The sequence below is a fragment of the Equus asinus genome, chromosome 22 (assembly GCF_041296235.1).
Source record: "Equus asinus isolate D_3611 breed Donkey chromosome 22, EquAss-T2T_v2, whole genome shotgun sequence".
Classification (NCBI taxonomy): Eukaryota; Metazoa; Chordata; class Mammalia; order Perissodactyla; family Equidae; genus Equus; species Equus asinus.
This window is the reverse complement of record NC_091811.1, coordinates 15,622,967-15,911,324: the sequence shown is the minus strand read 5'-3', so window position 1 is coordinate 15,911,324 and position 288,358 is coordinate 15,622,967. Positions and strand designations below refer to the sequence as shown.

Genomic DNA, 288,358 nt, shown 5'->3' with positions numbered 1-288,358 from the left:
ATATTTGCTGCCCTGGCAGCCCTTGAGCACCTTGGATAGATTATTTATTTATTTAACTTTCAATCCAGCTCTTCTAGTTCTCAGGGACAGGTTTGGTCTAAAACAGCCTGGAACAAGCTTTCTTTGCTGAAAGTGGAAAAGTTATACCATTTCCTGATGCCTAAAAATTTTTTTGTTGTTCAATTTACTTAAACTCAAAAAAGTTTATTTATTTTTCCCACCCCCCCACCTCCCACTTCTTGGAACCACCAGTCTGTTCTCTGAATCTATGAGCTTGTTTTTGCTTTTTTGATTCCACGTATAAGAGAGATCATACAGCATTTGTCTTTCTCTGTCTGACTTAGCATAACTTAGCATATTCACTTAGCATAGTGCCCTCAAGGTCCATCCATGTTCTTGCAAATGACAAGGTCTCATTCTTTTTTATGGCTGAATAATATTCCACTGTATACATATACCACAATTTCTTTATCCATTCATCCACCGATGGACACTTAGGTTGTTTCCATGTCTTGGCTGTTGTAAATAATGCTGCAGTGAACATGAGGGTGCAGACATCTTTTTGAATTAGAGTTTTTGTTTTCTTTGGATAGATACCCAGAAGTGGAATTGCTGGATCATATGGTAGTTCTATATTTAATGTTTTGAGGAACCTCCATGCTGTTTTCCAGAGCGGTTGCACCAATTTGTATTCCCATCAACAGTGTACAAGCATTCCCTTTTCTCCACATCCTCACTAACAATTGTTATTTCTTGTCTTTTTTTTGGTGAGGAAGATTGTCCCTGAGCTAACATCTGTACTAATCTTCATCTATTTTGTATGTGAGAAGTCACCACAGCATGGCTTGATGAGTGGTGTATAGGGCTGCACGCGGGATCTGAGCTCACCAACCCTGGGCTGCCTCAGTGGAGCACATGAACTTAACCACTATGCCACCAGGCTGGCCCCTTCTTGTCTTTTTTATAATAGCCATTCTGAAGAGTGTAAAGTGATATCTTCTTGGCTCCTTTGTCATAAATCAATTGACCATATAAGCATGTATTTATTCCTGAACTCTCTATTCTTTTTTGTTGATCTATGTGTCATTTTTATGCCAATAACATACTGTTTCAATAACTATAGCTTTGTAATATGCTTTGAAATCAGGGAGCTTGGTGCCTCCAGCTATGTTCTTTCTCAAGATCGCTTTGGGTATCTGGGGTCTTTTGTGGTTGCAAACAAATTTTAGGATTGTTCGTTCTATTTCTATGAGAAATACTATTGGAATTCTGATAGGGATTGCATTGAATCTGTATATTGCTTTGGATAGTATGGACATTTTAATAACATCAATTCTTCCAATCCATGAGCATGAAATGTCTTTCCATTTATTTATGTCTTCTTCAATTCTTTGATTAATATCTTGTAGTTTTCATTATACATGTCTTTTACCTCCTTGGTTAAATTTATTCCTAGGTATTTTATTCTTCTTGATGCAATTGTAAATGGGATTGTTTTCTTAATTTATCTTTCTGATACTTTGTTATTAATGTAAAGAAACGCAATAGATTTTTTTGTATTGATTTTGTATCCTGCAGCTTTACTAAATTTGTTTATTAGTTGTAATGGCGGTTTTTTTTTAGGAAGATTAGCCCTGAGCTAACTGCTGCCAATCCTCCTCTTTTTGCTGAGGAAGACTGGCCCTGAGCTAACATCCGTGCCCATCTTCCTCTACTTTATATGTGGGATGCCTATCACATCATGGCTTGCCAAGTGGTACCATGTCCACACTTGGGATCTGAATCGGTGAACTCTGGGCCACCAAAGTGGAACATGCGCACTAAACTGCTGCACCACCAGGCCAGCCCCTCTAATGGCTTTTTGATGGCATCTTTAGGGTTTTCTATATAAAATATCATGTCATCTGCAAATAGTGACAATTTTACTTCTTCCTTTCTGGTTTAGATGCCTTTTCTTTCTTAATACAGGGCCTGGCATATAGTCTCTAATACATTGTAGCTATACTATTAAATTGCTAACTCTAGAAGGCAGAACTAGGACCAACAACTAGTAGTAAATAGGGGCGATCTCTGGCTCAATATGAGAAGGATGTTTCCAAAGATTGAAGTTCTCCAACAATGGAAAGGGCTAGCATTTGAAGTAATAATTGTGTATTGATTGAGACATGCATTCCATCTGCAATGTGTTTTCAGCTCTGAAATTATATGATTCCATGACAGCATCAGTGTTCCAGATCTGCTCTCTTTTTCAGATTCCCAGGTCATTTTGCCTTTGCTCTCTCACTTGGCAATTCCTTTGCCATGCTGTGTGTTCTTTTTTTGCTTGTTTGTGTATCCATCCAATCAACCACACTGCAGGAAGCCACACGCCACGTGTTGAGAATAAAGTGAGGAGCGACACCAGACAACCCTGATCCCACCCTGTCCCCGCTCTCCTTAGCCCGCAGTCCACTAGGGAAGAGGGACGTTAGTCAGCCAACCTCACTATTGAGTGTGTGACTGCAGTCTGAGATAAGCACCCCAAATATAAGAGAGCACAGAGAACCTGACCCAGACCCCACAGCTCAGGGTTTCCCTGAGTAAGTGACATGTGAAGTCGACTCATGTGTGGCTAGGGATGGCTGAAGCAAAACAGGGAAACGGGGGAGTCTTGTCTGAGGTGTCGCTCCCCCTCTCCCAGAGCCTACATCTCCCCCAGTTCAGGCTCAGGTTACTCCCACACTGCATCCGTTGCCCATGTGCGGCATCTCTCCTGAAGCCATCTTCCCTGTCTGCCCCCACTAATCAGAACTTACCTGTCCCGTGTCCCATTTCCTTATGCGTGGCTCAGAGCTGAGGAAATTAAGCATAAGATGGCGCTTCTTTTGGATTAAGTCTTTGTGTTTTATCAGAGACTTTTAGGGGATTAAAGAAGCAGGATGAGTAACGAGGGCATCCCAGCCGTTCTCTGAGGCTACAGAAGGGATGTTTTTGGGCCGAGAGACTTTCACCTGCTCTCCAGTCACCCCATGTAGTGGGTGTACACTTGACCCACGCTGAAGTTCCACCCCATCCTTCCTCACCTCAATGCCTCTCCCTCTTCCCACACCCACAGACTCACCACAGCCAGACCTGGGTCCCTCCTACGCACACATTCACACTTGTGACGTTATTTCTGCTAGGTTCCAAAGGAAAGGACAGACAAAGGAATCTCTCCCCTTAACCAAAGGCAGGGGACCTCATTGGAGAAGGGACACTTCCTCTGTTCAGCCACTCCTCTGGGGTAACGTTGCTATCAGCCACTGGCAGCTTCCCCGCCAAGGAAGAGAGACAGCATAAGGGGCACCAGGGAGCACCTGCTCTCTCACCTTCTGTCAGGCTCAGTCAGCTTGAATTATCTGCCCCAAACCCCACTCTTGGGCACTGGAATGCATAGAATTGTTTTACTTTTGGAGAAAATTGACCATGAAATGAGAAATCAACCAGAAGTTTTCTACTGAAATAGGTATAAAAGGCCTCTGTCTACTCTAAGACACAGGATGATATTAGCTGTTTATTTTTTTTCTCTCCCTCCTCAAAAAAAAGAAATCCAGACAGCACCATTTGGTGTCGGTATCGTTGTCACTATTATTCTTATAAAGGGTCATGTCGGTAATAATTATCTGTGTTCATGCATGTTATCGTTGTCACTATTATTCTTATAAAGGGTCATGTCGGTAATAATTATCTGTGTTCATGCATGTTCTGCCTAGAGTCATAGAAGAATAATTTTGCATCACTGACCACAAATCGACAGATGGGTGTGTGAGCGAGGAGCAAGGCTTGTAGTCTCGGAGCAGCAGAAGTCAACCAGGGTATTGAAGCCAAAGAAAATAGATTCCCAGGTGGATAATCTACCTCTGTTGAGGATTTCAATCGGTTAGCAACATAGGAGCTGAGAGGGGTAGTGGCAATGCGGTGGACTAATGGTTTGGAGTGCTTACTGTAAAGCGATGGAAGGGACTGCAACTATATGCAAGGATGAGGGACTGCAGATCTGGAAGAAAGCCCCAGAAACGGTCAAATGAGCACAACATGGGCTCTGCAAACAAGACACCAAAATTACTCAGTTCAGAGAAGAGCAGATCGAGACGTCTTCAAGGACATGAGTGAGCCTATAATCACTGACTTACCACTTCTGTTCTGGAATCCACTCTTTGGAGATTCCATCAACAAACCTGTAAGTGAGACATTTCTCACTGGAATTGGTGGTTAGACTTGGCCTGGACCGGCAAGGCAACTCACTGTGAGGCGGTTAAGGTCTCAGTGGTTAGTCACCTCCTTGCTTCGAGGTGGGGATATGGAGAAGCTGCTTTCATAGTAGTTGTTCTAAACTCTCCTGAAACAGAATGGGCTAGTCCGGCACATGCGCGGAAGAGTGGAAAAGGCCCTCAGCCAGCAAAGAGCTGCCCACGGCCCTTTCTACCTGCCCGACAGCCCCCCCACTGAGGCTTCTCTGTGGATATTTATACATATATCAAAACTTCAAGTTGTATACCTTCAATCTATACAATTTTTATATGCCAAAGATATCTCAATAAAGTAGTTTTAAAAAAAACTGTGGATAGACCTTTTAAAGCTCTGAGTAGATGGCATATCAGACAAGTATGTTTTGATGAGTAGGGGCCAGAGAAGGTTCCAAGTCAAGCAGAACTGAGGATGGCAGGCCCAGAGGGAGGGCACCCTGAGCAGGCAGGGGAAATGTGGGCCCTGGGTGTCCAGCGTAGTCCAAAAAGCAGAAGGACATATTCCCACAGAGAAGGGAGTGGAGCCAGAGCCCAGTGCTTTCGTGGCTTTGCTGTGGATCCTCTGAGCCAGTGGGAGCAGAGGTCTTGCTGAGCTGCTGCCAGCTCATAGTTCCAGGGCTAAAGCTTTCAATTGAGGCCATCAAAGCCACCTCTATTTGTCATTCTTAAGCACCTCTTGCCCTCTTGTGGGCATTTCTTTACAAGAAAATCTAAAGTTAACTAACCCTTTTCCAGTTTGCAAGCAGACCATTTTGCTTTCTATCCCTTTGTCACTGCATTTCTACCCAATAAACATGTTTTACGTGACTGCTAGATGTCAGAACTCATGGTTATATGGCTGCATAGTTCACTGCTGGGCTGGAGGGAGTCTCAGTCCTGGGCGGGAAGGCCGTGATGGAAATACGTATTGGGAGCTATGAAAGCACAAAGGATGAAAAATCGACTTTGGCCTTGAAAACTAGGAGAGCATCACAGAGGAGATATTTGGGATGAGTTTTGAAGGATACGTAAGAGTTTGCCAGGCAATAAAGGAAAGAGAGGGAACAATGGGTTTTACGTAGAGGAAATAGCATATGCAAAATACAGATGCTCTAAAGAGCACTGTTTGTCTAGAAACTAGTGAGCAGTTCTGTGGGGCTGTGTCAAAGGCTGATGTAAAAAATTAGCACAGCTTAGTATTTGTTGCACACTTACTAAGCGCCTGGCATGCTCTAAGTGCTTTAAGTGTATTAAACTTATTCTGATAGCAGTCATGTGAGTTTTATTGTCTCCATTTTACTGACGAGAAAATTGAGGTACAGAGATGTTCACACGTGTGGAGGGAGGGTATAAGGGTGGCAGATGTGGCAAACAGAAGGCTGGAAATCTTGGGCCCAGATGCGAAGGGCTTTATATGCAATGCTAAGGAGTTGGCATCCTGCTCCTTAGGCCAACGTTTCTCAAGCTCTGTCCTGGGGAGCCCAGGGGTCCTCTGGTGGTGCCTCAGGAGCACTTACTAGTGTCCAGGGGCTGGCAGATCATGCTGTTTCCAGCTGTCACTTGTTGTATTTAATGGATTGTTGCATATTTCATGTGGAAAAATTGTGCTGCTGTTCAAAGGAAGGTCAAAAAAGTACTCCTTTTGGCCATGAGGAACTGTTAGACAGTTTTAGACAAGAGAATTAAATGATTGTACCTTTTCGTCTGGTTCGATGTGGAGCAGGGTTAGAAGGGGGACACTGAGGGCAATGAATTGACTTTATTGTCAAGAAAGAAAATACCAGAGGCCGGCCTGGTGGCTCAGCAGTTAAGTTCACACATTCCGCTTCTCGGCGGCCCAGGGTTCGCCAGTTTGGATCCCAGGTGTGGACATGGCACCGCTTGGCAAGCCATGCTGTGGTAGGCGTCCCACATAGAAAGTAGAGGAAGATGGGCACGGATGTTAGCTCAGTGAAAAGAGGACGATTGGTAGCAGTTAGCTCAGGGCTAATCTTCAAAAAAAAGAAAGAAAGAAAGAAAGAAAGACAATACCATGGTGTTTAGAATGCAGGAAGCCCCTCTCAGATGTTTGCCAATGGCTCTTATTGCCTTAAACTTCCAAGATAGGCTTCTTAGAGTTTATGATCAAGGTTTCACAACTCTGATAAATCTAAAACGTGCACATTTAAGAGGAGCAGCTATTTATCTCTGTTTGAATTGGAAATTGACAGTTTGTGTACCAAGTAAGATATTTACAAAAGCAAGGACTTGTCCTTCTCTAACTATAGTGATATCTCTCTTATTCAGAATTACTTATTCTACAACTTCAACAGCCGAGAACCAGGATAACTTCAAAGTAGTCAAAATAGACATCATACTGTCGGTCCATGCACCAAAACTTAGAGATCTTACTCAGATCCGTGACATACATAGATCCATTTGTTCTTACTGACATACAATTCTCATAAGCAATAATGCCTCTGTATGCATTATCTCGCTTTAATTTTGGAGTGCTTCCTTACTTTCTGGAAATACAAGATGCTCCAGGCTCATTTTATATGTTTCCTGACTCAGTCTGAGAATCAGCTATTTCTCTGAGAAGCCTGCTCCCTTTTGTTGGAGAATGGTATTAGAAATCAAGATCTGGGTGCTAGATGTTCTCACCATTACTAGAGTGGCATTACTTTTGGGTCCTTTCGGCTGGCAGACCAAGGAGATGTGTGTATATGTTATCCCATGTATGTACACATGTCTACAGATATTTCCGTGTGAAACCCTGTGTGAACATGAGTTTATACTAATGTCCCCCCCCAATCCATTACCACATGGTTTATTCTAGCCTCCTACCCTTGCCTATGTGTAATCTCTCGCTGCAATAATGAGAACCTGGCTCTCACTACCCACCGTCCATTTACTTAATTGTTTGTTTCTAGCATACTCGTATAGCAGAACCAGACTGTTTACTCTTACTCCCATAGGAAACAACTTCATCAGCTGGAGTGCAATGTTTTGCCTTCAGTCTTACAGACTTCATTCATTTCCAAAGTTATTTAGTTTGGTACTTGACCTACCCCCTTCAGTAAGGCTGTCACACTTATATTGTTTTGTCACCTTTGGCATTCCATCCTGGCATTCTCCACACTCTTAAATGATTTTTTCAAATCTACCTGCGTTAAAGTTCATTCTTTATGCTGTAAAGTTCTATAAATTTTGACAAATACATAGTGTCACTATCCACAATTCCAGTATCATACAGAATAACTTCATCACCCTAAAAACAGCTCCAAAATCCTGTGCTTCATCTGTTCAGCCTTCTCTCCTTTCTCCAAACCCCTGGCAGCCACTGAATTTGTTTTTTTTTTTTAAAGATTTTATTTTTTTCCTTTTTCTCCCCAAAGCCCCCCGGTACATAGTTGTATATTCTTCGTTGTGGGTCCTTCTAGCTGTGGCATGTGGGACGCCACCTCAGCATGGCTTGATGAGCAGTGCCATGTCCGCGCCCAGGATTCGAACCAACGAAACACTGGGCCGCCTGCAGCGGAGCTCGCGAACCTAACCACTCGGCCACGGGGCCAGCCCCTGAATTTGTTTTTTAATCATCACTATGGTTTTGCCTTTTCAGACTGTCATCTTTTATTTATCCATATGCGTTTAAGGTTCATCTATGTCTTTTTGCCACTTTTTGTCCCATTTACTTTTTTTATCACTGATTAATATGCCATTGCATGCAAGGATTATTGCGACTTGTTTAATCCACTCACCATTTAAAGGACACCTTGGAGCTTTCAGATTTGGATGATTATAAAAAAGCTGCTATGAATATTTGTGTGCAAGTTTTTGTGTGGGCGTAAATTTCAAATCAGTTGAGTAAATATCTAGTAGCATAAATGTTTAGCTTTGTAAGAAACTGCCAAACTGTCTTGCAAAGTGTTTGTCTCATTTGCATTCAAGGTAGTAATGAAAGAGAGTTCTTGCTCACACCTTCACCACCAATTGGTATTGTCAGAGTCTGGGAGTTTAGGGATTCAAGTAGGTGTGTAGTGGTTTGTTATTATTGTTTTAGTTGGCATTCTAATGATAAATAATGTTGAATCTTTCCATATGCTTATTTGTTATTTGTATGTTTTCCTTGATAAGGTGTCTGTTCAAATTTTTTGCCTATTTTTAATTGAGTAGATTGTTTTCTTATTGTTGAGTTTTAAGTGTTCTTTATATATTTTGAATACAAGTCCTTTATCAATTACGTGTTTTGCAAATATATCCTCCTCGTCCATGGTTTGTCCTTTTTCTTTTTTTTTGGTGAGGATGATTCACCCAGAGCTAACATCCATGCCAATCTTCCTCTATTTTTCAGTATGTGGGCTGCCAGCACAGCATGGCTACTAACAGAGCAATGTAGGTTTGCACCCAGGAACCGAACCTGGGCTGCTGAAGTGGAGCACACTGAACTTAACCACTAGGCCACCGGGGCTGGCCCCGTGGTTTGTCTTTTGATTCTCTCAACAGTGTTGTTTACAGAACAGAAATTTTTAATTTTAGTAAAGTTTAACTTACCAAATTTGTCATAGATAATGCTTTTGTTGTTGTATTGTTTTATATATTTTATGCTTTTTTTTTTTGAGGAAGATTAGCCCTGAGATAACTGCTTCCAATCCTCCTCTTTTTGCTGAGGAAGACTGGCCCTGAGCTAACATCTGTGCCCATCTTCCTCTACTTTATATGTGGGATGCCTGCCACAGCATGCTTTACCAAACGGTGCCATGTCCACACCCAGGATCTGAACCGCTGAACCCCGGGCTGCCGAAGTGGAACGTGCGAACTTAACCGCTGCGCCACCAGGCCACCCCCTGTTTTATATATTTTAAAGGATTTTCTACATAAACAAAATGTCTTCTGTAAGTAGAAATAGTTTTATTTCTCTTTGGCTGAACTTCATGCTCTTTATTTATTTATTTTTTCTTGCTTTATTGCACTGGCTAGGACTTCTGGTACAATGTTGAATAGAAGTGGTGAGAGCTGCTGCTAATCCCATCCAGTGAATTTTTTATTTCATATATATTTATTAAATATATATTTCCATTCCATTATTTTATATAGCTTCAGTTTCTCTGCTGAGATTTCCCATTTGTTCATTCATTATTGGCATATTTACTTTTATATATTGGGACATAGTTATAATAGCAGCTTTAAAATTTCTACCTGCCAAATACAACATCTATATTATTCTGAGATTGCTTTTTCTTTGGAATATGGGTCACATTTTCTGTGAATGTCTACTTATTTTGGCTTTTTTCCCGGACATTGTTAATCATCTGTGATAGAGACTCTGGAATCCTCTGGATAGTGTTTGTTATTTTGTCTTAGAGAACAGTCGACTCAGGTGAACTCACACTCCATGCTCTATGTCTTCTGTGTGAGTGGCAGCCAAAATAACTGACCAATTATTTCAACTTCCCCGGGCTCCTTGGAGTCTGCTACATGCATTTATAGCTCAGGGAACAGCAAGAGTTTATATACAGATTTTGGGGCTCTCTTTCTATTCTTTTCACCCTTGGGTTTCCCCTTCAATTTCCAGATGCTTTGGATGTCCCAAACTCTATCTTCTGGTACTTCAAGCCAGTTGGACTATAGGTTTTCAATGGCATTTTAGCTGCCCTGCATAAGTGCTAACTGACACCTACCCTGAGACAAAAAGTTTTAGAAAATAAGAAAATCCACAGGCACCAAAAGAATGGACAAATGGGACTACATCAAACTTAAAAGGTGTTTGCGCATCAAATAGCACAACCAAAGGGTGAAAAGGCAACGTATGAGATGGGAGAAAATATTTGCAAACCATATATATGATAAGATACTAACATCTAGAAAATGTAAGAAACTCCTACAACTCACTAGCAAGACAAAAACAATAAATAGCCTGATTTAAAAATGGGCAAAGGACTTGAATAGGCATTTTTCCAAAGAAGGCATACAAATGGTAAATCGGTGTATGAAAAGATGCTCAACATCATTAATCATCAGGGAAATGCAAATCAAAACCACAGTGAGATATCCCCTAACACCCATTAGGACAGCCGCTATTAAAAAACCAGAAAACCAGAAAGCAACAAGTGTTACTGAGGATGCAGAGAAATTGTAACCCTTGTGCACTGTTGGAGGGAATGGAAAATTGCGCACCTGCTGTGGGAAATAGTATGGAGGTTTCTCAAAAAATTGCAATAGAAGCCCCACGTGATCCAGCCACCCCAATTCCGGGTGTGTGTCCAAAAGTATGGAAAGCAGGGTCTTGAAGACGTGTCTGCACTCCTATGTTCACCGCAGCATTTTTCACAATAGGGAAGAGGTGGAAACAACTTAAACATCCACCAACAGAGGGATGTCTAAAGAAACTGTGGTGTATACACACGGTATAATATTAGTCAGCCTCGACAAAGGGAATCCTGTCATATGCTACAACATGGATCAACTTTGGGACATTGTGCTTAGTGAAATAAGCCAATCACGGAAGGACAGACACTGCATGACCCCACTTACATGAGGTGTCTAAAGTAGTCAAACCCGCAGAAGCAGAAAGTAGAAAAGTGGTTGCCAGGCACTGGGAGGAGGGAGAAATGGGGAGTCCCTACTCAAGGGGTACAAGCTTTCAGTCACCCAAGATGAAAAAGTTCTAGAGATCTGCTGTGCGAGCGTGTGCATATAATGTCAATGATAGCTCAACAAAAATAAATAAACTGTACAGCATGGTAACTATAGTTAATAACACTGTCTTGCATATTTGAAAGTTACTAAGAGAGTAGATCTTTTTTCTTTTTTTTTTTTTTTAGAGATTGGCACCTCAGCTGACATCTGTTGCCAATCTTCTTTCATTTTTTTTCCTTCTTCTGCCCAAAGTTCCCCCAGTACACAGTTGTATATTCTAGTTGCAGGTCCTTCTGGTTCTGCTATGTGGGAGGCCACCTCAGCATGGCCTGATGAGTGGTGCTAGATCCATGCCCAGGATCCACACTGGTGAAACCCTGGCCCGCCGAAGCAGAGCACATGAACTTAACCACTTGGCCACGGGGCCGGTGCCAAGAGAGTAGATCTTAAAAGTTCTCATTACAATTTAAAAAACTTTTGCAACTATTAGGGTGACACATGTTAATTATACTTATTGTCATGATTGTTTTGCAAATATTGAGAGATCATGTTGTACACCTGAAACTAATATCATGTTATATGTCAGTTATACCTCAATAAAAAAGCAATGTGCATACAGTTAACACTACTGTACTGTGTGCTTAAAGATGATTAAGATGGTAAGTTTTATGTTATGTGCTTATTGCCACAATAAAAAAATAAGAGAGAAAAAATCACCTAGTTCATCTTCCTTCTCCCAGTGTAGACGTCCCTGCAGTTCCTGCCTGATTTTGGTCATCCTTCAGTTCTATGAAGTAATTGTTTTTAAGCATTTTGTCCAAGTTCATAAGTATTGTCTGTGAAAGGGTTTGTCTGATAGAAATTCTTCTGCCATTGTGGAAAACATAACCTTCATTGGAGAATTTTAAGCAGATAAATGTTTTACTACTTTTTTTTTTTTTTTTTTTGCTGAGGAAGATTTGCCCTGAACTAACAACTGTTGCCAATCTTCCTCTTTTTGCTTGAGGAAGATATGTCCTAAGCTAACATCTGTGCCAATCTTCCTCTATTTCGTATGTGGGTCGCTGCCACAGCATGGCCGACAATGAGTGGTGTAGGTCTGCTCCTAGGAACTGAACCCGGGCTGCTGAAGTGGTGTGCACCGAACTTAACCACTAGGCCATGGGGCCAGCCCTCTGGTTTACATTTTTAGAAGCTTGCTATTAGTGCTCTGTGGAAATTGGATTGTATTCACTATATTCCTACCATATGTTAAATACCTTTGAATGTTTTGAGAATCATTTGACCATTTCAAACATACTCTACAAATACGGCAGAGTCCCTCAGCAGCTATCGATGACAGCAAAACACCGTGTCTGACCTCACAAATGCCACTGGCTCTATTTTATGCTGTTGAACCTTCCTATATAAAGTTGGGAGGAAACAGAGAACAGCCAGAACTTGAGATTGTATCTATTCTGCTTCTTGGTCTGTTTACTTGATACTTTGATACTATCAGAATTTGTCCTCTCTGCCATGTAACTGTTGTCTCGCTTTGCTCAATAACCCAGTCCTCTGAATGAAGGAATGATTTATACTGTTTCATGCATTTGAATCTAGGTATATTGATTAGAAAAAATTATGATACCTTTTCATTTGGGGGATGCTAATGTAAATAATACTATGTTTATAATTTCAAATTCCAATTGTTCATTGCTGACAAAAAGGAAAGAGATTGACTTTTGTACATTAACTTTACATCCTGCAACCTTGCTATTACTGCTTATTTTTTTCAGGGATTTTTTTTTTGATGTATTCTTTCCAATTTTCTACATATGTAATCTGTCATCTGCAAAAGAAGAGAGTTTTATTTCTTCCTTCCCAATCTATATACGTTTTATTTCCTTTTCTTGTTTTATTGCTTTAGCTAGCACTTTTATTACAATGTTGAAAATGAGTGATGAGAGGATGCGTTCTTGCCTTGTTCCTGATCTTAGCAGGAAAGCTTTTAGTTTCTGAATATTAAATATGATGTTAGCTGTAGGTTTTTTGTATATGTCCTTTATCAAGTTGAGGAAGTTCTTCTCCATTCCTAGTTTATTGAGAGTTTTTATCAGGAATGGGTATTGGATTTTGTCAAATGCTTTTTCTGCATCTATTGGTCTGATCATGTGATTTTTCTTCTTTAGCCTATTGATTTGATGGATTATGTTAATTGGTTTTCAAATGTTAAACCGGTCTCACATACATGGGATAAATCCCACTTGGTCATGATGTATAATTCTTTTTGTACATTGTTGGATTCAATTTGCTAATATTTTGTTGAGGATTTTTGTGTCTGTGTTCATGAGATATATTGGTCTGTAGTCTTCTTTTCTTATAATGTCTTTGTCTGGTTTTTGTATTGGGGTAATGCTAGCCTCATAGAATGAGTTAGGAAGTATTCCCTCTGCTTTTATCTTCTGAAAAAGATTGTGGAGAATTGGTATAATTTCTTCCTTAAGTGTTTGGAAGAATTCACCGGTGATCCCACCTGAGCCTGGTGACTTGTTTTGGAGGGTTATTAATTATTGACTCCATTTATTTGACAGATATAGGCTTATTCAGATTGTCTTTATCTTCTTGTGTGAGTTTTGGCAGATTCTGTCTTTCAAGAAACTGGCCCATTGCATTTACGACATCACATTTGTAGGCACAGAGTTGTTCATGATATTCCTTTATTATCTTCCTAACATTCATAGGGTCTGTGTTGATGTCCTCTCCTTCACTTCTCATATTAGTAATCTGAGTCTTCTCTCTTTTTTTCTGAGTTAGTCTGGCCAAAAAGATCAATTTTATTGATCATTTCAGAGAACCAGGTGTTCGTTTTGTTGGTTTTCTCTATTGATTTCCTGTTTTTAATTTCATTGATTTCTGCTCTAATTTTGCTTATTTTTTTCTTCTCTTTACTTTGGATTGCTCTTCTTTTTGTAGTTTCCTAAGGTAGAAGCTTGTATTATTGATTTTCTATCTTTTTTTAATGTCTGCATTCACTACTATAAATTTCCCTCTAAGCACTGTTTTTATTGCATCCAGCAAATTTTGACAAGTTGTATTTTCATTTAGTTAAAAGATTTTTCTTAATTTCTCTTGAGATTTCTTCTTTGACCCTTGTGTTGTTTAAAAGTGTGTAATTTGATCTCCAAGTATTGTGGATTTTCCGCCTACCTTTCTGTTATTGATTTCTAGTTTAATTCCATTGTGGCCTGAGAGCAGACATTGTATGATTTCTATTCTTTTAAACTTGTTAAGATATGTTTTATGGCCCAGAATGTGGTCTGTCCTAGTCAATGTTCCATGTGAGCTTGAGAAGAATGTGTGATCTGCTCCTGTCGGATGAAGTAGTCAATGGATGCGCATCATATCCAGTTGATTGTTGGTGCTGTTGGATTCAATTTTGTCCTTACTGATTCCTGTCTGCTAAATCAGTCCATTTCTGATAGAGGCGTGTGAAGTCTCCAACTGTGGTAGTGGACTCATCTATTTCTCCTCGCAGCTCTTCCAGTCTTTACCTCACACATTTGGGCCCTCTTTTGTTAGGTGCATACATGTTAAAGATTGCTGTGTCTCCTTCTTGGAGGATTGGCCTTTTTATTATTATGTAATGCCCCTCTGTATCCCCCATAAATTATCGTGCTCTGAAGTCTGCCCTGTCTGAAATTAATACAGATACTCCTTTATTTTAGTTAGTGTTAGCACTAACACCATCGCTTTACTTTTAATCTATATGTGTCTTTATCTTTAAAGTTGTTTTCTTGTACATAATGTACAGTTGGGTCTTCTTTTTTTATCCGCTCTGACAATCTCTGTCTTTAACTTGTGTATTTAGACCATTGACATTTAAAGTGTTTAGAGATATAGTTGGATTAATATCTGCCACGTATATTACTGTTTTCTATCCATTGTCCTTGTTCTTTGTTCCTATTTTTGTCTTCTGCTTTCTTTTCTGATGTGTGTGTGTTTATCACGGTAAAAGAAGCATAACATAAAATTTACCATTGTAACCATTTCTAAGTGTACAGTACAGTAGTGTTAACTATATGCACACGCTCGCACAGCAGATCTCTAGAACTTTTTCATCTTGGGTGACTGAAAGCTTGTACCCCTTGAGTAGGGACTCCCCATTTCTCCCTCCTCCCAGTGCCTGGCAACCACTCTTCTACTTTCTGCTTCTGTGGGTTTGACTACTTTAGACACCTCATGTAAGTGGGGTCATGCAGTGTCTGTCCTTCCGTGATTGGCTTATTTCACTAAGCACAATGTCCCAAAGTTGATCCATGTTGTAGCATATGACAGGATTCCCTTTGTCGAGGCTGACTAATATTATACCGTGTGTATACACCACAGTTTCTTTAGACATCCCTCTGTTGGTGGATGTTTAAGTTGTTTCCACCTCTTCCCTACTGTGAAAAATGCTGCGGTGAACATGGGAGTACAAACACGTCTTCCAGACCCTGCTCTCCATTCTTTTGGACACACACCCGGAATTGGGATGGCTGGATCACGTGGTGCTTCTACTGTAATTTTTTTTTTTTTTTGGAGGAAGATTAGCCCTGAGCTAACATCTGCTGCCAATCCTCCTCTTTTTGCTGAGGAAGACTGGCCCTGAGCTAACATCCGTGCCCATCTTCCTCTGCTTTATATGTGGGACGCCTACCACAGCGTGGCCATGCCAAGCGGTGCTATGTCTGCACCCGGGATCCTAACTGGCGGACCCTGGGCTGCTGAAGCGGAACTGCGCACTTAACCGCTGCACCACCGGGCCGGCCCTAATTTTTTGAGGAACCTCCACACTGTTTTCCACAGCAGTTGCACCATTTTCCACTCCCTCCAACAGTGCACAAGGGTTACAATTTCTCTGCATCATCAGCAACACTTGTTACTTTCTGCTGTTTTTTTTTTTTTTAATAGTAGCTCTCCTAATGGGTGTTAGGAGACATCTCACTGTGGTTTTGATTTGCATTTCCCTGATGATTAGTGATATCGAGCATCTTTTCATACACTGATTTACCATTTGTATGCCTTCTTTGGAAAAATGCCTATTCAAGTCCTTTGCCCATTTTTAAATCAGGGTTTTTTTTGCTACTGAGTTGTAGAATTTCCTTATAATTTTTGGATATTCATATCGTATATATGGTTTGCAAGTATTTTCTCTCATCCCACAGATTGCCTTTTAATTCTATTGATTATTTCTTTCCTGCATAAAAGTTTGATGTAGTCCCATTTTTGCTTTTCTTGCCTATGCTTTTGGTGTCATAGCTACTGCTTTTTATGGTTTTAATTGAGCATTTTATATGATTCCATTTTCTATCTTTTCTCAGTACATTAGTAACACTTCTTTTTTTTTTTTACTTGTTTAGTAGTTGCCATAGAGTTTGCAACATACATTTACGCTAATCCAAGTCCACTTGCAGGTAACGCTATGCTACTCCCTGTGTAATGGAAGTACCTTATAATGACAAAGTAATCCTGATTCCTCCCTCTCCTCCCTTGTATCATTGCTGTCGTTCATTTCACTTATATACAATCATAGGTACAAGCATATACACATAAGCGTACATAATTGAATACGTTGTTGCTATTATTTTGAACAAACTGTTATCTTTTAAATGAGTTAAAAATAAGAAAAATGAAAGTTTTTATTTTACCTTCATTAGTCCTTCTCTAATGCTCTTCCTGTCTTTATGTGGGTCCAAATTTCTGATCTATGTAATTTTTCTTCTCTCTGAAGAATTCTTTTAAACTTCTTCCAAAGCAGATATACTGGCAGTTAATTCCCTTTATGTATGGCTGAGAAAGTTTTTATTTATCCTCTTCTTTTGAAGGATAATTTTGCAAGATGCAGAATTCGAAGTTGGTGGGGTTTTTTCCCAACACTTGAAAGATTTTACTCCACTCTCTTCTTGCTTGCATGGCTTCTGAGGAGAAGTCGGATACATTTCTTATGCTTGCTCCTTTATAGATAAGATGGGTTTTTTTCTGCTGGCTTCTTTCAAGATTTTTGATTTCCTATAGTTTGAATATGATATGTGTAGGTGTAGTTTTTGACATTTACCCTGCTTGATATTCTCTGAGGTTCCTGGATCTGTGATTTGGTGTCTGATATCAATTTGGGGAAATTCTCAGTCATTACTTCAAGTATTTCTTCTGTTTCTTTCTTTCTTCTCCTTCTGGTATTCCCATTACACATACATTACATCTTTTGTAGTTGTCTCACAGGTCTGGGATATGCTCTTCCATTTTTTTCAATCTTTTTTCTCTTTGCTTTTCTGTTTTGGAAATTTCTATTGAGATATCCTCAAGCCCAGAGGTTTTTTTTTTTTTTTTTTTTAAGGAAGATCAGCCCTGAGCTAACATCTGCTGCCAGTCATCCTCTTTTTGCTGAGGAAGACTGGCCCTGAGCTAACATCTGTGCCCATCTTCCTCTACTTCATATGTGGGATGCCTACCACAGCATGGCTTGCCAAGCAATGCCATATCTGCACCCGGGATCCGAACCAGTGAACCCTGGGCTGCTGAGAAGCAGAACGTGCAAACTTAACTGCTGCGCCACCAGGCCGGCCCCAAGCCCAGAGATTCTTTCTTCAGTTGTGTGCAATCTGCTAATGAGGCCGTCAAAGGCATTTTTCACTTCTGTTACTGGGTTTTTGATCTCTAGCATTTCTTTTTGATTCTTGGAATTTCCATCTCTCTGCTTACATTGCTGATCTACTTTATCCATTAGAGCCCTTAGAATATTAATCATAGCTGTTTTAGATTTTTAGTCTGATAATTGTAATATCCCTGCCACATTGGAGTCTGCTCCTGATGCTTGCTCCATCTCTTCAAACTGTGTTGTTGCCTTTTAGTCTGCCTTGTAATTTTCTTCTTGCTAGGTGGCCGTGACATCCTGGGTAAAAGGAGCTGCAGGAAATGTAGTGCTGAGGTGTGGAGGGGGGGAACCTTCTCTGGTCCTAGGATTAGGTCTCAGTCTTTAGTGAGCCTCTGTCCCTGGACTGTGGACGTCACAGGTGCCTCTCAGTGCCCCACTCCCTGCCTTAGGTGGGAGAGCATGTCTAGAGTGGGGCTGGGTTGGCTGTTTCCCTTCCCCACACGAAAGGCTAGAGCAGGCTACAGTTAGATTTCCCTTTTTCCCTTGGTTGGGCTCCGATAAGACCCTAGTAGGTTAGACTCCAGTAAAATAGTTTCTCTTGAGGGCAGGCTTTGTTAAGAAGAAGAGAATGCTCTGGCACATTTCAAAGTGGTTTCTTCCCCCTCCCTCAGAAGCATCAGGAGATTTTTCTCCAACATTCACTGGGAGAATCTGGTCAAGATTCTGGTGATAAAACTGACAAAGTGTGGGGGCCCCCCACCCCCAGAGTTTTGACTCTCAGTCCTGTCCATCTTGCACCTCTAGCAATTTGTCAGTTACAGTTCAGGTGTTCCTATCCCCGTACTAGTTCCCATGGAGATTTCTGCTGGCCAGTATCTGCTCCAATAAGTTGTGATTTTCTATATTCACCTGTCTCTCCAATTTTGGATGCAGTAGTTTGCCTTCTGACTTCACTTCTCTGATGCATCTAATCAGATTTGTTGATTTGTCAGTTTGTTCATCTTTTCGCTAGTTATTAAGATGGAGTGATGACTTCCAAGCTCTTTACGTGCCAGACCAGAAACCAGAAGTCTATGACAGCCTTTGCATTCTTGATATGCCCAAATTCCGTTTCACGTCCTCCTTCGGCCTTCACTGCAGTCCTTAATCAAGGCACCACTGCTTCTGCCATAGTGTTGGGTAGCGGCGGAAATGTGTGTCACATGCCTACAGTCTGTGGAGCTCACCAAATCGCCAGTCTACCCGCCTGGAGGAAATCCTCTTAGATCACTGCCGGTTCTCAATGGAGAGAGATTTTGCCCTGCAGGGAACAGTTGGAAATGTCTGCAGACATTTTTAGTTGTCAGAACTGGGGAGCTGCTACAGGCATCCAGTAGGTAAAGGATGCTACTAACCATCCTACAGCGTGCAAGGCAGCCGCCCCCACGACAAAGAACTGTCCAGCCCCAGGGTCACAGCCAAGGTTCAGAAACCCTGTCCTAGGTTAACTTTGAGATTTTCTTCCCCTATCCCACCCACGCACCATCTTCAATACAACCAGTGTTGAATCAACTTGACGACTTGAATATTCCTTTACAGCCTTGAAATTCAACTTTTCTCTTGATTATTTTTTGGTCTTTTCACTATTATTAGGATGCCAGTCAAGATTCAGCCAACATTTTATTATGTGTGGCCCACCAAGCAGCATGCTCGTGACTTTGTCCGTTATCTTGTTTCACTCATTCTCATGAAACTTTAATTGAGCTTTTACTATGTGCCAGGTGCAAGACTTTGATATAATGGAAGGATGGCTATCCCTACTTCCACCGATGAGCAAGCTGAAGCTCAGAGAGGTTAAGTGATGCATCCCAAATCACACAGCTCAGAATTGGCTTGTCGGTCAGACACACGTGCTGAGAGAAGCCGCCACAGCCTTTCTCTGGGCTGAGACTTGTGGGTGCCCAGATGTTCTGGCTAACTGAGGCTAGCATCGGCATCTACCAAAGTTGGGGAAGTCAAGGCAGGGTTGAGGAGGTAACAACATGGTGGCAAAGAGAGGACCAGAACCCAATGTTCTGAGTCCCCACCCAGGGGCTCTGCAGGCCTCCCAGCGAGTGTGAATGGGTTTTGATGGGGATAATAGTCTATCCAAATACACTCACTGCGAGCCTTTCTGATCGGCAATTCAGCTTTCAAATGCTCCCGACATTAGACCAAAGGATGGGTGTTTTGTCTTCTTTCTCCCCCTGCTTTTTTCTCTTTTAGGGAAAGTAATTTGCTCCTTTCTGATTTAGAATGGGATCTGGCAAGTAAGTGCTTGTTCTCCGTCCTTCCCTCGTCCCCCCACTCCCCCCCCACCCTTCAGTTAGAAAAAGCTGTGTTGGGGGGGAGAGGGAATAGGAACACAGGATCCATGCTAAGCAAAACTATTTGCATAAGCCGTCCACTCAGTTCTTAGAGCTGGGCTGATCTAACCTATGACAAATTCCTCCGTCTCGGCTACCTGCCAGCTGCGTTTTCATCGGGGCTGGCAGGACAACTGAAGTCTACATTCTGTACTAATTAACGACCTTCAGGAGAAGACCACCAATTGCAATGCCAGCACACTTCGCTTGTTAAAGGGGACAGGGGGCCTTGTTGGACAAGGCCCAGGCTTTTTTCTTTAGGGTGGTGGGCGGGTAAGCAGGTCAGGAGGAGTGAGGGGTGGATGGGGGGTGGAGTTGGGGGCCGCGGGTGCAGTAAACATACCAGGAAGACAAACTCTAAGTTGTAGTAACAGTTGGGAAGATGTCTGCACATGCCAGAACATTGGGGTGAACCCTGACCCCTGCAAGGTAACGCTGTAGCAAGTAGGAAAGGGGTCTGCAAGTGAGGGGCTCTCTTTTGGGAACAGGACTTCTGCTGGCCCTGAGAACATGGGCAGAGCCTGTCTGAAAACACCAGGGCTACCTTATACACTGGCGCCCACGGGGGGAGCAGCAGGTGCGCCTGCTGGCCACGCCCACAGTGCAGGCAGTCATCAGCCTATTCAAGGAGCATCACCTTCTGGTGCGAGCTCACCGACACGTGGCTATAAGCCGTGCAGGGAGCAAAACCCCTGCTCCCCAGGATTCCACCCATATCATTTTTCTTTCCTATTGCATGGTGGGCGGCACGAGGAGAGGACATTCTTCAAGAACATTTGGGGTGAGGTGAAGACTCATCCATCATCCCACTGGCTAACCCCCCTCTCATTTGTGTGAGGCGGCACCTTGGTTGTACTGCTTTGGGCCACTTCGTGTGAGCTCTTGTAGCCTCTTTTCTTCTTCCCCTGGACAGAGAAGGCCTCCAGCTATCACACATGAGGCCTGAAGGGATCGTAAGAGATCCTTCCCTAACCCTCCTGGCTCTAAGAATTACTCTTTAGAAGCCAACCCCAGGTGGGTGATGACACAAAGTTTTTAAAAAATTAAAGGGGACTCCTCAGGGTCCTGTCTTACCCACTCATATGTTGGGGAATCTCCTTGTCGGGGGATGGAGGCCAACTGCTCCTGGCTGATGGTCCTTTTCCCAGGACCTCCATCCCGCCTGCCCAGCAGCGCCACTCCCTGAGGGAAAACTGAACCCTCTGTCTTCCAGCTTGCCTCCCAGCACCCCAAGCTCCAAAGTCTCCCATGTGGACCAGTTCCCTTCTAACAGGCACATCCATTTGAAGTGTGGGAGGTAAGAGAGGAGCCAATTGTCCTTTTCCTCAAGAGGAGCCTGGAGGGGAAAGATGGGGTGCCCCTCTGCTCACCCCTAGCCCCCACAGGCCCCCAGCCACCCCCATATCACCAGCCCCATGCTTCATTAAGGGAGCACAATGTGTCCCCGTGGTCGCCTGCCAGCCGGGATGTCCTGTGTGACAGCAGATGCAAAGAGAATGAACAGGCGGCTGAAAGAGCTGGGGACAAAAAGAGCACATTGTCCAGAGTTCTGAAAGGGCTGCCTGAGAGGGGACATATGCATCTGAAAAAAATACCCCAGTGGGGCTCCCCGCTGCTGGCCTCAGCCCGCACTCACCAAACCTTCAACCGATACTGCACAATGGCGTCCCCAAGCCAGGCAGGGCCAGGCCGGCTCCAGGCTGCCAGCAGGCTGGGGGGACAGAGGGCGAGTGGCGGGGAAGGGTCTCAGAAGCACAGGTTCCCTCCAGGGAAATTCTCCGCCCTTGTCCCCTGTCTGTCATCAGTCATAGAAGACTAGAGCTGGGAGTGTCTATACACATCACCTGGCCCTCACTTTACGGGCGAAAAAGACGGAGGTTCTGGATGGGTGACGAGCTGCAGCTCGACAGCAGAGGCCAGGCCACCCGAGTGCCAGTGTTTCCCACACCCTGCTCTGCTACACCTCCGGGGCCACATCCTGGGGTTGAGGAAGGACTTTCAACAGGGGTTAGACATTCTCACAGAACCCCCGGCTGCTCTGCCACGGTGTGGAGCCAGAACTCAACGTGGGAAGTGCCTGTGCCATTCCCCTAAGAATCCCAGGGCTCGGCTGGGTTCATGAGACTGGCACCCCAAGAAATGGGAGAAGTAAAAGCTAGCTTCTGGACCAGCTGCTGTCTAGTGAGAGATGAACCACCAACTTCATGGCTTTGCAAAAAGAAAAGTGCCCGGGTTTACAAGTCAAATGTAAGAGTCCAGGTCCTCTGTTCTGTCTTGTGAACTTGGGCAATCCCTGAAAACCCCCAGGAGCCTCAGCATCAACGTTGGAAAATCGGGGATCATGCTAATGCCAATGTCAATATCCTTAATAACACCGACTCTGGTACCAACACTGACGTTAGCAATATCCGCCATGCCTCTCCCAGAGGGCTGCTTGGAGATCAAATGCAATGCCAGGAGTGAAAGCTGTTTGTAGCTGATTAAGTACTGTACAAATCAGAGTATTATTTTTAACACTAGAAAGCTTGGGGAAAGCTGTCATGGCCTGGGACCATATTCCTTTGTAGGATTATTTCTAACCAGCAATTGCTTCTTGACTTAGACTTTTTGGAGGTAGGGAGAAGGATTTGATGGAAGTCAAAGTTCTTTTTAAAATCAATTGTAAATTTGCTAATATCTCCTTTTAACCATAATGGGCAAAGGGACTTTCTAGAAAGCAAACTCTCTCAGTCACGGAAGGCGTCCGTGGGATCACTCACCCTGTGGCCTGTCTCCAGTGACTTTTCTGACGTGAGAAAGTTCCCCCTCCACCTGGGGCCACTTCCTCTTTCCTCCTCAGCCCCTCCCAACGTGTACTTAAGTGGACCCCACAGACTGAGACTGCAAGCCCCGGGGAAATGAGCTCACCGGCTGTATGCGAGCAGATGTGGGGAAGTCTGTGTGGTCTCTCACAACAGCTGTTCAGAATTCTTTTCCCCTGAAAGTTTCCATTCTGTATATGGGGAGGTGGGCAGGGGGAGGACAAGCCGGCAGGCGAGGGAGGAACGCCGGCTCTCCATCCCGTTTGGAGCTGTTTGGTTTCTTTGAGGTCTCAATGTTTCAGAGACACTGTGCATGCTGGAAGATGTCACAAATGTGTTTGTTTTGTTCCAGATGTGTGACACCAGGATCTCCAACTCGGATTACACATACCGTGTTGCCATGCCAACACACACGTGCACACACACGTGTGCATACACGCTAAGATCCCAAACTGTGCTCAGCTCTGGGGAAAGAACAGGGAGCCTAAGAGAAATAACTTTTTCTCTCAAAGGAATTTCCCCTTGTGATGTCAAGTAACATATTCCTGAACCACTCAGAGGCCTGGTAACTGTCACACTGCCCAGAACCCAGAGGAAGGAGCGCTCCCTCTGGACTGGGCTGGTCAGAAGAGGCTACAGCGAAGGTAGACTTGAGCTGGCTGGGAAGCATGAGGTAACCCGGGCAGGAAGGCGAGGGCTGAGAGCGCTGATGGGAGTGGAGGGTGCGCAGGAGTGTAGACGTGGGACGAGCCGCTCTCTCTTCCCCACACGCATCCCACATCTGTCCAGAAGTCGACTCAAATATCCTGGAGCTGGGAAGGCCAATGAGAGCCAGCTGGTCTATCCCCATCTCCAAATGAGATCATGACCAAATCATCCTTCCTCATTTGTTTTATTTTGTTTTTCTTTTTTTTTTTTTTTGAGGAAGATCAGCCGTGAGTTAACATCTGCTGCCAATCCTCCTCTTTTTGCTGAGGAAGATTGGCCCTTAGCTAACGTCCGTGCCCATCTTCCTCTACTTTCTATGTGGGACGCCTATCACAGCATGGCTTGCCAAGTGGTGCCATGTCCGTACCCGGGATCTGAACCAGCGAACCCTGGGCCACTGAAGCGGAACGTGCAAACTTAACTGCTGCGCCACTGGGCCGGCCCAATCGTTTCTCATTTGTAAAGCTTACCTAAGAAAGATTCCAGAATCTCTGGTAAGTTGTTCTGGAACTTTCTGACCATAATTGTCAACAAAGTTTTCCTCATATTTGCTTTCAATCCCTCTGGCAGCCTGGTGTTGACACCCTGAAAGCAAGTCTTAAGCTCGTGGACCCCTGGCCCTAAGAGGTGCTCCAGGCTGAACAGGCCTCACTCCACAGACATGCTGAACGCCTGCGGCATGCCAGGCTACCCTCTCAGTCCAGGCGTTCAGAGGGAAATGAGGATTTTCTTGCCTTCAAGTTGCTCAGAGTGTAGTAAGCAATCAAAGCATAATGCCAGAAAGTCTATTATAAAATACAGGAAAAAGAGTTCCCTAGACAGTTAACGACTCTGCTGGAGGTTGGGAGACGACAAGGAAGACTTCACGGAGGAGGTACCGGTTGTGCTGGGCTTCAAAAGACGAAGGGGGTTTGCCAGGGAGACAAGGGAGGAGCTGCCTTCCAGGCACAGGGATCACCAGGGTGAATGCATGAGGGATGGACAAGCTTCCTGTCCCATTTCCTCCAAGATCTGACTCTCATAAAGCCCACTTAGCATACGCTAAGAGAATAATAAATGAGTGAATGACCGTATTAATAGCGTAGCACTCCACAGAATTACCTAGGGGATTTGAAAACCTCACAGGTACCAGTGCCCATAGGGTCTTTTATTAACTGATTGGCGCCCAAGACAGCGTGACTGAGGCTGATGATGCACGCGAAAGGTCCCAGCAGAGCGCCCAGCTTGCTCAGGGCACCGATCCTTCCCACATTCACAGACCGCCCTGAGAGAAGACTCCAAAGTGGGGTCGTGAAGGCTTTAGCTGCCTCTACGAAAGCTGGAGTAACACCCGAGAAGGGGGCTGGGGCTGATGGAGTGAAAGGGAGTCGTGTCGTCTACTGAGTGGCCCTTGGTCTGTTCTCAGGTGTTTCTGTTACATCATCTAAGTCCATTTTCCCGTCCTCGTTGGGCTGGAAGAGCAATATAATACGACCACAGAACCTGCAACGGCAGTGGTAACGATGGGAAGTTACCGTGAACCAGGCTCTGTTCTGAGCACTTCATATTTATTAATGCACTTAATCCTCACGATGCTATGAGGTAAGTGCAATTACCAGCCGCCTTTCATAGACAAGGAAACTGGAGAGGCAAGTCAAGCAACTTGCCCAGGGTCCCATAGCTAAGGCTTCTCAGAGTTGAGCCCAGGAGGAGCGGTCCCAAAGCCTGGGATCTTGATCACGACCCTCAGGGTCTTCTCCTGGTGATACAGGGCAAACCAGAACCCTTTCCCTACCCCTTGGGTGCCTGAGTTTGGAATAATAAGAAGCCCTGTTGTCATTATCATAACCGCCTTTCCAAGGTCCTTTCCTCCCCTCCTGTCTTCACTTTTTCCTAATCCCAGGATAGTTTGGGGATGCGGCTGGCAGAGGGAAAAGGGACGTCTGAGCTGGGATGGGTAGGATCCTATGTTGTTTGATGATTCGAAGGGGTTCTGGGCATCTCCATCTTCGATCTAATCTTTTTCTTTTAGTGGGAGGATTGCAAGCTCCCCTTTGACCTTTCGCTTCACATCTCCAAAACTCTAGAAGAAAAGTATCTCATCAGGGAGGTGGGAAACTGAGGCACCAGGACACAGCTCCATCCACCACCCACAGGACCCTGAGAACATCAAGCAAGACAGGAAAGGGACTCCAACTACATTGTCAGCCCAACCGCACAGCTCATGTCACTCTTCCAGGACCAAACTAGAAAGGATGGCAGCCAGGTGGTACACAGGCCTCTGCTCCCCTCCCCACACCGGGACAGACTGCACACTCCCTCAGGCCACTCTGTCCCTGCGTGTGGATGCTGCCTCAGGAGACTCCTCAGTCCACTGCTTCAGGGAGTCACCATCTCCCGCTCTGATTTGACCCAGGACTTAAAACCCCTTTGACATCCCTGGCCCCGCTGTTAGCTGTGTGAAGGGCCCAGAGGGCCTTGAGTTCCCTCCTAGATCTAGAACCAGTGTACAGTCTCCAAGAGGAGCTGGACAGCTTCTCACTGCACGGCTGTTGGGCTGACTCATATTTCTTCCCTCTTTTATGGGACCCGGGCAGAAGGAGCAAAAATCTGAGCAGTGGCCTTACATTGAGTTAAATAAACAAACATTTATTATGTGCCAGCTCCTATTAAAAATAAGATCTAACTATCTCCAATTCTGCAGCTTAGGATTGTGTGGGGTGTATTTAGACTACAAGGTGAATGGCACCCCAGAAGGTTGAGCAGTGTGCAACCTGTACAACTGTCCCCTAAGGCCCTCATTACCCCTCCTTCAGGTAGCTCATAGTCTAGTTGGCGAAATGATATCTAAACAACCATAATTCAGTTTTATCTGCACTATCACAGAGGCACAGCCATAGAGTACAGGGAAGGAGGAAGCCAGTACCTCTCTACTTAAGAGCTGGGGAAGTCGTCACAGTACAAGTGCCCTTAAAGCTAAGCATTGAATGCTGAATAGGAGTTCCCCAAGCACAGCGGGAAAGAAAGGGCTTTCTGGACAGAGGGGCCAGAATGTGGAAAGGCGTGAGCACACGGTGAATGGTTCATCGTGTGTGTGGAGAGGCGGGGGGTGTGGGGCTGGTGGGAGCTGGCTCTCTGTTCTCAGATCTCACGGCTGATGCCTGGGTGCCCCTCCAGAGGATGCTCCTGTCCGGGACGCTTGCTCGGGGCTGTCTGGGAAGGAGAGGTCCTCAGAGTCAAGCATGTCCAACACAGAGAGGAGATGGAGAGACCTGCTGTTTTAAGGTGAGATCCCCAGGCCTCCGTCCCACAGTACAACAGTGTGTAGGAGCGAGGGCAACAGTTCCCAGCCTGTTTGCACGGGCCAGGGAGGGAGGCTTTCTGGGAGTGAGGTGAGAGCAAGGCTGTTCCCAGAGGCTCCAGTCTCTGTTTGTGCAGACACCATGGAATCTTTTCAAGCCAGGACCGTGTGGCATCCGCTCTTTCCCTCCAGGAAAATTCATGGTGCGGTGAGGAACCGGCCAGCTTGCTCTGCCAGAGAAGGGGGCAGGCATTCTGGAGCTCCCTGCCCCTCGTGGTGGTCCATCCACTCGCGAGACTGTAGAGGCTCAAATGCCTTCCAGCTCCGTCTCAGCTGACAGTCGGGACAGCCCCCAGGCGAGAGGGTTTTCAGGGACGAGCTCATCCTCAAGAAAAATGCTCCAACAACGAATCAGTCTCCGCCGGGCCCGGGCCACAGAGGGAAGCATCCAGCTTCTCTGGCGAGGGTGCTCCTTCCTCCTGCAGCCGTGGGGAAAGGTGCAGAAAGTACCAGTAACCTCAAGCCACAGGGCAGTGGCCAGCTGACCATCTAGGCCAGCACAGTGGCGCCAAAACTAGATTGGGGTACATGTCACCGTTCCAAAAGTTTCAATTACTGTCCTTGCCTGGGAGTAGGGTCTCAAGTCCTCACGTGGCTTATTTGGATCCATCGCCACCTCTCCCCGTCTTCCTGCAGTTCGTCTGCCGCACCGTTGGCCTGTTCTCACTCCCCAGCCCGCCCACCACCTGCCCGCCCAGTACTGCTAAGCCAGGACCCCTCTCCACGTGACTGTGCTGTGCTGTCTGTGCCTTATTTCAGTCTAAAATAAAATTTAATTTATGAAATAAAATTATGGATGGTTGTGTATCTTCCATTGGATTTCAAACTTCTCAAGGGCAGGACCTAATCTCCCCCAGCGTCTTGTGTGAGTGCCTCCCACAAGTCCCAGTGTTGGAAGGAAGAAGGAAGAGAGGGAGGGAGGGAGGGAAGGAAGAGAGCTGGACAGAAGGAAGGAAGGAAGGAGGAATTCCTATATATTTTTTGAAGACTACTCTATTTAATGAGGTGATTTCTTAGTCTCGAAGGCAGACCTTACAAATGCTACCCTCTTATGTGGATATAAGAAGTTCTATCTGAAAGAGAAACCCTATAAGCCAGATGCTTTCACAAAGATATCCATGTGTGATGTGGCATTACGTATTTGAATCCATGAAGAATGTTAGATACTTTTAATCAAATGTGTCCTTATTTTTTTTCAACAGATTTCTCAAGCACCCATGCTGTGTCAGGCACTACACCGAAAAGGGACTCAGACGTGGCAGCAGATGTGGGCTCTGTCCTCAGGAAACTCTGAATCTACAGGAAAAGAGAAGACATGAGCCAGATCATCAAATACAAGGGCAAAACCCTCGCCTGCGGGGAGAGCTGGAGAGGAGGAGTCACCCCCATTTGCGGAGCCACCGGAGGTCTGGGAGGGATGGTAAACCTGTTTGTTTCTTGCCCAAGAATGCTGGCCGTGGACACTAGAGAGGGCCATCTCAGACCCGGTCCCCAGGATAGTGTCTGTAAATTGGCTTAGGGACGAAAACAAAGGACGGACGACAGCATCAATCAGGAGCTCACAGGGCAGGAGGTGTCGGCTCAAGTATTTAAGGGTTCTCTGCAAGGGACAGGGAAGCAGGAATGTGGGGTGTGGGAGACCGCAAAACCAAGAAATCAGTTCAGCATCTCGTCAGCACTTCTCTCTCTTCTTAGCGTGTTACAACTCCTCCTGAATTGATGTCCCCAACTGCTGTCTCTCCCTGGCCTTTTCTATCCTCTGCAGCATCAGGAGGCTAAATTCCCCAGATAATGCTTAGCTCACGTTACTCCTCTTCTTACAGACTTTCAATAGTTCCATTGAAAACAAAGTCAAAGTTCAATGGGCATCCTAAGTCATTTCAGTTGCACTGGTTTCAACAAGCCCTTCAAGGGATTCTGAGGCCAGCGAAGCTTTGTGAATTATTCCCATACGGCTTGTCTCTTCCCCCGAGATCCCTCCCTGACACATCCTTCTCTAACCCGCCCGCGTAGCCCCTCAGCTCAGAGGCTAGCACACAGCAGGTGTTCCAAAACTCGCGGAAAGGTGACATGTATCTTCTGAGCAAAAGCTGCTTGTCAAGAGGAGTGCCGGGTGCGGTGGGGAACGGAACAGAATTAGATGTGTCGCCGTGCATTTGTTTAGTCTATTGGAGACAAAATTAACACATGCAGCGAGTGAGAATAACGAAGTGCTAGTCGGCAGGGTACAGCTCCTAAAAGCAACACGAGCACAGCGAAGGGGCAGAGGCCTGGTGGTTTAATTGCAGGTCCTTGTCCGGCTGGAGTGTTCCCTCACAGTGCCTGTTTATTCTCTATCCGTCCAGGAGTAAGCGGCCAGCGAACCGGGGGGAAAAGGAGGAGGACCACGGGAACAATCCCATTACTACTTATAGTAACAATAGCTGACGTTTCTGCGCTGCCACTATGTTGTCACGCACTATTCTCAGCATTTTATATATTTACTCATCGAACCCTCAGAACAACCCAAAGATAGGTATCAAGGAGAGGTTGAAGTTGGGGAAATGGATTTGGAAGTCGTTGCAATGTGCCAGGTAACCCAATGGATGATGCTATTAACCGACTTTACAGAGGTGGAAACTGAGGCACAGAGAAGTTAAGCAAGATTCTACTGATTTGAAGCGCCAGGTTTGAACCCATCTGTGCACTAAGGGGGCTGAGAAGGGAGAGTGCGGAATGGGATTTTAGACCAAACAGGGAAACTCTTGGTGTCTCCAGCAATATCCTCGACCCTAGAACATTCTCTTCATTTCTTCCTTTTCTTCATCACATAAGCTATGGAACAACTAAGTCCTGTAGCTTTTTTTCCAGCTAGATTTTAAAAACAGACGCACAGAGAGTTACAGTTCAGTGTGATCCCACGGGGCCCCTGCTTTGGGGACTCGCAGTAACTAAGTTTTATGCCATCTCCGACTTACTGTGTGACCTTGGGGCCAGCCACTTGCCCTCTCTGTGTCTCAGTCCCCCGCGGTGGGATCATAATATCTACCGCCAAGCAGTGCTCGGAGCATGAATGAATTATTATCCTGGACGCCCTCTGAGCTTCTGGGACAAAGGTGCTATGTTAATACACAGTATCGCTCTTCTTCTTCTTCTCATTAGTATTATTCAAACCCAGATGGCATTATTATTGTTGTTGATTGACAGCCCCGCATAGCCCCATTCACGGGTGTCAGAGAGCCAGGCGGCAGTTAACACAAGCAAAAACCATGTTTCAAACAAAGCCCAAGGAACACTCCAATAGTGTGTGCCATGGGCTGCTATTAAAGCCGGGGCAGCTGCGGTGGCAACACGGAGGGACAGGGCAAGGCAACGCCCGGAGCACAAAGAGGGGAGAGCGGGTCTTGACACTGATCATATAATCGTGCTGGGCTTTTATAGACACTGGGAGGCCTCAAACAGAATAACTGCTTGAACTTGATCCACGGTTTACAGGCAGCGGCTGTAAAGGTCTTTGTTGCTGTTGCTGCCATGTTAATGACCCAGCTTGGGGCGCCGCCGGCCGCTCCTTCCAAAGAAAACAGATCCGAGTGAGTCACTCAATGTCCAGCAATGAGTTTTCCATTATAGAAAAATAAGTATAAATCTTTCCCAGTTGGGCAGCCATACTGCGACGTCGGAGGCTGGCAAAGGGGTCAAGGTAGCTAGACGCTTTGACCCCCTGAACCAGCAGGCAGAGAAAGAGGTGCCTTCTCTTCGTTAATCGCAAAATAAACAGATAAAAATAAGCCGTGGTGTTCCGGCTCTGTGGACAGTGTTTGCAGAAAACGAGAGAGGATGAGAGGCAGCTGGGGAGGAGAATGGAGGCCCTTGATGTGGGTCTCTATTACCTCTTCCACTCTGCCCAGGCTGATAAAACTCCGTGAGTAATTGACCCTCCACAAGCAGGCGCATTAATCTTCGGCTGCAGGGCAGCCTTGAAACATCAGAGAAGGCCAGTTAAAGTGGTATCTTGGGCAGATACAATTTAGTGCCTTGGAGGTTTTAAAAAATAATTGTCCATAAATATTCTGATTGTCTTAAGAGAACCTGGGAGCCTTTGGTGGCGGTAGGAAGCTGACAAGTGGAGTCAGCACGCCCACGCTGGGGGATTTGGACAAATGGATGAATAACGTGAGCTCCTAGGACACGGAAAAAAGGATGAATTGGGGTCGTTGGGGTGAGGAGGGGTGAGCATGTGGAATAAAGCAGAGTGGACGTGGAGGAAGAAAGTGGGGACGCTGGAACAAGCGAGAAGCCTGGGGAAGCTCATCCCTGTGGTGGGGTGACAGTCTGGGGGTGCAGTGAAGGGAGCGACCGAGACAGGGTTAGGATCAAGGGAACGGAGTTGGTCATGGGGAAGCCCTGGAGGGGGAGGCAAAGGATTCCCGAGTGGTGCTGGGTGTAGTATCTGGGAACCACTCCCCCCACCCCCAATCTCCCTTCACAGCAGCAGAAAGAACCCAGTGTGCTGCTGGGATGTGGCACCTTCTCTCCCTGGAAATAGGAGTCACCACTCTCAGCAAAAATAAATGTTTCTGGGGCCGGCTCCGTGGCCGAGTGGTTAAGTTCGCGCGTGCCGCGGCTGCCCAGGGTTCGGATCCTGGGCGGGGACATGGCACCGCTTGTCAGGCCACGTTGAGGCGGCGTCCCACATCCCACAAGTAGAAGGACCTGCAACTAAGATATACAACTATGTACAGGGGGGGTTTGGGGAGATAAAAGCAGAAAAAAAAAAAAAAAGATTGGCAAAGTTGTTAGCCCAGGTGCCAATCTTTAAAAAATAAATAAATGTTTCTTTTACCCACTTTGTTTTCGTCTCTGTCTTTTCTCACACCCGCCTTTCTCACACCCGTCTTCCTCACCAAACCTCTTTCCTTCACCGGATCACTCCGCACTGACTCTTCTCTGCCACCACCTGAGCATTCATCCATCCCTTTATTCACTCAGTCGACATGGTGGAGCTCCTGCTGTCTACCTTCCAGAAAACCTGTAGGGCACTCTGGATGCTAATGTGGGGTGGTCTCTGTCCTAAAGTAGTTCTCCTCCTACCTTCGGGGACAACTGGCGCTGACACAAGTACCGATACGGAAGTAAGCACAGTGTGCCGTCGGTCAGCTTCCCGGGGCCTGGGGGCGGGGAGGGGGCTGGTAAGAGATTGTGATGCGTGTAGGCGGGAGGTGGTAACAGAGGGAAGGATTCTCGAGAAGACAGTGGTTGAGCTGAAATATGAAAACCAAATGGGAGTCAGATGGAGAAGAAAAGGATCTGTCAGAAAGAGGAAATACCATGTTCAAAGGCGCGTAAGTTGGACTGATGACGGAGGAAGGACAGTGGGAGCCAGGGCAAAAGCCAGACAGGTGAGGAAGCCAGGCAAGCTCTGGGAAGGACACGCTGCCTAAGAGGCTGGAGAGGAGGAGGTGAGCGATGGGGCTGAGCGGCAGATGGGCCAGATCACAGAAGACTTGATACGCACCGTGGGGCGTTCAGACTTGCTCCTGAAGGCACAGAGATTCACCAAAGAGCTCGAAGAGCAGGGTGGGTCGGGGACTAGATTAGACTAGAGAGAGGTCACTCAGGTTGTGAGAGGAATGATTGGTGGGCTAGGATGTGGGCTGTGGGGTGGAGGGGTCAGCTGGTTAGGAGGCTGTTGTCGTCTCCAGGGCGAGAGACAACCTGGCCTGAGCTAAGCTAGAAGGGGGCAAAGAAGACAAACCGTCTAAAGAGGTGGAATCATCGGAAGAGGAAGGCACGGGAAGAGCAAGGCGAGGGAGCCTCCCAGAATTCTAGCAAGTCCAATGAACTCCCCCGTCTAACGCATCTCTTCCACAGCTCTTTTCCTTGAAGTGTACTTCAGACTCCTCTCCTTCAAGCTCCCTCTCCTTGCGTCTCTGCCTTGGTTCAAGTACCAGTCTCCCCACCACATCTTCCTCTCACATACGTGCATCACCATGGTTCCTAACAACGTTTCCTCTCTAGTCTCCTAAAAGTCCTTCTCCAGATCTCATTTTCACCCTCTGATTCTCTCCTTTTTCCAATTCCATGCCTTTCCCAGCCCGACACCACCGTGGGAGCTGGGGCCTCTTTCCCGTTGCAGGAATGACCTGCCCTGCAGCCTCTTGCCTCAGGCCTGCTTGGGAGAGAAAGTGAAGGATTCTTCTGGGATGCAGGACCTTCGGCTGGGGAGCAGAGAAACCCAGAGAGCCGAGATCAACGGCAGATTTAAGGCAGGCACAAAATCAAATTGGTTTTATTTCTTCCCTGAAATAGTCCAGTGAGAATAGATTTAATGTGGTCCCTGGAGATTTCCACATTCTACAGTCCTAAATTTGGGATTTTTTTTAGCATGGTAGAGAAACTAATTCTGAGAACCTAATCCTAAGCGGGCAGGGAAAGCTGCTCGAGAATTCCCCCTACTCCTTCCCGGCCACTGCATCCTCCTCGGGGAGCGGGAGCACAGATTCCTGCTTCCAGATACTTCAAGAAGGACAAATGCAGACTGCAGGGGAGATGAGGAGCCGGCTGCACATTAACGAGCCCAGAGGAGGCTATTGATCATCTGCTGGACGCTCTGCCTGGTGACTTGACGCACAGTCCAGCTCCTCTGATCCTCACAGCAACCTTATGCGGTCATTATAATGATAATTCCACTTAGAGATGAAGAAACTGGGCCTTATGGGGATTAAGCCCAGGTCCACACGAATCCTCAGCCGACAGCCTTTCCCGCTCCGCTGTGCAGCCCTTCCGCTGTCAGGCTGATGCCGACTAAAACAAAAGTAAAACAAGAATAGCCCATGTTAGCCGAACATACATTTAATCCCACATTTGTTTCATTCTCCTAAAATGTTAGAATGGATCTCACTCTTTCCATTTTGCCCTCAAACGGAGAATTTAAAATGGTTCACACAGAATTTTGGTACTTTTCTCCAGATGAAATATTTGGTATCCTGAAAAGGTGTTTGTCTGTTTGTTTTCAGAGACAGCATCAAATAAAACCTTTCGCTAACCCTCTCTCTCAGCCCTTTCCCAAGAGAGCTCCTCTGGTGAACTGATCTTTGGAGCCATATGTTAAAATTATTTCCCAGGGGCAGAAGTTCTGGAAGAAAATTGCCTACCCAGTGCATGGATGGGGATCAGAAGCAAGCTGCTGGGCATTAGCTGGAGATGCAAATAAGCGGGGAGTCAAAAGTCAGGGTGCAGATGAGAGACAAGGAGGGCGCTGCTGTAACAAAAACCCTGAAAGCGTGGCAGTGGCTTTGGGACAGGAGAGGACGGAAGCGGAAAGGACTTTCAGGAAAGTATTACTAAAAATCTAAAGCGTTTCAAAGAGGCTGTTAGCAGAAGCCTGATGCTCCTCAAGAAGGCTGTCTGTCACGGATTAAAGAAAAGCGAGGAAAATGTGACTGGAAACTAGAGAGAACAGGATCCATTATGCAGCGGCCAAAAGCTTAGCAAAATTCTTACCTGCAATAACATGGAAAACAGAAAATGTCCTTCACGCATTGGGTGCTCTAGCGAGGGAGATTTCCAAGCAGAGTAGAAGGTCACTCTGGCTTCCGCTTGCTGCTCATATTAAAATTTGAGGGGAGAAGATGAGCTCAAGAAAAGAAAATGTTAAATATAAGGAGGCAGAATCTGCAGAGTTTGAAAATCTCCTGTCTGTCCAGATGAAAAGTAATGTTAAATCCAGAATGACTTCTGGACAAAAGTAAGATTCAGGAAACTGTCAGGAAAACAAGGTGTGAAGATGAAACTGAGAGTCTGATTATAGTATCCTTTGTTAAGAGCTTGGAAAGATTTAATGTCTTAGAAAACTGTTCAGTCAAAAATGAAAACAAATGAAAAAACAGGGTTTTTAAGAATCCTTGGCAGCTTTAGCAGAAGCCCAAGATAGAGAATGGTTTGTCATGATGAGATTTGTGGGTCTGGCTTTTTTTTCTAGCAGCATGAACCACAATAAGATTGATAGGAGGCTCCCAAAGGTTTTAGGAGAATTGTACAGGCAGAAACACCACCAGTTTGGACCACTAGAGAAAGTGAAAAAAAAAAAAAAGTCTTTGGATCCCCAAACTTTCATAAGCTGAAAATAGTCTAAGAAAACTACTTAGTTGCATATATGGGCTACCAGTTATGAAAAAGGAAGAATGGCACAGAGGGTAGAACCAAGAGCCGCAGTGAGTAATTCCCAGGGCTGGATCTTTAATCAAGAAACTGACCCCGTGTGCCCTGGCAGATTTCAGCAGTGCTTCAGATCGGGGACTCCTGTGTGCCTCCTGCTTTTCCCCTTTCTGAATGGATGTGTCTAGAGCAGTTATCCTCTGCCTGTCCCACCATCGCATGTTGAGTGCGGGGGAGGAGGAACAGACAACTTGTCTTTTTAATTCCCAGGTTTTCAGATGGAGAGTAACCGTCCTGGAGGAATGGCGTCTCTCTCTATCGCATATCCAGTACACTTTCCTTGACACCTTGCACGTGCTGTTCCCTCTGCTTAGATTGTCTTCCCTCACTTTCCTACCTGGTTGATTTCTCTTCATTCTCTAAGATTCAGTTCAAAAATCACCTCCAGGGGCTGGCCCTGTGGCCGAGTGGTTAAGTTCGTGCGCTCCACTTCGGCGGCCCAGGGTTTCACCGGTTCGGATCCTGGGTGCGGACATGGCACCACACTCATCCAGCCATGCTGAGGCGACATCCCACATGCCACAACTGGAAGGATCCACAACTAAAATGCACAACTATGGACTGGGGAGCTTTGGGAGACGAAGGAAAAAAAAATCACCTCCTCCATGAAACGTCCCCAGTTTCATTAGCTGAAGTTGGTGGTTATTTTCTTTCTGTAAGATTTATCATAGCTCTTACCACCCTGAACTGAAATGGTGCACATATCTTCCATCTCCCCCACTGGCCCATGAGTTACAAAATGGTAGGACCTTTTTTTGGCTTTTGTTTGTTTGTTTTGCTGACTCACTTGGGAGTAGAAAGACATCTCACAGGTTACATTTCAAGTTTTCAGAAATCTGTGACGACTCCTGGAATTAAGGAGCGACGTTCTGAAGTTAAATGAGATGATACCCTCATATTCACTTTCTGTTCTCTTATCCACATTTTCCATTTGTAGCTTTTGCCCAGTAAACCCCTGCGTGGGACAGCGTGAGTCTCCTGTGGCGATGACCAGGTGAGAGTGGGCTTGTGGGGGAGGCGGTCACACAGACAGGGAGTTTGGCGGGGGGGGTACAGGGAGGCAGGCAGTGTAGACGGGTGCCAGAGGAGGCTGTGGTTTTAGGCGATTTATTTGTTTGTTTGTTTAATTACTTGTTAGGGTGCATTTAGTTTCTCCATCCAGAAGTCTCTCAGATTTGAGATGAGCTCTAGATGTTTTTAGAACAAAAATAGCATTCCGTTGGATTTCTGTTTTTGCCATCGCTGTGTGACGGGGCTGCAGGAAAAGAAAGTACAAGTACTCCCACCAGGCTGAAACCCTTTTTGCTTCTTCCAGGTCACGGAGCCTTCATTCCGTTCCTGAGGAAGAACCAGTATCCTGAGGGATTCCAGAGAAGTTGGACAATTCAGTAAATAATTTTACGCAAAAAACATGCCGTTTGTTACTATTTTCCTTGATAAATTATCTTCTCCTTGTCAAAAAGGCACCAAAAAATGTAACCCTTCTCCTGAGATAGAATCATACTGAATAGAAAGATACAGTTGGGTTTTCTAGATGTTAAAGCATTTAAATATACTAGAGCTTGAAGTAATTAAGTTTTTTCCATCATATTTTAAACTTTTCTAAAAAAGAAAAAAATAGAGCTCATGCTAACATCTATTCTCCTCTTTTTAAAAGAGTACCGTGAAATTGAGGAAGGAAATTAGACCATTTGTCCCTAATCACCTTCCTTAATGGTTGTAAAAGCTACACTTTTACAAAAGGCGTATTGGCCTCTCTTAATGGGCTTCATGCAGAGTAAGTTTAATGGCCATGATATAAGACAAATTGCATGGAAAAACTGTGTCCACCACTCTACCCTTATTTCTCAATACACGGGATAAACAAAATACATTACAGTTGCTCAGAGCAGACACTTAGGTAAACAATAATTGATCATGTAGGTAACGATATGGCAGTAAACCACATGCATTGTGTGCTTACTCCATCCTGCACACCATGGTTCTTCACTCACTCAGTCTGTATGTATGGAGTGCATGGCATAGAGAAGAAGGAAATAACTTAGCTTGTGGGATCTGGGGCCAACTTCCAAGTTGAAAACATTTTTTTTTTAACTTTTTATTAAGATTATGATAGTTTACAACCTTGTGAAATTTCAATTGTACATTATTGTTAGTCGTGTTGTAGGTGCACCACTTCACCCTTTGTGCCCACCCCCACCCCCGTTTCCCCTGGTAGCCACTGATCAGTTTTCTTTGTCTATGTTTAACTTCCACCTATGAGTGAAGTCATACAGAGTTTGTCCTTCTCTATCTGGCTTATTTCACTTAACATAATACCCTCAAGGTCCATCCATGTTGTTGTGAATGGGACGATTTTATCCCTTTTTATGGCTGTGTAGTGTTCCATTGTATATATATATACCGTATCTTCTTTATCCACTCATTAGCTGATGGGCACTTAGGTTGCTTCCACGTCTTGGCTATTGTGAATAATGCTGCGATGAACGTAGGGGTGCGTGGGATTTTTGGAATTGCTGGTTTCAAGTTCTTTGGATAGATACCCAGTAGTGGCATGGCTGGGTCATATGGGATTTCTATTTTTAATTTTTTGAGAAATCTCCATACTGTTTTTTCCATAGTGGCTGCACCAGTTTGCATTCCCACCAACAACAGTGTACGAGGGTTCCTTTTTCTCCACAACCTCTCCAACATTTGTCACTTTTTGTTTTGGTCATTTTTGCCATTCTAACAGGTGTAAGGTGATATCTTAGTGTAGTTTTGATTTGCATTTCCCTGATGATCAGTGATAATGAGCATCTTTTCATGTGTCTCTTGGCCATCCGTATATCTTCTTTGGAGAAATGTCTGTTCATGTCCCCTGCCCATTTTTTGATCAGGTCATTTGATTTTTTGTTGTTGAGCTGTGTGAGTTCTTTATATATTATGGAGATTAACCCTTTGTCAGATATATAACTTGTAATTATTTTTTCCCAACTAGTGGGTGATGTTTTTGTTTCAATCCTGTTTTCCCTTGCCTTGAAGAAGCTCTTTAGTCTGATGAAGTCCCATTTGTCTAGTCTTTCTATTGTTTCCCTCGTCTGAAGAGTTATGGCATCTGAAAAGATCCTTTCAATACTGATGTCAAAGAGTATACTGCCTATATTCTCTTCTAGAAGATTTATTGTTTCAGGGCTAATCTTTAGGTCTTTGATTCATTTTGAGTTTATTTTTGTGAATGGTGAAAAAGAATGGTCAATTTCCATTCTTTTACATGTGGCTGTCCAGTTTTCCCAGCACCATTTGTTGAAGAGACTCTCTTTTCTCCATTGCAAGTTGAAAACATTTTTTATCAAAGTCTTGAAGAGTACAGGTGTGGCAGGAGGGCATCCTGACAGAAGGAATAGCATATGTGAAGACACAGGACCATGAGAGCACGTTCCATGTGCAGGGAGCAGCAGGTAAGCTCATGTGAGTGCAGTACAGGGTGACTGGCAGTGGAGCAGGAACGGATCTGAATTGTGAAAGACCTGAAATGCCATCCTAAGGGGTTTATATTTTAATTTGGGGGAAAACATTATGTGAAATGGATCTCCAGTTAAGTTGGCTCCACTTAATCTTATGCTTCTAAATATTCCCTGTGCTCTAAGTGCAAAGCAATGAAAGACAAAGTATAAAAAGAAAAAATAAACCTTATAAGATCTAGCCAAACTCAAAAATGAGAAAAAATAAAAGTGAGGGGGGATGAAGCTATGGGTTTACAGGGCTCTGGACCCAAATCAAGCAGTAGTGGAAAGGAGCCTGGCTCCTCTGGGGTAACAGAGTGTAAGTGTCTGTGCAAAAGATGATAGAAGCAGGTGAACTGTGTGAAGACAGAATCTGACTCTCTCAGAAGCTGTGGCACTAAGAAGGTGGGAGACCGAAGACTCAGTCTCCTAACCAGGTACCAATTCAGGTTCTGTGACTGACTCTGTAATATTCTCATCACTGTGGGGCTGGAGCCCAGAAAACCATCATAAATCTGGCTGTGGACTGAGGGTGCAAGGTGCTGGGGGGAAGCATCCACAAAACTTCTCAAGTGGGTGCGAGAGAGAGCAAAATAACAACAACAACAAAAAACCCTCCCATCCCAAATAAGCCTGCAAACATTCCAGAATATATGTAGAGATTGAATGCTGAGAAAGTCAACAAAAATCAGTCATTCGCTCCAGCTGACAATAATTTCACGAAGTAGTCTGACAAAAACTTAAACAGTAAGTTTAAGATGACAAAAGGGATGAAAAAAGAATTAGATCCAGTAAAAATGAACAAAAGTTATGAAACAAAACAGGGAGAAATTGAACTAGAGAGGTAGTGCATCAATTACCTTTGGCTGCATCACAAACCATCCAAAACTTAATGGCTTAAAAAATAACCCTGTATTACTTCTTATGATTCTGTGTTGACTGGACAGTTTTTCTGGTCTGTGCTGGCTTGGCTGGAGGTGGGTGGTCCAGCATGACCTCACTCGCACATCTGGGACCTCAGCTGGGATCATTGGGACAGCTATGGTTGCTCTTTTTTGTGGTCTCTCATCCTCCAGGAGGCCAGTGCGTGCTGTTCACATGGTGGTAGAAGGTTTCCTGCAGCCAAAAAAGGGCAAGCCTCAATTCAGAAGCTCTTCTCAAACTCTTCTCTTCTCTTGACAGTGAGAGCATCAAAGTCACGTTGCAAGGAGGCATGCATGCAAGAATGGGACAAATTTGTGGCCATTTTTCAAACTACCACCTGCAGATATGGAAAAGGATCTATTGAATATCTTGGAACTGAAAAATATATTATTGAAATAAGAAACTCAATGGATAGGATACACTCTTGACTGGGCACAGTTTAAGAAATCACTAGTGACCTGGAAGACAGTACTGACAAACTCACCCAGATCTAGTACAAAGAAACATAAAGTTTTAACAAACAAAATAGAATGAAGTCAGCAACATGGTGCAGTGAGCTGTACCCTTTGTCTCTCCCCTTTCTAACTACAACTAAATGGATATTCATTGATCAGTGGAGGATACCCACACAGCACATCAGGACACCTGAGAGACCCATGCAGCTATCCATCTGAAGGTGGATAGACTACCCCCAGGGAGGCGGTGGAGATAGGTAACCACTCCCCAGCCCACCAGCAGCCCTGTACATGCATGCGACTGTTCTCCCAGCTGGAGCACCCATAGCACTGCTGTGGCTGAGAGTGGGAGAGTGCCTTGGTGCAACTGCAGGAACAGGTGACAGCAGCCCTGAGCCCTAGCATCTTTGCTTTCCTGTTTGGTGGGAGAGCCCACAGTGCCGCTTCCTGGGCCCCAGGGAGTGGCCCAGGCTCAGACTCAATAGGGAGGCCCTGGCCACCACGTACAATGGCTGGTACAACCTAGGAGGAGACAGCGGTGATCTGCAGACCTGGGAAAGTGAATTCCTGGCTGCTGTGAACTCCCATAGTACTGCTGCAACCCTGAAGCAGGGAGTGTGTCTCGGTGGGACTGTGGGAGCAGGCAGCAGCAGCCCTGAACCCTGGCACGATTGCTTTCCCTTTCAGTGGGAGAGCCCACAGGGCCGCTGCAGTACCAAGGTGTAGCCCAGGCTCAGACAGGCGCAGTTGACAGAGATTGCAGTGGGCTCACAATACACAGCTCCTGTGGCACCTGCCCCAGAGCTGGCAGGTGGAATCTGTGAACAGACACTATCACTATGCGAAAGCACAAATCTACCCCATCCAATAGTATAAAGTGGCATATTAATACTCCAGACCAGAAGGAAAAAGACAAACACCCAGAAATCAATCCTGAAGGCACAGAATTTTACAATCTAAATGACAGAGAATTCAAAATAGCTACCATAAAAAAAAACTCAACAGGGGCCAGCCAGGTGGCGCAGCAGTTAAGTTCACACATTCTGCTTTGTGGTGGCCTGTGGTTCACCAATTCAGATCCCAGGTGCAGACATGGCACTGTTTGGCAAGCCATACTGTGGTAGCCGTCCCACATATAAAGTAGAGGAAGGTGGGCACGGATGTTAGCTCAGGGACAGTCTTCCTCAGCAAAAAGGGGAGGATTGGTAGCAGTTAGCTCAGGGCTAATCTTCCTAAAAAAAAAAAAAAAAAAACCCAGTAAGTTACAAGAGAACTTAGAAAGCTAGTTCAATGAAATCAAGAATAAAATTAATGAACAGAGAGAATTCTTCACAAAAGAAGTTGAAACTATAAAGAAAAACCAATCAGAAATTTTGGAGATGAAAAACACGATGAATGAGAGAAAGAAAAATCTGGATTCCCTGAATAACAGAGCTGATATTATACAGGACAGAATTAGCAATTTAGAGGATAGAAAGATAGAAATGCTTCAGATGGAGGAGAGAGAACTAAGACTAAAAAGAAATGAAGAAATTCTCCAATATCTGACTCAATTGGGAAACACAACATAAGGATCATAGGCATTCAAGAGGGAGAAGATAGGGAGAAAAGAGCAGAGAGCTTTGTCAAAGAAATAATAGCTGAGAACTTCCAAAACCTGGGGAAGGAGCTGGAAATACAAGTAAAAGAAACTAATAGAACTCCTAATAACATCAGTGTAAAAAGACCTTCTTCAAGGCATATATTGGTAAAACTGGCAAAGGTCAATGACAAAGAAAAATATTAAGGGCAGCAAGGCAGAAGAAGATAACCCACAAAGGAACCCCTATCAGGCTTTCAGCAGATTTCTCAGCAGAAACATTACAGGCTAGGAGAGAGTGGAATGATATATTCAAAATTCTGAAAGACAAAACCTTCAGGAAGAATATTCTATCTGGTGAAAATATCCTTCAGATGTGATGGAGAAATAAAACTTTCCCAGATAAACAAAAGTTGAGGGAGTTCATTGCCACAAGACAACACCCCCTCACACACAAGAAATGATCAAGAAGGCCCTCATACCTTAAAAAAAAAAAAAAAGAAAGAAAGTGTTTACAAAGCCTTGAGCAAGGAGATAAATAGGCAGACAAAATCAGAAAATTGCAGCTCTCTATCAGAACAGATTAGCAAACAATTATAACATTAAAGATAAAGGGAAGGAAAAAAAATTATAATCACTTCATTTTAACCACAAACTCACAACACAAAATGGAATAAGTTGTGACATCAACAACTTAAATGGGAAAGTGGAAACAGATGGAATCTGCTTAGACTAAGGAAATGAGGCTGTCAGAAAGTAAACAAGATCTACAAGATCTTATACAAAACTCACAGTAACTACTAAAAAAAAAAAATCAGAACAGAAACACAAATGATAAATAAAGAGAATACTGAGAAAACCATCATAGAGAGCCACCAAAATGAATTAGCAGTCCAACATACATGGGACAAGAAACAAAGGAAATACAGAACAACCAAAAAACAAGTGATAAAGTGGCAGCATTAAGCCCTCATATATCAATAATCACTCTAAATGTAAATGAATTGAATTCTCCGATCAAAAGACAAAGAGTGTCAGGATGGATTAAAAAACAAGACCCAACAATATGCTGCCTCCAGGAAACACATCTTAGCTCTAAAGACAAACATAGGGTTAGAGTGAAGGGATGGAAAATGATACTGCAAGCTAATGACAAACAAAAGAAAGCAGGTGTTGCCATACTTATATCAGACAAAGTAGACTTCAAGATAAAACAGGCAATGAGAGACAGAGGGACAGTATATAATGATAAAAGGGACACTCCACCAAGAGGGCATAACACTTATAAATATATATGCACCTAACACAGGAGCCCCAAAGTACATAAAGCAACCATTAATTGACCTAAAAGGAGATATTAACAGCATTACAATAATAGTAGGGGACCTTGGCACCCCACTTACATCAATGGATAGGTCATCCAGACAGAAAGTCAACAAGGAAATAGTGGAACTAAATAAAAACCTAGACCAGAGGGACTTAATAGATATATACAGAACACTCCATCCAAAAACAGCAGAAAACATGTTCTTCTCAAGTGCACATGGAACATTATCAAGGATAGACTATATGTTGGGAAACAAGGCAAGCCTCAATAAATTTAAGAAGATTCAAATCATATCAAGCATATTTTCTGACCACAATGCTATGAAACTAGAAATCAACTACAAGAAAAAAGCTGGGAAAGTGACAAACGTGGAGACTAAACAACATGCTACTGAATGACAAATGGATCATTGAACAAACTAAAGGGGAAATCAAAAAAACCTGGAGACAAATGAAAATGAAAATACACTATACCAACTCATACGGGATGCAGCAAAAGCAGTCCTAAGTGGGAACTTCATAGCAATACATGCCCATCTCAACAAACAAGAAAAATCTCAAATAAACAATCTTAAACCACACCTAACAGAACTAGAAAAAGAAGAACAAACAAAGCCCAAAGTCAGCAGAAGGAGGGAAATAATAAAAATTAGAGCAGGAATAAGTGAAATTGAAACCAAAAAAATAGTAGAAAGGATCAATGAAACTAAGAGCTGGTTCTTTGAGAAGACAAACAAAATTGACAACTCTTAGCCAGATTCACTAAGAAAAAAAGAAAGAAGGTGAGAACAAATAAAATTAGAAATGAAAGAGGAGAAATTACACCAGATACCACAAAAATACAGAGGATTATAAGAGACCAGTATGAAAAACTATATGCCAACAAATTGGACAATCTAGAAGAAATGGATTTCTTAGACTCATACAACCTCCCTAGACTGAATCAAGAAGAAACAGAGAATCTGAATAGACCAATCACAAGTAACGAGATTGAAACTGTAATCAAAAAGCTCCCCCAAAATGAAAGTCCAGGACCAGATGGCTTCTCAGGAGAATTCTACCAAACACTCAAAAAAGATTTAGTACCTATCCTTCTCAAACTATTCCAAAAAATTGAAGAAGACAGAACACTTCCTAACACATTTTACAAGACCAGCATCACCCTGATCCCAAAGCCAAACAAAAACAACACAAAGAAGGAAAATTATAGGTCAATATCACTGAGGTACATAGATGCAAACATCCTCAACAAAATATTGGCAAACCTAATACAGCAATATATGGAAAGGATCATACACCATGATCAAGTGGGATTTATACCAGGGATGTAGGTCCAACCTCTGCAAATCAATCAATGTGCTACACCACGTTAACAAAATGAGGAATAACAACCACATGATCACCTTAGTAGACACAGAGAAAGCATTTCACAAGATCCAACATCCATTTATGATAAAAACTGTCAATAAAATGGGTACAGAAGGAAAGTACCTCAATATAATAAAGGCCATATGTGATAAACCCACAGCCAACCTCATACTCAATGGGGAAAAATTGAAACCCACCCCTCTGAGAACAGGAATAAGACAAAGGTGCCCACTCTCACCACTCTTTTTTTTTTTTCTTAGAGATTGGCACCTGAGCTAGCAATGGTTTCCAATCTTCTTTTTTTTCCTGGTTTTTCTCCCCAAATCCCCCCAGTACATAGTTGTGGGTCCTTTTAGTTGTGGCATGTGAGATGCCACCTCAGTGTGGCCTGATGAGCGGTGCCATGTCTGCACCCAGGATCCGAACCAGCGAAACCCTGGGCCACTGAAGTGGAGCTTGCAAACTTAACCCCTGGGCCACGGGGCCGGCCCCCTTGCCACTCTTATTCATCATAGTACTGGAGGTTTGGCCAGAGCAGTTAGGCAAGAAAAAGAAATAAAAGATATCCAAATTGACGAGGAAGAAGCAAAACTCTCACTGCTTGCAGGTGACATGATTTTATATAAAGAAAACCCTAAAGAATCCATGAGAAAACTATTAGAAATAATCAACAACTACAGCAAAGTTGCAGAGTACAAAATCAACTTAGAAAAATCAGTTGCATTTCTGTACTCTAATAACAAACTAAAAGAAAGAGAACTCAAGAATACAATCCCACTCACAATCACAACAAAAAGGATAAAATATCTAGGAATTTAAATTTAACTAAGTTAAATTTAACTAAGTTAAATTTAAATTTAACTAAGGAGATGAAAGACCTATACAATGAAAACTGTGAGACATTATTGAAAGAAACCAATGATGACATAAAGAAATGGTAAGATATTCCACGGGCATGGATTGGAAGAATAAACGCAGTTAAAATGTCCATACTACCTAAAAGCAATCTACAGATGCAATGCAATCCCAATCAGAATCCCAGTGATATTCTTCATGGAAATAGAACAAAGAATCCTAAAATTCATGGGGCAAGAAAAGACCTCCAATAGCTAAAGCAATTCTGAGAAAAAAGAACAAAGCTGGAGGCATCACAATTCCTGACTTCAAAATGTACTACAAAGCTATGGTAATCAAAACAGCATGGTACTGGTACAAAAACAGACACACAGATCAATGGAACAGAATTGAAAGCCCAGAAATAAAACCATACATTTACGGACAGCTAATCTATGACAAAGGAGCTAAGAACATACAATGGAGAAAGGAAAGTCTCTTCAGTAAATGGTGTTGAGAAAACTGGACAGCCACATGCAAAAGAATGAAAGAGGATTTGATCCTTTTTTGTGTGTATCTTTTTCCATACACAAAAATTAACTCAGAATGGATTAAAGACTTGAAGGTAAGATGTGAAACCATAAAACTCCTAGAAGAAAATATATGCTGATCTCAGAAGGATCTTTTTGAATACCATGTCTACTAGGGCAAGGGAAACAAACAAAAAAATAGACAAATAGGACTTCACCAGACTAAAGAGCTTCTGCAAGGCAAAGGAAACCATAAACAAAACTAAAAGACAACCCACCAACTGGGAGAAAATATTTGCAAATCATATATCCGACAAGGGGTTAATCTGCAAAATATATAAAGAACTTACACAACTCAACAACAGAAAAACAAACAACCTGATCGTAAAATGAGCAGAGGATACGAACAGACATTTTTCCAAAGAAGATACGCAGATGGCCAACAAGCACATGAAAAGATGTTCAACATCACTAATCACCAGGGAAATGCAAATCAAACTTACAATGAGATGTTACCTTACACCTTTCAGAATGGCTATAACTACCAAGACAAAAAACAGTGAATGTTGGAAAAGATGTGGAGAAAATGGAACTTTCATACACTGCTGGTGGGAATGCAAACTGGTGCAGCCACAATGGAAAACAGTATGGAGATTTCTCAAAAAATTAAAAACAGAAATACCAAACAACCCAGCTATCCCACTCCCGAGTATTTATCCAAAGAACTTGAAGTCAGCAATTCAAAGAGACTTATGCACCCGTATGTTCATTGCAGCAGTATTCACAATAGCCAAGATATGGAAGCAACCCAAGTACCCTCAACTGATGACTGCATAAAGAAGATGTGGCATATATATACAATGGAATACTACTCAGCCACAAAAAAGACAAAATCATCCCGTTTGTGACAACATGGATGGACCTTGAGGGCACGATAGAGTTAAGTGAAATAAGCCAGACAAAGACAAACATCACATGATTTCACTCATATGTGGAAGATTAAACAAATATATGGACAAAGAGAACAGATTAGTGGTTACCAGAGGGGAAGAGGTTCGGGGGTGGGCATAAGGGATAAAGGGGCACATATGTATGGTGTGTGACAAATAATAATGGACAACTGAAATTTCACGTTATGAACTGTTATGACCTCAATAAAATAAAATAAATTAACTCAAAAAAAAAGCAGAATAGTTAGGATTAACTGAGAGTTTCCAAGACACTTCTAATTTGAATACCAGAATAAGGAAAAGAGACAGGAAGGAATGATGGAGAAGCCATTTTTTGGAAAGATAATAGCTTAGAATTTTCCAGAATTTAAAAAAACGCGAGAACTCACATCAAAAGTGCACTTTGAGTACCTGGCAGGATGAAGATGCATCCACATCACAGTGAAATGGCATAACATCATCAATAAAAGGAAAATCTTTAAAGCTACCAGAGACGAAAACGTAGATGACTTACAAAAGATTAACAATTAGACTGAAGTTTCACCTTAAACTTTCATCAGTAGCAGTAGAAATCGAGAAGATAACAGAGTCATATCGTCACAGTGCTAAGGGAAATTCGTATGCATTCAGCTAACTCCCATTCAAGAATGAGGTGTAAAATAAAAACATTTCAGCCACAAAAAGGCTAAAAATCTTATCAGCAATTAATCCTCACGGCAAGAATTTATGTTACTTTGTGGCAAGAAAAAAAAAAACAAAGGAAAAAAATAATGGAGCATACAGAAATCTAAAAAATATGTTATTAAACGTAATTAACTATTGAGTACAGAAAGAACACTTTTTGTGTTTATAAAAAAGTGAAAGTAGAATTTAAGAAAATAACAAAACAGAGGAGGGAGGTGTTTTATAGACAAAGTTTATGTGTGACCAGGAAGAGAAGAAAAATACTGAAAAAGTTTAAATTTGTCAATTTTTTTAAAAAGTGTATGACTGTTGAATATTTAAGGATAAGTATAATCATTTAAAGGGTGGATAGGCATGCTATAGATTCTGATTCAGGCAGACACAAAAGTAGTGATAAAAGCTTTATCAATCCAAAAGCACAAGGGAAACAGAAATAAGAAGCAAAGGAAAAACATCTAAAGAAAAAAGACTGAAGAAGATAATAATAACTCACAATATTTGCAGATGGGTTAAAGCAAACAACTGAAAGCAGAGATTATCAAAATGAATGACAGAGAGCAAGAGACACAGAGATCCAACCATATGTGATTGACAAGAAAGGTACATCAATCCCAAGGGTTGAAAATAAAGGGGGAGCGGGGAGATAGATCATTCAAATTCTAAAAGAAGGTTGCGCAGAAATATTAATATTAGACAAAATGGAATTTGTAGCAAAAAGAATAGAGAAAGAGAGACATTGTATCATAATAAAATGAATCGCTGTCTACGATGATGCAGCAATCATGACCTCACAGACACCAAACAACACAGATGCGGATTCTATAAAGGGGGGAAACTGATCACTTTATACAGAGTAGATTTTTAACATTCTTTTAACAGAAAATGACGAATCAGACAAAAAGTAAGACTCTGAAAGACTATAGAATATTTGAAGAGGGGCTGGCCCCGTGGCCAAGTGGTTAAGTTCTCCCGCAGGCGGCCCAGTGTTTCATTGATTCGAATCCTGGGCACGGACATGGCACTGCTCATGAAACCATGCTGAGGCGGCGTCCCACATGCCACAACTAGAAGGACCCACAATGAAGAATATACAACTATGTATTGGGGGACTTTCGGGAGAAAAAGGAAAAAATAAAATCTTTAAAAAAAAAGAATATTTGAAGAAAATATCTATAAATTTATCCAATAGCTTTATATAGGACCTTGCACACAATAAATGAGTGTAATTTATTTTCATGTTAACACGGAACGTTTGCAAACTTGACATATCCCAAAGAAGATTTTAACAATTTTCAAAGAATTTATGTCTTACATATTTTCTGATCGCTATGCAATTAAATTAGACACCTATAAGCCAAGGGGAGAGGGGGCTTTTTTTTAACTAAAAAAAAGAGAAAGAGCATGTTTGCAAACTTAAAAATGCCCTCCTAAATAATTTTGGGGGTCAATGGAAAGTCCAAAATATTTTAACATAAGTGAAAATGAAAGCTTCATATAAAAATGTGTGATTCAGCTAAAGTAGAATCAAAGGTTACAATTAGAACTTAAAATTTTTATAAAAAGAAAGATTAAAAGTAAATGAGTGTGGGGGCTGGCCCCGTGGCCGAGTGGTTAAGTTCGCGCACTCCGCAGCAGGCGGCCCAGTGTTTCGTTAGTTCGAATCCTGGGCGCGGACATGGCACTGCTCATCAGACCATGCTGAGGCAGCGTCCCACATGCCACAACTAGAAGAACCCACAACGAAGAATACACAACTATGTACCGGGGGGCTTTGGGGAGAAAAAGGAAAAAATAAAATCTTTAAAAAAAAAAAAAAAAGTAAATGAGTGTGCAGTCAATTCAAGAAGCATGGGGGGGAACCCAAGAAAGAGCCTAAAAAGAGCAGAAGCAAGGAAATAATAAAAGTAAAGCGGGAACCAATGAGTTAGAAAACAAGACAAAAGATCAATAGAAATGAAAATTTGATTTTTTGAATAAAAGAAAAATGTCTAGCAAGGGTAACGAAGAAAAATGTTATAAACAAATACAAATTAAGAACGAAAAAGAGAACAGAACCACATCACATGAGAATAAAGATTAAATAAATCATAAGAGAAAATAGATAAATTTATGCAAATAACTTTGAAAATTCAAAGGAAAAGATTGCAGTTTCTTTTACAGTGGAATAACGGGGGAATAAATCCTGGGGTGAAATCAACAATCTCAGCCACACGTTCTAGCCCTAGTTTAAGTTCTTTAAAAATCACGTCAGCTATAAATTCTATTGAATGCTTTTGCTTCATCTCCTGAGAAAAGCTTATCTCTTCTGCCTTTACCGTTAAGGTGTAGAACAAGATAATAGGAACCTGGACCCTTCGGACTCCTGTGCATTATCCGTATCCTGATCTGACTATCTCTGGATATCTTGAGTGTGAAAAATAAATTCTATTGAGTTTAATCCACCAATATTTGGTTTTTCTGTATTACTTGCAACCAAGTCTAACCTGAACTGATACAAAAAGGAACACTTTAACCTAATAAATAAAATTTATAAAAATATATTACAAAATGACAGGGTAACACAGGTGGGGGGGTCCCTGGACTTGTGCCATGCTCAGGCCTGAAAGATGAAACTTAATAAGCACTCTATCAGAGTTAGGAGGCAACAGAACTGCTCACTATAACTGCCTCTTTTCAGTACTGTACTGGAAGTCTTAGCTATTACAATGGGATGAAGAAAATAAATAATAGACACAAGAATTTAAAAGCAACAGGAAAACTGTCCTTATTTGCAGATGATATGATGGCGTGTCTGAGATTTTGTAGATAAACTTTTGGAATTAATGAGAGTGATCCCTAAGCTGGATTTAAGACTGACAAATCAGTAGCCTGCCTAATCACCAGTAATAGACAATTAGAAAGGTAATTTTTTTAAATGCCATATTCATAAAAATGTATAGAATGCCTGTGGAGAAAGTGATGAAATATCATTGAAGGAAATAAAAGACATGTTATATTAATTAGGATGTTTTCACATGCAAGTAACGGATACCCAATCAGAAATGTGTTAAATATAAAAATATTTATTATTCTGCATAACAAGAGGTCCAGCATAGGCGGGCCCAGGGTTGGTCAATGGCATAAGTCAAAGATGCCAGCAAACACTCAGGCTCTTCCCATCTCTTTGCCGCACCACCTATAGCCTGGCTTTCATCCTCAGCCTGGTCCTCTCATGGGTGCAGGTTAGATGTTTCGGCTGCAGTCCATGTGCAAAGTCCCCTTCACACAGCCCTGTTCTGAAGGAAGTAAAAGAAATGTCTCTTCACACATCCATTATTATGCAACTTTTCTCGCAAAACTTTACCTCATGTCCCACTGCCTGGGATTGAGTTATGAGGCCCTGCCAACCAGCAGGGGATGCTGGGAAAGGATCTCCTATTTCCTATTTCCAGTCTCTATCATGGGAGGTTTGCTCTGCCACCAAGAAAGGGGGTCGGGTGGGGCAGGTTGCCAGAGAGCAGGCAATCAGCAGGCCCTACCACACCCGATAGACAGAAAGACTCAGCATCATTAGGTTGCCAGCTCTCACCCTACTTAAATCTGTGAATTCAGTGCAATTACAGTCAAAATGGAAATGAGTTTTTTCAAGTTCCTTAAAAAAAGCTCATACTAAAATTAATATGGCAAAACAAAGGGCCAAGAAGAGCTAAGACAATTTTGGAGGAAAAGGAAATTGGGGGCACTTGTCCTACCAGAGATCAACATCTTATAAAGTCATAATCAAGACAGAATTGATTTGACAGAGAAAACCTAGGCCAGTAGAAGATAGAGAGTCAGACTCAGGCCCATACACATTTGGAAATTTGACATATGACAGAGGTGGCCTTATTCCAACCCTTATGCCAGCGTTTCTCAAACAACAACAATGAAATCTATGGCTCCTTTGATTAAAAATAAAAATCTCAGGGGCTGGCCCCGTGGCCGAGTGGTTAAGTTCGCGCGTTCCGCTGCCGGCAGCCCAGTGTTTCGTTGGTTCGAATCCTGGGCGTGGACATGGCACTGCTCGTCAGACCACGCTGAGGCAGCGTCCCACATGCCACAACTAGAAGAACCCACAACGAAGAATACACAACTATGTACCGGGGGGCTTTGGGGAGAAAAAGGAAAAAATAAAATCTTTTAAAAAAATAAAAAAATAAAAATAAATAAAAATCTCATTCACTTCTTTGCACCCTCAAAATAGTGCGCTCTCCTGAAAGGAGAGAGAATTGTAGATCTGCCTACATCTCTCTGCCAAGCAGGGAATGTGTTTATGAGCCAATTGGTTTAATTTTTCTTTTCAAATAATGTTGTATCACTTCTGATGCTTCTAACCATTCTTCTCCTCCTCCCAAGCTTCTGAAATGTGCGCCACTCTCTTCTCCAAGTCCCCTCCCAACTGGGTGAAGAGTTACTGTGGGAGGCAACGGGAAGCTAAAGAATTCTAAACCGGGGACCGGCATGATCGGGTCGGCATGATCAGATTGGCACTATAGAGAGATCGTTGGGCAGCAAGAGGATGGGACGTAAAAGAAAAATAACATAATCCTGCCCTAAAGGGTTTTACGAACCTAGCTACACAGATACCAAGTAGACTCAGTGCCAAGGACGGAGGACCTTCGTGTGGCAGCCCACAGCGGGGCACACTGGGGCTCTCACACGCGAAGTGTGACATCGTGTGGTGGAAAGTGCCAGGGAACTAGTGCTGGGGGATGGGCTTTGTCTCTTTGGCACTTTAGGCCTCGATTTTCTCACCTTTAAAACTAGGATAATGACAATACTTACTTCACAAAGCTGTTACAAGAATTAAATTATAAGGTCTATGTGAAAAATGCTTTGTTGACTGTAAAATGCCATCTAGATGTGAGCCAACACGGAGTACAAAGATGTATATTGTATCTCTGAGCTACGATGCTTGTTGAAGCAGTAAATTAATGACACTGACTTCTTTGCCCCTTATCTGCCGTAAATTCTCTGTCGGAGCAAGGTCAAAGGGGGGCAGTTTTATAACTTAGAAAGAAACACCAAATCTTCCAGGTGGAAGGAATCTTTGAGGTTATTATTTCAGTCTCCCACTCAGTGGAGGAATCCTCTCTACAAATTCCTGCCCCCGGTGGCCGTCCTGTCTCCGCTTGAACACTTCCCATAATGGGGGTGTTACTCCCTCACAGAGCATCTCAGTTCATTGGCGGAAGCAGGAATCATTACAAATGGAGCTGAAATCAGACTCCCTCCAACCTCTTTCCACTTGTCTTAGTTCAACCTTCTGGAACAACATAAAATTGATTCCCTCCCTTCCCCCTTGACAGCTCTTCAAGGGTTTGAAGACAGCTCTCAGGGCTCCCAGTCTGCCCTTCCCTGGGATAAACATTCTCAGTTTTTTAACTGCCCCTCTCGTGACATGATTTCTTAGATCCTTCACGAACCTGGCTGACCTCCCCGAACTGCTTGCTACTTTGTCCCCTTTAAAATATGGGGCCACCTTCCTGCCACCACCTCTAAATGGAAACAACCTAAATGTCCAGAGTGAGTCAATTTAAACAAATGAAGGTGTATCCATAAGAAAATGGATTGTGTAACTATTAAAACTGTGTTTAAAGAATATATAAAGAGTTGGGAAAATAATTCAGGATGTAATGTTAATTCCAAAAAAAGGGAAAATATAAACTCTACATAAGCCACATTTTTAATACTTCTCTCCATACGCCTCCGTCTCACACACAAAAAGACTTGAAGGACACATATCAAAATGACAATAGTAGTTACCCGTAAATGGTGAGAGTTGGATCATTTTTGTTTTCTTCTTTTTGTCTTTGTACATTTGTACGTTTTCTACAATGAATACATTTTGCTTTCGAAATTAAAAGAAATTGCAAAGGCCGGCAAAGCTTAATATGAAGGAGAAACACAGTGCCGAGAACAAAGGCCAGCACCCCGAGGCAGGCAGGGCAGTGGGCTCTCGGTGCCCTTGGTGTGGCTGTTTGGCTTCCTTCTCTGCAGCCTAATAAACATTAGTGTTTTTTTCAGCAGTGTCAGGATTTTGGGCTCATATTGAACTTGTTGTTAACTAAAATCCTCAAGACTTTTTCACATTAACTGTCGTCAGTACTTTGAACAACTGAGTTGTTGGTTTTTTTAAAATCAAAATGAAAAACTTTCATTTTCCCCCATTAAATTCCATTGTGTTTGTTTTGGCTCCTTGTTCAGGCAAACCATATCCTGTTTCTGTCATGCAGCGTATTACTTATACTTCTTCATTTTGTGTCAGCCCAAATTTATACATTTGCATATCTTTCAAGTCACTGAAGGATTTTTAACAGAACCTGTCCCTCAACGAGGACCAAGGCATCTTGTTCTATATACCTCTGTTCGGTGACTTGGCTCAATCATTCATTGCTTTCTGGACACCATGGTTTGCCCAGTTGTGCCTTCACCCACGAGGAAGATGATGTAGATAATCTGGGCCTTATCTATTCATTTTACCAAGAGAAACTTTGTCAAAAGCCCTGCTGAAAGAGTCACCACCTCTGGGACAATCCAGTGAGTTTGGTAACCTTTCAAAAAAAGAAGAAAAAGAAATGATGTTAGTACGACGTGGTTTGTTCTACAGGGACGTGCGCTGGCTTCTTGAGATTACCACTTCCTTTTTGAAGCGATCACAATCTAACTCTTTAATAACCCAGGTTAGAGTTTGCTGGGGATCAAAGTTAAACTCAACAGTGCAAACTTTCCAGAACCTGCACATTCCCTCTTTCGACAGCTAGGACAGTTGCCCATCACTAATCCTTTGGCATCACTCCTGAGATTCCCGAAAGATTACTGACAATGGTTCTGTGATTAAATCTACAAGCTCTTTCCGTCCCCAGGGATGTAATTTGTTGGGGCCTGGAGACTGGAGCCTATTTAGAGTGGCTAGGTATTTATTTTCTAAGGAGCTTCACACCTAGGGCTGCAATTTCCTCTTAACCGTGTTTATACTACTCTTTCCAGTTTGAAGATCCTTCTTGGAGATAGAGGAGATGGAAGCTAAGTATGAGTTGAGAAATTCTGCTTTGTATCTGTCATCTGCTAGCATTACACCATCTGCCCCAAGCAGTGGACTAGGCCTTCCCTATTCTTCCTGCTCACAACATACTTGCATAAAGCTCTTTTTGCTGTTCCTGAGCATTTTTTGCAAGTCGGAGCTCATTCTGAGCCCCAGCTTGCTAACACCGTGGCTGCAAGCCTGTGACACTCTGCTTTTCTTCTCTGGTTCTGTGCCCCTCCTTCCGACTTTTGTAAAGGCTCTTTGAAAACCTGAGAGCGCTCGAGGGCTTCCTCTGCTGGCTCTGGGTCTTCTCTTTGCTTCCTAGTCAAGATCACTGGAGATTGTATTGTTAGAATTTAGTTTTGGAAAGATTGTTTCTTTAATACATCCCCTGTCCTCTTATCCTTTTTAAAAAAACAATAGAACAACAAAATAAAACAAGAATAACAACCACCACCAAAAAAGCTTCTTCATCCTTGCTCCCTATCACAGATGCAAATGAGGTCTGATAAACAACTGGTATTGTGCATTTAGGCTCATCATGGTCAATGTTCCTAGAAAAATATGACAAATGATAAAAAGTATTGCTTAATTTCCTTCAAACAAGAATGTGGAGGAGCTGTTCTTTCCAGTTTATCGTGCAATGAGAACAAGGGGAGAGGGCACAAGTTAGAGAAAGAAGAGAAATTAACATTGAGTACCAACTGCATATTTCCTTTAATCTTCATATCAATCCTTGCAAGCACTGTCCCAATTTTAGAGACAGAAAAAGCGAAGCTCAGGTTAAGTAACTTGCGATTACTCTGTTCCTGACCCAGTAGGTGGGGCCAAGCATGGAAGTGAATCAGTGTGAGTCTGGGCTCCTGCTTTCTGCGGCCTCACAGGTTGTAGGTAAATAATTCACAGGACCATTCAGGTCAGAGGTGTGTTTTTTGGACCACATGGCATTTAAAAAATTTGAATATATTGCCAATGTTTACAATGTAGGAGATTTTACATCAAATTCCAGATTTCCAGCTTCTTTTGACAATCTCTGGGCCTGCATTTCCCCCATGACAGTCATCGGCCACGCTAAATAGTGGCGATCCCTTTAGAGAGATCATGGCCCCTCCAGGTTGCCATAATCCCCACTTCTCCCCTCATTTATATTCTCTACTTGGTCCTGGTGGGTATCTGAGTTCCCAATGCCCTGGGCCACACTGCCACTCCATTGTGTTTCCTGGTTTCAGAGAGAAAGCCTTCTGTCATATGGAAAAGAAGGGAGCAAAGGTTGTGAAAATCACAGATATGTCTCTTACACTCAATTCAGCCTTATTATCACCCTGGAAAGTGGCTCCCGGAAACTGAAGACATTCCAAAAAGAATGTGCTCGTGTTACTCAGCTTGTCCCAGGCCCCTCCATTCCCACTAATGAACTCACTTTCTATACCGTGTTTCTTCAACCACAGAGCTGAGAAATAAAAATGGCAAGCAATGGGATATATTGGAGAATATGAGGAAGCCATTTGGTATAAACCTAATTCGGCCTGACCTTGTCTTTCCAAAAGGGCCTGACCGTGGCTGTTGAGCATGCATTGTATATCTGCTTTAGATATTCCCTATGGCAAGAACAAAGGCCTTTGAGATAAAGGTGCCACTTCCCTCCCCCTCCCAACCGTTGGCATCTCCTTAAGGATTAAGCATCTTTCCTTAGGCTAGAAACTGATTGCTGCGCTTACCTGTGACCGCCCAGCTCGAGACAACAGACTTGCCTCCTGCTATGCCCACCAAGATAGCAGACCCACTACCTGCTGTGTCCATCAAGTGCTGTGCCAACAGGGCAATCTTGTGACTATTGTGGGAGGGACATTTCAATCATATGTGAAACACCCTGTTTCGGGGTATATAACCACTCTGTGCACCCCACTTCTTCGGTGCCCTTTCTTCCTTTGGGAAGAAAGGCCTCGGGCCATGGTCCTCAGATTTCAGCTCAGAATAAACTCACCCAAATTTTCATTTATAGATTGGTTATGGATTATTTTCGTCGACAGAGCCTAACAAGAATATCATGTAAGACCTTAAAACTTCTAAGAATGGGCAAAAGGGTTTGTTCCTATGACTGCCTAAACAGGGGTCTCAGGCATAATCATAGACCATCCTCTCCTGTACTCTCTGAAGCCTGCCATCACGGCTAGACACAACTAACAGAACACTAAAAATATATAAGGCCAGATTGACCAGACGGTGGAAAGAACCCAGGCTGGGAATTGGGAAAGTTGTTTCTTAGTCTTGCTTCTGTTGCTATAATGATGCCTGTGCATAAGATATCATAGTAACGTAGACCTAAGGAGGTAAGTCCAAATCTAGGGCAGGTAGTAAGAATGAAGAATACAGGGGGAATCTGAAAACCATTCTGAAGGGAGAAATCCATTCATTCATTCGTTCAGTCTGTCGATATATATTGATTATGTGTCCACTATGATGCGGGGTCGGTGAGCCGAGGGTCAAAAGAAAGATTTCTTAGACTCTTAAGATCTGGCAGTAGTGCTCTTTTATTTAGAGAATAGAATAGCATGGGGACAGGACCCATAGGCAGTCAGAGCTTCTGCTGCCACCGCTTCTGCTGCCCCCGCTGGCATGGGGACAGGGCCCATGGGCAGGCAGAGCAGCTGCTGCTGCCCCCGCTGGCATGGGGACAGGACCCATGGGCAGGCAGAGCTGGTGCGTGGGAACAGGACCCACGGGCAGTCAGAGCTCCTGCTGCTCCTGCATGGAGACAGGACCCATGGTCAGAGCTCCTGCTGCTGCCCTGAGTTGAGGGTTAGGGCTAATTTTATAAGGCATGGGTACGTGACTTATTTTTACTGGAAAAAGAAAAGATGATGTAAAAAGTCATTAAATGATTTCAGTGCAGATGGGGTCTGGTTATTGTGCAGTCATATAACTTTAGATACGAATCTGGTCATCTAGATTGGCATGTAGGTGAGGATGCCCTGGGCTTCTCTCCCTGGGGCAGCCCCAATTCATACCATAAAAAATCCACCGGGTCATATAGTTTGGCATGTAGGCCAGGTCACCTTGGGTTTCTCTAGCTGGGGCAGCCTTAATCCACATCACACTATATGTCAGACACCCTAAAATGAGGGTTCAAAAGTGATCAGGACAGACAAGATGCCTGTCATCATGGAGCTTACGTTTTAGTAAGGAGAGATAGACCATAAAACAACAACAACAACAACAAAAAACCAAGTAAATACATATAATGTCAGTTGGTGATAGGCTGCAGAAAAATTTAAGCAGGGTAAGGGAGTCAGGGAGCCTTGAGACTGGCAAGGGGAGAATTTAAGCAGAGTAGCAGTTGGCGCCTCCTCCCCGGGAAGGTGATATTTGAATACAGAACAGAGGGACGGAAGCCACGTAGATACTGAGAGAAGAGCATTCAGGCAGAGGGAAGGGCCCATGCAGACGCTGCGGTGGAGCCATGCCCCACACATTTGAGAAGTGGAGGCCGAGTGGCTGGAGTGAAGCAGACAAGGAAGAGAGTGGCTAGAAATGGGGTGGGACAGGCAGCAGGGCCCCAGGCCACACAGGGATTTGCAGGCCGTTGTAAACACTTTGATTTTTGCTCTGATTGTCATGGAAGGCAAGGAAGTGATGTGCTCAGACTTCCATTTTAAAAGGATCACTCTGAGAGCTGACCAGTTAGGAGGCTGTTACACCGTGGCTGGACAAAGGAGGTAGACTCGGATGTGGTGAGATGTGGTTATGAGTGTACATATTTTGAAGGTAAAGAGAACAGTATTTGCAGAAGGATCAAAATAGTGTATGTGAGGAGAGAGAGAGAGAAAAAGGTAGGACTCTAAGATTCTAAGTCTGAGCGATCAGAAGGATGTCATTAACTAAGATGGGGAAGACTGTGGGAAAAGCAGGTTTTGGTATCAAGACCAGGAGTTCAGTTTAGATAGATTCAGATGCCTGATAACATTGGACTAGAGATTGTGAATAGGCAATTGCGCATGTGCATGTGTCTTTATAAATGAGGGCATCATAAGCATCATAAGCGTGTTGGTTATATGTAAACCATAGACTGGACAAGATCACTAAGGAAGAGAGAGTAATTAGAAAAAAGGAGAGGTCCCAGGATGGGGCCCTGGACATTCTAACATTAAGAACTGGGGACATAAGATGGAGTCAGCAAAGGAAACTGAAAAGGAGTGTCCAGGGAGGAAAAAGAAAAATCTAAAGAGGATGGATTCCCAGAAGCCGAGTGAAGAAAGAATATTAATGGAGAGTGAGATGATCAACCCTGTCAAAGCTGCTGAGGGGTCCAGTATGAGGAGGACTTAGAAAGGATCAGAGGATGTAGTGGTCAAGAGATCATGGGTGATCTTGATAAGAACGGTTTTGGTAGTTGTGGTATGTGTGGGAGGGCGTGGGAAGGTAGGGTGCTAAGAAATCCTAATCAGCATGAGTTCTACAGAGAATATGGAAGAAGAAAGATTGGAGACTGCAAGTATATACAACTGTTTAAGGAGTTCTGCTGTGTAGAGGAGAGAAATGGAATGGTAGCTGGAGGAGGAAGCAGGGTTAGAAGACGTTTCCTGTGCGTGTGTTGTTTTTAAGGTGGGAGCATATCTGAATGCTCACAGGACAGATCCAGTAGAGAGAGGAGAAGTGATGCTTCAGGAGAGAGGAGAGAACCCCTGAGGCGATGGATGAGTGAATTTGAGGATGGGATCTGGTGCACATGTGGAGAGGGTGCTCTTTTCGAGGAGCAGGGCCAGCTCATCCATGGGAATGGTATAAAGGTGAGATACAGATGTTGGTACTTGGAGTGACAGAAGCTTATAGCTATAATCGTCTCATCAATAAGCTGAAAATGGGGGGTACAAGGAGAGGAGAACTTAGAGTCAGGTCCAAAGGCCCATGGAGAGGTTGGTAAGGCGTAGATGTGTTTAGTTCCAGTAACTGACTCTGAGAGGACACCAAGTGGAGGCACCGTTTAAACCATGAGACAGAGTAGACCTGAGAGTCACAGTTAGAAACGAAGACTGTGGGAGCTGCCGTCAGAGCTGATGACTGAAAACATGAGATGGAATGAACTCACTGAGAAAGAGAGGGAGCCAAGAGAGGAGCCCAGGCCAAGGAGTGAGCCTTGCAGGACACCCACACTTAGTGAGCCATGTGTGCATGCCTGAGCGTGTGTTGGGGTGAAGACAGCAAAGACAGAAAAAGAGCATTGCTTTATTTGTCAGTTCCTACCTACTTTCTTGCCCAGAGAAGTGAAGACAACTGAGCATGGAAGAGAGGATAGAATGAAGAGTATTTCCTAAAGGAAGGAGCCATCAGCTGGGCTGCCAGCCTCAGGGAGGCCCCAGGGCTGGCGAAGCTTAGAAAAGTCACGAGATTGAGAAGGTCATTGGCTTTCAAGGGAACAGCTACAATAGAGGAAGTTGGGCAGATGCCCAGTCGCAGAGGTTTTAAGATGTAATTAAAGAAAGAAGTGGAGACAGCAGGTGGGTGTAAGTTTATACATGTTGAAATAGTGTTCCTATGAAATGAGCAAACATATGAAGAACCATATAGTGCCTCTAAGGACCAAACAAAACATTTTAAGGGAGTTCTGGAATGACATCAGGAAAGGGACCCATGGAGAGGGCGAGATCACAGAGAGGAAGGGGTGAGAGACCCAGGAGGTGATGGTGTGCCCACACGGTTCTCTGAGCATTTCCCTCTAGACCTTCCTTGCAGCATAACTGGAAGCTCCACGGGGCAGGTGGAAGGATGTTTCAAGAGCTTTCATTTGTCCCATAGTCTCCTGGCACGATTGTAAACAACAAGGAAATGGAAAAGTAAGATGTTTTGTGCCCTAAAATCCCCCAAATCTGTCCGGGTGGGAGCTTTCATGGATCGAAGCAGACAGTGTGAAGCAGAGCATAGAGATGATCCTCATTCTCTGTCTTATTTACTTTCCCCACATGCCTCTGAGTCTGGATATGAAAGTGTGTCTCTGAGAGGTGTTCTGTTCAACAGGAGAAGTCCAAGAGCTTCCTCCTGGGGAAGGTGCCTTCAGGGCTGGACCCTGCAACGGCTGGGGAACGATAAAGCACTGTGACTGCGTCCTGAAATCCTCCCAGTACCGTCTTACACAGGCCTTTATGGACACTTGGAGCCAAAACTTTCGGCCACCGTGGAATAAAACAGCATCACGCCTCCTTTCATATTGCAGACTCCTCTTGTGCTCTTAGAGAGGTCTCCAGAAACCTTCAGAGCTAAAGTGACAGCGAAAATGTTCACTCTGGAAAGAACTTCTATTTTTCTTATATTTTAAAGATACATGTGTTATTTATTAATACATTACTAAGGTAATTAATACATTAAAGTTCAGAAAATAAAGTTTTAAAACCCCCTCTCCTCTTAAGGCAAATGTCATAAAGCAGATATTGTGAGTACTTGAAACATATCAGTCACTCTGGGCCACTGCTTGGCACGTATTATCAGATTGAATCTTCAGAACGAGTTGATGAGGTAAGTATTTACTGTCCCTACTTTATAGATGCAGAAAGGGTGGCTCAGAGACAATCATGGGCCCAAGAACAAGAGCTGGTAAATGGCAGAGCCAGGGCCCCATTCCCAATCTGCTCCATTGAAAGTGTTTCTACGCTGTTGGAATCCCCCATGGTATTTAATGAGCATTTTTTCACGTGGCTGCCTCGCCTTCACAGGCGTGGTGATGAGGGGTTTCTCAGTAGGAGGAAGAACTTTGGGACACTCTCCAATCCATCCGTTTGCCTCCTGGACCAATAATGCCTCGCTACTAAGAGAGCTTGGACCACCTCTGCATTCCTCAGCCGCACTGAGAACTTCTTCGGGCAGAAGGAAGCCGAGGCAGAAATGGAGGCTCAGCCTCCTGTTGCTGGGAGGCAGGATGTGCAAACAGCTCCAAGGTTCACAAAGCAGGCCAGGGTCACACTTCCTGCTCAAGGTTCGAGGGGGCCCTTCCTAGAAGCGTGACCTTGGACAAGTGACTAGAGTCCCTGGGCCCCCGTGTTCTCAGGCAGAAGGAGGGGGTGATCTTGTTCTCCTCCCTGAGAGGTTCATCAGCGGAGTGGGGAGGAAAGGGGTCTGGCCCAGGCATGGGAGACCAAGTGGGAAGGGAGGAGAAGTTGTGGGGCAGCTATGGTCCAGGCAATGGGCTGGCCTAGAATTTGCAACCAGATGAAGGCGGGTGGGAGTGGGGCTTGGGGTCAGGGTTCAGGCATGTGAGGGATAAGGTTGGCTTCACAGGCATAGGATTTCCCAGGGAAAGCACTTCCTTGACTCCAAGTGACAAGGTTAGATATAGTGCTCTTTGGGAGAAAGAGGAGACGCGACTTAGGTGGTGTAATTTCTGGATGATTGTTACTCAAAAGGGAGCTGGGGGGCAGGAGTTTATGTTCCCACGCCTGATGGTACACCCAGCAATGCATGTGGCTGGGCTGTCTCTTCACACACTTTTACTTTTGCTGTCCTGTAAGGAGTTCCAGTGTTATCATTACGTTTAACAGTTATAAACACTCCCGTTTATTACGAGCTTGCTAAGCACCGGCTTTACTTATATTTGCCTGGGAAATTCGTGCTTATCGCCCTCAACCAGGGCAATGAAAGAGCTGTACAAACACTACTTTATAAGCCTGGGAGTGACTTGTTAGTTTGCAGCCTGCGTTATTAACAGGACACGATTCCACCTCTCAGTTCCTGACTTTTTCCTGGTGATCGAAGACACCTCTAAGTCAGAGGTGTGACCGCCAGAGAACTGAGTGAGCCTCTTCTCCTGTGTGTGTTGGGAGGTTTCAGTGCAGAGGAAGAGTGCGTGTTTGTGAGTACTGCACGGGGGCCCGCCCCACAGGAACAAAGCTGTTCACTCACTCCTACGTGCCCCCTGGGCATCGGCCCTCAGCCCGTGGCCCTACTAATTACTGTTACAGCACTGCTCACACTACATAGTCCTACCTGCTTACTGGACGGTCTCTCCCCCAAGACTGTGCACTTGTTGTGAGCAAGGTCTATGTATCTTTTCTATATCTCCACATCTTCATCACCTATGTGCCCCTCCGGTGTCTGGTACACGCTCAGCACATGTTGAACGAATGAATCACTTCTCATCTCAGCTCTGTTTCTCACAGGCTTGTGAGCTTGTGAGCAGCTCATTTTTGGAAAGACTTTATTTTTCCTCTGTTACAATTCATCATAACGCTTTTGTCACAACAAGAGTACTTTTATGACAGTGCTGTGGATCTGGAAGTGTACTATTAAGATTACTCATTACAACGTATAATTTACTATGAACAAGTATTTCACAAATGTTGAGGCGAACAGGCAACCCTCCCTTGCTGTGTGCTAACATAATTATACAACCCATGGTTGCTTGGATGTATACCTCGTATGACATAGGACACACAAAAGCAGTTTCTCCATTATTAAGAAGTTAACTATACTATTTATTACGTAAAATACAACACTGACTTCCAACCCAAAGCCTTAGGCTGTGTTGGCCAATAGAGGAAAGCTTAGATTCAGCTAGGGGAGGCAGACTTGATCCTGAACAATGAGTAATTTTGTGCATGTGGCAACTTTCCTCACACCCCTTATCTGTGCTAGCATAGGTAGGAAAGTGAGCTAGTTTGGGCTACATTACAATTCTATACTGAAACCCTTTCTTGTCTTAAAATGAAACGTGTTCTAGTAGTAAGCTACCTGAGCCCACCTTTCTATGACTCCAAAGTGAAAAAGATACTTCCATATATTCCATAATTACCTAAATGTTCTGATTAGGAAAAAGTGATAATGGCTTGGAATTCATTCACCAGCTCACCAGGGTTTATTGAGCACCCCCTGGTCAGGGCTCAACAGAGGGAGGGGAAGAGGCGGAGGGAAGTATCCAAGACAAGGAAATCAATAACAATACAACTCAACAACACAACCACACCCAAATGCCACAAGGATTGTCATGAGGAAATGTCAGATGATCTGCATTGAACGCATCCGAAGTTTAGAGAAAGTAGAGCTTGTGACTGGCAGTGGCCAGGAAACGCTTCCCTACAGAGTTGGCGACTGACCTGGCCCTTGAAGGAGGGCTGGAATCTGACCCACAGAGAGGCAGCGGGGATGATGCTCCACCTTGAGGAAGTGACCTTAGCCAAAGGACAGTGAGGAGCACACACACGGAGGACTGAGGAGCTCCATCTGAATGGAGAGCAGGCTTGTACCCGGGAAGAGCAGGAAATAAAGGTGGAAGGAAGTGTCGGGGCCAGATATGCTGGGCCCCAAGTGCCACACGAAGGTATCTGGATTCTAAACCAAAATGTATCTTCAAAATAAAAAATGAGTAGAACAAATTTTATTGAGAGGAAACTGAAAGCCAAGATAAATGAAATAAAATAAATGAAATGAAATAAATGAAAGCCAAGATAAAAAGTTAGTGAGAAAATGTTAGATTACTTGAGACATAGAACAGAGACCATCAGACCTTGAAGGGGCCTCAACTTCATCTGGTCTAAATGCCTCATTTCACAGAGGAGGAAATTGAAGCTGAAATAAAATCAAAACCTGCCCACGCTCAGCCAGCGAACGGCAAAGTCAGAGCTCAAGACTAGAGCGGTGTTCTTTTCACCCTTTAATAAATTCAGATCCACAGACTTAGACAAATCACATCCCAGGTTGCTCAAAGAACTCCCAGAACCATTGTTGATAATCTTTGAAAAAGCATGAAGAATAGGAAAACTGTTAACAGACAAGAGAAGAACAAAGTTGTCCCAATTCTCAAAAAGGGGGAAAGGCGCATATTATAAAAACTATAAGCCAGTCAGCTTGACAATTATCCCTGGCAGAATTCTAGAACAGAATTTTAAAAAGCTATTTACTCCACAAACATTATTATAATAATAGAAACGAAGGGGGAAATAACCCACAATTTCACCACTTTAACCCATCAGCTGAACAGATTATTAAGCAGACTCTTTGTAAGTCTTTAGAAAGCAGAGATCACTCAGCGCCAACCCGAAATCTCAGAAAACAAAACGTGTCTCATTTATTCCTTTCTTGATAGGGATATTGGATGGGTAGAAAGAAGAGCCCTCTAAACCGTACTTGCTTTCAGCATGGCGATTGACAAGATCTATCATAATCACCTTGTGGATGAGACACGAATTGGCTGACAGCCAGTGGGTTCAACCACAGCCGGGTAAGAGTGCCCCCTACCGGCTGCTGCTGAGTGCATATGCCGTTGGAAGGGAAGCCATGGCACTGAGCCGTGGAGACCTCTCCCTATGCTTCCTCACAGTATTTTTGTCTGTCTTATTAGAGGAGATGCTTATCAGATTTCCATGTGACATGGACAAGGAGGGATAGCTCATATGGATGATAGGATAACATTAATAATAATAACAGCAACAAGCACTTATTAAGCACTTGCTATGTGACATGAATTGTCTGAAATATGCTTTTTCCACAAAACTATCACATTTAAATTGTACTGCTCTATAGTAATATTATCTCCATGTTAGAGATGAGGAAACTAAGGTTTTAAGAGATCCAGTCATTTGCCTAAGATGGCACAGCTTGTGAGGAGAGGAACAAAGGTTTGAATCCAGGTATGGCCGGCACTGTAGTCTGAACTGAATGATTCTCTGTAATTTTGACAGACCACAGCTGTGGGAGTTTAAAGCCAGACTGTATCACAGCGCTTAACACTTGCATTTTAATTCTAAAAATCAGCTGCATAAACAAGGATCGAGCCGATCTGATGTACCACGTGCACATGCAGGACCACAGGCTCCTAAGAGGCAGCAGTAGAGAGAGCTCATCAAATTTTGGCTCCATGCACAGAATCATTGTGTTTAAATCAGGGAAGCTAACAGTCCTGGGGCTATGTGATCAGAACACATTTTAAGATAAATCAGAGAAAAGTAACCAAGACAGATCCAGAAATCATGCTATATGAAAAATGATTGAAGAAGCTGACGCTATTCTGGGTTGAGAAGGCCTAAACCATCACATATTTAAGGAGCTGTCTCATATGAAAAATGCAGTTTGTTCTGCATTCCTCTAAAAGGAATAATGGGGATCTACAAGTGGAAGTTGTAAAGAGCCACACTTTGGCTCAGTCTAAGGAAGAACTTTCTAACTTTTGGAACTGTCTAGAAATATAATGGGCTGCTTCTCTGCATGGTCAGTTTGCCATTACTACACGACTTTAAACGGCCTGGGCAACCCCTGGTTAATGTGGAAAAGATTACTGTGTGAGCTGAGAGGGAGACAGAATCGTGGAAGCTCCTTCCCAAATCCAAAATTCTAAGACCCAACTTAGATGTTGGCTTATCAGAACCTGGTTATCGGTTGTAGTTCAAATAGTGAATTATTCATCAAGTGATTCATCAAATAATCCTCAAACCGGTCCAAATATGTTGAAACAATATGATTTGTGGGAAAGCAGGAGAGTCCCTACTTTAACTGCTAATTTAATTTGAAGCTACCTGAATTCATATGACCATTATCTAACTGACAAGGACCCATCCAGATCAGAACAAGAATCTAAAACTGATCACCTCTAATGACAGTGTGCACTTAAGCCTCCTGACCTCTTATCTCTGTGTTTTGACCCCACTCAGCTGTGATTTAGAATCCTTTATCAGTACCTTTCCTCCTAAGTGCATTTGACTCTGCTTTCATTCGTCTTCACCCTTTGGTTGATTTAGGGTAAAGCAGTACGATTAGATTACTGCTGCTCCGGAAAGCTATTCTGAATTGTGCTTGACAAAAGCCGATCTTGCTCTTCCAGAAACAAAGGAATTCTCTGGCTTCTTAGAAAGTTTGTGCTCACATTTTTTTTTTTTTAATATCAGAGCCACTCCTGCCTGTGCGCCAGCACCATCTAGTGATGAAATGAGCACATTTTCCAGGCAGGGAGAAAAAACCCAGTATCAACCTATGAGGGACTACCACGACTTTCTGCACCCCAGAAAATCTGGATTGGAAGAAACCTCCAGGAGTCAAATACTGAATATCCCCATATCATCCAGGCAGGCCTTCCTCAGGATCCTACCCAGAGATACAGATATGGATTTTGGGTCTAGTCCCCAGAGTAAGCATTAATTCAAGAGACCAGGGCTAAAAGAAATCCTCCGAGGACAAATGAAAATGAGCAAATTGAATGGGAGATATTACAGTGATTTTTCCTATTTCTTTTTAGTTTCACTTTTTTTTTTAGAACTCATGGCACGTTAAGACATGCAAAGGCACGTGACTGGAGACCTGCGGAAATGCTTGGAAATAGCCTCAGGGAGCAGGAATGGATCCGAAATGGAAGGGTCTGAAATGGTGAGGCAGGAAAATGCACAAGTACCCTGCAATAGAGGGTAAGAACTTAATTTTTTTCAGCGCAATGGTTTTCGAGAAGTGGTTGCCAGGCAGATCTTGTTCAACTCTATGCCAATAATAAGACTTGTGTTAAAACCATCCCATATTTAATCCACTGGTCTTTGAAGAGAAGGAGATTATATGCATTCCTGTTGCAGTTTCAGAATTATTCAGGACTAAGGATAATGCTAAGAATATTCTATCAAATAAATAAATTACAAGCACGAAACAAGCATCGTCCCAAATGCTAAATATAGATGGAGGGGTTTGGGTTGGATGGTTGCTATGATCCCTTTTCTGCTCCGAAAGTTTCTTATTCTGTGATCTGAAGCCATCCACAAGATCAACAAGGAGTGCCTTTGTGTCAGCAAAACCTGGTCCAAAGGGCCCAGGGGCAGGCAAGGTAAGAGCTTCCTGGTCTCTTGAGTTGCACAGGTGAGTCAAAGCAAGGTGATCTAGACCAGAGAGCTGATCGTTCATCATCCTCAGCTGCTTCCTGTCCCTTGCATTCTTTGGATGGTTTGTATATTTCTCATATCTTTGCCAAGTCTTACGTGTGGCCCTCTTTTCAGTTTCCTCCAGTAAATGAAAAGTTCCTCAAAGGCAGGGAGTTTATTTTTTGCTTTCTGTATCTGTGGACATCTTGGAGCTGAGGTATCTGAGCCCAACGTCCAATTTGTCTCGTTATGACACCAAACCATGGACTGTGAGATGTGCCAGCGACCTTGGAGATTACCTCGTCCAATTATCTCGTCTTTTAGATGGGAAACTGAGGCCCGAAAAGGGATGTGATCTGTGCAATATCACCCAGTTAGTTAGGACTGGAACTTGGATCAGCCCGAGTCTCCTGGCTGTTCTAGATATTAACATGGCATCTCGAGCTTCCCTCTTGTAATGACGGGGAACATGTGCCTTCCCACCCCCAGCTGGACACAGCTAGCCACAAGCAAGAAACTGCTTCAAATCTTGTGAATGTGAATATTGTCTTCTGTTCCCTTATATATATATGTGTTTGTTTTAACACAAAAACATTAGAATTTTTTTTTTAATAAGGAAAATTGGTACTGAAGTTAATGGGGAAAAGTCATTTATTTTCCTTGGCATAATGCTATAAGCCTTGGAGTCAAAAAACGCTGCAACTTTGGGTAGAGTGCTTGGGGTTTAGGAATGGTGAACACCTGTCTGAGCATGGTTTTGGGCCCTCTGAAGTTGTGGGAAGGGGGAAGAGGTCAGAAGGAGGGTAAACAAGGGAGGTGAAAGCCAAGATCCTATCTTTTCAAAAAAATCAGTTGTTTTAACAGCTTCCCTGAGATATAATTCACATACCATATGATTCCTCCATTTAAAGTGTCTAATTCAATGGTTTTTGGTATGAAGGTGCTATGCCTTGAGAGAACAGGATGAAGAGCGGGAGAAGAGCTGGTGATCATTGTGTTACAAGCACACCTCCTCCACACCGTGCCTTTTTGGAGTAGAAGGAAAGGCAATATCTAGTTTATGCTCTGTCCTGCCTCCTTGTGATCTGTAGGGTATTATTAACCCACAGAAGCACGCCTCCATTGCTCCCCAGCTCTCCCTCCCAAACTAAACCAAAGCTCTATCTGCAGATGTTTACTTGACTTGCTGGGCAGAAGCAATGGACCCCGGTGATGAACTTGCAGAAGAGAGCAGTTCTTGAGTTGGTGAGGGGAGGGAGCAAAGGACTAGGGAAAGGGTCATAGGTGATAAAGCAGCGAGAAGGCTGCTTTTAAAGGCAAGAATATAAATTTATCTTAGGCGAGGACTTGAATTCCAAATGCAGTTGGGTAATCAGGACTAGTATCAGAAGTAGATGGGTCAAAACCACATTGAGAGACGACATAGAGAAGTAATTAAGAGCCTGGGCTCTGAAGCCAGGCACCTCGGTTTGGATCCTTGACCTTGGGCAAGTTAATTAATATCTCTGTGCCCTAGTTCCCTTCTATGTATAAGAGGGTAATAAGAACACATACTTTATGGGTTGGGTTTATTGTAATAATTATATTTGTTAATATACATAAAAAGCTTATAACAGTGTCAGGCACACATTTAGTGCCATGTCGGTTATTTGCTAATTGTTATACCAGGTCCTGTTCACTCTGCACATCTCCTCCACTCCCTCCTCTCCACACAACACATGCACCCCCCCCCCCCACACACACACCCCCTTAGGAACTTTGCACCAGCTGCTCCTTTGCATGGAATACTCTTTGCCCAGATATCCATTAAGCTTGCTCCCTTAGCTCCTCCAGATTTTCCCTCAAATGTTACCTTCTCAATGAGAACCATCCTGACTACTCTCCATATCCCTTACCCTGATCTATGGTTTTCTATACTTCTTATCACCTTATAACATACTATACAATGTACTTACTTATTACATTACATTATCTGCCCCACTCCAGCCCCAACACAGGGCCTGCTCCCCACCCCTAGCACATAAATTTCACAGCAGCAGGGATTTTTCTCTATTTTCTTCACTAATGTCTCTTAAGAGGCTAGAGACAGTGCTTGGAACATGGAGGGTGCTTGCTAAATATTTGTTGAATGAAGAATTGAAGAGTCATTCATTTTAGATAATCTGTTGTAATTTCCTGACCTTCCTGGATATGCTCATTAGGAAGAGCCGAAAGCCCCGCATGTCTGCAACGACGCGAGTGCAGACAGTGCACCCTCTGGCCAGCCTTTTCACCACCCAAGGCTTTTACTTGCCTCCCTCTCACCTAATTTTATAAATTATTTCTCATGGAAGTGTTTCCTACTGTCTGCTTTTAACCTCATAGCTTCTCACACTCTTTTCTAAGTCATTTCTGTTGTCCCTTTCCGGATCATTCCTATTAGGTCCTTTTTTACAATGTGATGACCAAAACCCTAATGTGGCATTCCTGGAAGGAAAGCCCCAGCCAGGAATGTCACAGCTCCAGAGCCTTTTCAGAATGCTCCATCCTCTAATTAGGATGGCCACACATCTCAGCTGCTGCTTTTGACTGCTGCTGTGAGCTGAATGTTGATGCCTATCATTGTGCCTAGATAATTTCCCTGAGCAGCTAAAACTAATAATCAGTGGTATTTTCAATAGAGCCTTTCCATTTAGTGTGGGTGAGTTATTTAGCACTTCATTTTTTCTTGGTTGAATTTAATTCCTTGTCATGTTTCCTAATTAGGAAGATTTACGGGGATTCATTTTTGATGTTCTGAAAAATTCCTTCCCAGGAACGCTTATCTCAGCTTCAGCAAATATTTCATCTGCTTATTTCACCTCTTAATTCCTGCTGGGGTTGTTAACGTGTCAGACTTCAACAGCAGGGCTGATTCTGGGGCGGCCTCATTGTTGGCTCCTTTTCAGCCTGAGGCTGGGTCTTTATATTCAAGGCCCATGGGCACAGATGCAGCTTTTCCTCCCTAACTCCCGCACCCTCTCGCGGGCCCTCATCTCTCCCTTTGCACTTCTTCCCATCTCCTGCTTCTCCTTTCTCTGGGATCCAGCCTCTCTTCCATTTGCATTCCTAGTGCTCGCCCATTTCTGACTAAATGTGGCTTTAAAAATAAAAACAATTATGCAAATAACATTAAAGTAATAGATACTACTCTATTCTGCATCTCACCGCATACTTGGTTCTCTTTTCTCTTTCTCTTGTCTTATGGGAGATTGATTTTTTTTCCCCACACATTTACCTTGTCGCTCTCGTTGTTCATCTGTTTTCTCCATCTGATTATTTTCATGTTTTCCAGGGATAGGTCTCCTCTGCTCCTCTCTTCTCTTCTCTCCTTTCCCTTGGGCATTTCCTCCCTCCCTTCCTGGCTTTCAAAATGCTAATAAACTCAACCAGGTGGGAGGGGGCTGCAATCACTCAGGGTCTCTGGGTTGGGTTGAGAATGGCTTAAAGACATCTCCACTCAGAACACACATAAGAAAAAAGGAAAGATAAAGTGAAATCTCTTCCATTTGTCTGGTCTTCCTGAGAAAACTAGAGAGGGCGGTTGGTCACTATGTGTAGTGTCTGCTGCTGGGCACTTAGCCCGGAGCTATGATGCAGAGCGAGCATTCCAAGTGCCAGACTGTAACAAGGAAAATTTCAGGCATTACACGCGGAGAGTAAGCTACTGAAAGACTGAAAGACTATGAGAGGTTGAGCCCAGTGATGGAGCCCACCCTTGAAAAAGACATGGGAAAGTGCAGTGACGTTGTTTTTCTATGAGGATATTTTAGAAAGTCCCAGATTCATTACATTTCCACAGCAAAACAAAAGTGAATTATTGTTAGTTACAAACCCACATATCTAAGGGGCCCAGGTAGGTGATTTAAGTAAGGATAAGAGATATTGGCCTGATATCTGAGGCAAACCTGAGAGCCCATTCTCAGGCTAAAGGGGTCAGTGTGACTTTGGCTGGTTGTTGGCATACGATAATACAGTGTCTAAGGGAAGCCCAGGAGCCACATTGCCCCGTTTTAAGGTGGTGGCCACATATCAAAAAATTTTAAATACTTCGTGTGTGCTGAAGCTCACTGGCCATCAGTTTGCAACCCCAGGACTAAATAATCATTAAGATCCCTTCCCATATTTGCTGTCTAACTCAGTGGTCATAAATCTGGAGTAATAAGAAAAAAATTATTACTAAAATTGCACAGCTATTTTCAGTTTATGAAATACGTTCCTTTCATATTATGCTGGAACATAGCAGTATATTTTAAGACTTATTCACCTGATATACATCCAAATTACTGTGTTCTCTCCATCCCACTCTGACCACCAGCCCAGGCAACCCCAAGGCTTCAAGGAAATGAAGCATAGCTCCAACCCACAAAAGGCTGAAGACCCGGCTCTAATCTTTCCAGTTAAACTTGCTTTGCAAAAATTCACTCCACCTTCAAGGAAGTGCTAATTCCTAAATTACTTAAACTGCTACTGTTCACTTTACAAAACATGTTAAAGACAACCACAGAAAACACCAGTAACAATGGGCCAATTTCATTAATTATAAATAAATTTGATTCCTAAATAAAAGATTAACAAATTGAACACAGCAATGTTTTCAAAGAATAACAAATACATGACTAAGCAGAGTTTATTTCAAGAATGTAAAGATGGGTTGAATATTAGGAAATCTACTAGTATAGTTCATTATATTAAATGAGTCAGAGTAAAAAATGAATAGAAAATAGAGCTTAAGAGACAATTGATAAAATTTAACATCCTTTCCCAATTAAAAGCTTATAGTAAACTAGGAATAGAAAGAAATTTCTTTAAAGATGACGATGTATTTAAAGAATATTTAGCACCAATTAGGGGCAAATGCTTGTCATACTGCATTAAAGACATGCCCATTATCTTGCCCCGTATTCTTCAAAAATTTTCTGGGTTTTGGCCAATGCAATAGGAAGAGTGAACCCTGCATTATTTGTAGGGGAAATGACTGTCAACATAAAAATTCAGAGAGATCAGCCGATGAGCTATTAAAACTAATACATTTTCGCAGCATGGTAGGATACAAGATAAATACACAAAAATCTACAGTTTTTCTAACTTACAGCAATGAAAATGTCTCATTCACAATAATGATAAAAACTACAAAATATCTACAAACTTCACAAGAATTATGCAAATATATGTAAAAAATGTTTTTAATGTATATAAAGATATAAAAGACCTAAATACATGAAAAGATGTGTTCCTAGATGGGAAGACTCATGATTTTGAAAAGTTTGAGAAGAAGACAATTAGGAGAGGAATTGCTTTATGAGAGAACAAATATATTATAAAGTTATAACAGTTATAACAGTGTGGCACAGCATAGGAACGATTAAGCAGATAGTTTAATAGAATAAATGAAAATGTTCAGAAATATATATATAAATATGCAAACTTAATTTGTGATTAACAGTGGCACTTCAAAATTGTGGGGAAAGAATGGATTATTATTGGGGCAACTGGTTAACTATTTGGCAAAAAGTAAAGTGAAAAAAAGGTAAAGGGACGAGCCACTTCTCAATCCACTTACTTGAATGAATTAGAGATTGGAAGTTTACACACTCTTCTTGAGTGTAGTTTGGCAATACGTATCAAAATTTGAAATTTCCATAATCTCTTAATTCCATTTCTAGGAACTAACTTCGAGGAGGTAAATGGACAAATGTACAGATACATCTGTATATGATTGCTTACTGCTGCATTTTTTGGAATAGTAAAAAATTGAAAACTACTTAAATATCTATCACAATGGGTTATTTCAAATGTATATGTGTGTAACATGCATACAAACTATGGGATGCCATGAGTCTACTTTAAAATGATGAAATGGGTTTCTGTGTATTGAAATGAAGGATAGCCACATCACATTAAGTGAAAACATCAGGTTCTAAATCTGTAGGTATTCTTTGATCAAAAAAGATTTTTTTTAATGTGTGGAGACATAGAAAAGACCAGAAGGATATTTACAAACTGTTTCTTTTTCATTTCCTGTGGATAGATTCTACTTCTTTGCCTAGAAGATTCTTTCCCACCTGTAGCTCTTTACCCAGGTAACTTCCATAGGAGCACATCCTCAAGGTCTAAGCTTAAGCTTCTTGGTGGGGGCCCCTAGATAAGCATGCTCTCAAAGAACCCTGTACTTGCCATACTACCATATTGCACCTTTTTATTTATCTAAATCAGTTACTTTTTGCTTTTCCTCTAGACTCTAAGCTCCATGAGGACTGCATATGGGTCAGTCCTATTCACTACAGAGCCTAGCACACTGTCTGGCAAATAACCGTCACTTACTGAGTTCTTACTGTATGCCAAATACTGTGCAAGGTGCCTTAAAAGATCTCACTACACTCTTAGACAGATGCTATCGTCATCTCCATTCTGAGGAAGAGGACACTGAGTCAGATGGTGAAATTTGTCCCAAATGCCATCGGCCACGCTAGGATTAATTCCCAGGCCTGACTCTTGACCACTACACTCACTATATGGTGATCCATAAATGTTGGAGGAAATACAACCAGCTGCGGCTTGAAGATCTCTCGGTAGGGATGCTGCATTTGGGGTTCAGCACAGGAAGAGCGCTTCGACCAGAAGCCCTTTGAACTCCACCACAACCCAGAGGCTTGCAAACCCCGCCCCTTACGCCCCGCCCGCCGAGCCCGGAAGAGAGCGGCGGGGCGGGGCGGGCTTCCGGGGCGGGGCGGGGCGTGGCCGGCGCTGGTTGGCCGGCTTCGGGCGGAAGCGGGGAGGTGGTCCGACGCCGCTGGCTGTGACAGGGACGGGGAGGAGGAAGCCCTGCCTGGAGGCTGCCTCTCCATCACTTCGCTCCCCGGGACCCTCGGAAAAACCCAACACCCGGGCCCCACGGTCAACCCCTTCTCCCAGGCTCTCTCCGCTCGATTTCGCCACCGTTATGTGGGAAGCGAATCCGGTGAGTCGCCGGGCGGGATGGGGCGGACCCCCTGGGCGGGGTGGACGGGCGAGGGCGGGGGTCCCGGGAGCTGCGGCCGCTCCCCGCGTCGGGCTGCGCGGCTCCCCGGCCCCTGCCTTGAGCTCTGGAGATGGCTCGGCGTCTCGGGCCGCATTGCTTTCCTACTGCAGTTACTTAGTTTTCTTTGCTGTGGTTTCCCCGCCTCGCCCCGTCACCGTGTGTTAGGCTTTGTGTTTGCTCTCTGATTGGAGTTTCCGGGCTCCAAGCCTGTCCCTCGTCCTTTGCCGTAGGTGTGCCTGCCTGTCCGCCCGTCTCAAGCCGGGGCCTTGGGCCTGGGTCCTGAGTGGGTCCGGGAGGAACCGCCGGTGCTCCTTTGCCGGCTCGGTGGGCAGCCGTGGAAGACCTGGGGGCCCGAGCGTGTGTCCTCAGCCCTAGACCGTGAAGTTCTTAGGTGTTTGTTTCCGTGGACAGAGCTGATGACCCGGAACGTTTCGACTCTGTCAGCCTCCCTCCTCCTTGTTTGACTCCGGTATTTGCTTTGTGTCTGCATGTGTTTTTGTTTACTTTGCTTTTATACATTTATTTATTTAATGTGCAGCCCTCAAAGAGTGGACTGTTTTGCCAAGAGTATTCCATTAATCCTGTTAGAGTTGAAATCGCCTAGTAACATGGCAGATGTACGCACTTCACGCCTGTGAGTTGACTAGGAAAGTGGCACAACCACCCTTCAGCAAATTGTTAGACTAAATATGCGAAACGACCCCATATGCTGAGAGAACCGCCTAAATTTACTTTAATACCCCTATTTCCATACTTGCAGTAACTTCTTTGCTGTAATCAATACTTCCTTTCTTTTCCATTCCTGGAATATATTTTCAGAGAAGTTAGAGAGTTTATTAGTAAGTTCCCTTGTCTTTTTAAGTTTTTATCTGGTAGAAACTAGTCTGTTGGTCTCGATTTTTCGGTTCATATTGTGGTTCCATCCCAGTCCATCATGTAACAGTGGTCATCACCTAAGATTGGGGCGGGGTGGGGGGGGAGGGTTCATACATGTAATCCTGTAAGACCACATCAGGGGAAAGTAGTTTCCGGTATTTGATTTTGGCGAAAATAATTTAGAATTATAACAGTGTGCTCTCTGCTGATATATTCAGTTTCATTATCTGTCATCAACAATCTTCATTTTTTATCATTATATATATGTGTGTGTTTGTATACATTCAATTTTTATTAGCAGTCCTTCTCTTCTTGTTTCTCCATAACAAACCCTTTAATCACCCGAGTACATGTCTTGCTCAAAGTCACATGTTTTAAATCCATTATATTGTAAGCTCCATGCGGGCAGGGATTTTTGTCTGTTTTGTTCACTACAGTATCCTCAGACTAGAGCACAGAACCCAGGATATGGTAGGCACTCAGTAAATATTTGTTGAACAACAAAGTGATTAGGTCCATATTAGAGAGAGTCCTGCTCCCACTGTTTGTTCTTCATCTCATCACGTATACTACGTCAGCATTTGCTATTGGATCATTTCTGTGTGAGGATTATAAAGGTATTAAGGAATGTCTCTTATTTAGTTTGTCTCATCTCATTTCTTTGTAAGAAATGCTCCATTCTCTCTGAAATCACCCTAACAATTTTGCTTGATTTCAGTGGAGCAGGCTGCCTTTTGTTAATAGTGGTGAACCTTGCACATATAATCCCACATTCTTCTCTTGACCCTTATCGTGCCACCCTAATACGTCTTAAAGCTTTATATTTTCTTACTTACTGATATTGTTTTTCTTCCTTTGAGTGAATGCTGTCAATAAGGACAGTTTAGTTTTTAAGAATACAATCCTCATTCTGCATGCAGGTTAGTAATTTGTTAGTTTCTTTTAATAGAAGAAGCATCTGGATAGTCTGTCCATCTGTGTTCATGGAATGAAAATTAATTTTGATGTTATCCTAAGCCAAACACAACTGGGAAGACTAAAAAAACCCCACAATGCATCCTAAAAATAAATGTAGGTGACTTTTGTGTTATCCATCAGTTTAAATCACAGTGTGCCATTTCTTTTCCATTGAATGAGACAAGAAAGTCTACTTCTTGGAGAAAGGCCATTGTGAACTGCTTTAATTAAAGACTTCTGCTTAGTTTCTTCCTGTATCTTTTCAGTAGTATCCATGATTGATACGCCACATATGATCTGCAAAGATACCTTCTGTGTGATATTGTATCCCACTCCCAAGTGTTTGGAGGAAATATGACGCTGACCCTGGCCATGGTACGACTCAGAAGTAGCTGCTCCTTCCAGGTGAAAAGACTCCGTGGCATAGTTTGAGTGTAGAAAATCACCCCCGAGCTTGCAACATTTCCTCATGGGGGGCGTGGTGAGAAAGCCAAAACAAAATAACCAAGAAGCTATAAACAAACTTGATCTCAGTACACAACTTTATTTATTTTTTAAGACAGTCGTGAGGTCAGTGATGATTCTCCTCGAGCCTTTCCCTGCCCAGGCACATAGAGGTAAGTGTGAGGCCCCTGCCCAGGCAGCTCAGAGTGACAGAGCGGCGGGTGCATGCAGCTCTGAGAGGACCTCTTGGGAGTTCTCCACCCACCTGTGGGAGGTAGCCCCTGACTGATGTCCCCAGTTTAGGAAAGTGACAAAATCTGTAGAAAACCGTTGGAGAGGATGCCATCGCTGCTTTGACTGTATACCCTGACTCTGTCCTGCCCTTCTTTGTCTCTTTGTCATTGTCTCATCCCTCATTGCTGGGGTTGGAATGAGTAGATCAGTATTACATGTGAGGAAGTTCCAGCTTCTCTCTTTCACACTGATGAGGGAAACTGAAAAGTGACAAACATCTTTTCAAGATTACAAGACACCTGTTACAGTAATAAGACCTTACTTTCAATGATACACTCCTCCATAATTCTCTTCCACTTATTAACTCATACTATTAGAATAATCTGATGAGTTACCTAAGGGAGGGGAGAACGATTTTCTCAAGGTCACACAGGTGAGTAAGAACAGAACTGTACTGGGCCCATGTCCTCTTCTGCTCCGTTCTCTTGTTTGGTGATAGCAGTGATAACGTTTGTGTATTGGCCCAGGCCTTTCCCTGCCGAGCGACCTCTTTCTCTGTGATTTTATATTCACAGCTGCTTCCAGACTCCCTTGGGACTATCATTCCATCTCTCCTTTTTCCATCAAGCTTCTTTTTTTTTTAAAAAAAGATTTTATTTTTCCTTTTTCTCCCAAAGCGCCCCGGTACATAGTTGTGTACTTTCAGTTGTGGGTCCTTCTAGCTGTGGCATGTGGGACGCCCCCTCAGCGTGACCTGATGAGTGGTGCCATGACCACACCCAGGATCCGAACCAGCGAAACCCTGGGCCGCTGAAGCAGAGCGCTGAACTTAACCACTCGGCCACGGGGCCGGCCCCTCAAGCTTCTTGAAAGAGTAGTCTTGTACTTTTTGTCATTCTTCCTCATACCTCAGCTCCTCCAGCCCCGCTTCTGCCCCTAACACCTTACTTGGAGGTCACCAAGAACTCGAATCACCACCTACAGTGGCAGTCTTTACGCGCTCACCCTCTTCTGGCTTTCTGCAACATTGATGCCATTAGAGGTGTTTCTCAAAACTCTCTTTTTTGGTTTTCCTGGGACTATACTCCTTTGGATTTCTTCTCCTTTCTGTGGTTTATCCTTGAATCGTAATCTTGACTTAGCTGCACTGCCTTCATCTACCCCTGAAGTGTTTCAGCTTAACCTTTTTTTTTCTCTCAGCACATCGTTTATTGAAGCTCCAAGGCTTCAGATGTCACTGCAGTGAATATTCCTGCCACATGTGCATCTTTAGTCCTGACCCCTTTCCTGAGCTGGGGCATGGACGGCTCAACTGGTTGTCCCTCTGATAGTTCATAGTATGTCTGAAGCAGACTCAGCAGTCATTGATTCATTACTTCCCTCAGTCAGTCAACAAATATTTAGTAAGTATCTGCTACATATAAAACACCCTTCTAGACACTAGAGAGGGAGATTACAAACATGGATCAAATCAGAGCTTGCCCCTCAGGGACCTTGCAATATAGCTTGAGGGGAAGAAGTGATACCAGAGGGTATCTGGGGGACTAGGAAGGTTTATTGAAGTAAGTTACATTTGAGCTAGGTGTTCAAGTTACAGAAGCAATCTGTAGAAGGGCAAAGGAAGCAAAATGAAAAAGCCCATGAAAGCGAAAGAGAATGGCAGGTACAATTTGGATGAAGGAGTGAAGTGGAGAAAGTGCACATCTGATGAATAGTGTCAGTATGGGCATCTTCAGAGAATGAGGATGGAGGGATTGTGGGTGGTGGGAACTAACATCTGTGTACTATCCCTTCTGCATCAGGCAGTGTATTTTATAGACATACCCTCAGGCTGGGGGGAGGGTGGGGGCAGCTTGTGTTCCTGGAAGTGAAAGTTTCATAGAGAACATGGTGTCTATGACAGTGTGTTCCTAGGATCAGCATACAGTCAGGGTTCATGATCTGGTATCTTCATCTTCTTTGCATTCTTTGTAATTGTTCTAATAGTGGATTGAGCTAAGCTTAGAGACCAGTGTGACGTGCCAGTGTTTGATGGCAGGGGGCAGTGCTAAGGAAGTGTATGCACACGTAGGTTATCTAATACCCCTGTGAGGTAGGAATTAATAAATTATTATCCTCATTTTTTCAGTGACAATACTAACACTCAAAGTTTGGTGGACTTTCTGAATACGGTCAGAGACATGTTTTAAATCTACAACTTTCTGCCTCCAGAATGCATACTCTTTCCAGTCTAACTTAGGATATAGGATTTAAAGAGAGTAGAAGACAACCTGTGAGGAAAGTCACAGAGTCAGAGATAAGGAAGGGTTCCTGAGCTGCAGAAAAGCAGGACCATTTTGTGACACCAACTCGCATGTGTTTAGAATTTTTCTAGTGATGTGGCACGTGAGCACGAGTAGAGAATGATGTGGCCCTTGCAGGATTGGCATGGCGGATGCAGCACAAGTCAAGGAAATGAGTCTAATAGTTTTCAATATCAGAGAAGAAAAGAGTTTGGGACACAGGCTGGAAGCACGAGTTGGTGATAGTTTGGAGGAATCAGGTCGGGCGATATGCCGAGTGGGACCCATCTGGCCTAAAATGCTCAAGCAGAGTGTTGAAGTCTCTGGCTTACGCATCTCACCCTCAAAGAGGTGGACCCACTTTTGAAATAATGTCTGATGGCACTCATTTATTTGTTGAGCACCTGGTATAAGCCAGTTGGTTCTAAGACCCAGGGTTTATGGTGGTGAACAGAATGGACTAGGCCCCAGCCCTCATGGGTTTACAGTCTGGTGCAGGCAGTTAGACATTAAACCAATAATTACACGAATAACATTTAACTCCAATTGTAGTTCAGGGTCGGGAAAAAAAGAATACAGTGGAGCAGCTAGTAGTGGACTGGGAGATCAGGTAAGGCCACCTTGTGAAAGTCTCTTTTACAGAGATCTGAAGGACTGAGCAAGAGTTAGCTAGGTAAAGGTTGGGTGGGAGGCAAGGAGGGCTATTCAGACAGCAGAAATAGTGTGAGCAAAGATCCTGAGGCAGGAAGAAGCTTGGTATTTGAGGAACAGAGAGAAGCTGTATGTGGCTGGAACAAACTGAACCAGGAGACAAGGCCGATAGGTAGGTAGGAACTAGGCTGCGCATGTCTTTGTGGCACATGTTTAGGATTTTGAACTTTATCCTTAGAGGAGTGGGAAGCCATTGAAGGCTTTTTATATAGGAAGTCACATGAACATACTTGTGTTTTAAAAAAGATCATTCTGGCTGCTATGTGGAAAGTGAGTTATGTATTAGAGAGTGTGGTAGCCAGAATAATGGCCTCCCAAAGATATCCACATCCTGAGCCCCAGAAACTATAAATATGTTAGGTTACATAGCAAAGAGGAATTAAGATTGCTAATCAGCTGGCCCCATGATAGGGAGATTATCTTGCATTATACAGGTGGACCCAGTATAATCACAAGCGTCCTTAAAAGTGGAAGATGGAGACAGAAGTGAGTCAGAGGGAGAGGTGACTATGGAAGAATATAGTCGAAGAGATACAGTGTTGCTGGCTTTGGAGATGTCATAGAGGGCCACAAGGCAAGGAATGTGGGTGCCTCTAGAAGCTAGAAAAACCAAGGAAATACATTCTCTCCTACAGTCTCCAGGAAGGAATCAAGCCCATGTTGATTTTAGGCCACTGAGTCCCATATCAGACTTCAACAGAATGGTAAGATAATAAATTTGTGTTGTTTTAAGTCACTGAGTCTGTAGTAATTTGTTCCAGCAGCTATAGGAAATTAATACAGAGGGATATCAGAAAAGCTGTTGGAAGACAACTTAGGAAGCTATAGTGTCAATGCAGTCCAGGGTAGAGATGAAGGTGGATTAAGTGGGTGGTAGTGGGGAGAGAGAAGTGGATCAGTTCAGGCTGCCCTTTGAATCATGAGTGCTAGGTTTCTGGCACAGGCAGCTGGGAAGAAGGAGATGTTTTCACTGCAATGTTGAGATTGGAAAAGGGGAAGAGATGGCGGAAGTGAAGAGTTTGGTTTGAGGCCTTATAGGTTTAATGTGCCTATAAGGCATCAAGCAATAAAGTCAAAGAAGCAAGTCTGGAGCTCAGAGGAGAAGGCTGGGCTACAAATTGCAGTTTCTGCCTCAGCCTGTGAAGATGGCCTTTACAATCATGGGAGTTAGTGAGATCCCTAGGACAGTGTTTCTCAAACTTTCAGCACCCATGCAGATCACCAATTTTAAAGAATAAAGCAGTATTTTAAAAATTAATGATGTTTTTTATTGAAAAGGATGATATTTTTGCAGCCTCTTACAAAGTAGGTATCTAACTTGATAGCTAGCTTGAGATGTAGGTTAGACCCAAACACTTCGGGTTTTTTACCCTATATTTCTACTAAATTAGGAAATCCCGTGCTATAATTGTAGATTGTCAACATTTGCAACTGGTGTTTGCTGGCTCTGTCAGATGTTTTGGAATACCAATATCGAATAGACAGCGAAATTGTGGGGAGAGTTCTCCCTGAAGACTGTTCCTAGTGCCATGTTATCAGTTGCCAAATTGACACGCTTATAGTATTAAATAACTCTAGGGGTGAATGTTTCGACCAGCCTGAATGTTTGGAAGATAGGAGCAGTGGAGTCTTAGTCATTCTTTGATTACTGCAGTCTCTGGAAAGTATCTGTTCCTGTTTTATTGTAAAATTTGGGTGTGTTCTTTATGTATCCACGGTGATAGAATCAGTCTCATGCTCTGATGAGTAAAGAAAACCATCAGATTCAGGGAAGGAATCACACCTTGGCAATTGAGCCCATTTGCAGCATAATTTGGTGACTTTGAAAAATCTGGTCTCTTATTCTCAGCAGTAAAAATTGGAGCATTTTGGCCTTGAAGTAGTAGGTTCAGATTATTTAAGATGCTGAATGTATTTCAGCCGTCCACTTAAGCAGGCCTCTGGAAATCAAGAATGACCATTAGCATTATCAACATCATCAAGAAATGTTTTTATCGCATCCTTCCGTTCAGAAACTCTTGTCAGCACTTTTTCATTTGACAGCCAGTAAACTTGAGTGGGAAGAGTAATCTTGCAAACACTGCCATTTCTTTCCACAACATCTGAGAGCACACACTCTTAATAGTCAAGATTTGCTGACATTCTGTTTTCATTATTTCCTTCAATTCTGTTCCGGTCAGGAGGCATATTGTTGACTTCTGAGTGTTCCGTATGTTTAAAATATCTCTTAGTATTACAGCAACACCTTTTCTTGCTATTTGTATAGGTTGTCCTCTGTCAGTTTTGAATGTTTGCACCTTTTTGCAGCCTGTCACAGCTCACAAAAGTATCATTGTCTCAGTGAAAACTGCCTCCCCTTGCACTGTGAGTTTTCCCTGGTAAGCAGAACAGAAGCTGCGGGGTGCTTCTGCCTCGTCACATGCCATGTGTACTGTGGGGACTGATTAGGGGTCCTCCACGAGTTGTTCCGTTTTAAAACAAAATGTATGCTGAAACACTCATGTGATGATAATTGCTCTTCCATATCGCGTGCCATTGACATTATGTGACTTCCAACAGAGTCGTTTATTAAAGAAATTTTGTCGATAGCTTGTTTTTCTCACAAAAGTTAAATTGGGCATTAAATTTGGATTGACGGGTTTCTCAGCAATATCAGGACTTAGACCTGTTTTAGCTGAAGGTGCCTCTTTTGTCTTGGCCCCTTCTGTGTCCTTATCAACAAAGCAAATTGATTTGGGTCTTTGGCTGAATGATGTGGAAGTTTACTTGGTTTTACACGACCACATTGGCTGGGTACCAGTGGCTGTGAACTGATCAGCACAGCCCGAACATAATGAGATATTGTAGTGAGTTGGTAACTTTAAAGAAAATAAAGGGATTTTTGTGAAAGTCATCATTAGTCTTATATTTCAACTTTAAAATGTATGTGGACAAATTTCTTTCATTACTCTTTCCTCGGAAAATGACTGCTAAAGAACTACTTCGTAGTTCTAGAGGACCATGTTTTGAAGATGCTGAGAAAGACAAGAAAAGGCTCAGGACTGAGCCTGAGGAGCCCTAAAAGTTACAGGCCCACTAGAGGTCAAAGTGCAAAGGAGATTGAGAGCTCGGGGCCAAGATGATCTGGAGAGTGTGATTTCATGGAAACAGAGAAAAGAGGAGTAACTAAGGACAGAGGGACTATGGAGTGTTACGGACAGGCCAAGTAAGATGAGGGCTGCACAAGAGCCTAGGATTTAGCACTGTTGCGAAGCTCATTAATCCTAGCAAGTGCCTTTTTTTCTTTTTTTGGTGATGGTGGTGAGAGATATTAGGCCAAAAGCTAAATTAGAGTGGGTTTTAGAATGCAAGGAAAGTGAAGGAGAAAACAGAGTTGTGTGTAGACAAAGAGTTATAGTTAATAAGCCACCAAAGGAGATAAAATGGAATCTTAAAAGTACTGAATCCAAAAGTAGAAAAAGGCAAAAAAGGGAACAAAGAACAGATAGGACAAATAAAAAGCAAATAGTAAGATGATACACTTAAACCTAACCATGTCAATAATCATACCAAAATAAATGCTCTAAATACCCCAATTGGAAGACAGATTGTCAGATTAAAAAGCAAGACCCATCCATAAGTTCCTCCAAGAAACACACTTTGAATGTAAAGACACAAATAGAATAAAACTAAATGGAAAGAGATATACAGTGCTAACACTAGTCAAGAGAAAGCTTGAATGATATATTAATATTAAATAAAGTCAATTTCAGAGATAATTATATTATCAGGGGTAAGGAAAATCATTTGGTAATGATACAGGGGTCAATTAATCAGTGACAATCCTAAACATTTATGTACCTAATAATAGAGCTTCAAAATATATGAAGCAAAACTAATAGAACTCCAAGGATAAAAAGACAAATCCTGCTATAGTTGGAGATTTTAATGCTCCTCTCTCAGTAATTGATAGAGTAAGTAGATAGAAATGAGCAAAGATGTAGAAGACCTGAACAACACCCTTAACCAACTTGACCTAATTGACATTTATAGACTATTACACCCAACAACAGCTAAATACACCTTTTTTTCTAACTACTCAGGAAATATTTAACAAGGTGGGCCATAAAAGAAATCTCACTAAATTGAAAATTCAAGTCATATAAAGTGTGCTCTTTGATCAAAATGCAATTCAATTAGAAATCACTAAAAGCTCTATAAAATCCTCAAGCATTTGGTAAATAAATAACACACTTTAACCCATTGGTCAAAGAAATAAAAAGGGAAAATAGAAAGTAGGAAAACAACATATCAAATTCATGGTATACTGCTGAAACAGTAGTTAAAGGGAAGTTTATAGTTATATTAATGCCTGTATTAGAGGAGAAGAAATGTCACACATCTGACAACTGCTTCCTCCTTAAGAAAGGAGAAATAGAAGAGCAAATTAAACTCAAGCAGGAGCAAGGAAATAAACTTTAGAGTGGAAGTCACTGAAACAGAAAATAACAGAGACAAATCAGTGAAACCAAAAGCTCTTTTTTTGGGAACATCAGCACAGTTGATAAACCTCTTGCCAGACAGATCAGGAGAAAGAGAACGGTTACAAATTACCAGTATTGAGAATGAGAAAGGTAACGTTATTACATATTCTACAAACATTAAAGGATAATAAAGGAATGTTATGAATGACATAATCTCAATCAATATGACAACTTAGATGAAATGAGCATATTTCTCTTAAGACACCAACTACCAAAGCTCCCTCAAGAAGAAATAAGTGACATGAATAGTCCAGTATCTATTAAAGAATTTGAATTTGTAGAATAAGCCTACACACAAAGAAAACTCCAGACCCAGATGGTTTCACTGGTGAATTCTAACAGTTAAGGAAGAAATAGTGCCAATTCTGCACAAACTTTCAGAAAGTTGAAGAGAAGGTAATACTTCACGACTGATTTTGTGAATCTGACATTACCCTGATACCAAAACCAGTCAAAGGCATTACAAGAAAACTACAGACCAATATCCCTAATGAACGTAGATGCGAAAATTCTAAACAAAATTTTAGCAAATCAAATCTCACAATATATAAGAAGGTTAATGCATCATTACCAAATGATGTTAATCTCAAAAATTCCAAGTTGGTGTAATATTTGAGCAGCAATCAATGTAATTCACCACATAAACTAAAATGAAAAAAACATGATCATTTCAACCCATGCAGAAAAAGCATTTGACAAGATGCAGTATGTTCCTGATAAAAACTCTCAGCAACCTAGGAATGAAGCAGACTTGCTTAGCCTGATAAGGGATGTGGGGAAAAGAGTTCACTCAGCAGGCCTGGGTTGCTCAAACCCTGCCCATTCTCAAGAAAAGCCTATTTCCATGACTATCCTTTTCCTAGCTCCAGGGAACTGAGCTCTTGGAATGGTTTGTTTAGTAAGTGATTTGCATGCCTGAGATCTTAAGCCATGCTATACCAGTTTGTCCAGATAGTTTATATTAGCAGTGTGATTTATGTTGAACACCTGCATTTCCTATGGAGGTCTGGAACTTCAGCCACTGAGGTCAATCACACAGGCACTATGAGATTCCATGACTAACTCCTAATAAAAACTCTGGACACCTAGGTTCAGGTGAGCATCCCTTGTTGGCAAGACCTTGTATTGTCACACATGGTTGCTGGGAGAATTAAGTGTGTCCTTTGTGGCTCCACTGGGAGGGGACACATGGAAGCTTGTACATGGTCTCCTCTGGACTTCACCCCATGTGCTTTTTCCCTTTGTTTATTTCACTCTATACTTTTGCTGTAATAAACTGTAACCATGAGTAGAGCAACTTCTGAGTCCTGTGATTTTTTTTCCCATCAGCCTGGGGGTGGTCTTGGGGACCCCTGACACAAAGGGCATCTACAGAATACCTGTATCTTATGTCAAACTTAATAGTGAAAGACTGAATACTTTGTCCCTAAGATCAGGAACAAGGAGATCATGCCCCTTCTTTATTGAGCATTGTACTGGAGATTATAACCAGTGCAGTAAGGCAAGAAAAAGAAATAACAAAAATAGAATATATAGATATTCTATATATATAGAAATAACAAACAGAAAAAATATAGAATATTCTGGAGGAAAGAAGTAAAGCTATGTGTGTGTATGTGTATATACACCATATATATACACATATTATACACACACACACATATACACACACATATAATGCCTATGTAGAAAATCTGATGGAATGTTCAAAAATGTAGAACTAATACGTGAGTTTAGTAAGGTTGCTGGATACAGGTCCATATACAAAAATCAGTGTATCTCTTTATATTAGCAACATTCAATCAGAAATTGAAGTTTAAAATGGAATTCCATTTACAACGGTATCAAAAATATGAAACAGGCATGAATCTTGCATAAATGATGTGCAAGATCAGTACACTGAAAACTATAAAACATTACTGGAAAATATTTAAAGAAGACCTAAATAAGTTGAGGTATACTTCATTCATGAGCTGGAATACTCAGTATTGTTAAGATGCCAGTTCTCTCCAGATAGAGTGCTATGCAATTCCAGTCAATTGGAAGGACTTTGAATAGCCAGAGCGATTTTATAAAAGAAGAGCAAATTTGGAGCACTAACAGTACCTGATTTAAAGATTTAGTATGAAACCACAGTAATCAAAACAGTGTAGTATTGGCATCAAGATGGAGAAAATGATTATTAGAACAGAGAATCCAGAAATAGATCCATACACATACAGACAATTCATTTTTTATAAAAGTAAGATTCAGTGAAGAAAGGACAGTTGTTTCAACAAATGGTGCTGGAATAATTGAATATCCATAGGCAAAAAAAGAAAAAGTGAACTTCAGTCCATACATTGCACTCTGTATAAAAATAAACTAAAAATACATCATAGACTTAAACTGTAAATTCTGTAAGTTTCTAGAAGAAAGTGGTGAAAACTGTAAAGTTCTAGAAGAAAACAGAAAAATTTTTATAACGTTGATTAGGCAAAGATTTCTTAGATATGACTCCAGAACCATGATCCATAAAAGAAAAAATTGGTAAATTGGACTTCATCAAAATTAAAAATGTCTGCCCTTCAAAACACAGGAGAATGAAAAGATAAGCCAGTGACTGGAGAAAATTTTTGTAAATTCTTGTAAATATCTGATAAAGGACTTGTACCCAGATGTATTAAAAACTCTCAAAACTCTATAAAAAGAAAACAAACAACCCAATTAAAATGGGCTAAAGATTTGAATAGACACTGCACCAGACAAGACAAGTAGATAGAGTGTAAGTATATGAAATGGTGCTCAACATGATTCTTCAACAGGGAAATGCAAATTAAAACCACAATGACATACCACGCTACATCTGTCTGTTAGATTGGCTAAAATGAAAAAGACTGACCATACAAAGTCTTGGTAAGTCTATGAAGCAACTAGAACTCTGATACACTACAGATGGGAATGTAAAATGATACATCCACTTTTTTAAAGTTTAGCAATTTCTTAGAAATTTAAACACACTCCTATCATATGATCCGGCCGTTGAACTGCGCGTTTACCCAGGAGAAAAAGAAAGCATATGTTTATACAAAGACTTGTACATCAAAGTTATAGCAACTTTATTTGTGATAGTAAAAACTGGAAACAACCCAGGTCTCCATCAGCAGGTAAATGGACAAATTGTGATATATTCATACAATGGGATACTACTCAGCAGTTGAAAGGAATTAACTCTTGACACACACAATAGCATGGATGGAACTCAAAATAGTCATGCTGATTGAAAGAAGCTAGACAGAAAAGGGTACATACTATATGACTCCATTATATAAATCTTTAGAAAAGGCAAACTAATTTATGACGACAGCAGGTTAGTGGGTGCCTAGAAGCAGGAGAGGGGGCATAAAGAAACTTTGGGGGTGATAGATATCTTTATCGCCTTGATTACAGTGATGGCTTAATGAGGGTATATGGTGTGAAAACATCAAATTGTATACTTCAAGTATGTGCAGTTTATTGTTTGTCAATTATACCTCAATAAAGCTGTTTAAAAAGATATCTATTGTTTTTTAATACAAAGTCTAGAAAGTAAAACTGCAAAATCTTTCATGGTGATTGGTGAAAGATACTGTGTCATGGTCAAAGATACTATGGCGTCACGTGCCTCGAGGCACATTTCTGGCAGACCAGGAGTAGATGAAAGAACTTAGGAAATTTGGCCCTTGTGCTTTCCTAGAGACTTTACCTATCCTGATTTTTGATAGAGATAGGAAAGCCTTTCAAGTAGTTCATCCATAATTTCTTGGGAATTTTCTTTTTGTCCACTATCTCTGCTTAGGCATCTAACCTTTTCCAGAATTTCCTTGTTGTTTCCTTCAGAATCTTTACTGTTGAAGCATCTTTTCAGAATAACTGTCATTTTTTTATTTGGCTGTACGAGTCCAATTCTTTGTTTCTTGTTTAAAGCTTTTAAAAGGAATAGCTTTATTTGATGTAATTCACATACCATACAATTAACAGACTTAAAGTGTGCAATTCAATATTTTTTAGTAGATTCCTAGGTTTGTGTAACCATTACCACAATTGAATGTTAGAACTTTTTTTTTTTTTTAAAGATTTTATTTTTCCCTTTTTCTCCCCAAAGCCCCCTGGTACATAGTTGTATATTCTTCGTTATGGGTCCTTCTAGTTGTGGCACGTGGGACGCTGCCTCAGTGTGGTTTGATGAGCAGTGCCATGTCCGCACCCAGGATTCGAACCAACGAAACACTGGGCCGCCTGCGGCAGAGTGCACGAACTTAACCACTCGGCCATGGGGCCAGCCCCGAATGTTAGAACATTTTTATCACTCCCAAGAGAAACCCCTACAACAGTCATTCACCTTTCTTCTTCTCCTTGCCAGCCCTAAGCAATCACTACTGTACTTTCTCTTTCTATAGATTTGCCTATTCTGTACATTTCAATGGAATCATACAATATGTGGTATTTTGCATCTCATATCTTTCATTTAGCAAAGTATTTTCAGAGTTCATGCATGTAGCCTTTGCTAGGGCTTCATTTCTTTTTAAGGCTGGATGATATTCCATTGTATTAAAGTTCCATATATTATTTATCCATTCATCAGTTGGTGGACATTTGGGTTGTTCCACTTTTTTGACTATTATGAATAATTCTTCTATGAATATTTGCATACAAGTTTTAGTGTAAGTGTATATTTTTGCTTTTCTTGGGTATCTATCTTGGAGTGGAATTACTGGGTTATATGTTAACTCTATGTTTAACTTTTTGTGCAAATCTTTCCAAAGTAGCTGCACCATTTTATGTTCCCACTAGTAGATATCTTACAATGTATGAAGGTGCCAATTTTTCCACATCCTCAGCAACACTCGTTATTGTCTGTCTTTTTGATTATGGACATCCTAAAATAAGTGTGAAGTGTTATTGTGGTTTTCATTTGCATTCCCTGATCACTAATGATATTGAGCATTTTCTCATGTGCTTATTGGCCATTTGTATATCTTTCAGGAAATTTCTATTCAAATCCTTTGCTCATTTTTATATTGGATTTGCCTATTTTTTATTGAGTTGTAAGAGTTCTTTATGTATTCCGGATACAAGTTCCTTATCATTTATGTGATTTGCAATTATTCTCTCCCTTTTTGTGAATTGTCTTTTCATTTTCTTGGAGGTGTCACTTACTGCACAAGGTTTTTTTATTTTGATATAGTCCAATTTATCTGTTTTTCTTTTGTTGCTTATGCTTTTGGTGTCATGTCTAAGAAACCACTGTGTAACTCAAGGTCACAAAGATCTATTCCTATATTTTCTTCTAAGAGTTTTATAGCTTTGGCTCTTACGTTTAGGACTTTGATCCATTTTAGTTGATTTTGATGTGTGATGTGAGGTAGGGGTCCATCTTCAGCTTTTTTCCATGAGGCTATCTGGTTGTCCCAAACTGACTGTTGAAAAGACTTGTCTTGGCACCTTTTTTGAAAATCGGTTGACCGTAAATGTAAGAGTTTATCTCTGGACTCTCAGATCTGTTTCATTGATCTTTACCTGTCCTCATGCCCGTCCTACCCTTGCTCTTTACTGTAGCTTTGTATTAAGTTTTGAAATCAGGAAATGTAAATCTTCCAAGTTTGTTCTTCCTTTTCAAGATTACTTGGCTATTCTGGGGCCTTTGCATTTCCATACAAATTTTAGGATCAACTTGTCAATTTCTGCAAGAAGGCTAGCATGGATTTTGTTAGGGATCACATTGAATCTGTACATCACTTTGGGAGCTATTGCCATCTGAACAATATTAAGTCTGATCCATGAACATGGGATGTCTTCTTTATTTAGATTTTCTTTATTTCAACAGTGTTATAAAGTTTTCGCTGTATACATCTTACACATCTTTCATCAAACTTGCGCTTAAGTAGTCTATTCTTTTTGGCATTGTTGTAAATGGAATTCTTTTCTTAATTTCATTTTTGGAATGTTCCTTGTTAATATATAGAGCTATAATTGAGTTTTGTATATTGATCTTTTATCTTGAAAACTTGCTGAACTTGTTTATTAGTTCTAGTAGTTCTTTAGTGGATTCCTTAGAACTTTCTACACAAAATCATGTCATCTGCAAATAGAGAGTCTTACTTCTTCCTTTCCAATTTGGATGCATTTTTATTTCTTTTGCTTGGCTAATTGCCTTGGCTAGAAGCTCCAGTACAATGTTAAATAGAAGTAATGGGAGCAGACATCCTCATTTTGTTCCCATAAAGTGATCAGTCTTTCAGCAGTAAGTATGATGTTAGCTATGGGGTTTTTGTAGATGTTCTTTATCAGGTTGAGAAAGTTCCCTTCTATTCTAGTTTTTTGACCATTGATATTGTGAAGGAGTTTTGGGTTTTGTCAAATTCTTTTTCTGTGTGTTAAAATGATCATATGTTCTTTGTTTTTTATTCTATTAATATAGCATATTACATTAATTGATTTTTTTTCTTTTTTCTTTTTTTTTTGGTCTGCTAAGCCAACCTTTTATTCCTAGGAAAAATCCCATTTGGTCATGGTGTACACCCCTTCTTATGTGTTGCAGGATTCAGTTTGCCAGTATTATGTTGAAGACTTTTTTTTCCCTGTATTCATAGGGACACTGGTCTCTAGTTTCCTTGTGATGTCTTTTTCTGGTTTTTGTATGAGGGTACTTTTAGCCTTGTGGAATGAGTTTGAGGAGTAGTCCTTCCTCTTTTATTTTTTGGAACACTTTGTGAAGCCTTGGTATTTGTTTTTCATTGAATATTTGCTAGATTCCACCAGTGAAGCTGTCTGGCACTAGACTTTGTGGAAAGTTTTTAAACCACTGATTTGACCTCTTAATGTATTATAGGCCTGTTCAGATTTTCTCTTTTTTCTTGAGTCAGTTTAATAATTTGTGTTTATCTAAGAATTTTCTCATTTCACCTGAGGTATCTTGGATACAGTTGTTTATAGTGTTCCTTTATAATCCTTTTTATTTCTGTAAGATGAGTATTGATGTCCCTTCTTTCATTCCTTAGTTTAGTAGTTTGAGTCTTCTCTCTTTTTTCCTTGTCAGTTTGAAGGTTTGTCAATTTTCTTTTTCTTTTCACATAAATGAACCTTTGGTTTTGTTGACTTTCTTGTTGTTTTCCTATTCTAACTTCATTTTTTTTTTCTTCTCTAACCTTTATTATTATTATCTTTTTTTGCTTGCTTTGGGTTTAGTTTCCTCTTTCTAGTTTCTTAAGATGGAATGTTAGTTTTCAATTTGAGATTTTTCTTCTTTTTTAATATGGGCATTTACAACTATAAATTTCCCTCTGAGCACTGCTTTAGCTGCATTTCCTAAGCTTTGGTATGTTGTATTTTAATTTTCATTCATCTCAAGATAGTTTTTAATTTCCCTGATGATTTATTTTTTGACCCATTGGTTATTTGGTATTGTGTTGTTTAATTTCACAGCTTTGTGAATTTCCCAATTTTCCTTCTGTTAATTGATTTGTAATTTAATTCCATTTTGGTTAGAAGACATAGTCTGTATGATTCTATTCCTCGTAAATTTGTTGAGACTTGTTTTATGGCATAACATATGGTAATGTCCTCTGGTTAACTGTAATCCCAGGAGGGTTCTTGACTCTCGCTGGTTCTCTGTATTGAATCTCTGCCTGTTCTGCCATTCTGCTTGTTTCAGAGCTTCAAGCCTCTTCTTTATTGTTTTTCACCAAGATTTTCTTTTCTTTTTTTTTTTTTTGATGGTCCTGTTAGGCATGAGATGCTCTACTCTCTGTTCCAAATAAAGTCAGTCTCTTCAGGTTGAGATGCGCAGGTCTTTGTCCTTGTGGTGTGCCTTTCTCCAATAGAACATCTATCTGCACCACTGCACCGGGAGCTGGGGTTGGGGCCCGCTTTTCCTGGAGTGACACTGCACTCTGCGTGGGTACTGGCTGGGAGGGGTGGTGGCAGCTCCTGGTCTTTCGTTTTGTTTAAAGAACAACTTTATTGAGATATAAATCACATACCATACAATTTGCCCTTTTAAAGTGTACAATTCAGTGTTTTTAGTATATTCACAGGGTTGTGCAACTATCACCACATCTAATTTTAGAACATTTTTGTTTCCCCTAAAAGAAACCTCACATGCAGTCAATCCCCGTACCCTACTCCCCACTCTCACTCCTAGACAACCACTAATCTGCTTTCTGTCTCTATGGATTGGCCTAGTCTGGATATTTCATATACATGGAAGTGTACAATGTGTTACCTTCTGTGTCTGGATTGTTTCTCTTAGCATAGATTTTCGAGGTTCATTCATGTTATATGTGAATCAGCATTTCATTTCTTTTTATTGCTGAGTAATCCACTGTATGGATAGACCACGTTTTGTTTATCCATTCATCAGTAGATGGATGTTTGGGTCGTTTCCACTTTTTGCTATTATGAGTAATGATGCTATGAACATTCATGTACAAGTTTTTATGTGCACAAATGTTTTCATTTCTCTTGGGTGTATACCTAAGAGTAGTATTGCTGGGTTTTGTGGTAACTCCGTTTAAATTTTTGAGGAGCTGCCAAACTATTTTCCACAGTGGCTGCACCTTTTTTTCTTTTTTGGTGAGGAAGATTGGCCCTGAGCTAACATCTGTTGCCAATCTTCCTCTTTTTGCGTGAGGAATTGTTGCTGAGCTAACATCTGCACAGTGGCTGCACCATCTTACATTCCCGCCAGCATGGTACGAAGGTTTCAATTTCTCCGTATCCTCACCAACACTAGTTATGGTCTGTCTTTTTGATTCTAGCCATTCTGGTGGGTGTGAAATGGTGTCTCATTGTGGTTTTGATTTGCATTTCCCTAATGTCTAGTGATGTTAAGCATCTTTTCAAGTACTTACTGGCTATTTATGTATCTTCCAAAGAAATGTCTATTGATATCCTTTGCCTATTTTTAAATTGGGTTGTTCATCTTTTTGTTATTGAGTTATAGAGTTCTTTATATTTTTTTGAATGTAAGTCTCTTATTAGATATATGATTTGCAAATATTTTCTCCCATTCTGCAGGTTGTCTTTTCACTTGCTTGATGGTATCATTTGCAACATAAAAGCTTTTAACTTGGATATAGTCCATTGTATCTATTTTTTCTTTTGTTACTTGTGCTTTTTTTAATTGAAGTCATAATAGTTTCTAACATTGTGACATTTCAGGTGTACATTATTATGTATCCATCACCTTATATATGTGCCCCTTTACCCTTTTTGGCCAACCCCCCTCCCCTCTGGTAACCACTGATCCTGGTCTTCTTCGCTTACTCCTCTTGGCATGAAATCTCTACCCGCTGAGCAAACTGGGGCTGTAGCAGTCGGGTAGTATTCTTAGCCTGCTGGGCCAGGAGCTGAGCTTCCGCCAAATGAGAGTGGACCGGCTAAAGGAAAGGAGACCAGCCTGCTGCATGTGCCTGCCCAGGATAGACCCCTGCACCTCTGGGGTGAATGGATGAGAAACACAAGCAGCCTGTGCCCTCCAGGGTGAAACTAGCCCCAGACTGGGAGCTGGAGGCAAAGGGAGCTCCTGTCTTGTCTGCACACACCTCCGGTGGACCTTCTGTAACACAGAGCTGGTGGGGTGCGGGTAATGGAGCAGATGGCGGTGCAAGTGCCACGGACATTTGCCTGTTCTGACTGAGATTTAGTAGATTTTCTTGAATAAATGTTTCTTCATTTGCTGTATGCCCTTAGGACAATTTCCAGAGACTTTAAATTTGTTTATTTGTTCAAATAATGTTCATCTGTTCAAATGTGGTTTTGCTGGGGAGAGGATCCTCTGAACTCTTACCTTGTCATTCTAAAATTTCCACCCCATCTTTAAGCTTTTAATATCAGATTTTGGATCTTCTTTCTGTAAAAGACAAGGAAGTTTTCATTACCAAATATGATTTCCTCAAGATATTATGTTTATATTAACAACAGAAATTACACTTTGTTTATTGTAGTGAACTTACCAGAAAGCTTTCATCCAGTCTGCAAGGTGGCATTACTTTTCTCCGATGAACCAGGATTTTGACTTTAAACTCATTTTCCACGTGGCCTTTCAATCTGATGATCCAGACTGTTCCCAGGCTCCATAAATACTCCCTTTGGAATAGATAGCGTTAGGGACAGGTCCCACCAGCATACCCATCGCACTTGAAAATTTACAAAATGCATTTCCATTTCATCCTAGCTTTTTTCCTTCAGAGCCTGACGTGCAGGAAGTATCAGTATCTGCCAATTAAAAACTGGAAAATCAAGACAGAGTACGGCATTGTGGCTGAACTACTTGACTCAGCTAACATTTATTAATTGCCCACTACGTGGCAGGCAGCTTGCACACGTTCCTTTTGTTGCCTGTAAGTGTGTTTTAACCTAGATCCATTATTGCTCTGGTTACAGTATTTTAAAGTTGTTAATTAAACTGGACTCACTCTTTGAGCCTAATTACACAGAATGGCCATTCCTTTGGAGAGGAACGTTATTGTAGAAAACTGTAAGATGTAATCTTATGGACTGAGTCTTTGGGAAGAAAGCCACAGCATCTGTGAAGCAAAGCAGTCCTATTGGGCACTGGCCCCAGGAGAGAAGGGACAACGGTCCGTAAGTGAAATGACACGGAGGGGGTCGGCAGCGTCGGGAAGAGAGGCACTCAGGAGGCCTTGGGTGTCTCTTCAGTCTTCTTTGTCCTGCTAGTTCCAGGATGCTAGACAAAATCATTGTATTTTCGCTGCTTCAGTTTTTTGCCAACTTTAATTGTTTAATAATGACTTCTGCACCTCGGCTTGTGGAGGAAAATAATAGTAGAAATCGACATGGAATTTTACACACTCGGAAATGCTTTAGGAATGTTCAATGCAGTGGTCCCTGTCCATAGTGCTGCCCTGTCTAAAGTAAGGATGAGATCCGTCTGTCCGAGGTCCCACCCAAAGCTGGTTATGGCAAGAAGTTCTCAAAGAACTTTGGCAAAACACCTTCGCTGGTAACCTGGCTTGAAGTGTGATCTTCGGGCCAGTGTGACGGAGCAATGCGCACAGGTTGGCTGCGTGCTGTATAAAGACTGCCTTTCTATTTCCCGTTCCCTTTGCTAATAGAGAAAAGACAACTCATAAGCCAAATATTTATCTTAACTATTAGCTTCAAACTCATTCTTCCAAATTGTTCTGGTTATTTTCAGAAGACACACGAAATTTAGGCCACTCTTGCTTTCTTTCTCTCTCACAGTAAAATGGCCAAATGCTGCGAACAGCAATAGAAGGGAGAACGGGCGTTGTGAGTGGTTACCCTGTGCAGTTGATCTTAAGTATTAAATCATTGCCTTTATTATTTGGTTAAAATATATAAGGTAAATAATGGGTCCTAAACCTGAAGCTTTTGATCCTAGGGTGTTCTATTTTTCGTTTCTTAGCAGCCAATCAACTTTAAGACATGAAGGAAAAATCTGGAAAGTAATCATAAAGCATTCCTTGGAGAGAGTTTCCAAACATGAGTAGAAAATAACCAGTGCCCTCATTAAGCTCAGGTACTGTACTTGGTACTTTACTGCGTTATCTCACTCATTTCCAACAACGACCCAGTGAGAAGGGAGCCTTTAACCTCCACTCTGTGAAGAGGAAACTGTGGCCTAGACAAGGTAACGGAAACTTATCCCAGGTCACACACCTTCTGGAAACAGGATGGACCTTTGAAATATGGATATTTTCTGGGGCTGGCCCGGTGGTGTAGTGGTTAAGTTCACGCTCTCCACTTTGGCAGCCCAGGGTTCGTGGGTTCAGATCCCAGGTGTGGACCTACACACCCCTTATCAAACCATGCTGAGGCAGCATCCCACATACAAAGTAGAGGAAGATTGGCACAGATGTTAGCTGAGCGACTGTCTTCTTCAAGCAAAGAGAGGAGGATTGGCAATGGACGTTAGCTCAGGGCCAATCTTCCTGACCAAAAAATAAATAAATAAATTTCCCAATTACCCAAGTAGGACATATTTCTTGTGGAAAAAAAAATCAAAAGATTTAGGAAATCAAATTTTTGACAGCTCACCAATAACCATATATGTTTGTGTGTGTCTGATTAAACACACACACACAGAAAAGTCTGAATGATACATAGTAAGTTGGTAGCATTGGTCAACCCTGGAGAAGGAAGGTGGCAAGGTGCCAGGAATAGATGTGATGGTCAAAAGAGTCTTTAGGTGTATCTTGAATGTTCTGATTTTTTGCAAGGAGAATGTTTTTGTATATTAGTTATGCAAATTTAAATTAATAATTTAAAAACTCTTAAAGAATGGAGACAGAAAGCCACATTCCAGATAAAGTTTACTCTTCTTTGACTAACCTCTTTGCCCCTTTTCTGGTTGGCCTTCTCTTCCTCGTAACCTCCACCCAAGTATGTTAACACTTTTCAAAGATCATGTGTACAGGACTTACTTGATGCAGTGTGATTATAAAGTCGTGGGTAATGTAGCCTAAGGCAGTCTACCATGGTGGTTCAGTGCACAGACTCTGGGTCAGACTGCTGGGTTTGAGTCCTGGCTTCCCCATTGTATGACCTCTCTGTGCCCCAGTTTCCTCATTTATAAATTTGGGATAATAATTTCACCTGTCTTACGGGATTGTTCCAAGGCCTAAACAAGTTACTATCTGTACAGTCCTTAGAACAGCGCGTGGCACATACTCAGAGCCATATAATGGTTAGTTACTATTGTTATTATTATCCTAACACTCAGAAAAAACTATGATAAATTGTTGTACATGCCTGCAGACGTTTTTCTGTGTGTGTGCATACAGACATACACACACACATGTACATACACATACGTTTATATGGGTGAGCATAGATGTTCTTTTTAGTAAAATTGGATCACACTGGGGGCTGGCCCGGTGTCGTGGTGGTTAGGTTCGTGCACTCCACTTCAGCTGCCTGGGGTTTGCAGGTTCAGATCCCAGGCAGGGACCTAGCACTGCTCGTCAAGCCACGCTGTGGTGGTGTCCCATATAAAATAGAGGAAGATTGGCACAGATGTTAGCTCAGAGATGATCTTCCTCACAAAAACAAATTGGATCATACTATTTCTGCTTATTGTGACCTTCTTTTGTACTCAACACTATATATTATAAACATCCTTCCGGGCCATTAAATGAAATAATGAACGTTTAGAACAAAACTCAGAAGTATTTGGTCTTAACTAGTTGTGATAGCATAGATCCTTTTGACCAAATACATGAAGATAAGATCAGACAGAAGTGTCACCATGCTGGCAATCTGGAGTGCTTACAGATGTTGATACAGCTTGCTTAACTGGCTGAGTGGGCGTTGATACACCCTACCTGAGTGTATTATTGCTTGTCTTATTTGTTGAGCAATGGTAGTCAGCCTTTGTGAACGTTTATCTTCAGAGCTAGTATGCATGATAGAATGCTATTTTTAAAGTGTCACTGTGGAAAAGACTCTTGGAATACAGTTCTTCATAAGAAGAACAATGATGTGTAAAAAGCACATTGGTTATTAAGAAAAGTATTTCTTCCTTCACCTCTTTCTGGCTTTTCAGGAAATGTTTCACAAAACAGAAGAATTGTTATCCGGAAGGACAGACAGCGAGATGGATGAGATGGACACCTCAGACACGCAGTGGGGCTGGTTTTACTTGGCGGAGTGTGGGAAGTGGCACATGTTTCAGGTATCTCCTGTCCTCGAATGTAGCACAAGAGTTGAGATCCACTTAGCGTCATCTTGCTGATGTCTAAAATGAGTGTGAATGCAGAACCTAAAAGAAATGAAACCTGAAGGAAATCAGCCTAACTAAAAGAAAAATTAGAAATTCTTCTAGTTCTTTTCCTTTTCTTTTCCCCAGGTTTTCACAATAATTTATTTAGAAGAAACTGTGTGTTTACTGTGTGTACAGAGGGCGAATATGACTGAGAGTTGCATGGTGTCAGTACATCTGAGCAACTCCAAGTTTGATTTGGTGGACAAAGAGAAAGGGAAGAGAACAAGCCCATATTAAACGCCTTCTGTACGCCAGGTATTATGTTAGGTGTTGTACATGTATCTTATCCTTTATGCTCACAAGAACTCCGAAGCAGATCTGAACACTCTGTCTTACAGCCAAAGAAAGTGAAACTCAGCAAAGTGAACATAATTTATCCAGAGTCACACACAGCTAGTCAGTGCTTAAGCTAAGATTTCAACCCATACTCAGAAGCTTGTGGTCTTCTTTACTCACAAGACTACTTAAAGAAGATTTCATTTGAGCCACTTGAGAAGTATAATGATTGTAACAATTTGTGAAAATTGTAATAATTTGGAAAAAGGGACTGTAACCAGTTGTTGAAGTTCCTTTGCTAGAAATCCTCGCACCATTTTCAGTGTGCTGGCTTAGCCGGGCTTCTCCCCCATGTGTTGGGAACTAGAACAGGAGATTAGTGAGTTTCCCTCCTCCCGCCATTCTCTGTCTCTGTGACCACAGTACCACCTCTGTGGCCAAGCCATTAATGTGAACAGCTGGTAAATGAAACTTTCTGGTTTGTCTTAAAGCCGGATACCAACATTCAGTGTTCAGTTAGCAGTGAAGATATCGAAAAAAGCTTCAAAACAAACCCTTGTGGCTCCATTTCTTTTACTACTTCCAAATTCAGCTACAAGATAGACTTTGCAGGTATGTTTTTTTCCCTAATAGTTGTGTGTTTTTAGTATATTGATATGGTAAAATCTATAGCTCTGAAGATCAGGATTAGTTAATATATTTGTAAACAGTGAAGTAAATCATTTTGTAATACACAAAAATACCTCTGTCAAAACTCAAGGTTCAAAACCTTCTTGAGCAACATCACCTTTGATAAAGGAGTATTTATATACTTATAGATACTAATGTATATGGAGATTATCATATATTTTGATTTTATGTAATGCTTCTCTTCTAAGGAACATAAAACACTTTTTAGTTGTTGTTTTATTCATCATCCCATCAGTCTTTTGAAATAGGTAGGAACTTTTTTATTTTAAGGATCAATCTGAGAGGTTAAGGGACAGAGTCGTAGGTAGCTGGTGATAGTTTTAAGACCAAACCTCAGCTGAATAACCCATCTCTTGGTGTCCTTGCCAGAAATCTTTCTTCAGTGGACATTGCCTTCTGCCATTTTCTGATTTCATTGGTCTCCACAGATGAGCCACTTTGGATCTCATCTCTGATGTATGGGCATGTTTCTAGGTATCCCAGGGAAAACCTGTTGGATTCAGCCCCTGCAGTTTCAAGCTGCTAGCTTTAGCTGTTTGCTGCTAGAGGCAAACACGACCTGGATGGGAGCCTTCTTAACGGAGGTACATTTTGGTTGCTCCGCAGTTCAGTGCTCTGGCTGTTCTTTCCCAGTGTCTGTGACTAGTGTCTTTATGACAGAGTTAGTGTGTATTTTGCTGGGGTGGGGCGGTGAAACCATAGGAAAGTCCCTTGGGTGAGCCAAGGCCCAGAAATAGTGAAAGGGGTTATCTGGTAAGAAGTGATGCAACCAAGTCTGTGGGTTGTTGCCCACCAAAGTGTTTTTACTTTTATCAAGAGTTAAACCATTAGATTCTTACTCCTGACTAACCATAACTTTTTTTAGGGCTTTAGGCAAATAGGCCGCCTTTAAGGGGCCCTGGCATTTGTCTTCCTGCTGCAGTCTAGGCAGAAGGTGCCTGGTGGGCACGTTAGTCTTGTGTACAACTGCCAGTTTGAAGCAATACTGAGACATAATGACACCAAACACATTAGGCTTCATGGAGAGGATGAAGTTTGTCAAAGCATTTGGGAGATAATTCAGCAAGCCACCTGTTTCTGAAAGGATATTTTCTAGTAAACTGTCGTTTTTTGAAGCTCTCAGACAATGCAGTTTATTAAAAAAAAATCTTTATCAAAGAACAGGAGTAACATATAATACTTCAAGTTCCCCAACCCTCTGTATAATGATACTGTTTCAAAGGTATAGGTATTCACACTTTATATGTACTATTTGCAAAATAGCCCCAACCATTCTGCCACAGCCAGCTAAGTTCTCTATAAAGATAATGAAAAGTAAACTCAAAATGAGGTGCTGTAAGAAGCAGACACCACAGGCGTCGCTCCACGTGCTGAGAAGATCGTGCTTCCCCCTGTGCGGCTGTGATGCCGATGTGTGCAGAGCCGAGCGCTGACGCGCTTAGCACAGCATTTGCCTGCGTGGGTTTGGAATGAAATGATGCCAATTAGACAAGATAAACTGACTGGAATCTCGCGTTAAGACTTAGGACTTGACTTTGTGGGAATGAAGAAACGGACCTGATAACTATTGCCATAGCTAAGGCATACATGAAAGAAGAAAATAATACTTTGTTAGTTAATTAGTCTTTTATCACTAGAATCTCATACTGTCATGTGCTGCATTAGGATGTTTCGGTCAATGACACACCACATATATGGTGGTGGTCCCATAAAATTACTCCCATACGGCCTAGGTGTGATGTAGGCCACACCCTCTAGGCTTGTGTAAGTGCATTCTGTGATGTGTGCACAGCCACACGTTTCTCAGAACATATCCCTCTTGTTAAGCAATGCATGACTATATAAGTATGTATTGAGTCTAGCTAGGTTTTCTATTTTTTGGTTTAGCTATACCATTTAAAGAGAAGGTAAAAAATGTACAGATTTTTGAAATTCTGTGAATTGTGCAAGTTTTATAATGGTAATGTATCTTTTTTATCATTTCCAAAATTTTTGGAGAAATCAAAGTACATTTTCCGCTTAATAAACTAACCAGAGGATTCAGTACTATAGTTTCTTTCTCTTCCTAGTACTCTTAATTTTCCTAAGTTTAGAACTTTTCTGTTTGAGTGTCAGGTTAACCTAAGTATGATACAGAAAGGAATAGACCCTGCACACGGAGCAGTGTGTGGGATTAGCATCCTTATGTCTGAGCTTAGCTCAGGCAGTGAAGCTGTGCTCCTTGATGGACACTTTTATGAGATGATAACTAGATATGTGGTAAAGCATCCTTAGCATACTGTGCTCGTCAGCTCCTCCCAGAGCTCCGTGATTCCTGGTCATCGTGTAGTGTGGCTACAGATCTTCGTGACAGTTTAGTACAATGTGTTTCTATGACTTATCTGATATCTTTGTCTTTGTATACAGAAATGAAGCAAATGAATCTCACCACTGGAAAACAGCGCTTAATAAAAAGAGCCCCCTTTTCTATCAGTGCTTTCAGGTACTGGAAGAGAATAGGGGTGGAAAGGGTGGGCTTTTCCTCTCCCTCTTTCTTAATACTTGACAGAGGAACAAATAGACTGAAATGTTTTGATAGATTATTTAATGATCTTAATATTGATCTTTTCATTACTGAATTTCATATTAGTCAATGAAATAGCAATATGAGTATTTTCTACTTATGTTTCCTCTCCTGTTATCCTTTTCATTTTCCCTTATATATTTATATTTTTCAATTCTTTAGAAAGTTTGCATGGTAGTTACAAAATGCCTTACTTATAGTATCTGCTATAAATTGTTAAAATAACCTACTGAAGTAAGTTTGAATTAATTTGGAAATACTCTCACAGAACCATCCAGTTATTTGGGCCATAAATTCTAGGTAGTTGCCCACTTGGTCTCCACCTCCACTGACCCCCATGGGGCAACTCCTAGAAGTAATTGCAAATCTGTGGTAACTCAGAGAGACCCAAGGAAGATGGGAGTACAATGGGACGACAGCACATCCACTTGTTCCCTGGACCTGGGTTGCAGGTTTTCCTTTTTGCTGTCTCTGGGTGTATACAGCCTGAAAAGAGAGGTATAAGTGCCAGGAGAGAATAAATATTTGTTTTTCATGTGAATGTAATTGAAAGGAAAAATCTTAGAGCATGTCTCCTGTTTTCTGGAATGATTCCTCAGGCAAGTGTTGAAATTCCTGCTGTTCAAAGAATTTAAATTGAAATAGAAAAAAAATGCTGATATATAAATTGTAGGGGATATCATTTGCTCCTTCCAAGGAGATACTTGGAAAGGATAAGAGTAAGGAAAGAAATGTTTTAAGTTTCTATCAGTGTGTTTCTTAACACTTTTGGCTTATATTTGAGCATCATGATTTAAAAGTTATTCAAGTACTTGTACAATGAATGCTCTAGTACTTCTGAAGAATATAGAGAGGGTAGTTTCCTTACCAGCTACATCATATCCTCATTCTTAAGTCCAAGGAATATAATCAAGGCATTACTTATCTTCAAGGAGTATGTAATCTGAGAGGAAAATGAGACATAATAAGGGAAAATGTTATTGTCACTGTATGTTATTATATCTGGGATATTGAAGTGGGGAGAAGAAGCACGTGATGGGGTCAAGCACTTTGTTCTGTCATAGACTGTACAAACCATAGGACCAAGACAAGAGAGGGAGAGAACTGACCAGAATGGAGGCAGTGAGCAGGACAGTAAAAGAGGTGGAACCGTTAGGTAGGATACAGGAGTGTGATGAGGGAGAGTAGAAGCGGGTATCGAAGTGTTTATTTCTTTATTGCAGGGATATATTGAGCATTTATCAATAGGAGGTGAATAGTACATGTTTCCTATTGGCAAAGAGTTTACAGTTAATTAAGGCTATGGGCTACATAAAATTTTTTTTAAATTTCCATAGCTAAAAGGTACTTTAGGCAAAGTGAAAAAAAAAAAAAAAACCTAGGAAAACTATTGTTACTTATTATCACAGTCAAAGGGTTCATAGCTGTAGTATATGAAGTACTTCTAGGAATTGCTAAGTAGACCAACAACCCATTGGAAAAATGAGCAAAGAATTTGAACAGTTTATACAACCTAACTCGTAGTAAGAGAAATACAAATTATACCAGACTATTTTTTACTATCAGATTAACAAAAATTCAAAAGTTTGATAATATACCTTTTTTGGAGAAGTTTTTGGAAAATAGGTATTCTCTACATTTTTGATGGGAATGTCAATGAGTATAACTGTCAAGGAGGGAATTTGGGCAGTATCTGTCAAAATCATGAATAAATATATTTTTTGACCCAAAAATTCCATTTCCAAGATGTTATCCTACAGATAGACTAGTGGATATGTAAAATGAGAAATGGGAAAACTTCTTCTTTGCAGCATTCTGTTAACAGTAGCAAAAAGTTGAAGACAAGTGAAATATTATCAACAGGGACTTGTTACATAGATTATGGCGTATCCATACAATGGAATTCTATGCATCTGTAAAATAAAATGCACTTATTCATTCAGAGGTGCTTGTTGAGTGGCTTCATGTGCCAGGCTCTGTGTAGGGACTGGGAATGAGGATGCTTTCTATCTACAGAGATGGAAAGATCTCTAAAAGCATATTAAGTGAAAAAGAAAAAAGCTGCAAAAAACAGGTTTATGTTACTATTTGTGTGGGGAGAAAAATTGATTTGGGTTAACCCAAAGGAGTTCTGGAAGAATCCCCAAAGACTGAAAACAATGATGACTTGGAGTTGGGCAAGAGGTGAGAATAAGACAGACCAATGACTGGAGTGGGAGGGAAACTATTCACTTTACTTCTTTATGCTTATTAATTTTTAAATCATATGATTAGATGATCTTTTCAAAAATTAAAATGAGTTTAAAAATTTAAGCTGAGGATGGGCTTGAAATTTGTGAATTTCTTCCAGGAATCTCCTGTCAGCAGAGAGGATTAGTGTGTCCATTTCAGCCTTTTGCCATTAAGCCCCCCGACTGACTGTCTTCTTTGCTCACATCCACTGGCTTGAACATGGTAGATGGTCTCTAGAAGTTTCGCTGACTGACTGCACTAAGTGAATAATGTGGGCTGTGGGAGGCAGTGGGCCACAAACAGAAAGCTTTAGTTTTGAGTTAGGTCTTGAAGGACTTTGAACACATGGCTCAGGAGTTTCGATTTTATTTAATAGACAGTATAAATCTGTTCAAGAGATGGTTTTTTTTGAATCAAGAGTTTGATTTTCTTCTTGTAAATTCCTTTTCTTTGTCTAAAATCTTCCTTGCATTTTAAAGAAATTCTGGCAATTTTAGAAAAACGACAGAATTAAACAATTGTTTTTGAAATTTTGATGTTATGTAGGATTGGACGTTTTCCATGAAGCTTCTCGACTCAGCACCTAAACAGTAGACACAGTAGACATTCAATAAGAGTTTTAAACTAAAGAAACCAAGGGCCACACTTCATTTCATTTGTCACAATACCTCAAACATGAAAATTTAGCTTTGGAGAAAAGGCTGGATTGTTGACAATGATTATAATCCGCTTCTAATATTTTGTTCTGTCTTTTGCTATTTAGTTATATCTGTGAAAACGAGGCTATCCCCATGCCGCCACACTGGGAGAATGTGAATACTGAAGTACCCTATCAGGTAAGAGCAGAACTGACTGTAACGTGAAAGAGATTGGAAAGGACCCCAATAAAACTGTGCAAACTTCTTTTTCCAGCTTATTCCTTTGCACAATCAAACACATGAATATAATGAAGTTGCTAGTCTCTTTGGGAAAACAATGGATCGCAACAGAATTAAAAGAATTCAGAGAATTCAAAACCTAGACTTGTGGGAGTTCTTTTGCAGGTGAGACAGTTTCTGATCTGAACCCTGTCCTTGGCCTCTAAGACTTCTATAGTTTTAGAGATAGTGAAGCACAAATGTGTAATTGTATTAGTTTTCAGTGGTGCCACGGGAACTGTGTAGACTCACTGTGTTTTCCTCTTGCCTATTTGGACCTGATCTCAGCCGTCATCGTCAGCATTCTCAGGGAGTCAAAGAGAGCTGCTGGGTATGAAAATGCCAGGCATTGCTTAGAAGGTTGTAGAGCGATGCTACAGGTCAGTCTCTTCAGCACCCCTAGAAGCTCGCTCTCCTGTCAAGGCTTAGGACTTGTGCATCTTGGCTGACATCAGCATTGTAAAGGAATCTGGGAAGCTGCTTAGTTTTGTTGATATGACTTTCTTGGCTCAGACTTTTTTGTTGAATTAGAAGTCTCTCAAACAGTATTGAGGTTTTTTTTTTTAACAATTACACTATCTTGCGTGTATTCATTTACTTGTTTAGTTTTGAAGGACATTGTAAAAACTGCCTTCACATTTCCTACTTGGCCCAAAGTTTATGTTGTAGATTTAAAATCTCAATTAGTTACTCAATTTAGGTTAGAAATGACTCATTGGCTTGTTCAGTGTGCACTTAACCTAAAAATCAAGCCCATTACAGAAAACTTAAAGATATTGTCCAAATTAATCTGTTATGCTGTATTTTATTATAATGTTATTTAAATTAAGTGGTTTTCAGAAATATTTGTATTAAATTTGTGTATGAGATTTGATTTTTAATATTTTTTAATATGAGCAAACTTAATATTTATTCAGAAAAATTTCAAATAATAGAGTTTAATATAATTATCCCCTGCGTATCGTCCATCCTGATTTAACATTTATCAGGATTTATCGCACGTAATCTGTCACCTTTTTTGCTATTGTTGTTGTCGCTGCAGGATTTTAAAGCAAATCCCCGACCTTAACTCATTTCATTCTCATATGCTTGAAAACAAGGCTGACTCTTGTTTGGAAATGGTCCGTGGAATTCTTTCCTGCTTCTGCTCAGGCAGTTGTATGGACTGAGTAAATTCCAGGTTTTGTTCTCATAGTAGTTTATATTATAAAATAAGGGGTTTTCAGCTTGTATTCTTTATAGTCTTGAGTTTTTGGACCAAGCCAACTGTATTTCTGACCAGCTGCGTCTCCCTGAGTTTGGAAGCTTTATTCAGCCCTCTGTGGGGGACTCTTAGGTCGAAGAGGATGGAAGCCTCTCTCCCCTTTGGTTTTATTCTCTCAGCAAATAAAGTAAGTTTTTCTAAAATGGTCAGATGAAAACTTAATACCTTATTCATAATCAGGCCTCTGAAGTGGAGTTCATATTTGTCTCCCTCGTAATTTGAGTCCTCAGTTAAATCCTACTGGTAAAAATGTACCAGTGAATTCCCAAAATGTTTTATACCAAGAATTTCACAGGAAACAGTTTTATTCTGTCGATGCCCTTTATGATTTTATGGAGTGTCGACCTACAGGAATGTCTGATGGTACATGAACCTGCCACCTGCTGTGACAGTAGAAAATACTGAGTCTTGTCGTAAGAGCAGCCTGTCATTTTGACGTCTCCCTGAAGAACTAGAATAACCTAGTCAATCTCATTGTCATGTGACCTGTGACTCACTCTACAGGCCACGAGGCCCACGTGAGTCTGTCAGGCATCAGTTTGCATGCTGTCCAGGCCTTTCTTACTTCCTCCCTCCTTCCAGCTAATGTTTGAGCACCTGCTTTGTGACAGGCACTATTGTAGGCACTTGGGATAAAACAGTGTAATGATATTTGTTTTGACTCACTGTTTGAATCTTCCGAGGTCTTTTTGACTCCTGGTTCAGTCACACAATAAGTTACCGCTTCTAGTTTTCAATCTTTTGCAAGTGTGATAAGCCGTCTTCTACATTTTCATCCAAATCCCTGATAAAAATGTTGAAGGGCTCAAGAAGAAAGCATGCCTGCCATTCACGTTGCTCTTTGCATGAAGACTTTTAAATAGGTATTAGTTTTTCTCTCTATACTATCATCTGGCACACACTTCTCGATCTTGTCTCCATTGTAAGAGATGGAGAGTTTGAAAGACCTTGGAAGATTGAAACAGTGAGTCAAAACAAATATGATTATCTTTTCTTAAAAAAGACTTTTTTTGTTAGTTAGAAAAGCAGCAAATGTGCGTTGTAGAAAAAAGTACGTAAAGGTCTAAAAAGGGAAGTTGGCATAATTTGTTCTTGGTGAAAACATGCTGGCTTTTTCTGAAGTGTGTATCTGCTTAACGCTGTTTAACGCTAAAGAAAGCATGCATTCTTGTAATGTCGTGCTTAATGGTCTGAAAATACTCTCACCGATAGATTAAAGCATATACATTTAAATTTTGGTACATATTGCCAAATGACTCTTGAGAAAGGCCACATACATTTCCGTTTCTCTCATCATTTAAGTGCAGATATCCAGTTTCCCCACACAGTTACTACACTGCATGTTGTTTATAAATTCTGTACTTTTCAAATTACTGAATCGAGATAAACTTAATTGAAATAAAGCTACTGCGTTAGGTTTATAAATCAGTTGTACAAATAAAACAAGCCAAGAGAAGTCTGGTTGAGAGGGTCCTAGGAGTTTTCGTTGATGACACACCTGTGTCAGTCGCCAGTGTGAGCCCTGCTGCAGAGTGAGGTCAGCGGTGTGCTGCTGCGGTCACTGCTGATGGCACCTGGACTCTGTCTCTGTTTCTTACCAACATTTATAAAGTAGGGGGCATCCAGGGATTCTTGTCAACTAAAGGCTGTCCAGAATGGAGAAAGGCCTGGAAACTATGCTGCGTGAGGAATAGTTGAGGGAATGATGTCTATTTACCTAGAGAGGAAAGCCCAGGTCAGTGTTCATAGCTATTTTTGGATATTTGCAGAGTTGTTTTGCAGAAGAGTATTTGAATTGTGTGTTCAGAAGAGAACAGCTAAGACCAATCAGTAAAAGTAACAGGAAGGCAGATTTGGGTTCAGTGTTGGGGTGGATATACTTTCTAACAATTACAGGTGATCCCTAATAGACTGCAGTGTCTTGCAAAGCGGTGAGCACTTGACGCTGGAACGAATTAAAGCAGGCCTTAAATAGCTAGCTATTCGAGATGGAAGGGGGCAGGGGATGCTTTTAATTTTTAAAACATGTTTCTAATGAAATATCTAAAAAATGAAAATGCAGCAAATAGTTTATAGATATCCATATACCTACCAATCAGATTTAACATTTTAATATTTGTCAGGTGTTCTTCATCTTTGTATCTGGGTTTTTTTTTTTAAGATAGAGATACAGGTGAAGTGTTTACCCCATCCTTATTCTGTTCTCCTTCTTTCCTCTTGAGGTTGGTGTGATGCCTTCCTGTCCATATTTTTATATTTTTTACTACCTTTGTATATATACCTATAGAATATACAGTATTATTTTAAGTTATGTGTCTCTTTTTGCAACATTCTTTTTACATTCAACATTATTTTTCAAGAGTATCTGTTAATATATAGAAATCTAGTTCATTACTTTTAACTTTCACATATAAATATATAATTATTCATTTTTTATGAACGAATTTTAGGCTATTTGTTTTTTTTTTACTGTTACAATCAGTCCTACATTGAACATCTTTTTATGTGTTAGAAGACATTGTTCACTGGGAAGGGAGTTGACCTAGATGGCTTAATGTCTCTTCGGCCCTAAGATTCAAAATTCAGTTCAATTCAACCAGCATTTTCTGGTCTCTGGAGATAAAAAGATTAAGACATGGTCCTGCTCAAGGAATTTAAAGACTGTAAACTTTATATTATTTAATTGTTTGCAGTGTCGTTTTTAGGTATCTATAAAACTTGGCTGGTTTAGACAATCAATCACCTTTCCCATGATGGGGCATCGTCTGAGATAGCTGTAGTTTTTGGTATAATTTTCAACCTTAAGTTTCAGTTTTAACTAGTAGTTTTTGATAAGATGATTTATGTGTCCAAGAGCATTCAAGATTATTTCTTTTGCAGAGCTACTGTGTCCACTTATGATGTTAAAGAAATGTTTTCTCTCTCACCCTTTCTATTGAACTTTGCTCCTTGAAAAATTAATAGAAGCCACTAATATTTCTGTGTGTATTTTGTGCCTATGTGTATTGTGTTTTTAGGAAAAAGGCTCAACTCAAGAAAAAAAGAGGTGTGCCTCAGATTAATGAGCAAATGCTATTTCATGGTACCAGCAGTGAATTTGTGGAAGCAATTTGCATTCATAACTTTGATTGGAGAATAAATGGTATACATGGTGCTCTCTTTGGAAAAGGTAATTATCAGAATTTCAGGTCCGATTTCAGTCTTAGAAGAGAATCCCCTCTTTTTGGAGATATTGATTATGTTGTAATTCAGGGTTTGATAGTCATTAAGTTCAAAGTTACTGTACTTTTAGGTTCCTGGCACACTCAGAATTTCTGAGCCACACAAAAGCCACTTCCTGCATGTACAGAGTACAAGTCAGACTTTTACATTCCAACTGGATTAAATAGCTGCCCGAGTCTGTCATTTAGATGGGGTAGCATGTCCATATTAGCTGATTTTTGCATTACATTTAGTTTCCATGTATAAGTCCTTTTCGTGGATAAAACTAAACTGTTTTATGTCACATATAGAGAGAACTATAAAATAAATTAATTACATTGTGCACAGGTCCAGGTACTAGTATTTTTCGTTTCTTTTGTTTTTTTCAAAAATGATAGGTAAGAATATTAATGAGCGATAAGGATTAATGGGGGAAATCCTCACCCTTTTTGTAATGTTGTGAACGTCCCAGTTCTCCAATTTATGCCCACTCCTCAAGCAAATTAAGGAGAGAGATGAGGGGAAAAGGTAAGGGATGGACATCTATTTTTCTGGTCCTTACTTTGTACCTTACCTTCACCAAGAGAACTGACTACCAATTAGGATCAGGGTGTGCTTCATTTTTAAAAAGTAAATTAATTTTTAAAATAACTACTGAAAAGGGCATCCCATTACTGTAAGAGGATCAGAAAAATATTACATAGATCTCATCAGTATTGGGTAATACTGTATGAGATTTTGCAATTCATTTCCAAAATTTTTTAGAGTAAGTATGCCCATAATGCTGTCAATCTCCTGGGCCTACCATTTGAGAAGAGTCAGGTGCTTTACTGAGTTTTCATATTTAGACAATGAACCAGTCAAATTGTTCTTTTCGAAGGCTCAGGTATGAAGAGCATTTGATTCTCTTCAGAAATCTTTTCCTGGATGTAGGGTTCTGTTATTTCCAGAAATATTATTGAATGGTTCCCTGTATCATGAAATGTGGTTTCTTGAGGTTTGAAATAATCTCTGTAGACCCATAGTTTTCACTGTGCTCTCCAGGGCTTCAGTGAATGCTGGACAAGGGTAGCGGGGTGAGAAAAGTGGTGGAAGGAGGTAGAAAGGGGAGGGAGTCCCAAGCAGTTACAGCTTGGGTCCTGACACACTTTTAATCACAGAAACAATTTGAATCTGTCTTAAATAGTGGATTTCTTTGTAAGATTTCTTTTGAAAACAGGGTTCTGGGAGCTACATTTTGGTGGGGGTGGGGCTGGTGGTGGTGGTGGGTACTAGTCTATACTAGCAAATCTATCCCTGTGACAGCCCGCATCACAGCTGTCCATTACAGGTGGATTCTGTTCTTTTCTGAAAGATCTGCAGATGAGGAAATTCCACATCTATTTTTGTTATACAATTCCATGTGTCTGTTCCCCTAACAATTAGAGTGTTTTTGCTTGGGTTTCATGTATTCAGAATAATCTTGGCTTTTCTTGGTCCTTTTGTTTAAGGAACCTATTTTGCTAGAGATGCTGCTTACTCCAGTCGCTTCTGCAAAGATGACATAAGGCATGGAAACACATTCCAGATCCATGGTGTGAGCTTGCAGCAGCGGCATCTATATAGAACATATAAATCTATGTTTCTTGCTCGAGTGCTAATTGGAGATTACATAAACGGAGACTCCAAATACATGAGACCTCCTTCCAAAGATGGGAGCTATGTGAATTTGTATGACAGCTGTGTGGACGACACCTGGAACCCAAATATCTTTGTGGTGTTTGATGCCAACCAGATCTATCCTGAGTACTTAATAGACTTTCATTGATTTCACTTCCAAATATCCGTGATCAAGGAAGTTTTCTTCTTTTTTGCAGGAAGATTTGCTCTCTCGTCATCTAGCCACTTAATGTTAATTGTCTGATACTTTTGAAACAGATATGAAAAAAAGTGGCCTCCATATAAAAAGACATACTAACTTTAAGGTTGGTTTTCTGTTGTTTTGTTTCTGTCTATTGCTCTTAGTCTTGTTTGTTAAAGACTGACACCATTGTCATTTTAACAGATAGGGGTGACAGATGCCACTCAAAATTGAATCAGCTGCGTCTCAACATGGTCATTCAGAGTCTAAAGTTTACGTGTGTATTATCAGGATAAATGTTTTCAGTTCAAATAGACATTCATATAAATGTTCAAAAAATAAAATATAGACATAAATCTGTCCCTTCAGAGGCACTGATCCTTTATACATTGAATTCTGATGTTATTGTCCACCAATCGGTATACTGCTTTGTTGGTCTTCTGAAGAGGGATTTACAACCTCGAAGCAGACTGAGTACCTTGAGAGAAATCAGAAACAAGACAGTTATTTGCAGTGCTGCCAGACAGCCAGAAGGAGACAGTCAGGGTAGATGCCCTGTTCTGATTGCCTTAGGGCAGTAGGCTGCAGTCTCAGACCTGCTCCCGGCATTCTCTTCTGCCTCTGACAGCTGATTGACAAAGGCCGCAGACTGCAATTAGCCTACAGTGCATCCACCAGAGCTCTTGAATTCTTGTACCAAGACTTGCTGCACGAGGTGTTTATTGCATCTTCGAAATGAAACTTTTATTTATTATTCAAAACATTAGTTTTCCCTTTGTTTTGGGGTCCCTATAATAATTACTTCTAAGATATTTTTATGGGCTCCCACACACAGCTCTTCAACAATGATTTATAAAATTCACATTTCTAAGTCATATCTTCCCATTTTGAATCATTGCAGAAAGCAAGAAATGCTAGGAACAAATCTGGTTTATTCCTTTACATAGCAACTGACAGTCAGCTAACTCTCTTGAAAAGTTAGATACAATTCATAACTATGGTTAGTGTAAGTTAATTTGCCTGCCCCACCTGTTTTGCGGTTCTGTTCTAAGGGGGAGTAAGTAATGTTGGAGCAGCTTCCTGCCCCTACAGCTCTTCTAGCAGAGGCTGGACAACACCTTGGCGGAGATTTTACAAGAGTTCCGGTATCAGATGGGGAAAGTGGCCATATGATTGTTGAGAGTTTTTCCAACTTCAATTTTCCTTGATTCTGCCTGAGAAAAAGAACACTTATATCAAGGCTTTCCCAGAAAACCTTTTTCTATCTCAGTCTAATATTGAATTCTCTTTCCGTTATCCTCACCCAGTTCTGGCTGAGAGGTAGTGAACATAATTTAACTTCTCAAGAAAAATCCAGTAAATGTGCGTGCCTGTGTTGTTCGGTTCAGTCATTTGAATTGGGAAGGCATCTAGAAATAGCAAAAGTAAGGAGTATAGAGCAAGATGAGATATGGTAATTCTTCAACTGTCATATATCCCCACATTTTTGTCCTAGCTCAGAATACACCTAGTGCAGTCCAAAGTAAGTGGTAAACAGGAAATTTCTTGTACAACACTTTGAAACCAAGTGACAACAAAGATTTCCTGACTCAGATGTGCAGACTAACAGCTGGTTTAGATGAAGTGCTGTGAATGTTTAGAAAGAAAACGTTTTAGAAACATGCAGAGATCATCATGGAAATAATTGGAGGAAAACTCACTAGGCTGCCTTATGAGAGAGGCACACCATTGTTCTTGATGCGTTCACAAAAAACATGTTAGAGACACTAGGAATTCAGATTTTGAAAATCTTTTGTTCTATTTAATAATTATTTACATACCGAAAAATAGTTCCCACTTCAACATGGCTATCTTTTTTTCCAGTTTAAAATGATTGCCTCTCCCATCTCTTGAGTGGAATAACTGTTGTAGCCTCTGGGGCTTATTTTTCTTTTAGACATGTGCAGATCTTATCTCAAGGTGACTAGCAGCCCAGACGTGAGACTTGCTGGGCAGTCTGTGGGAATGCTGAACCTAACCAGCTGGCTCATGCGTAGTGAGCAGAGTGCACTGCAGTAGACATTGTGAGAAAGAGCGGTACTATTATTCTTGTCTGAGAATATGCTGCCAACTCCCCTTTTATAAGAAAGAGCTGATTTTGATGAATTTTTTAAATGTGGTAGAGTTGATATTAAAATTCTATGTCTTTGTTTTGATCAGTAGATTAAACTGAGAATCATATATATAATCAGTATATAATAAGACTAGACACAACCATTTGCCATCTTTTCCTCTTGTCGTCACATAGTATGGTTGGGGAAAGTGAAGAGAACCCATTCTAGATTAATGAATAAGTGATTTTAAAAATTCTGCAGTGAATAAATTCCAGCTGATAGTGACTTTCTTTTTTACTTTGGTGATGTCAGCCTCATGATTAGAAAAAAAAAATGTTTATAAATAACAGTTGCATAAATCTTGCCGTTGTGAACAGAAAGATTTTGTATTAGTGCAACTTTCATGTTTAGACTGTTACAGTGATGCTGATAAAGAATTTGGAGCCATTTTTGGTATATGAATATATTCTTTTTTACCTGTGGTGACTCAGGCTTTCCCTGGCGGGTCTTCGTTCTCTGTGTGTGCCGTGCATTTGTTTCTGTGATTTCTGTGTCTCGTCTCCACCTTGTATTATTTAAACCTAAGTTTTCGGCTCAAACATAATGGAATATCAAGGAATTTGTTCCTGTAACTCTTGTGTAACCCACATGCAGATGGGGGACGTCTCTCGTTCTCAGTTTGAATCACTCTGAGCACAGCTAATCAAATAACCTGTGGGAAAATCATTTACTCTGTGCTCTTGAAAATCCCAAAGGAGAGGAAGGCCTGGCGCCCACAGCGTTGCTCACTCTCCATGTGCTCCCTGGCTCGGAGGAGCAGTTCTGGAGGGTGTGTCTGCACTCCCCCAGGAGCGTGCTTCCTGCCATCCGTCCAACCTTCAGTCACTCCTGGTAGGTCTGCAGTAATTCCTTTTGAAGCAAGTTAGACATTTCATTTAATCTTTCAGCTTCTGTTGGCAAAAGAGGAGGGTATCAAAAAGTATCTTAATTTTAGAGCTGAGAGAAGTCAGGAACAGAATGATCAAGGCTTACCTGTGGAAACAAATCAAGTATTCCATTTAGGAAAATCATGTCCCAGGCTGTCTAAATGTTGGACTATTATCAAGGCTTATTGTGATGAAAATTCAACTGAACTTTGTCTGATGATGTAGAAATGTAACATCTTTACAAATTTTGTTCCTTGGCCCTTCAGGTGTTTGAGATCACCTCCCAGGTTGCCAGGAATAACTCCAGAAACAGTCATATAGCCGTCCTCGTTGTGTGTTAGTCCCAGGTGGTCCACACTCCTTTGGGAAGGATGTTTTGTTTATTTTTAAGTAAACATTTATTTGGCCTAAAACAAAGAGATAGTCCATTTCTAGATGAAATTACACATTCTATACTTGTAAAGAGAAGAAATAAAAATTAATGAAAAATTGGGCCGGCCCAGTGGCACAGCGGTTAAGTGCGCACGTTCCACTTCAGTGGCCCAGGGTTCGCCAGTTTGGATCCCGGGTGCAGACATGGCACCGCTTGACAAACCATGCTGTGGTAGGCTCCCATGTATAAAGGAGAGGAAGATGGGCATGGATGTTAGCTCAGGGCCAGTCTTCCTCAGCAAAAAGAGGAGGATTGGCAGCGGGTGTTAGCTCAGGACTGATCTTCCTCAAGAAAAAAAAAATTAATGAAAAAATAGCAGGGAAAAGAAAAAAGCCTTGTCAAAAATTGGTTTTGATTAGAAACGTTAGCAAGGTGACTTCACGTTTTTTTACCCCTCCGCACTGTATGCAGGAAGAGGTTTGGTGGAACGCAGTGTGCTGTCCCCCTTCCTGTGAATAATTTTACAGTGCTGCTTGGAGCAACACCGATGGAAGGAATGAATGTTTCAGAGAAATGTGAAGTACACGGTTATTTGGGGGCTGCCTGCTTGGTGTGAGTAACACATGTAGGAGAGACGAGCCCTGAAGGCCTGGGGAAGACACTCAGCGTTCATTCAGTGACCGTCACTTTTCACAGAGGTCGTTAACTTGTGTTTCCATGGACTCCAGGCTGGGAGGTGGTTTGGAGATCGTGTCATCTCTCTCTTCCCCCCGCCCCTTCCTCTACTGACCTGTACTTGATCCATCACAGGTAGAAAGATGTCTTGGTGATTCCTGAGGCCCAGACGGTAACTCCTTGCCGTAACTGATCTGAGTCTCCTGCTGTAAGATCGTGTAATCCATTTTCTCAGCTCTAATTACTTGGCTTCTATTGTTGAGCGCTGTGGACTAAGAACTTGGCTTTTGTTTGAACTTAGTCACCGTGAGGCTGTGTATCTAAGAATTTAGTATTGGTCTTACCCATTTTTAAGTGGCTTCTCCTGAGATTGGAACATAGGGTTATGCCAGACATTTGTGTTTCTGCAGCTTTTAAGCTTTGCTGTACCCTCTACCAAGAGGCCATACAGTAAGCTGGTTCTGACTGTAGCTTATGCTGATCCAGCTTAGGAGAGTCACAATCCAGAATTTAATTCACATCATTTCTGCAATATTAATTGTAAGTCCAGATTGTACTTCTTGTATTTTCCCCTTCCATTTTAAGAAACACCTTTTCCTGAAGGGCTCCTCATGCTTTAATGTCTCCTAGGTAACATGTGAAAGCTGCAGGTATTATCAGAGACATGTGATTAACATTTTAGAGAATCAGCGTTCTAGCCCAGTTCCTCCTCTTTATTCCTTTAAGAAGATCAGGCACCATCTTGGGAGCCACTGATCTGAGTTTTATTTCTAGCTTTGACTCAGTGTGACCTTGAATAACACACTGGAGGGGAAGCTTCGCTCTTCAGAGAGTGAAGTCTGTGAAGGACTGCTCAGACTCGCGTTAAAAGGAAAAGACCTGATAGAGTGTGGCTGCACTTCTCTAGGCAACCTCCGACCTGCCTGAGGGTGATTTTTGAGTTTGGGGCTAAGAAAATACAGTAGCAGGGATCGTGATGCCTTAAGAAGCGAGAGTTTGGAGTAGGAAGGGAGAGGAACTGACCTGCTTCTCCCTCCGTCTCTGCTGCCATTCGGTTCCCGTTCCGCTGCACGTCCACAGCTCTGAGTTCCTGCGCTGTGCCAGGCAGCGAGCGAGTCACCCATGGCCTCTGCCCTCGTGGAACTGAAAGCCTAGCAGAGAGGACATGCACTGAACCGTAACGAGAGTGATGAGCTGAACAAAAGCGAAGTTCAGGCCACCGTGAGAGCCTGTGACAAAGAGATGTAACCTCTCCTAGGGGATCAGAGAGGACCTGCTGAAGAAGCGACATTGGAATGTGGAAACCTGAAAGGCAAGCAGGTGTAATGAGGTGAAAGATTGAGTGTACATCTCCCTGGCCACCCCCAACCGTGGCACGTCAGGCTTTGGGGAGATGAGAAAAAACGAGATGTTGGGTGGAGGCAGATTGGAGCACTTTTTTAATCATTAAAATTAAAATGACAGAATCAAAGCCACTTAGAGAACCAGGATGTGTTGTCCCCAACCCCTACACCCGGCCCTGGGGGTCAGCCTTAAGGGAACCAGGACCAGCGCTGAGGGGTATGAGGAGAGAGGAGCAGGGATTAGTGTACAATGTACTAAGAGAATCGAGGTGCTTGTTAGGTAGAGGGGTTCGTGCTCGTCCCTGCGCCTTTGCTCCTGCCTTGCTGCCCCCAGCCCCGGACACAGACTCACGTGCCTCCCTGCAGCATCAAAGTCCTGTTTCTCGGAAGCGAGCACTTGGGAGTCAGATGACCAGGGTGCGTCCTGGTTCCTCCACTCACTCACTGACCTTGAGGAGGTCACTGGACCTCTGTGCTTCAGCTTCCCCATCTGTAAATAGAGATAATAATAACACACCTTGTGTGATGAAATAACGCCCATGAAGTGCTTGGGAGGATGCCCGCGTCAGGGAGTGTTCGTGGGTGTTGATACATGGACCCCTCCTCTTTCAGGGTGTTCCGTAACTCACACAGCCCTCGCAGATCTGGAATTCTTGCAGGACTCACATTGTGCTTGGAATTAGGGATACACTTTTTTTTTCTTGGCATTTTCTTGGTCAATGCCCCTCAGCCAAAGACCACCAGAAGCAGCCCTGTGGTTAAACAAGTGGGTTATAGCGAGGGAGAACTCAGACCATGGGGAACTGTGGAGTGTCCCCGTAAGAGGCGTTAGAAAGAGCTTGTTACAGGATTTGGGCTTTGGTTGGGTGATACAGGGGAGCATGTAAGGAAGTAGGGTTTGCTCTCAGACGGATGCTGTCAGAAAGCAGGGCGAGTCTATGATTGGGAATCTCAGTAAATCTCATCCGTAGGAAGGGAAGACTTGCCAGAGCATAGGCTATAATTCATAAAGAAGCAGCAGTCACTCATTTGGCTGAGAGATGGGGTGTTGAGTATTCTGTGGGTGGCACAGTGACCTTATTTTTGTCTGTGCTTAGACAAAATTATGAAGTGGCCATGCCTTGTCTCATATTATCATAGTCTCCAAGTCATCTTGTCTGAGGTTAGTGTTCTGTGAGAGAGTTCATGTTCAGGAGGAGAACAATGTGACTTAGCATGATGCCAGGGCAATTTCTTTCTTTCTTTCTTTCTTTTGGCGAGGAAGTTTGGCCCCGAGCTAACAACTGTTGCCAATCTTCCTCTTTTTGCTTGAGGAAGATTCTTCCTGAGCTAACATCTGTGCCAGTCTTCCTCCGTTTTGTATGTGGGACCCCACCACAGCATGGCTTGATGAGTGGTCTGTAGGTCTGCTCCTGGGATCCGAACCTGCGAACCCTGCGCCTGCAAAGCAGAGTGCGTGAACTTAACCACTATGCCACTGGGCTGACCCCAGGGCAATTTCTAAATGTCAGGGGCTGCTCTTTTTTCCTTCTCTACCTGTTAAATAACTGTTTATTTATAACTAGTGTTCTTCCTCCAGGGAAGTTGTGAATTAATATTTTCATTCATTCAGCAAAACGCAAACCGAGTATCTGTTTCCAGTACATTTAGGACTCAGTGGTAAAACCCTGCCTTCACGGAGCTCAGAGTCTAGCCGAAGAAATTTAAAGATAGTCGGCTTCAGCCCACCATGTTGCTGATTTGAATGCCTTCTTCAGCTTTCCCGTGAAGAAGTGCTCCAGGCTACATCTGGACACTCCCAATATGGTAAACACCTGCTCCCAAGAGGCAGTCTTAGAAATTCAGCCTAAATGTTAGAACCCTTGCCTTGATCTGTGGTCTTCTCCCATCTCCCCCACCACATGGACCTACGTCTGCCTGTCAAAGGCGCACAGAACCGGTGTTCAGGGTGTCCCCGGCACCTCCTCAAAGTTGGCACGTGGACTGTGTAAGTGAACTCTGGATTCTCACAGCTCAGTGCTGTACTGACTCCTTTCATATTTTTTCTCAAAAGCATATTTTCATTCAACAAGTAGTTTAGTGTTGATTCTGTTTTCTGAGTGGCTTTGCTGTTTAGGTCTGTTTTGAGTAGAGGACAGAAACCACCTTGGGGGGCCAGGGGGCGGGGAGGGTCCTAACTGGATCGGTGCAGGCGCATGGATGTCGGGGTGAAGGCAGCAGACGCTAGGTGGCAGCGTCTTCCTTCAGAGCCGGCACACCAGGATGGGCGGGAGTTCCTCTTGCTGCATCTTAGAGAACAGGGGAGAAGGACCCTCCAGAATTATCTAGTCTCCTCCTCTGCCACGAGGTAGGACAGCCCCTGCTCACATCCACCTGGCCATGCTTTTATAATTACTAGGAAAAGTCGGCCCTTCCCAATAGAAACCTCTTCTAGTGTTTTAGAATCTTGTCTGTCTGAATGTTCTTCCTGAACAACCTTTTCACATACTATCATTTAATCTTATCTTCTTTCCTTTTCTCATATTTTAATCCAGCAAATGATTATCGATACTTTTTGAGTGCATAAACACAAAGACAGTTACTCTTCAAACCTTACTTCTTTGGACATAAGATAAAATAAGATAAAAATCTCTCATGCTTTAAGTTCTTTCTTCCCTTCTCCAGCTTTTTATCTACCTGTGGTGCTGTCTCCTGGGTATGCTCTAGATTATTCTCAAGTTTTGTCATCCTCCTTGGCTCAGATAAGATACTCAGTTTCTTACATTGTGAAATTAACATCTCTGAATGCAAAGTGCTTATTCTATGCTCTTTATAAGACGTGTGTCAGGACAGATAGCCCATAAACCTAGCTTAAAATTGGAATCTATGACATATCAACACACGTTTCTGAAATACTTCTCTCAAAGTCTGAGAAGTTGAACTTGGTGCACTACAAATTTTTTTAAAGGTGTAATTTCATACTGTTCCTGTGAGACTGGGGTGGGGTCAGATAATAACCTGCCAGTGTGGAGGACAGCAAGAATGGGCTCTGAGATCGTGTTTGAATGTCAGAGCTGGCATAGACCCCAGGCGTGGTGATTTCCAGTCCAGTGATCTCCCTTTTAACGTAACTTTGTTGCAATGTGGCTATATTTGCTTGATCTTAGCACTGATAACTTCATTTTAAAAATATGTGTATTATAAGATCAACATTTTAATAATATGTGTGTCATGGGTTTAGCATTTTGTATTTGAAAAGCAACGTGCTTTAACGAAAAACACAGGGCTTTGAACCGGACCATCCTAAAATACAGACCCAGCCTTGCCACTTTCTAGCCACGTCCCTTTGGAGAAGCAGCCCAGCTTCTCTGAACTGCTGAGTCCTTGTTTCTTAACACTGTTGTGAGAATCACCTGAGGCCATGTGTGTATGAAAAGCATTTAGCTGAGTGTCTGACATATGCTTGTTGCTCAACACTTGGATACAGATACTATCATTAGTTACCTTGTTCCAAGAGGAGGATATCTGTAAGGCCATGGTGAAAGGCCCAGATGGTTAGGAAGAAGTCATACTGGAGTGCTTTAATGTCAGATTTCAACATGATTCTTCACCTCTCAAGAAGCATAAGCGGGGCCAGCCCGGTGGTACAGCAGTTCCCACGCTCTGCTTTGGCGGCCCAGGGTTCGCCGGTTCAGATCCTGGGTGTGGACCTACACACCACTTGTCAAGCCATGCTGTGTCAGGTGTCCCATATGTAAAGTAGAGGCAGATGGGCACGGATGTTAGCTCAGGGCTAATCTTCCTCAAAAAACAAAATAAAACAAAGCGTAAGAAACATGGGATGCAGGAGGAAAAAACTAAGGCTCAGAAAAACCAAGCAACATAAACAAGAGTAGATCTGTGATTGAGATTCTTTACCACCCATCCCTGGCTTCCAGACACATCTGTATCTCCTTCTCTCCAGACAGCCCTCGTGGGTTGGGGACACAGCAGGGTCGTGGATAAAGTGAGCATGATTTTGGATATTCCTTCCAGTCTGTGGACTTTGTGTTGAGAATCCTTGTACGTTTTCGTTGTCACCGATGGCAACAGCAGCACCTATGCTGTGGCTATATCTAGATTGTCACAGACTACAGTTAAGTAACCTGCCATCCTTGACTGTCAGGTCCTCGGGGCCAGATCATCGTTTACTCTTCTTTTTCCTTCTGGCAGCACCTAGCTCAGTGTCTTGAATACCACATTTCTATTTGTTGGTTTTACGATTAACCTCAATCCAGTCTTGGCTCTTTCACCAACTTGGCAAGTCGCTTCCTCCTCCTGGGCCTCAGTTCCACATCTGTAAAATGAGTGGGTAGTCTGAAGGCCCCTTCTAGCTCTCATTTTCTGTGATACACAGATTTTACTCTCTCAAAGTTGCCAAAAATGAAAATCAGATCAGTTCTGCAAAGCAGTTTATGTTTAGTTTTTCAGCTTAGAATCAGACTTGGACCATAAAATGGAGGGTAGACAGAAAACTAAATAATAAGCAAAATATACTAAAGTAAAGGATAAAGCAGCAGAGATTGAGGGTATTTTCCGTGTAGCTAGAGGTGTTTTCGAGAAAGTTGACCCTCTTGACAGATGATCTTTGAGAGTCTAGTCCATTCTAATCAGAGGAATGACACCACTGGGGGCGTGAGATCCAGCGTGTCACTTCTCAGGTATTCTCCCTGCTGCCACACAAGTTAGATGACATCCACAGGTGGGAAACAGCCTCATAGGTGACCTAGATTTTGAGAGATTCCCCAAATGTATGAGGCAATGCAGCGTTACGTTGTAATTGACACAACTCTTGAGTGGGAAATCACTACCTACAGCGGAGAGGATGCGATGGGCCTGCAGGAGGCGGCTAGATGGGCTTCGTGCCTTCATCTCCCATGTGAGAAGCAGATGGCGGAGGGGAGAGGGGATACCCTTGTCTAAACTGTAATGCGTGTACAGAGGTACAGCTCTCAAAAGTAAAGGCTCTTCATTAGTAGTAACAATTTACTTATTAGAAACCTCACCACTGTTTGGAATCTTTGTTGTTGAAATCTGCTAATCTAGGGAAAGGAACTCATGACTGAAAAATAGGTTTTGAACTGTTCACTGTGTAGCCAGCTCCACAGCATTGTTCATTCATCTGCCAGTGGTGCAGTCACACTTCGGAACCCAGGGAAGACAAAATCTACTCCTAGTTTGGAAAAAGCTTCAAAAGTATATGGCAATACTGGGTGGTGGGTATGGCAATAGTATTTGGCAAATTTGAATAAAGTATTTTGCATGGAAATAGTAAAATCAAATTAACCCACTCATTATCCTTGAAGTCACTCTCATTTCCTAAAGAAAAAAAAAAGGAAACCCTTAGTTGTGGTAATATGTGGTTTTGGTTATTAAAACTACCGAATGAATTTTAAAAATCAGAAATTTTTACTTGTTGCTTTAGTCATTAAGCATTTATTGACCATCCACTATCTGCCAGATCATAGCCATTCACGTACCAGGCTCTGAGCTAGGACTGACTTCAAGGGTGAAGAACGAATGGTCCTTGCTTCTAAAGAGCTCTTGGCCTAGTGAGGAGACAAATATGTAAATAAATAAATGACAATTTCATGTCATAGGTTCTGGTCAGAGAGGAATTCATGTGTCATGGGAAATACAGAGGCATCAGATGTTCCTGAGGAACAGAGTAGGCTTAACCTAAGGGTAGGCAATGTTATACCTAAATCTTGAAGGAAAATACTGGGTGACAAAAATGGGAAAGGACAGTCCCATCCAGGCAGAGAGATGAGCATGGGCAAATGTGTGGAGCTGGGGGTCTGTGTGTCTGAGAACAGCAAGCAAGGACGGCAGCAGTGCATGGCTGTGTGGGGAAAGCAGAGAGTGGGAGTGGAATGGGATTTGAGGAGATAAGCCTGAGAAGATAGATTGGGGCCAGGTTGGGAAGGGATTTGTATTCTAAGCTCAGGAGTTTGGATTTTGTTTGGGGAACTGACCGAAGTTTTTAAAGAAGTTGAGGCACAGTGTGTGAGACTGGGGAGGTAGAGGCGTTGGTGGAGATGAAGAATACAGTACACGGAGCATTGTTGGGGAGGGCAGTGGGCGTTAGTGTTCTCTCTGCCTGGCACTGTGCCTGTTTCCTGGGAACAGCAGACCTACCGGTTCTTGCCGACCCAAACTTGAACACGTGAGCCTAACAAGAGCTGCCTTTTTTTTTTTTTTTAACATGACCCCGTCTCCTTAGCTGTAATGATTGTTCTAAGGGTGGATAACAGAGACAAGCTAGTTCAATCATATTATCTTATTCTTCTGCCCTGTTGAGAGTGGCCAGTGTGGGCATGTGACCCAGTCTGAGGCCTTCGCTGAGCATTCTACATTTGAATTGGCACGAAGGGAAGGACCTTTCCTTTCTGATGGTGAATCTGTGAAGATGCAAATCTAGAGATGCTGGCGGTTCTCTCTCTTCTACGTGGAAAAAGCTGGTCTTCAGTAGAGAAAAACAGAAACTAACATATGGAGAGAAGCAGAAATGAGAGACAGTTCTGGTGGCTTTTCACTCCTGGTTCCAGACATCCCTGAAGCTCGTATAATCCCTGCCTGTCCTACGGTTAGGTTAACGTGAACTGATAAATTACCCTTTTGTCTAAGCTAGTTACTATTTGGTTTCTGACACTTGCAACCAAGAGACCTGACTAATGAAGACAGGAAGATAATTAACTCTGATCTTGATGCATTACAGTTTAAAAGTCTCTTCTCTAGATGGTAATGGAGCTCAAGAGAAAGGTCAGGACCAGAGAGATTGGAAAGTCCCGTGTGATAAGTGGTTTTTAAAGCTGTGGAAGTGGCTGAGCCCACCTAAGTAAGCGTGGAAAGTGACCAGAGGCTGAGGATGGAGTCTTGAGGAATGCCAGCATCCAAGCCTGTGCAGAGGAGGAGGAATCAGCTGTTTCACACTCGGGTCATTTTGAATTTTACCCAGCTTTTCCAGTCTCATGGTCCTCAGTGGCGAAAAGGCAATCTCTTAAAGTCCGTGAGGATGTCTCTAGCTTTCTTTTTCTTTTCTTTTCTTTCTTTAACTGCTCTAGGCCACATCTTCTGAAATCTGCCTCCTGTAGCTTTCAGGCATCAGAGTGATTGTAATTCTTCTTCCCCAAAATACTCTTTCCTGTATTTGACACCTGTGATCTCATAACCTCAGGTATTCTCCAGGGTTAAATCTCTCACTTCTTTCAGCTGTTACTCATCTGAGAATTACCAGACTTTATTGAATTCTTCTAAATGTTTGTCCATGTTGCTTGTGAAGGGTATCTGGAACAGACACCGTATTTCAGATACGACATGCCTCGCACAGAGTCCAGGGGAACAAAGACCTCCCTCATTGAGCACATTGCTGGTTACACTGTTGAGAAATTATTACATTTGTGAACCACCAAAAAATCTGAGGTCCTTCTTTTTATCTAGAAATTGCTGGGAAACCAGATAAATAGAATCTGTAATTGTGTGATTACATTTGAGCCTAAATAAAGGCCTTTACATGTGTCCCTATTAAATTATTTTTTAATATAAAAGAATGATCATTGTAACATTATTTATAAGATCAAAAAATTGGAAACAACATACCTGGTCGAAAACAGGGGAATGTTAAATATATTGTAGTATATACATAAGATACGGTATCATGTGTCCATGAAAATGATCTTTCTAAAGAATACTTAGTGACATAGGAAAGTGCTTATGACACATGTTAAAAAAAATGCAGGGTTTAAACCATGTGAAATAAGTTGTTATAAGTCCTTCCCCTGGGAAAGGGACTTGGACTCGGGGGAGGGAGGGAGTGTCCCTGTTCAATTTAATCTTATTGGTATTAATCCACCGTTCCAACTTCAAGAAATATTTTTGATCCTAATTCTATTGCCCAACAATTTTTGTCATCCAAAAATTGATCCGCCAGATAGGAGATAAAAGTCTTTGTCCTCTCGGGCAAGTATGGGGGCTGCAGTAAATACCCAGGAAAGCACTGGATTTGGGGATCGTAGTAACCCAGACCGACCTGGATGTATTATCCAATCACTATATTCATCTCTCTCTAACAACACATTAGTAGGAAATGCATTCAGAGTGAAAGGCTTCTATTTTTTTTTTTAAGATTGGCACCTGAGCTAACAACTGTTGCCAATCCTCTTTTCTTCCTTCTTCTTCTCCCCAAAGCCCCCCAGTACATAGTTGTATATTTTAGTTGTGGGTCCTTCTAGTTGTGAAATGTGGGACACCGCCTCAGCATGGCCTGATGAGCAGTGCCATGTCCGCACCCAGAATCCGAACTGGTGAAGCCCTGGGCCGCCGAAGGGGAGTGCGCAAATTTAGCCACTCAGCCACGGGGCCAGCCCCCTGAAAGGCTTCTTAAAAGCTCGTGTCATCCATCTTTCCACCTCTAGCTAGAATTGGTGTTATACTGTTTAGGAAGAACGTTATAGCCCAGGATTCCCATTGGTTGCCTAGAAATCAAAAGCCCAGAATTTGGTTTGCGCCTCAGTGTATGATTTTGAGCAAGACACTTAACCAGGACTCTTGCCCCCGGTCTGGAATCGGCTTTATTTGAAGGTCCTTGTGTTAGTCTAGTCTCAGGAAACAAGATGCGATTCAAACAAGGGCTGTCGGATGCAGCGGCAGCAGAAGGAAAGTAGATTCGAACAAAGGCCTTTTCATCTTCGAGAACCTCAGATGGAAGTTGAGGGGCACTGACAGCACAAGATGGAAAGTAAAGAGAAAGTCAAAAATAGGGAAAGATAGAAATTCTGACAGAGAAATCAAGAGGCATGTACATGGATGTTTCTTGTTTTGATTATAGCAGAAGAGTATATTTGCATACCGTGTAAATGCTGTGTGTGCTTAACGGAAGTCCAGTTTCCTTTCATAGAGTTCTTGAAGGACAGAAGAGATCCATCTGTCTGAACACCATTGGACAGAGAAGTGATTAATGAGCTACCTTCTGAATACCTCTTCACATCTGATGTCTATAAAATCCTCGAACGACCGGCGGAGAAGAATAACAAAACACAAGGAAGCTTAGTGGTCAATGCAGAGGAGGTAAAAGAACTTTCCTTCCACCGTCTGAGTTCCTGGCTGAGACCCCTGTAATGAAAGACGGATCATCAAGAAGAAAACAAACAGAAGTTTATTAACATGTGTACCTTACATATACGTGAGAGATACCTGGGGGAAAATGAGTAACTCCCTGAGATGGCTTAGAATTCAGGATTAAATACCATCTTACTTGGGGGGCAGGTGGGAAGGGAGATATAGGCCTCTTAGGGGAGACTAAATGATTTTCAGGAAAGATGAAGGGGCCCTGAGGAGAATAGATGGGAGGTATGACAGTTTGTGACCAAGTCTGTCTGGGTGTGGAGTCGGCTTCTAGTCTCCTCTCATGTGACAAGAGTCCATCTTCCCTGGCGGATGAAAATCCTGGGTTGGGTTCCTTTGGGAGGATCTGTCTTTAGGCAGATGAGGGGAGTTCAGAGAAGGCCTCTCCCCGCATTTGCTGTTTGTCAAGTGCCTCCAGCTCAGAAGAACCAACATACCAAAGCAGCATATTCTGGGGTGGCATGTCCTGAACTATGTAGAGGCATTCTGGAGTGACATATTCTGCTACGCTTCCTTAATATTTGCAAATAAAGTATTTCTTGGAAGTTACTACCTCAGCAATGGCCATTATTACCCCAACAGTATTCAGTACTTTGCAGTTTAAAATTATTACCATTTGAATTATATTCTTTGAAGATTTAAGAGGCAATAAGTGGATGTGCCTTTTTTTTTTTTAACAACTGACAGTACAACATCAAATTAGTCAGGATTAAACTACAATATAATCTTGATTTCTTTCTTTACCCCTCATTTTGCCACGTGGTTCTCCCTCAGAAGGTGACTGACCATCTGGATGGAGAGCAGACTTCCCTTGTCCTCTAAAACTGCGGTTTGAGAATGAACTTCTGTGGTTTTAATAGTGATGAAGTGTTCCTCAGGATGCACCGTAGTCTGTTTATTGTCCTGGGGAGAAAAACACTGACTGCCTGCAGCTGCTTACTCCAACATCTCATCCACAGCCAAAGGCAACCAGCACTGTCCTCCATGTCACTAAAAAGAAAAGCATTTGTCAGGACAATGAAGTACAGTGTGTGCCTCCCGTTTTCCCAGTCAATCCATGATAGGTAATCATATCTAGAGCTCACACGGAACTTAATAAAGTCTTCAACCCCCTAAAGGGTTATTATGCAAAAGATGCTGGCCAGCTGCTCCCCATCTTCTCTGAGAACAGACTAGAGAGATCAGATTAAAACTACAGCACAAGATGTTTCAGTTAGACTTCAAGAAGAATTGCCTGTTATGGTTTGAAGACACAGAATTGGTGACCCAGGTCAGCTATTGAAATTGTTTGCCTTGAGGACCTTCAGCAACAGGAAAGACAGGCAGATGGGCTAGGCAACCCGCCAGAGTAGGTGTCATACAGGGGTCCCCTTCACTGACTTGCCTCTAGGCAGACATATGCTTGCCCTTAGAACTGCTATGGTGAGACTTATTACAAGGTGGGTTCATCCCTTATCTCCCCGACTAGACTCTAACGATGTTTAGGCCAATGAGGATGTTGGGCATGGCAGCTTGTATATAGTGGATGCTCAACAAAGATTTTGGAGTGAATGAATTCAATTGATGAAATTTGTCTTTTGAATTGCTCCATTCCTCACCTTTTTTCACACTCTCCCTCCTTTGAGCACCCTCCCATCTCAAGTGATCTCCAAAATCTCTTCCAGCTCAGAAATTTTAGTAGTCTGGGTTTACTCATGTTGTTACTACATCATTTCACCTTTCTTCAGAAACGCAGATCTTATAAGCCATGTTTGAATGTGAATTCCTTAATAGCAGAACAATAGCTTCCAATTGTATATGTTAGTTCACAATTCTATGGATTAGGCATTATCATCCCAATTTTGCAAATAAGCAAACTAAAGCTTAGAGAGATGGTGACATATCTGAGGTCAAATAGCTCACAAGGATGTAAACTCACATCTGTCTGCCTCCCCAGCCCAGCACTTACGCACAGGCCATGCGAGTTCTCTCACCTGGGAAGACACAAAATCATTTGTATATATTGCAAAGAAGAGAGCCCAAAGACGTTCGTCTCCAATGATGGGATAGCAAATCCTGTTCACCGGGATGAGGGAGACACAAACTGAACCATACGAGGAACTAAATCGCCACCTACATTCAAGACCGGCCCTGGCTGCCCGAGCCTGCCGGGCCCTACCCAGCTGTTGCTTAGTGCCTGCAAAGAGCAGGCAGGTCCCCAGGTTGTCTACAAGGATGGGGGGGACTCCAGGTGGCAAAAGCTAGGGAGGTGCTTAGGGCCCTGATATTTGAATCTTTCTATGATTGCCTTGTAACCATGGGACTCGAGCATTTCATCCACCTGCAGAATTAATTTCTTGCCTCCCTTTCTGGCATCTGAACCACTGGAAGTAGGATCTCTCTGCCAATAGTGCAGTGTGACAATTTATTTTCACTCCTGCGGTTGCTTTTTGTTCTCATCTTGGATCATTCATCCACTGTGGGGGGATTTTGATCAGACTTAGATCACAGAGGATCAAGGCTGTGATGTGTTTAGCTGCTGTATCAGAACCAGCAAATTCTGAAACCTGTAGTGCACCCTCCCACGGGCCTTGTGCTTTGAGTTCTTCCAGTGAATCTCTTGCTTTTTGACCAAATACGTTGATCTGCCCAGACTGCTTTTAAAGAAAGTCATAAATTCACTCCCTGAAATTATAGTGTAATTCGCTGGGAAAGTGTGGTACGTAATTTTCTTGGATCAAATGAATCACCCTAAAGCAATTGTCCATCAAAGTTTGTTTATTATATAGCCCGAGATGATTGTCCAATTATCATTTAGAGCGGGGACTGGCCTGTTCTGGAGTGGAGGCTGGAAAAGGAGTACAGGTTGATTTTCAGCGGCACTTTAGTTTCCAACTGCCGTCCTCCGTGCTTCAGGGATGATGGTTAGGGCAGGAGGAGCCTGAGCTTGGAGCCTCCATTTTGAAAGGATAATAAACTCTGGGAATACACCCCCTAGACTTAAATTCTCTGAGTGTAGTGCCATTGAGTTGATTCTGACTCCTAGCGACCCTGCGGACAGCAGGGCGGCACCCTGCCAGGTCTTTCTGCGCCATCCTCTCACCTTCCAGTGTGCTATCAGACAGTGCTCCGCTGCTACTCACAGGGTTTATTATGGCCAGTTGTTTCCAGGTCCTTCTTCCCAGTCTGTCTTAGTCCGGAAGCTCCGCTGAAACCTGTCCACCATGGGTAACCCTGCTGGTACCGGTGGCAGAGCTTTCAGCAGCACAGCAGCCGCCACAGTACAACAACCAACAGACTGGTGGTGGGGTTCCCTGACCAGGAAAGCAGCGAGGCTGCGGCGGTGAGAGCACAGAACCCTAACCACTAGGCCACCAGGGCTGGCTAGCATGGTGTAGTGATGAGGAATATAGACTCCGAAGCCAGACAGCCTGGGTTCAAGTGCAGCCACAAGCACCAGGGGGCTGTGTGACCCGTCTGTGCTTCAGTTTCCTCATCATGCCTGGTCATCTTTTTGGCCACTCTTCCTCTTGCAGGCAGACCTCCAGAATTAGGTTGTTCTGGTTGTTAAACAGTGCCTGTCTCCCAGGACTGTTGTGTTGGTCACATGAGTTAATATGTGCAAAGTGCTTAGGACACAGCCTGGAATGTAGTGAGTACCTGGTGTCTAACACAGTGCCTGGCGCCTAGTAGATAATGTGTTTGTGAATGAATAGCAGCATCCCTCCTCACCTGTAATAATCATCTCTGCAGAATATGATTACCATTAGATCAAAAAGACAGATTGTGAATAGGTGGAATGACCGACCAAGGAGGCAGGGAAATGCCTTTCTTTCTTTTCTTTTTTTTTTTAAGATTTTATTTTTTTCCTTTTTCTCCCAAAGCCCCCTGGTACATGGTTGTATATTTTAGTTGTGGTCCTTCTAGTTGTGGCATGTGGGACGCCGCCCCAGCATGGCCCAGACGAGCGGCGCCATGTCTGTGCTCAGGCCCGGAACCGGCGAAACCCTGGGCCGCTGAAGCGGAGCACGCCAACTTAACCACTCGGCCACGGGGCCGGCCCCGGAAATGCCTTTCTTTGGGGTTCTTCTAGCAACATTGACTCTCCTCGGTCAGGGATTCCTGTCTATAGTCCTGCATGTTTACAAGGAGCTAAAGGCCTGGGGAAGAGACGGCACTGTGTGTTCTTCAAGCAGGAGAAACAGCTGTCCTCACCTTAGATTCGCTAGTCCGTGCCGTGTAGAAGCCGCTGAGTTCCACCAGAGGGCGCACCGAGGTTGACGTACCTGAGCCAGCGAACGCTCAAGACGCTCCCAGGGGGCTTGCTGGGGCCATCCGCTTCCAGGGAGGCTTTGGCTGGACTCCTCATGTATGGTTCTTGGTCTCTGTTATATTTTTACCTCCTGATGGCTTACACTGCCTGTTCCCCCTCTCCCCATCCTTCTTTGTCCTCTTTCTTGTGACCCCAAGCCTCTGATTAAGAATTCTTAATTCACAATATTTAGATATCGTGGAGAACGTGATTCTGTGATCCGTCGGAGGGGAGTTGTCCGGTGGTCTTCTAAGCATTCTAGCTGTGGCAGATCCACTTAGCTTCAGTGTCTTTAATACGTGAGTTGGTTGCATGTATGCATGCACGTATACACACATATGCATGTAATTTATGTCATTAGACATACATACCCCCATAAAAATAGGATGTTTGTACTCATATTGCCCTATGCGCTGGAATGCCTGGCCTCTCCTGTGGCCCGAGGTTTCTGACTTTCTGTGTTCCTTCTACCTTTCCATGATTGTAATCTCCATGACACTCCCGTTACGCCGAATGTTAGGTGTGGTTCAATGCCCGGAAGGAAAAAAAAAGAAAAGGAAAAATTTGTCCTATCTTTTATTTTGCAAGCATGCGAATGCTTTGTATTTTTCAGAAAAGATCGACTTTACCAGCAGATGAACTTGTAATTCCTACCAAGTACATTAGTTGACCATATCTTAGACATACCTCTGTTTTGCCATTATCTGGGTAGCATATCATCCCTCATCTCCACATGAGTCCTCCCTGTGTTCCCTGTCCTCCAGGCTCTGTGATCTTCAGGAGGGAGACGGTGCTTCTCAACTTTATATCCCCACCTTCCCTAACAGCACCCAAAATATGATGATTTGTTAATCGAAGTGGGATGTTCATTTACTCGATTGATTGTGTGTGCATGTGTGTGAGAGAGAGAGAGAGACACTCAGTGTGTGTGTGCGTTATTGCAAGGAGCAGAAACTCACTTCTGCTACCTCAAGAAAAAAGGGGGTTTATTGTAGGATTGCCTGACAACTGAGACTGAAAACGTTTCAGGCTTTCTGCAGTTTTAAGACACCTGCTCTCTTTCTCTCTGCTCCAAAGTTTCTCTCATGACGAACTTTCTCATCTCTGCGTATGTGCCGTCCTTCCGTTCAGTCCTCACTGACCCATCCCCTCCACGTTCTCCAGCCTGAATTCTGCCTGGCTTGGCCCCTTCCTGCTACTGCATTGGTGAGCATGCTTTTGCAGACTGCCTCATGGATTGATGCCCAGTCTCTGAGTGGGCTACCTCAGGTCACATGCATAGTCTGATCTAATCAGTGGCCACTCCTGCCAAAAAGACTACTTGGCCATGCTACTTTGAAGGATGGAAGGTGGCTATGGGCAATACAGTTAACAGGACCAATAAATGAAGCAGGAACGTTTCAGTTCACGGCAGAGTAGCCCTGGAAAAGGGCGCAGGTACCCTGTAGCAAGCAAGCACAGAAGGATTACCTGCTGGGCGATTTTATGCACCAGGTTTGTTTCAGGCCCTTCACACATAATCATTTACTTGACCTTTATGATGTAGTATTAGGGTTGCCATATTTAGCAAACAAAAATACACAATGGATGCCCAGGCAATATTTGGGACATCCTTATACTAAGAAAGTATTTGTTGTTTACCTGTAATTCAAATTTAACTGGACATATTGTATTTTATCTGGCAACCCTATTTATCCCCATTTTACAGATGAGGACAGTGAGGCACAGAGACAATTTGTCCAGGGACACACAGGAAGTAGCAAACCAATTTGGCTTCAGTTCCTGTGCTCTTAACCAGCGTGCTTAACTGCCTCTTTTAAACCTATATTAATGGCAAGCACATGCAAACACACACCCCTCCCCAATAAAAGAGAGTCCTTTGTTCTTGTCATCATTCAAAAAAAATCAACACCAAAGCATCCTTAGATGGTATATCAGTCAGGGTCGAGACATGAGACAGAAAGCACAGTGGACATCTGAACAGGGAAAATTTAAGGTACAGACTTGTCAACTACACCAAGGGTTGTTAACTACTGAGAGGGGTAAAAGAGGACAGACACTAAGGGGCAGAGAGATAGTAACTGCAGAAAGTGGCTACTACACCTGATCGAAGGGAGAAGTGAGCAAGGAGGAACTTGGAAACTCAGAGAAAAGGGCCCTGAGAGGCTGGGTTCAGACCTCTGAGCAGAGCGTCCGGCTGTCACAGGAACGTGCTGTCTGCAGGACAGAGACAAGGAAGCCAGCTGAAGGATGCCCACCGGTGAATGGCCAAGGGCAGCCTGCCACTGCTATGAAATGCTGCTGGAGCACCTGCATGCTGGTCTGCTGGTCACTGCACGGACAAATAGAACACTGGAAGGAGAAGAAAAAGGCCCTTCTTTCCCTTCCAGCCTTGCATTGTCCCTCCCACTCTCCTATTGTCAAAACCTAACATGGAGCCAACTGGCAAAGAGAAATATAGCCTGCAGAGTCCAGCTCCAGTATTACAAAGCAGGATGCAGAAGGTGGGTTTGGAGCCAAAAGACATTAAATTAATAACCAGCACAGATGGAAAGTACATTTTCATCCCAAGGATGGAAAGAATCCCAAACCATCATCACGCTAAAGGAAGATAGATGGACTAAGAGAGATATTTGGACCTCAAAAACTGAAGGTTTGCATGGAAACATCTCTTGGAGCACAGCTACAAAATGCAGTCTGCTGCCAAAGTACCGGGTAAGCAAGACAAGGGGTTTGAAAGCCCATGCTGGGAAAATATGCAGAGTGCTGAGAGGTTTCAACTGAGCGAATGCCCAGTACAGAGTCACAACAACTGAGAAATCTATCTATAAGAGATTGAATTTAAAAATCAGTCGTTAAAGGATAGATCAGTCTTCAGAGAGCTTCCTTAGTTATTACTTTCAAAAGCATGGTGGTAAACTTTTTCTATGCAAAGTGGCATTTATCCCCTGAACTCTTGACATTTCTGGAGAGTCTAAGACTGGTGTTTGCAGAGGCAGGGCCTAGACTTGATGAACTATGAAGACCCCATTCACTGCCAGAAGGGAGTGAGTCTGAGGATGATGAATGGAGCCAGTTCTCTCTATGTGAAGGACAGTAAGTCAGGAGGCAGGTCTGTTACCTTTCGTTGTGAGATAGTAACCATTCTATACCGTCAGCAGTTACTTCTTTTCCTATAGAACCCTGACTTTCCTGCCTCTGTAGCAACTTCTCTAATTGCAAAGTGTCCTCTCTGATTTGCTCTCTAGGCAATCATGTCTGTCCTGCAAAGTGCTGACTCTCAGCCTTGCTGGACGAATTGAACACATCACTCTTTGAAATGCCGATGTTGCCAAGGTCAGTCCGAGGGGCATTCTTACTGGAAGCATGCTTCGCCCTCCTGCCTCCCCCAGCAGTGGTGTCTCTTAGTATTTATGGAATATCTGTTCCCAGCTGCACCGGGTCCACGTTGACTGAGTCAAGGCATAAGCCATTCTGTTGGCATGAAAATGCCTCCTACCTACAGCTCATGCTTTGCATTCATCCTCTTCTTTAAATTTGAGATGAGGGCTGCATCCTAGTCCTTTTTCAAATATCTAATTGTGCCTCAGAGATTTTTATACGTTTAATACTTCCTTAAGAAGAAATATAGTATAGTGCTTAAAAGCATAGGCCAGATTTCCTGGGTTCAAACCTCTAACCTTTACAGATATATGAATTTGGGTGAGATTTTTAATTCCTCTATGCCTAGTTTTCTCATCTATAACGTGTGCATAATAATAGTAGTATCTATTTCAGAGGGCTATTATGAGAATTAATGAACACATAAGAGATGTGGAGTATGATCAACTATTTTGGGAACTGCCCTCCTGCCCTAAGAATTAGAAGACATTGGAAAATAGGCTCTACAGGACTGAAGAAGAGAAACAAACTGAGCCCTATGATTGCCCAGCTTACTGACTGGAGACAGTGGATAGGCTGCAGTGCAGGGCAAGGGAATCCAAAGGAAGTCCTGCAATCTCATTAAGTTGATCAGAGCTCAGAGACTGGGGAGGCCAAGTCACCTGGAATTGCAGGGCAGAGAAGTTCCAGACAGCTGCAGGGGGGTCCCCTCAATTGTTTGGCTAATGATCTGCATTTGTGTGAAGCAAACCCCACAAGGCCGAAGAAATAATCACCAGAAAGAAGTAGGCCAAACAATTCCCAGCCCTCATAAGGCTGGGGATGGTTCCCGTTCTACTAACCAGAATGGAGAAAAATTGTAATACAGGGGACATTGGGCAGAGTTCTTTGAAGGGTTATCCTTTATAGTAGAGCTTTGCTCTGGACACACTTTATCAGGCTTAGAAGCAAGCCTCTAAAGGAAGAAACATATTTGCTAACAACTTAATCATATTCCAGGACAAAAATCCCACATTCTTTAAAGAAATACAGCAAAATCCAGCACTCAATATCATAAAATTCACAATGTTTGTCATAAAATAAGAGATTACCAGGCATCCAAAGAGGCAGGAAAATATAACTCATAGTCAGGAGAAAAATAAATCAATTAGAAATAGATTTTTAAAAATGAGAGAAATAATGGAATTAGCAGATAAGAACCTTGAACAACTATTCTAAATATACTAAAAGATGTAAAGAAAAACATAAACATAATGAAGAGGAAAATAGAATATATAATAAAGTCCCAAATAGAACTTCTGGAGATGAAAAATATAGTATCTGAAATGAAAAATACACTGAATGAGATTAATTGCAGAAGAAAAAATTAGTGAAATTGAAGGCATGATAAGAGAAACTATCTACATTGAGACACAGAGAGGAAAAGAATTTTTAAAAATAAGAATAGAGCCTCAGTTAACTGTGGGACAAATACCAAACAGTCTAAATGTGTGTAACTAGCTTCCAAAAGAGGGAGAGAAAAACTGCTTGAAGAAATAACAGTCAAAAGTTTCCCGTGATAAATCCACAGATCCAAGCATCTCAACAAACCCCAATCAGTGTCAACATAAGGAAAACTGCATCAAGACACACCATATCAAATTTCTGAAAACAAGCAATAGAATGAAAAAATCTTAAAGCAGCCAGAAAAAGAAAAAAAAAAAGGACACATTATTTCAGCAGAACAAAGAAAGAATGACAGCAGACCTCTCGTGGTAAATTACTCAAGCCAGAAGACAACACATCTTTAAAATGCCAAAAGTGTAAAACAGTCGCTCTTGATTTATCTGGCCAAGGAAAACATCTTTCAAAAATGAAGGCAAAGTCAAATCTTTTTTCATGTGATTAACAGCCAAGAGAACTCATCACCAGCGACCTATGTTAAATGAAATCTTAAATGAAGTTTTTCAGGCAAAAGCAAAGTGATAGCAAATGGAAATTTGGATCTACAAAAAGAAGTGAAGAATGCTGAAGGTAGCAAATATGTAGGTAAATATAAAAGATATCTTTATCATGTATATTTTTTTTTTTTTGGAGGAAGATTAGCCCTGAGCTAACTACTGCCAATCCTCCCCTTTTTGCTGAGGAAGACTGGCCCTGAGCTAACATCCATGCCCATCTTCCTCTACTTTATGCATGGGACGCCTACCACAGCATGGCTTTTGCCAAGCAGTGCCATGTCCTCACCCGGGATCTGAACTGGCAAACCCCAGGCCGCCGAGAATCGGAACATGCAAACTTAACTGCTGCGCCACCAGGCCGGCCCTCTTTATCATATTTTTAAATCTCTAAAGACAAGTGTCTATTTAAAGCAAAAATAAAAACACTATCGTAGGATTAATAAAACATGTAGTAGTAAAATGCATGACAGCAAAGGGAAGAAGAGGGAAGTGGAAATATAATGTATGAAGATAGAGGAGTATACGATACGAAGGTAGGTTGTGATAAGTTTCAGATGGATGTTGTAAATCCTGAAGCAACTCCTTAAAAAAGAGAGAAATAATTAATAATCCAATGATGGAAATAAAATGGAATTATAAAAATTATTTAATTAACTCAGAAGAAGACTAGAAAAGAGGAAAAAGGGAACAAAGAACAGACGAGACAAACAGAAACTGGTAGCAAGATGGCAAATATAAACCCATGTAAACTAAACAAAATGTAACATCTAAGTAATCCATTTAAGAGCCAGAGATTGTCAGTTTGGATAAAAAAGCAAAACCCAACTATACGCTGTATTCAAGAAACTCACTTTGTAAATGAAGACACAGACAGGTTAAAAATATAAGGCTGGAAAAAGATATACCATACAAACACTAGTTAAAAGACAGCTGGAATGGCTATATTAATAATAAAATAGATTTCAGAATGAGGGATATTATCAAAGATTAAAAGAGACATTTCACGGTGATAAAGGGGTGAATTCATCAAGAAGACAGAACAATCCTAAATGTATATGCATATAATAATAGAGACGCAAAATACACGCAGCAATGTCTGATAGAACTGAAAGGAGAAATAGGTAAATACACAATTATAGTTGGAAATTTCAATGCTCCTTTCTCAATAAGTGATGAAAAAAGTAGAAAATAACGAGTGAGGCTATAAACTCAAAGAACAAAGAAAGTCAACCAGTATGACTTAATTGATATTTATAGATCATTGCACTCAGCAAGAGCACAGTACATATTTTCTTGAAGTCCATTTGGAACATTCACCAAGATGGACCATATACTCATCCACAAAATTAGTGTCAATAAATTTAAAATATTTCAAATTATGTAGAGTATGTTCTTTGGCCACAACAAAAATAATAACATAAATATATCAGAAAAATCCCCAAATAGTTGCAAATTAATACACTTCTAAATAACCTATGGTCAAAAAAGGAATTAAAAAGAAAATTAGAAAATATTTTGAGCTGAATGAAAATGAAAACATGCATATTAAAATTTGTGAGATGCAGCTAAAACAGTGCTGAGGAAGATTTAATTGCATTGGATGATCATATTAGAAAATTTAAATTGTCTTAATCTTATCTTCTACCTTACAAAACTATGAAAAGAAGAGCATGTTAAACCTGAAGTAAGTAGAAAGATGGAAATAATAAATATAAAAGGATAAGCAAATGATACAGAAAAGCAGTAGAGAAAATCAATGAAACCAAGACCACATTCATTTAAAGAAATCAATAAAGTTGATAAACCTCTAGCCAGCCTGATCAGTAAAAGGAGAGAAGACATAAATTAGCAATATCAGCAATGAAAAAGGGGACATCAGTACAGATTCTACAGACATTAAAAGAATAATCAGGGAATATTATGAACATGTTTATGCCAATACATTAAACAACTTAAGTGAAATGAAAAATTCCTTGAAAAAATACAAACTGACAAAGCCCATTCAAGAAGAAATAGGTAAACTGAAAAATTGTTTACCTATTTAAAATTTTTAATCTGTAGTTTAAAAGCTCCCCACAAACTTCAGGCCCAAATGGTTTCATTGGTGAATTCTATCAAATATTTGTGGAAGAAGTAACAGCTATCCTACAAAAATGCTTTTATAAAGCAGAAGAGAAGGAATGCTTCCTACTCATTTTATAGATTCAGCATTATTCCGATACCAAAACCAGCCAAAGTTATCACTAGAAACCTACAGACCAATGCTCCTCGTGAACATAAGTGCAAAAATCCTTGACTAAATATTAGCAAATTAAATCTAGCAACATGTAAAAAGAACAAACAGCACGGCAAAGTGGAGTTTATCCCAAGAATAAGATAGTAATTTAATCTTTGAAAACCAAGCAATGTAATTCATCACAGTAATAGAAAAAAAGAAAAACCATGCGGTTAACTCAATAGATACAGAAAAAGGATTTGAGAAAATTCAAAACTCATTCATGATAAAAACTCTCAGCAAACTGAGAATAGAATGGAACTTCCTAATGGGCTAATACATGGAACCTATGAGAAACCAACAGCTAACATCATATTTATTAGTGAACCACTATATGCTTCCTCCTTAAGATGGAAAGATGACAAGGATGTCTGCTCTCTTCTCTTTTACTCAACATTATACCAGAGCTTTTTGGCAATGCAATAAGATAAGAAAAGGAAGTAAAAGAAGGGTAAGGAGGAAGTAAATTGGAAAGGAAGAAATAAAATGATCTTTATTTACAGTTGACATGATCTTGTGTGTACAGAAAAGTGGCTAGAACTAATTAGAGTTTAGCAAGATTGCACAGTACAAGGACAATACACAACGTATCAATGGTATTTCTATATAATAGCAATGAATAATTGGAAACTGGTATCAAGATAATACTATTTACAATAGTGTCAAACAACATGAAATACTTAGGAATAAGTTTATCAAGGTATGTACAAGACTTTTACACTAAAAAAGATATGTTTATACTGCGCTGGCCTGGTGGTGTAGTGGTGAAGTTTGTGTGCTCCACTTCAGCGGCCCAGAGTCCGCGCGCTAGATCCCAAGTGCGGACCTACACACCACTCATCTAGCCATGCTGTGGGATGTCCCACATACAAAATACAGGAAGATTGGCACAGACGTTAGCTCAGGGACAATCTTCCTCAAGAAAAACGAGGAAGATTGGAAACAGATGTTAGCTCAGGACCAATCTTCCTCACCAAAAAAAATAATAATAATGTATGTTTATGGATCAAAAGACTCAATATTGTTAAGATGTCACTTGTCCTCAAATTGTTCTATAGATTTAATACAATATCAAGCTGATTCTTAAATTTATATGGAAACTCTGAGGTCTTAGAACAGTCAAGACAATTTTGAAAAAGAAGGAATTTTGCATGGGCTTGCATTATCTGACTTCAAGACAAATTAAAAGCTACTGTAATCAAGACAGTATGATATTGGAAAAAGGATAGATGAGAAAATCCAGAGATAGACCCACACATATATGACTGATTTTTGTCGAAGTTCCCAATTTGGTTGGAAAAATGGTAGTCTTTTTAACAAACAGCATTGGAACAATTGGATACCCATATGGAAAAAATGAACTTTGAATGCTTGTGTCACACCATATGTTAAAAAATAACCCACAAAGTTATACATCTAAACGTAGAGTTAAAATTTTAAAAAGTTTAGAAGAAGCCATAGGAGAAACATTTTGTGACCTTGGGTAGGTATAGGCAGGGCACAAAAAGCACAACCCAAAAGTACTGATGAATTAAATTTCATCGAAATTTAAAGTTTTGCTCTTACAAAGACAGTGTCAAGAAAGTCACAGACTAGGTAAAATACATGCAAAACATGTGGCTAATGAAAGCTTTGTGTCCAAAAAAGAACTCAAAATTAAATGATAAGAAGACAAATGACTCCATCTTTTGAAAAATACGAAAGATTTAGATAGACGCTTCATCGAAGAAAATAAATGAATGACAAATAAGCACATGAAAAGAGGCTCAACATTATTTAGTCATTAGGGAGATGCAAATTAAAACCAGAGTGAAATATCGTTAAACATTCAGTGGAATGCCAAAATTAGAGACTGGCAATAAGAAGTGTTGAGAAGGATGTGGAGCTGCTGGAACTTTCCTACACTGCTGGTGGGAATGCAAAAATGATGCAGCCACTTTGGAAAACAGTTTGGCAGCTTCTTATAAAGTTACAATATGACCTGGAAATCCCATTCTTACATATTTATCCAACAGAAATTAAAACATGTCTACAGAAAGATTTACTTGTTACATGAATTTTCTCAGTAGCTTTATTCATAATAGCCCCAGACTGGAAACATCCCAAGTGCCCATCAATTGGTTAATGGATAAACCAGTTGTGACATACTCATTCTTTGGAAGACTACTGCTACACGCAACAACGTGGATGAATTCAGAAACATCATAAGTAAAACGTTGATGAATTCAGAAACGTTATAAGTAAAACAGACACAAAAGACTACACAGTGTATGATTTCATTTATATGAGATTCTGGAAAAGGCAAAATGGTCATGATCAAAAGCAGAGCAGTAGTGCCTAGAGTCATGGATGTGAGAAGGGCTTGATGGTAAAAGGGGCATGAGGGACTTTGGAGGTCATGGAAATGTTCTCTCTTGCTTGTGGTGGTGGGCACAGCAGGTATGCGTTAGTCCAAACTCATCAAACTGCACTCTGAAAGTGGAGAATAGATACATAATGGAATATTATTCAGTAATAAAAAGATACAAACTACTAATACATGTAACAACATGGATAAATGTCACAACAGTCATGCTGAGTGAAAGAAGCCAGACACACAAGAATACATGTTGTATTATTCTATTTATTTGAAGCTCTAGAATAGGCAAAAAATAATCCACGGTGGAAAAAATCTGAGATATGGTTGCATGTGAAGCACAGGTCGGGGAGTATCGACTGGGAAGAGGCCCCAGGTAGCTTTTGGGGAGGTAGTAATGGTCTGTAATTTGATTGAAGTGTGGGTTACACAGGTGTACACAATTGTCAAAATTTTAACGGTACACTCAAGATCTATGGATTTCATTGTGTGTAAATTATAGCTCTATAAAATTTCCTTAAAAATTACAAAATGCTTTCATATGCACTATTTCATTTGCTCTTCACAACAACCTGAGAGAGGAATACAGCAAAAAGTGTCCCCATTTCACATTTCAGAGATCCAATGTTCAAATAGAAAGTTTTATGACTTGCCTGAGATCACACAGCTGGCATAAGAATTCAGTCTTTTCACTCCTGTTCCATTTCTCTTTCTATTAGAAAAGAAAGAAGAACGGAAGGAAGTGCTGTTTAGTGGTTTTAACTGAACTATGGAACACAATACAAGTTGGGTCTTTTATAAACAAGCAGATGGAATTTGATGCTCCGTAGCCAAGCCAAACCTGTATGTTTCCTGAAACAGTGGAACTCAAATAAAAAGAGGAACATAAAAATATGCTCTGCAGTGATCTTTCACGTGGGCACGGTACAGGGTTTAAATTGCAGTCCTTGTCCCCCCATTTTCTCCCCGCTTTGTTAAATTGTAAAGCAAAACCACTCAAGCTATAATAGCAATTGCTGGCTGACACCTTACAGCTGGTCAGCAGAGCTGCTGACTGCTGCTGCTGTCCACGTGGGTTTGTTAGGAAGCTCCGAGAGATGTGCCTCTCTGGGACCTCAGTCACCCACAGCGGCCGGAGTGCAGGCGTGCACCGCAAGGGCCTCCTTCCTTCCCCGGAGACCTTCTCCTGAGGCACAGGCGTGGTGGGAGCAACTGACTTCCCCAAGCAGACAAGTGTCATCTATCACTGATGTGACATGAAAGGAGCTAGAATCTCCCAGTAGAGTCTCAAGGTCCAATTGTATGAAGTCACAAATATTCAGGGCTTTACAGCCAGGGGAATAGCAACTTACACCTTCAAAATTCAGAGCTCAGGTGACTCGGTGGTTTTTTATTCTGATTTACCCATAAAGAATTTGAGAAATATTTTTTATTGTTAACTGATTTCTACATAACTTTTCCTATTAATTGGCTCCTTAAAAAGGTTACTTTGGTGTGAGTAAGTTCCAGCTTTGCCTGGTCAGTGGTTTTTATTTCTGGAAAAACTTCAGAATGGGTCTGTTCCTGCATCTTTCTACCTCTAGATGGGGCTGTTCCCATTCCATGCCATAGTCTCCAAAAATGCTGGGGAGGAAGGTGACGCAGAGGTTACTTGTCCTGTATTCTTCTTTTTGTGAAGGATCTCACACCAAGAATAACTTTTCCTTCCTTCCTACCCTCCCTCCGCCCTTCCTTCCTTCCTTCCTTTCATTTTCCCTTCTTTCCCTTCCTTCCTTCTTTCCTTCCTTCCTTCCTTCCCTCCCTCCCCCCTCCCTTCCTTCCTTCCTTCTTTCCTACCTTCCTCCCTCCCTTCCTTCCTTCTTTCCTTCCTATTGTTCAATGAATGTTATGGAGCATCTACTACATGCCAGGCATTGAAAATGCAAAGTTAATGACATAATCCTTCTCCTTAACTTCTAATCTAATAACATAATAATCTAATAATCCTAACTTCTACATCTAATAACAGAGGCAGATGTGTACCCAGATAATCATAACACAATTTTTCTTCTTCTTCTTCTTTCTTTTTTTTTTTTTTTTTTTTTGAGGAAGATCAGCCCTGAGCTAACTGGTGCCAATCCTCCTCTTTTTGCTGAGGAAGACTGGCCCTGAGCTAACATCCACGCCCATCTTCCTCTACTTTCTATGTGGGATGCCTACCACAACATGGCATGCCAAGCGGTGCCATGTCTGCACCCGGGATCCGAACTGGCGAACCCCGGGCTGCTGAGAAGCGGAACGTGCAAACTTAACTGCTGTGCCACTGGGCCAGCCCCTCATAACACAATTTTAAAGTGCTATGATAAAGGGGGCAAAGAAGATGAACCTGCAAAGGAAAGTTAGGTCTAGATTGTGAAGGGACAGCTATACCATCTAAGAAGTTAGATTTTCTCGAGAGGACGATGGAGAACCTCGGAGTGTTTTAAGCAGGGAGGAGTCATGGTCACATCTGAGTACTGGAGAGATCACCCTGTCTTCAATGTGAAGGATGGATCAGGATTGTGATGATCAGAGAACCTGGGCCTTGGCTGGGTCTCCCTCCTTTTGCCAACCTCTCTATATTGCGGGATCTCAAGGCTCAGTCCTGGGCCTTCTCTTCTCTCCCTTTCTCTTCTCTAGCTATACCCCTGTCCACTGCTATGTCAGGTGATCTCACTTGGTCCCTGCTTCAAACAAGATCTGTTCAGTGATAACTCCTAATTTTATATCTCCATCCCAGACTTCTCTCCTGACCCACAGCATCCTGTATCTCAAAGCCTTCTTGACCTCCACTTGCTTGTCTTCCTTCCCTTGTCTTTCCCAACATAGTACATATGACCACCATCCATCCAGTTAGCTACCCAGGCCACACCCCGTTAGACATCCTCTTTTCCTTTCATGCCCTCCACACCAATCCATCAAGTGCTGGTCTGTCACCAAAATATATCCAGGATCCATCCACTTCTCTCCATCTCCTCTATCACTCTTGCCCATGCCACCATGCTCTCTCAGCTGCACTGTTGCACTAGCTTCCTAACTGTTCTCTCTACTTTCCTTCCATGCCCCTCCAATCCATTGACCATACACTAGTCGGAGAGCTTTCTTAAAAACATAAGTCAAACTATATTACTCCCCTGCTTGAAACCTATCCATTAGTATCCATTGCACTTAGAGAAAAATCCCAACTCCAATCTGAGGACCCAAAGGCTTTCTCCATTATTTGGTCTGTCAGCCTCACCCCGCATCTCTCTTATTCACTGCTCTCCAGCCTCCCTGTTCTTTCAGGTCCTCCAACACTTTGCACTTCCTCTTCCTGGGATGCTCTGGGCGAGGCTGGCTTCTTCTCCGCCTTCGGACCTCAGCTCCCACGTTTCCTCCTCCAGAGTCAGGCTATCTGTGTAGGCCCTCAGTCCTCTGCTACTCTTTCTCTCTCTCGCATCACTGCTTATTTTCTTCCTAGAACTTAACACAATTTGTAATCGTCTTATTTAGTTTCAGGTTTTATTCTCTGGCTCTCCCACTAGAATATATATAAGGTTTACAAGACTACGGACTTCTCTCTTACTCACGACAGTGTCCTCAGAACCTAAAAAAGAGCCTGATACAAAATGCATGTCTCGAATTGATGAACATGTTCATTCAGGGGCTGTAGCAGTGGTGCAGATGGGCGGTCATGAGGGCTTGGACTATATCAGCCACTGTCAGGATGGGAAACAGGTGAGCTTCCGTCAACGTACACGTAGAAGATTGAATCTGTAGGACCTGGTGACTGAAAGAGTAGGGGGGGAAGGACAAGAAGTAGAAGATATTTCTTGTCTGGGTGGATAATGATTTCATTGACGTGATGCAAAATTCAGGAGGAGGAGCAAGGAATGAACAAGGGTGTATGTAGGAGCTGTGAGGCTGGAGAGGAATAAGGAAAAACAACAATGATCTGTAGAATTGGCTAGGGTTCTAAGAAAAGTTTATGAGTAGAATTAGATTGTAGATATTTTCATTTGAAATCCAGGTTTTTTCCATTTAGGCGTATATTAAGATATTATTTCTGAGTCTACTTCCTTTTTCTACTTCTATTTCTAATTCTTTATCTCCTCTTCTACCTTTAGAAATGTGTGGGGGTTTTTTTGTGACACAAAGAAAATACCAGAAAGTGAATATCCCAATTTAACTGTCTGATCGAGATTCTTCAGTTTTTTTCCATTTTTTTTAATATAAAGATTTTGGCTTTAAAACAATTAAATCTTCTGAACTTCTTGACTTTTCAGATCCTTAATATCCTTTGAGCCCAGCTGGTAGAGTTTACTGAATCACAGAAATGGAGAGTTATTTTAGAAGTGGATGGCACTCCAGAGGTCATTTAGTTCAGCTGAGGGAAAAATGCCCACGTTAAATACAGCTTGCCAAGTGGCTGAACTAGGGAAAGAACCCAGGGGATGATTAGTTAATGAAATCTCCGAAACAGCCCCAAATTTGAACTCAGCTTCTGATAGCAGCAGACGTCTTCACAATACTGGTGGCCTGTTTGTGCTGGCCGCTTCCTGTCTCCACATTAGCTCAGCTTCATTTTCCAGCTGTCACAAACAGCACCTAACCTCCTCATCTTCCATTTCAGGGCCATTCCAGCTGCCGCTGCTTTGCATTTATGGAACTGTTACTGCCTTCAGCAAAATGCATGTTTTATTTTTTTAACGACACTGTTAGCCTCCTCCCACCTAATATTTTTAAAAGTCAGTTGTCTGACTTGTTACATCTCCCACCTCTCTGTTCCTCTCTCTGGAGAAGAACGCTCTCTCCCTTTTCCCTTCTGCTTCCATTGCAGGACACCTGGCCTCAGCAGGTGTTTTGTATTCATCACACTAGCCGGCCCCAGTCATCTAGGGAGCAACCACTGGAGCGAAAGCTGATAAAGATTTTGCTTAATTGACAGTCTTTTCAAATTCTTCTGACGGTCTGCCTGGGGCTTCACTGTTCCCCCGCAGGGTATTACTTTCTTTGTCTATACAGTGGAATAAACAGTGATCAGACAGATCTTAAAACAGCATGGGCGCACACCACATATTTGCCTATCATTGTACTAGCAGTGGCGACCAGCCACCTGGTACTTGAAACTCTAAGCAGAACCACCCACCTGAAGGACCATGTGTTGTGCAAAGGCCATCCTCATTTTCTAAGCTTCAGAAGAGACTGACTTTGACTTCTGAGTATACCGCGCCCTTGGCCCCTCTCTGGGAGGTCAGATCCGTCCCCCATGAGCCATTCGTAGCTCTGGCCACACAGGGCACCAAAAGATGAGTTCATTTTCTGTTCATGGCCTCCTGGAGACCACCAAACTTTACAGTCTCAGACTGGATGGGCCCTAAAGGTCATCCAATACAGCCAATCATATTTTTGTGACCATATTGGAAAGTTCCCCAGGTGTAACGTATGAATCTTGTTAGATAGAGCCTGAGTCTGTGTCTCCATAACTTAAATGCCTTTCAAGTCGAGAGAAGGTTAACACTGCTTGTCTGGAGATGAACCAAAACCTTAACTCATATTCAATATCCCATATGATTTGACTCCAATTTATATTTATAGACTTATCTGCTACGACTCCCCATTTCTATTCTGTATTTCAGCAAAATGATGTTGTTTTTCTCCTGAATACACCTTGTGCTTTCTCATGTCTAAAAGCCTCTTCTTCTAGGCACATGTCTTTCCTTCTACTTACATTTCCCACATTCCTTCAACTCTGTCACTCCAAGTTCTTAAGGCCTGACTTCAGTAACACCTCTCCATAAAGACTTTCCTGACTCTTCTATCTAAAAGGCTTCTCCCTTTCGTCAAAACTCTGATAGCTCAGTGTGCGACTGTTATTTCATGCTACCTAATAGCTTAGTTATCTGTGTACACCCCTCCTGCTCTAATTAGATTGTAAACTATCCAAGGACAGGGTCGTTCTTTGTCATCTCCGTATCCCCCACAGCATCTCAGACAGCCTTTTGCACTTAACAGGAGCTCAATAAACATCTGTTGTGAAATGAATGAGAATCAAGAGATGAGTAGTTAAGGAATTTTGAAGCCCTGAAAAACTCAGCTGGTGACTGGGTCCAGAGCAAGAGAGAAAGGAAGAGCAGAAATGTGCTGGTTTGATCTCTCTCTGGAGGCAGCCAGCTGCAGCCCCAAAGAAATTCTTTCCTTTAAAAAAATAAAAAATAAAAAACAGCAAACAAAGTTGGCAGAGGAAGCGATGATGTCACCCTTCCATCACAAATGTGTCGCTCAAATAAAACTCAATAGCTCAGACACCAAATTGCTACATCTTCACCTCTCATTTTCCACTAGGTTTTCTGGAACACATGCCACACACACACACACGCTCATTCCTGGGGGACAAATAACAGGTATGTTTTAGAAGCTTGGTAGGTATTCTTAGTGGGGCAGAAAGTGTCATACAGAATGCGTATAACGTACATTTCAGTTCCTTCTTTTTGTAAAGGCCAAGATTGTAGATAAGAATGTGTTTTTTGTTAGATTGATAATACACAGGGACTATTACTGGTATCAGAAGTATCTCCATATAGTAAGGCCGAATAGTATTAAGTGGCTGGAAACCTGGCATGCTGTTCCAGAGACCTTGGCAGTGAAATCTGAGCGTCCACAGGGATGACAGACAGTGGGAAAGGACACGACCTGAACAGGATGGGCTTTGGCTGGGGGCACAGAGCAGTCAGTCAGTGTAGGTCAGGAGGAGGGAGAAAGAATTTATGTTGCAAGAGGATGTCCTTGTCTACACCGATGAGGAGCTCGTCTGTCTGGGCTTAGATCTTCCAGAGGTCACGTCTCCCTTGCTAAATCAGTACTGAGCATCAGATTTTTTTTTTACAGACTTATTGAGGTATAATTTACATACCTTAAAACTCACCCACTGCAAGAGTACAATTTAATTATTTTTAATAAATTTATAGTGTTGTGCAACCACCGCTACAATCCAGTTTCAGAATATCGTTATCATCCTAAAAAGTCTATTAAGGTTATTTGCAGGCAATACTAATTCCCACCCCCAGCCCCAGGTAATCACTGATCTGCTTTCTGTCTCTATAATTTGCCTTTTCTGGATATTGAATGTAAATGGAATCATATTATATATATAGTCTTTGCATCTGGCTTCCTTAAGCGTGATTTTTTTTTTAGGTTCATCCATCTTGTAACATGTACCAGTAATTCATTCCTTTCTGTTGCTGAATAGTATTCCCTTGTATGGACATACCTCACTGCATTTATCCATTCACCAGCTGGTAGACATTTGGATTATTTCCAAATTTTCGCTATTGTGAATATGCTGCTGTGAACGGGCACTTACAAGTCTTTGTGTGGGCATGTCTTCATTTCTCTTATAGATTCTTTACAGTGAAATTGCTGGGTTTGAGATAAGTTTATGTTTAATTTAAAGGAACAACCAGTTTTCCAAAGTAGACGTACCATTTCCATTCTTTCCAGGAATGTGTGAGGGATCCTGTTTCTCCGTATCCTCATCAATCAGTCCTTTTGAATAGCACTCTAGCGATTGCATAGTGGTATCGCATTATGATTTTAATTTGCATGTCCTAATGACTAATGATGTTGAGCACCTTTTCATGTTTTTATTAGCTATTCATATATCTTCCTTGGTGAAATGTTTATTGAAGTCTTCTATTCATTTTTCAGTTGGGTTGTTTGTCTTCTTTTTATTGAGCTGTAAAAGTTCTTTTTATATTCTGGATACAAGTCCTTCATTAGATACCTGTTTTGCAAATATTTTATCCCAGTCTGTGGCTGGTCTTTTTATTTTGTTTCTTGAAGCACAAGGTTTTTAATTTTAAGAAATAATTTTATTTTTAATATTAATAATTTAATTTTAATTAAATAATTAATTAAATATTAATGATATTAATATTTAATATTAATTAATAATGATTTTAATTTTAATAAAGTGAATTTATTAATTATTTTACGGCTCCTGTTTTGGAGCCATAAAAATTTTCACAAGATTTTTCTCCTATGTTTTCTTCTAAAAGTTTTATAGTTTTAGCTCTTACGCTTAGGACTATGATCCATTTTGAGTTAAATTTTATGTATGATGTGAAAGAAGGATGTAAGTTTATTTCATTGCACATGGATATCCCCATTCCAGCCCTTATGGTTGCAAAGATTATCATATCTCCATGGAATTGTGTTGTTACTTCAGTTGAAAATCATTTGACCATAAATGTAAGGTTTTATTTCTGGACTCTTAATTCTGTTTCAATAATCTATATGCTCATCTTTATGTCAATACCACATTGCCTTGATTACAGAAGCTTTCCAGTAAGTTTTGTAATCATGTACTGTAAATCCTCCAACTTTTTTCTTCTTTTACAAAATGATCTTGGCTACTCTAAGTCTTTTGCATTTCCATATAATTTTAGGACCAACTTGTTATTTCTATCAAAAAGCCTGATGGGATTATAATAACTTGATGCTATAAATCAATTTAGGGAGAACTGACATCTTCACAATATTGAATCTTCCAACCCGTAAACACTTCATCTTCATTTATTAGATCTTACTTTGGATTTGATTTGTTCTTCTTTTTCTGATTTCCTAAGGTGGAAACTTAGATCACTGATGTTACATTTTTCTTCTTTTCTAATACATGCGTTCAATGCTACAATTCCCCTCCAAGCACAGCTTTCACTGCATCCCACACATTTTGGTAAGTTGTATTTCATTTTCATTGAGTTCAAAATATTTTAAAATTTCTCTTGAGTACTTTTTCACCCATGTGTTATTGAAAAACATGTTGTTTAATCTCAAATATTTCGGTATTTTCCTGTTATCTCTCTGTTATTGATTTCCAGTTTAATTTCATTGTGGTGAGAACAGACTTTGTATGATTTCTACTCTTATAAATTTGTTAAGGCTTATTTAATGGTCCGGAATGTGATCTATCTTGCTGAATATTCCATGTGAGTTTGAAAAGAATGTGTATTCTACTTTTGTTAGATGAAATATTATATAAATGTCAATTAGAGCCAGTTGATTAATTGTGCTATTCAGTTCAACTATATCCTTATTGATTTTCTTCCTGCTGAGTCCATCCATTACTGAAGAGGGGTTTGAAGTCTCCAACTGTAATAGCGGATTTGTCTATTTCTCCTTGCAGTTGTAGCAGTTTTTGCCTCACATACTTTGACTTTCTGTTGTTAAGTGCATACCTGTTAAGGATTGAGTCTTTTTGGTGAATTGACCCCTTTGTCACCCTGTAATGTCCTGTTTTATCCCTGATAATTTATTTGGCTCTGTAATCTGCTTTGTCTGAGATTAGTATAGCTACTGCAGCTTTCTTTTGATTAATGTTAGCATGGCATCTCTACATCTCTTTACCTTAATCTATCTGTCTGCATATGTAAAGTGGGTTTCTTATAGACAACATATAGTTGGGTCTTGTATTTTTATCCATTGTGACAATCTGTCTTTTAATTTCTTTATTTACCATTCACATTTTAAGTGCTATTTATCTAGTTTGATTAATATCTACCATGTTTATAATTGTCTTATATTTCTTGTACTTATTCTTTGTTTCTTTTTTCATCTTCCCCTCTCTTTCTGTCTTCTCTGGCATTTATTGAGCAGTTTATATGATTCTATTTTCTCTCCTCTCTTAACATCAATTATACTTCTTTTTAAAATACTTTAGTGGTTATCTTAGAGTTTACATTATACATTTACAACTAATCTAAGTACACTTTCAAATATGCCCATATTTACAATTCTCAATTCCTCCCTCCTGTCCCTTATAACATTGCTGTCATTCACTTAGCCATATGCTATAATCACCCAATACGTTTTTACTAGTATTACTTTAAACAAATAGTTATCTATTAGATCAATTAGGAGCAAGAAAAGTAAAAGATTTTATCTTATTTACTTACTCCTGCTCAGACGTTCTTCCTTTGATTATGTGGATCCAAATGTCTGAGCTGTATCATTTTCCTTCTCTCTGAACAGCTTTTAACAGTTTTTGCAGAGTAGGCCGACTGGTGGTAAATTCCCTCCGTTTTTGTTTGTCTGAGAAAGTCTTTCTTTCTCTCTCTCTCATTTTTAAAGGGTAATCTTCTAGATATAGAATTCTAGGTTGGTGGGTTTTTTCTTTCAACATTTTCAGTACTTCACTCCACTCTCTTGCTTGCATAGTTTCTGCTGGAAAGTACAACGGAATCTTTACCCTGTTCCTCTATAGGTGAGGTGTCACTCCCTCACCCTGCCCCTGTCTCCTCTCAAGACTGCCTGCCTTTGTTGTTCTTCAGGGTGAAGATGATATGCCTAGGTATCGAGTTTTTTGTATTTATCCTGTTTGGCGTTCTCTGAGCTTCCTGTAGTTTGGCATCTGTCATTAATTTTGGAAAATTCTCGGTCATTATTACTCAAATTTCTTCTGCTCCTGTCCCTCTTTCTTCTCCTTCTGGTATTTTCATTACATGCGTGTTATACCTTTTGTAATTGTCCCATCGTTCTTGAGTGTTCTGTCTTTTTCATTTTTCCCTCACTGCATCTCAGTTTGGAAAGTTTCTATCGACAGGTCTTCAGTCTCACTGGTTCTTTCCTCAGCTGTGTCCAGTCCCCTGAGTTGCCCATAAGGGCGTGCTTCGTTTGAGCTACAGTAGACTTGACTTCTAGCATTCCTTTTGATTCGTTCTTAGAATTTCTATCTCTCTGCTCATATTATCTGTCTGTTTTTACATCTATATTTTCATTAGAGCCCTTAACATATTAGTCATAGTTATTTTTAATTCCCTATTGTGTAATTCCAAAATCTGTGTCATATCTGAGTCTAGTTCTGGTGCTTGCTTTGTCTCTTCAGACTGTTTTTTCTTGCTTTTTAGCTTGCTTTGTAACTTTTGTTGAAAGTAGACATAATGTATTAGGTGACAGGAACCTAGGCAAGTAGGCTCTTAGTGTGAGGTTTTATGTTACTCTGGCCAGGAGCTGGGCCCTGTCTAAGTTTACTATAGCTGTGCTGGAGGCTTCAGTTAGCTCTGGTGCCCTTGTGTTTTTCAGCTCTTTCCAATGTAATCTGCTGTTGTCATACTGGAGCCCTGTTGATGTGGTGGCAAGGAGTTGGGAGGGGAATCATAATCTTATGATTAAATCTCAGTGTCTGGTGTGCCTCACTCTCTGGGCTGTGCCCTTCAGAAGTGTTTCCTTATTTCTTTTTCTTCCTTTAGGTGAGACAGGAAGGCTGTAGGGAGCTGGAGTTGGCTAATTGCCCTTCGCCCAGGTCAACAAGGCTCTGGTAGGGTTGGTCCCCTGGAGAGCAGACTTTGATATGGAGAGCGCTCTGGGCGTGGTACCTTTCCCCTCACCTCTGCCCGCAGCAGGAGGGAGGTTTCGATGGATCCTCACCTTCAGAGTCTGCTGGGTTCCTGAAGCTGAAGCACGAGTGTGGGAGGCCTCCCTACACTGCGCCTCCACCGCTTTCTCACTCCCAAGCACATTCACATTCAGCCTCCAGCAACTCGTCAAAATTGCCCTTTAAGGTTCCTGCCCTCTTACGGCTGCAGCAGCCTCTCCTCTAGGTCAGCTGGTCGAGCGGGGATGCTCTGTATTCACCTGTCTCTCCAGATCTCAGGGGGGCACCTTGCTGTAGCATCAATTTTCTGATGGGTCTCAGAAAAGTCATTTATTTTCAGCTTGCTCAGCTTTTGTCTATAAGAATGAAGTGCTGAATTCCCCGCTCTTAGCATGTCACAGTTGAAACTGGAATTCTTCCATTCTTTTATTTTTAATCTCTTTGTTTCTTTGAATCTAAGCTGCTTTTCTGGTTGACAGCATATAGTTTGGTCTTGCTCTTTTTCATTCAGTCTGACAAGCTGTGCCTTTTAGGTAGAGCGCGTTTGGTTATAATTCTGCACCCACTTCCTATGTGTATAGGTTTTCCCATACCACCAGGCAATTCTCTGACACCAGCTGGGTGTCCTACTCTTCAGTTCAATTCTGACCTATCTTCCTGGAGACCCATCACATTCCACAGGTTAAGGGCTCTGTCCCACAAGATTGCTCCCAACTTGAGATGACAATCACAAGTATAGGTTGTTACCTGTGGTTCTGACTGACCAGCTATAAATCAGAGGTTCCCACAACCACCTCCTCAGGTTCAATTAATTTGATAGAGCAGCTCACAGAACTCAGGAAACCAGTTTGCTCACTTGACTACTGGTTAATTATAAAGGATATTAAAGGATTTGAATCAACAACCAGATGAACAAGTACGTAGAGCGAGATCCCAAACAAAGGAGCCTCTGTCCCCACGGAGTCTGGGTCCTAGCACAGTGGCATGTGGAAGTGTTCTGGTTCACCAACCTGGAAACTCTCCAGACCCCGACCTTTTGGGTTTTTCTGGAGGCTCATTACATAAGCATGATTGATTAAATCATTGGTCGCTGCTGATTCATTCACTCTCTAGCTCTTCTCTGCTCCCTGAAAAGGGTTGGTGGTGGGGGGTGGGGTGGGAGGGGAGACGGGGATGGGGCCGACTGAAGGTTCCAACCCTCTAATCCTGGCTGGTTCCTCTGGCAACCAGTCCCCCCAACTTTAGGGGATTTCCGAAGTCACCTCATTGACATAAACTCAGTCATGGTGGAAAGGAGCTTTTCGTGAATAACAAGACACCCATCTCACCTTTATGGCTTGGAAGCGATTTCAGGAACTGAGGACAAAAGACCAAATATTCTAACAAAACTGTTACAATTTTATGTCTTTTTAAGGAGTTAGGAAAAGAAATGAGAAAATATATTTATAGAGTCTTTTATATTTCCCCACATATTTACCATTTCAGGAGCTCTTCATTCTTACTGTGGATTTGAGTATCATCTGGTGTCACTTCCTTTCAGCCTAAAGCACTCCCTTTTGTATTTCTTATAAGGTGTGTCTGCGAGCAGAAGACTCTCTCCATCTTTGGTTATCTGGGAATATCTTTACTTGGCCTTCATCTGTGAAGCATGGTTTTGTCGGATACAGAATTCTTGGGTGATAGATACTTTTCAACACTTTGAATATGCCATTCCACTGCTGTTTGGCCTTCGTTGTTTCAGAATTAATTCATTTGTTTAATTTCTATCTTTTTATTGAGTATTTTTATTCAATGAGTCATTGTTGCCATACTTTTCTTAAATTCTTAAACACAGTTTCTTTTTATTCCTCAAACATATTTATAATAACTGCTTTAAAGACTTAGTCTGATAAACCCAACATCTTAAGGACACACAGAGACAGTTTCTATTGACTGCTTTTTTTTTTTTCTGAATATAGCCTTTCTTGAAAACTGGAGATTTTACATAGTACTATTTAGCTCCCATGTATTCCCCTTTCCCCTGAGTGGTGGTGGTGTTGTTCTGTGTGTTTGTTTGACAACTTGCCTGGACGAAAGCTGTGAAGTCTGCCTCCTCTGCAGTGTGCGTCCACAATGTCTCTGCAGTTCTGTTTTTCCTGTTTTTTATTCTTCAGCCCAGCTTCCCATAGTCACTGCTATGTCTGCTAGATTAGCGCTCAGCCAAAGGTTGGTCAAGGGTTGTGCTCAAACACCTCAAGCAAGTAGGGCCTCCACTCTCTGCTGGTGGGTCTGTGAGTGAACTGGGAGCACATTCAGATGCCAAGCTTCCGTTCAGGTCTGCCCTCTTCAAGGCTTTGACTTCCCATCAAGCCCTTGCATCTCCACTGGGACGGGGGTAGCTCCACCGGCCAGGGAGCTGTGGGTGGTGTGGGCTGCCCCTGTCTCTGCAGCACATGCACACAACCTTGGTCGACCCATCATGTGTGGAGAGTTTATCCGTCTCCCCATGGCTGTGTTACCTCCCTCAATTCCTGTGGGCGTCACCAGTCCAGTGGTGGCCCTGCAATTTCAGGCTAACAGAGCTGTTGGCCCTCTCTGTCCACTCGCTTCTGAGATCACCCTTCAAACCCACACTGCTCCAAATTAAGTCTGACACTCTGGCAGTGACAAAAAGCCGCTGGTTTTTACAACCAGCCCTGATTGAACACAACAGAGCTGTGGGGGAGGGGAACAGCTCCGGGCAAGAACACCACATGTTCATGCCGACCTTGCTCAAAACTCAGTAGTTCTTACAAACAAACACTTCTCAGTGTGTTGCATGTCTCCAGTCAATTTCTGGAGTGCTGAAATGGTTGTTTTTGACAGTTTTAACCAAACGTTATAGTTGTTTTTGGAGAAATAGTTCATCGACCTCTTCAAGTTCTCAGGCTGCCAGTTACTCCCAGGGCAGCAGTGTGTATAGGGTCTTTCCCAAGCCTGGGGAGGCATTGCACCAGGAGGGAGGAGCTCCGCGCTGAGGGCTTTCCCTGCTGGACTCCGCCACCAACCAGCTCTGGCCCTTTGCAGTTTCCTTCCCAGAAAATCAACGGGGTTGGACGGGGTGATCTCCGCAGTTCGCCCCATCTTGAAAATGTTCTAATAGCATTCGGAATTCAGCTAATACATGACACAGCGGACCTAAAAATTAATTGAGGGGCTGGCCCTGTGGCCGAGCGGTTAAGTTTGCACATTCTGCTTTGGTGGCCCAGGGTTTTGCTGGTTCAGATCCTGGGCGCAGACCTAGCACCACTCATGAGGCCATGCTGAGGCGGCGTCCCACATAGCAGAACTATAGGACCTACAACCAGAATATACAACTGTGTACTAGAGGGCTTTGGGGAGAAGAAGAAGAAGAAAAAAGACTGGTAATGATGTTAGTTCAGGTGCCAATCCTTAAAAAAAAAAAAAGGCTAATTGGTTTCACCCTTGCCATGATCTTGACTTCATTGTTACACACAACTTTGTCTCCAAGGAAGGTCATGTGTGTGTATTCATCTAAAAAGAAGCAATGGTCCTTTGACTCTGGGAGGAAAGGAAAGTCTTGACTTCTCTTTCTTCTCTTCTGTCTCTTCTCTTTTCTCTCTTTCCCTCTCTCCCTCCCTCTTTCTTCCTTCATCCTAACGTTGTGAGCCGTGACTTGGCACCAGGCACTGTACTAAGTGTTTTTTCCATGAATTCCCTCATTACCTCATCAAGTAGATCCCATCCTTAACTACCTGTTACAGATCAGGAACCTGAAGGTCATAGAAACTCCCTGGTTTGCTCAAAGCTAAATAGTTTCTACCCCTCAGTCCCCTTCCACTCCACCACATGAGCTCCACAGATGAACTGGACACACTGATCACGTCTCTAAGAGAAGCAGTTGGGGGTGAGAGGAGAGGAGCTCCTCCTGGCCGCGAGCTGTGAGCACGTCCTCCTGCAGCACGCAATGTGAGAGCTGGATCTGGCCCTGGACTTCCGATAGAGCTGGGAGGGAGGGCCCTTCAGGCAGAGAAAACAAAGTTAGCAAGACATTGTTGCCAGAAAGTCAGCGTGGGGCTCTTTAGGGCCTATTTGTGGATGAGCAGCCAGAAGCAAGCTTGGAGGGTGCTGAGGGCCTGGAGGCCAGCCTAAAGATTCTGGATTTTACGCAGGAAATGTAGAAGGGTGTTCACGGAAGGCTTTTGCAGGGAAGCGACATGTCTAGAGTTGTGCTTTACGTTTATCATCAGCCGGCAGTCGTGCATAGGGTGCCTTGGATGGAGAGGAGAATAAAAGTCAAGGTGATAGTCCAGAAAGAGGCCTGAAACCCAAGCTAAGGTGATGCATTAGGAAAGGAGACCGTGGGGCAGCAAAGGGATTTACAGAAGCAGCTCCACAGGACGCAGGAGGACGGACACGCTCCTGGATCAGCAGCAAAATTCTAGTACAATTCTGATATTTTATTTCTCTCTAGTTAGCTATTTTATAGCCTCTGGGTTGTTTGTCCTAGAAATAATGTTAAGCTGTTGTTGTTTTGATTAGTTTTGTTTCCTGGTGGGTCAAGAGATGGCTGTGTACTTTTTAAGTAGGTCATCTAACTTTTATCTTCTCAAATTCCAAATTGTCAGCTAGGATAATTTTGAGGTCTAAAATCTATTATTGGTTGACAGCACCAGTTTAGAAAAACCAATGTTTTTCCTGTACCAAAGCAGACCATCTTCCAAAATAGGCCATGTTTCTGACAAACTTCTGAAGGAGGAAGAATTGGATAATTGGAGGCATCCAGACTGTAAGTGGCGGCAGCGTTCCTCTGCCCTCCCTACTCTTAGGATCGTTGGCTCCAGCAAACTCCGGGTCTGAGGACCTTCTTTGGCTGAGACCGTCCTCTGTTTCACTTTCCTGTTTCTTATTTCCCTACTTATATTAACAGCCAGGGGATTGTGGTTGGGTTTTATGTGTATGTGTGAGAAAGCAAACATGAGAAAACACAGGAGGGAGCAAAGTTATGGGGGCAAAAATTGTGTACTTTCCTTTCTCAAACATTCTATAAATAGTAAAATAGTAGATATAAAGCATTCATTTCATCATTCCCATAGAAGCGAATTCTACCTCTATTTTCCTGTACTTTTTGGGCAACACATTACTCACTGTGGAGTCTAAATTTTTTAGCAGGCGTAATGACGTGGCAGCTACTGTCCTGTAGGAAACACCCTTGATTACGTGGTGCTTTTTCATTCCTTGCTCCATAAACACAGGATTCAGAAGTTTCTGATAGAAAGAACCATATCCCACACAAGGTGGCATCTGGCACTCTGTCTCTCAGAGGCCACTTGTGGAGGGGTGGGGATGGAATGAAATCCTGCCTTCAAGGCCAGGAGTAGTCACGTCACCCATCAGTCAAGTTGCCCTTGGACCACAGTTACTTCATCTGTAACATACGGGATTGGCTCTGTGACTTTTAGCTCTCCTCCAGCTCTATAACTCTGTGACTCTCTCTGAACGATGACGTCCATTCTCGCTGCTGGAGAGAGAGCAAAAAGTCATTGCTCATGTGTGACTTCTGAAGGACACCAGGTTTGTGAATCCCATAGAGGAGGTACAGAGTTTTCATAAATATCTTCAAGGAGACCTTATTTTTCCTACATTCTAGCCTTATTTTTCAATAACAGCTATGAGCATGTAGCCTGAATTGGCCCCCGCGATCTTACAGAAATGTCTCCTTCTCACCCAAGCCTAACATGTTCAAGGAGGAGAAGGAAGGAACACGTGGGTCCCGGGCCATCATCCCTGGAGTCGGCCTGCTCTGGGAGGGCTCGACAGCCCTCAAAGCCTGGGCAGCTGTTCCATTTGGCCTTCGCTGGCGAGGCTCTGTGAGGTGGGGCAGATGCTGCCGTCCTGCACGGGGCCTGGGAGAGTCAATATTGACAGGTCTGTTTGTTTTTCTGGCTTCCACCTGTTGGAAACTATAATCATAGCCACTTAATAAGGAAGAAAGGACAGCAGGAGAATTCCTATACTGGAACAGGGAATGTTTCCACTGTTCCCCAGGGGGACCGCACAAGAGGAACTGGCCTTCAGGTAGAGTTGAGAGCAGCACATGAGCAAGAAAATATGATCAGAGACTCCAGGAGGAAGGGTGCCAAGAAGCTTAAAGGTGACTCAGGAAGAGGATAGCACACCTCCCTGGAGGTGTCCCTGTGCCCTCCAAGCCCACTTACTACTCTCCCCTATTGAGTCCTCCCCTGCACCCAAGACGAGGCAGCAACTCACAGCACAAGTATCTAAATGCCACCCGCCCCACTGGTCTGCCCAGACCCTCTGGCCATTACCTACTTCCCGTGTCATAGAGAAAACAGGGCTCCCCATCCAGGAGTGCCATCCACTTTCCTCCCATGCCTCACTCCCGATCCTCGGCCCTCTTGATCTCCCTCCCTGTTTCTGAGAACTCGGGGCCTTAGGTGGAGACACAGGGGCTTCCCCGCCCCGATCTGTGCTCTCCAGTCCCTGCTGCTCTTCTTGAACCACGGCCCTTGACTCCCCATCCCTCCTCTCTTCGTCAGATTCTTTTTTTTTTTTTTTTTTGCCGAGGAAGGTTAGCCCTGAGCTAACATCTGTGCCAGTCGTCCTCTGTTTTTTTGTATGTGGGACACCTCCACGGTGTGGTGTGGTTGGTGAGTGGAGTAGGTCCACGCCCAGGATCCAAACCCGCAAACCCGGGCGGCCGAAGTGGAATGCATGGAACTTTAACCACTTGGCCACCAGGCCGGGCCCTCTTCATTCATCAGATTCTTGACCTCAGTCTACAAACAACTTCGATTCTCCTCTGTGTTTCTCTCCTTGCTTTAGCTCCCACACTGTCTCCTTCCCTCCACCGCCAGCCTCCTTGAGAGCAGTCCATCCTTACTCCTGCATTTCCTCGTTTCCCATTCTCTCCCAAGCCACTGTCTCGAGGCTCTCAGCATTCCTCCAAAACAAAAATGAAAACAAAACAAACACACAAAAATCCCCTGTTCCTGGGCCAGTGAACTTGGAATCGTCAACTCCGGGCTCCAGCATATGCATTTACCCTCCTACCCCCTATCACGAATTAGACGTCTATTACACGTCAGACAGGCAGGCCCGGAGGAGACAAAATGTCCCTGATACACCCAAGTGTCTGCCACTTGCTTTTCAGTGTGAGCGACCTTATCTACCCTTTTCCTGAAGTTGGCTGGGTCAGGGCAGGCAGCAGGAACCAGGGGCCAGCGGGAGCCTGGGTGAGAGGGGAGGTGTGGGTGCAGGACATAAGGAAGGCTCAGGGCTCCAAGGACACACTTTTCCTGGTATTGCCAGGACCTCACAGTGGCCTGCTAGGGTGGCAGGGTTTGCAGCAGCTGTTTGGGGCTACAGGCCTTGGTGCTAAACCAAGGCCACTCACCCAGCAAAGAGGACTGTGGCAGGCAGCTGGTGGCTGGAAGGCTAATGCAGCTGGGGAAGGCGGCCTGGATGAGCCGACACAAACAAGTGAGAACAGGAAGGGAAAAGACCAGTGCGTAGGGCTGGGGCACCAGAAGGGGGCTGGGGAGGGGGCCCGATGGCCTTCTGAGACTAGCGGGGAGTTGGGAGAGGTCTCCTGCAGCCGTTATGCTGGGGGTGGGGGATGAAGGGAGGTTGAAGGCCAGAGGCTACCTGGGTTCCAAGAGAGGCAAGGCTATCACATAGCAATTGATAACAGCTGCTCAATACAGGTTTATTTCTGTTTCTCCTGGAACAGGGCTTAGTGTGGAGGGGAGGGGGAGAGTAACGGGGGAGAGGAAGGGCCGTGCCAACATACAGACCAGCAGAGAACAGTGGGCTCCCCAAGAAGGGGCTGGGGTGTTCTGTGGGGCCAGTGTTGGTGGAGGATCGCTGAGAAGGGGACACTTCAGTTGGGCTGGGATGGGCGAGTAGGATTTCAACAGGCAGGGGAGTAAGGGAGAAGGCTTTCCAGGCAAAGCAAGAGCTCCCAGCACCGGTGTTGGGCAACAGTCTGTACCCTGGGGGGGCATGTGTGTGTTTGGGGGAGCCTGGGTCAGGCTGGAAAACGAGCTTGTGGCCAGGGAGCGTTGGGGAGGGTTATCCTTCAGAGGTATCCTGAATACCTTGGGAGGCCCTTGAAGATTTATTTAATGCTTTATTAGTAAGTATGTATTGGACATTTTCTATTATACAAGCATTCGTGCCCACAGTAGAATATAAGAGGAGACAGAAAAGTATAAAGAAGGACCAAATCCTCAGAGCGAACCGCTGGAGTGCCCTGGAGGCTGCAGGGTGTCCAGGGGCGCATGCCTAGCCTCCATCTCTCTCCAGCGGCCTGGCCAGGGCCCAGACTGATGACCTTCGGAGAAACGCCCGGCTCTGCAACTTGTCAGCATTCTGGAGTCGGGGCAAGGGGCCTGGGGAGACTGGGAACAGAGGCGCCCAGGAAGCCCGACCAGTCAGGCGGCCGTCAGCAACAGCCCCGCCCTCGCCACCCAGGCTCTCTGGCAGTCTGAGGTCGCCTCCCACCCGGCCAGACCCCGCTGCGCGGCGCGCGCACATCCCGAGGGCGCCCAGGGGGCGGCAGCCGGCTGCGGGGTGCCCAGGGCGCCGCTTCCACGTCTGCGCCCAGGGTTGGGACGGCACGCCCGGTTCGGGCGGAAAAAGTGGAGCCGGCAGGGGCTGCCCGACAGCTGCGAGCGGAGCCGCGAGCGCGGGCGGCGCCCGGGTAGGCGGAGGAACGGGCGGAGGAGGGCCGGGTGGGCGCCCCCGCCCGGCGCAGCGCGGAGCCCGGCGCTTCCTGCCTGGTTGCCCCGTGGCCGCCAAGTGTGAGCGTGTGTATGCGGCACATGGAGCTCCCCGGGTGGGGGGCCCGGCGGAGACTGTGCGCCCCCAGGGGAACTGCTGGGCTCCCGGACCCCTGTCCCCAGGCCTGGCACTTGCTCCCTCCCCTAGTCAACCCTGTCGCGACCCGCCGAGAAGCCCTGGGGCTGAGATCAGGAAGGACCTCAGGGACCCTGTCGCCACATCCAGCCTCTTTATTTTACAGATGAGGAAACCGAGGCTCAGCGTGGTGACGTGACTTGCCCCGGATCACAGGTCTAGAACCCAAAACTCCGCACTTGCAGGTCAGTGGTGCTGGGAGCCCTTGCCGTGGGCCAGGGCGGCAGTGTGGCTGTTGTGTGTGTAGAAACAAAGACTGGGAGAGAAAGTCAGGAAGACAAAGACAGAAAGAGAACCTCCCAGAGCAAAGGAAGGTCAGGAAATGGGCTGCACTTCCTCCCTGGCCACATTTGTGTTGAGGTCTGGCCCTGTGACTCAGCCGACCTTGCAGACCGTGGCCCAGGTGTGTGTGCGTGTGTGTCTGTATGTGTATGCATGCACGGGGATGTGGTGAATCCCCCCGAGTGCATGGAAGACCCTCTGAGTCCACATATCTGTCCACTTACACACAATGACCTTGTTAGGAACCTGCCCTGTGTTTGGCTCTGAGAAGGGTACCAAGAATCCCAAATGAATGAGCTCTGTGTGACTCCAAGGGCAGAAAGGGCCCCTGGTGGGAGTCCCAGGGATGATCAGAGTTCAGGAGGAAGGACCTGACTCCTGAGGCAGTGAGTACCCTGTCTCTGGAAGAGATGAGCATGTGCCAAGATCTTTTCATCAAGGACGTGGGCATGAGGATATGAAACTAGGGCAGCTTACTCCCTGTAGAACTGGAATGTTAGTTTGAGGGTCCAGGGTCATGTCCCTTTTCAGGTGACATTGACATGCATGACCTCAACGGGTGGTGCTTCCTGTAGGAGCTCCTCTACACATGCTTTTTGAGTCGTAAATGAGAGGCCTCCTGCTCCTCTGGGGTCCCTTCCCCTCTCAGGACCAGACTGTCCAGGGTACACAGGCCATGAGCCCAGGGGCGCTTGGAGGGGGAGTCACTTCTGGAAGGAGCGGGTCAGGATGGCCTTCTGGAGGTGGCGCTTGGGCTGGGCCTTGAGGAGGAGGCTGGGTCTGGGCATTTCAGGGGTGGGGACGCCTGAGCAGAGCCTCGAGGTGGGTGTGTTTGGGGACGAGGGAAACGTAGTGGGCTGTGCGGTGAGGGATCTTGGTTGAGATCAGATGGTGGGAGGCCTGGAGTGTTAGGCTGCGGTATTTTGATGGTTTCTGAGAAGCAAAACGGTGTTACTGGAGCTGGGTTCAGAAGAGCGTGTCATGTGGCAGCGATGTTTGGGATGCACTGCAGTGACGGAAGCTGTGGGAGGAACACCTGGGAAGGAGGTTTCAGTGACCGTGAGGAGCTGAACAGGGCTGTTGGGAATGCAGAGGAAAGGGCACCAGCAGAGCTGTTGCTCAAAGGGGTGGTGGGGGGAGCAATAGTCTGTTATGGCCAGGCCATGGTAGGGCGTTTTCACATGTGGTCTCATTTAATCCTCCCAACAACCTTATCGGGAGATTATTACTGCTCTCCCCATTTTGTAGAGGAGGAAACTGAGACTCAGAGAGTTTAAACAACCTATCCAAGGTCACACAGCTAGTAAGCGGTGGGGCAGGGATTTGAACTCAGAGAGATGGAATAGGTCCAGTCCGGTAGCAGAGTAAATGTCTGAGGGCAGAGCAGAAGAGGAGACCATAATGACAGAGATTTGGATTCTAGTGCTGGACAGGGAGCCCCAGGAGCAGGGTCAGGTTTGATGGGTGACTGAAGGTGTGTGAGCCTGTGATGGCACCATGCACCGGGACAGGGGCTGCAGTGGCTGTCGGTTCTGCACCCATGTCGTGAGTTTGCTGAGCTGCTGTGGGGAAGGAGGGTCGAGCCCGTAGGCTGCTGTGGTGCTAGAAGGTGGAAGGAGGCTGGTGGGGGATTCCCCAGGGGCCTGGCAGGCTAGTCACTGAGTCCCCTGCACTCCCTGGATTTCCTTCCACACTAGCAGTTGCAGGTGCTGTCTCAGGGCACAGCGGCTCAGGCATCTGCCATGACCCTGGGTGAGAATCGGTTCAGGCCGTCATATTGTCCAGGGCCTTGGTTCCCTCCTGCGTTTCACCTATGAACAGGCTACACAGGCCCGAAAGCTGTGGTTGCAGAAGACTGGAATTCCACAAGTGCCATTTCAGGATCCTAAGGACAGGGCCAGGGCCTCTTACAATGTCACAGCATCAGGATGGTCTAGTGACAAAGATGCCCTATTTTACAGATGGGGAAACTGAGGCTTCAGAAAATAATGGTCCTTCGCCAGATGTTAGTGAGTGGCAGGGAGTGGTCCAGGCCCTGGGCTCCTGGCTCAGGGTTTGCTCTCTCCACTGCCATGTGGGGAGGCAGCTGCTTGGAGAGTGGCCTCCAGCCTCCGCCATGAACCAGCCCTTGGGGCGGTTACTATAGACAGATTCTGGCACTAGATGGACCATTTCAAGTTATTATTCTCTTTTTTCCCTCTTAAACAACACACACACACACACACAAAAATGGCACATTATTTCCGCTCATCCGTCTAGTGGTCATGTAATTTCTTTGACATCTCAGATTATCTCCTTTCCTCTAACAGAAATTTGCTAAGGCCTAGTCTAGTTAGCGAGCCAGAAAGTGTCCCATCCAAGTGTGCAGGGGCAGTGGGAGCCCCCAGGAAAGCCGGAAGTTCCCTGTACACTCCTGGCCCCCTAAGGCACTGAAAGGGCAGCAGCAGAAAGGAGAGGACAGCTGTGGGAAGGATGCGGGGGAGGGAGATAAAGTGGAGAGAAAAAGGAGTAAAGGAAAAACTGAGTCTGTGGCACAGAAAATTCAGGGGCATGCGCAGAGCTCTCTTTGGGGATCTACCCTTTGGGAACCTGGCTCCCCGGTACTCAGAGAGGCAGCACGAAGCAGGGAGATAAGCAGGTGGACAAGAGCTAGCCAGCCTTTTGATTCGTCATGCAGCCCGTTCACTTTTGAGAGTGAAAGGGAGAGTGCTAACAAGGATGCTGGGATGACAGGTGTAAACCGGGATGTCCTGGACAGACTGTTTGTTCTGATGGCAGCCAGTGCACATTAAGTGCCAGACACGCATTTGCTGTTTAAGCCTCACACTACAGCCTGATTCAGCAGGCACTGCTATCATTCCACTTTACAGAAAAATTAACTGAGGAACAGAGAGGCAAAGTATCGTGCCCACGGTCACAAGGCCAGTAAGTGGTTGAGGCAGGATTTGAACCCGGGCAGTTTGGCTGCTCCAGAGCCCAGGCCTTCAGCATCATACTGCTCTGGGCGTCTGCTCACCAGCAGCATCGGGACAGCAAAGATTCCTCTGCCCACTTCCAGGACTCAGCATGTGATCTTTGGGTCTTTGTTTCCCCTCCACAGCTGCTCTCATGGTCAGGTTAGTGTGACTCTGTCTGCCGGAAAGAAGAGCTGGTGGCTCCGGTTGTGGTGGTGGCAGAGGAGCACTGTGTGGTTTCGTCCTCTGCAGGCCCTGTACTTGCTCACACTGGTCTTGGCTGCAGGTCTCCAGGTTCTGATTGGTTCTTGCCTTGTAACTGCTGCTCTGCCCTTTCAGACTAGGTCACGAGGCCGTATGGACCCGGCTAGACATAGGCAGAGCCTCTTGAAGGCCACTGTTGGGACTGGGTTCCTGAAGTACCTCGTCTGCTTGGGCAACCCAAGGGGGCCACCCTCTGACGGACCCAGTTCCATTTCGGGCCTGTCCCAGCTTGAGGGGTATGAACTTTCCTTTCTGACAGATTCTCCTGCAGGCAGTGCCTTTCCTTCATCAGTTGGTTTTGGCTCCCAGCCCTGGCTTTCTCAGAAAGTCAGCGCGGATCTCTCTTCCCCCGCCTGTTTGTTGACACATCCTGGATGGGCTGGCCAAAGGAGGCGTGTACAGGAGCAGCAGCTCAGACCCCACCCCGGGCGAAGCTCTGGCATTTCTAGGAGATGCAGGCAGGTGGGAGCAGGCAGGTTTCCACATGCTTCAGGTGCCAAGGGCGTCTGTCCCCACTGAACCTGTCCTTATTCACGTAAGACACCTGCCATGCCCAGGGCTGGAAAGGGTGCATGGCTGGGCCTGAGATGTTGTGGCGGGTGGGAACTGTGCCCTATGCAGGGCGGCTTCCGTGGTGTGGCCCCCACCCCTGGTCTGTGCAGTGCTGTGCCCCACTGGGCTGAGAGGAAAGGTGAGGAGGGGACGCTGAGACACCTGCTGTGGGGTCGCCTGGGACCAGCCTGTGGGTGCCCTCCTCCCTGAGGCCGCATTTGCGTTTCTGGCCTCCTTAACTCCCTCTTTAACTCCCAGCAGCACCAGGGGAAGTACGGGGCTGTGTACAATGGCTCAATTACCAGCGCAGACAAGAGGAAAATCTCCTATTACCTGGGCAATTGGTTCATTTTCACTTTATTTACTTCAGAAACCACTCAGTGTCGAGCTCGGGGATTTGCAGGGGCCCGAGTTCTCCTGGTGAGCAGACGGGGCTTTGCCACACTGAGTCTGCATAACCACGCACCTTACCCGCTGGGCTGGAGGGCTGGCTTGGCGCTGAGCGGGGGGAGACCGACTTCCTGCAGCCCCACCCTGTATAAACACAGAAATTCGGGACCCTCTGCCCATTGTACCTCAAGACTGCATGCACAGAAATGTCCCGGGTGTGGCGGAGAACGTGGCGCGAATGAACTCATTCGATCCTTCCGGCGGCCTGTGGGACAGGTGCTCTTCTTTCCATTCTCCCCATTTTGCAGGTGAGGAAGCTGAGGCTCCGAGAGGTGGAGTAACTTGCCTGGGGTTATACAGCCAATGAGGGGCTGAGCTGAGATTTGAAACCAGGCAGCCTGGCCCCAGGGCCGTGTCCTCACTGCTCCTCAGCCTGCCCCTCTGCGTGCTGAGTTCACGGCCCAGTTCTGACTCCCACCAGTCATGTGTCCTCAGGATTCACCCTCTAAGCCTGAGTTGCTTCCCCTTCAATGAGAGGGGAATAATGACCTGCTGATCCATCTCAGGTGAGCTACTGGGTGTGAAAGGTACCGTGGTGAAGGCTTACGTGGCCCTGCCCGTCACGGTGCCTTTACCTGTTGAGACTTTGCTCTCGAGTTCTGTTGTCTGGGGGTCCTCCTTCCCTGTTGGTCCTTGTCAGCATGCTGAAATTCCCCAGAGGGCAGGGCCAGCCTCTCTCACCTCGTCAGCTTCTGTGCTTACTGAGCCCCCACTGTGCCAGCGAAGGGTCCCACGGGGTCTGGTTTAAGAAGAGAGGGTGTAGTCCCCTCAGCAGCATTCACAGTCCCCTTGGAGCGGTGGTCTGAAAGATGAGCAGTGCTGTTAGAGTTTTTGGCAAGCAGAGTCAACCCTATCTCTGGTGGCTTCATGGAGGAGGTGGGCTTTGAGCTGGACCTGGACGAATGGGTAGACTCTGAAAGGCAGGGAGGAAAGTGGAGGGTACTGGAGGTAGGGCCTGTGACAGAGTACAAAGCACAGTGGGCAAAGGTGTGTTGGCGGATGGCAAGAGGGCCCTCATGCTGGGACTGTCCCCAGTGGGGTCTATATCACCAACTCACTCTGTCCAGCTTCCAGCAGAACTCTCTCCCAGGGGCTGCTCCTGGGGCTGTTAATGACTAGAAGGTGGGGGACAACCAGCTGGGAGAGACTGTGGGGCCCCATGTGGTCGGGACCGGGCCAGGGGCATTTGCAGCAGCAGCTCCTAAGGCACAGAGACGGCCCTTCACTCTCTTGGTGAGGCGGCACTGGGTTGGCATGTCCTTCTGGGGACACGAATGAGTCAGAGAGGTCATGCTGAGGGGGTCGTTGGTGCTCACCAGAGAGACCACTCGTGTCTTCAGCCGGGCTTTGTTCTTCTGTGGGGGCAGAGCAGGCGGTTTGTCAGAGCTACCCTTTCTGTAGCCTGAGCAGGACTGAAAGTTAGGGGCGTTCTTCTGAACCCCTGCCCAGAGGAGAACATGGAGGGAAGGGAGGAGGTCCTTGGAAGTTTCCATCTGTTTCATCTGAATTATGGTCAGAAATTACTATCCGGGAGAAACCATCAGGAAAGACAAATTGTTCTGCATAAGAATCTCTAGATCTTTCTCTGGCGCCATGGTCTGTGGTGGCTTTGGTTTTCTAGTCTTCTGGGAGCTTGGATTAAATGGACACCCTGGATGAGGATCCGCTCCACTCGGTAGAGATCTCGACTCATGGGGCCTCTGGTGTGGTGTGTGGGTGCGTGGGCGCTGTGCTCCCTACAGAATCCCACAGAGAGAAGGCGACCCCACCTCTCCTAATTTAGGCTTCTTTTGTTTTGGTGTCTTCACTGGGCTGAGAGTTGGGTTTTAGGATACTGCTTTGTTTTGGAATTTTTTTGGTAACTTGGTCTTCTTTTGTTGGAGTAAAATATATGTAACATAAAGTTTCAATTTTAACCGTCTGAAGTGTACAGTTCAGTGGCATTAAGAACATTCAGAGTGTTGTGCGACCACCACCACCACCATCACCAGAACCTTTTTCCTATTCCCCACTGAGAGAGTTCAGTATTACCCTGGCTCCAGAGAGGCCCACTGGCCTGCTCTCTCTCAGCTTCCCTCGCCACAGTGGCCTTGCCCTCAGCTGCCCTCTCCACTTGGGCAGTCTTTCTGCTGCTATTTCTTAGTACTTTCTGGTTTTTTAATTCTCTGCTTCAGCCAAATGAGCCTCTGTGAGCCTGCCCTCCTTTGGACTGGGTTCTGTGCTAAGCGCTTTATACGGCGTCTCGTATATTTCTCCCAACAGCCCTATCAGGTGGTTATTATCATGCCCCCTTTCCAGATGAGGAAGCAGCAGCCGACATGTAATATCCCCAAGGCCACAGTCATTTCAGAGCCGGGATTTGATTCTGGACTCTCTGATCCTTCTTTCTTTTCCTAGATGGGAATGTCGTTGTATAGAACCAAGCGCAGCCAGCCTGCCTTGCACATTAGTGTCTCCTCTAGAAGGTTGTAAAATCTGCATGGATTTGCGTATGTATCATATGAACTGTTTTCTATTAGGATTCTTAGCTGGAGCCTTGAGTCAAAAAAGACTTGCTTGAAAATAGCTTAATTACATACCGTAGATAAATTGCTAGAGGAGTTTAGCAAACTGCTAAATTAAGCTTTTCAGCTAATTACACACATACTGTGAAAGTTGGAGTTTAGCTTTGACCTGGGTCCCTCCTCACGCGGACAGGTGCTGAATCTTCTCTGGCCGGCCGGGGCTTGATCACCGTGTCCGTTCTTGTTCTTGATCCTGAGTGGTTGTGCTTTTCTGTCCCCTCGGGGTGTCTTGCTGTAGCTTGACTCTGCATTTACTCAGGGCAATAGTTCATTCCCAGGGTGCTGTCATCCTGGCCGCCAATATGGCTGAGCGTTATTTCCCATTTCTCCAGCAGGCAGTCTTTCTAGCGTTCTTATCTTCTGCAGTGGGCCTCTCTGGTACCTTTCTCGTTGCTTGTCGTTACCCTCTCTCCGGACTGCGCTAGTCCCTGCTGTGTCTCCCAGAGCTCACATTTTGGCGTTCATCTTTATTTGGGAATCAGGGTTCTGGCCTCGCTGGATGTGGCTCACCTCTGTGAATGACATCAGTTGGAGAAGCAGCACCCAGCAGACTGGCACGGGGCCCAGGCATGATAATAAGGCACTTTACTGAGTGCCTGCCACATGCCAGCACTGTTTCTAATCTAGGCCCTAGCTCGTCCTTTTACAGATGAGGAAACCAAGGCTCCGAGGGGTTAAATGACTTGTCTGAGTTCACACATCTAGTTCTGGAATAGACATATAGATCACGGACGGCTCACCCAGGCTGCTGATCCCTCGGTACCAGACTGCCTCCCTGCAAAGGGCTGACCCCTTGGGTTGTGGGGTCTGCTTGATAACAGAGCCCTGTCAACACACCCGTGAAATGAGAGCAAGAATCCCCTGACTCCACACCCCGTGAGCTGCTGCAGGCACAGGCCAGTGAGAAATATAGGGGTGGGGAAGGCCAGTTAAAAAGCCTGCTATAGAACTTCTTTTTAAGGAATGCAATTTTAATACATTGAACCACAGCTTGAATCAGAAACAAAGACACAAAAAGGAACTAAGTTAAATGAATGTTAATGGAAAAAAATGACTAGACTTCCATTATGTAATCACACATTGTAAACTAAAAATACTTTTTAAACACGCAAGCCCTATTTATTGGAGTTAGAAAGGGAATAAAAAGCTCTAATATGTCCTGAATAGCAATCACTGTATATCACATACTACATCTGAATTTTCTGACACTTTAGGGGCTAAATCAATGTGGCTTTATTGAATGTGGATACCAAAAACAAAAACAAAATGAATCAACAGACACTTATGGAGCATCTACTGTGTGCAGTGCATCGTGCTAGGAGAAAGAACAAAGGCCATAATGCTGCTTTTGACAGCGTGTGTGACTGTGGCTGAGAGAATGGGGCGGACTGTGTCCTAGAAGGAAATGGGCTTCAGAGAGGGTAACAGGTCGGTGAGAGCTGAGCTGGGCTTCACGGACGGCAGAATCAGCAGACAGGTGGTGGCAGGGAGTCTGGGAGGAATGGTTGATGAGGGTCCTTAAGTCCATTTCAGTCGACGGGGCCTGAGGACCAGTCTGCATGGAAATTAAACCAGTGAAGTTCTGCTCAGGCCGTAAGACATGCCTTAACCCTACCAGTATTTCTAAGGGTCACCTCCTCTGCCTGCTGGACTTCACGTACTCAGTTTACCATCTAAAAGATGCAAGGAGCCAGGATGCGACTCTGGCCTCTCTGATCCTTCCTCTTTCATGTGGTCAGGGATGTTGCGTAGGATCAAGCACAGTTGGCCCTGCCTGGGCACGATTGTCTACCCTGGGAGGTTTCTAGAACCTGCACGGGTCGGGGGGTGTTCTATGGACCGTGCTCCATGAGGATGGAGACGGTGTTGAGAACCCTGCAGATGATGTACAGTGGGAGCTCGGGGCCACCCTCTGAGGCACACCATCTTGGTACAAAGTAACCCACCAGGAAGGCCAGCCGAGACGGATGGTGAGGAGAAGCCCGGTGATGCCTCCTTTCACAGCAGGCCCATGCTGAATTCTTTCACGTCTGCTGCCTCGGTGCTGTGCAGCCCGAGTCATAGAGCCACAGGCATCTTGTCACAGTTCACCCCGTCCGAGGCCTGGTAACTGGGCTGGGTCCAGCCCTGTCTGCCCCTGCCTGCCTGGGTCCCTGACTCGGTCGCTCCCGCGCAGCGTGCTGTGCTCTGCCTACAGCCTGCGCAGCCTCCAAGGCACTTTAGAAAGAGACGTTGACTGGCGCGGTGACAGCCACGGCCGCCTGTCTCACCCGCTTGTGGAGAGCACGCACGCATGCCGCTCCACTGCTGATGCGCTTAGCTGCTGAAATCCAGCGCCCGGGCCCGGTGAGTGCTCCCGAGTGCATTTTCTTTCTCGGGGCTGAGACACACGCTGAGTGACTACACCGTGTCGCACAACGTCCTGTTGCCTGCGCCATCTGAAGGCAGTGCCGGTCTGGCGCAAGGCTCCGTGCAGCCTTCAGAGGGTGCAGCTCTCCTGGCCCGGTCCCTGGGCTGGAGCTGACAGACGGGACGTCAGAAAGCTCGGGTGCTCCGCAGCAGGTGCTGGCAGGAGGGCTTCTCCGCTTGCTCACCGTGCCCTCAGGTGCCTCGTTGGTAAACAGCTGCCCTTCACATCTTTTAGGCATGTCAAACAGTGAAATAAAAAGTGACAATGTGAAAGTACTTTACAAAGATAAAGCCTTTTAAATGGGGCTGCTTCTGTCTTCTGCAGACAAGTAGTTTCCTTCTGTTCGCTGAGTTTGGCTAAATTAACCATTTGCTTCGTCGATCCGTGTGGTGTCATGTGGTTCCACGTCACATGTGGAGTCCGTGTCATAGGTTCACATGGTGTCAGCTCAGGCCTCAGTGCCTTTTACTAATAGGCTGAGCGTCACAGTCCAGTTAGGGAATCGAGGCTCGGCCAGCATCCTGTGGTCCAGAGCTCTCTCACCTGCCGCAGCAAGACTCCTAGCAGGAGTGGGAAGAGTGGGGGCTGACTGGGACCCCTGGGAGCCTGGGCTCTGCTTCTGTCCAGAACAGCATGGAGATGCCCCACAAGTCTGGTGGGGTCTGAGGCTTTGTTGTCTTCAAGAAACAATCCACAGGATGTCCTGATACGCAGAGCTTCTGCCCTCCCTGTGCAAATGTTTGCCCGGGGGTGTGGAGAGTGAGGTAAACACGGATGAGAAAGGTCAGAGGAAGCTGGGTGTCGGCGAGGGTGGATGGGTGTGCTCACACACCTGTCAGCTACACTTGATGTAGATTCAAGGCGACTCTGTTCACTGAGAGCCTCCCACGTACGAAGCCCTGAGCTATGAGATGGGAGTATTTTTTTTTAAAACTTTAAAAAATTTGTTTCCTTTTTCTCCCCAAAGCCCCCTGGTACATAGTTGTATATTCTTAGTTGTGGGTCCTTCCAGTTGTGGCATGTGGGACGCCGCCTCAGTGTGGCTCAGTGAGCGGAGCCATGTCTGTGCCCAGTATTTGAACTGATGAAACACTGGGCCGCCTGCAGCGGAGCACGCGAACTTAACCACTCAGCCATGGGGCCAGCCCCGAGATGGGAGTATTATTATCGTCTTTAATTTGGAGGTGAGGAACTGAGAAGCTAAGCAGCTTGCTCAAGGTCGCACAGCTAGTAAGGGTAGAGTCACAAAGCAAATGCAGACACTTGGACTGCAGAGCCCGTCTCTTAACAAGGAAGTTATATATCCTGGTCATGATCTTTTGTATGGACAAAGCTTTTTGCAGGTTACACAGCAGTCCCAGACTCCACTTTTAATCTTTACAACAATACAGGGAGGTATTATGCTGGGTGTTACACACCCGAGTGTGCATATTAAGTGAAATTGTACCTGTGGAAACACTTAGTAAATTGTAAGATGCTCTACAAATATAGTTATTGCCTTCAAATACAGGTGAGGAAAATAAAATCAGAGAGGTTAGGTGGCTTGCCTAAAGACACACAGGTAACAAGTGGCAGAGTAAGGATGCCAGCCCAGGTCTGAGAACTTCAGGACTCAAGCTGTTTGCTTCCTTGACACCATCAAGGAGAGATTGGTTGTGGGTTGTCTGTCCCCTCCTCCTGTCCCTCATGCACCCACCAAATTGTTGCCAAGTGAAAGTTAGGCAGAGAACCTGAAGGAGACTAAGCTTTTCTTAGCTGCTTTTTATCGCTTTGGTTTTCCTCTTCTTTTTAGTCCTGATGAACCTGAGAGCGCAGTCAGGGATGGCGCTGGGGAGCGTGTCTCAGCGTGGGGAGGGGGTGGGAAGCTGTGGCAGAGCGGTCCTCGCGCGTGGCTCTCCCCGCGTTGGTGGAAGGTCCCTGGGGAAGGTGGCGGGTGGGAGGGGCCATTTTGCCCCATGGATGGGTCAACGCGTGTTTCAGGTCCTCATAAAACTGTGAGCACACATTGCTTTAAGATTGTGAGTTAAACTGGAATCCAGGGTATGTCCCTGGGGCTGTGTGTACACATGCAGTGTTTTAAAATAAATCATAGCTGCTTTGTTTGAAAGATCTTAGACTTGATACTGAAAAGATGAAAAGAAAACAACCACTAAACATCAGCTCCATCAAGTAGCTTCATACAGTGCGAAAAAGGGCCAGGATTTTGTCTCACACCTGGAGCAGAGGGAGTCTGTGTTTGTAGCTAACAATGTGTTATTTACTTGATTATTTGTTAATTTTCAAAGAGATAAGAAATTAACATTTATTTTACACCTTCTAGATGCAGAAGCTATGTTGGAGAATTTATATGTGTTTGCTCATTTATTCCTCACAAAAACCTTGTTTAAGGGGCACTATTATATGACTTTTTAAGATGAGGATATCGAGATTCTGAGAGATTAACGTGTTCGAGTTTCCCCCACAGTAAGAAATGACAGCAAGATATGTCTGACTCCAAACCTGTGTTATTTCCTCAACAGATTGAGAAAATCCATTTCATTTTCTTTGTTCTTTGTTCTTTCTTTAATCTCAGATCTTCCATCTAGAATCTCTTTCCTCCCGTCTGAAATACACCTTTTAAAAAACGTCCTTTACTGAAGGTGTGCTTGTAAGAACTCAGCAAACGAGTTTTGTTTCTCAGCTCACGTCTTCATTTCTCTTATTCTTAAAGGGCGTTTTCTTTAAGTACAGAATTCTCAGATGATGGTTACTTTCTTTTAACACGTAGAAGGGATCCTGCTGCTGTCGCCTGGCTGGTAGCCATTGAAAGGTAACTTTTCTCTTTGGCTGCTTTTAGCATATTCTCCTTGTCTCGAGTGTTCTGCAGTCTGAGATGCAGCTGGTTGTGGATGTCTTTTCATTTATTCTTCTTGGGATTCGTTGTCATTCTTGAGTATGTGTATTGGTATCTTTCCTCACTTTTGGGAGATTTTTAGCCACTACCTGTACCAATGCTCTCTCCCTGTCTTTTACTTCTGGGACTCCAAAGAGATGTATGTTAGCCTCTACTTTTCATGTCTCTTAAGCTCTTTTTCACATTTTTCGAGTCTTTATGTGCTGCATTTTGGTTAATTTATTTTGCCCTGGCTTCCAGTTCACTGCTTCTTTCTCAGACTGTGTCTAGTATGCTATAGAGTCTGTCCACAGTCTCTAATTTCAGTTAATTTTTATTTCCAAAAATTCTCTTTGGTCAAATTTTCTTGGTTATTTCTCACGATTGTTTTGTTCCCTGTGCGTGTTTGCAAGCCTGTCTTTAATTTCTTTGATTACATTATACAGCATTCCTCCCTTCTCCATGGGAGATAAGTTCCGAGACCCCAGTGGCTTCCTGAAACCATGGACAGTACCGACCCCTATCTGTACTATGTTTTTTCCTATACGTATATACCTATGATAAAGTTTAATTTATAAACTAGGCATAGTAAGAGATTAACAACAATAACTAATAATAAAATAGGTCAATGATAACAATATAATGTAATAAAAGTTGTCATTGATTTCAGCAACCTCAGCATACGATTTTTTTTCTTTCCTCATTAAGTTGAGAACTTTGACATTTTCACTTAAAGGGAGCACTTTATGACTTCTCTTTGGCACATCTGAACTACCAGCATCACTACACTTGTGCTTTGGGGCCATTATTAAGTAAAATAAGGGTTAATTGAACACAACCGCTGCAATACCACAACAATCGATCTGATAACCCTGATGGCTACTAAGTGACTAACGGGCAGGCAGCATATACAGCCTGGATACGCGGGACAGAGACGATTCATGTCCCGGGTGGGATGGAGCAGGTTGGCATGAGATTTCATCATGCTAATCAGAATGGGACACTATTTAAAACTTATGAATTGTTCATTTCTAGAATTTTCCATTTAATATTTTTGGCTTACAGTTGACCACAGGTAACTGAAACTGTGGAAGTAAAACCGCGGGTAAGGGAGACTCCTGTAGTCATTATTATAGTCAGTACCTGATATCCCATTACCTGAAGAAAGCCCTGGCTGGTGAATTCCCTTCCCTTCTCACCAGTTCATCCATGCTTTTAGAAACATTGTTTTTTATATTTTATACAAGATTTTCAGTTGTTTTCTGTGGGAGGGTCAATCTAAGTACTTAGCCTGCCATAATGCTGGAAATAGAAGTCTAGCGTATTTATTTAAAATTGACAAAATTATGAGAGGGAAAAGTAATCCAGGGAAGGTTGGCCTTTGGGACCTAGAATTGCCCCCACTGCACTGAACGTGTTTTATGGAGGCCCTGAAGAGTGCGCGCTGTGTCTCAGTGAGAGGCCTGTCACAGCGTGGCTTGTCCAGCTGGAGTGGCAGAGCAATGGAGACTTGCTCTGCTCGGCACCCCAGCCCCAGAGGACGTGACCCGAAAGTACACGACCAAAAAAGAGGAGGAGATTTTCAGGACACTTCCTGTTAGAAGGAGTCATTTTATCTCTAAGGGGTGAGAGGCCCCCTTAGGAGAGGACAGCTTGGTGAGACTTGTCCCCCAGCTGCTGCCGTGAGCCCCCCCAGGGCCACTGCGACTTAGCCTTGTCTCTGCTTAGAACTCAGGGCACCTGTTCTTCCATCCCACTGGTCCTCTGGGAGTATCCAAACTGGATGTAGAGGGGACCACAGAGTCCAAGCCGGCCCCAACCCCTCCTTCTCCACATTTGTCAGATTCAGTCCCTTGGTTCTTTTGATTCCACCTTCTAAACAGCTCTAGCATCTGTTCCCTCGTGCCTCCTCATCTGCCACCACCCTGGGCCAGAGCACCACCGTCTCCTGCCTGGACTTTAATAATTCCCTAACTGATCTCCAAGTGTCTACTTCCTAACCCTCCCTCCCTCCCCAATGCGTTCCCCTCAAGTAGCCAAAGTTGTCTTTTAAAAAATGCAAATCAATCATCTCTCTCCCAACCTTTTAGGTTGATTTCCTATGTTTCCTATGTTCCTGTATTTCCAGTGATTTCCTATGACTGCTTGGATAAAGTCCCAGGTCCCTAACCTGGTCCATGAAGCCTGTTCTTTAACCTTGTTTCTGGCCGCTCCCTTCCCTGTTAGAGTTGTTCTAGCCCCTTGGTTTCCTTCCATTCCTTGAGCGCATGAAAGCTCCTTCTCCTTGAGGGTGTTTGCACCCGCCGTTCCTTCTTCGTGGAATGCGCTCCATCCCCTCTCGTCCCTTTCCTTGGCTCCCTCCTGCTTATCTTGCAGGAGCTAATTTAAGTGTAACTTCTTTCCCTCATCTTCTACGTTAGTCTTGTTGCTCTGCGCTCCCTGTGGCAAACGTTCCGCACATTCATGTCTTCATCAGGACACTTAGGTCAGGTGTGACCCCATCATTATTTTTGTAGTTTCTGTTCATTGCCTGCTTTTCCCCGCTACCTGGTAAGAGCTGGATTCGTGTACATCCTGCCTGTCACTCTTTCCCCAACCCAAAGCCCAGAGGCTGGCCTCTGGTAGATCTTGTTCATCTAGAGGATACATCTGAGAATGAATCCGCTTCTGCCTCCATCCCTCGACTGGAAGTACTCTTGCTGAGTTCACCTGTGACCTCCTGGTCGCTAAACTCATCGTTTCTCCTCAGTCTTCATACTTGACACCTCTACCATTGAAACCATTGCCAACCCTCTGTTTCTTTAAACATTCTCCAACTTTCCTCATCCTTTGATTTTGAGACAACATTCTTTCCTTTATTTCCTTCTACTTCTGTAAGCTCTGCTTCTAAGCCACTTTGCTGTCTTACTTTGGGTGTCCCTTAAAATTTTAGTGTCCTGCATGATTCCAGCCTTCGCTCATTTCCCTCCTACAGTCTGTGAGCAGCCTTAACTTTATCTATGGCTTCAACCATCGCATTTATGCTGGTGAATCCCAAACCTGTATGTCCAGCCCCGACCCCACCCCTAAGCACCAGATCCTTCTTTCTCATGACATTCTGAAATACCTGCATCCTAATGTCCCATGGACATTTCAACCTTCACTTTTCCCAAGTGGAGCTAATTATCTTCTTTGCTATACTTGTTGCTCTTCCAGCATCTCCAATGTGGCTAAAATAGTTTGACTACCTACCTAACCTCTGAAGCTAGAAGCCATGGAGTCATCCTGGATACGTCTGCCGGCTCCATATCGCGTGTCAGCTGTTCTCGTACTCTGCCTCTTAAATCTGTCCTCATTCCTCTTCCCTCTGCCCTGCCACCACCTAGTGCAGCCCCTACTGTTGTTTATCTGAACCATCGCATCATCTCTTACCTGGGCTCCTTCCCTCTGGCCTCTGCCCTCTCTGGTCCATTCCTACCATGAATGCCAGAGATCTCACCCCAAAGAACAAAGCTTAACCATGCCGCTTCCTGCTTCACCTCCCGCCTTTCTCCCTCACGCCCGTGCAACGGAGCCCATCCTCCTCAGGCTGATAGGCAAGGTTCTTCATAATTTACCTCATCTTTCTGGCTGACTTTGCTTCTCTTCCCACCATTCATATTCCTCGGAATCTGCCCCCCCTTCTCATTACATATTTATGGTGTCGAGCAGGGGTTCTCAGATGTTACTGGGCATTGGAATCATGTGGAAGGCTTTGTTAAAACGCAAAATGCTGGACCTCGCCCCCAGAGGTTCTGAGTCAGTAGGTCTGAAATGAGGCCCAAGGTCTGAATTTGGAACAGGTTCCCAGGGGCTGCTGGTGCTGCTGTTCTGGCGAGCACTGTGAGAACACCGGTTAGACCGCTAAAGAGTGTGAGCCCAGGAGCACTGCTGCCTGGGCGCAAATGCTGCCTCTGCCGCTCGCTTCCTGTGTCCCTTAACCTCTTCATGCCTCAGTTTACTTGTCCATAAAACGGGGCTAATAATATAAACTACCTCTTAGGCTCTGGGGGAGAGTGAGTTAACACTCAGAAAGCACTGACAGCAGTGCTCAGGTCACTGTGAGCGCTCAGGGTGTGTCAGCGGCCACCATTGTTATTTTTATTCTTGTTCCTATCCTTGGGTGTGAGGTCCGCCTCCCTCACTCTTTTTTGCTCACAATTTTCTACTCTTCCTTCAAGAATTAGTTTCCTTTCTGAGGTGCTGTTGCTTACACTCCCATGCGCCCAGGCCACCCTCGCCTTCTCCTTTGTGCTCACACAGCCATGGGGCACGAGCTGTCCTAGCATCTGCTCGCGGCTCTTCCCTGCTTACCAGGAGCGGCTCTCACCCGCTGTGCATTCTTCAAGGCTTCATTTTTAGTCTGTCTGGTACAGCGTAGGAAAATATTTCTTAATTAAATGACTGAATTGGCATATGTTGCAGAATTGATTACTGCAATGGAAAGATGGTAAAATGTGTCAAGTCTGGGGAAAGGCCTGAATACCAAGAAAAGGTGGGGAGAAAGAATGGTGTGGGAGTTTGGGAATGCTGTAGTCAGTACAGTGGGGTTGCGCTTCAGGAATGTGGTCCTGTGGTCTCGGGACCATCTGAGTGCACACAATTTGGGATAATCTTAGCTGTCAGTAGCAAAAAAATCCCAACTCAACGGCCATAAACAATCTTGACATTGATTACTTACGTAAGAAGAAGTCTGGAGCAAGAGTGACGCCAGGGTTGTTTAATCCAGTGTTCAATGATGTCATCAAGGACCAGGTTCTTTCTATCCTTCTCTGCTCTTCCCTCATGTTCCCCTGTCATGGTCACAGTGTAGTTGCAGAAGGTCACAGTGGGGCTGAACAAGACAACATCCAAGAGACGAGGAGGTTCTTTCATCCTCTTTTTTAAGAGCCAGGAAAATATTTCTAGGAATACCTCCAGGACCGCCCCAGTGTCTCAGTGACCAGAGGCGGGTCAGAAGCTCACCTCTAACCTGCCCTCTGGCGAGAAGCCTGGGTTTGCTTTGACTGGATGAGGCCGCTGAGCCGGGCATGTGGTCGCTTACCCTGAGTGGTGAACACACCTGGAGTTCTGTTAGAAAGGAGGAAGGGAGAAATGGATGTTGCTCAGTGAAGCAACAGCGTCTGCTTCAAAGCCTGACCAGACCCAGCTGGTGGTTTATCTAAGTCACAAGATGGAAACTAAGTGACTTGGAAGGTCTTTTCTCCCCTGAGCATCTATGATGACTTCCTTGAAATCGAAGTGAGGAGACCTTCCCTCTGTCTGTTCCAGCTGCAGGTCATGCCCTGACCACAGCTGCCCTGCAGGAGACTGGCCCAGAGCCACACTCTGGTCATCAGGCTGCTTCTTGAGGGTGGGGCAGCAGTGACTTACCCCTCTTCCTCATGAGCCCAGCCTGGCTCTCCACCTGGCACTCAGCACGGCCGCGTCTCTTCCTAAGGACAGAGCTGCAGGAGGAGCCCCGGGGCAGCCAGCCCCCAGAGACCTGGGCTTCAGAGGGCGCTCCAGGAGAGTTTAGTCCAGGTGTGCTGCCTCCCCCACCGCCAGGTGTGTAACTGGACACGAGGCTTGCTTATGGTAAGAAAGCGAGTTCCTAGAGGCCGAGGGTAGTGGGAGCAGCCACCTGCCAGAAGGCTGGGCCTGGTAAGGAGGTGTTCTGAATGATGATGCGGAGGGCTGTGTCTGTGCTAGGGCTCTCTGATTTTCTGTAGCCCCTCTTAAAAACTGTTAGTCAGCTTACCAAAGTGGACTCCCAAACCACATCGATCTGTGTTTTCTGCATGTCCGATCCCTGGAGAGCTGCAGGATAGGCTTGTTGTCCCTCGAGGGTCTGCCTGTCTGAACAGAGAAAGAAAGCTGGTGAGAACCCAATGGGAGAGGCTTCAAGCAAGGGCAGCAGATAACGATCCTGGAAAGCAGTGGGTGTCCGCAGTGGGCAGGAAGTTTGCGTTCTATGCTAGGAGCAGAGGGGACATCTTTCAGAAACTGTCTACTAGCCTGACACTCTAAAGTTTTCCCAGTTCTTCCAGACACACGTGTCAGGAGCAGCTAAAGTAAAATACAGCAGATTGACCCCGGCCGGCAGGGCGGTGGAATTTAGTCACGAGAGACTTCTGTGGTGTCCGTTGGGGTGAAGTAACGCTGATCTGGCCTTTATGATACGTGTCATTCGATTTTATGCGTCTGTCTGAAATCTTCCATCAGATTGTCAGCTCCTTGAGGGCAGTAATAGGATATTTTATTTCTCCTCAATTCTTCACAGGGTCAGTACTCAGTCATTATTTACTGGTTGATTTTTCACTGCATAGCTATGTAATGAAAATAAGCAGTTGAGATCCTAGAATTTTCTTTCACTTGGGCAGAGTTGTCATCGGTATCTCGAGCACCTGCTGAGGTGGACAGTGGCCGAGTGTGTTCCTTTCCTACGGCTGCCGGGACAAAGCACCACAAACTGGGTGATTTAAAGCAACGGAGGCTCATTGTGTCACAGGTCTGGACGATAGAAGTCTGAAGTCATGGTGTTGGCCGGCTGTGCTCGCTCTGACCCCTAGGAGAAGTGTTGCTTGCCTCCTCCTGGATTCCGGTGGTCTGTCAGCAGGCATTAGTGCTTCTTGGCTTGTAGCCGCGTAATCCAAGCTCTGCCTTCGTTGTCACCTGGTGTTCTCCCTGCGGCTCTCTGTCTTCACATGACCGTCTTCTTACAAGGGCGCCAGTCACATTAGGGTAGGGGCCCACCCTACTCCTGTGTGACCTCATCTTAACTGATGACGTCTGCAATGACACTGTTTCTAAATAAGATCCCATTCTGTGGCGCTGGGGTTAGGACTTTGACATGTCTCTATTTGGAGATCACCGTTCAAACCCAGGGCACCAAGTCAGCTCATTCACAGTGACAAGACTAGGACCCAAGGGGCCGGGGTGCATAGTAACACTGTCCCTTGGTGCTGACTGGAAGGGACAGGGAGAAGAGTGAGCAGGGCACGTGTCCTCTGTTCTGTCAGCATTCTCCAGGGAAGTTTGTTTGAGCTGGGCCCAGCTGGACACACCATGATACTGCACTCCGGGGGAGGAGCTCCACGCTCCTATTGCTCCCTCTTTTTATAGGACAAGTTGGGGAGAAGCCTCGACAGAGGGGAGCAAACAGACCATTTGGGTTCCAGGCAGCCTTAACTGGGGAGCAAAGTGAAGGAGCCCCACCTCATCCTGTGGGAAGTTGTACCCCCTTCCCCTGGGAGAGGAGGAGCTATGGGATCCAACCAGCTCATTGCCGGGCAATTCAGAGAGAGTACCCAATGCTAGATATGGAACGACCTGCTTGTCTCCAAACCTAGTAGAACCTGGACCCCATGTGCCAACGTCCTGTCTCCCCAGTGTAGGACCCCTGAGTGCAGACGTTGTAAACCAGAGGCCCACAGGCCACTTGTGGTGTGTAGATGTTTTGTTCACAGTGTTTTCATAGTACTTTTTTGAATAAGCAATACATTCACATAGTTCAAAAATCAAGTCATTATAGAAAGATATCTAGTGAAATCTTATCCTGGCCTCCATCTGCCTGAACTGCCCCCTCCCCAGTAACCACTTTTATTAGTTTCTTATACATCCTTCTAGAGTTTCTTATTGCAAATACATGTCAGTACAAATATATATTCTGCCTTCACCCCTTTCTTTCGTATGTAGTTATAATACACTATACACACTTTTTTTTTACCTTGCATTTTTCACTTAATTTATCTTGGATGTCTTTCCTGATCAGTATGTCGAGAGCTTTCTCCCTCTTTTTCACAGGGGAATAATATTCCATTGTATGGATGCATCATAATTTATTTAGTTATCTCCTACTGATGGACACAGGTTGTTTTCAGTCATTTGGTGTTTATTACAAGTAATGCTACAGTGAATAAAACTGCCATTTTGTATTGTACCTGAATGTGTATAATTTAGAAATTCTGAAATATTTTTGAATTATCAAAAGGACTGGCGACACTGGGTTCTAATAACTGTGTTGACAACTGGTTGGATTGAGTAGCGGCTGTCACTAAGGGTCCCTAACAGTAAGACGAGCCTTCTCCCATTTGACGTTTCCCCAACACCTCTCACTAAGTCTCTTCCATTAAGGCTGAGTATTGACTGCCACTGAACGTCATGATGGTGCTGTTTTTCTTGTACTAGATTCAGAAGGAAGAGGAAATCACTCTTGTATTCATGTCTCTCCCAAGTGGGAAATGAAAGCCAAGGAGGCTGTCTTTTCAAGAGGAAAGGGAGAGGGCAGATTGCTTTGTGGATGTGACTCTGCTTCGTCCATGCCTGCCGAGCTGGCTGCTCTGCGTTGCTTGCCTGGCGCTTGCATCTGCAGCCCTGCCAGGTCACGGCCCTGACGTGCTTGTCCGGAGCAGAGGGAAAGGATGCTGCTCGCTGGTTGCTTCAGCACCGCCTGGATTGCTGCTCAGAGACCGGTAATAAAAACGAAGGAGACAGTAAAAAAATATTGTTGTTACATGGATTATCTCATCAGAACCCCATGAGGACATGATATTCCTATTCTTATTTTATGGACAAGGGAACAGTGACAGAGTGAAGTCACATGACCAAGATTCATAATTCACGCATGGCAGAACTGGTATCTGAACCCAGGAATTGCTGGCTCTAGAACCTGATGTTTTAGCTAATATATTATGCTGCCTCCAAAGTCTTAAAAAAAAGATGTGGTTTACAGTGATACCTCTCATATTTTAAGTTTATCATCAGTGGTGGCATGGCAGTGATGGTCCTGACAAAGATAAGAGAGCATCTCTGAAAATGGGTGAGGTGGTGGCACGTCCCAAAGAAGGTGTATACCGAGAATGCACTTTTGTTCTCCTCACAAAGCTGCTCCTTTATGGTCTGCCACATCGGATAGAGTGGAATTGGTTCCATTGCCCCCTTTGCTCTTTCAATCTCCAAACATTTATGGCGCCATCTCTGAATGAAAGGCCGTGTGCCAGGTGTTCGATAAGATGAATGAGCCACACCCTAGTCCTTGGAGCCTAGTTAGGACACGTCAACAGAAGCAGTAGTGCCACCCGGTTGATGTGGTATTGGAATGACATGGATGTGTCAGGCTGGGTCCTGAATGTGATAGAAGAGATGGATTCACTGTGGAGTGACAAGGCGGGTGGTTTCCAGTTGTCCTGGGTCTTCATCATTTTACGTTGCTTGATGGAGGAAGGAAGCGAGGGCCCGGAAGTGGAGGCTGTGAGCTAAGGTGTTGAGCCATCCTGCCCACAGCCCAGGGTGAAGCTTACGGTGGCTGCAGCTCTAGAGGCCATGGGCTCTCTGGAGACAGGCTCAATCAGGGTTGAGAGGTGGGCTAAAGGAAACCTCCTTTCCCTTTGTTGCTCCCCATCTCAGCTTTCCTCATTCCTGGTCACTTGTTTAGTGGCTGAGCTGGGCTGCCCCATGGGGCACTTCCTGTGGCAGTTAGTGCTCTTCTCCAGTAAAGGACTGTTAGGCCCAGCCAGCTGAGGGCTGTGGAGGGCCGGGAGGGCTACAAAGATAACAACAGGGCACAGTTCGTAAGTCACCGTCTTTGACCTGCAGCAAAAGGATCTGCAGACAGGGTCTTGTCACAAGGAAGCTCCTTTCTTGGCTTTTTATGGTTACCGTTTATCTTTCTTCTCCCCCAAGTTTGCATGCAACAGCATCTGTCATCTCTGTGGTTGTCTTAGAACAACTAGGGGTTTCTGCTTTTTATTTATTCTTTCTCTGAGTGTGACGCTAACCACAGCAGCCGCAGGGCAGAGGGTTGGGGAGGGAGCCAGTTGCTTTTCATTCAAATGCTGTGATCTTTGGTGCAGCTGGTGTTAATAGTGAAATTTACAAAACAGGTATTGAAACAGTTCAAGCGACTGCTGGGGATCTGTTGCTTGTGGGTCCATGGATGAGTAACAGAAACCAGTTGTTCTCTGGTCAAAAAGGGGAATTCAGAGTCCTGCTGGAATACAGACAACAGGCATTTCTAGGGCCACAGCTATGTGTGTTTCTCTGTACTGGCAGCTGTGTGGAGACACAAGAGAAGAATCCCATACCCTTCTTGTCCTCAAGGAACTTAGTGACAAGAAGAGGAGAAAAATACACAGTCAACCTGCCCTCTTGGGCCTGTTTTGTCATTCAAGAAATGAACGAGGTCGGGTTTCGTCAGTGTTCCCAGTGGAGTCAGTACTGCCCCCTAGAGTGTGCCTACGAATCACCTGCAGGTCTTGTTCACATTCTGACTCTGTAGGTCTAGTCCCAGGCTTAAGATTCTGCCTCTCCCGAGATCTGCCGACTCCCCGGTGATGCTCCTGGTCCAACGACCATAGTGCTTTGAGTACTGAAGCCCTAAAGGGCATTTTGGAAATCTGTGGGGTAGCTTTGAGTGCCACACGCTGGAGAGATGCTCCCGACATTTTCTGGGTCGGGGCTGGGGACGCTAGTTGTGATTCCATATGTGGTGGTTGACCTACCCAAACTCAAGCCATTACAAATATAAATCAGTAATACCTTCCCACATAGTAATACTGAGAAGTTTTCAAAGAAGTTATGCAAAAAGCCCAGTAATTTAGGAGACAGTTGTTTTGGGAAGAGAAGCCTAAATAAAATAAAGTCTTGAAACGATTGGATAATTTCCACATTCCATACGTTCTGTCCAGATTAGAGCATTTCCACACATGCGTTTAACTGAAAAGGGTTTCAGTGAAACATGCAGTCAGTGCAACAGCAAGGAAACCCCGTGCAGATTTGTGATAGGAGATCCGAGACTGTGTCTAACGGACTTGGACACAGGACAGCATACTATTAAATTAGCAGAGGTGCGTGAAATGTCACCATCTCAGCAAACTTCTTTATAAAAGCTGTTTTTAAAATAGTTTGTGTTCTAATATGTATGTATATTTGTAGTACAATGGTAAGAAATCTCTTGCAAAAATTAGATATTACAATGATTTACTTTGGGGTTGCTTTGGTTTTTCACCCTTACTCTGATAGTCTCCTTTTTTCCAATCCATCCTCCTGTCTCCATTGCCTAAACAAAAAGGATATCATTTCCAAGGTTTTTTAATGCTAATGACGGAATGTGTGCCTGCACTCCCTGGGCGGGACTTCCAAATTGGAGACATGTTTTCCATACTTTGTCACTGCCCTGTCCCATGTCCCAGCATAATAAATTATTATGACATTATACATATGTATAAGGCTTAGCTCATTCACAAGAACAATATACTTCCTTGTTTTCTCTCCGTCCACATCAGTAATTTGCTTTGGCATGCGAATTCTATCTCAGTTCAGACTATTTCCTCCTTCCTGTTATCAGATACAGATGGGTAAGTGGGTTTGTTATTTCCATCCTAACATTTTTCATTGTGTTGTCCTCTGCTCTTTGATTTCCTCGTAGTCCTTGTGTGGAGCGTTCAGTCGAATGTTGTGCATTACAAGGAGGTGTGGGCCTTGGCTGTTGCATATGTGTTCCAGTGCAGCCCTGCAGGGGCATATTGAAATGTTTGTTATTTCATTATAAATTGCTTTCCTTTTCTCTCCTTTATATTACAGTTTGAGCTCAATTAAGCATACGGGTCAACTAACTGACCTCGGAGTTGCGTTTCAGGCAGTAAAGAGGGCCTTTCTGAATATTTTTGTAAAAATGGAGTGTTGATGGGAGAGGCTGGAGCCCCACTGGTTTAAATGAGCTCTAAGGCCTCTGACATTCTCAGAAAACAGTAGATGGCTGTCTGATTTGTGACTAAATCAAAAATAATCCTGGAGAAAGCGATGAGTGAAAGTTGCTATCGCCTGTCATGTCTGCTTGGTGAGAGACTGTGAGACCTTGAGCCTTGAAACAGGCTATACTTCAGAAACTGGGAGACTTAAAAAAAGCAAAAACAAACAGAAAAAAACCCCACACACACTTTACACCTTGACCCCACGCAGGATCATTTGAAACTGAATCTCTGGAGGGAGGCCCAGGTATCTGGGGTCTAAACATCTCCCCAGATGATTCTAATGAGCTGTGAGGGTGAGAATCCCAGCCTGCAGGGAAGTAAATGCTGAAAAGATGGGTCCACGTTCTAACTTCCAGAACCTATGATTGTGACTCTATCAGAAAAAACGGTCTTTGTAGACATAATTAAGTTACAGATCTCCAGATGAGATCATGCTGGATTATCCAGGTGGGCTACATTCAATGGCAAGTGTCCTTATAAGAGGCACACAGAAGAGAGACAGAGGAGAAGGCCATGTGAAGACAGGGGCAGAGACTGGAGTTATGCAGCCACAAGCCGAGGAACGCCTGGAGGTACCGAAAGCCGGAAGAAGTAAGGAATGAATTCTCCCCTAGAGCCTTCGGAGGGAGCGTGGCTTGGAGGGAGAGTGGCCCTGTGGACACCTTTATTTAGGACTTCTGGCCTCTAAAACTGTGAGAGAGTAAATTTCTATTGTTTTAAGACACGTAGTTTTTGCTAATTCATTATGGCAGCCCTGAGGGAACTAATACACTGCTGAAAGTGTGGATAAAATTTGGTGGGACGGAAGGTATATAGGAGTTTTTCAGATATGGAAGCAAAATGAGTGACAGCAAGAAGGCATGGCTGGGGGTAGAAGGGGAGGCAAGACAACTGGACTAGAGAGTGACTTTCCAAGAGGCGTGGGAACTAATTCTGTGGAGAGCCTACCAGAGAATTCCTGGGTGTAGATGATTCCTTTCCTAGGAAAGATGCTATCCTCTCCATTCTGTCCTGTCATATCTCAGGGAATAGCATTCTGTACTTCCTTAGACCACAAAAGGCCCAAGAAGCCTGGGAAGGGAGTTTGCGCTTCCTTCCACAAGCATGGGAGCTGCTGAGGAGGGAGCAACCTGGCAATGCTTTAGGGAGGCCTGCCTGCCTCTCCTGGGTTGCATGTCTGAATAATTGGCGCCTGCTGCTGAATCGTATAAGTGGTCACTGAATCCATTCTGCTCTCCACCTCTCCCCGCCGCCAGCAGTCCTTCTGTGCAGCAGTGGCTTGATGAGTGTGAGCAGAGCCATTTGTTTCCCAGCCTTGGAAGTCTGGGTGATATTGCTGTCATCGTTGGGTGGGTCTGCCAATGTCTTAGAAGTTAATCCCTTCTGCAGATCCCTGAATGAAGTCACATCACTTCTGATGAACTCCAGAGGGACCATCCTCAGCCCACGTGTCGGAATGAGAGCAGCCAACCTCGAAGCCCACACAGTGCCAAGTGCACTTCCTTAATGACCAGCCAGTTGTCTTGTGGAGGCATCTCAAGAGCACTGCAGGATGAAGCACGCACCCATGCCCTACTTTCTGCAAAACGAAGCAAGGGAAACTTTCATTAACACTGCCTGTGAAATCAGAGGCCTCCCTGAATTTCCCCAGCTGGCGCAGCAGGAGCCGAGAGTGCCTGCACGTGAACTCACTAGTCACATCCTGGATCTTGTGTGTGCATTTCCCAGGCATTGATTGGAACCACTAACTCAGGAAGGGCCAGCAGCGTGGGAGCAGAGAGGTCACCCTGAGCATGACTGCCTCAAGGGTGGAGGAGGAATTATGTGCTGCCTGGCAAGAACCATCTAGGGACTGCAGGGCACTGAGCTGGGGTGGGGGTGGGGGCCCAGAATGGATTCGGCGAGAAGAGGAAACAGGGGAGCAACCGACCCATGTTATTTTTCACCTTCAACTTTCAACTGTCAGCTGTGCTGGCGATTTAACATGCCCCATTGTCCCAGAGATGAATGAAGGGCGTAGGAACTCCTTCGTTTCGTTTTCTGGGGATCAATGTCTTTAAAGGAAGGAGATCACTTTCTTCCGGGGACACCACGCTGTGACACTGTTAGGTCAGTGGCTACTGTTTTAATGTTGAGGGAGATGCTACAGAATGCTGGGCACAGGTCAGAATGGAGCTGCCGGCCTGAAGGAGTAATTTTGGGATTCCCCTGGATAGAATGCCCTGGTAGAGCACCCATCCCTGCCCATTATGGATTGTGAAGATGAAGGGCATCTTCAACTGAGATGTGGGGCCGAAGTTAGGGAGCAGGGATGGAGGACCATTGCTCATGTTAAGTCTCACTGGGGCACTTAGCTGCCCCCTCCCGAGGGCTTAACCTCGCTGTGACCCCAAGGCAGACGACCAGTGAAGATGTTTCCAGTTGAGCGGTAGAGCATTGGGAATGCAAATATTCAAACTTTCAAACCCTCCACCTGACACCTACTCTTATTTGCAAGAAAACCTGAGGGATTTTCCCAGGGTGGGTGGAGGGGCGGGTAAATCTGACACCGGCTGACCTCCTGACTGCAGGGGGCAGCAGTGGGCTCCAGAGAGCCAGCGCTGGTGGAGAAGCCCTGCGTGATGGGGAGACCCGAGCAGGCTGCTCACCCGCAGGTGGTTCCACCCCGCGGAGGGGCGTTCCAGAGAGCAGCCTCAGTCTGTTCTCTGTTCGGCAGACACTGCGTGCTGCTTCATGCTCAGCGCTCTAGGAAGGCACTGGGATATACCACTGGGAACAAGACAGACAGGCCCTGGCCTCAGGGAGCAGGCCTGCAAACACTAAAGAAGAGAAAATCACCCTTAAACCCAGTAAACAGAGATAATCACTATCAACATTTGAGGTGTATTTCCTTCCCATCTTTTTCATCACATGCGCACGCACACACACACACACACACGCTTTTCTTACTGCCTTTCCTCATTCTGCCTTACATTTTAGTTTGTCGCATGCATCTATCTCCATTAGACCGTGAGCTATTGGAGGACACAGATAAGGTGTCACTTGCTTTTTATCCCTGTTACCTAACACAGCCTCTTGCGCCAGGAGCCCCTCTGTCCGTGTCAGCGCGGAGAGCCACGAGGCAAGTCTGTCTGGCTTTGGAATGCAGCACATCGCGATTTTGAGGAAGGGATTTTGTGCTGGTGCTTGCTGCTCGCTGCCGACTCTATGCATTCCACAGGCCCTGGGCACTGCTAGCCAGCCTGCCACTCGGCGGGGCGGCTGGGGAAGGGAACAGAATGACATGGAGATTTCACAAGTGGCTGAGACACGGGTGGGTGATTAAGTGTGTTCTGCCTCTTGCGTGGGGTTGAGTCGAAAAGAGCTCTCCTCCTGTTATTTCTCTGAGGCCCTTTTCTTGCTTTAGAAAGACACAGTTGATTCTGGCAAATCTTTCTTTATCCTTTCTGATCAAAAATAGTGTTTCACCCAGGGAAGGTGGGTGAGATTTTCTTCTCTGAGAAATCAGTTTGGGCCCTAAAATACTCTTTGCTTAGATTGAAATTCAAGAGGCTCTTGAGCTGGGCTTGGAAGTGGAATTAACACAGGCTGTTTTCCAAAAAGCTCAGTGTGAGGAGGCTGGGACCAAGTCAGGAGGGGAAGTCACTCAGCGGGCCACAGGCGAAAGTACGGCAGAGCGCCTGGGGGGTCTTCAGGGGAGTCAAAGTGGCAGGAGCTGTTCACAGAGCATCAGGACCCCTTCAAAGCATATGTGGAAAACGGGAGAGGCCGGTGGGAGATTGAGTGCTTTCCTTTTTTGGAGCAAAATTTAGGAAATTCATAGGTCTTGATGGTAACAGAACAGTAAAAGCAGATACAAGGAAGACAAGCCCAATTGCCTTCTGAGATTTTTATCTGAATGTGGTAGGATGTTTGTTATTTAGATGTCTTTTTTTCTTTAAAGGATACGTGGCATAGCAGAAGCTATTTCTAGAATTAAATATCTCTGAGGGAATTTCATTATAAGATCAAGGAAAAAGTCTGCAAGGTTTTGGCTTCTGATGAAAAACATCTAAAACCAAGTAAAATCAAAAAGAACCCTTAAACAAACAAATTGCTGATTTGAGTGAGGCAAAGAAATCTCAGCCGGAGGACCCTCTCTGGAGCCCACGATTGGAGAGAGGGGTGAGGGGATGTTTAGGGCTAAGTCTCTGTGAGGCAGTGACCTTCCGGGATGGGATTTCCTCTCTCTAAACGCCAGGAAAAAGAGATGATGTAGACAGAATCTGGTGGTTCACACAGAGCAAAACAGGAGAGGGGGAGCGCGAGGCCCAAGGGGGCCAAGTGACTTGCCCAAAGTGAGGACATTAGGGGTAATGTGGGGGAATATGCTTTTTTTTTTTTTTTTTAAAGATTTTATTTTTTCCTTTTTCTCCCCAAAGCCCCCCAGTACATAGTTGTGTATTCTTCGTTGTGGGTTCTTCTAGTTGTGGCATGTGGGACGCTGCCTCAGCGTGGTCTGACGAGCAGTGCCATGTCCGCGCCCAGGATTCGAACCAACGAAACACTGGGCCGCCTGCAGCGGAGCGCGCGAACTTAACCACTCGGCCACGGGGCCAGCCCCGGGAATATGCTTTTTAAAAAACACCCCAAATCTAGTCTTCTCTCTGCAATTCTAAATTGCCGTGGGAGGTCAAAAGGAGGGCATAGGTTTGGGTGGCACTTGGTTTGAATCTGGCTGTTTTTGGACAAGTTTTTAATATTTTCTCCAGGCTCAGTTTACTCATCCGTACGAAACCCACAGTGCCCCCAGATTGCCCCCGAGCCTTCTCAGCTGTATAGCTGCATGGATCTCTCGGGCGTCCTGTTGTGCTGTGTAGGGAATCCTCTGGTGGTCAGTGGACGTCCGTCTGGGTGTCACTTAGAGGGGAGAGACAAAGGGAACAACTCACTGTGCCACGATGCTGACGTCACTGCTGTCCCCACCTTGTCAAGCGTGACCTCCAGTTCTGGACAGCTCTCCTCCGGGCCTCACACTCACTGGCTCGCTCATTCATGCAGGGCCTGTTCCAGGTGCTGGGGACACAGCAGTGACCGGAGCAGCAAAGCCCCAGCCATCGTGGAGCTTGTGCTCCAGACCTGCTCTGTGCAGTAGAATATAATGTGAGCACACATGTGCTGCTCAGTATTCTAGAGCCACATCAGAGAAAGTAAAGGAAACAGGCAATGTTAATTTTACCCTTGGTTAACCTAAGGTACCCCAGATATTATAATTTCAGCATGTAGTCACCTAAAAATTTATTAATTAGATATTTTACCTTCCTTGTTTTGAACTAGATTATTCTTACAGCACATCTCAATTTGTACTGGCCACATTTCAAGTACTCAGTAGCCTTGTGTGGCTCACTCTATTGGACAGTGTGGTTCTAGGGCTCAGGAGCAAGACTGCCACCCACTCCAGCGAGGGAAGCGTGTCACTGCAGGCCCTACTGCCTGGTGGGGAGCTGCCACCACACAAAGGGGCCCTCGCCCCGGGCGCTGTCTCCCACCACCAGAGCGTGCTGACTTCATACGGGAGGAGGGAGAATGCCCACGCCGCAGAGTTCTGTGCTAGGCTGTGGGTTCAGGCAGGAGAACGACGCGGTGCTATCCTCTCTGTAATCATAATAATATCATTAGTACTTAATGAGTGCTAAGTATGGGCCAGGCCCTGTGCTAAGCACTTGATGTGCTCTGTGTCTTATTATCTTCATGACAACTTTACAAGAGAGACACTAATATTCTCCATGTTTAACAAAGGAGGAAAGTGGCTTAGAGAAAGCAGTTAGAGCACTTGCTGAGGCTCACATGAGAAGTGAGTAGCAGACCTGAGACTTGAACTCAGGGCTGTCTAAAGCCAAAGACTTGTGTTCTTAAAACAGAAACAGCCCAGAATGAGATTCAGAATGAACACAGGCTCCCAGAGCCTTCATCGAAGGCTCTCTTCCTCTGCATACAGACCATACTACCAAGTCAAATGCTTTGGAGATGAAGGTGTCATTGAGGAGGACTCAGTGTCCCGTGGAGAGGTATATGTGATACATCGGCACCCCCAGGCCCAGCCCTTCACAGCTGTTGTCCAGGATCCATCGCCGCCAGCATGTTCTTATTACAAATAAGATGGCGCAGCCTTTGAAAACCATATAGTAACGTGTGTGTATTACAAATAAAATATTTACTTGTCGGCATAGGTTACAGAAACCTCTGTTGACTCTAAAGCACCATATGAAAGGTTGCATCATTGTTATATGGTTATTACTATTGTTATCATCCAGTGGATGGCATGTCCAGGGCGCTCACACAGCCCAGACGACCGCACTGGTGCCTGTAATATCAGATGGCCGCTGAGGACGTAGCCTGTCCCAGCAGATCCCAAGCACCTGGAAGTTCTGGAGCTTCACTTATACTGCAGTAAAAACCCAATGTGCAGGGGCTGGCCCCGTGGCCGAGTGGTTAAGTTCGCGCGCTCCGCTGCAGGCGGCCCAGTGTTTCGTTGGTTCGAATCCTGGGCGCGGACATGGCACTGCTCATCAGACCACGCTGAGGCAGCGTCCCACATGCCACAACTAGAAGAACCCACAACGAAGAATACACAACTATGTACCGGGGGGCTTTGGGGAGAAAAAGGAAAAAATAAAATCTTTAAAAAAAAAAAAAAACCCAATGTGCAGGTGAGCCAGTTCGCCAGGTGTCTTCCTCATTTGCCAGTTTGCCTGGTGCTGAAGTCAGTCTTTATGTTCAACCTTGGGTGGCCAGCAGCACTCCTGGCTCCTCAGAGCATAGTTAGAGAGACACTTAGAAACCCTCAGACATGATGGAGGGGCCACGGGCCTCCCCTCTCAAGTCCCAGGACAGCTGATAGGCCAGCCGCCAGTGTCTGGAAGACAAAGGGCCCACAGACTGTGCTGCGGGTTTCCTGGGCTTCCTCGTGGCCTTGCTAAATGGGATGACCTTGCAGAACATGCAAATCCCGTGTACTCGCTGAGGCCCACTTTAAGTCCTGCCTCCTCCGTGGAAGCCTTTCCTGACATCTCAGCCCCCTCCAGCCCTCTCCCACCTCTAATGTCCTGTAGTCGGGAACGCCTGTGCCATTTAGACACTGAAGCCCTGTCCTGTATTGTTAGCTACACATTTCTGTATGGTCGTGCCCTTTCTTTCCCATACCCAGACTTCTGTGACCTCTCCTGGTGACAATCATGTGCTGACTTGTGACATCTCTGATGACCTGCTTGGTAAACTCCACCTTGTTCCAGAGAGGGTTTAAGGAGGCTGTTTCATTATTCTAAGTGGGCATGATGTCCTTAATTAATTTTCATTTGGTTTTGTGTGCTGCTTCTCCATCCAGAATATACATCCTTTGAGAATTGTACTCTTGTAATCTTGGTGTCCTACTAGAGTCTCTGCCTGACTCACCTTGGGGACTTAGTGACAGTTTGTCGCTCAACATTGAGCAAAGGTGAGAGCCCTGATCCAGATCTGCTCCCTGTGATGCTGGTCAGCTGCATAATACCCTTTACTTCATCTGCCTGCAGTCACCACGATTTGTACTATATATTCATTAATTTGTTAGAACCTCTCCCCCGCACTGGAGACCTTTTCGGTTCTCAGCTGTGTCCCCAGCACCCAGCACCCAGTGCAATGCCTGCAACCTGGCAGGGCTCGGTAAAGCCCAGGTCAAGACTGTACATGTGACCGACTCAGCTTGGTCACTGTAGGGGAGGGCAGAGGCCAGGAGAGGAGCGTTAGGGCCTGGGGTGCCCAAGGGCTTTCTGAAGGCTCTAGTCACAGAGAAGTGATGTCAGCTCCCGAAGGGCATGTGGGATAGTGGGAAACACGTGGGCCTCGAGGTCAGCGGCTCTGAGGGGCAGGCACTTTCCCGCACTGAGGTTTACTTTCTCTGTAAACTTGAAAAAGTCTTACGAGGGTTGAAGGAGATATTTTTGTGAAACTGCTTTGTAAACTATAAAGTGACGTGGTAAGATGCTATTCATCAACATGAGATCTAGTCCCTGCCTACCTGTGCAAATATATTTCTTATAAATTTTATTTAGCTAGGCCAATCTTCTCATTTAAAAAAGTGTTTTTTCCATTATTTCAAGAATACTATATTGTAATAACAAAAATATTCAAAAATTCAGAAGAAAATCAAAACAAGTTCTCTCTTAATTGTCATCTAGAAATAACGCTATGAACATCCTATGTGTAGCCTAAATAGTTTTTTCCCTAAATGCGTATGACCCAGGTTTCCCAAGTGTCAGCAGCTGGGGGCAGACGGGGCGCCCTTCTTCCGCTGCTCTCCCACTGCACTGGCTTTCCCGGGGCCCTGCCAGGCCCTGAACAGCAAAGCCAGCGCAGCCCTGGGCGCGGATGGAGAGGACGCAGCGAGGGACTGTCTTCTTCCTGCGCTCTTCACCGTCTGAGCGTACTTCCTGGGTTTGTGTATCTATTGTTTGTCTCCTCTGGAATATGAGCTCCCCGAGGTCAAACGCTTGCCAGATTTGCCTTATTGCTGCCTTTTGGCACCTGAAGCAGCACCTGTGGGTGGTAAATATTCACTGAATGAGTGAGTGAACACTGAGTGCTGTCAAACCTCATACGGAATAGGAGGCTTTAGATGGACTGTGCATTGAGATGTACAGAGGCCAGACTCTTTGGTACTGTAAGTCTGGTCTGCCAGGTCGAGCTGTGGCTGGAGAGGCGGCCTTAGCAGACGTATGATAGATAATCCTAACCCCTGCAGTCACCATAGCTGCCTCCAGGAATTTCAAGCATGCTCTCAGACCATGCTACTGAGCACCTGGCCAAAGTGCTCCCCAATTCCTCTCGGGTTCACGGTTTTTCGTGTCCCCAGCTGCCCTAGGCAAGGAGGCGCACTCTCTCCTTGCCCCAAAGCCTGGCCCTCCTCCACCTTTCAGGCCGCTCTCCTGTGGGGCCTTAGGCTTTTCTTACAAAGACTACCACATTTCTTTCCTAGGCAGGGCAGTCATTCTGGCCATGGTTCTGCCTCTCTGTCTTCAAGGGTGAGCTTCATGGTGCAGACAGCATTTGTGGATTGGATGCAAAGAGCTTCCAGAGCACTGCTGAGAGCTGGGCCTTCTAAGAGGGGTCTCCAGCCAGCCCTGTGGCTACCCCCTTCTCTTGCACGAGGGTCTGCCCCCACTGGGCTGGACACAGTCTCCAAATTCGGGTCACTAAGCAGACTTCCCTCTGCTACCCCCCACCCTCATGCTCCTCTCCAAAACCTGGAAGAGGATGGGACTCTGCTTGTTTTCTCCTGGGTTACTGCAGCCCTACTGGAAGCGATGTTTCCCCCCACTTTTCCCCAAATTACCGTAAAACCCCTTCCACTGTGTTCCCCAGTGGAAAACAAGGTGTGATTCATCACTGTGTGTTTCTTGGTGGGACTCAAATCGAGGGTAGCAAAAGTGCCCTCCAGATGTGAGGTACCCATCCTCTGTGGAGCCAGGACCTGCGAGGTGAGCGAGAACAAGAGGTGGACAGGCTGCTGCCCGCAGCCCTGGGCCTCAGGCCCTCCACGGGGCCGCTGCTGCTGTTTCCAATGTTTGCAAGGATCGGCAGCATGCACTCAGCTTCCAGAAACTGAGTTCTCACACTGGCCATTTCTCCCAAGCCTTCTTGAGGACACAGTCTCTCTCTTTTTTTTCTCTAGGTTTATTGAGATATAATTGACATTAAACATGTGATTTCAAGGTGTACAACATAATAATTTCATATATGTGTGTAGTGCGAAATGATTACCACATTTAGTTAACATCCATCACATCACATAGTTAGCATTTTTTTCTTGTGATGAGAACTTTCATATCTGCTCTCTTAGCGACTTTCCCATATACAATACGGTATTGTTAACTAGTCACCATGCTGTACAGTACATCCTCGGAATTTAGTTATCTCATAACTGGAAGTTTGTACCTTTGACCATGTTCATTTCACCCAGGACCATTTTGCCCAATCTTCCCTCTCCCCCACCTCCTCACCATTCCCCACAATCCCCTGGCAACACCAATCTGTTCTCTGTTTCTACAAGTTCTGTTTTTTCAGATTACACATATAAGTGAGATATGGCATTTGTCTTTCTCTGCCTGACTTATTTCACTTAGCATAACGCCCTCACGGTTCATCTATGTTGTCACAAATGGCAGGATTTCCTTCTTTTTTATGGCTGAGTAATATTCCATTGTGTGTATCTATATATATAGTGTGTGTGTATATATATACACATATGTATACACATATATGCACACTTGTGTATACACACACACACATATATACCACATTTTCTTTACCCATTCATCCACTGCTGGACACTTAGGTTGTTTCCATGTCTTGGCTATTGTAAATAATGCTGCAATGAACATGGGGATGCAGATATCTCTTTGAGATTGTTATTTAATTTCCTTCGGATATATACCCAGAAATGGGATTGCTGGATCATATGGTAGTTCTATTTTTGTCTTTTTGAGGAACCTCCAGACTGGTTTCCATAGTGGCTGCACCAATTTACATTCCCACCGACAGCATACAAGGGTGTCCTTCTCTCCACATCCTCAACAGCACTGCTTACTCTTATCTTTTTGATAATAAGTGTGAGATGATATCTCACTGCAGTTTTGATTTGCATTTCCCTGATGTTTAGTGATGTTAAGCATCTTTTCATGTATCTCTTGGCCATTTGGATGCATATCTTCTTTGAAAAATGTCTATTCAGGTCCTTTGTCCTTTTTTTTTTCTTGAGGAAGATTGTTGCTGAGCTAACATCTGTTGTGCCCATCTTCCTCTATTTTATATGTGGGATGCCTGCCACACCATGGCTCGTTAAGTGGTGCCAGGTCCACGCCTGGGGTCTGAACCAGTGAACCCCAGGCCGCCAAAGCAGAGTGCTCGAACCCAACCACTATACCACTGGGCTGGCCCCCCTTTGTCCATTTTTTAATTTCATTATTTGTTTTTCTGCTACTGAATTGTATAATTTCCTTATATATTTTGGATGTTAACCCTTTATCAGATATGTGATTTGCACATATTTTCTCCCATTCTATAGATTTCCTTTTCATTTTGTTGATCTTTTGCTGAGCAGCTTTTTAGTTTGACGTAATCCCACTTGTTTATTTTTGCTTTTGTTGCTTGTGCTTTAGGTGTCATATCTCAGAAATCATTCCCAAGACCCACGTCAAGGAGCTTTTCCCCTATGTTTTCTTCTAGGAGTTTTATGGTTTCAGGTCTTACATTTAGGTCTTTAATCCACTTTGAGTAAGTTTTTGTGATGTATGATGGGACTCTAGTTTCGTTCTTTTGCATGTGAATATCCAGTTTTCCCAGCACCATTTATTGATGAGACTGCCTTTTTCTCCATTGAGTATTCATGGCTCCCTTGTCAAATTGTACATACATGGGTTTATTTCTGGGCTCTTAATTCTGTTCTGTTGGTCTATATGTCTGTTTTTATGCCAGTACCATACTGTTTTGATTACTATAATTTTGTAATATAGTTTGAAATCAGGGAGTGTGATGCCTCCAAGTTTGTTCTTCTTTCTCAGGATTGCTTTGGCTATTCGGGGTCTTTTGTGGTTCCAAACTAATTTTAGGATTGTTTTTTCTGTTTCTGCAAAAAATGCCATTGGAATCTTGGTAGAGATTACATTTAAGCTGTAGATGGCTTTAGTAGTATGGACATCTTAATATTACTTCTTCTGATCCATGAACGTGGGATATCTTTTCATGTATTTGTATCTTCTTCAGTTTCTTTCATCAGCATCTTGTAGTTTTCCGTGTACAGATGTTTCACCTCCTTGGTCGAATTTATTCCTAAGTATTTTATTGTTTTTGATGGTATTGTAAATGGGATTGTTTTCTTTATTTCTTTTTCAGGTAATTTCTTGTTCATGTATAGAAATGCTACTGATTTTTGCATGTTGATTTTGTATCCTTCAACCTTACTAAATTTATTGATTACATCTAACAATCTTTTGGCAGGGTCTTCAGAGTTTTCTATATATAATATCATATCATTTGCAAACAGAGGCAACTTCTTCCTTTCTGATTTGGATGCCTTGTATTTTGTTTTGTTGCCTAATTGCTCTGGCTAGAACTTGTAGTACTATGTTGGATAAGCATGGTGAGAGTGGGCACTCTTGTCTTGCTCCTGATCTTAGAGGAAAAGCTTTCAACCTTTCACCATCGAGTGTGATGTTAGCTGTGGGCTTGTCATATATGACCTTTATCACGTTGAGTTACATTCCTTCCACACCCAATTTGTTGAATGTTTTTATCATGAATGAATGTTGAATTTAGTCAAAGGCTTTTTCTGCATCTATTGTGAAGATCATATGACTTTTATAATTTATTCTGTTACTGTGATGTATCACATTTGTTGACTTGCGTATGTTGAACCATCCTTGCAGCCCAGGGATGAATCCCACTTGATTGTGGTGAATGATCCTTTTAATAGTGCTATTGAATTTGTTTGCTAGCATTTTGTTGAGGATTTTTGCATCTATATTCATCACAGATATGAGGACACGGTTTCTTAATTACTAGATGACAGAGGTCTGTTCCACTCTATTGGGAAAGTTGATGAAATAAGTGGATATCACTTAAATTTGTTTAAGCAATGCCTCTGGAAGAGGAAGTTTGTCATTTTTCTTAGTTCTTTTACATTTGGGCAGAAGGGCCTGGAACCTTTGCTGGCCTCTCTCTATGAGCAGCTCCAAAGCCACTTGTCACTCACAGGAGTCGATTGCTGGTGGAGCATGCCCACTCTCTTCTGCCCTCCTTTCTCTGCTCTCTGACCTCTCTCATAGCAATGATGAGACTATATTTGCATTTGTATACAGAATTGCTGTTCACTTTGACATCCAGTGTCTCATCTGAAACTCCTCTGATGGGACAGGTAGGAAATTAGTTATCTCCACTTTTTCAGAGAAATGGACCAGCTTCCCCAAGATCACATGGCAGTGAAGTTAGCACTTGAACCTGATTTTTTGATGCCTGTTCAAAACATTTCTAGGTCACTGTGTTCCTGCCAGCCTCTTGATAGAGCGGCTTAGGAAAGAGAAAGAATAGGAAATGGAGAGGGAACTCAGACTAGAAGTTTGATGGGAAAAGGTTGGGAACTGTTGGTTAAGATGCCAATTGGGGTCATATCTGCAGGCTGAATTCATTGTTGTCCTTATCTCCTCTCGTTTTATACCAGCCACTAAAATTCATGATAAGAATATGCTACCCAAACTCATAGTGATCCTGCGAGGCTGTGACTTGGGAGAAAATGTTTGAATTGAGCCCTTTGAGTGGCTTCTGCCCCTCTTAGCACCTTGCACATTAAACAGTGGTCCTTGCTTTTCTGCTTCAGCTTGAATCAGAAATAGAGCATGAGGTTGCATACATTTTTTTATTCATTCTTTATATATGTTCATTTATTTCGCTTTGTAAATGAGCCAGATAGTTTGCTAAGTGCAGGAATGAAATATGCTCCCTTCTCTCAAGGCATTTGCAGGTGTGTGTGTGTGTGTGTGTGTGTGTGTGTGTGTGTGTGTGTGTGTGTGTGTGTGTGTGATGGGGGAACATAGACAAGTAAAATCTTGACCATGGATAAGCCAAGAAGGCTTTGGAAGCCCAGAAGAAGAGCATGTAAGTCTGACTGTGCTGAGGTCAGGATGACTTCTCAGAGAAAGTGCTTCTTGAATGGAATTCTGAAGTGTTCACAGGACTTAGCATAGGCAAAGAGAAGGGCATGCCAGGCGAATGAGTGGTATATTTGAAGATGCCGAGGCATTGAAGAGCTGAAAGCATAGGGAGTAATTTGGAGGGAAGAGAGTGCGTTGGTGGGGTGGGGGAGAGGATGACACTTGGTGGCGGGGGGAGCATCCTGTGTGTTTCAGATTGATCCTGAAAGCAATGGGGAGGCATGTTCAGGTCTGCATTTTGGATAAGACCCCTTGGCAATGCTATCACAGTTTCGTTTAACTGTGTTTTTGGAAAGCAGTCTGGTAATGTATATTAAGAACCTTTAAAATGTGAGGATAAAATACCCTTTGCTCAGTAACATTACCTCGGGGAACAGTAATACTGATCTCCTACTATGTAGTACTCATTGTACCAGATATTTTTGATGCACTGTATGTATTATTTTTTAATCCTTACACCAGTTCTGCAAAGTGAGAATCATTGGTCCCATTTACAGATAAAGAAACTGAGGTTTTACAGAGTCAGACAGGTTTGAGATTGAATCTACTCTGTCACTAATTAGCTGTTTTCCTAGGACAAATTACTTACCCTCTCTGAAGCTGTTTGCTGAAGTAGTACTATGTAAAACAAAAATAATCGTGCAAACCAGAATTAAATACAAGATGCTCTTTTTTGGATTATCCATTCATTTGGATTATTTCTGCCAGAGCTGACCTCCAGTTTCTTAAACATTTAAGATTAAATCAATGAGCCAGAATCAAAAGACGTGGAGTGTTGCAGACAGTGGCTTTGCTTTTGGGGGCCACTCTGAGAGCTGTTTGCCCCTGCGGTTTGCCTGTGTGCACGCATACGGCTCCTGTCCCATCCTCTACCTCCATTATTTGTAGCTTGTCCACCTGTGAGATTGTAAACTCCTTGAGGAAAGGGATGGTCTTAAATATCTCTTTGTATCTCTCACAGCGCCTACCTGGTTCAGTGCCTTTCCTGTGCCCCAGGAGAGCCCCAAGGTTAGTTTCTCCAGAAGCAGTTGGAACATCATGATGCAAGGGAAAGCAGGGGCTTTGAGAGTAAAGAGCTAAGAGTTGAGGGCATATGGGGGGACACAGAAAAGGTAGATATTTAGGCTTGGAGACTTGTGGGGAATGTTTGGGACTAAGGGAATCTGGGAGGATGTATTTAATAGGAAAGATGCAAAACATTCTCATTAGAGCTGAGTCAAGTGAGTTGTCTTAGCTTGGGTTCCCTAGAAGCAGATCCTGAGCAGGGGATCCACGTGCAAGTGGTTTATTAAGGAAATGCTACGGGGAGGACCGGCAAAGTAGTGGGAAGCAGGACAGGAGAGGGGAAGAAGCTAGAGTGCGATGTCAGGTGGGGTTCCGGACCCAGCCTGGTCGGCAGCAGTGTTCTGAAACGTAAATCACAGCTCAGAGCTTGTGTCCCTGAGACAAGGGAGAAGGGCTTTGTCACTTCGCACCGGCCATGATTGGCTGGGGGCTGTTTAGAGGTGACCGGGGAACTTCAGACCATTCTGACTGTTCACGGGGACGAAGCGGCCCCAGCAGCCCAAGGGCTGGCCTTCTAAGCGTCACAGGTGCAGGAAGTCAGAAGCAAAGGCATGCAGAAGCTGAGGGTAGGGTGAGGTGGTGGTGTCAAATATCTGAGGGGCTGTGGGTGGGGCATTGAGAGTGTCGCCTTGATAATGCAGCCTTAGCTGTGTCCAGCTGTCCCGCGTGATGTCTCTGCCTCTAAACCCCTCTGTGTGGCTTCGTCATCTGCAAAGCAGGGACAGTGTTACTCTACTTGCTCCCGTCACAGAATGATAGTGAAAACAAATAAAGTGAGCTGGGTACACAGATCAGGTTGACAACAACAAGCCGTCATGCAAAGCCAGGTGTTGCCACCACCTCTTCCACCCTGGGGGTCTATCTGCTCGGGCCTCTCCTGGGCACTTGTCTTGAGGGCATCAGCACTGACAGCCTTTGAAAAGAGCTTGTTTGTGTTGGGAAGAAAGCAGGCACTTTTTTAACGTTGATAAATTTTGCAGCAGTTTCTTTAATATATACCAGGCGCCCTGAGATCTGTCTGATGAACCACCAGATATCTTGCTGTGGCTGTGTTTGCTTTGATGTGCTCATCAGCACCAGCAAGGAAATATTGGAAAGCGAGTCGTAATGGGACTTCGCTCTTGTAAAATGCCTTTTATCTTCAAAGTGGCTTACAACCACTAATTATTAGAGGAATTAGGGTGAACAGCAGCCCTCTCACAGAGCCCTCAAACCAGTATCAAGGGCCTTTAATGTATCTTATAACAGAGCTGGAGAAGTGAGAAGGGAGATGTTGAGTAAGGGCTGTCGAGACCGGGAAGAGATACTCTATAACGTAGGAGACAGCCATTGCCTGGCTCCCATGAGGCTAGAACAAGGAAATCGGACCTAATCTGAGGGGAGAGGAGGCAGGATGTAGCGGTTGCCCGAGTGGCAGCAGGCCGCAGCAGTGGTAGGATAGCCTGCTCTGAGGCGCTCCCAGGCCCCTGCCCTGTTTACACAGCTGGGGGCCATATGGCCTCCTGGGAGGCCTGGGGGGGTGACATCACCACGAAGTCCCATCCAGCGGGGCCATCAGTGGTAGATTTCTGGGCTTCTTGATCCTATCTCTTCAAGTAGTATTTTTTTGTTTTGTTGCTTTTTTTGATTATTGGCTTGTTTTGTTAGAATTTTGCCTGGGGGGGAGGAAGCCAATTTGAATTTCATCATCATAAGAATAATAACAATAGCCATCCTTGTAAGGTACTGTCCCTTCCCTTCATTTCACAAATGGGGAAAGTGGGGCTCAGAGAGCTTAAGAGACCTGTCTGTGGCCGCGTAGCCCGTGCCTCAGGTGGTCTGGCCTCGGAATTCGCGTTCTTCTGCAGCAAGGGGCCTGTCAGAGAAGGGACGGGACTTGTTCAAAGCCCTCTGTACCATGTGTCGGAGAAGTAAATACCAGTCTCATAGGGAGCAGGGAAAGTCTCTCTGCCGGGCTGGCCTGGGTCCTGTGCTGGCTCTGCTCATCTTGAGCAGGGTGGTGGCAGAGGGAGCCTGCAAGGAGCAGCTCAGCATCCTCGTTCCTCACCGAGAGGATCCTTGCGTCTGCCTCACTGTCCTGGTCCCACCGGAGGGTCTGCCCAGGGCCGTGGGGAGGGCAGGAGCGGCATAGGCATGAATAATGGGCAGGCCACCCGTGAAACCCTGAGGTTTGCTTGAGGCCCATTTTCCCCACGTACAGAGATGGATTTAAAATGGGCCCTGCCCTAGAGGTCTAGGGTTGGGGTACAGCCTAAGGGCATCCGCTCCCATCGCCTGTGCAGACAGTCCTGGGGGTACAGAGATCGGCCTGTCAGGGCACCCTGGGCAGAAACATCAGCCTCCCAATTTCTTAATGAGACCTGATTGTCAGTAGTTTGAAATTGGCCATGGTGGGAATATTGGCACCACAGAAACAGGCAGATGCTACAAATCAGGGCTCTCCCCAACCCCACCTCAGAAAACTGGTTGTTAAATATTGCGGTATCTTTCTTTCCAACACCATTTTGACACCAAATGCGTGTCCTAAGATTTAGTTCAATTCTGACACTGACACAGACCCCACAGGTTAAGGGCTCAGTCCCGTAAGACTGCCCCCACTCAGATGCCAGTTGCAAGTCCCAGGTTGATGCCTGTATGTCTGAGCAATGGGCTGTAAATTCTAGGCTTCCCACAACCCCCTCCTCAGGTTCAAGAATTTACTAGAACAACTCACAGAACTCAGGAAAGCGCTTTACTTACTAGTTACTGGTTTACTATAAAGAATACAACTCAGGAACAGCCAAGCAGAAGAGATGCATGGGGCAAGGGACAGCGGGGTGTGCCATGGAGCTTCCATGCCCTCTTTGGGTGAGCTGCCCTCCCAGATCCCTGATGTAGCCACCAATCCAGAAGCTCCCTGAACCCAGTTGGTTAGGGTTTTACGGAGGTTTCACACGTAGGCATGACTGATTAAACATTGGCCATTGGTGACTGAGTTCAATCTCCAGCACCTCTCCTTCCTGGAGGTTGGGGGGTAGGGCAGAAAGTCCCAGCCCTCTAATCACGTGGTAGGTTCCTCTGGCAACTAGCCCTCATCCTGAAGCATCTAGAAGCCCAGCGATAGTCACTCCTTAGCGTAAACTGAACTATGGTTCAAAGGGGCTCATTATGAATAATGACACTCCTTCTACTCAGGAGATTCCAACAGTTTTAGGAGCTCTGTGCCTGGGAGCAGGGACAAAGACCAAGGAGATATTTTTCAACATTCCACGGATATTTACCACTCTCAGTCCTCACTCTCCATGGTCAGCTAAGAAGCCAACACACATTTATTATATGAGCACCTGTTATATGCAAAGTGCCGGCTGGGGATTAGTGGGACAGCTGTTCATTTAAATGATCAAATATCAATTTCATCCTTACTAAGATTCATTGACGGGGCTTCTGCGTTCAAAGAAGAAATAAGACGTATTATGTACACGTGAAAATCTAGCCAAGCAGACCAAGGAGTCTGTTCTGAATCCTAGAGCGTGAAAGAGTCAGCAAGTCCTCAGAGGGACAGAGGCCAGAGAAGCCCAGGCTGGGCACTCAGGAAAGACTTCTCAGAGAGATGGACTTAGAACTGGGCCTGGGAGGCAGACCTCTGGAATGTTGTTACAGGAGGGAAGAAGGAACTGAGAAACTTGCTTGTATTGAGTTCTAGAAAACAAATGCAGCCCCATTATACATCTGGCCTTTCTCCTTTCCTCTCAGTGGTGGTAAGTTTGGGTCTCAGTTCTGCTTGCTCCTGACCCTGCACAGGTCACCTAACTTCTTGGAGACTGAGATGCTCATTAATAAAAGAGGGAAAAGACAACCAGTCCTGACAGCTTCACAGAATCACTATGGAAATGAGATAATAGGAGTGAAAGTTCTTTTAAAACAGCGAAGTATAATTAGAGTCATTAAGTTTATATGTCTTTCATTATTTCATCACCTCACTATCCGAATTTTGAACTACAAAGGGCAATACTGAAAATGCCTTAGAAATTATTGTAAGAGCTAACATTTACCAACAGCTTACTGTGTGCCAGGTTAGTTTCTAAGTGCTTTACACGTTTTAAATTGCTGAGTCCTCACATGAAGTAGATACTGTCACCTGCATTTTACAGATGGGGAAACTGAGGCCTGGAGAGGTTAAGTAACTCACCCAAGGTCATACAGCTGGGAAGTCACAGAGGCATTTAACCTCTGTGATTTGAACCTCGGGAAATTTGGTTCTTGCATTCTGTTGCCACGCCTTCATACAGCTCAAGCTGGGTGGGGTTCCTCTTTTCCACGAGGAAGAAGAAGAGAGCTGGAGTTCTCTGAGCTTCTTCTCTCTGCTCTGGTCCCCAGCCTTTGCCCCCCTCACCCTCCACATTCTCTCCCTAGTGAGAAGCAGGGTCAGGCCCTGTCTAGCGGGCCATGTGGATGCCCAGAGCCTCTCCTCCCCCACGCCCCCTGCAGCAGTTCTCAGTGCCCATCCGCGTCGCAGGGACCTGACCATTTCCTCGTCCTGTGGCAACATCCAGCAGCCAGTGTCTATCTCTCTGCCTGGGGGCCTTCTCCAGAGCCGCCAAGCACAGGGCGAACTGGAGTGCTAGGGAATTAAGCCCCGCAGGAGCGGGCCTGCCCCAGTGCCTGCTCGGGATTGATGTATAGCTACCCCAGCTCCTTTCCCCTGGGGTTGGATAGCTGCCACGTGGTCTCCACCAAGTTGCAGAGTGTCCCCGGGGGTATTAAGCTCCACAGCTGCTTATCTAGTTGGCTGGATAAGGCACCCTTGATTGGCTTCCCTCCCCTCTCTGTCACTTCACAGTCCCCAAACAGTGTTCCTTGTCCCTTTGAAACAAACAGTTGTCACTCAAATCTTTGTGATGGTCTTCTATGACACCACCTGTCATGGGTTGAATTGTGTCCCCCAAAAGATATGTTGAAGTCCTAATCCCCAGCTCCTGGGAATGTGACCTTATTTGGAAATAAGGTCATTGTAAATGTAATTAGTCAAGTTAAGATGAGCTCATTAGGGTGGACTGATGTTCTTGTAAGGGGGGAAGGTGGTGTGAACAGAGGCACACGAGGGAGATGGCCATGTGCCCAAGGAGGCAGAGATCAGAGGAGTGATGCGGCTGCCGGACTGGAGCTGCCCAGGGTTGCCAGCCACCACCAGGAGCTGGAAGAGGCAACGGAAAACTCGCCCAGAGTGTCAGAGGGAGCCCTGCCAACACTTGCATGTTGGACTTCCAGCCTCTAAAACTGTGAGAGAATAAATTTCTGTTCTTTTCAGCCACCCAGTTTGCGGTCCTTTGTTGTGGCAGCCCTAGGGAATGAGTACACCTCCCATCTGAGGCCTGGATTCTTCCTGAGGTCGCTTTTTCCCTGGGGGTCCACTCCACGCCCTTCCCTGACGAGCATCTCACATCCCTTTATCCAGAGCTGCCTTTGAGACCCCTTGCTCGGCAGTCCTGTGCCTCTGCAGTTTGACATGACTCGCCTGTCTGCCTTCAGTCGACACTGCCGACTCTGAGTGAGTGGTCGAGACTGCCGCAGGGGAGCATTCCGTCACCGAAGCCCGGGTAATAATTAAAGAGGTCGGAACGGATCCTGAAGGTGCTTTCTGAGCTTTTGATTTCCTAACAGTCTGCTGTGGGAGACATTCGAGGGAGATCAGGGTGGCTTACTGGCTGCTTTCAAGTTTACGATGGGTCTGGTGTGGAAGGAGGTGCCATCTCCACGGAGTCCAGACTAAGAGGGAAACTAGCTGAGAACCTTCAGGAGGGATTTCGGCTTGATCTATGAACTTTCTGACTGCAGTGGTTACTAAGCTGCTAGGATTACTGTGGAAGGCTGGGAAATGTTCCTGGAAATGTTTGAGGGCTGGCTCATTTCCATCTGTGTGCAAAGCTTTCACAGGACCGTTCTGGAGAAGAGTGGTCTGCAAGCTCTGATAGAGACAGGCAGATAAAACGCAGTTTCTCCCTTCCCTTTGTGATGGTGATGGCCTTGTCCCTTTGCCTTTGGAATGTGGCCAACCACTTTCCCTTTTATGGGTGTAGTGTCTATTGGTGTAAAAAACCTTTGAGACAGAAAGCTGCGTCCAGGCCTGAGCCGGGGGCATCCCTGGGCTTCATCCAAATGTGAGACAGCAGAGCCCGTCACGGGGCTTCCATTTTATTTTGAAATGAAAGTAGAAGCCCTTCTGTTGTTTTCTCTTCCATTCCCTTTGGAAAACCCACAGATGCGGTGCAAAGATTGCAGGCTGAGCCAGAGAAGGAGTGAGAGAAAGGAGGCTCAACTCAGGACAGGGGAATGGTTTCCGGGAGGGGCTTCCTCCTGCTCCCTTATTTTCAGAGTTCATTTAGCTCCCTACACTAACGGACTGAGGGCTTTGGCGGGGAAATTACTTAATTTTCAGCCATTCCTGCTTATCATAGTTGAATGTAAAAGGAAGAATCAGGCTCCTGGGGATAAATACCATAGGTAGGGCTAGATTTGCAAATCCTGGAGGATGTGAGAAGGTTCTGGCTGGATCTATTCAATTCTTTTTAATAGATTTATTGAGATATTGACATACAATAAACTGCACATATGAAAGTGTACAATTTGATGAGTTTTGATATGTATTTGTATCTATGTATATGTGTGTATACGTATACATTTGTAGGTATGCATACTTTCATGAAACTGTCTCCACAATTAAGATTACAAACATGGCCACACCCCACGAAAAGTTTCCCCTTTCTCGTTTGTAATCCCTCTTTCTCACCCTTCTCCACCCTCCCTTCTCTCTTTTCTGTCACTGTCGATTAGTCTGCATCTTTTATAATTTTATATAAATGGGCTCAAATGCACTCTTTCTTTGTCTGGCTTCTTTCACTCACATGATTATCTTGGGATTCATCCAGCTGTTCTTGGTTCTTGGTTCAGCCGTCCCTCCTTTCAGAGCAGGATAGCATTCTATTGTGTGTGTACCGCTGTTTGTTTACCCGTGCTCCTGTGGGTGAGCATTGGTTGTTTGTGGCTATCACAAATAAAGTTTCTGTGAACATTCATGTACAGGTCTTCGTATGCACATATGCTTTTATTCTCGTGGGTGAATATTTAGAAGTGAGGTGGCTGGATTGTGTTGTAGAAGTTTATTTGACTTTTTAGAGCAACTGCCAAATATTTTCCAGAGGACCTGTACCATTTACATTCTGACCAGAAAAGAATGAGCACACTATCCAGTTCCTCCACATCCTTGCCAAGACTTGGCATGACCAATCTTTTTAATTTTAGCCTTTCTAATAAGTGTGCAGTATATTACATTGCAGTTTTAAATTGCATTTCCCTGTGACTAATGATGTTGAACATTTTCATTTAGTTATTTAACATCTATACATCTTATTTGACAAACTTCCTGTTCAAATGTTTGACCATTTAAAAAATTGAGTTATTTTCTTATGAGTTGTTTCCTTAATGAGTTTCGAGAGTTCTTGATATATTCTGGATCAAAATCTTCTATCAGTTATATGCATTGCAAATATTTTTTTCCAGTCTGTGGCTTAAATGGTGTCTTTCAAAGAGCAGAAATTTTGATAAAGTCCAATTTCTCAGGGTTTTAAAAAATGGATTATACTTTTCCTATCATACCTAAGAAACCTTTGCCTAAGTCAAGGTCACAAAGATATTTTCTTGCTGGAGTTTTATTATTTTCAGATTTTACATTAAGGTTTATGATCCATTTTGAGTCCATTTTTGTATGTGGTATAAGGTATGAATTGAAATTCTTTTTGCAAATAGATTTTCAGTTATTTGGGTACCATTTGCTGAAAAGATTAGCCTTTCTCTGCTGGATTGCCTCTGCATCTTTGTCAAAAATCAGTTATATACACAGGTCTATTTTTGGATTCTCTAATCTATATTCTGTTGCATGTGTCTATTTTTCTGTCATTGTGCCGTTTCCCCACTGTCTTGATTACTGTAGATTTATAATAAGTCATGAAATCAGGTAGTCTTTAGTCTTTCGATTTTCTTCTTTTTCAAACCTGTTTTGGTTTTTCTAGGTCCTTTGTGTTTCTGTATGAATTTTAGATTGGCTTGTCAATTTCTACAAAAAAGCCCGCTGGGCTTTTGAGCGGGATGGAGATGAATCTATAGATTTAGGGAGAAATGATGTCTGAGTCTTCCAATCCATGAACGTGCGTATCTCTCCATTTGTTTCAGTCTTCTTTAATTTCTCTCATCAATATTTTATAGCTTTCAGCAGGTATTATACATTTTTTGTCAGATATGTCCCTAAGTATTTCATATTTTTTATCCAATTGTAAATGATATTTTTATTTAAATTTCAGCTTTTTGTTGCTAGTGTGCAGAAATGCAGTTGATTTTTACCGCGAGCTTGTGTCCTTTAACCTTGTCAAAGTCACAAATTAGTTCCAGTAGCTCTTTGTGAATTTCGTCAGATTTTCTACATAGACAATCATGTTGTCTGGGAATAAAGACAATTTTACTTCTTCCTTTCCAATTCGGATGCTTTTTATTTCTTTTCTTGCCTCATTGAACTGACTAAACCCTCCAACACCATGCTGAGTAGACGTGGTCAGAGCAGACATTCTCGTTGTCTTTTTCTTGATCACCGGGGGAAAGCATTTGGGTTTTCACTATTAAGTATGATGTTAGCTGTTGGTTTTTTTGGAGATGTCCTTTTTCAGGTTGGGCAAACTCTTTCCTATTCCTGGTTTTCTGAGAGTTTTCATGAAGAGTGGATGTTGGGTTTTGTCAAACATTTTTCCTGCATGTATTGGGGTAATCATAAGGTTTGTCTATTTTAATTTGTTAATATGGTGAATTACGTTATTGATTTTCAAATGTTAAACCACTCTTGCACTCCTGGGATAAAACCTCACTTGGTCAGGACCTATTATTCGTTTTATGTATGGTGTTGCGTTCAATCTGCTAAAATTTCCTGAAGAATTTTTGCGTCTATGTTCCTGAGGGCTATTGGCCTGTATGTTTTTTTCCTTGTAGTGTCTTTGTCCAGTTTTGGTATCAGGGTAATCCTGGCCTCATAGAATATGTTAGGAAGTATTTCATATTCTTCGATTTTCTGGAAGAGTTTGTGTAGAATTAGTGTTAGTTTTTCTCTAAATATGTGGTAGAATTTATCAGTGTAGCCGTCTGGGCCTAGAGGTTTCTTGTAGGAAGATTTTTAACTGTTAGGTCAATTTCTTTAATAAATATGGTGTTATTCATGTTATCTATTTCTTTTTGAGTGAGCTTTGATATTTAGTATTTTTCGAAGAATTTGTCCACCTCCTCTAAACTGCCAAGTTTATTGGCATAAAGTTGCGCATAATATTCCCTTATTAGCCTTTTAATGTCTGTAGAATTTGTAATGGTGTCATCTCTCAAATTTCTGATACTGTAATTTGTATCTTCTCTCTCTATTGATCTTCCTAAAGAACCAGCTTTTAGTTTTGTTAATTTTCTCTATTTTTCCATTTCATTGATTTCTGCTCTGATCTTTATTATTTCTTCTCCTTACTTTGGGTTTAATTGCTCTTTTTCTGGTTTCTTAAGTTAGAAGCTGAAGTCATTGATCTGAAATCTTCTTCTCTTCTAATATATGTGTGTAGTTCTATACGTTTTTTCCCTGAGTACTGCTTTAGCAATATCCTACAAAAATTTGATATACTGTGCTTTTATTTTCTTTTAGTTCAAAGTACTTTTTAATTTCCCTTTTCATTTCTTCTCTGACCCATGGATTATTGAGAAATGAGTTACATAGTTTCCACATATTTGGGGATTTTCCAGAGGTCTTTCTGTTACTGGTTCTAATGTAATTCGATTGGGGTCAGAGTACATACTTTGTATGACTTGAATCCTTTTAAATTTATTGAAACTTGTTTTATAGATGAGAATATGGACTGTCTTGGTAAATATTCCACGTGTGCTTGAAAAGAAAGTGCGTTGAGCTTTTGTTGAGTGGCGTGTTCTGTAAATGTCAGTTAGGTCAAGAGAGTTGACGGTGCTGCTCGAGGCTTCTGTCTCCTTACTGTTTTCTGTCCACTTATTTTATTAATTATTGATCAAGGGATATTGACATCTTTGCATATGACTGTGGATTTGTCTATTTTTCCTTGCAGTTCTATCATCTTTTGTTCCATGCATTTTGAAATCCTGTTATTAGGTGAATAAGTGTTTAGAATTGTTATATCTGTTGTTGAATTGACTTCTTTGTTGTTATGAAATGACTTTTTTTATGCTCATTAATATTCTTTGTTTTAGAATCTACTTTGCCTGATTTTAATATGCAGTTTCTCTTGACTAGTGTTAATGTGGTATGTATTTTTCCAACCTTTTGCTTTTAACCTATTTGTGTCTGTATATTGAAGTATATTTCTTGTAGGCAACACATAGTTGGGTTTCCTCAACTTCGAGAGTCTGCCAGGCTCTGTCTGGATCTCCCCTTCCTGGGCCGTGACCAGAACTCTTCAGGCAGGAATGGGGTCGTTTGGTTTCCCACCTCTCAGGATCGGGGCTTGGCTAAGGTGACCTGAGGGTGGCCCCATCATGCAAAATTTAAGAAGGTAACCACTCACAGACACATAGCTTTGAGAGTGGATGCCTCGTTAAATGCTGCAGCCTCTTTAAATTTTGTCCCTCTCTCTTAAGACACCCCCCTTTGAGCGGTGTGCTCACAGGGTTGGCACCTGAGAGTCAGTCCTCCTTTAATTTTGCACTTTAGGGACCTCGCTCAGCTCACCTGTGTCCCAGCTCTGCTAACGGATCACTGTCCTTCATTATCTGACATCCAGTGTCTTGGAAACCACTAAAAAAAATTTTTTTTCTGGATTTTTGATTATTTCAACTGGGAGTGTAAATCCAGTCCCTGTTACTCCATCTTTTCTGGAAAAAGAAGTCTAGACTTATTCTTTATGAGGTTTAAAAAATCCCAGATATAGAGCTACCTGCCTGCAATACAAGCGTTTTCAGGCCTCCCTGAAAAGAATTTAGCAAAAGATTGGTCTTCCTTCATTCAGCCGTCAGTGAGCACCTACTGTTTACCATGTGCTGGGCTGGGAGCTGCAGATAAAATCAAGTAAGATGGTGTCGGTCCAGCAGTTGCTCATAGCTGGCTCCTGTAGCACTGTTAGATCGGCTCTTTCAGACCATGCATCACCTGGGACATGGGCCAGAGAAGGCGGAGAGCCAGAGAAAGTCAGACCTAGAGTGGGGAGACCATCTCTACTGAGTCTCATGCCCAGAGTGGTTCAGGGGCTCACTTAAGCTCCCACAGTTAGTCAGTAGTAGTCAGTTGATACATAGTCTATTTTGAGAGATAAGGAGGAGGGACCCAACCCAAATACCTTCCATCAATGCCGGTCACCATGACTGAAGTCCCGCCATTCGAGGCTTACTCACTGAGGGCAGGGACCAGGCCTTATTCATGTTTGCATTTCTCAGTGTTAGCTCAGAGCCTGCTATGTGGTAATCAATAGATGAGAATGAATGAATGAACGAAAGGTAAATGTTAAAATGATCCAGATGCCTCTGGAAGGTGATGTAGGTTATCATCAGATGGGGATGGGGAGACTCTTAAGAGCAAGCCCACAGCCAGGACCCGTGATGGGAAGGCAATGTGGTGTGGTCCATGAGGTCTCTGACTGTCCTAGAGCTTCATCCAACTAAGGCGACTCTCAAGGCCTCTTTCAAACTCATTTTCCTCATCTGTGTGACAGAGATCTGATCATGCTTCCTTTAAAGAAGGATGTCAGGTTCCAATGGGATGAAGTATGTTGGTGGCCTGGCAAGAGAAAACCCTCAAGGAATGACAGGTATTGTTAGTCTAGTGTCCTGGGAACAGCAGGTGGGAGTGAGGGAAGGCTGCTAGATGGCAGAGACCTTGCAGACAGTCCTGTGAGGTAGCAGGAAGACAGCAGGCTGCTCTGCTCAACCTGTGTATTTACAGAAGCTCAGATGTTACCACCGTCATTATCCAAAAGCCCTTCCTAAGCTCAGCATTGCACATAGGTGTGCCGGGCAGTGCCCATAAACCCTGCAGACACAGCCCTGCTTTGTCAGGTCTTACATCCAAAACAGTTCCCTCTGAGGAAGATGGGATAAAAATGTTAAAGCTGTGTATGATCAGGTGACAGCCAGTTCACACCATGTAGGGTGGAGAGAAAGACCGTTTCCCCGTGACGGGCCGGTCCGAGGAGTCAGGGTGGGGCTTCCTTGTCCAGCCAAGTGGAGCGAGAAGGTGCCGTGTGCTCTGCCTTGTCCAGGCTCTGTTGCCCGGAGTTCCTTCCTGAGGCCAGAGATGGTCTTGCAGCTCTGGGCTCACAGCTCTTGACAGATCTGTAGTGGGGGATGTTGGCTGAAATCGTCGGTGGCTTTGGAATCGTGGTGAAGCTGAGCCCGAGGTCCAGCCTCTGACAATCAGTGACGCTCACCTGGCGATGCAGGGACTTTCCACCTTTTTCTGACCATGGACACAGGAGACGTGATTTAGGGCTTCGCTTTCTGCAGTTCCCCACAAAATACATTACAGTGCGTATCTATGTCTTTAAGTTCAAATATTATCATATATTTAAAATTTGTGATTACTGGACAACTTCCAGAGACTCTTCAGATGGAAAAAATCCAAGGATATTGCTATTTCTGTTTATCACATTAATCCAATTTTTCGTTAATAATATTTTATTATTTTGAAATGTCACAGGCTTACAGACTGTCAGGGCCATAAGGGACCTTAAAGACAAACGGGTCCAGTCTTCTCATTATACTGATGAGGAAACTGAGGCCCAGATAGGTACTGACTTGTTCAAGGCCACCTAAGCAGCAGCGGAGTCTAGACCAGAAGCCAGGCTCTGTGTGCCCTCTTCCAGGATGTCACATTGCAGTGCACCCTCTGAAAAGACTCCTTGAGGGCCTTTAAGAATCTGGTTGAGGCGTATGATTTGTGAATCTATGTTGGCTGAAGACAGCCTTGGGTGTCACAGAACCAGGCCTCGCAAGTCCCCTACGACAGGGAGCTCCTTGAGGACAGGCTGCCCCTCCTCATCCATCACTTGCCGTGCTTAGGGCCTCTGCAGAGGTCCGCAGCGTGGACTAAGGGCTCACTAAGAACTTGGGAATTGCGAGTGATGCACGAGAGAGTGCATCTGAGTAAGGGGAGTTCTCCACCTTGGCAGTGCTGAGGAGTCAGGACAGTATGGGGTTAAGATCAAATACAAGTTAGATGACCTTGCATTTAAATCTCAGCTTTTGCACTAACTTGCTCTGTGGCCTTGGTCAAGTCACTCAACCTCTCTGAGCCTCAGTAAAATGGAGATGATAATCTCTATTTCAGAGGGATGAGAGAAATAAGTGAGAAAATGTATACGGAGACCATGGCATCGTGCCTGCCTCCAAGGAAACACTCAATAAATGGCTTTGGGTCTCTCAGGGTCTGTTTTGTTGTTTGTTTAAATTGGGAGAGATTGTTTTCAGGCTTCCTCTCCCTACCTCTTTTCAATCTGGAAATGTCTGTTTTCTCCCCAACCTCCCCCCTCCCCCTTCTCTTCTCTCTTTGATGGGCTGGCTGATCTATTGGCCATCATGGCACGTTTCCCCCTGTCCTGAGCTTCTGTGAATTAAGAGGTGGTTGCTGAGAGATGCCGGGCACAGGGGTGAGTGGGTCTGGCCTTTCCTCTTGTTCTTTTTCAGCCTCACTCCATCCCTACCACACCCACTTCTCTCTCTCATCTTCCATGTTCAGGTTCTAAAAAGCCTTGAAGAAATTGACAAAGCTGGATGGCTACCCCTGAGAGGAGAGCGGTCTCTAGACTCCAGCGACCTGGCCGGGGACCGAAGGGGAGCAGGGCCTGCCTGGGTTCCCTGGACGACCTGGAGTGTAAGGACACCCAGGAGCTGGCACCGGGAGAGCTGGCCATGCTGAGGAAGGCACAGGAGTTCTTCCAGACCTGTGATGCGGGGGGCAAGGGCTTCATTGCCAGGAGCGACATGCAGGTAAGAGGGCCCAGCTGGGCCCGCCCGCCAGGAATGCCCAATGGCCTGCGTCTCCCTGTCTCGGGTTAGGGCTTGCCCTGTTGGTGATGACATCTTTAGCAGAAAAGATGCACCATCTGCCCTGGAAGGAGGTATCGGTCCAAACTTACTGGGAACCGGTTGTCCTGCGTTTGTTCTCTTCCTGGCCTTTACTTGCTGTCACACGTGGGGTTGTTGCCCCTCTCTGACTCAACAACTCCCCAGATTGTGGAAAATAGAGATAGCAACATAAAGATTTAAGAAAGACGCGGTGAAGAACCTTCTGAAACAAAGGTGGCAAGCACTGTCATGTTGCTTCATAATAAAGCTCCGAGCTGTGCCAGAGTCACCCCTGAGAGGTGGCGGGTGCGCCTTAGGGACAGGGCGGTGTCAGTGCGACGGCCCTGAGCGGGGCACTTCTGGAGCTCATCGCGTTTGTCCCTCATCCCCAAACCCAGCTGCACTCAAGCCCCTCGTAAGCACGTCCAGAGAGAGATGGCGGGTCTTCAGCACACGCCATGGCCGAGCACAGGGCTCAGCCAAGTTCTGGAAAGGGCCGAGGCTCAGTGTCTTTGTCTTGTGGGCCATGCAGTCTCTCTCATGGCCGCTCAACTCTGTGTGGGAGCACGAGCAGCTCCAGGCAGCTAGTTTTTCAAAATCCACTGAAGTTGGGCGATGAAGTGTAGGCCCTCATTAGTGTCAGCCCTGCATATGCTCGCGTGTGTGAGCTGCGAGGCGTGGAGGCTGAGGAGTGGGCCGTGTGACCTGGGTGAAGAAACAGCCCCACAGGATGGTGTCTTCAGCCTTCTCCCAGGGCTCCACACCCTGCAGGAGTGTTACAAGTTGAGGGACAAGGCCTGGGAACAGAGCCGGCTTAGCCCACAGGTAAGTGCAGGCCACCCTTGTTTTCAGTTAACCCCCCAGTGAATTTCTGTCACTGGAACTCCTTTGCAAAGGCTCACTTTGCATAGAAGGCCGGACTCAGTGTGTCTGAGGGAAGATCTGGCAAGCCGCTGTCTGAGGCCCTCCTAGCTGCCGCTCACAGGCCTGTGGGCGTGCTGGTTCTAATGGCATGTGCACCTTTCCATGATCTCTTCTAGAAAGAAAGAAAAGGGAATCCACATTTATTGAGGGTCAACTCTGGGCCACACACATGGTGCAGCTTGGCGCTCTCACTGTCCTTGTCCCAGTCCACCGTCCTTGGAGCCACTCTTTAAGGAAGGGAGGAAGACGCACGGTGAATTTAAACTGTGGAGTATAGATCGTTAAAGAAGTCATTTGTGTTTGACTTGTAATGAAGTCCGGAGCATCAAGTCCCAGAGAAACCAGCTCAGCTCATGCCCCCTCAGTCCTGGCTCCTGACCCAGGCAAGAGGCAAATGGGAGGGACAGCTCACTCAGCAGACACTTGTGCCTCCGTGGCAAGTTTTTCTTCCAGCTACTTAGTTTTCTGAAGCATCTGTGTACCTATGGACCATGAAGCATTTACATTTTCAATTCTTCACGCTAAGAAAGTGCTACCGAGAGAGAACAGAGTGCACCATTAAAGCACTATCTCGTTGCTGCCTTCCTCAGTCACGTCTGGAGAAGGATAGGCTGGAAGGAGAAACGTAAGAAAGTCACCCTCTCGTAGTCGACCCTGGCCTCTCTGTGGAAAGCCCACATGTCCCTTGGTCCTCCTGGTCACAGCCCACAAACATCTGCCTGTGGCTTGTCGCCCCGACACATAGCTGCTTTGTGGGATGGTCACTCCTTTTGGTTGGTGGCCATCTCCTTGGACCTGGCCTCCACCACCTGTCTCACCTTCAGCTTCCAGCACAGCCGCATGGGAACTGGAAGGAGCAGAGCTCCAAGTGTGCATGCACGCACTAATTCGGCCCCTGGAGAGGTCCTTTAAAGCAGAGAATGGCTCTCAAGGGAGGGGAGGCTCTGGGCCACGAGGGAGGGAGAACCTAGGCAGCTGGAGGAGGCAGGTGGAGAAGCAAAGTTGGAACACTACTATGGGGAGCTTGCTGTCCTTTTGGAAAAGGAATGAGAGAGTTAGCCCCGCCCCTAGTGCTCTGGTCCTTCTCACCCCTCATTACCAAGTCTCCATTTGCAGAGTGAGAGGGACTTCCTGTCGTCCTCCGAGAGCTGGGGGAGTCTGCCACGTGGTCTGAACCCCACAGTGTGTAGCCAGCCCACCCTGACAGAGCAGGGACCACAGAGGAAAGGAGCAGGGCCAGGAGAAGCTGTTTCTCTTTGGGGTCCCTGGAGGAACCTGAGGTGGCCGCCTGAGGGCGGGGTGCAAGCTGCCCCGTATGCAGGCTCTGCGTGTGGATGTTCTGCTCCAGGGACGCAGCTGGTGGACTCTGAGCCACGCGAAGACAGTGGAGGTGGCGGTTCGAGAGGTCTCAGCCCTACCCACGGCCCCTTGGACTGCACACCGTTCTCCGTGGCGAACCTCTCTGGGTTCCCTGGGGGTCCCTCCAGGTGGAATTGGGGCAAAGATTGCCTGGCCGGGGGGGGGGAGGTCTGGTGCAGTCCCCTAGAGAAGCAGAGTCATGGGGCCAGGGCCCCTGAGGGAAAGTCAGTCCTGCCTCAGAGGGCGAGATGGACAAGAGAGGGCCAGGCCGGGAGGGCGTGAAGGCCCTTCAGCTGGGAGAGGGGGATAGGGCAGGGTGGACAGAAGTCCCTCTGAAGAATCCTAGGGCCTCAGAAATCCTGTCTCCCTGATTCCCAGAGGCGTGAAATGATTACCTCCCAATTCCAAGGACCTTCCTCCCAGCGCTGCTGGGGTTCCTGGCTTGGCCGGGCTGCTAAGAATCGTTTAGGAGTCGGCAGATCTGCCAGACCTGGTCCGCTGCCTGTTTCTGTAGAGTTTTACTGGAGGCAGCGCGTGCTCACTCACATCTTGTCCACGGCAGCTTTTACACCGCGCTGCAGAGGTGAGTGGTGGTGACAAAGAGCCAACGGCCTGCCAAGCGTAAAGTATGTGCTGTTTGGCCCTTCCCAGAAAAGCTTAGCTGACTCCGGACTTAGGGTAACAAGAAGACTTTAAGGATTTTTGTGGTAAATTGACCAAGTTTTAATCCTGAATCTGCAACTTACTAGCAGTGTGCATTTCTGTAAGTCTCTTAACCCCTCTGGGCTGCAGCTTCTCATCTGTGGATGATTTATAGCTACCCCTCAGCCCTGGCAGAGAGTGAAATAAGCTTATGCATGTGGAGCCCTCAGCCTTGAGACCCCGCCCTGGAAATCCCTCCACAGCCCTGATCTGTGGGGGCGCTCATACCCTGTGTTAGCCAGTCCTGGTGTCTTCCACACTGTAATTTTTTAAAATTATGGTAAAATAGACATAACATAAAATTTACCATCTTGACCATTTTTAAGTGGCCAGTGCAGTGGTATTCAGTACATCACATTGCTGTGCCACCGTTACCACCATCCATCTCCAGAACTCTTTTCATCTTGCAAAACTGAAGCTTTATACCCATTAAACAGTAACTCCCCACTCCCGCATCCCTCCAGCCCCAGGCAACCACTGTTGTTTCTGTCTCTATGAATTTGACTACTTTAGGAACCTCATATAAGTGGAATCATACAGCATTTGTCCTTTTGTGACTGGTTTATTTCACTTAGCACAATGTCCTCAAGGTTCATTCACGTTGCAGCATGTGACAGGATTTCTTTCCTTTTTAAAGGCTGAATAATATTCCATTGTACCTGTATACCACATTTGGTTCATCCATTCATCCATCAATGGACACTTGGGTTGCTGTCACACCCTTGAGTGTGAATAATGCTGCTATAAACATAGGTGTACAAATACTCTTCAAGGCCCTGCTTTCAATTCTTTTGGGTAAATACCCAGAAGTGGAATTGCTGGATCATATGGTAATTCTATTTTTAATTTTTTGAGGGAATCACAATTCTGTTTCCCACAACGGCTGCATGGTCATTCTGTAATTTTAAGTGCAAGTCATCTGTCCTCCTTCAGAGACAAAGAAAGGGCATTTCTGCTGGATAGGGCCCTTCCGTTGGTATCCAGCTGGTGCTATTCTTGTTTGTGTCCATGAGTGAGGCCATTTTGCCTCTTAGAGGACATTTGATAGTGTCTAGAGACGTTTTTGATTGAAACGACTAGAGAGGGAAGTGCTACTGGCATCTTGTAGGTAGTGTCCAGGGATGCTGCTAAATATCCTGTAACGCATAGGACAGCTCCTCTCCCCCCTCCCCCAGCAGAAAATTCTCCATTCCAAGAAGACAACAGTGCAAAGGGTGGGAAACCCTAGTGTACACCAAGCAATCAGCCTGAACCGAGCACATCAAGGCACAAAGCCAGATAAAGGTAGATCCTGCCTCCTGGACCTCGTGTCCTCGTCCTGAAGGTGTGTGGTGTGGCTGAGCTAGGCCACCAAGAAGAGAGTGGCTGGTGCTAGAACAGAGGTCTGAACCGGAGGCTGTGGAAGCCCTGAAAGGAGGGAGACCATGATTCTGGCTGTAAAGATGGCTTTCTCCTAGTTTTCTCTTTAATGAGAAATGTAGACATGTTTGAAGCTGTGCAACCATTCCCTTTAAACTACACGAGGCGTATTACCGGGCTGGTGACCAGGAAGGTAGAGGGGTCTGGCTGGAGTGCAGCAGAAGACATCGTTTTTCCAGGGCTCTGGGAGCCAGGGCCCTCAATACTGCTGCTACAGGATTGCTTCCTGTTCCAGGTCCTGGAAAATCCCCAGTTTACGAGACCTTGCTGAGAATCAGCAGTAGTGCTGGTTCAGGATCTGGAGTGTGTGAGGTCTCCCCCAGCGCTCCGTAGACAGTTCAGGATCCCCTGCCATCGCTCGTAGTCACTCATTTACTCATTCATTCGTTTAGCAAGGATCTAAATACTTGATGGTTGTCAGCACTGGGCTACATCCTGGGGACATAATAGTAAAAATGAATGGGGTCCCTGTTCTCAGGTCTCCCAGTCCACTGAAGGAACAGACAGCGATCAACTCATTGCATCTATCGGTATGTGAAATACAAGCTGAGATAAGAGGTATGAAGGAGAGAAGGTGTTTGGGGAGCTGTATAACCACAGAGGCTTCCTGAGGAAGCGATGTTGAGAGTGAAGAAGGAATTCAGAGTTATTGAAGGCGGTGGAGGGAGGCAGTGTTTAAAGGAGCCAAGGAGCTCTAAAGAGCTGCTTGGGCTGTGGACAGTATGGACAGGGCCAGCTGACTGCCTCCTCATCTCTCTTCTCCCCTGCTTGCTCTTCCAGAGGGGAGAGGAAGGGAAACAGATCTCTGGGAGGCTAGAGAGATTCTGGGGGGAGGTGGGGAGGTGTGGAATGGCAGTGCAGAATAGGGAATTCTAGAATGAACACACTGGGGAACCGCGAGATCATAGCTGAGCCCTGAGTGGGAAATCAGTTCTTCATTCCAGCTCTGGTCTCCGCTGTGACTTCAGGCAAATCTCCGAGCCTCGCAGGCTGTCTGCGCAGTGGAATAAATAGTCTTGTCTCTCTCCACCCTGGTTACCTCACTTATTTAAAAATGTACACAGCACCAGGTGCCCAGGGGACAAGACCAGAATAAGTTGGTTTTACATGGCTCTGCAGACCCTGACAAGAAAGATAAATAAGAAGTAATTATGGTTATTAAGACTAAAGGATTTTTCAAGTAGAGCCAATAAAGAGAGGTTAAAGAATCTGGCGGGTGCAGCTGCAGAGAAGGCTGAAGGAGCGCTCAGTACTAATTTGCTAAGATGTGAAGAGTAAGAATGATTTGGAGGATATACTACTGCTTTCACCATCTTCACTGACACCAGAAAGAGGAAACCACCTTGACATGCAGACAAGAAGGGCTGGAATCAGATAATAGGAAGGCTTTGTGGTTGGAAGCGTTAGATGCAGCAATGGTGCCAAAGGTCGGGTATGACATAGCTGTTCCCGGTTCACACTAGTAAGAGAAAAGGCGTCCTTGTCCAGGGTGGTTTGGGTAAAAGGCAAATTGAGGGTCCCACTGACCTCTGCAGTTTCCTTCCAGCCCATTTCTAGCTCCAGCACAGAGTGAGATAGCACATTTTAGATCAGGTTCAGCGATCCTAGGCTGAGAGTGAGGAGAGAGGCAGGATTTCCCACGGACAGGACTGGAATCTGAGTCGGACAGGAGCCTGGGTTTTCACCCGACCTCCAGTGTCATCCCTTTGCTTTCAAAAGGAGCTAATAGACTTCCTGCTTGCCAGATTGACTCCCTCCTCACCCCACCTTCTCTTACTGTGGCTTCTGAGACAGCTGGTTTATGGATTGTTGGTAAACCAGAGATTCGACTGTATGCTAAGCAGATGCGCTTCTAGAATCTTTGCACACACTCTCACTCCCCTTCATTTTTTAAAAAGCTCATTCATATTTAATTCAGTTCTTCTAAATGGCTTCCACATCATTCTATCTTCCTGCTTTGTAATGCATCATAGTCTCCCTTAATGCACATATTTGCCAAATTAAACTTTATGGCTTATCAGTTAGAAGATTGCCATAGAATCAAGCTAAGTGTTCTTGCAAGTTGTGTTATGGGCTTTCACACCTGCCAGCTCTTTTTTATTGTTCAGATGGATACATATCTTCCTTCCTTTGGCCCTGTATTCAGTGTCTTCGGCTGTCACTCACTTCCACACTGGAAATTTTGTACAATTGTCCCTTGGGTAACTAGGAGGAAGTGGGAAGGTCAGCTGGAATATAATGAACTCCCTTGGGAAGTCCTCATTTGGAGACTTACGTTTTTAGGGTATAAGAGGACGCTTGCTTCAACTATGCAAATTGGCCTTGGCCTGGGGCTACTGCGTGTCAGGCAGAAACCTGGAAGAACGCATCAACAGCTCAGCCACTCTGCTCCTCATCCCATCAGCTGGTCCCTGCCCTTCCATCCTCGTGTGGTCCTAGTCAGCCCAGGACTCACAGCCAGTGTTTATTTATGACCTCCTCACACCATCTTGTCCACTTCCCTTTTGAAACACAAATACTCCTGCGGGATTGGCACCTCGAGCCAGCAGGGAGCAGGAGTGGCATACAGCCTGGTGTGGTAGGTACAGGTCACTCAGAGGGAACAGGGGGCCTATCCGGCATCCCCCCAGAGGTAAAGCACTGACAGGTATGTCCATAGAAACTTAGAAATGTGGTGCTCGGGCCCTGGGACATGAGTGGCCTCCATCAGGGAAGACCTCTGGGAGTGTGACCCACAGCTGCATCGCAACAGGGGAGGCAGCGCGGTAGAGGAAGGGGCTTGGGAGAAAGACCAGGTGAGAAACCCGGCTCTGCCACACTCCCCAAGTGCCCTTGGTGGTCGGTGGATCTCTCTCTCGCTCTGCCTCCTTACTGCTTTTTATTGAACGTGTTCTCTGTGCCAGGCACTGAGCCGTGCTCTTGACATTCATTATCTCATTTAATTTGACAACACCACATGTGGAAGTGTTATCCTGCAACAGTATTCAGTCCTTTATAGTTGTGAAGGGCGCCAGCTTTGGAATCAGACCTGGATTTGACTCCTGGCAGTCATTTACTGGCTAGGTGACCTTGAGATGGGTCATTTAACTTCACACTCCATCTATAAAATGGGGGTAATAATGTCCACCTCAAAGGATTGTCATGAGAATTAAATGCAAATACATACAGAGAGATGTAGATAAATATATCAATAAATAGATACATAGGTATCTATTTATTTATTTATAAATCACCTGGCAGATTGTCTAGCACATTAGTAGGCACCCAATAAATGGTAGATGTCCTATTATTCAAAGGAGGAGAAGGGTGGAAAAGTGGTCTTCAGAAGCTTGCTTCTGGCTTTTGTAGGACAGGGCCAGCTCCTGACATTTTTGGCAGAAAGCCCTGAAGCCCAGGGCAGCCCCCGTGATCAGCAGGGTGTTGACCAGGGTCGTCTGGATTGCCTTCAGAGGCTCCGTGAGGAGTTGCCGCTCAGCCTGGAGGACCTGGAGGATGTGTTTGATGCCCTGGATGCTGATGGCAATGGCTTTCTGACCCCAGAGGAGTTCACCACTGGATTTAGTAAGTTCTGATGGACGCTGGGGCCCCAGGGTTATAGGTCCACCTAAAGCTATATAAGGAGCACCCCTGCCCCACAGATCTGAGGGTCCATGTGGCACAAGCTTTCCTGCCCTCCTGAACTTCCAGGCTCTGCACTATTTGGGCCTCTTTTCGCATGTCCACCTTGGCTGCTCACACCACTGCTCTCCCAGTGCCCACCGTACTGTCACTGCCGAGTCCCCTGCCCCCTGAGAATGGCAAGGGGAATGCAGGGAAGCTCTGGCAGAAGGCTTGGCATCAAAGGGTGAGCTGAGATGAGATCTCCAGCCTCTCATTCTCTGCCTTGATACCAGTGGACAGCAAAGTGGCATGACTGCATGACGCACTTCAACCTGAGTCCAGCTGAGTCTCCCAGGTTGAGGGTTCCAGCTGTCAGAGGACTTTCTGGAGGGTTTGAAGAGACCATTCATTCTCAAGGTAGCCAGGAGGAAGGAGAACTGAGATTCCTGAACAAGATAAAGAAACCAGACACACCGTCAGATCAGATATTGATCAGATATTGATCAGCACAGGTACTGGTCAGATAAGAGGCAAGTTTTACCATACGTCTGCCTCATATAAGGTACCATATCGTTTCCTTAAAAGTCTCTGATGCCTTTCCTGACCTTCAGGGACTTAGAATTCACTTGGGAGGATAAGGCAGGTTGCTGGGTTACTAGCCAGGAGAAGTGTGGAGAAAGTGCGCCTGAAACTGTTAAGTAACTTGTGAGTGCAAAGGACGGTGACAGTGGTGGTCTGGGTGACCAGGTGATAGCATGGAATGTGGGCAGGCAGGCTGCAGGAGTGTGATGGAGGAAAGGTGTTGTTTAGAGAAGAAATCAACAGAGATGGGTTCTAAGCCTTGAGTTAAAGAATTGAGGACCACAAAGATGCCATAGTACCTGTCATGCATTCTGCCTTCCCCAGGTTCTAGCATTTCTGACAGAATCTCGTGGAAGTGGGAAAGACACAAAGTCAGGATCATGGTATCCAAGGATCTTTGCCCCCAATAGGGGGTTTCCCTTTTTTTTTCTCTCGGGAAAACCTCAAGTGATTCCTGGTGCCTGGAAAGCTAAGGTTTTCCTGGGTGAGTATTGCCTAATTTAGATCCTTGTGCCCCGCATCCTCCAGGCCACTTCTTCTTCAGCCAGAATAAGCCAAGTCAGGAAGATGCAAGTGAACAGGCGGCCCAGCTCCAGGAAGAGAAGGTCTATCAGTCCAGAGGGGAAGAGGATCTGGGTGACATGGGCGAGGATGAGGAAGCCCAGTTCCAGATGCTGATGGACAAACTTGGAGCCCAAAAGGTTTTGGAAGAGTAAGTGGCCACAGTGGTTTGGGGGATGGAGCCCAGCCTCGGAGCAGCCTCCTCATCTGCCCGCCTCCACCACTAACATTCCTTAAACACTCTGCCAGGCTCCACACTGAGCCTGCCTGGAGACTCGCTGGCTACAGCCTGAGACTCGCCGCCTACAGCCTGCGCTCTGCAGTGGCCTGTCTGTGTGTCTAGGGCTCTGTGTCTGCTTTTTACATTTTTTCATGGGAAGCACTCCTATCCCCCTGCTCTCCTGCTCTGTCCTCACCTGCTGCTGTATCCACACAACCCTTGGCTCAGCCCTGCTCCCAGGTGTGCTCACCCATCAGAGGGCTGGGTGAGGCCTTGAGGGTTTTTCGGTGAGTTTTGCCTAAGCCTTCCCATCACCATTAGCTCTGCTGGAGGCAGCCCTGGGTCTCAGGGCTGCGTGCATGCCAGCCCCGCACCATGGTGTGCTCCTGGCAAAGGCCCTTCGGGTGGACGCTTTGCACATTGTGTCCCTGAGCCACACCAAACCTCTTCAGGAAGGTGAGGTGGGAAATTCACCAGTTTTTACCAGCCTGCCACTTGGATAATCAATAGCTCAGCTGGAAATTTTAGATGGCTGGAACTTCAAATGAAATGTAATACCTCTGTTTTGTTTTGTTTTGTTTTTCCCAAAAAGTGCTTTGGAATAAAGAGACACATGGATCTAAGCCCTGACATTTAAAGTGAAGTGAAATGAAATGAAATCAAACATTAAAATAAAAATAAAAAATAAATGAAATGAAAAAGTAAATAAAATTTAAAAAAACATAGCATAATGTAAAATTAAATTAAAATAAAATAGTAAAAAGACGTTGTAGCTAATAAAACCAGACACTGGCCTGAGAAACGTAAGCTGCTGTCTGCCCCGTTTTCCCGTTGCCTTTTGCCTTCTCATCTTGGGGTCTGTGGGTCTTGGCTTGGCTGTGAGTTTCGCAAGGGGTGGGGCTGGCCTGATAGTTGGAGCTGGTTGTCCTGAGCTGGGGCAGAGAAGGGACTGCGGTGGAGAATGATAAAGAGGTAGCAAGAGGGAAGGAGCCTGACATGACATCAGGCCAAAGAAGGTCTCTGCAGCTCTGTGAATTTTTTCGCAGACAATTTGATAGACTGTGTCAGAGTTGAGAAGCTGGCCAAAGCCGTGCCAGGCCGGGAGGGGACAGGCAGAGGCCTAGGAGAGAGCCCTGTGGGAGGCCCTGCACATGAAGTGAAGTGACACCGGGGGCCATGGCAGCAGCTCTGCTGCAGGCCTGGGAGGGCTGGTGCAGGCGTGGAGCTGCAGAGTGTGCCTTGGGGCAGGTGGGTGGGAAGCTCGTTACTCAGACACCTGATTCAGCTTCTCCAAGGACAAGAGGCCAGAGCACCGGGACCAACTGCCAGTGAAGCTGTGAAGCCTCCCCCTGGAGGAAGGGAAGGAGAGGGCGGTGGGGGCTAGCCAAGACGCTGCAGTGAAGGAAAGGCACCTCTCCTCCGATCCGTCACTTCGGGGCAGCCAGCCTCCAGGCGGGGCTCTAAATCAGAGCTCCCCAGATGTTACTGTGAGGACCCATGCCAGAGGCCTGTGCAGAACTGAGCTGGCATGAGATATCCTGGAGAAGAGAAGGCTCTGGAGAAGGTTTCAAGAGTGGTCTACAAGAACTGATATGCAGAAGATGGTGACCAGCAATTTCCATCCTTAGTGAGGTTAAACAAGAAGGAAGTGGGCTTAAGCTGAAGCATGAGGGTGATGTCACAACTGTGGGGCCCCAGATAAGGAAACAGGAGGCTGTGAAGACTTCAGAGGTCTTTAATAATTTCATGCACCAAAATGGTTTGTGTGTCATTCTGGAAGCAGGGAGGTGGATAGCTTGACCTTCTAGAATCCCTCCCAGCCCTGTACTCCTATATCCTTCCACAAGAAGTAGCCTCGGTAGCCCAGATGTGGTAGACTAAGCAGCTGGACTCCCAGCTGTTCTTGGGGGTCTAGTTGGCTGAGTGGCTTGGCAGCTTAGTGGGCCTTAGCTTGTCTTCATGGAGAGTTGAAAGACTTGTCCCTTCTCCAAATCTGGGGTGAAGCGATGTGGCCACGACTAAGTGGTGCGGAGAGCTTTGAAAGAGGGTCAGGTGGGACTGCAGATCTCGCTGGAGGCTCTAGCTAGTTAGCTCCAGGAGGAGGCCGGCAGTGAACAGACAGACCTGGGCTGGCAAGGTGGACCTTGATTTTATAATGCATTTACTTCACGAGGGGAGCACCCTGCCCAAGGGATGGGAGGTCATCGTGGCATCTCCCTGAGACCTTCTATCTTGGAACCCTTTGTGCCATCTCTGTTGTACCCGTACAACAAAGTGGACAGTCACATCATGTTCTGTATGGGGAAAATGGAAGTCATTCTGGAAAGCAGAGGCTCCTTAGCTGCCGTGCTCCTGTTTCCAGATTCCCTCGTGTCACCTCAGTGTTAGGTTTTCAGCAGATGATAAATAGTTGTTGGGTGGATGGATGGATGGATGGATGATCTAGATGAGTTGATGGATGCTTGGATTGGATGGAGCAAGGAAAGGAAGGAGGGAGGACGAGTGGATAGATGGTGAGATAACTAAATAGAGGTGGGTCCATTTCTCAGTGGGCCTCTCCTCTGCTGGGAGCAGAGTGTAATATCTATGCCCCAGGCACACTGCTAACATGGCACTATCAAATATCACTTCTGAGGAAAGTTTCTCAAATATAGTGCTTGTTACACAAGGCTTTTATTCTTTATCCTGTGGGTTCCTGGTCGTAGCTACCCTCAGATTGTAGTGGTTTTAGAACTTAAGGGCATGCAAATCAGATTGCTCTTGGTCTTAGTTTGATCATTGGCTGTAGATTGTTGAATTGCTCCAGAGAGGGAGAGCAGAGTCTGTGGTATGTGTCTCCTCCTGTTCCTCACCATGCTGGTCCGCATGACCCTGTGTGTCTTGTTGCTGCGCGGTGCACACACATGCCCAGGGGCCCGGTTTGGGCCGGGGGAGATTTCTAGGCATGTCGCTCTGCATCTTTGTCTCTCTGCCTGCCTCTGTCCCTCTCGACTTTCTATTTGGCTTTCTATCTGTGTACACACATCTTTCAGACCTGCTCCTTCCCTTCCTTTTGCCTGTCAGTCATTCCTGGTGCTACCAGGCTCCAGTGGGGTGCTGCATATTCTCTTCCATTCCCCGCGGTGACAGTTGCTTCTGCCATCCATCAGATGGCACGTCTTTACCTCTCAGCCGTGAGGACTGTCCTTCCTGGGGCGACAAGCTCTCTCCCTTAGCTCCACAGCATTTGTCCCCACATGCCTCCCATCCCCCTCTCTTCTTCCTGGCATTCTGAGATGTTTCCAGCATGTGGCTCTGCCTGCTCAGCACCACCAACCCATCAAGAAAGACAGGAGAGCAGAAGCAGTCAAGCGTGGCGGTTAAGGAGGCCAACATAGGAGCCAGACAGCCCCGAAGTTGACTCCTGGCTCATCATTTCCCGGCTGAGTGATCTGAGACAGCTCCCTTCACCTCTCTTCGTCTGTTTCCTCATTTGTGAATGGGAGTCATCACAGCGCCTGCCTCCTAGGTTACTGCGAGGAGCTATATGCATAAAGCACCTGGCGTACAGCCAGCACTCAGCGTGAGCCACTGGCATCCTTGTCACGATGACGATGATGTTTCTGGCCGTCAGTTTCACATCTGGGAACCTCTGTGTTTCCCGTAAAGCCTCATTTCCACACTCCCGCATTAATATCCCCGTTCTCTTGCAGTGAGAGCGATGTCAAGCAACTCTGGCTGCAGCTGAAAAAGGACGAACCTCATTTACTGTCCAACTTCGAGGATTTCCTGACCAGAATCTTCTCCCAGCTCCAAGAGGCCCATGAGGAGAAGAATGAACTGGAGTGCGCCCTGAGAAAGTGGGTACCCAGTCTCAGCCTCTCTCTCTACATATGTGTGAAAAACAGAAACACTCAGCCTGCTTTCTCTTATATCTTATATTCCGTGATGCCTCCTTACTGCTGTCTGCCAGAGTGGGGGCCAGGCCTTATGGCTGTCATAATATATGTATTTTTAAGCCCTCGCTCACATTTATCAGACTCCCACCATATGCTAGCCACTGTTCTACATACTTTCTAGGCACTAGCTCATTTGGACTATTCCTTATTATCGGCATTTTACAGGTGAGGAAGTCGAGGCCCTAAAAGATTAGTAACGTGCCCCAGAATACACGGCTTGTAAGTGGCAGAGCCGGGATTCAGAGGGAGGTAGTCTGGCCCCTGAGACCAGTTGGAAGACCATGCTACCTGCGTCTGGGCAGTAGGGCCCCAGCATGCTGGACCTACCCTCCAACCCAGGCCTGGCCTTCGGTCCCACCGAGTTTGCCCCTCGCTGACGACTCTCTCTCATCATGGTCTCACGTCTCTCCTGTTAACCTCTTTGTCCCCATGGCCTCTGTGGGTAATGAGTGATTTCTAGGACTCCTCCTTTGCCTAGAGGAGACAGGTCCAGGTCAGTTGAACACCAACACCTGAAGAGGCTGCTTAGGAACGAACTGGAACCAGCCTGTGTGCCGCAAACGTGGGGAGTGGGGGGCAGCCTGGTAGATGGCCATCCACTGGGGGGAACGGGTGTGCCACGGGGGTGCTGTGCTTGTCCACAGCCATCGAGCATATGTTACAGCAGTGAGCTCGCATGTATGACTAAAGACAGGTTGCAATCCTGAAAGTGCCACCGACCCCGGGGCCCAGTTTGGGTAGAGCTTGGAAGCAGGCCAAAGTGGTCCTGCCCCGTGCCCCTGCCACGCTGTCTGGTCCCCGCCTGGACATTCGCACCTGTGCCTTAGGAATCCTCACAGTTCACGGCTGCGCCGTTCCACGGGCCTGCGCCTCGGAGCGCACGCTGCCCAGCACGCTTCCTGGTGCCCAGCAGCACCTCCGGGGGCAGTGTGCCAGAGTCTGTGCTGACACGGCCTTAGAGAGAGCACGCAAGCCCCTGATTTAAGGAGATCACCTTGTGTCTTACTGTGTAGATCGAATATCTCCACCTTGCCCTGAGCTCCTGTGCGTCGTGTGCCTGCCCCACATCTACTCTAACAGTAACTGGTCGAGGTCCATTGGGGATACACAGGTCTGGAAAAAAGGACCTTTAGGACCCTGAGTTATGAGAAAGCTGCGGCCAACTGGTGCTGGAGGGAACACAGCTGGGCTAGAGGAATGGTAGGAGTGTTCTGGGGAGAGGCCCCCAAGGCTCAGAGGAAGAAGGGGTTGAGGCTGTACTTCCGTATAGGCTTTAGCTGATTAAGTCGTGAGTCAGACAGGTCTGAGTTTGAGTCTTGGCTCTGCCACTTACTAGCTGTGTGACTTAGGCCAAGTTGCTTAACCTTGCTGAGTCTCAGTTTCCTTATCTGTAAGATGAAGACGATACTAGTATCCATCTCATAGAGTTTTGAGGATTAAAACGTGGTAATACGTGTAAGTATTTGGAACAAGGCTGGCACATAAGGATTCAATGAAGGTTAAAATAATAATAATTATTATTTTAAATAGGTATGTTTATCAGTCTTAGAGGCTTTGCCTGACTGAAGTAGAGAGTTTGAGCCTTGATATAATCAGAGGTGAAGTTTAAGAACCCTTTATCCTTCCGGACAACATGTTGTAGTCTTGGTATTCAAAGGGTGGTCCATGGACCAGCAGCATCACCATCATCTGAAACGTCTTAGGAATGCAGAATCTCAGGCCTCGCCCCGCCCTACTGCATCTGCATTTTCATCAGAGGGGCAGGGGCTTTGTGTGTAGATTTGAGAAGTGGGGCCTGGGAATCAGGAGCTGTGGGTTTGATTCATGTGCAGCTCTCCAACCAGCTAGCTCTGTGACCTTGCTCATGTCTCTGGTCTCTCTGAGCCTCAGCTTTCCCACCTGTGAAATGAGGGGGCTGAATTCATTTCCAACCCTCCCTGCACCCCCACTCCCCTCTGACTCCGGCATTGATTGCCCTGAGGAGCCCCAGCGAGAGTCGAGTGGCCCCCAGAGAGATGGTGCTCTTGTTCTCTAAGGAGGGCGAGGGTAATTGCGGTCTGAATGGGAGTGATGAGTGGGCTCGTGGCCTGGCTTCTTATCTGCAGGACGCTGCCCTGCTGCCTGTGCTCCTGCGGAGAGGCCAGTGCTCCTAACTTGCTGCAGAGCCTCGGAACCCTCACATCCGTCTTACAGTGGCCTCCATTCATGCTTTTACCCTAATTTAATGATTGCTCTCAACGTGCTTGAGATGGTAGTCAAGGTCACTCTTGGCTGCATGTGCACAACTGGCTCAGCCAAATGTCCCAGCTGTCTGTGCCCGTCCTCTGTCGATATCCCTGCCAGCTACACCTGCCCTGGGGTCAGCTGATGAAGGCCCACTCCTGGCTGGGGAGCTCTGGTGGGATTAGCGATTCACTGAGCTCTCCGGCCAGTCCCATTCCAGGGGTGTTCTCTGAGCGCAGAACCAGAGAACTGCAGGCTGTGGTGAGCAGAGCACTGAAATAGGGGACAGGAGAAACCTGAGTTCTTACCCAGGCACTGCCACTGACCAGCTGTGTGACCTCCAGCAACTTGCTTTACCTCTCTGTGCATCAGTTTTCTAACTGGCAACATGAGAGAATGGGATCGGTGTTTTCAAACTTTTTGTGTGACTCTTCACCAGAAGAAATACGTTTGACTTTGCAACTCCCATATACTTATATGTGTGTAACTGAAACAAAAGTTGCAACAAAAGTGCTCATGCTTATTACATGTGGCATACTCTGATCATTTCTGTTAGAGTCTCTTATTCTATTCTCTTCTATTAAATTAAAAAAAAATGTTGGTCACATCCTGCTTCTGGGTTATGAATGGACCAGATTGTCTATGAGGGCCTTTGCAGCTCAGAAGTCAAACTAGAAACTGGAAACCCCAATGAGGTAGAGAATATCTAAGTAGGATTCTTTACACATGACTCTGAGTGAAGGTAAGTCTTTCTGGGGCGTCTTCTAGGAGATGAGTTTGGAGGTTTGGGCTTGTCTGTGGGGGTGCAGAGCCAGCGTTAGAGGGGAGGAGAAGGGCCGCTCCGGGGAATGGCCTGATAGGGGCTGGAGTCAGGGAGGCCTGGGAACTCCCAGCCTCCTCTGCAAGCTCGCCTTCCAGTCCAGGGAACAACGATTCAGCTCCATCTGAAAAATGAGCATCCGTCCCAGAGATGGTGACGAGAGGTCAAGTCATTGCTGCTGTGTGTCCGGCAGGGCCGGGCACCACGGAATATAGTCCACCTGGTACTGGTAGCTCACGTTTAACGAGCGCTTACTCTGTGCCAGGCTCTGAGGTAGGAACACGGAACACAGAGTTCCCATCTTCGAGGAGTTTATGATCACACTGGTGAAGCAGAGGTCATACCCATAAAGATTCTACCACACAGCCACCCAGAAGATTCTCGTGCTGTTGAAACAGACAGCGTTGCCGTTGGCGGCAGCGGCCTCTTCTTCCTCCTCATCTTCTAAACCCTCCCTTTGTTTCTTTCTCCCATGGGGTCCAGAGAAAACGGGCTGTTTTCGGGGCAGGGGATGGGAGTAGGGGGGTCTGGCCTCAACCAGGTCAGGCAGAATGCGGACCTCCTGCCCCCAGCTCCCCTGGCTGGGCCGTGCCCCTCAGGGGTCGTGTTGCTGCAGTGAGTGCAACAGGTCGGCCCCCACAGCCTCTCCAGCTTCCCCTCCCTTCTGGGAGGGAGGAGGATGCAGCTGGGTTGAGTGCATGGGGAAAGCCCTTGGTGGCTGATGTCAGGAGACCAACCTCTGGGGCATCGTCAGAAATAACTGGGGCCCTCCTTACCTCACTGACATGGGTTTTTTTGTAACCTCCATATTGGGGATAGGGGAAAGAGGCAATCTGGGAGCATCCCATCTCCCACCCCCTCGTCTTTTGGGGGGGAGGTTGAGGAAACCTGAGATCTGAGTCAGAATCCTGGATACAGCGTTTGACTCCGTTGTGTGTCCACTGGGAAGCAGCCTTAGCCCCATGGGGCAAGGTAGAGGCCACGGTCAAATGCGGGACCCTTGGGCCGAAGCCCAGCTCCTCTGCTGAACTTCCAGGGTGAGGTGTGCTCCCTCTGCACCTCCACTGCTTTCCGGGGAGTGGGGCGTGGAGTACCACTGACCACTCTCCCCTGTGTCCACCGTGCAGAAGCTCAGAGCACTTCACCTTTTTGCATGAGAGAGAGAGTTTGACCTGAGGAAGAACTTCCGGCCATCAGAATGAGAAGTTCCTTTGCCACAGAAAGCGTTCTCCCCAGTTACCTTTCTCTGGGACAAAAGCTTGAGCTCTCCAGATGGAGAAGGATGCTGTCTGGAGGCAGCAGGAGATTCGGATCTTTCATGGTGATCACTAGGGGATGCCGAGGGCCCACGCCAGGAGGACCCAATTCACTTGGTCTGGGGTGGGGGCTCGAAGTCTGCATTTATGAAACATTCTGAGGATTCTGAGTTTTAACCTGAGTTGGAATCTGCTGGATAAGTTGACCTGGTTGGGTTTCTTATCAAGATTTGCCCCTGGGGAGGCCGGGGGTAAGGAAGAATTAGGCTGTATCTAGGGAGTGCTTGGGGCTCTTTGAAGAAAAGTGCTTTTTAGATCAAAGGCAGGCCATGGGCTCTGCTCAATCGTCTGCAGCTCAGCAGCCTGGGAACACCACCCAGGCTGTGTGTTTCGCATCATCAGTAGGCCACACTTGGCCTTGACAAGCTTAGCAACACTCCCCACACCCTCGTTGGAATCAGCTCCTCATCTGCACAGGCTTTCCTTGTCCAGCTGAGTTAGGCCTCAGGCAATTTCCTGGGAGCACAGGGGCCCTTAAATCGCAGCCCCTGCCCAGCCATCCCGCGGGTGCTTTCTGTCTAGGGTGATGTCCCTGGGTTCTGAGAGAGTGTCCAGACCAGGAGGGGATGTGTCTTACAGCCTGACAGGCGGCCCCAACTATGATGCCGGTACCGTGACACAAGCCTGAGAAGAGGTGTCTGTGATGTGGGAGGGGGGTCATCATTTCCTTGACCTGGTCCCCCCAGGCAGGGCAGCAAATAAAGCATCATATATATGACAGATGGCCCTTACGTTCCACCTGTGAAGGGCTTTAACTGTGTGGTTCTCGAATGTTAGCTTCCTCCAGAATTACCAGACAATCTTGATTAAAAGGTAGATTCCTAGGTCCCTCCCCCAGAGAGTCTGAATCAGTGTGTCCTGGGGTGGGTCCCAGGAATGTGCATCTTAGCACACAGCCCAGGTGGTTCTGATGCAGGCAGGCCACAGACCATACTATGAGAAATGCTGCTCTAGCCTGTTCTTCCAAAATGTATCAGCCTGCAAAAGGTACACCCCAGGGCACCCTTCCAGTCTGTAATTTTAGTCCTGTTCCTAGAGTGAAGATTAGAAGTTCTCCATGAGGGCTCCAGGTGATGAGGCTGTGCCTTAATCGGGCACCTGTTTTTATTGGTATATTATTATCTGAGGCAGAAGCGCATTGTCAACATTGCCCTGGGAGTAGATTGGAAGGTGAGGACTGTTTGTGCTCTGTGTACACCACGGGCGTGCTTTGTAAACCTGACTAATGAAAAACGGTTTGCTTTATAGAATGGGATAAAGCTGCAAAGTTGGTTTATACAAGGCAGCAGAATCTAATTAGGGAGAAACCATCCATCTTGAAAATCCAATTGGCGATTTCACAGCCGTTGCAGAATTTTCTACACACTCTTATTTTTTCCTTTCATTCAGTTCTACTCTAATTGTGTGTATGTGTGTGTGTGTGTGTGTGAGAGAGAGAGAGCCAGCCAGCCAGACAGACAGACAGACAGAGACAGAGACAGAGACAGAGAGACAATTCGAGGGACTGAGAGAGACTGATTATGGGGAAACAAGAAAACCCTAAACAGGATTTTTCTGGTAAGGGCTTTTCTTGCTGCAGCTGCCCGAAGAAGGTGGCAGGGGGCAGTGGTGAGTCTGAATGCCTCACGCACGATTCTCGTCTCAGCCTCAAGGCTGGCTGAGGCTGAACGTGCTTCCATTTTCTTCTCTGGGAAATAGCAGACTCATGGAGACTTTTGTGGTCTTCACTCTGAGATCAGTGCGTTGGGGGCGGACTGGGGCAGACATGCGAAAGGCAGTCAGACCCCTCCCAAGATCTTGGCCCTCTCCGGCCCTGGCAGTGCCGTCAGCCCCTTCCTTGCTCCAGTTCATGTTCCCTCCATAAGTGACAGACTCCAGATGGAATTTGGATCATTGACAATCCTAAACGCAAACGTGTGGAGTTGTCAGTTTTAAAACTTAGGATGCTTGGGAAGACAGTGCCGTGTTGTGGACAGAACACGGGCCTGGGAGTCGAGCCTGGTTCTCCGTCTTCTCTGACCCAGGTCATCTGGGTGACCACTGACTGGTCACTTCAGTGCTTTGACCCTCATTTCTTCACATGCGGAACAAAGGCATTGGGAATACACGAGCTTTTGAAGCTCACAGTCTATGATGGGAACGGGGACTCTTGCTCTCTTAGCATCTGCCTTTCACCAGACTTTTCAACCCAGGAGACATTGCTCAGACCACTGCCCACCCACCCAGAAACGTGTGAAATCGGAACGCTTACACTCTCCTAGGCCAGTGGCCATTCCTGAAGCTCTGCCTCGAGTTCAAGCTTCTGACGTTTGTCTAAAATGTAGAGAAATGCCATTTGTTCTGTCCAAGGTCATGACTGCACCTTCATTCAGGGAAAGAAGAAGCTGCTTTTTTTCAGGAATGATTTCAGCACACCCCTGCCTACAACCTAGAGGGTGGACCAGATGACTTTCTGAAACTCTCTGAAAATTGAACAGAATCTGTTCCTAAGTGAAGGCAAAAGAGAGAGGGAGCAGGAAATTATATTTTGACCAAGCAATATTGTATAGCAGGAAGGCCTTGGCCTGTGTGTCATTAGGTGGACCCCAGCGGTATTGCGTATTGATGCTTCGCTCCAGTGTGGTACCTTAACTCTCAGTGTGCACAGCACTTTATGAAGGTTAATTAATTGTCACAGTCCCTGTGGGAGGCTGGCAGGGTAAGTTATTGCTAACTACATCTCACCTTCCAGTTCCCTGAACATTATCTGTAACGGCCTCTCATAACCTAAGCCTTATTCCTTCCCACATATCTCATCCTTAGATCTCCAGTAGCCCAATACCACATACGCATGTGCACACACACACACACACACACACACACATATTATTGTCACCCTTTAGAGAGGGGGCATCTGCCACAGTCAGACACCCTGGGTGACATTTCATCCTCTAAGTTGGACCTGGGCTTTTCATCCTGGCTTTCAAAAGGGCTTATTCTTTCAGATCCATCACTGCCCTTATGGCATCTTTGGTATAAAATTGTTGCTCCTTCTCCCCACTGTTGGAAATCTCCCTTTTCTGTACTCAACCTTTCTTAACTTTCTCCCTGAGAACTGTACCATCCTCCGCCGACCAGAGCAGGCAGCTTCCCCCACTTCCCTCTAGTCAGGGCTCTGCGGTCACAGAGTTACTGTCAGCCAGAGCCCAGGTGGGATGGGGTCTACTTCAAGGCGTGAGGCTTCTTCTGCCTGTTCCTTTCCTCCATGCCGCTTTAGCATTGGACTTGATCTTCATAGTTGCTAAATTCCTGGTGTGCAGAGACCTTTCCATAAGTCTGCATTATTTTACCCGGAGTATAGCTTTACGAAGGGCTAGTCAATGCTTTTTAATGTTGGCGGTGATGTTACGGATCTCTCTTTCCACATTTAGTCTTCTCTACTGAGCCACCCAGGTCGTGTCCTTCCCCGTGCCACTCTGTTCCCTAATGCGTCCCCATTCCTGCCCACAACTTCATACCACATACGCCAAGCTGCTGCATGATTCCCCTTCGGCTTCTTTTTTTCTTTCTTCTTCTCCCCAAATAGTTGTATATTCTAGCTGTAGAGCCTATGTATGTATGTATGTATGTGTGTAGATCCTAGCTGTAGTTCTGCTGTGTGGGACGCCACCTCAGCATGGCCTGATGAGCAGTGCTAGGTCCAAACTAGCGAAACCCTGAGCCGCCGAAGCAGAGCACGTGAACTTAACCACTCGGCCACGGGGCCGGCCCCTCCCCTTCAGTTTCTACTTGCTGAAATCTGAAGGAATTACAGAGCAACAGCTCTCAAAATGGGGTCCACAGACCTCTGGAGAATCAGATAACTCATTTAATTAGAATTTATTAAATGCAGTCTATCTGCTGCCTATGCTAGACACTTCCACATGCGTTATCTTGTTTAATCCTCACAACTTCTTTCTAAAGTGGGTACTACCATCCGATTTTCTAGATACAGAAAACCTCAGCTCCATGAGGTAATGTGACTTGTCCGAGGCCAGAAAGCTTGTAAATGTCAGAATCAGTATTTGAACCAAGGTTTTCTAACTCTGGGTCTAAGAACTCTGAGCCAACCATAGCTGTCAGCAGGAGGGTTTTGACCTAGACTACCCTGGAATATGCTAGAGGAACTATCCAGCCATTATAGTGAAAGAGAAGGAAGGAGAGGATAAATATGAGTGCCCATGACTATTGCTTATTCTAGCTGGCTCCTTCACACATTCATCCCTCTGTCTTACTGAGAACTCGTGTTTCCTGCCCTCCCCTCTCTTTTATCTACCTCTCTCTGTCTTGTCCTCCCTCTGTAGCTTAAAATGACGAGGCACAGATAGCAGAGAAGGAAATAATTAAATAAACACTGCCCAGGGCACAGAGTTCTTTTGAGAATGGCTAATAGAAGATAGATTGAATATATGCCCACATGTTATTAGTTAATAGCTCAGAGAGCTCTGTTTAGCTTGTTGCACTTGTCTTGTTCAACATTTTTTTTCAATGGCATAAATAAAGGGAGATAAGGGGGAATATTTTGTAGTAATAAAAAATTCCATCCATAGAGAAGATTCAACAGATATAAACCTTTATGCACCAAACAACATAGCAGCAAAATACATAATGCAGGAACTTTCCAAAAAACAAAGAAAATTTGATTAAAAACAATACTTTAGAAGATTTTTAGAAGACTTTAATAAACTTATCTTAGATTTGACATATTAGGCAAAAAGTATATTAAGTATATAAAGTATTTGAAACCATCAACCAGCAAGCTTAATTTAAGAGACAAATGTAGAGCTGTGTGCACTGCAATAGAATACACATTCTTCTCATAGAAGTTATGCAAAAGTTAATAATGTTTTTGGTTACAAAGGAAAGGCTAATTGAGTGCAAAAAGTAAATACCTTACCAGTATATTCTCTTAGTATAATAAACTAAAAACTAATTCTTTGCATATTTTTAAAAACACTCTTCTAATAATTCTCAGATAAATTAAATCATCAGAACCAACATTATAGATTATTTACCTTACATTGTGATTGAAAATGGGAAATATCAACAAAGCTTGGAAAGTCACTGAGTACACTGAACAACTAATTTGGATCCATTAAGATAGTGACAGGCTGGAAAGACAGACTGAATCTAACAAACATGAAATCTAACAGAATTACATTTGAGATCTCGCCATAATCCAAAAGGCAAATGGCAGAAGCACAAGATAGGAGAGCTATGATTCAGTACTACCATCTTTAAAACAAAAACAATCTCATAGCCATAAAGTTTAGAGATTTTAGTTGACAAATGGGTTCAGCATTCATCAAGGATGATGTGGCTGCCAAGAGAAGTTAATGTGAACTTAGGCTGCGTGAACAGATATGCAGCATCTAGAACAAGAGAGGCAGCAGTCCAGCTCTAATCTGCACCGATCAGACTTCGCACAGTGGGCATTCAGTTTTGGGCTCCATGGCTTGAGAAGGCTAAGTTAGAGCCCATTCCGAGAAGAGGAAAGGAAATGGTGAAAGGACTTATGAAAAAAAAATCCACGTGAGACATGGGTGGAGGAAGTGGAGAGGCATGGCCTGGACCCAAGACTGCTCCTTGAAGTCCAATGCTGTTTTTAAATATTTGAAGGGTTTTCATGCAGAGGAGGGATAAGGTCATAAAAAGACATATTTCTGTGAGCCACAATATTCCAAAGATGAAAGAGCTGCTTAGAGATCCAGCAAGTTCCCCGTCATTCACTGTGGGTGTTCTGACCTAGTTTGGGTAAATACTTGGTGGGGATGTTGTGGCAAAGATTTTAACGCTGGAAAAATAGGCGGTTGGATCAGACAAACATTCCATCCCTGAAATTCTTCCATTTCCCTGGAATCTGGTATTCCCCTGATATGATCCACGGGCTTCTGAGTTTGGTATCCAAAGTCTTAAATTGATTTCTTACAGATTTTCATTATTAACATTTTAAGCAGAGGCCCTGTGGGTGACATAAATGTCTGAGTGTTCGTAGCCTAGTTGTGACAGCATAAACCCAAATGAAACAGTTGTTCAGGACTTTAAAAGTAAGTGTTCAAATAAAGACATATGGTGTCCTAAGCGTTCAGAGAAGGGGGTCAGTGAGGGTTGGAGAAGATGGGGAAATTCTCACAGAGAAGACTTCAGAGTCTATGTCTGTGTGCATCAGGTGATAGCAGTCCTTTTAGAAATTGTGGCAACAAAGATGTATATAATAAGCAAACATAATTGGTTGCCTCTTTCCTTTGATGGCAGAATATGGTGTGCCCGGCTGGAACGCCACCACACCATATGCGCAGATCTTTTGAGAGTTCTCTCGCCGTCGTTGCTCTCACAGCCACTGCGGAGCTCCCTGCAGACACGGGCTTTTGGCTCTGCAGCTCCTGTTCACACAGGCTGCGTCCCTAATGGATTGGTCTGAGTTTTTCTGACTAAGCTTCTGTTCTTCATCTTCCTGATTGCCTCTGACCCTTTCCAAACCCTGCAACCCTTTTATCCTCAACACTGAGCCCCTCCTTCCCTTGAGGAACATGGCCCTTGCCCTCTGCAGCCCATGATAAGAATTATTATAAAAAATAATCCCTTACATTTATTTAGGGCTTTGCAGTTCCAGATGCTTTTCATACGCTCTCACTTGTTTGTTCATCATGACAGTGCTGGGAGGAACATAGGGCAGGGACCACCCTGGGGTGTCAGGAGGTCACAGAACTTACCCAAGGTCATATAGAGGAAACAAGCTGGTTCTAGGATGAGAACCCAGTCTTCTGATCCCTGAGCTGAGTTAATGTTGGGAATGGTGTGAACAGCATCTTGCTGCTCCCCGTTTTGGGGACTCGTGTGTTCTGACCTAGGCTGGTCATGAGTCAGTCAGTCCCTCTGGGCTCATCCTCTCAAATCATTCACCTGGGCAGTCTCCCAGGAGCCCAGCTTTCTTCAAAAGCACTTCCAAAGGCTTGGTTCCATGAGTGAGTCTGGTTGGGCCCAGGATCACAGATGCCCGTCTGGAGTCCCAGGGCTTCTTTGCGGTGGACCCAGCCTTTGTGAGTGAGGCCTGGGAGTGGGCACTATTCAGAAGCCATATCTGCCTTCCCTCTGTTTGTTTTTTTTTTTTTTAGCAATTTGCAAAATTACTTACTTTGATTAGCACACTCACATGTGAGTATGAAAAATATAGTTTATTAATTCAATCAAATACAACGTAGAGCAAAGTTAACATATGTAATGATAGTATAGAATTAATGCCCTGCTTGGTTATTAGGCGTAAATGGTAAACAGCTCATATGAATGACTGTAATTAATATTGCGTTAGAGCCAAATCCATTTTTAAGTTTCTCTCATCTTACTTTATTAGTTCTTCAGTATTTATATAACTGGAATCACTGTCCAAAGTTTTCCTTGATACCATTTGCCATCTAGTATCTGAATTTCTTCAAGCACAGGAAGATAATTCCAGGGACTAAGAGAAAAACATCTTGCTTTCTGAAATTTCCTTGAAACTCTGTTTATATCTGCCCCTGAGGTGTCCCTATTCAATGGCCGGTGCCTTTGCTCCTTGTTTCTCTCCAAGATTTTCCTATAATTATTATGGGTTAGCTCAGTACAACAGTAACAATCCAAAACATCTGTCATTTACCAAGAAGAGATTTCTTACTCTTAGCCAAAAGGGCATCTGTTACACCCGGGAAGCCAAACATGTTGGTAAACACAGGCCTCCAGCTCGTGAAATTCTTGGAGAGCTGTCACCTTTTGCTGAGCACACTCTGGGGCCACCGCTGTACTTGCTCAAAGTCAGGTTTCTGGTCTTGGGGAGTATGACCCAGAAAGGGAACTCATAGGCTGGTGCTGTGACAGGAGTGACCTTGGCCCTGGAGATCCACACTAGTTCCTTTGTCTGGGTCAGCTTTGTGGTTTTTGTAGAACTAGAAGGACGCCAGTCAAAATGGCTCCTTAGTCCTTGCTCAGTCTGTGCATGTGGTGTAAATGTTTCCTCAACAGGGAGCAAAGGAGGAGGGGCAGCAAGGGGCCAGGCTGCAGCCCCAGGCAGCAGGGAAGGCCTCGCACTGGATCGGAGTTCCAAGTGGACATAGGAACATGGGCAGGTAGGGGTTAAAATGACAGAAGGCTCAGGAGAATAAGTAGATTCCCATCCTTGATGTTTTGTTCAGAAATCTCTCCAGTACCTCTTAGAACTGAAAACCAGGGCTATTTCCTCAATTATTAAAGTCCTGCTTCAATAAAGGGCAGAGGGGGCTTGCCGCTGTTTGGGTTTAGAATGACAAGTGCCAAAATTTGCAGTACGTGTGTGTGTTACATTTTCAAAACAGAGCTCGAGAGCCATGACGTCAGCCTGTTCACTGGACCCTGGAGCTCCCTTAACAGAGAGGGAGGGCGGGGAGTGAGAGGCTGAGAGGGTCTTTCAGCGCAGGTCAGAGGGGAGGTATGAGAATGCAATCCCCTGGGAATGTGAACGCGTTGGTGTGATAATTCCCAGTCTCAGCGCAAATGCTAGTACCCGACCCTTCCCGTTTGAATTGGGGGGAGTAGTCAAAGGAGGATCTATTACTGGGAGAGAAGGAGGAACAACCCCAGGGATGACCTGCAAACCTTGTCCCCATAGCCACATTTGTCTTCATCTCTGTGTAGGAGCAGAGTGCGCCGGTACTTACTTCCTGTCCTGTGGGGCTCTTCAGAGAGGATGCTGAGGGAGGGGATGAGGACATCTCGTTATCACCGCCAGCCTTTATCCAGCCTCACCCTTCTCATACTGTCTGCCTGTGGCCCTGTGCCTGAGACAGCACTAACACTGGACAGTGTGGCCCCTTTCCCTTGTAGGGGGTGGTGGTGGCTGTGGTCGTCATCATGGAATCTTTTAAGATCTTCTAGATCTTATGAGAAATGTGGATCCCACAAACCTAAGCTCACAATGTCAGAAGAGGCCTCTGATAGTGCAGTTCAGACAGTGCTGATGAGACCAGGTAGAGGGAAAGCGTGCAAAGTGGGAACGAGATAAGCCAAGAAACTAAACAGGAAGGCAGCGCACACACGCAGCTTTATGCTGGCCACAAGCATGGGGACCAGCAGGCAGGAGGGAGCGTGAGTCTAGCAGAGGCCAGGGGCTTGGTGTTGCAATAAAGCAGAGTAAAGGAAGACAGAGCCAGGGAAGCTTCACCAAGGAACGTGTGGATCGTCTGGTAGAGATGGCTGGGAGGGTAGAGGAGAGGCCACCTGGAAAGGACCAGCAGCCAGAATAGGTCTTGTTGGGTCAGCTCATCCTCAGGAACTGATCCTGCAGGTTTGACCGACCTGAGCCACGCTGTCACCCCCCCCAACCCACGGCTCCCGATGGGGTTCTGATGCCCAAGCCCAGGATAAAGGAATCTAGCGTAGACCTCATCAGACTCTCCTTTTGCTACTTCTGCAGGAAAATTGCTGCTTATGATGAAGAAATCCAGCATCTCTACGAGGAGATGGAACAACAAATCAAGAGTGAGAAGGAGCAGTTTCTCCTGAAAGTAAGGGTCTGGCCCGGGGCTGGCTGTGAGGGGCAGGTTGAAGTCCCTCCTCCTCTGACTGCCTCCCTCAGTTTGGGACTGCAGTGCCCCCGCCCACAGCACTACTGATTCCTTCTGTCTCTGCTGTACTTATTTTTTTCAAGGCATTTGTCACCTTCAAACATGGCCTATAATCCACTTGTGTATTTTGTTGATTGTGGCCTGTCTCCTCCTGCTAATGTGTAACCTCCACGACCGCAGGGATTTTTATCTTCCACTTATGAAGGTGTCCTCTGCACTTCGACCAGGCCTGGAACATAGTGGGCACTCAACAAAGGCTTGTTGAATGAATCAGTGAATGAACAGATGAACAAAGGAATGAATGAAAGGATGAAGGTGCCTGCTTACCGGTTAGAGCAGCCTGAAGACTGGGTCTGACGTTGGCTGGTCCCTAGACCATATGGCAGGCCCACCCAGATGCCCCAGCCCCTTCCCCTCCATGCCCAGCAGCTCCCCAGGAGGACCATCCTTAGAGTCTATGCTTTCCCACCTGTCCCCTTAGACACCCAAGAAAAATCCAATCCCACCCTTCTCAGAAACCACGGGAGAAAATTTTAAACTCATAACCCTGTTCCTAGGCTGGCACTTACCCAGCCTCCTCCGAGCCCAGCTGTTTGGCTTGGGAAGTCAGAACTGGTGACGTGCTCTCCTTTACCAAGCTAAGCAGGTCCTTGGGGAGAAGATCCATAAAACAAAGCTACAAGAGGCTCTCTATTATCCATTTTTGGATTATCCACTCGATGGATTCTCAGCAGAAAAGTCTTTGATCTTGAATGGTGGCTCCCTGTCTTAGTCACTTTGGGCTGCTATAACAAAAATGCCATCAACTGAATGGCTTATAAACAAGAAATGTTTGTTTCTCCTGCTTCTGCAGGCTGGTAGTCTGAGATCCCGGTGCCAGCATGGTCAGGTTGTGGTGAGAGCCCTCTTCCGGGTGCAGGCTGCCGGCTTCTCTTGGTGTCCTCACATGGTGGGACGGGGCAAGCCAGCTCTCTGGGGTCTCTTTTATAAGAGCACTGATCACCTCCCAAACTCCCCACCTCCTAACCCTGTCACCTTTGCACTGGGATTTCAACATATGGAGTTTGGGGGACACAACATAGAAACCACATAGACAGGGTGCCCTGCCGCTCAGCACTGGGCCTGGGCTGCGGTCACCCCTGCTCTCCTAAGGCAGGCTGGTTTGAACCAAGTTTTAATTTTCTGCTGCTTCAGATTATCCACACCACAGCTTCATTTATTATGACAGATGTCATTCAAACTGAGAGGGGGCTGATGCTTTCCAGAAGAAGCCAGTCCTGTTCTCCAGTGAGAGCCCTCTGGAGGCCCGTCAGTCTTCCCACACCCCCCCTGTTCTTTTAGAGCGTTGGCATCCCGGCTGTCCTCGACCTTCAGCGTAGTCGAATGAGGATATGGCAGACAGAACTCACACGCTCCTCACCAAGCAGACCCTAAAGAAATCTCCTGAGAACAGAGAGCTTTTTTCCTGCAGGGGAAAGGAGAGCCACTGCCATTACCCCAGATGACCTACTGTACAAAGGGGCCGAGCTCTGGGGCATTTGGCCCCCTCTGCCTCGGGCCGTGACTACAGGTCAAAGGTCCTTGCTACAGAAAGAGGCATGCTTCCAGAATCAGGGCCAAGGCTGGGATGTGGGAGTGGAAGAGGTCGGAGGAGAAAATTCAAGGACAAGTTAGTATCACGTAAGTGGCCTGAGCACGCTGCTGCAGCCCTGTGCCGCCCCCTCTGCTCTCTCCTCTCCCTTCTCAAGACCGAACGCGTTTCACGCTCCGTGCTCGATTTGTGCTTTTTGCGTAAACATGGACACTGTTAAAACCTGTTTGCACTGTTAAGCCTTTGGATACACAGGCTTTTGCCTGGCGACAGTATGAGGACAGTGGTGTCACAGTTTATGACAGCGTGGCAAAGGCTGGACCTCTGGCCGGGGTTTGGATCCTGGCTCTATATTTAGCAATTTGTTGACCGTGAGGGAAAGTCTTCATCACTTGCACGCTCCAGCTCCAGATCACAAACCCCCTCGGTGCTCTGTGCTGGCAGGGGCCAGGAGACAGTCACAGACTCATGCAGGGGAATTCTGGAGCTGCTTGCTTCCCCGGCACTGTGCACGGGGCACCTACTCTGTGAGCGGCCACCAAGCTGAATGAAGCGGGTTCCCTGGTAACGATGTTGGGAGCAGGAACTGCCTGGTCTAGTCCTGCCTCTGCTGTTGCATGTAGTTGATGTGAGGACAATCACAGGCTCTCCCTGAGCTCCTTCACCCACCTGAAAACAGGCAGAGGAACGAAGTAGAGTCTACAGATGATGAGGCCAGGAAATATCCCCAGCCTTTGAATGGAGTGTCCAAAGGTCTCTGGCCTGAGACTGGCCCTGGTCCCCCACTCTGCAGCTGCTGCCATCATGCCCACCCCGCCAGCCAGGACAGAGCTGCCTCTAGTGCAGCCTCTCACGGCTCCTAGGGAAAAGGGACCCCTAGGGGGCTCCTGTAATGAGTTATATGATGGTTATAATGATGTCTTCTCTTCCTGCGTGTTTGGCACCTCTGTTCTGCCTTCAGTCCAATGGAGAGCTGCAGGTGGCATGGGTATTTTTGTTTCTATTCTGTGAACAAAGATGTAATGATCTAGAAGAATGAAGCAAGTCAGGTGGGCAAGGCCAGGGCTGGAACCCAAGTCTCTTGATGCCCAGCTCAGGGCCCTTACAGCAGATCGGGCTCTGTTGGGAATATCAGGCACGCTGACAACCCACACACTTTCTTTATCCCACAACCAGGTCCCTTCACACCTGCATCCTCAGGGCCTCTGCATCCCTGAGTGGGGAAGCCCAGTTCCAGGGCAGGAGGGGAGGGGCTGTTGAGCACAGGGGCAGAGACATCTTGAGGAGCAGAGCCTGGGATACCTCAGTCACTGTGGGAAGCAGTGAGGACGTAGACCCTCAAGAGGAAGAAGTGACGCCCCTGTGTTTCCAGAGCGAGGGCAGTTTAGGAGACTGAATGTCAGCACCCAACGTGGAACAGAATATCCAAGTTATATCCAGAATATTCCACCCCTTAATTTACAGATGAAGAGACTGAGGCATGAGATTTGAACTCAGGCCCCTGTCTGTTCTCCCTGTTCAGTATGCCCCCACTAGCTGACACTGCTGCTTTTTCGAGGGGCCGTGTGCGGTCATCAGTCATGGTCACATTTGGTGGTAAGTCCAAAAGGACAGGCCCTGCTGTTGAGCAGGTTCAAGGGGGGAAAAAGTCTCCATCCTGGGTACGTTTGGGCCTCACGTGTCCCCCTTTCTGGCTTGGCAGGACACAGAGCGGTTTCAGGCCCGCAGTCGGGAGCTGGAACAGAAGCTGGTATCTAAGGAGCAGGAGCTGGAGCAGCTCATCCAGAAGCAGAGACGGGTATGTTTGTCAGTGAACTCGGAGAGCCTGGCTCTTCACTCCATCCACCGCTCTGGGTCTTGCCCGCTTTCCCTGCCATCCACTTAAGGACCTTTTTTGTCGTCCTTAAATCTGAAAACCATTGAGCTGTACAAAAGATAGCATTTGAAATCACAGATGATCCCAAGATAAAGGCTTTACTTTCCCGACGCTGGGTGTTTAACTTGGAAAAGTTGCCAAGGCTTCTGCCTTGAGATATCTGCAAACATTGTGGTATAATTCTGCCCAGGAGCCACCAAATGCCAAAGCATTAATTTGTTTCCTGCATCCGGTTAAGAGAAGAGGAGGATGCTGAGGACCAGGGCCATAGTCTCTGATACTTTGGGGGAGGCTGCAGACAGTGATGTCGTCCTGCCAGGATGGCCGTGGATGCCTCCAGTTGGAAGAAGAGGCTCCTCAAGGTCACTTTGTCCATCCCCTGTCTTCCCATGTGGCCCAAACAAGGTTGGTCAGCCTGCTTTGTGACTGTTCTCGTCAGCCTGCAGAATGGATGCAGACAGTAGATGCTCCTCTAATGCGCCTGAGCCCCCAGGAGGCAGGCTGAGTGGTGCACTGTGCAGGGCAGTGTCCATCCGCTATGGCTGGGACCGCTGGCTAATGACCCCAGGAGGGTGATTACCTAGGCAAACCTTGCGCACACAACCTCCTCTGCAAAGGGCTCGTGGGAGAAAGAGGCCAGGGCACCACGTGGCCTCTTGTTTTGTTTTGTCTGGTGCTGGAAGGGATCCAGCCCTGGACAGACCCAGACACATTGCTTCCGTTTGAACAGAGAGGGCTGTTTTTAGCAACACATTTATCTATGCTTGAAGACACCCGTGCTAAGGCTAGAGACTGTGCCACTCCTGCTAGTTCCTAGCTTCTGGGTTTTGGTTTCTTTCCTTCTGCAGCAAGATGCTTTCAACTCCAGCGACTGCCAGCTGCCTTCCCAGTCCCCCTTCCACGGTCGAACATTGCTTCTCCTGCTCCTTCTGCTCCTCATTGTTGTGCATTAAGTTCTTACCAATTAGGTGTAGCCCTCAAATGAATGGCTCCCACTCGATTTAATTACTGCATGCTTGCCTGATTACTCAGGAGCCTCTTAAGAATCACACAAGATTTCTTGTTGTTGCTTCCTCCTCCCCTTACTGACCACATTCATTAAACTCAATTTATTATGATATATTTGCCTTGGTTTGATTCTTCCTCTGGCGAGAGACTTAGAAGCTCTGCAAAGCATAATCATCAGCAGAGAAAAGCAAAAGTTATAAAAATGCAGGGTTTTCAGTTGCTTGAGGGACATGAGAAAAGGTATGTTTGGTTTGACCTGTTTTAGCTATTTCCTAAGAATTTCCAGGGTTTCTGGCTACCATACAAAGCTTCCCTAGATTAAAGGAATTGACTTATTCGGCTGAGAGAAGAAAAGGGAGTAAATGGATTTAATATCAGTATTTGAAATTAGGAAGGATGGTTTTAGGAAGAAGGCCACTTAGCTGTTCTCCATCTCCATCACGAGCCAAAGAAAAGAAATTGGTTTAAAAGACAACAAGAGGGATTTAGGTTAGATCTCAAGACATTGATGAGATGACCATTAATGAGATGATGGTGATGATGATCGGCTCCCCTCCACTGTTTAGTGGTCCTGTGGAGACAGGGAGGAGATGAGATGTGCTCTGAGAGCTCCTTCCTGCTTCCAGAAGTGTATATGTGTGAATTAAGGAGCAGGACAAAGCCTCTTGAGGCTTGAGGGCAGTGAGGGGTAACAGTGACGGTTCTTGCCCACCAGGTGGAGAAAGTGGGGGGAGGCCGGGGTGGACCGGCCTCTGATGATGGTGCTTGCTTATCATTCCCCTCTCCCCACCCTTCCTTCCAGCTGGAAGGCCAGTGCATAGCCCTGCATAATGACAAGCATGAAACCAAGGCTGAGAATACCAAGCTGAAACTCACGAACCAGGAGCTGGCCCGGGAGCTGGAGCGGACCTCCCGGGAGCTGCAGGATGCCCAGCAGCAGCTGGAAAGCCTCCAGCAAGAGGCCTGCAAGCTCCACCAGGAGAAGGAGATGTGAGTCTGGCCTGCGTGAATCCCCATTGGTGTTCTCCAACTCCATCGCCTGCTGTGAGCGTGCTACCTCCCCTCTCCCACACTCTGTCTCCTTGCCTGTAAACTGGGGATTGGGGCTCCTTGCTCCCTGAGATCTCTTCTAGGATTCTGAGACTAGTAAGCAGATCAGCACTGTGCCACGCCTTACCTGGGACTGACAAGCAATATACATCCCTGTTCTCAGAAAACTTATCATGTGGTTAGAAAGATGTTATCCTACCCAATGCTGAGTGAGCAGACAGACCGTACATGACTATTGGAGTTCAGAGACCCAGGCGACCAGGGTGGATGGGAGTGCAGCAGGCAGACTTCCGAGGTCAGCATAGAATTTGATGGGCGTGTGACAGAGCCCAGGAATCTTCCCTCCAGCTCTACCCATTGTCTTTTCCACCAGTGTTCCTCTGTGTGGGCCCACTAGGGGGAACCCCACATCTCTTAGGGCCTGGTTTGCTAATAAACTGCTTTTGGTGTCCAGCCATTGGGTTCAGCTTGCTAGGCAGAGGCACACTGAGAAAGAATCAAGGGTGGGTCCGTCCGTACCTTCTGCTGGAGGAGTCCCTGGCGGAAGCAGTCATTCATCTTGTCTTGGGAGTGTTAGGTTTTGAGAACAAATGCTCTTGAAGGCCCAGGGAGAGGAATCTCACTTGTTTCTGTCTTCATTCATTTATCCATAGACTCATTTGCTTATTCATTTTACAAACATTATTAAAAACTACTCTATGCCAGGTCTGTGGTGGACGTTCGACATGTCTCACTTCTGTTGATAATTCGGCATTATCTCATTGACCTTTCCAGCATCCTGCGGTGGCAGGTACTGTTATCGTCAGTTCTCATTTATGGATGAGGAAACTGGGGTTCAGAGGTTTTAAGTAACTGTCCCAAGGTGATAACTGCTAGACACATCTTGCTGACTCCTCCCAGTGAATAATGGGCTAGCCAGAAAATAGTTACACAGGAGTAGGACTGGCGTCATTCACTCGCTCATTTGTTCATGCATGCATTCATTCATTCATTCTGCAAAAGGAAATTGTGTGCATGGTCCTGTGAAAAGTGGTACAGAGAGTCTGATTTCAGAGAAAAGGGCAGTATTACTTACCAATTCCTGATGTTTTAGGTGGATTGACTCCCCTGGTTCAAAAGGGAAGCCCCTCGCCCTGTCTGATCATTGGCAAAATGTCGGCGCATCAGCCTGAACCCAGTTGTTCTGCCATTTGGCTCCTGCGTGGTGTCCTGCACTGTTTGGGGCATTGCAGAGGGTGAGGGAGGAAATGGGCTTGGATTTGGGGTTTTATCCTAGTAAGATATCTGCACTTAAAAACAGATATATTCCCAAGTAGCTGACTTAAAATGAAACCCCTCTGTTCCAGTTCTTGGATGACCAGTGGGAGGACAGTGTATTTCATTGTAAATGAGCAAAATCAGTTCCTCCTCATTGAGAGCAGGTCAACAAGGCACAGGCATTTAACTTTACCAACAGAATTAAGGATTCAGGCTCTTAAAATTCAATCAAGTTCTAAAAGCAGCAAACATCTGAAGGCACAGGCATTAGAACAGCAAATGGAAATAAGCACCCAGTGCTGGAGTCGCTTCTCAGCACGAGGATTAAAATGTTTCTGAAGGCTTATCTTAATTAACCAAGCCAGAGACACAATCTCTAGAGGTTGGGAGTTGAAAAGGAGGGAAGGCAGGTTGGGAGGGAGAGATAAATTATTCCAGAACCTTCACGACTCGTTTGCAAGAAGCTTGCAATTGCCTTGTGCAGCCAGAAAGTATGCTGGAACCCAAGAGACCGTGTCCTGTCCAGGGAGGAATGTCAGGAGAGAAGGACAGTGAGCACCTTAGCTTGTTGTCTGTAGGACGGAATCCCAGACCAGCAGTACTGATACGACCTAACGCTCTGATCTCCCTCTCCATTTTATAAATGAAGAAACTGAGGCTCAGAGAAGTATAGCGACCAACCCAAAGCCACACAGCTAGTTAATGCCAGCAGACAGGGATGGAGCCTAGTTCTCCTGATACCCATCCTTCCCCCGATGGTGTCGAGCTGCCTCCTGCTGCTCCGGAGCAGCTGGAAGGGAGAGGATGGAGTTTGGAGTTAAACAGACCTAGTCATTTATCAGATAGAGTTCAGAACGGGCAAAATTAATTTTCTCGTTCTCTGAAGATGCTCCGGGAAGGAGAACTAGATCTTAAAATAAGATAAAGAAGGAACAGTCAAGCAAGGGAGATTATATAAAGATGAAGGTCAGCTGAAGAGCAGCACCTCGCTGTTTTGTTAATTAACTTTTATTTTGGGTAGGTAGTTTATGACAAGGCACAAAATTCAAACGGCACAAAAGGATATGCACCTCCAAAAGAGGTTTTCCCCCGACCCATGACTCCTAGCTCGCAGTCACGTAGTGTGTTTGTATAGCACCGGTCATGGTTTCTTGTGGATCCTTCCGGAACGTTCTATGCCTATGCAAGTGAATGCGTATGCACTCAGACACACACACATACACATTTCATTTACAAATCGGTGGCACACCGTTCTGCGTTTGCCTGCGTTTGTCACTTGACAATATATTTTGGAGAGCGCTCCGGATCTCCTCTCTCATCTACAAAGGAAGCCGATGGCAGTTCCCTAGAGGCGACAGGACCCTCCCACCCATCACTACTATGAAAAACAGCACGTTCTTGTCCTTTCAGTTCACGTTACCCGGAGAGAAGCTTGTAGAACATCTAGGTTAGGACTTTAAAGGTCAGTCAAGTATCCAAGTGTCATGTTTGTTTTAGAAATGCTTTTCTTTTTTTAACACAAAAAATCTGAATATGTGTGTATACATATATCCAGATAGATGTTTGTCTGCCACCAATAGACGTATCAGTGCGTCAGTGTGGACTCTGTGTGTGCACGTGTGTGTGTGTTTATAGAGCATCAGCCATCATCTGGTGCCAGAGAAGACCTGGAATGCCTCGTTTCTTAGGAATTGGCTCATCAGTCAAACGCTCTGTGAGAACCCAGCCCTGAGACCTCGTGTGAGTGGTTTTCTTAGCGGGGGAGGAAAGCTGTGTGCCCTCGCTTCTCTGGAGAGAGGCAGAACCCAGGGTCGGCTGGGGGAGCCGCAGAGCCTGGTGCAGAGCCAGCCAGCAGGCAGCTCTGCTCACGTGGTGCCGATCAAAGCAGAGCCTGGGACAGGGGTTTGGGGACCCCGTTTGGATAGTGGGGAGTACATTGTTTTCCCTCAAGTTGAAATTAAACATAATTGGTAAGAAAATGTTAGGAATTTGCAGCTCTGCAGGAGCCAGAGAAGTTTCACTGCTTAATTGGGACTGTCTGAGGTGAACTTAGAATTTGATTCAGACTGTTATTGCCACAAATCGACTTTAAAATTATTCTATAAAGGGGAGAAAAACCCACAGACACCTCTTAGGGAATCAGATTATTGTGAGCCTGGAGAGAGAGCCCCGTGGACGAGCGAGCTGCTGCTGCTTCGCCAGCTCAGTGATGAGATGCCTGGGGCGGCAGCGGGTAAGTGTCCCTGCCCAGCCCGGTGGGCACGATCCAGGAGACTGGCAGCCTGTGGAAGTGACGCATTTATGGGACTGGAAGGTGCTCCCTACACTAGAAACTGTGCTGTGGTTTGGAAATGTGCAACTTTGGACCCTTTGCAATAAGCTTGGGGGACGATTTAAAAATTTCTGAATCACAGTGCAGAGCGCAGAGAGAAGGACAGGCAAAACTGTGAAGTTAATCAAGGCGTATTTTCCAATGTCAGCTAATTCTGCCCTATTTTTTTCCTTTCTTCCCTGAGTAGCGCTGAATACTTTCTCAATGCATCCCTCCCTTCCTTTCCCTCTTCCTCCCTCCATCTCTGCGTGCCTTCTTCCCTCCCTGCCCCTCCTTCCCACCCTCTCTCCTCTGGGTCTTGCTGCTGCCAGTTGTTGACTAGGCCCCAAGCCAGGCTCTGCGTGAGGACACAAGATGCAAACCAACCAGACACAGCCCCTGCCTCGCCGCTGAGTTGCCCTCCAGCCACTCCCTGTAATTCTCAGCTTCTCTCTCCCCTTCCTCAAAACGCCTCCTGGGCTTGACATGTTCACACTGTGATGTGAGTGACTGATGATAATTGATACATTAAATCTCAGCTTTAGGGTCGGCCCAGTGCCAGCGGTTAACTTTGTGCGCTCTGCTTCAGTGGCCTGGGGTTCGCTGGTTCGGATCCTGGGTGTGGACCTACACACACCTCATCAGGCCATGCTGTAGCAGCGTCCCACATACAAAGTGGAGGAAGATTGGCACAGATGTTAGCTCAGGGCCAATCTGCCTCACCAAAAAACCCGAAAAACAGAACTCTGCTTTATAGCTAGAGATAAATCCTAAATCAAAGAAACATAGCCAACAGTGGCAATTCCGGATATCTGGGAACAGACTGGAGAGTTTAGAGGGGAGTGGGCAAAGGGGAAAGGGTTCTTCAAGAGCTCAGACAACAAACTAAACCAGCACGTGGGGGGACAAATACCAGTCCTGCTCTCGCCCTCCAAAATTGGGCTGGAGAAGAATACTGGCGAACTCCCTGAATCCTGGGGAGGGCAGGATCGTTCGGTGCCTGGGGACAGTGCAGTAATTGGGCTGCAGCGCAGGTGGCGTGTGAGGTGACTGTGCGATGAGCAGGTTGGGGGCGGGAGGTCTGGATTAGGACCCTGGCCCAGTTGAGGGTTGTCTGTGTGACCTGGGGGCCGTAATCGAACCTCTTTGACTGTCCGTATCTGGAAGATGGGGTAATTTCACCTTCCGAATGGTGCATCCCTGGTATTAACTGAGACCATGCTGTAAGCCCCTGTGTGTAGCCAGTGCTGTCCAGCGGAAGGCCGGGCTCCTCTTGTCCCCTCTCTCCTCAGTGCGGGCACCGCCCGTGGGTTCCAGTGTGAGGGTCCTGGCATCCGCCTTCAGATCAGAGCCTCGTACCCTGGGGGCTCGCCTCCCGGGACAGTCGCTCACCGCTGCCGTTTGCCTCCTCCCCAGGGAAGTGTACCGCGTGACGGAGAGTCTGCAGCGGGAGAAGTCGGGGCTCCTGAAGCAGCTGGATTTCCTGAGGTGGGTCAGTGCTTGGTGTGTTCTCACGGCGCGTCCCAGACGCCTCGGAATGGAAGGGCCGGTCTGGTCTCCCCTGCCTACACGCTGGAAAAACACAGCTGCTGAGAGAGCACCCTTCTCCCCGCCGTCCCCCAGCGTACTGTTCGGACACCCTCTCTGTTAGGTTTGGTCCATTTACACACATGCCCACCTCCCTCTCCAGTGTGTACCTCTGCAAGTGGGGTCTGCCTCCATCTTCTTGTGTCTCCCCCTGTACCTTGTGTGGTGCTTGCTTGAGTAGGAGGGGAACTGAATTTATTGAGCAGCTACTCTAGGCCTGATATAGGAGCCCTTCACCTTTAACGAAACTTAGAAAAGTAGTGCAGTTGTTAGTACAGGGGGGAATGAGGAAGTTGATATTAGAGAAATGAAGTAATTTACCCAAAGTGACACAGCTACTCATGGGTGGAGCCAGAACTGAGATCCCTATCTGGGCTGATTCTCTTTATTCTGCCATATTCTGTTAATGTTTGTTGAATGAATAAGTAAATCACAAACAGAGCATGGGGAAAGGGGCTATGGGGTTTTATCAGCCTGCCAGAACTCACCATAAATTCAAAGCTCATTGGTCCAGAATGTGCCAGAACAGCCTGCGAGACCTCACTGGGGAGGGTGGTTTCAGTTTTGCCTGTGAGGTCTCTACGCTGCCGTGCATGCCGCCAGCCAGACATCGCGCAGGGACTGGTGATGACACAGAAGGACTTCGGGTTCTGATTTTTAAAGTGCAAGTGGTTTTGAATCAGGTACATTATGCAGTTATTTGGTTTTTTTTTTTTTTTTTAATTTGAAAGGGAAGGTGACCGTGTCTGGCATCTGTGACGCTGCCAAATTGAAAAGTGCTTCAAACTGAATGCATTTCCGATTTTCTTCACTCAACCCATGATTCTGATGGGCCTCAGAAGGCTGGGAGAGGGAAGGCGTCTTAGGTGGCCAAGTCTAATCCATTTGAGTGAAAGTCTTGATTCCAAAGAAGGCTTTAGCGAAGGGAAGAGAACAAGGGTACAAGGACGAGTTTTTGTTTGTTTTCTTTTCCCCTTTTTCATTGCACTTATACAAAATAGTAGGACAGGTTCCAGCAGGTGAGCAGGGAGACTGGCAAGGCAGAGCTCTTTCTGAGAGACCGGCGCATGTGCAGGGCCACACTCTGAAGCCCCCTGCTGTCGCATGGTTGCCAAGCTGGCACTCGGCCGCCGGGGAGAGCCAGGATGTGGAGGTGGCGGAGGATGGTGTGGAGTCAGGACAAGAGCTGGGATGTGACAAGGGGAGGCGGGGCCTGCCCTCCTAAGGCAAATGGGGGCCATTTCTGGGCACATAGTTGGGAATAAGCGTTTTGGAGCTGGAGCTGGTTCAAGACCCAGCGCTGCCCCTCGTTGCCTTGTGTGACTCTGGGCAGTTGCCCTAAACAGCCAGAGCCTTCATTTCTCATGTGTCCCTCACAGGCTTCTTTTGGGAATTAAATGACGTGTGTGAGTGGCGTCACAGCAGGGCAGTGAGGAGAAGGAAAGCCGAGAGGTGTAAAGAGAAGAGCATGCTGTCAATACTGAAGCTTCTGCCTGCACACAGCAGGACGCAACACAGCACACTCCCTGATAAGGCTGAGGCTCCCAGGGCCCCCAGGTCCTCTCCCACGTGCAGGCTGCTGACGCCCCTGCCGCAAATGAGGCTCCCTGGCCTGAGACGCTCACTTTGCCACACTCAGGGTTTAGGGAATACCCTCTTCGTCCCTCCCAACTTGTTCGGTTGGCCCTGGCTCTGTGCCTGCCTGCTCACCGGATGCAGAGAGCTGACGCACAACAGCTCCTCTTTTCTCTAAGCCAGGGGAACAAGGCCGGTATTCCAGCCTGCCTCATATCTCCACCCATAGCGCACAGCATGCATCGTGGAGCGCCCCGTCAGTGGCCGCGTTACAGCGAGGACGGCAGACGGCTGCGTGCCCTCCCTTCCCCTCCCGAAGTGCTGATGTTCAGGGGCCACTGGCCGGAAGAGTCAGAGAATCACAAACTGGACTGCACCTTGCGGTCACCTGGCCACCCTCTCAGCCTGCGCTTTAGTAGATAAGATTCCTAGCCATTAACCTCAAGTGCGTTCTGTGGTCATGCCGCAGGCCCAAGTCCACTCCCTTCCCACTCTGCTCTTTCCTTAACCCTCTGACATCTCCTTCCCCACCCTCACGCTTACGCCCCTCTTTCACGGAGACGCTGGAACCATGGCGTGAGGGCTTCCTCCTGCGCCGTCCCCGTCCACATCTCCGCTTCTCTGATGGTGGATGAACTCCCCACTGCCTGGCAAAGGCTCTAGAATTCGACCCCATCTTCCTCAAGGACGTTCCAGCATTCCCTCCCTCTCCTCCATGGTCGGCTTTTTCTGGCTTGGAGAGACCAACAAATGTACGCTGAAATCTCATATCTAACTTCTCTCGTCCCCACGTCCCCATCCAGCTACTTTCCACTTCTTTAATTGCTTTCAACAACATTTCAAAAGAATTGTTTATGTTTACTTCCACTGCCTCCATTTCCTTTCCTGATGTCTGTGACCCCCCAGGCAGGCTTTTTCTATATGATTCCACTGAGAGTGGAACCAGTGACCTTCATGTTGCTTAAAATATTGGCCAGTTCTCAGGGACGCCCACCCCCACCCCATCCCCAGCAATCTGTTCTTAGCACAGCTTCTATAGGGCTCCTTTTATAGACCAAGTCAGACCAGGGCACTCCTCTGCCATCCCCCTCCCGTGGCCACATATCTCATTTGCAGTAAAACTCCAAGTTCTTACACTGGCCCCCAGGCTGTGAATGGCAGGTCCCCACGCCTCCCTCTGTCTTTCCATTGACCTCATCTCCTAACTGCCTTCCCTCTGAGCATTCTGCTGTCCTTATTTCTGTTCCTCACACACACCAGGTATCCCCACCCAGGCTTTGCGCTTGCTCTTCCCTCAGGTGACTGCATAGCTCCTCTCTCCTCTTCAAGCCTTCTCAGGACCGCCCTGCTGGAATAGCCCTCTGCCCTCTGGCACTCTCCATTCCACTTTCTCCCCCACCGTATTTTTCTCAATAGTGGTTCTCCCTGCACTGAATACAAATGCCCTGAGGGTGGGGACTTTCTCTTTTGCTCGTTGGTGCGCCCCTAAGAGCCAGGACGGTGCCCCGCGTGCAGTGGGTCTCAGGAGGCACTTGCTGAGTGAATGCATGTGGCATGAATGCATGAATGGTTCAGAGAGCCCAAGAGCAAGTTCACAGGCGGAGCTGGATCTCCTGGTCACCTCTGGGGGAGGCTCCCCCTGGTGATAGGAGAGACCAGTGCATTATCCTTAAGGCTGTGCCAGGCCCTTCCATCTATCCCCCGCCTCTGAGCTGGTGTACACACAAACTACCCTCTGCCGTTAACCACAATCCCTAAGGAAGAGGTTCCCATGCTCCCTGGGCCTTCCACAGCACGCCCTCCTCCGCGGCCATCTGACTGGAGGACCGGCTGCTGTTGGATGTGTCGACTGCAAGCTCCATGTTTGAACAGATTCTCCTCTTCCGTCCACAGGGAAAGGAACAAGCACCTTCGAGATGAGCGAGACATAAGTTTTCAGGTACTTGGCCGGTGCTCCCTTCCCTGGAGGGAAGATAAGGACTGGGGTCCCGTGGCAGCCAGAACCCAGCTGAGACTGGCCCAAGAATGGCCTGAGGCTTGGAATCTGGTTGTTCATTTTGTGTGGGCAGGACGATGGCATACGAGTTTTTGAAAGTAATGAAGATGGAGGGTGTCCTACTGGTAGCAGTGTGTAAATTTCCATGAAGTAACACACTTTACTCTTGGCATAACAAGACGAAAATATTTGGGAGGGTCACACGTTTCTTGGATGCAGAAATGATAGTTCCATCCATGAGATGGCGCAGTTGAAATGTCATCGTCACTTTTAAACCAAAATGCTCACAGTTTTCTTCTTCATTAAAATTTTGATCTCTTGATGAAAAATTTGCATTTTTACACTGTCATAGAGCAAATTAAAATGTAAATTTCACAATTTACCTAGTTGATTTTAGTACAATTTTTTTTACCCTATGGGGACCCCTGCTCCTCCATACCTGAGTGCCACACTTATATACTTTCCCAAGTAGCATGAAAATCCTGTATTTACTCAAAGATCTTCACTTTGGGCAGCATTAAACAAAATCTAGGATTCCACGTTCCCCTCTCATCTTTCCCTTTAGACAGTAGCTGCTAGATGCTCTGAAGGGGAGAAAAAAAGGGGCAGAATTGACTAATGCAACTTTCTAGTTATCAGGATTATCACACCGTGAGTTTCATGTGTGTCCTTGGGCAAGTCATCAGCCTCCCTGGACCATGACCCTGAGCATCACTTGAGAAAAGGGAATCCCTATCCTTTTTTCTACATTGTAGGTATTTTTGAGAAAAACTCTTGGGAAGAGGAGGTCTGGCCCAGAACCCTTAGCTGAACAGTGTCCTAAATGCGGTCAGCGAAAGGCAGCTGGTTTGCTCTGAATTAGGTCTGACCTGGTTTAGACCTGCAAATCCCCAAAGGACTTTGTTACATAGCCAATTCTTTTCTCGCCCTGACGGGCAGCCAGCACCCCTGCTGCCCCCCCTGTGTCCTACTGGAGCCGAGCTGAAGCCCACACAGGTTTGTTTGATGGTGATAATAGTTACAATTGTTTTAGAAGTAACACTGAGTTTATTTTAAAACTTCCAACCAAATGTCACCCTAATCCCTTGACCTCACTTCCTTCACCTGCCAAACTCATTTTGCTTTGAAAAGGGAATGGAATTAAGAACCCTAGTGGGGAATAGAAGAAAGAAGAATAAAATCATGTTCATGCTGAATAATAATTAAAGATTAATTTGGAATCATTATAGCCATGCCTTCAGGGGCCCTGGGAGCACAGCAGCCCCTCCCTCTCTCATTAGGAATCACTGAGAATCATGAGGATGGCTGGTTCATGAGATTCTTCCTGTGATCTAACTCCCTCTCATCTCCTGGAAGACATCTGCCCCCACCCCACCCAGGTTCTCTGTTACAGATGTGTGAGCATTTTATCTATATCCACCCTACTTCCACGAAAGAGCTGAACTGTCTTATGCTAGCTTAGTAGCTGTGGACGGGGCACTGGGCTAATTGATCCTTTGGGCTGGTCCATTTCTCACATCTGGGACTTTGGAAATAAAGATGAATTGGAGCCACACAGAAGAGTGTGATTTGAAGATGCACAGAGTCTTTTCTGTCCATAAATATTTTCCCTATGCATTCCGCATTTATCCCTTCTTATTTGTCCTCTTGCAAACTATCAGTACTCCTGCAAAGGACAACTCCTATGAAGGACCCAGGCTCTAAACTGTGTACTGGCTCCTTCGATTAGATTATTAGATGGGAGGTGGACGAATTCTGGTGAGAGATGATGGCAAAAGGAAAGAGGGGGTGAATGCTAACAGGGAGACCAGCACTTGCTTGCTTGCTTGCTTAACAGTTTTGTTTAGAGCCTGACCTCTGAGGTGGGAAAGTTGAGCTCTTTCTGCTCAAACACTGGGACAAATCAGCAGGCGTGGATCTGAGGGCATTTTGTATTTCTCCAGAAGGATAAGGCAGCCAAGGCAAACACAGCTGCTCCCAAGGCAAGCTGGAAACAGAGATCTGGCTCTGTGATAGGCAAATATATGGACGGCAGAGGCATTCTTAGAAGGTGAGTCTTCCTTTATTTGTTCATTCATGATCTGTTCATTCATCTTGCGCAGCAGCATCTTGCTGCATCACTGGCAGCAGGCTCTGGGCCCACACTGGGTGCAGACTGGCCCTGGAGAAGTGGCCCTCTTGGGGAAGCCTGGGGTCAGCTGCACTCACTCCCCTTGAATCTTGGAGGACATGTCCCTTCCTTTCCTGACATCCAAGTGGGAGGAGGACTGTGCAGAGCAAGCGTCTAGGACAAGACATTGTCTTCTGGGGCCCCCACTTAGTGTGTTCCTGCAGAGAGGGACTGAAGAGGAGAGGAGAGGAGAGAGAGAGGGGTCAGAGGCGAGAGATGGAGGGTGTGGCTGGACGATGCTCTGCTGTCTGTTGAGCAGAATGGGTGCACCTGGTTTTTCAGGGCCATGGCTGTTTGGACTCTGAAGGGTAATTAACGTGTGGTGTAGAGTCTCCAGTAGTTGAACTCCTTCACAGACAAGAGCAGGGCCTGTGCTTGAAAGAGTCCTTTCAATGATTCCTATTTAATTAACTCAGAGATAACGTGTTTTGTTGCCACTGGACAGCTGGACAGCACATGATTGAGTCTGAGTCCCCAGAGGAGTGGCTTGCTCACTGCTCATTGAAAGAAACAAGCCAGTCCCCTGCCATCTCTTCTGTTTGGCGTGCGTTCCATCTGCATAGGTGGTCACAGGGAGGCAGAGGCAGCCAGATCCCTCTGTATCAAACCCAGGGAGAAAGCGTGTGAGTTTGCTCCTCTAGGAGATCCTGAGGACAGCAGGCCTGAGATAAACAGATGTGCAAAGCGGAGGTGACCCTGGGGATCAGTCAGCTGATCAGTCAAGACTTTGGCCCTGATCCTCATGAACCCCTTTGCTAAGTAGCTCAACGGGAAGATGCAATTTGGGGGCCAAGTTTTTGCAGTAATTGTTGACCTGTTGGTTCCTCAGAACTGAATATAGTCGTTCAACAAGCGTTAACTGATTATTTACTCTGCGCCAGACATTCGTCTGAGTTCTGTGAAGACTCCAAAGATAAATTAGATATGAGTCCTGCCATTAATATCCATTTTTTTAAAAGATTTTATTTTCCCTTTTTCTCCCCAAAGCCCCCCAGGACATAGTTGTATATTTTTAGTTGTGGGTCCTTCCAGTTGTGGCATGTGGGACGCCGCCTCAGCATGGCTTGATGAGCAGTGCCGTGTCCACACCCAGGATCTGAACTGGCGAAACCCTGAGCCACCAAAGCAGAGCGCGCGAACTCAGCCACTTGGCCACAGGGCCGGCCCCCATTAATATCCATTTTTGAGTGCTTGCTGTGTACAAGATATGGGCCATGTGCTGTGTGCAGTGGTGAGCAAATACCTCCGCTTTCATGGAGCTTATGGCCGAGTGGAGGAAACAGACAATAACCAAGGAAGCAACAAATGTGGACCCTGGATTCCACTGCCACCTTTGCAGAGGGGCCTGCTCCCTATTGCTGGCACATGGCATTTGGTGGCAAAACCAAAAATAAATTTAGTCATCCTAAGCTGAAGATATTACATAATGTCAATAGTGCTTGAGAATTTCCCAGATAAAAAGGTTTTTCCAAGCAATGTTTCATTTTAGGACCGTTTCAGTGGCCATTTCTTTTCTGGTTGCAAAGCCTTTGAGAAAACATGCTGTGTTTGTTTGCACACGTGCTCACATGTGCACACATATGCACTCCTGTGTGTGTAAGCAGAGCGAAAGTGGCTGGGAACACTAACTGTGTCCTAAAGTGGGTAAGCAGTTGGTAGGCTTGTTGGAATACAGAAGAAATTTGTTGGAAAGAAGACAGTCTATTAAAAACATGATTTTTAAAGCTCGTATTAAAAACGTAATTTCATAAATAAGGGAAAGGTCCTTGAAGTGCTACAAATCCTCTATTTTATATCAAGGGACCCAAACTAAGTCACCACTTTTATGAGCAAGCACTAGATCTTAATATATCCTTCAGAGTTGCACTTAACTTCAGAACGGTGATAATGCGTTTTTTTCTTTTTCCTCCCTGTTGTTGGCCCTTAGGAGTAATAAACATGATAAGCCGGGGGCAAACTGAAGGGAGCTCCTCTGTTCTGCGTATTCCGTGTCCTTCGCTGACCTTCTTTCTGCTTCGGCCCTGTCTCCTCAGCACGTCATCCCCATGGTATTTTCTTCTCTAATCTCTGCGTGTGAGTGCAGCGTGTGTGTGTGCAGGGTGCGTGTGCGCATGTGTTTCGGTTTGGGACTCAAGGTCCTCCCTGTCAAACCGCCATCTCCTTTAAAACGCTTCTCAGCTTTAGTTCTCTTTCCTGTGCAGGAAGGACCTGTGAGGCCTTTGCTGTCGACACCTCGGAAATACGGGCTGCTCGTGGGCCCTGCATCCGCTTGCCCGGTTCCCTCCACCTCCTGTGCTCCTCCTTGTTCTTGATGCTCAGATGCTTCTGGAAGCAAATATGCACTTTGACTCTGAAGCCACTTACTTGTGACTCTGACTTCCAGAGACACTGAAAGAGAAAGAGAAAGGGAGGAGAGGCAGGGAGAGGTGCCCTGCGGGCTTCCTTCTGACCCACAGCCCATTCGCAAGTGGGCAGCTGCCTCTGAGCCAGTGGACATCTGCCTAGAGGGGGAGCTCCCCCCAGAGGAGTGGGACCCCTCACTCACATCGCCAAGGGCTGCTGCGCCGAGGGCTACAGTGTCTTATTTATGAGGTAGGCAGGGCAGATGGGCCACATGTTATGGTGAGGACACTGAGGCTTAGAGAGTTGAAGTCTCCTGCCTAGGGACGCACAGTAGGGGCAGGCTTTGGGACTGATGGTCAATCCAGGATGCTTTATTTCCAGCTCTGTTAGGCTCCTTTCTCACACTCTTTACTTCCCCTTCATAGCACTTCTCACAACTTGTAAAAGTGTTTACTTGAGTCATTATTGCTTTGGGCCCCCACTAAGCCAAGCATTCCATGAGGACAGGGGCTGTGTCCATCTGTTTATGACTATGTCATTAGCTTAATACCTGGTACTAATCAACATCACCTTCATCGCCTTCATCCTCATCACCATCATCACCTTCGTTATCACCTTCATCATCATCACCATCATCATCTTCATCATCCCCTTCATCATCACCATCAGGCACTTATATAAGGGTGTTGAGTGAATGAGCTAAAGAATGCTGGGTCTGGTTTTTTCCCTTTCCTGGAGCTCTCTGCCCCCAAGGTGTGCTGCTCTTCAGTTTTCTGTCACAAAAGCTGTCAGGCATCCCTCCAGCTTCCATACTGATGCACTTTATGATATTCTCCCCACTTTTCTTTCTTCCCCACCCCAAAATAGCCAGTCAGAGGAGGAAGAAGATGTGTTTGGCATTCCGAGGAGGAGAAGCTCCCTGGGCCTGAGTGGGTATCCCCTTACAGAAGAGGAGGCAGGAACCAGGGAGCTGGGGTCTGGGGGTCCGCTCCACCGGGTGCTCCGCAGAATTATTTCCATTGAAGAAGACCCCCTGCCCCAGCTCCTGGATGGCGGCTTTGAGCAGCCGCTGAGCAGACGTGCAGAAGAGGGGGAGGCGTCGGGGCCGGCGGTGGAAGAACCCGCGCAGCAGGCCCGACCTGTGGACCCCACGCCCGCATCTCCCCGAGGGCAGCCTGTTGGGAAAGAAGACCTGTCCAAGGTAGGGCACATCCCACGCGGGCTGGCAGACATCACTCCTGTGCCTGTCCTTTGTATTTGAGCCCAGGAGCCCCAAAGGCAGCTCGGGAAGTCAGGTGTGGCTGGCCCTGTGGGTCACCGTATTTGTGTCCTTCAAAATCCACCTCCTCCTGCTTGGCTGAGTCTCGTGGGGGAGACTCAGGGGCCCTGGTGAATTTTCCGTATCACTTCTGCTGTTTGCCCCACTCCCTACCCTGTGGTCTCTTTGCTGATTCAGATTCAAAAGCATTTATTGAGTACCTACTGAAGGTAGACTCACTGCGCGGCCTTAGCATAAAGTGTCACACGCTTTTAAGCTGCACGTCTTCCCTTACATTTTGAACTGCTCTTAAAAGGGCCACTCCCTGCTTTGGAAACTTCATGCAGCATCATCTTTCTTTCAGTTCTTAATCAGCTAATCTCCCTTTCATGCCCAAATGCCTGGCCTGCTCCTCCCTTCAGTGGGACCCTCCACGGCCACGTCCCTCCTGTGCTCCCCGCCAGGTCTTCCTGCTGAGTTCTCTGAGGAGAAGGGGGCCATATGAACCATCTCCCTCTGGCTCACGGTGATGCTGTTCCTCACTTGTTTGTGACCCAGGCCGGGGAATAGGCTCCTCAAGCCCTCCACCCTTCATTTGACCTTCTAGAACAGCGTTAGCCATGTCCACGGCAACATGAGAGAGGCTCCCCGCTGCACACTGTGGCAGCCCTTTAGAACTGCTCCCTCGCCCCCCTGAGCACTTCCAAGTGGCTGTAGTAGCCCGTGTGCCAGGAAGCCTTCTCCAGCCACCGCTCAGGGACTTCTTGGCAGTGGTCATCATTCTCAGGCCTGGATTAAGATTTGTGCCTGCATATCGCTCCTCTGAAGGGCCCTAGGCCAGGGAGAGTGGAGAGCTGGGTGGCACCAATGGGTTGGGTGGAAACCCCTTCCCCTTACATGCCCTGCCACATCCCCTTTGGTGCACAGACCTACGCCTGCTGACAGTTGTAAATACCCCAAGACATCCCCAGAAATGTGCAAGAAGTGTCAAGAGGACAGTAGGAGACGGAGTGAGGAAAAGACTGAGCACCCATGTCTGCCGTTCATTCCATCCTCGCAGTCGTCTGATGGGGCACGTCCGAAATTGATTCTCCCCTTTGTAGATGGGGAAGCAGAGGCCCAGAGGACGAGGCCTGGCCGGGCCCCACAGTGGCGTGTGCCCAGCCTTCTCGTGCACTCACATCCGTGCTCGTCCCACCAGGTTGTGCTGCTGCTTAGCTGAGACAGAGGCTGCCGCAGAGGGGAGAGGCAATCTCCTGGAAGTCACAGGGCAGCTTCAGCAGAGCGTCAGCTCTTCAAAGGGGATGTGAGGCAGTGCTCCCCATGCAAGGCTGCTGAGGCATAAATCGGTACAACCTTTCTGCAAAGTAGTTTGATAATAGGAATCAAGAACTTGAAAATACATCTCCTTTGAACCAGCACTTCTGGCAATCCTTCCTAAGGAAACCCCCAAAGTCAGACGATTTAACTCAAGAATATGTCATGTATGATAGCAAACAGTTGAAAAAATGTCCAATAATAGGGACATAAATTAGAGTATGTTAATTCCATAGAATATTACACCACTGTTAAAATCACGTTTTCAAAAAACTGTAGTGACTCAGAAATATTTATAATGCAATGATATATGAGAAAGTAGGATAACATTATATATAATATCTCAAATCTCTCAATAAAGCATATATTCATTCATCAATATAGAAAAAAGCCTGGAAGAAATCAAAATATGAAATGTGACTACTTTGGGCTGGTAGGGTAGATTATGAATGTTTATTATTTTCCTCTCTACTTTTACATGTTTCCTAATTTTAAAAATTAGCATGTGTTACTTCTATTTTTTTAAAGATTTTCTTTTGAAAGTGGTGGGAAGGAGGATGAGAACAGGTCTTTTTCTAGTCCCCTTTCCCCATCCGGTGGTCTCCCATAGGTTAAATGCATGAACTTGAGTGGGAGTTCGCTGCTCCTGTAGGTGGGTCCTGGCTTTTGCCTGCAAAAAAACGTGCTCTCCTGGGGCGGGGCCAGGGGTGCGGGAGCCGAAGCGCAGGGCTGAGGGTCAGGCACGGCCTCTGCAGCCAGGCCCATCCCCTCCCACCCTGGGCTTCACGTGCTCTGCCTGTCCCTGTGTCCCTGGGGGGGACACAGATTGCTGCACTGAGCGTCAATCTCAAACAGATGACAACCGGAGGTACAGAGGCTGAGAAGAGACCGGCAAAGTGTCAAGGCCCTTGTGCATTGCAAAAATAAAGAAAACGGGGCAGGGGATGTAATTTTTGAGGTTGAGGTTTTTTTTGAAGTTTAGTTTAGATTCCCGTAATTGACCTTGAATTCCCTCCTAAGTACTGCATGCAATTGATTTCTTCCCAAAAGGCTGTTAATGACTTTTCTCTGAAACTCAAGTACTACTAATATCGGCCGCCACTCCATTATAGTATTTGCTCAACGAGAGGAGCTAATTCCCCCAAATCCACTTCTAAATGGATTCAAAAGAGCCTCCTCGTTTGGCCAGGCAGTGCTGGGCTGGGCCTGAAGGCAGGATTCAGGCAAGTAAGCAAGCAGCTCTCTGGAAGGAATAACCATGCAGCACAAAGGACCCTGTGCTGGGGCGTGGCTCCTCACTCTGCCCGCCACTCGGTCAGTGTCCTAGAGCAAGTCCTTGCCCCTCTGGGCTTTAGCATCCCAGACTAACGGGCAGGTGGCTCCCAGACCCTCCCGCTGCAGGTGGAGGAGCCGGAGGGCAGTGACTGGCTGACTCTGAGGAGCTCTGCCCAGCGGCCTGGCATTGCAGATTTCCCAGCCTCCAGAGTGGAAACTGCCCGGCCTTAGTTCCCCAGCGCAGATGGGGACCCTAGATGAGGATCAGAAGCTGCTGAGATGAGACAGAGAGCAGTGCGCACAGAGGCAAGAGTCCTCTCTCCATGCGGTCCAGGTTCAATGGTAGGGCAGAAATAAATGTCCCCTACCCCAGCCTGGGATGTCCCCACCCCTGTACTACAGATAAGTCTTTTTCCTCTCCCCACTTCTCCCTGCAAACATCCGCCTTGTCCTTCCCCTCCATAGGGAATCCCTGCCTCCTCTTTAAGCCCCAGCCCAAAGTCCCTTCCTCTGGATCCTTGATTCCTCCTCCGTGCTCCCAGAGCACATGGAACACTGCTCTGCTTGTTTGCTCACATGGCTGCCCCCCTCACTCCACCAGACACCAAGCCTGCCTCCCGTCCCTGTGCTGTCAGACCCGGCACAGGACCTGTGACACAGTGGGCAGGCAGCACGTGTTGGCGGAACAAATGTCTCTCCTCCCTCCTGCTGACGCTGGAAGGAGCCTCTGTGCCCCGAGCCCAGAGCTGACTGCATCTGAGGCCGGAGCGGCTGCCCGGGTGCTGGTCTGGAGGCCAGGTCTCCACCCTCCCCTGGACATTAGGGACAAGTGAAGGGCAGGTTGTGGCAGGAACAGGGGGCGACCATCCCAGAGGTTGACCAGACTGTCTGCCATCCACAGGAGGAAGGCTCTCTCTCCACCCCAGACCGGCTCTTCAAGATTGTGTTTGTGGGCGACTCCGCCGTGGGGAAGACATCCTTCCTGAGGCGGTTCTGCGAGGACCGGTTCTCCCCGGGCACGGCAGCCACTGTGGGTGAGTTCTTGCCCTGAGCCGGGTCAGGGAAGGGGAGGTCGTGAGAAGGGGGCCCAGGGAGGGACTTGGAGCCCAGTGGGAGGGGCCCTGCTTGGCTTTAGGGGGCCACTGTCGGCTTGTTCCACAGTGAGGGGCAAGGTGAGGCCCACCTCCCGCACAGTGCTGGCTGCTAAGCTCATTCCCCTGGACACTTGGGACCACGAATGCTTCCTACGTCCAGCCTGAGTGGAGCTGAAGCTGGCAAAGATGGACTTCAGCCTCTTGTGCCCTCTCTGAGCTGTCTCTCTCTGATCGCTTCCTCCCCACTTTCAGCAGGGTCCTGAGACTTCATGCTCCTCCTGAGGCCCACCCCCTGCCCCCCCAGCCCCACCCTGGGCCCCCTGCTTCCTTGCCCTGCCCCTGCCTGTATGTGTGTGTGTAGACAGGGGGATGGTGGACAGTGCTCTGGATGGCTCCTTGTACGCATCGGATTTTACCCATCCTGTATCTCGGGCCTGCTGGGTGACAGCTAGAGTTCATTGCGAACGTTCGTTAGGCTCAGCTATTAATGGATGATCCTGGCTCAATGTGTTCCCACTCTTGGATGATGTCTTATTTAGATAGGGGCCTTTGCTGCCTTCACCCAAAGTTGCTCATTGCATTGGAATATGTGGCAAGACCCAAGGGCATATTGACCTTTTAGCTTCTACCAAGTTGAATCACTCAGGCAAAAAAATCTATTGAGGGCCTACTATGTACCATTTAATTGTGCTCATAAGTCAACTCTGTTTGCAAATATATTGATGTGGTCTGAATATCTACCGTGGGCTTTTTTTTTTTAAAGTTTGGCACCTGAGCTAACATCTGTTGCCAATCTTCTGTCTTTTTTTTTCGCTTCTTCTCCCCAAAACCCCCCAGTACATAGTTGTGTGTTTTTAGTTGTGGGTCCTTCTAGTTGTGGCATGGGGGACGCCGCCTCAGCATGGCCTGCTGTGCGGTGCTAGGTCCACACCCGGCATCCGAACCGGTGAAACCCTGGGCCGCCAAAGCGGAGCGGGATAACTTAACCACTCGGCCACGGGGCCTGCCGCACCATGGGCTTTTATATTCATTGTTTCCTTCTATCTTCACACAACCCTGGCAGGCAAAACTGTAATCAGCCCAATAGACAGATCAGGAAACTGAGGCCCAGAGAGGTTAAGAGGCTTGTCCACATTCCCATCAGATGATTGGTGCTGGTACTGGCCCCCACCCTTCCCACACTCACACCCCTTCTGTTCCAGTCCACAGTATCCCTAACAATATTGAGTTGTGTGTGCTCAGCACCCAGTAAGTGGTGAGGGTACTTTCTTGCCACAGGAGGTGGACAGAGGGTGGTGCAGGCGGGGGAGGCTGCAGAGGTTCAGGGGGGCATCAGAAGTCCTGATCTCCATCTCAGCTCTGCCACTGACACGTGCGACCTCAGGAAGACATCTTCCCTCTTTGGGCTTCAGTTTTTCCTTATCTGAAAAATGAGCGATTTGAACTGAGTCACCCAAGACTGCTTCAAGCCTGGTTCTCTGTCCAGAACGTCTGAGTTTGGCTATCTCACCAGCTGGCTCTAGGAGACAAACTTCCATGCCCCGGAGCCCTGCTGGGGATGCTGCGTCCTCTGACCCTGAGCTGGCCCTTCTGTCCCACTTCCCTCCTACAGATGGGTCTCTTCCCACATGCTTCAGGTGCCCCATTCTTACTGCTGGGCCTTTTGCTATGCTGTTATCACATCTGGAACATCCTCCTGTCCCCTCCCTCTGTCCCATTCCACCCAAAGACTCTGAGCATCCTGATGAAGAGTCAGGATCCTGACAGGAAGACCTGTGACCCCAGCCCAGGAGAGTCTGGCCTTGTGTGGCCTTGAGAGGAACGGCTGGGAGTGAGCCAAGTGTGTGGAGCAGGGTGACGCGGGAAGCAATGGCTGTGGGAGGTGCACTTGCCTTCCCTGGAGAGCATTCAGGGGGCAGGCCCCCGCGAGCCTGGCTCCAGCACAGGCCTGTGGGAGGCGGGGGGATGGAGGCCGAGACCTCGGGCCCTCAAAGGCGTCCCTTGGAGCAGAGTGCATGTAGTATGCCTCTCCTGTCAATGCATCAGGGATTCGGGGTCCGTTTACATTTCCAACTTGTGCCCCTGGGATGGAAGGCTCTAAAAAAGAGAAAATCAGACTAATTTGCACTTCCCAGGAGGCCAATTATAGAAACACCTACAATTTAGGAAGGGGAAAAATATCAAAGGTTCCAAATCAGGAATGCCCTTCATCACACTGCACAAAGCATGCTGGAGCAGCAGCTCCAATTAGTCTCCCTGCCACGCAGCGCCTGGTGCTGCTACACGTGTCAGTAAGCAGATGTCACACCAGCCACATGAAAGACGCTCCCTTTAAAGAGACAGAGGAGCCACCGAGTCCTGGCCCTGTGAGGATGGAGAGGTGGCAGAGGAAAACTAGAAATATCAGGCATTCTACCACTGGGACAAATCACTCTTTTTCTCTACCCTGACAAATGCACTCCTCCCTCTCTGGCTGCCAGAGTCCCTGCAGGTCCTGACATCCTAGGAGTGGGTAGCCGTCCGCCCAGCCTCCACTCCCAGGCCCCTGGTGCACTAGCCTTTGCCTGAAGACAATGGTTGGGATGACCTTTTTCATTTCCTGCCTCTTTGGTGTCTGTATGTCTCTTCTGTCTTTATCTGTCCAGGCTGCTCTGGGGTCCCTCCCTGAGCCCTGCAGGGTAAAGGCCTCAGAGGCTGGGCCTTTCTGAAGGTGGCAGGCAACAGCCTGTGGTTCCAAGATCTGATACCTTAAGGGGGAAAGACTTTTTGAGCCTCCTTAAGCATTTGTGAACATTCTTACAGGATGCAGGAGGGAGGCATGTCTGTTATCAGGAGCCGGGGAGGCGTGTAGGTGCTTATCTCTGAGGGCTGCTGTGGATGCCGAATGCGTTTCCCCATGTTCCCTCTCCCTGCTCCAGGCAGGGTCACAGCCTCAGAGAGAGGATTGCCAGTGACCCAGTGGCTGGCATCAGGAGCTCTAAACTGTCTCAAGGGTGAATGTTGCCCTTGACTCTCCCCCACCTCTCTTCTTCTCCTCTGGCCCTCCCTCCACCTACCCCCCTCCTCCTGCGCCTGCTCATCCCTTTGCATTGGCTGATGGAAGCCTGAAAGCATGACCCAGCCCCCAGGGATATTTGACTTTTGTTACAGGAACTTTGAAGAGGATTTTCTGGAGAAAGAGAGAGAGAGGGAGGGAGGGAGGGAGAAAGAAATTTGAGGGCAGTCTTTCTTCCTCCTCCATCTTTGCAGTGAGGGGGTAAATTCATGAATAAAAACAATTGTCTTTGCGTTGGTATACTGCTTTTACACTTGCGAGCTCATTTGAACCTTATTATGTTCTATCCCCAAAGAGGGTACGGGTTACGTCACAGTGAGGAGCCTACAGCTCAGAGAGGTTAAGTGATTTGATCAAGGTCCCACAGCTAGGAAGTGGCAGAGAGAGGACCAGAACTCAAGTCCAGTGCCTCCCTGTCCAGTGCTCTGTCCATTTTCCCACATCGCCTCCCAGGATCTGCACAGGCAGAGTTTCACCCTCGGCCTGATGTGGTTCCGGACATGTTGGGGGCTTGATTTTCTGATTTGGAAGTGACAGCCGCTCTACCTTGCAGGCATCGATTACCGTGTGAAGACGGTGCGTGTGGATGACTCTCAGGTGGCCCTGCAGCTGTGGGACACAGCCGGGCAGGAGAGGTGAGGAGCTGTCCCCAACTAACGTGCCTCCCGCGCTCCCCTGACAGGCAGCCGCACCCCTGACCCGCCCCTCCATGCAGGTATCGCTGCATCACCCAGCAGTTCTTCCGGAAGGCCGACGGGGTCATCGTCATGTACGACCTCACCTCCAGGCAGTCCTTCCTGTCGGTCCGGCAGTGGCTGAGCAGCGTGGAGGTGAGCTGGGGACCTTCTGCACTGGTGCTTGCCTCCTGCCTCCTTTCCTCTCTGCCCACCTCCCGCCCGGCCCTCCGCGCTTCCAGTGCCTGGTCTGGAACCCACCTTCTCCAGGAGCAAACTGATTCAGGCACTTATACATCCCTTCACCCGATGCCTGGTACCAGGCCACTCACTGGGGAGTCAAAAATGAACAAGGCAGGGGACTGCCTGGTTGTGTAGTGGTTAAGTCTGCGTGCTCTGCTTCGGCGGCCCGGGGTTCGCTTGTTTGGATCCCCGGAACAGACCTCCACACCACTTATCAAGCCATGCTGTGGAGGCATCCCACATATCAAATAGAGGAAGATGGGCACAGATGTTAGCTCAGGGCCAGTCTTCCTCAAAAAAAAAGTGAACAAGGCAGACACAGTCTCTGGCCTCATGGAGGAGAGGACACAAAAAATGCAGATTCCATCAATAATCATGTCATCACAATGGCAATAAGTGCTCCAGTGTGTGGAATAAGACTGGGGGAGGGGCACAGAGTGGAGTGTCAAGGAAGGTTTTCTCAAGAAATCGGCGTTTAAATTTAGTCACAACCGTGTTCTTCCCCATTCTCACCCCCACCTCTCCCCACTCCCAGCATTTTTCTAGCATTTTTCTAGTTCCACTGGGCTCAGCTGTACCCAGCCGAGGAGTGGCACCATACAGTGTTCTGCGGCCTCAGTCACGATCCTTCTCATGAGGGGAGGTTGATCTGCAACGTGAGGGCCCCTGGCTCGCCCCAAAGTCACCCTGGGCAGGGCCCCTGAGCAATAGAGCTCTTCTTTGAATTCTGCGTGATCTGTAAAACTCTACTTCCTTGATTTATACGTGCAATATGTTGCCTTGTCAGCGCTTTCCACTTCCAGGCCATCTACGTGTTCTTCCTCTTCCACTCGCTTGCAGACTTCTCAAGGCCAAGGGCAATGTGGACGAGCCACTTAATTTTTTGACATGGCCTCAGCTGATTCTTTCACAAAACCAGCAAGTAGGATGTCCCCGCTGTTTCCCCCAGAGCGGGAATCCTCCTTGTGTATTTATTTGTTCCAGGCCCTGCTCTAGGATCGGGGAGTTAAAGCAGCAGATAAAGGAGACGACATTCCTGTCCTTGTGGAGCTCTGTTCCACCCTCTACTCAAGCCCCTCAGACCTGGCATAGCCCCCTTCCCTCATTATCACATGTCACACTGCTGGAAAGGACACTGTCCCAGCCTGGATACCTGCTGAGAACTAAAAGTGCACCTTTGTCACCTACCTACCCCAGTGCCTGGCAGGGACCCCAGAGGACTAGTGCTGGGCAGATGTTGGATGCATGCGTGGGTACTATGTCGTTGTGCAGGCAGGATACAGGGTTGTTCATTTTTTCATCCTTTTGGCCCTAAGATCTATGATTCCTCCCACCGAAATCTGTTTCTCTTGTAGTTTGGACTGGCTCCTTTCTCTACTGTTAATCCCCAACTTTCTCATTACCCAGAAAAATAAGGAACAAGAATGGAAGCCAGATTCAACGGTTTCTCAGAAATTTGCTTAATACAAATTATTTCTCAAAATTATTGCACCTAAGACACTTCCAATAGAGAAAATGTAAGTTTTGGAATGTAGTGAATGGCTCTACAGCGAGGTAATCGTGGAAGCAAACGGCATGGGTTATCTGGGAGTGATTCCTATTGAAACTTCGGAATTTATGACATGATTTTTTTTATTGAGGTTATGGTAGTTTAGAACCTTGTGAAATTTCAGTTGTGCATCGTTGTTTGTCAGTCGTCTTAGGGGTGCACCCCTTCACCCTTTGTGCGCACCCCCCAACCCCCTACCCCCTAGTAACCACGCAATAGTTCTCTTTGTCCATGTGTTTATTTATCTTCCACATATGAGTGAAATCATACAGTGTTTGTCTTCCTCTATCTGGCTTATTTCACTTAACATAATACCCTCACGGTCCCTCCATGTTGTTGCGAATGGGACGATTTTGTGTGACATGACTTTTTTTGACGGCACCGGCAGAGTTGTCTTCCTCACAGAAGTTAAGCACCAGATGAGACTTTAGGGATCACCTCATCTGGTGGTTTTCAAACTTTCTTCCTTGGAGCCCTAGCATCAGGGCCTGGGGACAGGTATAGTGGTCACAGTTCTGGGCCCCTTGCCCCCATCTCCGTCAGAGCCACTCTACTTCTTTCAGTCTTGTGTATCAGAGGGCCGGGTACAGTTAGACAAGGGAGTCTCCCTTTGAAAGTCACAGAGCTAATATAGCCATCTCACGCTCCAACGAAGAAACCGAGGCCATGACTTCTTCAAGATCACCCATTCTTTTCCAGCCACAGACATTTAATTGTCCCCCAACATCTAAATTTTGACGTATGCTCGAGCCGGGCAGAGACAGTTCAAATAGCCTGGGATTAATAGAGATGGATGGAGGCAAATTTATAGAACTCTGTCATCATTAGGCGGGTGTGGTTGCTAAGGCTCCTGTTTGCACAGAGAGCCTGCGACTAGTAGGAGAGGTGGAACATAGGTTGAGTTTAGTGATGGTGGCGGAGGTGAAGAAGTGTCGGAGGACCGTCATTGCAGCTGGAAGCACGAATTCAGCCATCGTCCAGAAAACTGTGCCGAGCACCGGATGTCTGGCACATTCCTGATGGGGAGGGCTGAGAAGCACTGTCAGCGTGCACCCAACAAGTATGCCCCGTGGAAACCCTAGAGCATCTCCGGGCTCAGGGAGCCAAGCACAGATCCATCCGTGGTTGACTCAGAATTATCTGCGTGTGCACGGAGCCTCTGCTGTATAATTGGTAGTTTGAGTGTTCCTTCTTTAAACTTTTAGCAGAAGGTACAGGTAGGCTCTAAATGATGATTCCAAACGTGGACGAACATCAGGGTCGCCTCTGGAGCTTACAAACAAAACAAATGCCAGGGCCTTCTCTCCCAAATAGAATGATTCAGGGCCTAGAAATCCAAAATAAAGCAACAGTGCTCCAGGTGACTGATTCTCAGTCGCCATGGTTCCCAGCCTAAACTGGTGCTTCTCAAACCCTAATCTGCACAGGACTCTCCTGGGGTCTTGTTACAGGACAGAATCTGATTCACCTGGGGCCTGAGCTTCTGCATTTCCAACAAGGTCTCTGGTGAGGCGGATGCTGCTGGTGCAGGGACCACACTCTGAGAAGCAAGGTTCTAAATCTTAATTTTCAAAGATGCCCGTGCTCCTTCAACAGGAATTTGCTGAGCCTCTCTCACGTGTCCAGCACTCGCGAGGCCCTCTGGATGAACCCAGTTCAGTGGCCCAGGGTTTCGCGAGCGAGTGCCAAAGGCTGTGTCAGATGGCGGAATGTGTGTTGAAGGTGCGGAACGGTGGCATCATAAATGCAGTTATTCTCAAGATTCTTGAAGAGCTAAGTCGTTCTGCCTTGGCAACCAGCAATCAGAGGTGCCAGGTGATAGATTAAAACTTGACACCTAATTTGATCGGAGGGGAACTGAAAATAATAAGTACTTGATATTTGTGGAGCACCTTATTTTTCCATAGAGCTCCAAGCACTTTGCCAGCTCCCTCGCCTGGAGAAGGGAGGGTGGAGGGGGAGCTCTAATAACAGGCTTCAGCTTCTGAAGCCTTATTATTAAGTGAATGCTGGCCAGCTGTTCTCCGTGCCCCTTCCTCCCGCAACCTGAAAAGGAGTACAGGAAGAAAAGGCTTAAATTGCCACAGATTATACATGGCAAAGACTGACTCTTGGAAGAGGTTGTGTGGGGCAGGTACAGATGCCCGGGGGTGGTATGGCATTCCCTGAAAAGGAAGTTCTCACCATCCCAGCTCAGCCTCTTCCTGGCCATGACACTTTGGCCAATCACTCAATGAAGGAGTGGACCAGTGGCTCTGAAGAGCTCCTCCTGGTCCCCACATTCTACAGGGTCTGGCATTTGACCCTCCTGGGGGGCCAGGAGTGCGTGTGGATGAGAGGATCCTTCCAGCCCAGAGGGAACCAAAATCCTATGGTGCAAGAGAACGAACGCCGGCCCTGCTGTCTGAGGTGGGAGAGCGCTGCCCCCACGGCTGTTCTCCTGCCCCCCCCTCCCTAGTCCCCTTGCCACCTGCCCAGCTTTGCCTTGTCTGCAGGCTTTCAGCAGAAGAGCCCCAAGGTGGGCCCAGACACGCTCTGTGCTGATTCTCCTGCCATTTAACATTTCCTGTACACCTTACAGGAAATCAAAGCAGTTAGTCACTCCTGCCAACTCAGCATTCCCAGCCCGCCCCTACCTCCTCCTCCTCTCTGCTGAATGAGACTGGTTTAGCAAGTCCAAGAAGAAGCTGGTCGGGCTCTAAGGGTCCCACGTTTAGTCTGAGGGACAGACTGGAAATCTGCAGACTGGGGGGCCTGTATCAGGTAGAGAAAATAGGATTGGGTACAAACCTGTATTTCCCCCAAACCCAGATTGTTGATCCCCAATGTCTGCAAATCTGGCATGTTGATCTTTTGTCATTCTGATAGCACTGTATTGTTAGGCCTGTTGGTCAAGGCAGTGGAATATGACTGAGTTTATTGAGCCGACAAGACCAGTGTTTCTGAGCTGGAAAACAACTTGGAGGTTCATCTAATGCAGCCTCTTGTTTCATAGGAGAGAAATCCTGAAATCCAGAGAGAGGAAAGTGATTTGTCCAAAGGCACCCACAGCTTGTCAGAGGCACAGCCAGAACGAGAAGCTCAGGCTCTGCCACTGAGGGATGCTCTCTCTCGTCACATGGCCCGGGGTTGAAATCTGCTTCTGAAAAATAGGTGTTCCTGTCTTTTTCAGTCCTTCTTGCTTCAGTCTCAAAGCAGAACAGTTCTTCAGCTCAAAGGAGCCAGGCCCACTTTCCTCTTCCCTCGTGGACTGCTAGCTAATTCTCATTCTGTGATCTTTGTCATTGGTGACAATGTACAGCACAGAGCAAAAAATAGCGGTTTGATTTTTTTTTTCCCACATTCCAAGTTGAGCTTGAAGTGCTGGCAGTTTAAATCGAACTACACAAATAAATCTTGTTTTGACTCATAGTCCAGGGGGTGGATAAATATGGAAACCCCCAAGATATAATTTTGCAGTCATTTTTTTCCTTAGCATAACTGCATGCTTTAACGTGCTGAGAAAATTTTTATTCTGGCTCCAGAGAAACAGCAGCGCTATCCCAACCAAGTGCTTTCTGTTGCCTCACAGCAAATAGATATTAAAACACACACACACACACACACACACACTCACACACACGCACTACAACCCACCAAACCCAACAGCTGCACACTCTGAGCTGAATGCCAGTCCTCTGCTGCCAGCTGACAGCTCATGTTATTTAAAGTCATAGATGGGTAATCTTTTGAATTTCAACGAGTCTGTCTTCCAACAAGCTCAAGTTCAGAGAAAGGCAACTAAAATGATGGAAGGTGTAGAGGCTTCTGTGTCAGGGAGTCAGAGGACAGAAACCAGCTTCAGAGGCCTATTTCACATCTCAGAGAAGAGACCCAGCAAAGAGGAGCGATTTGGGCGAGGCCCACGGAGAGACAGTGGCAGAGCCCGGCTGATACCCAGATCTCCTCCAGAGACTGTGTGCCTGGCTAAGGAGCTCAGCTTCCTTCCTTCCCTCTGATCTGGCATGCCTGTGAGATTTTACCAACATCTACAGAAATGTAACAGAGGTTGGGTGGACCTCAGATTTATTCGCCAAAGGAGGTGCACTTTGGACTTTTAAAGGAAGTCTTGCTTCATCTGGTGGAGAATTATGAGCATCTTTGTGCCAAGCAGTATACAGGCTGAAAACCTAGTTAGGTATGCAAAAGGTGTAATGTTGAGGCAGATAGCTCAAGACCTGAGGTTAAAGTCGGGGAGCACCGTTAGACACACAGCCCAGCCCCGGCTCCTCCCCATGACCCTATATCAGAGACTGATCTTGCACCCACTGACTGCCCGTGAGAGATGGCCCGTTCTCCAGGCTTGTGTGTGTGCTCGCTTATTTGTGCCTAATTCTCCTTTACCGGTTGCAGGCCAGAGCCCCTGGAGGGGAAGGTAGCTGTGCAGAGTGTTTGTGTGAGGGAGGCAATGCAAAGAACAGAAGCCACAGCTCCAGCTGGGGCGTTGGCTTTTTTTTCTGCTCCTTCTAAGCTCTTTTATTTTTATATCCAAGAATTGCTTTAAAAAAACAGACTGTCCCTTCTTCTCCCAGGAAACAAGATTGCTGTTTGTGGTGCGCAGAGCTCAGATGTTGGGCTTATGACTATTTCCTGCCTTATCCTATTCAGTCATTCGATACTCACCGTCCCTTTGCAGGTGAGGAAACTGAAGCCATCATTCCAAGATACCGGAATCCGGGTCAGAATTCTGCCCTGGGATTTCAAGTCTGATGCTCATATTTTCAGAGTTTCCATATCAAGAAATCACACAAACCTTACTCATTCCTCACACATAAATCTATAAATATCTCTCTTTCATGTGCTCCAAACAGCGAGCCTTTTGGCCCATTTCCCTGCTTTCTCCTCTTTTCTTCCTTTTGTGTGAACAACTCTTTGCACAAGTTCCTGAGACAGCACAGTCAGAGAACGGAGGCCTTCCCATTAAACATCACTCTGATAATAGGGAGCCACAGCATTCTCTCTATGCCGTAAGTGGGTTTCTCACTTGCAAATAATTGGAATATGGTGCAGTCCACTTAACACATCGGCTACAGTGCACATAGTTCCATCTGTTTCTGAGGGCTCGGAAGACGCCGTAGATCTCGTGGCTCCTGGGAGTCATCATGACCAGTGTTAATTACCATCTTAACATGGGTATGTGGAAATAGCACTTTTAGAGAGTTCTAGTTAATAAGACACTCAATAGCAGAGAGCTCGTTGGAAATAAGAATGGAGAGAAAAAGACCAGAGAATTGTGGCCCCGTGTTCTAAAGCGTCCTCCTAACTCAGTGACTTTATTGTCGAACGCTCTTTTGGATTCTCTGAGCCTTCACATTCTCATTTAGAAAATGAGAATTTTTTTCACCTCTGAACTGCAAAAAAAAAAATATCTAGATTAAGGAAACATTTAGGCTTGATTTCAAATATAATTGCATTTGAACTTAAACTATGTGTACCTGTTGGATGGACTTTGGATGTTTATTTGAAAAGGGAAGGTAAAGTAGCTAAACTATTGGCAAACTCTAAGTGTTGTTAGCTTCTGTTGTCCCACAGCCCTCTCCATCTAGTAAAACATTTAGCTACAATAAATAGCTATTTGTTACCAAATTATGATTAAAAGCCCCTAATTAAATATCTCACAGAGTAAAAATAACAACCTGCTTAAATGAGATTACCATATTTATTCACTGAATAGCTGTGCATCCTGGGGCCTTTGTTGGTCCTCGGGAGAGGCACATGTGGTATCCCCGTTTCACAAGGGAGGGAACCGTGGGGCGCGGGGAGCCTGGGGCGCTGGCCCTTGGCTGATATGCCACAGCTATTGGAGGAGTAAACAGGGTAGACCGCTTGAGTAAACCTGTTACTTCTGGCCCAAAACGTGCAGCTGCTGTGGCCACACGGTTCTTCCTGATACAGGGCCTTCCTCAGAGCCGAGCACCAGTGACAGGCATCCGCAGTGCCCCGTGTGGGGATCTCCAACGAGGCACGTGACAGTCATCATTGGGCGCTGTGGAACCAGTACCATGAATCAGATGTGGACTCAGCCCTCGGGAGCTTACGTGCCCAATATGAGGCCCCTAGAGGGCCCCTAGGACACCGCCAGACCACATTGCCTTAATTCCTGCAGTTCATTCTGCTTCATTTAGACTAAGTCTGGTCACTTGGGAGTGGCCTTAGGGCCGCTGTAAGGACACATATTTTATCAGTGTCAACTGTGCCCTCATCTTGCTGTCAGCTCCCAGGACACATGGGGAGCCTGCATGTTCCATCCAGGGTCCAGGGGGAGTGGAGGAGGGAGGGTTCCTGCTCTGGCGGGGACCTGGGGGCACCCACAGGCAGGCCTCAGGCACCTTGCGGAAGCCTTGTGACCTGAGGCTCTCGCAGAAGGTGGCTCTCCTTGTCAGCTTTCGGGATGTCTCTCTTATTGCCTGGCCAATTGTGGCAGCGGGGGATTCGCAAGCCAGATTGTATCTTTCCAGCCAGCATTTTAAGCCTCCCCTTCTGGGTTCTCCTCCTGGATGCTTCTCTCAAGTTGGGGGATTATCTGTTCTGCAGGAAGCTGTGGGAGACTGCATTCCTCTTCTTCTGCTGGGCAATAAAATTGACAACGAGAAAGAGCGGGAAGTCCCCCGAGGCCTCGGAGAGCAGCTCGCCAAGGTAAAAGACAAGCATTCCCAGCTCTCTGGACAGGGTGAGGCCCCGAGGGCAAGTGGGTATGTGCCCAAGAGCCTGGGTGGGAGCCTTCTCTGGAAGCCCCCTGAGAAGGAAGCAGGTGGGCAAGATGAGTGTCCTGGCCTCATGGGAACCGTCCAGCTCCTGCGAGTGTGGAGCTTTCCGTGGAAAGCCAGATCGCAGGATGGAGTTGACTAGTTATGACTAGAGTATGGGGAATTTTCCCATCCTCTCTTCCTTGGAACTCAGAATGATAAATTCTTAGATGGTAAGAGGTTACTTATTTCCACCCCCATCTGATACTTGAGTCTCTTCATCTGTTTCCACTTGATCCCCTTCAGGGATGACATGCTCACTGCCTGCAAGGCAGCATGTTCTTCCTCGCACAGCCCTGTTACAGACTTTATCCTTTCTGCCCAGATTGAGCTCGAAGCTCTGAACTCACGATAAGCTCGGAGCACTGCAAAGCTACCATTAAATAGGCTTCAGCCCTCTCACCGGAGCAGGGAACCAAAAGGCCCAATGGAAATCAGGCAGCAGAGCAAACAGCGCCCGCTCCTTGCTGGCTCTGCTCCCTCAGCGAGGTTTCCAGGGAGCTGTGTGTCCGGGAGGATGGGGTGCTTCCTGGCGCCCGGATTCCATCCTTCTTCATGTGCTCGCTCCAAACAGGGCTCACGACCTCAGAGGCTGGGAAAACAGGCGCAGATGGTCAGATTCAAGAGAAAGGAGGAAGAAGGGCCTCGCAGTTGCTCTGTGGAGGGTCACTAGGCAGCTACGTGTCCACAGTCCCTCATCCACAGTTCCAAAGAGCTCTGAAAACAGGAAGGTTTTTGCATTTCATCTGGCAGAAAAATCTGACCAGAACTGATAGGAGGCTATTTCTGGTCTCTGTTTGCCTTGCTTTGAATGAATATTCAAATGTTTCACTGAATAAATATTAATCTGTTTGATAGAGGATGCTGCCCCAGACCCACTGAGGGTGTTATATAATTATAGTATATACATGTATTATCTTTCTGAAACTCAAGAATTCTGGATTCCAAGATACATCTGGATCCAAGGATTTTGATTAAAGAACTGCAGACCTGTACTTTTATCATCCTATTTTCTTTTTTGGTCAGTGAAGAAAAAAACCCCGAGCTCAGAGAAGTTACGCGATTTATTCCAGTTATCACACAGCCCCTCAGTGGTAGAGTCAGGACGTGAAGCCGGGAGGCAAATCCTATCTTCCAAGTCTTGGTCCTCTGCACTCCCCCTTCGCCCACCATGCAGCCCTCACCCTTCCACAGACTGAGCTGGCGAGCACGGAGGGTGGAGCTGGGCCTGCGGGGTGTGGATCAGGAAAGCTGAATTGGGAGCGAGCTTTGCAAAGCCTCCTGATCTGCAGCCACAGAAGTAGTGTCCTCACTCAGCTGCCCACATCCCCACAGGGCATTGGCCTCCGGGGCTCAATGCCATTAGCATTGTCGTAATGAAGCAGGAAATCTATTAATGGCAGTGACAAATAGAATATGATGAACCTTGGCCAAGGGCCCCCGCCATGCTTGCAGCACAGCCTCTGCCTAGTGAAGTGATGGACAGTTGTCCTGTGGCACCATGCTGGCAGCCCGGGCAGCTGGAGTATTAGTTCACTGGGGTAAAGGAGAATTCCTATTGGAGTGACAGCTGCCCCAGGCCCCACGGAATGCCAGTGTCCTGGGAAAGCATGCTGCTGGGAACCTTGCCATTTACTAAAGACATGACTGGGAAGAGGCCCGCCCTTCATACCCTCTCTAGCCTCGGTGTCCCTGCGTGTGACATGGGAAGGATGTTGTCCCCTCTGGCCTCCATGTCTTTGCCTGCATCACAGGGCTGGTGTGGCAAGGAAATGAGTGTGTACACACCTGGGGCGATTTGAGAACATGTAAAGCACCAAGGTGGGCACAGTTCTGTCGTTTTACAATTGTTGTAGCTCACCTGGGGGATGGTTTCATTAGCAGGTTGCCTGAGGAGACAAACCAACCACGTACCGAGTGGGGAGGGGGTCGAGGAATTGGGGGGGACTGTGAGAGGAATGAGGGGTGTGGGTGGATGCAGACAGACCATCCCCCCAACTCCCCATGTGCCCCTAGCTCCCCAGTGCTCTCCTTTTATTCCCTGTGTTTGTGGCTCTAGGAGAACAATCTGATCTTCTACGAATGCAGTGCCTATTCTGGCCACAACACCAGAGAGTCCCTGCTCCATCTGGCCAGGTAAAGAGACCCCCTCGGCTGGTGACGGGCCCCTGCCGTGCCGGGCCTGGTGGGAGCGCTGCATTCATCTACCCCGCCAGACCTCTGGGCCCATCCTTCTGTCTGCCTGAGCCTTCTGGGGAAAGGGCTGGAGGCCCAGGCCTTTGTGTGGGCTCCCAGGGGTCAGGGACAGCCCCCTGAACCACAATAAGGACGAAAAAAGAAGCCTCCGTGCCTGTCGCCCCTGCTGAAGTCTTCTTCCTCCGAGTCTGAAAGGCCGCCTTTTTCCCAGGGATCCTCTTTTTAAATGCAAATGCTTCTGGGAAAGGTCGTGTCAGAGGCCCCTCAACACTGCCTACCGTCTTAGGGATTTGTTGGCAGCCAGCTGGGAGCAGGAACTTTCTGATTTGGGCTCCTGGAGAAGGGGGAGGAAGAGCCAGGGAGAGGAGGGCTGCGAGTGGGCCCAGGCACCCAAGGTGATGGCGCTCCAGGGACTGGTCCCACAGAAACACTGGTTCCCTAAGCCTGTGTCTACACCGAAATGAAGGAAACAAAACCACTCAGGCCCCGCTTTCAATGCCGCGCATTCACTCATTCATTCATCTAGGCATTCATTTCATTCCATCCATCCATTCACCCACCCATCCATTCATCCATGCACCCATCCATCTATCCACCCAGCCAGCCAGCCAGCAAGTACTTAACAGTGTTCACTTTGTGCTCGGCGTTCATTCTGGGGCATCTAAAAAATATTTTTATTTGAGTAACTGAGAACCCAGAACAACTCCTTCTGTGCATTGGAGAAGTTATGGAAGATGATGGGGAAAGTTCTAGGCTTTTCTCTGCCACTGATTCCCAGGGCAAGTCACCCTACCTCTGAGCTTTGCCCCTAACGTGGGAACATCAACCATACCATTTCTGCCCACTCACAGGTGGCTGTGAGAATCCGAAGAGACGCCTCAGGTGAATGCTCTCTGAGAGCGTGAAGCAGGGATAAGGCGCCCAACCACTGTTGTTAATCCTTCGCCTCCACGTGCAGCCTGGAGCTGTGGCCACATGGGACAGCCCTTTTGGAGAGTTGATAACCAATAAATATACCTTTTGAGCCTCTGCTCTGTGATAGGCTACAGAGACTAAAGATATGGTCTCAGCCCTCAGCTGAGGGAACCTGCTAAGGAAGCAGTGCATTATGACACCAGGTGACAAGGTTATAACAGAAGAAGGGTCAGAGTGCTATCAGGGGCACTTACACCACCTAGAGGATCAGGGCAGGCTTCCTGGAGGAGGTGTCGTGGAGAATCCATAATGACTCAACTCTGGCTTTACACATTATAGCTGTGCACCTGTACTCCCTAGAGGGAGACTTGGAATACTCTCTGTGATGCTCTGATGAGGCTGGGTTTCCTTCTTATTACCCAGTAGCCTGTAACCTGAGGGCCTAGTAGCTTCTCCACTACTGACAGTGTATCTTCTCCCCTCCCAGGATCCTCAAGGAGCAAGAAGACACAGTGAGGGAGGACGCCATGCAGGTTGACCGCCCTGCCAAGAAGAAACCCTGCTGTGGCTGATAGGAAGCCTTGTAAGACTGCTCTGCCTGGGCCTGAGGCCACAGGACCTGCCTGAATCCTGCACACAGGCTCCTGCGCAGACGCCCTCGCCAAGGCCATCCCAGACCTTTGTCCTTGTCAGTGACTTGCCTCCCCCCAGAGGAGTGGAAGTACACCCAGTCAGGAGAGCTGCTCTCAGAGCACCTCAGAGTCTTTTCTCTCCCTCCTTTCTCTAGACCGCAGATGCCCATTCCTTTTTTTTCCCCAGCTTGATGTCCTGGGGGGAAAGAATCAGATAGTCTTTTCCAGAAAAGCCACCAGTGCCTTTTCCACCTCCCTTCTCCCCCCTTGCCCTCAGGAGCTTCAGCTCTGCAGTTGTCATGGCAACTGTGCAGGGCCGACTTGCTGCTTCCTGTAGGCCAAAGATAGAGTGCTTGGGCCAGGGTGGTTGGTCTTCCTTTGGCTCCCGTTCTCTGGACGCCAATGGGATACTCTTGGCATATGCCTCATGGACCTTGTGATGCCTGCATGGTGTTGAGAGAAGCAAAAAAGGGCACCCACACCCTCTGCCACCATCCCCAGCCCAGGGCTCTGCTCCTCTCCAGGCTTCAGGGCCAGCCTTTCTCAGCAGCCACCCTACCCACTGTATTTGCCCCCTCCGGTTATCTGGAATGGTCCCTTACAAAGAACCCACAGTCTGTCCTCTCTGCCACCATGCACACCCGTGACTCCAAGGTGGACTGTCGGGGTGAGGAATTTATGCCTGGGGTTAGAGAGTGGGCTTACTTCCTACTTAACTTTGACTAAGAGATGAAAAGAAAACGAGGGGAGAAAACCCATCTGCTGCTAAGCCATGCTACCATTTCTGGAGGGTATAAATAAGGTATATATAGCTATGTAAAAGCCATTTTCTAAATGCTTCTCAAAATAGCTCTTCGAAAACTGGTACATGATGATTAACAGGGTAGGTTGACATGCAGGCAGTGAGGCCCAAGACCAGGTCTGTAGTTACTGACTTCATTTTATTTTATTTTACCTTTTTCCAGAAGACTGTATTTAAAAAAAAGAAGCGTGGCTGTGATGTTGACATTTTGCTGGTGTTTGAGAAGTGAACAGAGTGTGGCTGCACCAGCATAGGGCCCTGGGTTAAGGGGAAGGACCTGGGCCCATGTGTGGTTCCTTCCTCTTGGTGGTGGCAGCGGCCAGCCCCTGGCAGGGCTGCAGCATCGCTGGCTGCTGCTGGGGAGCTGGCGAGGCACTCTTGCCCGCTGTGGGCGCTCGGATGAAAAGATCATTAAGATCACTGCTAATTACCGTTCTAGCGCCACAGACCCAAGCCCAACAGGGAAGCAAGCGGTGTCCACACCCAAGGTGGGCACGCAGGAAGAGAGGGGCAGAAAGTGTCCACAGGCCTCTGAGAAGGTGATTACGACAACTACACACAGCCAGCCAGGCAGGAGAGGAGCCCCTGGCCAGAGGTGTTCCCAGCGGCCTCCCCTCTAGACTCCCAAAAGGGTCGGAGCCCCCTGGGTCACCAGGCAAGTGTCTGCCTCCTTTTTGCAGACTTCTCTCTCTCATCCAGCCTTCATAGGGCGCCCATGGCAGGTGCTAAACAGACACCAGCACTGAGCTCCATGATCTTGGACAAGCCAGCTTGCTCCCTGGGCCCCACTCTATCGGTACAGTGAAGGGTGGGCTGTCTGATGCTTCCAGCTCTTCCCGCTTAAAGTGCTTTTGATGACACGTTCATTTCCCACTTAACCTGGCCCCGGCCCCAGTCCAAGTTTGAGGGGAACTCCTTTCCCTAAGAGAGGGCACTGGCGATGGTCTCATTAGTGGGATGGGTCACCCAGAAGTGGCCTTCCAATATCTGTTTCTGACAAGAAACAGAGATGGCAATAGATTTATGAGACAAGCAGGCTGTATCAGGGATTCCCCAAGCCCACAGATGCCTTTGTCCCCAGTACCTCGTCCCTGGCTTGGGGCTGCATCTTTCCATTTAGGAAAAGTGCATTCAGGGTTTCGAGCAGGGCGGGATGAGCCTAGTGCCTGGCCTTCCAGCTTGCGGCGTAAATCCCCATGAATCCTCAAAGATCCAGGCAGAGAAAGGGGGCAGGAGGGGCCTCTGCTGCTCCCTTCTGCAGTCCCGCTTGAAAGCATCCGGAGGATGGGGCCTTCAGAGAGACTCTGAGGAGCTCTGTGACCCCGGGTCCCAGACCCCTCCTCTCCCCCTTCCTCTCAAGCCACCATGGTGATCAGAGCCAGCTCCGTGGCTGTCAGTATGGCCCAGAGCCTAGCAGAGTGCTGTCAGAAAATCCTGGCTGCAGCCCATTTACATTGCTGTGACGATCCCGAGCAAGTCACTTAAGCAGGTTTCATATTCGTCTGTAGACTGGAAGTTCCAACGTCCACCTCACAGGGATGTTGTAAGTATTAAGTGAGATAATGTATATGAAGTACTTAGCATGATGCCCAGCACATAGTAGGTACTAACAAGTAGGGGCTATTTTCGTTGTCAACATCCAGTTGCTGCCCAGACCTCCTGCCTTGCTTCAGTGTTCGATTTAGAACCAGCAAGCACTTCCTAAGCGCCTGCCCATTACTGGGCATGCTCACAAACACTACCTCTTTCGAGGCCCAATTGCCCAGCCCATTTGCCTGCTCATGAGCTTGTATCTGGCTTTGCCTCTTGGCCCTGCTCTCCTCTGTTCCTGTGGGGTTCCTGGTTTTCCAGTCAGTGCTCCTGTCCTACCAGTGCCTGTGGTCTGTTCCAGCCCACAGTCCACTCTTCCCCCCTGCCCGTGGTTCTCCAGGACTCAGACAGCAGCGCAGACCTGGTGCCAGCTCCTGGGTATTGACCTGTGTGATCTGTGCTCACCGCCATCCCTGGCCCCCACACTTGTGCTGACTCCCTGTGCTTCTTCTGGGGTCTGCTGCTGCCCTCAGCCCTGAGTTGCCAAACCAATGCCGCAGTTGCTTGGCTCCTTGTCCAGCATTCACAGCCCTTCACGGTCTCTCTGGGTCTCTGCTGTCCCTTGTGATAGCCTAGCTTTCTCCCACCTCTCCCCAGCCTGTGCTCTTTCCCTATTCTTAGTACCTCCACCCAATCTCAGACTCCCCTCCTCCCTACCCTCCCCCGGCCCACTCCAGGCCATACCTCTATACTCCATCAAAAATGGCTCAACCCTTTGTCTCTGTCTCTAGTAGTCACTACTCCAAAGGATCTGAAACCAATTTCAGCTAAGGTGTTGATGCAAATGCTGGCTTCAGGGCTATATTTGCACTTTAACAAAAAACTCTAAGGGAGGCAGAACTGTAACCCAAAGGAATGAATGCCTACTGGTAGAATATTAAGCACCATAATGGATCATGGGGATCAAATATTTAGGATGGAGCTGCCTTCCCCTGTTCTCCTCTTAAAGACCTGTTTGCTCATGTATTTAGGGGCTCTATTTCTAGATTCACATATGTTGGTAATTGTTATGTCTTCTTGATAAATTGACCCTTTATCATTATAAAGTGTCCTTCTTTGTCTTTAGTAGTGATTTTTGTCTTAAAGTCTATTTTGCCTAATATTCATATAGCCACTTCGTCTGTCTTTTGGTTGCTCTTTGCATGGTATATCTTTTCCATACTTTTACTTTCAACTTATTTGTGCATTTGAATATTGTGAGTCTGTTATGGACAGCATACGGTTGGATTATGTTTTTAAATCTATTCTTCCAATCTCTGTCCTTTAATTGGAAAGCAATGTAATGGACAAAGTAAGATTTATGTCTGCCATCTTGCTATTTCTTTTCCATATTTCATGTCTTTTTCATTCCTTTATTCCTCTATTACTTCCTTTTTTGTGTTAAATAGATATTTTCTAGTGTACTATTTGAATTATCTTGTTATTTCATTTACTATTTTTTTTTTACTTATTTTCCTGGTAGTTGGTCTGGGAGTTACCATTAATATCTGTTTATAACAATCTAGTTTAGATTAATACCAACTTAATGTCAACAGTATAAAAAACTTTGCCTCCTCCCTTATTTTTATTTTGTCACAAATTACATCTTCATATGTTTTGTTCCAATCAGTAGATTTACAGTTATTGTTTCATGCAGCTGTCTTTTAAATCAGATTTTTTTAAAAAAGGAGTTACAAATGAAAAATACATTTACATCGTCTTCTATGTTTAATCATGTGATTACTTTTACCAGGGCCCTTTATCTCTTCATGTTGATTCAAGTTACTGTCTAGCGTCCTCTCATTTAAGTGGTATTTCTTATAGGGCAGTTCTGTTAGAGACAACTCTCTGAGTTTTGCTTATCAGGAAAAGTCTTAATTTGTCTTTCAGTTTTGAAAGATAGTTTTGCTAGACATGGGACTTTTGATTGATAGATTTTTTTCCCCCATTAGTACTTTGAATATACCATCCCACTTTTTCTGGCCTCTATGGTTTCTGATGAGAAATCAGCTGTTAATCTTATTGAGGGTCCTTTGTATGTGATGAGTTGCTTCTCTCTTGCTGCTTTCAAAATTCTTTATCTTTGGCATTCAGCAGTTTGATCTTGATGCGTCTAGCTATAGATCTCTTTGATTGTATCTGCTTGGAGTTCATTGAGCTTCTTGGATGTGTAGATTAATGGCTTTCATCAAATTTGGGACATTTTTGGTCATTATTCCTTTAAATATTCTTTCTGCCCCTTTCTCCCTCTTTTTTCCTTCTAGGACTCCTGTTGTGCATATGTTGGCATGCTTGATAGGATCCCACAGGTTTCCAAGGCTCTGTTCATTTTTCTTCATTTTTTTTTCCTTGTGGTCCTCACACTGGATGATCTTTATTTCCCTATCTTCAAGTTCATTGATTCTTTCCTCTGCCTGCTCAAATATACTGCTAAGAACATCTAGTGAGTTTTTCATTTCCATTATTGTACTTTTCAACTCCAGAATTTCTGTTTGGTTCCTTTCTATAATTTCTGTCTCCTTATTGATATTCTCTGTTTGGTGAGATATTGTTCTCATTCTTCCCGTTAGTTCTTTAGACATGGTTTCCTTTAGGTCTTTGAACATATTTAAAATAGCTGATTTAAAGTTTCAAAGAGCTCACCTTGGTAGCCATCTGCCCTGTGCACAAATCAAGCTCCACTTGCCATCCTTGCTTCCTTCCTTACATTCCACACAACACACTCAGGACTCTGGTCTCATTCCTTAGCCCCACTTCTAACCTCCTCAAAGTCTTTCCTGTCTTCTGGATTAGAGGGGACGTGAAACTCAGAAGTCCTTCAGATATGAGAACCCTCCCCTCCACCTTGAGCTTCTGGATGCCCTGCAGGAGATGAGCTGGCTAAGGAGGTTTTCAGTTCCTTGGGGAATTGAAGGGAGGCCAGAAATCCTCAGGCAGCGTGGCCCGTCCTGCCAGGAATCCAGACATTTCACAAAGCTTCACTCAAAAGGGATAGGTGGGGGAAGACTGCAAATCAGAAGCTTTTGGAAAAAATAGTTTACTTCAAAATAATGGAATCACAGTTCATAAACCTACAAAAACCAAGACTTAAGTGGCCCATTGCTGACTGGCCCTAGGAGTAGTGACAGCTCTCTCTCTATCATCCAGGATATAGAAATTGGCTACACAAATTTCAACCAAGTCCATGGGGTTTTACTTTATTGATTATTCCGTCCCTTCTTATCCTGGGGGGGGGGGGGGGAGGTGCGTCAGGGTGAGGGGTGGGGATGATTGGTGGTTTACTGGATACAGGAGCTTTATAAACCTCCCACACATCCTAACTCTATTAATGTTTCTATTAATAGACATGTTCATTATCAGCCATAGCAGTAACACAGAACATCATAACTCCACTTTCACACAATTCAGTGAAGCCAATTTAATCGAAGTGTCCTACTTAGGAAAAACCTTGCTGGAAATGATGGGGGTTGGGAAACCATATGGTGCCTGAGAGAGGACCTGAAATCAATTTGGAAAGCTAGGGGCATGGGCAAGATTGTGTCGTTTATCATCCTGGGGCAAGACTGAATCAGGTCTAAGAACTGACCCTCTCTCAGGGCTGGCCCTTTATCAAGCTTTGGCTCTGATCCAGAAGTGGTACTTGTAGGCCCTTCTTATAGCACCAGGAGACTCCTCTCCCAACAAATGAGGACTCCTAGGACCACAGAGGTCTGTGCTATCATAATGAATTATGACTGGATCCATCTGACCTATAAAAATAAGTACTACACATAAAAACATTGCACTACTAAGCAAAAATGCCCAAAGAACATGGACAGAGAGACTGGGATTTTTTTTTTAACTTGGAAACAGGAATTGAAATGTGGAGCTCAAGGGGCCTAAGAATGAATTTGGGTAATGTGACTGTGGAACTGGGATTCATTGAGCGTGTGTAGCCTGAGGTCAAGGGGAGAGTGTCAGGGTGTGAGCCGACATCCAGTCTGTGGGCTCCCTCGGCTATTCTGTAATGCTAGTCTGTGGTGCTTATTCATACACAATGCCCACAGGGCTCTAGTGAGTGAAACACACTGGACTGAGCTCCTGAGGGCAGGAGAATTCATCTCTGCTGCCTCACGCTTGGCGCAGCGTGTGGCAAACGGTGTTTGCCTTTGAGAGCAGAACATCGTTTCTTGAGAACAAGACCAGTCACTTAGTGAGGCCCTCACTAGAGCTCTGGGCCCCAGAGGCTGGATGACTGGGCCCCTGTGGCCTGGTTGACCCGTGGGGTTTGCCTCATGGTGCTGCTCCTGGCTTTTAAAACAAGGTGCAGAGGAACATTCCAGCTGCTGCCAATCAGTTGCCTTTCAGACAATGTGAGGCCCATCAAAGCATTCCATCTCGTCACCCTGCAGCCTCCCCAGCTGCCACTGGTGGCAATCCATTACCCGCAGGCAGCTCAACAGCTCAATTTGGCTTGGGCTCCATGCCTCTGTGCATAAAAAGATGCTTCTCTGCCCGGTTCTCCCCCTTCCCGGTGTGGGATAGCCGTCTTTACCCAGGCTATGCCTCTCCCACATGCTTTCTCTAGCCCCTAAAGATCTGCTCAGAATAAGAACCTGCACACAAGTTGTGTGGCCTTGGGCAAAACCTGGGACTGCTTGATGCTCTGAGCCATAGCTTCTGAATCTGTAAAGTCATGCTGTCTGCCCTATCGCCCTCACAGGGTAGTGCGAAGGGCAAATGGGAACACTGGGGAAAGGATGGCTCTAGGCAGATGTGAGTTATGATGTCTGTCTCCCATGCAAGAGACCAAAACAGAACAAAATAGGAAAGAAAGAGAAAACCCCACACTTCCTGGTACCTGGGGCCTCAGGTAAGAGCATCTCCCATTTCCCTGGGAATTCTTATAGTAGAATAAGGAGAATTTGCCTTCCTTCAGGCTGGAGACTTTTGTCTAAGAACCCTTTATGTCTTCCCACTCTGCTTTGAAGGTGGACCGGGCGCCCAGCATCGCACACTACAAGGTTCTCCCTGGCAGCGTTCTGATCTCATTCATGTTATTATTTACTAGGGCCTGGTATGTAATAGACACTAGGCAGGTAGATGGGGGGATTTGTTCCTCCTTCAAGACTTTAAATAGTGCATTCCCACTTGAGCCACCTTTACATAAATGATTTATAAAACACTTTCGCTTTGGTTTGATGAAAAAGTTCTGGAGTTGGTGGGTGGTGATGGTTGCATGCAATATTGTGAATGTACTTAGTGCCACTGAATTGTACACTTAAAAGTTGTTAAAATTGTAAATTGTTTATGTATATTTTACCACAATACATGTTTTTAACAACCTCTTTCACAACCGTGCATGTTCCATGAATGAATGAAGGATTGGTTCTTTTCAATGCCCGATAACTGACGATCTAAGACACTCACGTTTATCTCAGGTTAGATCCAGAGGTGAGGGAGCCGGAAGGAAGAAAACTTACTTAAGGCCCTTGGAGCTTCAGTGCCCTTGGGGGAGGGAACACCTGGAAACCCACACATATACATTAACATGCCATGAAAATGCCGTTACAGCAGCCCCCAGGCTCCCTTCCTCAAGGGCCTCAAACCAACCCCTCCCCACCCCGACTCTTCAGGGGCCGGCCCTCAGTGCCCCTGGCATTTCTGCCCCTGCCCACGCACACGCTTCTCTTGATGAGTTTCCCTCCAGCCCCTATAGACAAGCTCCTGGGGGCGGGCCCTCCATGTCCTGTATGCCAACAGGAGCACCCAGCCTGGCCCCAGAGTGGGGACTCAGTACAAGTGTGTTGAATGACAACAAACAATGAATAGCAAAAGTCTTTTGTTGTTCCTGGAATTTTGTTGCTTTGACTACAGGAAGAAATACATTAATTCAGCACCCAGAAGTATTTTGGTTTTGCAGAGGTTTACCTCATAATAATTTATGGTAAAGAGGCTAGGAACTAGCACAGACGGATCGGTGTGAGAGAGACATCTGAATGCCGTGTTCACTGGCGAAGAGCTGACTGGCGTTAGGCTTGTTCTGAGTGACTCAAGAGGGCCAGGGTAGAACCAGTAAACACAGAGCATCAAGATGGCCGTATATCCCAAGAAAGTTTAAGCTGCCTCCCTAGGTAGTGAGCTCTCCGACACTAGAGGAGTTCAAGCAGATGTTGAACACTGCTCTTAGAAATGCCGCTGAGAAACTGTGTATGATGTGTACAAGTGCCTCCACCCCACCAACCCTGA

General features: G+C 45.4%; 2 protein-coding genes across 20 annotated transcripts; both read left to right on the top strand.

The window, feature by feature from the left end:
- Nucleotides 1-73,669: 73,669 nt before the first annotated feature.
- On the top strand, nt 73,670-110,833 carry PARP11 (poly(ADP-ribose) polymerase family member 11). 7 transcript variants are annotated; one of them, XM_014841761.3, is made up of 9 exons: nt 73,682-73,872; nt 95,373-95,483; nt 97,509-97,637; nt 98,495-98,615; nt 101,100-101,175; nt 104,252-104,324; nt 104,401-104,531; nt 108,687-108,838; nt 110,361-110,833. In XM_014841761.3, the coding sequence occupies exons 3-9, from the start codon at nt 97,512-97,514 to the stop codon at nt 110,675-110,677; spliced, it is 996 nt and encodes a 331-aa protein (XP_014697247.1). In that variant the 5' UTR covers nt 73,682-73,872; nt 95,373-95,483; nt 97,509-97,511; the 3' UTR covers nt 110,678-110,833. The 7 variants fall into 7 exon arrangements, with proteins under 7 accessions (XP_014697241.1, XP_014697247.1, XP_014697244.1 ...); XM_014841758.3 differs by having other exon boundaries at nt 95,370-95,483; XM_044756337.2 differs by lacking the exon at nt 95,373-95,483 and adding an exon at nt 74,163-74,401.
- CRACR2A (calcium release activated channel regulator 2A) lies at nt 110,695-286,945 on the top strand. Of its 13 annotated transcripts, XM_070494914.1 has the most exons (20): nt 159,028-159,576; nt 159,898-159,976; nt 185,279-185,998; nt 212,420-212,670; nt 220,602-220,713; nt 221,863-222,046; nt 225,808-225,954; nt 239,852-239,942; nt 243,296-243,391; nt 245,280-245,467; nt 250,512-250,583; nt 254,151-254,196; nt 256,197-256,303; nt 259,634-259,967; nt 263,518-263,650; nt 267,319-267,400; nt 267,481-267,595; nt 275,805-275,906; nt 278,076-278,152; nt 279,615-286,945. In XM_070494914.1, the coding sequence occupies exons 4-20, from the start codon at nt 212,455-212,457 to the stop codon at nt 279,697-279,699; spliced, it is 2,187 nt and encodes a 728-aa protein (XP_070351015.1). In that variant the 5' UTR covers nt 159,028-159,576; nt 159,898-159,976; nt 185,279-185,998; nt 212,420-212,454; the 3' UTR covers nt 279,700-286,945. The 13 variants fall into 13 exon arrangements, 10 of the variants coding, with proteins under 10 accessions (XP_070351017.1, XP_044612266.2, XP_044612268.2 ...); XM_070494916.1 differs by lacking the exons at nt 159,028-159,576; nt 159,898-159,976; nt 185,279-185,998 and adding exons at nt 110,695-110,834; nt 129,746-129,851; XR_006518404.2 differs by lacking the exons at nt 185,279-185,998; nt 279,615-286,945 and adding an exon at nt 273,803-273,906 and having other exon boundaries at nt 159,025-159,576; nt 278,076-278,107.
- Nucleotides 286,946-288,358: the final 1,413 nt, after the last annotated feature.

Bases quoted from the DNA above. Each gene is read 5' to 3' on its own strand.
- CRACR2A (XM_070494916.1), top strand. From the start codon at position 212,455: ATGGCTACCCCTGAGAGGAGAGCGGTCTCTAGACTCCAGCGACCTGGC. The intron at 225,955-239,851 runs GTGGGTACCCAG...CTACTTCTGCAG, and splicing joins CTGGAGTGCGCCCTGAGAAA to GAAAATTGCTGCTTATGATG. The intron at 243,392-245,279 runs GTATGTTTGTCA...CCTTCCTTCCAG, and splicing joins TCATCCAGAAGCAGAGACGG to CTGGAAGGCCAGTGCATAGC.
- PARP11 (XM_014841755.3), top strand. The intron at 98,616-101,099 runs GTATGTTTTTTT...CTTTGTATACAG, and splicing joins CTACAAGATAGACTTTGCAG to AAATGAAGCAAATGAATCTC. The intron at 101,176-104,251 runs GTACTGGAAGAG...TTTGCTATTTAG, and splicing joins TTTTCTATCAGTGCTTTCAG to TTATATCTGTGAAAACGAGG.